The following is a 288,358-nucleotide window of genomic DNA, read 5'->3' on the forward strand; positions in this document are numbered from 1 at the left end:
GCCAAATGATAAACATTACTACAAACTTCTACTCAAAGCCCTCAAATTCATTACCACTCTGAATCACAGACTAGCCACAGATGGTGATATCCACCCCAACCCTGGCCCTTCCCCTCCACTCAATTCTAATTCCACCCTATCCTCCCCTCCACTTCTCAATCTAAACTCTAGACCCTTTAACTCTCTTCTGACCTGTCATCTAAACATCAGAAGTGTAAACAATAAGATTCACAACCTACATGCCCTTTTATCTACTTGTTCCCCAGACCTACTATGTCTCACAGAAACCTGGCTTAAACCAAGTACGAAAGACACACAGATAATCCCACCAGGGTATGATGTACTAAGAGCAGACCAAATAACTCGTAAAGGTGGCGGTGTAGCCATACTCTACAAAAATACAATACAAATCTCCCTTGCCTCTCCACAACCCCTCCTAACAAACAATGCCGAAATTCTACTTGTAAAACTTCAACCAAAGAAACATAAAAGCATAAATATAGCATGTATTTACATCCCCCCAGGCAACAATAATAACAAAACCTTAGAGGACTTTCTCCACTGGTTAACTCAAACTCACCCCCAGGAATCCATAGTGTTAGGTGACTTCAACATCGATTGGAATTCCTTCTCATCTAGCTCCCCATCTAGCAGCATAAATCTACATGGCTTTTCTCAGCTCATATCCACTCCTACCAGACTAGGTAAACCCCAAAACAAAGACAGCATCCTGTACTGCATCCTTACTAATAAAGATCCTGACCAGTACTCAGCAGGTACTCACCCAGAGGACATGAGTGATCACTTACTCACCTATGTTATCAAATTCAAGAAAATCACCCCCTTCTTACAACCATAAAAAAAATCAGGAACAATAATAAATTCAACGCCTCCATTTTTCAAACTGAACTTAAAGCCCACAACTGGACAATACTCAAGTCTCTTCCTCTTGAAGAGGCAGTTATCTACTTCAACACCACCTTCCTCAAGATTCTAGATTCCCATGCTCCAATACGGTTCATTAGAACTAAAACCAAAACCGCACCATGGCTCTCTAAAGAAACAAAATCCAAAATCCTATCTAGAAACAAGATGTGGGTCACATGGCGTACCTCTAAAGACCCACACTCCCACCAAACATTCCGGCAACTTAGAAATGAAACTAAAAGAATGATCTTAAATGATAAAAAAAACTTCTTCCTCCACCTCCAACACAAACACCTTAATAATCCACAAAAATTCTGGGCAGGCTTAAACAAGCTCCTGCACCCAGGCCAGGCAACCACCCCCACTCCAACAACTTGCAAACAACAGTGCCCTGTAAACATTGCTAACACATTCAATAGTTTCTTCACAGAAACTATACAAACCCTGGCCAGACAATTCAAACAAACAACCAGCCTACTCCACTACCCATGCCAGCAGAATACTACAACTACATCAGATCATCTATTTACCTTCGATCCAGTACCCATATCCTCTATAACATCTCTTCTTAAAAAACTAAAACCCACTAAGCTAGCAGCTGACCTTCTCCCAGCTGAGTTTCTGCAAAAAGCAGCTGAGGCCATTTCCTATCCCGTCTCCATAATCATAAACCGTACCTTGTCAGAAGCCTTCATCCCCTCCATATGGAAAATGTCCCACATTATTCCTCTCCATAAAGGTGGTAGCTCACTAGAGCTAACCAACTACAGACCTATAGCTATACTCTCACCCCTGGCCAAAATTATGGAAAAGTGTGTCCACAAACAACTGATGGAACACCTCACCAAAAATAAAATTCTAGCCAACTCCCAACATGGCTTCAGGCCAAATCACAGTACCACATCAGCCCTACTATCCTTTTCTAATACCATCAATAACTTCAGAAACAATAATAAACTATCATCTGTTCTTTTCTTAGACCTCTCCAAGGCCTTTGATATGGTGAACCACATTCAACTCCTCCATACATTAAAAAACCTATCACTCAGCAATTCCACGCTGAAATGGTTCCAATCCTACCTGTCCAATAGGCAACAGGCTGTTCTATGGCAGGACAAATTATCTACATGCCTACCTGTTACACTTGGAGTTCCCCAAGGATCTATTCTTGGCCCTCTTCTCTTCACCATCTTTGTTAATGACCTGCCCACAGTCACCCCCCATGCCACATGCATTCAATATGCAGATGATTCGACTATCATCAGCACTGCCTCCAACCTGGCAGACCTCACTGCTTCAACCCAAGACACCCTCAACCTTATAGAAAAATGGTTCTGAAGTCGTCAACTAGTTCTCAACCCCAACAAAACAAAACTACTTACTTTCTCACCCACTAACAAGACTCTTCCCCCCACCTTCTCTATTATATCCTCCAATGGAATCACTATATCACCAGAAGCTCACACAAAGCTATTAGGTGTTACCATTGATAACTCCCTTAAATTTGACACCCATTTCAATCTTACCATCAAAACCGTCAATAAAAAGCTTGGCTCTCTCTATAAAGTAAAACACTTTCTCACTCCTCACGCTAAAATTACAGTTGCCAGCACACACCTACTATCAACTCTTTTCTATGCCTCCCCCCTCTTTACAAACCTAAACAAGACAACCCTTAACAAACTTGCTTCTTGTTACAATCACATAGCTAGATTTGCCACAAATTCCACCTTTAGAACGCACCACTGCACTAACTTGAAGCAACTAGGGTGGTTAGAGTTTTGTAGCCATCTCCATTTCAACCAACTCAAAACGGCTCACCAGATACTGTATCACCCAGAGAAAACACCAGCTCTGAAAAACATCATTCACCCCTATATTAACCTGCAATCTTTACGCTCCTCCAATAAGATCTTAGCTCAAACTACCAAAGCCAATAATTCTGCTGGGGATTCTCTATTCTCAAACTTTGTAGGTAAAATGTGGAACTCCCTACCGACCATGCTCACCTCAGAACCTTCACTCCTACAATTCAAAAAAAGCTTAAACCCCATCTCAATACTCTCTGGCAATGTCCCTGTTCCAAACCTGATTAACCACTATCATTTACCCTTCTCTTACCTCACTATCTTTAACCGCTTTTTAACAAGGCACCTCACCTTTGTAACTGACCTGTGTTTTTTTTTATATGCTGCTGTTATTTTTTTTCCCAAGATGTGATGTATCTTTATATTGTATTTAGAACTCAACTATCTTCCTTTTTTGCATTAACAATGTTCATATGTCTGTTATGTACCTGGAGCTTTTCTCCCCGGGCCTCCGCTGAAAATGGACATGTATCCAGTCGGACTCTCCCAGTTAACAAATGTAAAATAAAATAAATAAATAAAAAATACACAAAAAAACGAACTTCAACCCTCTCTCTTTCAGCTCATCCTTAAAAGACTGTAACTGGCAACCTCTAAAATACCTCAAACTAGATGACGCAGTTGACTACTTTAATAAAACATTCCTAAGCATACTTAATTACCACGCCCCCATAAGACATTCCTGAACTAGAGCCCAACCATCCCCATGGCTATAAAAAACACCAAGTCTGAAATGAAAAACAAGGATAAAGCCTGGGACAACTGCTGCAAAATCAAAAACCCCTCTACTAGGCAAAAATTCCTAGAACTATGCAATAGAGCCAAAAAAGCTTGTAAAACAGGACAAAATCCAATACTACCAGTCTGCTCTTACCTCCTTCCAACATACCCTCAAACAATTCTGGTCTTTAGTAAACTCCATCTTCCTCCCAGGTAAAGTAAGTACAACCACTCCTAACTTAACTCATTCCTCCGAAAATATTGCTACCTCTTTCAACAATCCCTTCACATAAACCGTACTATCACTAGACAACACAACCCCACATAAACCCACACCATCAACTACACCTAACAATCTCCCCACTAGCTTCTCTCTCTCCTGTTCCTACCTCCAGAATAAAACAACTATTAACTAAACTTAAACCCACCAGATTAGCAGCAGACAACCTCCCAAGTGAATACCTTCACCTTGCAGCTGCCGCTCTAGCCTACCCAGTATCAGTCTTGATTGACAGATCTCTGTCAGAAGGTTATGTTCCCACATTATGGAAAGTCTCACACATAATTCCCCTACACAAAGGATGCCCCTCCACAGATCTAACCAGTTACCACCCCATAGCTTCTCTCACACCACTCTCCAAAATACTACAGAGATGCATTCATTCTCAAGTCATTCTCAAGTCTCAGATCACCTCCTTGCTAACAACCTCCTCTCCAACACACAACATGGATTCCAACCTAACCATAGCGCCACCACCGCCTTACTCTTTCTCTAACACTATCCTACAAAATAAAAATGCAGGTTATCTCTCCTCAGCTACCTTCTTAGACCTCTCTAAAGCTTTTGATATGGTCCCACACAAACAACTCATCTCTCTTCTCAAGAACCTATCCTTCTCTCAACCAGTCATCAACTGGTTTCAGAGTTACCTATCTGACAGCCAACAAGCAGTTGTTTGGCAGGACGACCTATCCCCCCAACTACCAATCTCCATAGGGGTTCCCCAAGGGTCCATCCTGGGACCCCTACTCTTCCCTATTTTCACCAATAATCTAACCTCAGTCACAACACATGGCACACTCATACAATACACAGATGACTCAACCATCATCTGCACAGCCCACTCCCTACCCGAACTACAAAAAGTCACACAGGAAGCATTTTCCTCTATTGAAACTTGGTTATCCGATGCCCAGCTAATACTCAACCCAAACAAAACAAAATTACTAATCTTCCAACCAACCAAACTTACCCTAGACAGCTCTCACTTTAACATCACAGCAAAAGACAACACCACCATCCATCCTACAGAACACACCAAATTACTAGGAGTAGAAATAGACAATAAACTGAACTTTGACATTCACATTTCCATGACCATTAAAAAAGTGCACAAAAAACTAGGAGCATTATATAGAAATCAGCAACTACTTAGCAAATTCACATCTTATCTCTAACCCTACTCTACGCCTCACCAGTATTTACTAACCTTAGACAATGCAACCTAAATAAGCTTGAAACCTGCTACAGCAAAATCGACAAATTTGCCACAGGGGCTTCCTACCATACTTACCACTGTCTCTCACTAGCAGAACTGGGATGGCTAGAGCTCCCCTACCTCCTTCAATGGTACCAACTCGCACTCATCCACAAACTAATAAACCAATCACTAAAAGTCCCATCTCTCCAGAATCTACTCCAACCCTACATAACCACGAGACCACTAAGAACCAGCCACAAAAACCTCCTACAGGTCAGAAGAGCCAATAACTCTGCTGGAGAAGCATTATTCTCCTGCACTATAGCCAAACTCTGGAACTTCCTCCCATCCTCAATTACCTCTGTAACTTCTTGCACCCACTTCAAATCCTTACTAAAATCACACTTAAAAACTTGCCAGATATGCCCTTGCAACCACCCCCCCTCTAATACCATCCACTCCACCCACCCACTACCTCTCTCGGCCCCCTATCAACAACCTACTCTTAGCAAGCTTGGCTACTAATGTTCCCAGCTACCTACCACATAGTATTAACTTCTTGTAGCAACAGCTGCTAATGGCTGTTATGTACCTCAAAAACAGATTGCATCAATTGTTCACTGATGAATCTCCACTACATTTGTAACCATGTTTAGTATATGTCATCCTATTTTAAAATTGTACTAAGTTCTACAGCTGTTTTACATCTATGTTTTATTCTTGTTTTATGTCCTCAGCTGGACTAATGTCTATATTTTAAATGCTATGTTTTCTAGCTGTATAATGTAAGTAATACTTAATGTGGAGCTTTTCTCCCCGGGCCTCCGCTGAAAACGGACCTGTGTCCAGTCGGACTCTCCCGGTCAACAAATGTAAATAAAATAAATAAATAATAAATAAGGTTATGCAATTTGTTGGGGAATTACAAAGCAATAAATTTGGTTTGAAGTTTGATGAACCAACATATGGCCAACAAGTGACATTTTTAGATGTACATTTAGAGGGGAGGGTAAATAAATGAAGGTATAAAAAAAACGGAGTATATAGAAAATTTCAGGATAATAACCATTTCCTTCATGGAACTAGTTTTTACCCCTTACAGCTCATGAGGTCACTTCTGTATGGTGAACTGATGAGGGTTAAAAGATTGTGTAGCGATAAAGGTATTTTAGAAGAAGAATTAAAAAAAAAACAGTGGAAATGTTTATTGAAAGGGGTATGATGAAGGAATAGTAAAAAATTCTTTGTACAGGGTGAAGGAGGAAGATGTTGAACAAATTAGGTATAAATGTGGTAAGAATACAATAGAAAAAATATATGTGGTTACCACTTATGACCTTTTGAGTGAACAAGTAGTTGTGGTCATAAAACAACATTGGAATTACCTTTTTAAATTTAAGGAGTTTACAGATTTATGTACATCTTCAGTGTTTTCATTTAGGAGGGATAGAAGCATTAAAGATAGGCTTGTGCATAGTATGTTTGTGATTCCAAATAATATGTACAAGATTCCTGTACAAAGGGGAATTTATCCCTGTGGTAAATGTATTTCATGTAGAGGTATAATTTGTACTTTTGAGTATATAAATGGACAAAGATTTAACATATTGAATAGATTTTATTGTAGTACAGAATGTATAGTTTATGCTTTGAAATGTCCATGTGACATGTTCTATATAGGAGAAAGTAAGAGGGCTTTCAAGTTGCGTTTACAGGAGCATATTAGAGACATAAAGAATACGAAATTTGAAAGCTCTTTGGCACAACATTTTTTGAAACATCATAATGGTGATCCAAAAGGCTTACAGGGTACAGTTGTAGAAAGGGTAGAATAATGTAATGAATTTGTTGGTTAAAGAAGCTTCTGTATAAAAAAGCACTTCTTATTTTCAAACATGGTACTTTAACCCCTATGGGGATTAGCATAGGATGTAGCTGAAAGTCTCAATATAGTTTTAATTGTTTGATTGTGTAATTGAATAATTAGATGTGTTGAGTGGGTATTTGTATTATATAAAAGATGTGATTTGGTGCTGATTTTTTTTTACTCCATTGAAGGCACTGCTGTGCTGAGGCGCTAAAGATTAATAAATCCTTTATTATTTCTTTTGGACGCTGGTTTGTCGTATTTTATTATATTGCCTTTTTCCTGTGTTTGCTGCTGTTGGTGGTATCTGAAATCTTTTTGGTCCCAGCATCAACACTCTCTATCTTTTCAAATCCCACTGCTGAGGTTTGTCAGAAGAGAAATCTTTTGGTAGAGACAACAGATATTCTTAGATCCTTAAATCCAGGTTTTCCCTTCTCCCTCCCTGCTCCAAAGCAATCAGCCACTGAAGGGATTAAAATGCAGGGACTGTGGCACACCAAGGAGAAGCACAAGCAGATAAATATCAAGAAGATGCTTGTTCTGATCAAGGCACTTAATAATCTGAATCAACTTTGGTCCCTTGGACCTCTTCAAGTGTTTACAGGCAGTGCCACAATCATGTGCTACTTCATCAAGTAAGGGAGAATCAGGTCTTACCCTCTTTGCAGACTAGGCATGTTGACTTGGGATGTAGCTCCACAGCTCAGTCTCACTCTACAGACATACTACGTTATATAAGAGAAAAACTGTGTAGCAGACCCTTATGAATGGAAACTAGATTGGGGGGATCTTCCAAGATTTGATCCATCTGTGAGGAATTTGCTCAAGTAGACCTCTTTGACTCCTGTCTGAACAATCAGCTGATCAGCTTCTGTTCTAGGACTCCATGCAAGAAGGACTGAAAGACAGATGTATTTTCTTTCCTTTTTCATTAATATTCTGGTACTTCTGAAGATTCAGAAGGAATTCCCCATGGTCATTGTGGTGACTCTCTTCTCGCCCAGGCAACCAAGTTTCTCCCTCATTTTGGGAATGGCCAGATGCAGTTACTACAAGCTTCCTCACAGAATGGATCTGTTCAAACATCAGCAGGGGTGTTTGATACACCCCGACATCTGTCATCTTTGATGGACTGCCTAGATGATAGGGTCTTGATTCTTTTTAGGCACCTGTGTACTGAGGATGTGCAGTAGGTACTAATGGAGGCAAGAAAAGCTGCTACCAGAAAAGTCATATATTAGCAAATGGAAAAGGCTTTCTAGTTGGTGAAACAACATAACCAGCTACCATTCAGGGCTAGTTATTCACTGGTTTTACAATATTTGTGTGAGTTACTATTCTTTGGCCTTTCTTATCCCTCTATCAAGGATCATTTATTGCCCATTTTAGCATGTTTGCCCATGGATCACCCCCTTTCAATGCAGTCTCATGTCAAAATATTCTCGAAAGGGGTTTTCATAAGAAGATTTCGAGAAAACCAGTAGCCCCTCCTTTCTGTTAGATAAGCTAACACTTGCTCCATTTGAACCAGCTAATCTGGTTGAGGAGTTTCTTAGTATGGAAAATAGCTTTATTGATGTCTGCAAGAAGGGTATCTGAGTTCCAAGCTGTTATGTAGTCAGCCATATCTCATTTAACATAGGGAGGGGTTTCTTTGAGAACTAATCCTTCTTTTATGCCTAAAGTGGAATCTAAGTTTCCTTTAAGCCAAACTATCCATCTCCCCATTTTCTTTCCTGAACCTAAAAATGAGGGAGAAAGAATATTCCATACCGTGGATGACCACAGACACCTCAAGTACTATAGTGACAGAACTAAATCTGTCAGATCTTCGGATCAGTTGTTCACTTCTTTTGAAGGTAAGAAGGGACAACCTGTGTCCAAACAGACTTGTTTCCAGATTGTTGTCTAAAGCTGTTACCTTTTGTTCTGTTCACCACAACAAAACTATTCCATGCAGGGTCAAGGCCCACTCTACCACAGTCTTAACTTCATCTGTGGCTTTTTGGAAAGGGTTGAATTCTAGAAGTATTCTTGAAGCTGCCTCTTGGTCCTCTGCACATACGTTTACAAAGCACTATAAGCTGGATACCTTCTCTAGGTCCAGATCAGCCTTTGCTAGGATCATTCTCCAGGGGCTCCTGGACGCTTCTCTTTCCACCTCCCATATGTTGTAAGCTAGGGTTATCTAGGTTATCTAAGCATATAGCTAAGGATACTGCAGGCAGGGATCAATATGATGAGCATAATACAGTTCTACAAGTTAAACTTACCGTAACAGTAAATGTTCAAAAGATCACTGCAGCAGTAGCTGCTCCTTCCCTCCATCCCAGTTGTTTTTTGGTGTTTATGTCACTGTGTGGACATGTATTTATTTATGCATCCATTCATTCATTAATTATTTTTCTTCCTAGCACTGTCTTAAGGGCTTGGTGTCCCTTTCTGTGCTGGCAAGAATGGTGTGAAGGGTTTCAAGCCCAGACTTGTTTTTTAGTCAGCTTGGCTTAAGCTGCCTGACAGTTTGAGTCTATGGAAAGTGCCCTAGAGTTTTGCAAGCTGACTGGCTCTTATATCATTGGCAGGATATAACCCATATAGCTAAGACTACTGTAGCAGTGATCATTCAAACATGTACTGTTTTATAAGTTTAACTTACTCAGCTGTAGTGAAGTGTTCCTGTTCCCATCCACCAAACATTTCCAGGGTCAAGCACTTAATACCGCAAGCTGATCCCTTGATTATTGTTCATGCATTGGTCTCTTCCATATTGGATTACTGCAGCACCTTTTACCTAGGACTAACTAATGCTTTGTGTACAGTTGATGTTGAACTCTGCAGCTAAGGTACTTTCTGTCACTACACCTCTTCTGCTGAACCTTCATTGGCTTCCTATTATAGGATAATTTTCAAGATTCTAGTATTGATTGACACTAATAGTTTACCTGTATGTTCATGACCTATATCCCTGCTACCTGATGGAGCTTATTGTACCCTACTAGCTTTCTTCAGTTTTCTGCTCAGCCATCTTTTCTATCAAGTCCATCTCTAGTGGAACTTGCTGCCTCGATGGTCCGAGAACTCACATTGTTGCTTGGCCTTAGGCAGGCACTAAAATCACTACCGACTTTATTTGGAATGCCTTTTGATAGTGTGGGATGATTATATGCTATTAATTATGTTATTAGTTGTTTATTCTTTGATTACTAGACTGTGTCAGTATTTTGTATATAAAAAAATTAAATAAAGTTGAAACTGAAGTGAGTCTTGTGACAAAAGGGTTCTGGGCGTTTATAAGTAAAAGGGAATTGCTGAGCTAACAGCAAGTCTGTTTTGTGTATCTTCATTGCTAAGGCCTTGTATTTACTGGGGTGTTTAAACTTTGGGAAGTCACAACACGGGGAGGCTTGTTTGTTCGCATATGTACTGTTATACAGACTGTATAATTCAGACATTTTTGGGGTTTTTTATATTTGGCTTGTATCAGGCTTACTTTCTAGCTGTTTTCATTTTGTCTTCAGGTTTCATTGCTTTGAAATTTAGGTGCTGTTGCTTCAGTGTTTTGTAAAAAAACCCTGTATGTATGGAAGCAGCATGAATCAAAATGTGCTAGATAATATTATAACAAAAATAAGTAAACAGTACTGCACTGATAATGTAATATGAAGTAAACCTACTGTCATGAATTCATTAATTTTTGTCAGCTTTCTGCTTTGCTTTACAAAAAGCTACCAATGTGTTTTATATTTGTGCTTTTTCATTCTGTGTGTTCCAATATTCTGTGCAGATTTCCAACATTGCTTGTTTGGCTGTAGGGCATCTGATTTCACCAAAATGGTGTCTCCCTTTCATTGCTCCTTTGCTTGTAGTAGCCTCCTTCCCACTCCAAAATTGTGAATGTTTCTTATTTTTTTCCTAACTACATTATTTTGCACATCTAGACTGAATGAAATCGCAATATTGTTTTTCATGGTTTATTATTGGAATTACGAATCGGCTTCGGTCGACAGTTTAAAATGTCGACCCGAAATATTGAATTTGAAATTCCAAAAAGTAAACCAAAGTGAAAATGAATACATCGACCAACCGTTGTTCGATGTATTCAAAATAGTAGGAGGTGACGTCACTCACCTCCTGCTATGCACATTAACATACCATTGAACTCTACAGTCAACGTTAATTCAACTATTTTGCAGGAGGGGGGCTGCACCTCTCTGCACCCCCATGTAGGGGGCTGCACCACCACACCCCCTGCACATTAAAAATACCAACTCCGAGATCCCACTACAGTGAGGAAATGGGCCAATTCCCTGTTCCTCACTGAACTGCGACCTCCCTGCACAATGACAAACCCAGATTATCAACCTACACTACCCATTCACTGTAGTGTAGGTCGATCGATTTTGGGTCGAAATTCTGCCGACTTGGAAACTGCAAGTTGACCACATGTCGGTCGACCGATGCAGTTTCCAAGTTTTGATAGTAAACAGTTTTTCATTTTATGTATTAACCTTATTGCAACTCCTTTTGGCAAATCTAAATCCTTTCAGTCCATTAGCAGCATCACTTATATGGACATTTAAAATAATCTTACTTAGGGTTTTACAGATTTAAGAACTATCAGCACCTTCCTGTCCTTAGTGTATGATTATTTTGTATCATGTACTTGAGTTCTGTTGTCCAGCACTCATCTTACCAATACTATCTCCATAATTCAGTCCAAGCCTGTTTATTTTTTTTCATAAATTTTCTTTTTGCTAGTAACTAATTCAGATTCTTCCCTGTTCTTTTGCTTTGGTTACCCAATCCGGGAAGCTGGTGAGATTCACTGCTATCACCGAATCTGTGCTGCCTTGAGCCTTGGGGCCTTGTAGGCTCTCAACACTTCTTTGTTGCATAAAGGAATCTATGGCGTAGTAATCCATTTGGTGTAGTGGTACGTTCCTCTGACTCTAGTGCACAGGGTCCTGGGTTCAAGACTTGGCAGCGATGACATTTTTCCCAGTCGACATCCTCGATACTAGTCCCACACCTTATATCTCTGTAGATCAAGTATTAAAGGCCCTATCCAAGGCAAAGAACACAGCTTCCATGGGACCTGATAGTATCTCAGGCTGTATTCTGCACCATCGCCAGCAAGAACTAGCTTCACCATTGAGCACCCTGTTTAACCACAGCCTAATTACAGGCTTCATTCCAGCAGAGTGGAGAACTGCCATTGTCATCCCCTTGCACAAAGGTGGTGCCACAACTGACCCGGAAAACTATTGTCCCATTAGCTTGACAAGTCTGATCTGTAAAGCCATGGAATGTATTCTTATGGATCTCATAAGCAAGGTAATCTCCAAGCATTTGACCCCACCCAGTTTGGATTTGTCAGGGGCAGATCTTGCCTATTGAACCTAGTTGACGTCTTTGACACTGTCACCAAGGCCATGGATGAGGGAAAGTCAGTACATACAGCTTACCTTGACCTGTCCAAGGGCTTTGACACAATCCCCCACTCAGGCAATATCAAAAAGCTAACACAACTTTTTGTTAATCCCTGTCTCATCATATCCAGTGGCCAACTGGCTGACATATAGGACCCACAAGGTCAAAGTAGGTGCCACCACCTCTGACAGCAGACCTGTCACTAGTGGTGTTCCCCAGGGATGTGTCTTGGGACCTTTACTGTTTGGCATCTACTTCTCAGAGGTCAAGGCAAAGACAAAGGGCCTGTGGCTGACCAAGTTTGCGGATGACTGTAAGTTGGGTGCTGTCATTGACTCCCCAGATGATGTTAACATACTGCAAGAGGGTCTCACAGCTACAGATAACTGGTGCCAAAGTCATGGCCTTCTATTAAACGCAAAAAAATGTATTATCATACCATTCAGCAAAAACACTGCCCCTGCTGATTACCACATCAATTGCAACCCCCTAAGCACTCAACCTGTGGTGAGAGACCTGGGTACTCAGGTTGAAAACAATCGCACATTCGACCATTATGTGGCGGCAGTAGTCAGAAAAGCCTTTTATTTGCTTCATCTCATAAGGGATTGCATCCAGAAAAAATAAGTTATTACCTGTCTGTACTCCTCCCTCATTAGACTTATAATTGAGTATAATGCCCCATTTGGTATGTACCTCTCCAAACACCTGCACCAACTGGAAAGGCCACAGAAAAACCTCACAAAGAGAATCCATGGCCTCCAACACCTGTCCTATGTGGACAGGCTAAAATCACTATCACTCTACTCAGTATCATAATCATACAGATTGCACAGAGGTGACCTGCCCTACTACCGATGCTCCATATCCGTAAGTCTAACTCCTCATGCTTTACCTGCTCAGTAGGCCTAAATCTTATATGTGGCATCAACAAAACCTGCTGGAGAGACAGGTTTGTCTCCCCGAGGCTGCCCCATCTCTGGAATAGACTTCCCATACATGTCACACACAGTACCTCGCTGACCCTCTTCAAGCACAACCTTGATGAGTGGATGTGAAGCCACAAATTTGGCTCAGGAGTTCCACCTATGTCCCTCATTCACAGGTGCTGACTGAGGTTTCTTTTTTGGGGATAATCTCTTGGCTAGGCTTGTAAGGGCCCTAGGGCCATTAGCCTAGTAACCTCCTATGATCGATTATTTTTCCCACCAAGAACAAATATATATATAGGTTATATAGGTTATAGGTTAGTACTAGGCTAACTTGAGACTCAAACCCTGCACCTTGTCTTTGTAAGGCAAACACCTTAACCAGTGGGTCACCTTCCCAACCCCAAATGTTATATTGGTAGCTTCCTCACTATCTTACTGGAACTCTTGTGAAAGGAAATCGCATCTCTTCTTTACTGGTATAAAGTGTCTTACATCTCTCCTGTTTATTAAAAAGTCTGGCTGCATTATTTAGACTACATTTTTCAAGAGAAAATAAGTCTCACTTTTTAGTTAACACTACAGGAGTTCTGTAAATTTGTAAACTTATTCAACGGTATGAGTTCTCTAAAGAACTTACTTAGAACACTGAATCTTTTGATCCCACTGTTTGTATACAGCATTTAGTTTCTGTAGCTGTATGTAAAACATAAAATTTTACTTTCCTTTGCTTTCCTGTTTACTCATTTCAGTTATCCTTGCCTCCTTTAAATCTTTCACAGTATGTCTAACTCTGTCTTCAAATTCTTCTTTCAGATCTCCATTTATATCGTCACCCTCTCTAATACAGGCACCCTAACTATATTAGACCAGCTTCTGATGGTCAGTATACAGTGCTTCATAAGGCTGACTCATGTTTTACCTGTTTTCAGATTGATTTCCTTTTCAGTCTTTCATCGAGTACTTTCCTTTTCCTAGGAAATCAAGCAACAGTCTTTTCGCAGCTAGACCTAAATCTTAACTTCTTATTTTCTCAAGGACCTTTCAGTAGCTCTTTCATCTCACTACTTGCCAAGACTCTCACATTTCCTCTGTTGCCTCTTACTTAAAAGATTTCCTCAGTAAGTGTAGTTTGTTGTGTGGTCGATAAGATAGCTTCCAGATTGGTATAGCATTTCCACAGTGCTTCTACCTTTGAACTTTTCTAGCTACCGTAGTTTTGACTGGAGGAAGTGTGAGGCCATATTCAGTCCATGTAAGCAATTTTATTCTGTCAGTCATCCCTCTGTTCTGAGCCATTTTACAATCTTCCAACACAGCAGTCTACTGTACAAGCACCTCTCTCTGCTGGCTTAACAAATTGTTTAGTCCCACCAGTCTCTTGAAATCATCAGCTCCCAACTTCACAGTAGTCTGCGAACCACTGATAAATGGTTAAAACAGAGGCAGCAGTCCATCATTCATTAATTCTTTTATTAATTTTCTGATACCTGCGCTGTCATGTTCAGGGGAGTAAAACCTATCCTTGCAAGCATAAGGTTTATAACACAGAAATAATACTAACTATTAATAATTAATAAAAAAAAAAAACAAAGCTGAGCTAAGGTTCCTTTGTATTTGTATGCTTTTATTTTACTAAATTAATTCATTATTCAGGCAAGCGGGTACTCCAAACTTGCTCCCACCTGAGGAACACCATAAATTACAACAAATCGCAGAACTGCCTCAGACAGCCTCAGACATTGGAGTTCATAGGAGGGATTGTCAACACAGTGTCAATGATAACTTTGCTTCCTCTCTCAAGAGTACAGACTGTCATATTCCAAGTCAGAAGGATAATTCACATTTCCACAATCTCAGCTTGACTGATCCTGCAATCCTTGGGATCAATGTTTGCAGCTATAGTTGTAGTTCCCCTAGCAAAATTTCACATGAGAATTCTTCAGTGGATGTTAGCAATATCTATTCTTTATCAGCACGTCTGCCTAGATTGGGATTACCAGGCATGCAAAATATACCTTTGAATCCACCACCAATCAGATCAGGTACTGCAAGGCTGTCCCTTCATCCTCCCTCAGCCTAAGGCCTTGGGAGCAATGACACTTCCCTGATTGGGTGGGGGTGGCACTTCCTGGGGAAAACAGTCCAAGGGACTTGGTCCCACAAAAAGACAACACTTTACCTCTCAATCTCTTGGAGCAAGAAATCTGGACAAAGCCAGAAATAATGGGAGTGTCAAATGCTCAAAAATAGGGGTAATTTTTATATATTGGTTTTACAAACTTAGAAAGTTGATAGAATAACAAGTTTTGCATCAGCATGAATTTTCTGAAAGGTAGAAAGGCTAAATCTCAAATGTCTGTAATTTTCTGACTTTACTCCTCAGTGGTTTGCCAGTAATTTATTAGAAAACCACAATTTTATGAGAAACAGACTAAAAATAAGAGGCAGAAATCTGGACATTCTGCAAAAATATGTACAGTTGAGAGGTATGAAACACGCACATGAGCGCCCTAGAAGTGAGAGCAGTGCTGTTAGCATTGCAGGACTTCTGAGACTCTCTCCCTTTCAGGACAATTGCGATTCAGACAGGCAATATGTCAGTAGTTTGGTACAGCAACAAACAAGGAGGAACCAAGTCTTACCCCTTGTGTCGAGAAGCTCTAAGAGTGTAGCAGTGGGCGATCTCATCCAACCGATTTCTGATAGCAGCGCACATTCTGGAGAAGTCCAGCGTGATAGCAGACAAATTGAGCAGGTCCATTCTAATGCCTCACAAGTGGTCTCTCTACATGAAGGTGGCAGAAATGATTTTTCACCTGTGGGGCCAGGCTTGCTGCGACCTCTTTGCATCTCCTCTAAACAACAAGTGCAGCAGATTCTTTGCCTTAATCAGATTAAAAACTGGACAAGTGTTGCCATCATTTATTAAAATGCTTATATCATGAACTCCTGCAGGTGAAGTGTCACCTGCCAAAATATGCTCATTAAACAAATTTGCCAAGGCTACGCCGGGATGCAGAACTGCACTACCAACATTAATTGGTTCAAAAGATTTAGTCTTATTACCTATCCAAGCATGGAACAAACTCCCCCCACATATAAGAACCATCTCTCACCTTAAGCACCTCAAAAAAGAGCTTAGACTACATTTACTTAGTATAAAGTCTTGCTCCTGTTGTGACCCTACCTAACCCATTACTCCTCCTCACCCCCCCCATGCCAGGAATAAACTCCACATAGTTAGGTTATTACAGTGACATAATGTATCTCATACCTAGCTCTATGCTAACTTTTTTTTTTATTTTAAGGTATGGTTCATTTTCTATTTTACCTGGCTGCTACAAAAGGAAGAAGGAAAAAAACAATGCTGATATTACAACTAATATCATTTTTTGTTTTGTATTCTTATTTTGTTCACTTTTTTTTTTCTGTACATCGTAATTATCTGTAATTACTGCTGCTTTTTAAATTGTGTTACGTTTAATTATTAACTATGTTGAAACTTGTTCTTGTGTCTGTAAAATCTCTGGAGCTTTTCTCCTCGGGTCTCCACTGACAATGGGCCTCTGGCTCAGTTGGACCAATCCGTTTAACAAATGTCAAGTAAAATAAAAAATAAATGTCCAATGTACGAGTAAAATTTCATGGGGGAAGGAATACTAATTAAATCATTTTCAAATTTACTTTCAGACAATCTTATAGAAACATTCAATTTTCTGGAAATTAAATTATAGGCTTGTTTTAAGCTTTCACTCCTGTACATCTTTTAAAGCCTTAATTTCCTCCTCTTTTTCTTCAGAAGTTTAGTGCGACTAATATTCAACCAAGGTGGGATAGTTCTCTGTAATCCATCAAGCATGGTCTTCCTACACTTAAGTGACCAAGGTGGGATAGTTCTCTGTAATCCATCAAGCATGGTCTTCCTACACTTAATTAAGTGACCAAGGTGGGATAGTTCTCTGTAATCCATCAAGCATGGTCTTCCTACACTTAAGTGACCAAGGTGGGATAGTTATCTGTAATCCATCAAGCATGGTCTTCCTACACTTAATTAAGTGACCAAGGTGAAATAGTTCTCTGTAATCCATCAAGCATGGTCTTCCTACACTTAATTAATTAACCAAGGTGGGATAGTTATCTGTAATCCATCAAGCGTGGTCTTCCTACACTTAAGTGACCAAGGTGAAATAGTTCTCTGTAATCCATCAAGCATGGTCTTCCTACACTTAATTAAGTGACCAAGGTGGGATAGTTCTCTGTAATCCATCAAGCATGGTCTTCCTACACTTAATTAAGTGACCAAGGTGGGATAGTTCTCTGTAATCCATCAAGCATGGTCTTCCTACACTTAATTAAGTGACCAAGGTGAAATAGTTCTCTGTAATCCATCAAGCATGGTCTTCCTACACTTAAGTGACCAAGGTGGGATAGTTCTCTGTAATCCATCAAGCATTGTCTTCCTACACTTAATTAAGTGACCAAGGTCGGATAGTTCTCTGTAATCCATCAAGTATGGTCTTCCTACACTTAATTATGTGAGCTTCACAAATATTTTCAAAATCCTGCCAGTGATTTGCAACAGTAATTTCCTTTAGTAAAAGTTCAGTTCAAATAATTTATTTGACTGGTAATATTTAAAATCAAACCGCTTGAACTTATGAAAAATTCTCTCTTGCTGATTCTTACAAAAAAGTTTTGTGTTTACTTTAAATTCAGTAGCTACATGGTCAGAGTTGCCTAATAGACAAAGTTGTTTATCTCACAAATCTTGCTGGGAAAATTAGTAAGAGATCTAATGTATCTTCCAATCTTGTAGAAAATCAATTATATGAGATAAATTATTAAGGGGGCACTTGCTGAGCTGGCTATGCCTCTGATGTTACCATCACGGTGATATATTTGGAAGTCTACCACATGTTAAGATGTTCATCATGTTGATTACTGCTGCAATAGCCTTAGCTACATGAGTTTTATCCTGTCAAGGATATAATAGCTAGCTAGTTTCCAAAGCTTCAGGACACCCTCCATATTCCCAAACTGCCAGGTAGTTTGAGCTGAGTTGACTAAAAGACAAGTTTGGCTACGAAACCCTTCACAGCTTTACTGCCACCGAAGAGTACACTCCTCTGAGGCTTTCGAGGATTGACAGTCCGCTTGTGCTGTTCCTTTACTGGGTAGATTAATTCCCTTCAGGAGAAAAAAAACTTCCATTTGAAATGTATGCTTATTATTTATACTTTCCTCTTCAAAAAAGGTATTTTCAACTTATGAGTGTTGTTTTAATAGACTATCTCAAAATTGTAATGCACTTTTTAACAAAGCACTAATAATAAAATACTTTTTACTGTGGTGTTCTGTCAAAAAAGTAACTTTTGTGGACTGGTAATGTTTACCAATAATTGCTGCTGCTCTTCCCTCGGAAAGAGGCACCATTTTCGGCTTGATCATGGAACAGATTACCGGTTCCATGGTCGGTCCTTCTTCCTGCCACAGAAAGAAAAAAACTGAGCGAACAGACTTTGCCACCACAGCAGGCTAGCAGTTTGCCTAAGCCACCAGTGGGTGACACTGCTGTGGCCATTTGTTGTACCTCAGACCACTCATCTTTTACCCCAGATCCCCCTGGTGTAGCACTTACAGCCACTATGAACCAAGGGTCAGTCGCATCATCTGCGACTGTTGGGGTCCCCTTGGTGAGCAAGGGAGAGCCACTCTTGTCAGTCCTGAGCGAAAGAACAGGGAACATTTCTCCTGTTGTATTAGAATGCTGTGTCCGCCCTGAGAAAGCTGCTGCTGTTGCCATTAGTAACACAGTTGACCCCATTTTTCCTGTCAAAAAGAAACAGAAAACCAAGCAATTATTTACTCCTCCTCAATTTTATGTAGATAGGAGTAGTTTATTGTGTCTGGCTCAGGGTTTATTTCAGTCTACTGATACTTCTTTTAAAGTAGTTTCTGGTAAAAGAAAGAGGAATTCCTCTTTTCCTAAGGAGACACAAGGTTCTGAATCAGAACCAGAAATGCAGGGACAGATACAGTTTCTCAGATTTCTGATTCAGATTCTGCCTTTTGGGGTTTTCTCTTTCACTTTCTCTTTATCTGAGACTATTGCTAGAACGTTCCAATGTTTTCAGTGGGAGAACAATGAGGTTTCTCAGTTCCTCAGAAAATACTATGAGTTGTTACAGAAGGATTTTTCAGAACCTATACCCATTCCTCCTGTTCGATCAGCTTTAGAGGATGTGTGTGTTTTACTACCTCCTATTTTCTTGATAGTCAGTCAGCTGTCCCTAAAAAAGCACATAGGATGCCTAAAGTTCCTCAGTCTTTAAACTTTTTATACACTATTCCCAGACCTGACCTATCAGCTATAGCTTTAGTTGATCCCACTGCTACTAAGCACTTAGATATTTCCAATTCTCCTCTTTCTGATAAGGATAGGAAATTTATTAATATGTATGGGAAAAAAAGTGTATACTTCTGAACTTTGATTTGCAGAAGTTTGAATTTTCAGGCTCATATGTTTGTTCTGACAAACTGTGAATGTATGGGGAAAGTATTATCTGCAGTTTCTTTTTGTCAAGAAAAATCTGCAGTAAATAACTTGGCTACTTCTGTTGCACAGGTCACTAATCATTCATACATTGCAGGGCTATGGCCACTGGTACTGTTTTAACTCATTCACTCCAATGGAGCTCAGGAAGTTTGCACTGTAACTTCCAATGGGCAGAGCCTCAGCCTTTTGACAGAATCAAATTATGTCCTCACATTTCAAACAAATGTTCATATCTCTGGAACCATAAGGATTATTTAAGAAGTATAAATGGCAAATTTTTCAGCACAAACTATTTTTATAGTGATAGCATTCTTTTGGTTCTAGGTCTTAAAATAAATTTTATAAATCACAGAAAACACAGTAACTATTACATTTGTAAAATTTTGTAAACAACTTACAATATCTCAGCAACCACTCAAGTTGCACACATACTGTCAGCAGCATTTTATTCATCTAGCTAAGAGCTTTCATATAAGGCTAAGGAGTTCTGTCTGTGTTACCTGGTTGTTGAGATATTTAGAAAATATGAACATTATATCTATATAAATTAATATAATAAAAACAAAAGTTAATATCTATTTACCTGTACTAGACAGAGGTCAAATATTAATGCAGTTGAGTTTGCAATTGTGTAAGCTTTACGTTGAAATATTTTAAAACATTGTACATACCATGATTTTGGAATTATTGATGCAAATATGAACAAGCAATATTTGATGCCTAGGGGCATCCGTAGGAGTTAACTGCATATGCACCTGGAGGCATCACTTGGATGTAATGAGTTAAGGAAGTTTGTACGGCTGGATTCTTAGAACCTTCCAGATGTTAAAATGACATTTTAAATTCTCCCTTGGATAGAGATTTAGTATTTGGCCCCTCTGCTGCAGAGGTGATGAAAAAGTGTGTTGAAAGGGGCAAGCTAATCCAGGGAAAGTCTAAGATTTGTCAGCCCTCCTTTTTCCAAATTTCCCAAGGTGGTTTTTATCTTCTTGTCCAGTGTTGGCAAAGAAATGGAATAAACAGTTTCAACAGAATACAGGTAAGCAGATGTTTAAGAAGAAATGGCAAGGTGACTTCAAAAAAGAACTCTCAAATATCCTAAAAACCAAGGAGAGTCCAACGAGTCTGATTGACTGTTCAAGAGACTTTGTGACCCCCCGCCCCCTTTTTTCTAGAAAGTCTGAATTTTCATTTTTCTGTTTGGCAAAAGATTGTTTACGACAAAATGAGTTTTGAAAATCATTCATCAAGGATACAGATGGCAGTGGGAGGAAATTCCTACTTTCCACTGGGGATCATTCCTCATCCTCCATATCAGACTCTTGTTTCTACTGGTTCTTCCTCACATGCTGTCCAAAGGAGTGATAGAACCATTTCCTCCTTCCCAGGTGGGGAAGGGGTTTTATTCAAGGATGTTCCTAGTACCAAAGAAAGAAAATGCTTGGAGACCTGTTCTGGATCTGTGTTCCCTACACCTGTTCATGACAGTGCCTAAATTCAAAATCATGTCACTTCACAACCTTTTACCTCTTCTGCCAAGTTCAAAATGATGTAATTTCACAACCTGTTACTTCCTCTTTCAAGTGTCCTTGCAACACTAGACTTAAAACATGCCTATCATCACTACCCTATTCATCCAGACTTCAGACGTTAAAGTTTTTGTGCGTCTGGATCACATTATCAGTTCTCTGCCGTACCCTTTAGAATATACACTGCAACAGTTGTGTTCACAAAGTATCTAGCTCCAGTTATGGCTCAGTGTAGGCTTCAGGGTATCCATATTTTTTTTCATTTTTAGATGACTTGCTTATCTTTGTAGAATCATTTTCAAAGTGTCAGGAATTTCTGCATTAGGTGAGAGATCTCTTACACAAGCTGGGATTTCAAGAGAACATTCAATACATTTCTTGACTCCTCCTGACAGGATTGTGTTTGTGACATCAACTAGACACCTCAGTCAAACAGCTTTTCTTCTACAGAAAAAAATAGATCTGTATCTAAAACTGTTTCTAACATTTTCCACTCAGACTTCAATCACTACAAGGGAATACTTAAAGACTTTTGCATCTCATGACTTCTGTGATTTTCATGATACCCCTTGCAAGACACAGTTGTATCTGTAGGTTGTCTTGGTCCCAGCACCAACACCATTTGTCTTTTCAAATCACAGTGCTGGGGTTTGTCAGAAGAGATTTCATTTGGTGGAGACAACAGATATCTTTAAATCCAGGCCTCCCCTACCTGCCCCATAGCAGTCAGTCGCAAACAGTAACAGCAGCAAGGCCACATCCATAAGGAAGGTACAAATGCCATTGCCATGAATTAGATGGGATTGATGTAAGAATGTATTTGAAGGGTACTATTCCTGCTAGACATCTTATTTATAACTGGAAGGGTAATTAACTTGCATTTTTTTTCTGACAGATTACTTCAGCTATAAAAGGCTGCCCTCCTAAAGCTCTTGCATTTTTAATTGGGTTGAAACTGAGGTTAAGCCTTATGGATACAGGGGTGTCCTATCTCTCCTTTGTTATTTGCATTATATTTAGAACCATTGACAAAGAAAATAAGGGACTCAGAAGGGTATAATTGGTTTGGTAATCAAGAAAAGCTTGGTCTATTTGCAGATGACATTATTTTATACCTGACAAAACCAGAAAGGGACATTACAGTGCTGTGGAACATATTGAGATAGTATCAGACCTTTTCAGGATACAAAATCTAATGAAGCTAAAATAAAAGCAATAGCGGTAAATTATGTACCCATATATGAATTGGTTCAACAATACCATATTTATGGGGACATGATAAAATGAAGTATTTAGGAGTATGGATTAAAAATGATACTGGTGTGGCAGCTAAGGATATGTGGGAAGTTGTGGATAGCAATTAATAATAAGCTGAAGGATTTCATCTGGGAGGGAAATACTGCAAGAGTCAAGTGGGAAAAGCTTATTCTTCCAATAGAACAAGGCGGATTGGGATTACCCGAGTTGAAGGGGTATTTCAGAGCAACACAGTTAAGGCTCCTATACATAGCACAGGCAGAAAATTATAATCCAAAGTGGAAACAGATGATGAAACAGGGGAAGCTCAAATAACAGGGAGGGACTGGGATTTTGGATGCATACCTTTAAGGAGAACAGTCATATAGAATATTATATTCATAAAGTATCAGAAGGTCTTCTAAGAACTAAGACAACATGGGAATGGAGAAAGGAGATCCTGCCGATAGGGATGACTGCAATTAGGGATACAAACAACAGGCAAGAGAGGATGGGAATATATTGGAACCAAGGTATTGGGAGCAAATAACCAGAGAGGGAAAGGTAATAGCATGGGAAGATGCCAAGAACTTATTTCGACTGCAGGCTAGAGACTGCCTTCCATATCAAGGACTGATATCAGAGTATAGGCAAAGAGAAAGAAATTGAGGGGTCCTAAATGAAAGACCAGCACTGGTAGAGTTTTTAGTAGAGTCTAGAACAGAAGTTGCCGTTAAGAAGGTAATAATTAGTATAACATACAAAATATTGCATAATAACAATAAGAATCAATCAGAGGAGGTTAGGAAGGCTTGGGAAGAGAGATTAGATGAACAATTCACAAAGATAGAATGGAGGACATATGTATGTCTTTTAAATATGCAACAAAATCTAGAAGATTTAGGATCTTTGCCTGGAAGTGTCTACATAGGTATTTTTATACCCCAAGCAGATTTCAAAGAAATTTTCCTTAGGTAGACAGCAAATGTTGGATGTGTAATGGGGAAGAAAGAGATAATTGGGAGTGTAATGAGTTGACAGATTTAAAAAATTCCCTACACAGTACTCTGTTAGAAATATTGAGTGAGCAAATGGCTGTAACTAAGGAAATTATACTTTTGAGCTGGGAATAAGTATCTTGAATTGTCTAGCCATAGTAAGGCCTTATTTAATTTAATTATGTTGACTGCCAAAAAGGCAGTTGCTGGAAAATTTAAATTAAAGACTAAACCAACTGATAGGAGGAAGAAAACTGCAGCTGGAGAAACTGGGTAAACAGCCTAATAAAGCAGAAAGGGAAAAAAAAAATCACCAAGAAAGGAAGAATATATGTTGTTATATACAAATATAAAAAACGACTGTCATGCTATGAGTCAGAAGCCAAAATGGCTGAAGAGGTACTAAAAGAAGGTAACAGGAAGGACACAACATGGTACAATAAGAAAAATGGGGACCTTCGTTCAGCAATAAAAAGGGAGAGAAAGCATAGTAAGTATGACGGCAACCTGATGAAATAACGTAAGGGACTGGCATATGGAGATCAAGATCCAGCGCTATTAGTTATTCGGGCAGGACAGAAACTGTGTAAAAAGGTGGGGTTTGTGGAGGGGACTCTACTTTAGATGCCAAATAAATTAGTGAGTACTTGAAGACAGAGGAACAGAAAAGAGAACAGATAGGCTGAATCTTAAAGACCACCAAAAGTTAACAGTGTGGCAGTTGAACATGAGGAAGAATACCTTATTCAGGTATAATGGGGCATTTACAAACAACTACCTCTGGGAATGTTTGGAGTTATCAAAGAATAGTAGAGAATTATCTGACACCGTGTGTAGGAGATTATATAGAAATTATAGATGGGGTAATTGGTTCTCTTATAGAGTAGCTGATGCATGGAACAGACTAATGAATTATATTAAAGCAAACAGTTAAGATATTTTTAGGCACAATTTGGACACTTATTATGGGAATAACTATTTTGGTATATCAACAGACAAGAAGGGCATTGTGTCCCATGCCTGAAATATTTCTATGTATATATGTAAACATCCTTGATGTAGGCCTCCCTTCACTTACAAGTGAAGCAACATTGCATGTTTCTGGAAAGTATACATTTTCAATACTGAAAAAAAAACTGCCTAAATGAAGAATTTACCCCCCAAAAATGAATAAATAAGCCTATTTGGTATTCTAAAATAAAACAGCATTTAATGATAAATATGTGCTTTTCTTTCATATTTAAATTATAGCATATCTAATTGCATAACATGAAATTAAAAAGTGTATACCATGGTATGTATGGCATTTGGCTGGCTATGCCTGTGGATAAGAGCTGGAAGCTACAATATATCAACAACCTCTGGGTACTGAAAGAGGATGAGGAGGTTGATAAATGGGTATGAAACAGATGAATGACTTCCTGGAGCAGTAAAAAGGAAAGTTGCTATGATGAGAGACTTGATTCTCAAAAAGGAGAATGATGAATTCTTCTATCTGTATCAGGAAAACAGAATGCATTGGTGGAAGTACTACCCTAAGAGAATTGGTTACATTTTAGAAAGATGAGGATGTATGAAACCTGGAGGTAAAAATGCCTTTGGTCAAAATTGACCATGCAAAGGTCTTATTCATTACAACAAAGGAGAACGACATACAAATAAACTAAGCTAAAGTCTGGGACTACAGAAAGACAGACTACGTTAAGTTGTGGGAACTGTCCAACACTAAAATGGGAGTCTCCAGACAAATACAGCTAGTAAACAGACTTGTCAATAAAGAGGAGCATGTAAACAGCTACAGGATAATTGAGCTATTTAAAATGACCAAGGCAGGGAGAAGAGGCCAGTGTGGTTCAAGAGGAAACTTAAGGACAGAGTACATGCAAATGTAAAGATCTTTAACAAGTTAAAGTAAAGAGAACAGGAGTGCAGTCAGAAGTATAAAATAAAAGACAAAAGGTTGAGAAGTCAGTGTTAAAGTTAAAAAATCTAGTAGAAAGAATAAGGTGAAATAAGAAAATATTCTTTAAGCATATACAAGAAGGGAGGAAGTTCAAAAGAGACACAAATATTGGTGCATGAGGGGAGTGAGTATTGAGAGGAAGTAATAGTATTGTGAAGACTGGGGGAAAGTAGGGATTTCTAATTAATTCACTTCATTCTATACAAGAGAGACAGCTGGAAGAGCAGCTGCTTGGGAGGGGGAACAAGGAAGGGGATCCGACAGAAGCTTACCAAGGAAAGTCGTAGAAAGGAAGTGTACATAGTTAAGAGAGATGCAGGCTCCTATCAGCATACCTTCGAGGATCCTAAATAACCTGTCAGGTGTGCTTACAAGTTGTTTAATGGAACTCTTCATCTGGTCACTCAACATCAGTAGGATTCTGTACCATTGGAGGGAACCATTGATGTTCCCACTTAACAGAGGCATGGGGATTAGAACTAAACCTAAGAAACTATGGTGCTGTAAGCCTGTTTTTGTTGGTAGGGAAAGTTATGAAAGAGAAAATGAGGGGGAAAGGTTATTTGTTTTTTTTGAGTAATGCTGTTAAAAACTACCAATTTACCTAGTTAATAGGAACTGGACAGTATAAAACTAAGCTAGGTGGGGGGCTACGCCCACCACACCATCCACACCCCCCTACTTATATATTCTAACTCCAGGGTCACACTACAGTGGGGAAAAGGGCATATACACTGCCTGTACTATTTTCAGTGAAATGGATTTCGGTCAAATGGGCTTTCGGTGAAATCATTTGATCTCAGTAAAATGAGTTTCGGTCAAATTAGCATTTGACGATCTGATAGGAATCCATATATATATATATATATATATATATATGTATGTATATATATATATATATATATATATATATATATATATATATATATATATATATATATATATATATATATATATATATATATATATATATGTATGTATATATATATATATATATATATATATATATATATATATATATATATATATATATATATATATATGGGTCTACTTTCATAACCAACACTGCAAAACACCGACACACAAACATCGGCACCCCAAACAACCAAAACACACCACACCAACAACTCAACATGCCGAACACCACAACACAGTCCACAAACACGCCAACTACACATTGCACACAACAACATATCCACTAACCTTAACCTAAACCCTAACCCTAACGTCCAACACTACCACACTTACCCAACCACACCAAAACCCTAACTCACTTAACACACCCTAAACCTCAACATACTCGCGACACTCACCCTACCTGCACCCTTACCCTAACTCACTTAACCCACCCCTAAACCTCAACACGTCACTACGCACACTCACCCTACCTGCACCCTAACCCTAACTCACTTAACCCACCCTAAAACATTCAGCCCTCACTATCGCACACTCACTCCACGGCATTCTAACCCTGACACACTTAACACTACCCTACACTGCTCTACACCACTTCCACACACTTACCTCACGAACCCTTAGTCTGACACTAAACACTCACCTTTCCCACACCCTATCCTAAAATCCCTCTCTATCCACACTTACCTGTCCGCTCCCAATACTACATCTTTCACTGCACACTTACCAGATCGCCAAGTCACGCTGCCGCTGTCGGTCTCTCAGCCATCGAGATATCGGTCAACCTACCTGTTTGTCGATCTTCTGGCTCGCAAATTTGGTGTCGGTGACGTGGCGCTCGTCTATGAAAGTAGAACCATATATATATATAATATATATATATATATATATATATATATATATATATATATATATATATATATATGTATATATGTATGGGTCCCATTCACATGGTCTGCATTTCAAAATGCCGACTCCCATATGGCCGACACAATATGATCGACATTTGAAATGTAGACCATGGGAAATTGGCATCTACGTACAGTGCGGAATGGAAAGATTTCCACTTCAGCACTGTAGTGCAGTCTCAGAGTTGGCATATTAAAGTTACGGGGGGTGTGGAGGAGAAGCCCCCCACGGGGGGGGGGTGCAGGGGGGCATAGCACCCTGCTAGCAGCTTAAAGGAAGTTTTGATTTCCTTTTTAATGGTCTACTACCATTGTCAACATTTCAAATGTCGATCATATGGTATTGGCCATATGGGAGTCGGCAGTTTGAAATGTCGACTTTGTGTAGTAGACCCATATATATAAATATATATATATATATATATATATATATATATATATATATATATATGTGTGTGTGTGTGTGTATATATGTATGTGTGTGTATATATATATATATATATATATATATATATATATATATATATATATCTCTCTCTAAAGGTCGACCTTTAGAGATCAAACATTCAAATGTTCGAAAATGTAATAAAAAAACAAAGAAAAATTAAGAAAAGGGTTTTAGCAAGGGGGCAAGCCCCCCTGCACCCCCACACCCCCCGCTACTTAAATATACCAACTCCGAGATCGCACATCAGTGCACTACAGTGCGGAAACGGGAAATTTTCCCTTCACTACACTTTAGCGCAATCTTGGAGTTGGTATATTTAAGTGTGGGGGTTTATGTATTTATTACTCAGTTTTTTTGTTTTTTTTTTAAAGATTTTCGAACACGTAAATGTTCGATCTATAACTGTCGATTTTTACAGATTTGAACATTTACGTGCTCGTTGATCTAATAAATATATATATATATATATATATACACACACACACACACATACAAAATGAGGCATACAGAATCAAGTAGAATAATAGCAAATATATTAGAAGTTTTTTTCTGTGGAATCAAACTGTAAAGAAGTGGTGGGAGAAGGGATAGCCAGATAAACAGTTATCCTGGACTAGAGCATGTGCATAGCTGTGTTTTAGCTAAATGAGTTTTAAGTGTATTTTTAAAATGAGATAAGTTAGAAGAAGTTGTTACTTCTATTGGAAATATAGTTCAGATTTTTGCTATATAGTTTGAGAAGAGGGAGTCTCCGGCTGCATTGTTGGTCTTGGAGACTCTTAATAGAGATGAATCGTCTTCACCTATTGTGCTGCTCTTCTACATGGAGGAAGGAGACTGAATGCAATGCAAGCCTGTTACACAGATGGGATGTCACAGGGAAAGGTACCAGTTTGGACTAGCTGTGACTTAGTTATGAAAAAGTATCAGTTTCTGTAGAAGAGTTCTGACTAATTAGGACTGGTACCATGATCTGCAGAGCAATAACTATTTTAGTGAAGCATTCAGATCTCATGGCATTTAGACAAGCAACCTTCTGTTTAATTATCTAATAATCTCATCAGTAGAGTGCACTGCTATTTACTGCATATGTCATTTATTGTAATTCAAATGCTGTATAAGGTATACCATGTGTCACATCTCAGGACCAACACTGTATATTATTTATAGGCTACATTCAGTTTTATTACTTTTGTGCACTGCATACATTTGACAGCAAACATATAGTGTTCCACACAGCAGATGCCACTCAGACAAGGCTAATTATATCAGATTTCCATGTCATCAGATTCTGAGTTGTTTTCGTAGGGTCATCAGCTGAAGCTGTAGCACTTATATATTTTTTATCTTGTGTTGTCTTCTGAAGACATCTGTCATTAGTAGTAATCATACTCCTCCGCCTCCTCAGCAAGAATGTCTTCATTCCTCTTTGTTAAAGGGGCTTCATCTGTACCCAGAATGTAAAAAAAAACATTAAAAGGTAGTAAAATGACATCAAAATGAAAAGAAAAGGAAATTAAAATTTTACGACTATCACTTTTAGCATTTATATTCGTGAATGCAGATGACTACTTAGATATTTTTAATACTGCATGCAGTGTACTGTTACCTCTCTTGGCTGAAGGTTACATTGCTTAATTACAGTGATTGATGCAACAATTCAGCAATGACCTTAACTAAAACTAAAGTAACTGAAAGCTTTATATCTCAAATACCTTTCCAGATTCATTACATATTTAAGTAGAAAACAAGTTTTGCAGTACATATAGAGCCTTATTCCAAAAGACCTGCTCTCAGAATAAGTGACCAATTAAACTGAGACCAGGTCTTTTGGAATCTGGCCCCTGGAGTAAGCCTGTTTAGAGACAGGCCCTTCACCAAATTAAGTCACTTACACTAATAGCATTTCTTTCAAAACCAGGGCAGACTTACATTGAGAGCAACTCAAAACATTTACCTCCTGGCTACAAGATAAACCAAACTTTCATACGCCCAAGAACAAAACAGGCATTCACAGAAATTCTTTTTCATTCAAGCGAGTCCCTGTCATCATCATCATCATCAGAAAACACCTGTCCAGTCTCAGACCAGCAACACTGGCTGCAGACAGCCTCCCAACAGAATTTATTAAGATCGCTACAGACGTATTAGCTTCCAGTATCATTACTTATAAATAGATCCCTCTTAGAAGGATATATCTCTGTCCTTTGGAAGAAATCCTTCATCATCGCATTACACAAAGGTGGGACCTCTTCTGGGCTGACCAACTACAAACCAATTGCTTACTCCCTCCCACTCTTAAAGATCTTAGAGAAGTGTATACACATTTAAGTTCTCCAACACCTACTTGATAACAACTCCAAGCCCCAAACCAGCATCATAGCACCATCGTAGTGATACTGTTTCCCATCAGAAGCAAATAATCAAAGTCCAACAGTTTGGATTCACCCAAAACCCACTTTCATGGTATAAAACCTCTCTCTCTGACAGACTCCAAGCAGTCAAATGGCAGTCTGAATACTCACATTTCTCCCATCTCTGTAGAGGTCCTCCCAGCGACCATCCTCTACTACTACTGTTCAATATTTTTGTAAACGACCTCCAGTCCACTGCTAAGCATGCTATGTACGCTGATGACTGTACCCTGATTTGCTCAGCCCCCACCCTACCAAAAATGCAACAGCTCACACAAGAGTCGTTCTCCTCTATAGAAATCTGTCTCAATAACTTTCAGCTAATTCTAAATTATAAAACAAAACAAAAATAATTACTTCTATTCACTCCCAAATCTCATTATCTCAAAAAAAATCACACCTACATCTCTAAACAATAATATAAAATTGACACTCTATCAAATGCCAAACTACTAAGTGCCATAGTTAATGACAACTTGAAATTTGGCATCCACATTCAACTAGCTGTAAAAAAGACAATTCAAAAACTAGGTCTTTTGTACTGTTCTATATATTTCCTTAGAGACCCAGCCGGAAAAACAATTAACTCAGTTTATCTTCTGTCTACTCTTCCCTATGCTACCATCTTCTCACAAACCTTCAAGCTACAATTAAAGTAAAACTCTAACAGTGTTACAATAGAATAGCTAAGTTTGCCTCAAACCATCACTATAGATCCCACCACTGCTTATCCCTTAAGGAACAAAACTGGCTTGAGATAAACCATTACCTCATTTATTCTCTACCGACAGTTACCGAGAAGCTAATTCACCAACCCAATAATGTCATAGGTTTGTACTAGGCTATCGGCCCAAGGGCCTATACAAGCCTAGCCAAACAATTCCCCAGATATTTCTTCCCACAATATTTACTTTCCTGGGCCCCTGTCTAGCAGGGCGACTGACGTGATCTCTGGGGTGAATTTCCTATTTCCCATCCAATCGTCAAGGTTTCTTTTGAAGAGGGCCAAGGTGGCGCTCTGCTTGACATGTATGGGCAGTCTATTCCAGAGTATGGGGAGTCTCTGGGTCAGGAACCTATCCCTCCAGCATGTTTTGTTCATTTTGATGATAAGTTTTAGATCCCTGGAGCGTGTGGCTCTGAGGGATTGGGGTTTCTTTAAGTGGAGCATGTCCAACAGCTCAGTGTTTGACATGGCCTAGTATGTTAAGCAGAGATTGCCTCTAAGTCAACGATATGCCACAGAGTATAGCTGGAATTTTTTTAGATGGTCAGCATAGGGCATCTGCTTTAGGCCTGTGATTCTTTTAGTGAGGTATTTCTGTGGCCTTTCCAGCTGTTGCAGATGTCTTGTGAGGTACATATCAAATGGGGCATTGTACTCTATAATGGGTCTAATGATGGATGAGTACAGTGGGACAATGACCTCCTCTTTTCTGGATGAAAAGCCCTTCATGATGAGGTGTGCCACATAGAAGGATTTTCTGACTGTTGTGGCAATGTGGTTAACGAAGGTGAGACCACTGTCCACCTGTGTCCCTAAGTCTCTCATCCCACTTTCAGTGTTTAGTGTACTGCCACGTATGTGGTAATTCATGGGTACATGGTTTTTCCCAAAGGGGATAACTATACATTTCTTGGCATTAAGCTTGAGCCCATGGCTCTGGCACCAAGCATCTGTTTCTGTAAGGCCCTTTTGTAGAATATCCACGTCATTTGGGGATTCAATAATGGCTCCCAGTTTGCAGTCATCTGGGAACTTTGTTAGCCAGAGTCCCTTAGTGTTGGCCTGTACTTAAGAGAAGTAGATGCCAAACAAGAGCAGTCAGGACGAACCCCTGAGGTACTCCACTTGTCTGGAGCTGGATTTGGAGTCAGCTACTTTTACAGTCTGGGTTCTGTCGGTAAGATTTATGCCCATCTTAGTAAGTTTATATATGATTCCAGAGTGGGGATGGTGTTGGCTCTGAGACTGATTCAAAGAAGTCAGGTTCAGGAGACAAGACCGGCCCTTCATGAACCCAAACTAGGTGGGGTCCAGTGTTTGAAGGTTGCCAATGTCTTTGTTTATAAGTTCCATGATACCATGCCCTTGCAGATCAGGCTCGTCAGACTGATGGGACGGTAGTTGAGTGGTGCCTGAGGTGAGGCTATGATTAATCATGACACTTAGGTGAGGTGCCAGTTCATTTTGTAGTCCATGTAGTACACAGCCCAGGATGTCATCTGGTCCCATGGATGCTGTATTCTTAGCTTTAGAGAGTGTGGTTTCTACCTATGTGTCTGTGATTACCGGAATTTGGCAGTCTTTTGGTATTGGGATGGGCCCTTTAGGGAGCTGGCACTAAATCGATCTGCAGGGATATTGGCAATATCCTTTTGATTAGTATATTTAATGCCATTCTGTTATTCTTGACATAACTATAGAATGCCTTTTGGTTCTTTGGAATCTTTGGCAATTTTATTTTCATAACTAGCTTTGGAGGATTTTATGAGGGCATCCTGGGATTTTCCTCTTTTCTGGAACAGTTTTTCCTTCTGTTTTATAGTTTGTTTATGGGAGAGCATCTTGGTTCTATTTGGATGAAGTTTGCCACTTCTGACTTAAGTAGCATGAAGTTGGCTTTGGATGGGGTGGGCTGTGGATGTCAAGGGTGATTTGCTTATGGTCAGACCTGACCAATGAGGGGGTGACCACTGGTGTGGAGCATCTATCTCCCATGTTGGTAATGACCAGATCTAGGATATTGGAGCCCCTAGTGGGACAATGGATTAGTCAATTCAGGGCATTGGAATTTATGAATTCCAAGAACCGTTGGGGAAAGGTGTTGGTACCCGAGTAGTTTTCCCATTTAATGGCAGGGTAGTTGAAATCACCCAGTATTAGGGTGTTTGGTTGTATTTTAATATTTTCCGGTATGTTTAGAAAGGTGTAGTAAGGGCATGGTGGGGGATCTGTAGCAAGCTACAATTTGGATTGCAGTCTTACCTAGTGTTAGTTGCCCCTGGAGAATTTCAAATGCATTGTGTTGGGCAACTAGCCTGGAGGTGTGAATATCCTTGGTGAATATGGACAATCCTCCACCTTTAGTGTTTCGGTCTTTATTTGGTGGCCGTAAAGTCTGGTAAGAGTTGTAGACTGGTATTGCAGTGGTGCTGTCTGGAGTCTTGAACCAGGTCTCAGTTACTGCACAGGTATCGATGTTCTACATTTTTAGGAGTGCCTCGAGAGAGTGTATTTTGAGGTTTAGACTTCTAGCATTGAGTAGTATTACCTTCAGATTTTGCATGCTTGCATCTGTTACAGTGGTGGTTTTGTCCTTTGAACCTTGCCTAAAAAAGGCACTATATGGGTGGCAAGAACTTTAGCCAGTAACCTGAATCCCAGGGGTGACAGGTGCAGACCATCTCTGGCAAAGCATCGTGGTTTATCGATCATGTCGTTCCAGGCAGACAGATAATGGATCCCCTTTGAATGACACCAGAAGCTTAGCCAATTGTTCAGATGTAATCTATGCTCACCCAATTGCCTTCTACACTGAAAAGATAAACTGCTCCTAGCCATAAGCAAATCGAATAACTCTCCTGGGGACATGCATTGTTTTCCAAGTATATGTCAGAAATTTGGAATTCTGTCCCTCAGTCACTAAAACAAATGGAAAGCCAACATTCCTTCAAATCTAAGCTAAAACTACATATACAGAATTCCTGGATATGCCTCTGCTCATGTTTAATGTGGTACAAAAAAGTCCCAGCTATCTCTATTCACACAGTTTGTATAATATAAGATAGCATTCTCCAAATTATACTACAGTACTTCACTAGCACCCTCTCTGTGCTATACTCCCAGCCTTCATCCACCATCTGACCCACATTTCCGCCCCTGTCTTCCCCTATCTCCTTCTCATCGGATCTCTTCACACAAAGTTAATTCATTCACCATCATCCATCTCACAACTCTCCTCCTCTCCCTGTTTTACCAAATGATTACTTTTTATTGCTTTTTGTCCCAGTCTACATAGTACAACACTAATTCTCTACTAACCTATAGACAGCCTCTACAGTTCTTCCACAACCATACTAAATATGTCATTTGAGAGTAACTACCCCAAATTCCCTCACCATGATATTGCACCTAAAAAAGTTTATTCTTTTTTAAAAACTCATTTATTCTTTTCTATTCTTTTATAATGTGTATATTTTGTCTGTATTTATTTAATGTCTTCTGAATTATTGTTTTGAAGGCTTTAGTTGTATTTGTAATTCGAATGTTCTATTGTATTTCTGTGGCGCTCTTCTCCATGGTCCTCCACTAAAAATGGGTTATCCACCTAGATGGACTTTCCCTGTATTTAAAACAAAGTAAATAAATGTATTTTTTATTCATTTATTGTCTTAAAAGTGCTGTATTTTCTTATTATTATTAATTGTTAATTTAAAAGGGTATATAATCAGAGCTGCAAGCAAATGGCCTTCAAGAAACTTGACCGCCTTCATCGCTGCATGTCTTTTCATCTTCCATGTAGTTGTCACACTCCCTTTTAAAAGACAAGACAGAGGCTTGAATGCAGTTTCAAGGGAAGCTTGTTCCAGAGGCATGCCAGTGCCTGAGTATGCTGACTAAGTTTAAGATTCCCATAATGAGTTCTGTCTGTATGGCCAGGGAAAAGAGTCTAAACGAATGTGAGATCACTCAGCTTTGGCGGGAAAAAGGCAAAGGTCACCTGTGAGTAGTCTGTTTTGCACAAAATAGGTTAATAGCTCTTTTTCTGCATAGAACAGTCAGGATTACCATGGCTATTGATTTTAATGATCATGGAGCTCTCTACATTTTATAGGTTCATAGATTTATACTAGATGTACAACCACACCAGGGTCTTTACAAGCCTAGCCGTGCAACCTAACTCACTTTTGTCCCAGAGTTCCTTGAATGCCTATATGGTGGGGTACATTAATGAAGAGATAGCTAAGGGTTATGTGGGGGGTGTATGTTAGTTTGGGATTAATTTACTTACTGTCAACCTCTGTCCATCAGAGACATGGGAGGCAGACCAGAGATGAATTTGCAGTTTCCCATCCAATGATCAAAGTTCTTTTGCATAGGGTCAGGAATGAACTCTGCTTCACATAGATGGGGAGCTTATTTCATAGTGCAGGAATCCTTTGAGACACACACTGGTATCTCCAGCATGTTCTGTTTATGTCATAGGCAAAGTTCAGGTCTTTGGATCTAGTGTTTCTGGTGGTGGTTGTTTTGCGGATGTGCAAGAAATCCATTGGAGCTGGATCTGAGGATGCCTTATATGCTAGGCATATATCACCTCTCCATAACCTGCAGGAGACTGAGTACAGAGATAGGGTCTTAAGACAATCTGTGTACGACAGGGTATTCATACCCTGGGTTTTCCTGGTGAGGTTGTTGCAACTGCTGAAAGTCTATGGTTAGGTGCATGCCAAAGGGAGCATTGTACTCAATGATGGTTCTGATAAGCGCTGAGTAGAGTAGTACTATAACTTTCTTGGATCTGGATGTCATACTGTTGCTTATGAGTTGGACAACATAGAATGATTTTCTTACCATCTTAGCTACGTGTTGTTCAAATGTCAGATTACTGTCTACACGTTTCCAGAAAACTAAGTATTGCATGAATTCTTATGGGTGTTTTATTGATGAAGTAATTAGCTTAGGTGCATGATTTCCCAAAAAGGCACTATAATGCATTCCTTCACATTAAGTTTAAATCTGTGGCTTAGACACCAGTCATTTGTTTGTGTTAGACCCTCTTGTAGAATGTCGGTGTCATGGGGGGGGGGGTCTGATAGTTCCCAATTTACAGTCATTTATGAGTTCGGTGAGACAGAGGCCTTTGACATTAGCCTCGACTTCCCTGAAGTAGATGCCGAACATGAGTGGGTCCAAAACGGATTCCTGGGGTACTCCACTGGTGACCAGCATCCTGGTGGAGGTGGTCTCATTAATTCTGACTTCTTGAATTCTGAGATGCAACCAGCAATCCAGCAAGTTATGTAAAGATTTATGCCTAGTTCAGAGAGTTTGTCAAGAATACCAGAGTAGGGTCGTGTGTCATACGCCTTGGCTGGGTCAAGGTAGGTGGTATAGATTGTTTTCTCCTCATCCATAGACCTGTTGACCGACCCTCTCAAAGAAGTCTACCAGGTTGAGTAGGCAAGACATTCCCTTAACAATGCCAAACTGGGATGGGTCCAGTGTTGATAGGTTGCCAATGCCTTATTGATATTTCCATGATAATTTATTCCATGGCTTTGCATTAGACTTGTCAGACTTAGGGGTCTGTAGTTCTTGGGATTAGTTGGTGGTCCACCCTTATGAAGAGGGATGACGGTTGCAGACATTCATTTTCTGCACATAACCTGTTTTGAAGCTGTAGTTGAAGAGTTCCTCAAGTGGTTCTGCTAGGTAATGTGATTAGGTTATTTAGGAGGCAAACAGGGATATTGCTAGGGCCCACTGAAAGTGTGTTTTTTGCCTTCGCAAGCACCACCAGAACCTGTTCCCTGTTGATAGCTGGGGGGTATGCTAAAAGGGATTTCACAGGGAGTAGTGTTGGGTGAAGTTAGTGATAAATTTATCAGACAGTCACCCTTGTCAGTGAAGGTTGTGCCATTTACCACCAGTTTTGCTTACTGCTGTTATGTTTAAGGTTTGTGCCATAGCTGAAGAAGGTCTTGTGATTGTTCTTAGCCTGGTAGACTATCTGGACCTTATAACTGGTCTTGTTGGACTTTATTAGAGCTCTTAGTTTCTTGTTTAGTTGAATTAAGAGAGCTATCTTTTCTATGAGAGTTGCTGTTTCTGATTTTGGCCATGACTTTTTTTTCTTTAGTTATATACCCTGTTAAGGATTCTGCCAAAGAGGTTTGTATTTTTGGTGTTAAATCTTAGCTTACATCTGGTAGGTATGTTAGCCTTAATGCAGACATTTGCATGTCTGCACAAGGTTTTTGTAAATAATTCTGCATAGATCGCTGTGTTCTCGGGGTTTGGGGGAGCCATGAATTTTGAAAAATTGTCGCTTAATAGGGTATAGTTTGCTTTAGAACAGCTCCTAACTGTTATGGGTTTAGTTGGATTTTCCATCCAGGATGTTTACTGTGAGGAAGACAGCTTTGTGGTTCAACCTCACCAATGAGGATGTGTCACATGGAGGGGGTGCAGCACACTCCCATATTGGTGAGTACTAGGTCCAATATGTTTAATCGTTTGGTTGCAGTGGATACTATCTGTTCCAAAGTGTTTGTGTTGATCAACTCCAGGAAACATTGTGCCTGTGAGTTTAGAGGATGTGTATGTTTCCCCCATCATTAGTGGGGTAGTAAAGGTCTCGCATAAATAGGGTGTTTGGTTGGATGGTGAGTGCCTCTAGTAGGTCTAGGTAAGTGTTGTAAGCATTGTGGGTCATATTGAGCGACTTGTAGCTGCCCAGGACATGGTAAGGAACCTTGCCAATAAGGACGTGGATGAACTTCAGGGCATAGTCCTGTATAACCAACCTGCAGTTGTATTTGTTGCTAATGTAGATTGGGAGACCTCCAACTGTAGCCATGTCTGTGCTGCTGGTGGTCAAATGTGTGGAAGGTACTGTAGCCTTTCAGTGCCAGAGTACTTTCTGTGGCTTTAGATCAAGAAAGCACATTTTTATGGAGATGCTGGGGACTGAACCAGGATCTCATGCAGTCAAAGCATGCACTCTACCATTGTGCTGCATTCCCCACATTTTACTAGTTACTAAGCTAGTTACGAAAACAAAATTGCCACTGACTGTAAAGACAACCACAAAGCATTCTATAGCTATGTCAAGAATCTCAATGGCAACACTCAGATCTGCTCTGAGTTACAGCACAATGGCACTAAATATGCAGAATCAACTGATATTGCCAACATCCTGGCAGATAGGTTCAGTGCTTTACCCCCAAGAGGGCCCATCTCTATACCGGAAGAATGAAAAGTTCCTGTAATCACGGCTGCACAGGTAAAAAACATACTATTCAAAGCCAAGAACACAGCATCCATGGGACCTGACAATATCCCAGGCTGCGTTCTACACAAACTACAGAATGAACTGGCACCCTACCCTAAGTACCATGTTCAATCATAGCCTCACCTCAGGCTTTGTGCCCACTGAATGACGCACCGCAACGGTTATCCCACTCCACAAAGGGGGAGCCACGACGGACCCCGGGAGCTACCGCCCCATTAGCCTGACTAGCCTGGTCTGCTCGGCCATGGAACATATCATCATGGAACTCTTAAACAAAGACATTGGTAATCTCCAAACTCTGGACCCTTCCCAGTTCAGATTTGTAAAAGGCAGATCATGTCTCCTAAACCTGATTGACTTCTTTGAAGCAGTCACCAAAGCCATAGATGAGGGTAAGGTGTCTCGCCAAGACTTTCAATACCATCCCCCACTCTGGAATTATAGATAGGCTCACTAAACTAGGTATAAATCCCTATGTCACAAGATGAGTTGCCAACTGGCTCACGGACAGAACCCACACTGTGAAAGTAGCAGGCTCCAAATCCGACTTCAGACCAGTGACAAGTGGAGTACCACAGGGTTCAGTCCTGGGTCCTCTCCTGTTAGCCTGTACTTCAGAGAAGTAGATACCAAACACAGAAGGTCTTTGGCTAACAAAGTTTGCAGATGACTGCAAACTAGGAGCCATAATTAAAACTACTAATGATGTGGACATACTACAAAAGGCCCTCACTGAGACAGATGCCTGGTGTCAAAGCCATGGCCTGAGGCTCAATGCTAAAAAGTGTATTGTCATCCCCTTTGGTAAAAACTATGTACCCATGAACTACCACATAGCTGGTAGTCTACTTAACGCCGAAAATGTGATGAGACCTTGGGACACAGGTGGACAGTAGTCTCTCCTTTGATAATCACATCACCACAGTGGTCAGGAAATCCTTCTACATGGCTCACCTCATCACAAAAGGTTTCTCATCCAGAAAAAAGAGGTAATTATTCCCCTCTACTCATCACTCATTAGACCCATTATAGAGTACAATGCCACTTTTGGTATATACCTCACAAGACATCTACAACAACTGGAAAGGCCACAGAAATACCTCACAAAAGAGAATTACTGGCCTCAAACAGATGCCCTACTCTGACCGTGTCAAAAAACTCCAGATTTACTCTGTCGCATATCGCCTACTCAGAGGCAATCTCTGCCTAACATACAAAGCTATGTCAGACCCAGAGCTGTTGGACATGTTCCACTTAAAGAAATCCCAATCCCTCTGACTTACACACTCTAGGGACCTAAACCTTGTCATCACAATAAACAGAACATGCTGGAGGGATAGATTCCTGTCCCAGAGACTTCCCATCCTCTGGAACAGACTACCTATGTCAAACAGAGCTCCTCATTAGCACTCTTCAAGAAAAATCTTGATGATTGAATGGGAAATAGGAAATTTACCCCAGGGAACACTTCTGTGGCTCTGCTCGACAGGGGCACAGCAAAATAATTTTCTTGGGTGGCGAAAGCCAGGGTATATTTTTGGCTAGGCTTATATAGGCCCTAGGGCCAATAGCCTAGTACCTACCTATGAACCTGTGAACTAGCTGGTTGCTCAGCAGGATTCAGAAAGCAGTTTTTTTAGCCAATGAATGGAAAAATTGGGATGGTATATAGAGGACTGATCACATCCCTCATGTGAACTGATATGTTCTTTAAAATCATACTGGTAACCCTAAATACCTTTCTAACATTGAATGGACCATTTAAGGTCAGAGTCAAACCAGTCATCGAAATTTGTACACAAATCCCTACCTTCATATTCTGTTTTTAGTGTGTACCCATTCATTTTTAATTTTTTTTCAAAAATGCAAGCTGCCTTTTTTTGCATTGAAGGTAAAGTTATTATTGCTGCATGAGGAGCAGACCTTGGCTAATCCTCCTCCTGCAGTACCACTGCTTCAGATATTGAACTGATTATATTATCCAGCTTTAATTCATCTACATATTTTGTCATCCACAGATGCCTACTTTTACCTCAGAGAAAAAAAAAAAGACAAGAAGAGGCCTACTACGGATTAATGTAGAAGACTAGTAGATCCCAGCATTCTAAGTGGAGTCGATACCCCTCACAAATTGTGTCCTGCTTCTCAGATAGCTGTCTGTCCACCTGAATACAAATCCACTGATACTGACAACCTGAGTTTAATTTCATGGTGTGAGTAGAGTAAAAGGCCTTTGTGACATCTCCACTCTGGGTCAGTAATCAAGCTCTGTTCTTGTATTAAACTTTTAAAGTTTCTCTTTTAGCCATGGTGACTCTGTTTCTTTTTTTATTTTATGTATTTGTGCCTTTGTACTGTTTGACAGAATTGTTTCCAAGATCCGTTTTTTATCTACACTGCCAGAAATCAGGGAGCCTGAATCCTCACCACTGACAATGGAGAAGGACATTCACTTGAAACAAAAATAGATGCATACAGTATTTTCAGCTGCAGCTGTCTGCATCAAGCATAATTTCCCTTAAGAGCACACAGGGAACACACTCATTTTGGGGTGTGGATTTGTCTGTCTCCCTCTAGATCCCCAGTAAGACTCTCCACTGGCACAGCTATAGAGTTGAGTCCTCAGCTGAATGTCCAAGCCAAGTCCTTCAGCACCCTCTCTCTGTGAAACCAGTGCTTCATGTCCCTGCTCCAAGCAGCTGACACACACACACTCTTGGAGATTTGATTTGTTCACTCCCACATACCCACACCCCTATGAAAGGATGGCACAGATTTACTAGCTATGCCCCCTTCTGCCCAGACTATAAGGTCGTTACTGCCATCAGACACTCTAAGGCCAACTACTCAAAGGCTCTTACAAGGGTATCCAATTATACTGAGTGACATTAATAGAAATGGTAGTGTTTTGACCAATGCATTAAGGCTTTCTGGAGTGGCCAGAGTCACCAAATACATGTGAGTACTCTCAAAGGTTAAAATATTCTCTAAAGGACCAGCCACAATTAAAAGTTTAAATATATTTAATAATACATAATACAAGAACATGAAAATATGGAATATCTTCTTGCAATAAGCAGCAGAAGTTTGATCACAGGAAATATTAAAATAACCTTGATGAATAGATTCACACAAATATAGACAAACAGTACTTAACTAATCTCACTATATTTTCCTGACAGATCTAAAGAATTACTATTCCCTGGTCACTTACTAGAGGAAGGCAAGATGAAGTAGGCAAGTGATCTTTCTTCTTTGTCATGTTCCAGAAACAGACTACCATGAGACTTCAGTCTCACCTAGTATTACAATATAATTTTTAGTGATGGATTACAGAATATTGCCTTGATACCCAAGCGAAAATTGTAAAAAAATCGAGTTATACCATTAGTGCTGTGCCGTTAAGCTCGAGATTTTCCATCCATATTAAAAACTTTTAACATACAATCGTCTAGTTTAATAAATGGGGGGTTTGCGATAAGACAGTTTTTTAAACGGAGATCTCCGGCCAAAACCGCTTTAACATAGCGATAAAACTATGCTAAAAACATAACGAACATAGCGGGCAAAAAACACAAAAAACAAAAGCAAAATCTAATGGTTTTTTATTGTGTTTACTAATGTTTATATGGGTATAACGATTGAGAAAAGTTTAAAACTGTAGCGGACATCTCGTATTTAACTGTCCTCGCTAAATTTAACCATTAACCCATTATTAAACATTAAAAAAAAGCAACGATCTTGCTTTCTTTAACGTTTTTTTTGATGTACTCTGCAGGCGCCGGGAACCGCAGCGACTGCAGCGGAACCCTCTGCACACGATAGCGGAAACAGTAATTAGGGCATTATGCCATGCCATTATAAAGAAAAAGTAAGTTTTTCTGCTTTAATCTCTTCTTCTTATATCAATAATATAACCACACCTGGGGTGTGGGTATGCTGTATTTACCGCACGTTGGCTTCACACCGAGGACCCAACGCCGGGTGGTAATCCAGCATTACCCACCCACCAGGGCGGTTATTGCTATAACATCACATTCATCTGGTCATCTGACTTCTGGTTCCCATGCTTACCCCCTTGGCTAGAAGCTGTCAGGATTTAGCACATATGTCAGGATCATACAAACCTAGCCAAGTTTTACCCTTATTTCCACAATCAGCACCTATTGCTCCCATCCAAGAGGAACACGGGTGGAACCCCCGGGGTGAATTTACGGTTACCCATCCAATTGTCCATATTGCATTTGAAGAGGGCTGATGAGTTGCTCTGTTTGACATGAAGTGGGAGTCTGTTCCAGAGGTGTGGTAACCTCTTTGAGACAAATCTGTCCCGCCAGCAGGTTCTATTAATGTCAGATACCATCTTTAGACTGAATAACCTGTGTACCATTTGATTTGTGGATATGCAGCATTTCCAATAAAGCAGGGTCAGAGATTGCCTTGTATGCAAGGCAGAGGTCACCTTTGAATAGTCTGTATGAAACAGAATAAAGTGACAGTGATCTCAGATGATCCATGTAGGACACATGCTGAAGATCTTGAATTTCCTTGTGAGGAGTTTTTGTGGTCTCGCCAGTTGCTGCAGGTGCTTTAAAAGGTACATACTAAAAGGGGTGTTTTACACAATTATTGGCCTGATGAGGGAAGAATACAGGAAGTTATAACTTTTTTTTCTGGAGGCAATGCCCTTCTTACCACTGTGGAGACATGGTGATCAGAGGTAAGGTTATTGCCAACCTGTGTGCCCAGGTCTCTCACTACTGAGTGTGTACTTAGGGTGTTACTATTGATGTGGTAGTTAGCAGGAACATCGCTCTTACCAAATGGGATGATAATACATTTTTTTTGCATTGAGTTTATGGCCATGACTTTGGCATCAATCATTTGTTTGTGTAAGACCATCTTGTAGGATGTTGACATAATTTGGAGATTTTATGACCACTCCAGTTTGTCGCCCACAGACCTTTAGTTTTTGCTTGTACTTCAGAGAAATAGATTCCAAACAGTAGATGTCCCAGGACTGATCCCTGTGGAACACCACTGGTTACAGGTCTGATGTTGGAGGTTGATTCCCCTATTTTGATTGTGTGTTCTATCAGTGAGCCATTTAGCGTCCCATCTAACAGTATAAGGGTGATACATAGCTGTGTGAGTTTGTCAATGCCTTAGTGGGGGATAGTGTCAAAAGCCTTAGCTATGTCTAGGTAGGCTGTATGCACAGATTTCCCCTTGTTTAGGGCCTAGGTAACTGTCTTGAAGAAGTTCACCAGGTTTAACAGGCATGATCTCCCTTTGTCAAATCCAAACTGAGTATGGTCAAGTGTTTGGAGATTACCTATATGTTTGTTAAGGTCCATGACGATTTGCTCCATGGCCTTGCAGATAAGGCTAGTCAGGCTAATATGTCTATAGCTCCTGAGATCAGTGAAAGCACCACCTTTGTGCAAGGGAATAACGGTGGCCATTTTCCATTCAGCTGGGACAAAGCCTAGACAATGATTGAAAAGAGTACCTAATGGTGTTGATAATTCTAGTTGGAGCCCATGCAGAGCGCAGCCTGGGATGTTATCAGGTCCTATAGATGCTGTGTTTTTGGCCTTAGAGAGTGGTTACAACCTGCTGTTTAGAGATACAAGGTAGGGGACAGGTGGTAGGGATGTCATGGTGTACATGTGGCAGGGACAGGGGATTGAACTTTTCACATAACTTGTCAGCCAACAGGTTAGCTATGTCCACAGGCTCAGTATGTGTGGTATCATTACCTTCAGTTCGACACAGATCTGGGCCTTTCCTTTTAGGTTACAGCTGTAACTAAAGAATGCCTTATGGTTGTCTTTAGTAGAGGAAACTAATTTGGATTCATAGCTTGCTTTGGAGGACTTCACAGGAAGTCTTATTTACTTGTTTTAAGCTGAGGAGGGAGTGTTTCCAGTTTAGGCCTCCCTCCCTCTTACTCTTAGCAATTTCTTCCTCTTACTGTAAAGCCTGTTAATGGCAGTTATCCACCAGGCAGGTTTGCTCTTACTTGAGGAGCTTGTTTTGGTCCTATCAAGTACAACCAAGTGAATGCAGTTATACAGGTGTTTGTATAAAAAGTATTGGTGTAGAACGCTGTATATAGTTGCCAGTTCCAGCTGAGGGGGGAATTGAGATGAAGCTATTTACAGTGGATATAAAAGGTTTACACACTCCTTTTAAAATGCCAGGTTTTTGTGATATAAAAAAATAAGACCACAGTAAATCATTTCAAAATTTTTCTCACTTTTAATATGACCTGTAACCTCTACAATTTAATTCAAAAACAAACAAATCTGTTAGGGGAAAAATATAAAAAAATAAAAAACGTACAATAAGCTGGTTGCATAAGTGTGCACACTCTTAAACTAATACTTTGTTGAAGCACCTTTTGATTTAATTATAGCATTCCGTCTTCTTGGGTAGGAGTCTATCAGCATAGCACAGCTTGACTTGGCAATATTTGCCCACTCTTCCTTGCAAAAGCACTCCAAATCTGTCAGATTGTGAGGGCATCCCTTGTGCACAGTCCTCTTCAGGTCACCTCACAGATTTTCTATTGGATTTAGGTCTGGGCTGTGGCTGGGCCATTCCAAAACTTTAATTTTCGTCTGGTGAAGCCGTTCTTTTGTTGATTTGGATGTATGCTTGGAGTCATTGTCATGTTGAAAGGTGAAATTACTCTTCATCTTCAGCTTTCTAGCAGATGACTGAAGGTTTTGGGCCAAAAGTAACTGGTATTTGGAACTGTTCATAATTCCCTCCACCTTAACTAGAGCCCCAGTTCCAGCTGAAGAAAAGCAACCCCAAAACATGATACTGCCACCACCATGCTTCACAGTGGGGATGGTGTTCTTTTGGTGATGCAAAGTGTTGTTTTTGCACTACACGTACCTTTTGGAATTGTGGCCAGAAAGTTCAACCTTGGTCTCATCAGACCATAATACATTTTCCCACATGCTTTTGGGAGACTTGATGTATTGTTTTGCAAATTTTAGTTGGGCCTGGATGTTTTTCTGTGTAAGAGGAGGCTTCCGTCTTGCAACCCTACCTCATAGCCCAGATATGGAGAATACGGGAGATTATTGTCACATGTAGTACACAACCAGTACTTGCCAGAAATTCCTGCAGCTTCTTCAGCGTTACTGTAGGTCTCTTGGCAGCCTCCCTGACCAGTTTTCGTATGGTCTTTTCATCAATTTTGGAGGGACGTCCAGTTCTTTTCACATCACTGTTGTCCCATATTGTCTCCACTTTTTGATGGCTGTCTCCACTGTGATCCATGGTATATCCAATGCTGTGGAAATAGTTTTGTGCCCTTCTCCTCACTGATACCTTTCAACATTGACATCCCTTTGATGCTTTGTAAGCTCTCTGCGAACCATGGCTTTTGCTGTAGCAGGCAACTGAGTAAATGTCAGAAAAATCCTACTAGGACAGCTGAACTTTATTTGGGGTTAATCGGAGACTCTCTAATTGATGGCAGGTGTGTACCCAAGAAGACTGAATGCTGTAATTAAATCAAAAGGTGCTTCAACAAAGTATTAGTTTAAGGGTGTGCACACTTATGCAACCAGCTTATTGTACGTTTTTTGTTTTTTTTATATTTTTTCCTCTAACAGATTTGTTTGTTTTTCAACTGAATTGTGCAGGTTGTAGGTCACATTAAATGTGCGAAAAGTTTTGAAATGATTTATTGTGGTCTCATTTTTTTATATCACAAAAACCTGGCATTTTAACAGGGGTGTGTAAACTTTTTATATCCACTGTATACCATCCTGTAACAGGTTATAATTTGCTTTGGAGAAGTTTTTTAGTTTAGTTGCTGCTGGTGTAGGTGGGGGGTCAGGTGTGATAGTTACTTTGAATTAGACTGATTTGTGGACAGATCTCGCCAGAAAAGACCTCACGGTGGGGGTGCTGCAGTGGTCCCGCATTTTGGTAAGCACCAGATCCAGGATGTTGGCACCCCTTGTGGGGGTGTCAACCAGCTGGTCCAGAACATTGGAGTTAACGAAGTTGAGGAACCTTTGGGCAAGTGAGTTTGAGCACGAGTAATTTACCCAGTCAATGGATGGGTAGTTAGTCGCCCTAAACCAAGGTGTTCGGATTCATCTTGATAGACTGAGATACAGCCAAATATGTAGACTGGGTGTCTTGATTCATGGAGGGAGTCCTGTAGCTGGCAGAGACTTGCACAGGTGTTCTACCAACAGTTAATTGCACCTGAAGTATCTCCAGGGAATCACATTGTTTAACAAATCTGGAGGTGTATTTATCTTTAATGAATATTAATACACCACCTTCTTTAGTTTTCATGCCTTCAGTTTGTAGTCTGAATGTGTGGAAGGAGGTGTAACCCAGTAGGGTTGGTCTCCACAGCCTTGAACCAGATCTCTCTGACTGCAGAAATGTGTACATCTTCCAAGGTGAGGACTGCTTCCATTAAGTGCAGTTTCATGTTAAGACTTCTAGCATTTAGCAGCATAACCTTGAGGCTGTTATTAAATGAATGGTAGATGCATTTCTTTTAGAGGCTGAAGCAGTCAGGAGGAGACCATTTTCTAGCTGAGCTAGTAAGATATCTTTACCTATAGCATTTCTACAGGGTCTGGATAGAAAAGGGAAGTTTTTATTAGCCCAGAATAAGAGAGTTGCTTTTTTTTCTGTGTGTAGTCTAGGTAGAGTTGGAAATTTGAGAAGGGATTCAACCAAATACCTAGGTATTTGAATGAATTGACATTTTCAATACTGCTATTAACATGGTCAAGGATTTTAAGGACTGAAACTAGGTTTGAACTTTTGTCTAGTGCCAAAAAGCATTTTTTATTTTAGAGGAGTTTCACAGTAATTGCTCATCACTGACCCATTGAATAAGGGCATAAAAATCAGCCTGAAGTTTGAATTCAAGAGAAGAGAAAGATTGATTGGAGTGCAGTAAGACACATATCACCAGCATAAAGCTGGACAGAAAGATGGGGTAAGTTAAAAGGAAGTTTGTTAATATATACAGAAAAGAGGAGAGGTTCCAGAATAGATTGTTGGGGGACACCTTTCTGCATTGCATCTGATGGTGAAATGAAATTCACTGACGTGGTGGTTAGAGAGTTAGTTTTTGAACCAGGACAGTGTGTCATCACTAATGCCTATTTCAGAGAGATGATCTACGAGAAATGAGTGATCAGCAAGATCAAAGGCTCTGGTGAAGTCAATAAAAATGGCTCTAGTAATTAGGCTTTTGTTCATTCCAAGAAGGTTTTATGAGTGTCCAGATAGCTGTGAATGTACTATGACTAGACCAAAAGCCAGGCAGCTTTTGAGAGGGAAGTTGGTATTGGTTGATGCATTAAATAAATTGTATAAAGGAATTTGTGTTACAAAGGAATGTATGTCAAGTTGTACATGGCTGAAGTATTTCTGAGACAATGCAGCATAAAATATACGCACATTACTTATGAAGGGAGTGGGAGAAAATGGGAAAGAGCAATAGTTGGTGTGCAGGTGGTAAGGTTGGATGGCAGAGAGGGACTGGAGTTATTAAATGTGAAGTTGTTCAATCTCGCCGTTCATTCTTCAATGATGGGTTTGGAGCCAATCCTTGTCTCCGACACGGCCAACTAGCAAGCTCAAAGTTTTCCAGTAGCTCGAGACCCAACCCCTTATCCCACAATGCACTGCTGGAATTACCTCAGATCTAGTTTGCCGCGGCACGGATCTCTTGGTTTCCAGCGTTGCTCGAGACTATTGTGGGAATTTTCAACTTTCAGCAAGTTTTTCTATTGCATTTTTATATCTTTCTGCTATTATATTTACATAGTATTACCTAGTTTATCGGATTTTTCTTTTTGTCCCCTTTTCCCAGTAAATCTCTAGTGCTTGCCTCTGGCCTGTTGGTCTTGGGCCTTTTCTTACAGCTTGTTAGATTAGAGTTGCCCTTTTGGGCTTTTTGATATTTGAATTACTCTTGTTACTAGTTGCCTTTTTGAGCTGTTTGTGCTGTCTTTTTGCATTGCTGTTTGTAGTGAATTAAATTACTCATTTCTGAGTTAAACTATTTTTATATAGTCAAATAGTGTTTTTTGATCTTGTGAACTTTTTTCAGGAAGTTAGTTGCTATGTCTGAAGAAAGGGAAAAGCATCCTAAGCCTGGGTTCAAAAAGTGCCCAGACTGTGGACAAAAGATGTCCGTTACGGATGCCCATGTGCAGTGTGTGTACTGTTTGAGTGAGGTGCACTTGCAGGAGTCATGTAGTATCTGCCAATCTTTTTCTACTCAAGTGCTTGCAGAAAGGAAGAGGAAGTTAGTTGACAGGGGTATTATTAAACACCCTTTCTCAGAGGCATTGTCTGACCAGGATGGGGCCAGCAAATCGTCCAAATCTTCCTCAGAATCCAAGACAAAAAAAGGGAAAAAGTTGGAAAGTGTTGACTTCGGCTCCACTGGCTTCAGAGCCGACAGTCTGTTCTTTTCGGACCTGGGACACTGCTTTGGAACAGATTGCCGAAAAACCTCCCTCTCTACCTTTCCAATCGGCTCCATCTGTTCACTCCTCCAGGTCTTAGGTCAGCCTGTCCGATCTGGATATGGACCGGCTGGTTCAAAAGCTCTTAAAGGCACCAGGCTTAGCTAAATTGCTGTTGGCTCAGACCCAGCCGTCGGAGCCGAAGACCATTACTCCTGAATTGTCTGCTCCTCCTCCGAGCCATACCGGACCTGCGGAGCCAGAGGAGGCCGACCTGATGATTGTGGATCCCTTGGAGCCGACACCTGTTCCAGTGTCGTCGGCTCCATCTGCTCGGATGTCCTTGGTGCCGACCGGGGACTATAGGAGCAGACACTCTCTGGTCGGGTCCAGGGAGGATAGTCGCACGGACTTGTCGGTTCCGACTCTTCCTCTCAGGGCTTCGGCTCGGCTCCTACCTCGGGCTCGGAGCCCACGGCTTCAGTGCGGGAGGGGATCGCGGCTCCTCCTGATCTGTCGACTCCTTCTCATCGGAGCCGTGGTGCATTCGAAGCCATGAGGCGAGTGTTTTCTCCTAAGACTTCCTCATCTCCAGGTCTGGCCTCTTCCTCCCCTAAAGTGCCTGTGTCAGTTTCTGTTTCCTCCGGTCATCCCAAGCGTAGAGACCCAGAGTCTCAGGTAACTCCACAGGACGCTCCCTGCTCTTCTGAGACCTCTCCAAAGGCTCCCCCTGAAGGAATTCCCAAGAAGAGATTATACAAGAGGAGGCATTTTGACTCCCCACAGGAGTCTCAAACATCAGACACCGACTTGGATGAATCAGAAGGGTCCCCTAGATCCCCCTCTGAGGACATCTCCTTTGCAGAGATTCTTGAAATTCTTAGGCAGAGGGGTGATTGGCAGTCCAAGAGCCCTACTGAGGATGAGTCAGTTCTCCTGAAGGCTTTCGGGTCTCAACCTTCCGCCTCTTGGGTGTCTCCACCCCATGATGAGCTTATGGATCAGGTCTCTCGTAGGGTGTGGGAGTCACCAGAAGCTATGGAACCTGTCCCTAGGAGGCCTAATAAGTATATTTCTGCCCCCATAGATAAGTCTTTTTTGACCAAGGGAGTCCCTGTTGATGCCATGGTGGTGGCGGCAGCCACCAAAAAGGAAATGTCTGAGACTTCCTCATCTATCCATCCTCCTAACAGAGAATCCAGGATCATGGATAGATATGGGAAACGCATGTTTAGATGAGCGACTTTCTCACTCAGATCACTGAACTACTTGACCCATTTTACCAGACTGCAGAGAGATCTCCTTAAGGAGTGTGGAGATACTCTTCAGGGTGCTGTCGCTACGAGTGTATCCGACAACGTTGCTACCCAGCTTGCTACCCTTAATTCAGTAGTTAACTCATCCATGTGTCTCGTATCTTATGCAGATGATGGTTCGAGTAGATCTGCAGGTACAGAAATTGCTCTTCGTAGGCATGCCTGGATGCGACTCTGTTCCTTCACGGAACCCTTCAAGTCTTCCTTTACGAATACCCCTTTTGACAGCTCATCCTTGTTTGGGCCAACGGTGAAGGAGACTTTGACCAGTTGTGAACAAGAAGGAAAGACTCTGTCTGCAGTCGGAGTCCATTTTTCCACCCCACTCGACCCTTTTCTAAAGGTCAGAGGGGAGGAAAGATATGGTTCCGGAATGCCCAAGGAGCCTTTCAGAACACACATGGAGAGGCAGAGGAGGGGGTTACAATGGAAGATGCTGCCCTCATGGCAGAGGGGGTCCGCAACACCAGGGTGACAAAGATCACTTTTCTGATCAGTCCTACCAGCGCTCCTGAAGGGAGGCCCGGCTGTCCTACTCTGGAGACAGTTGGGGGTCACTTGTCATTGTACCTAGAAGCCTGGCTAGATATAACAAATGACAATTGGATACAAAGTATCATTTCCAGAGGGTATTTCATACCGTTCTCCACCCCCCCCCCATCAAAAAAATCCCGGACGTTCCACCCAGTCACAGGGAACAAGCAACAATAGAGGTACGCCGATTGCTAGAAAAGAGTCATCCAGCCAGTCTCGGCAGACCAAACAGGATTCGGAACTTACTCAAGATTCTTTTTGGTTCCAAATAAAACAGGGGACTTGGAGACCCATTTTGGATCTCAGCAGACTCAACCAATTTATGAAGAAAGAGAAGTTCTGAATGGTCACACTACAGTTCATACTTCCCTTTTTAGGGAAAGACAATTGGATATGTTCGATCGATCTCAAGAATGCATACTACCACATAAAGATGGCCAGACCATCCAGGGATCACCTGCATTTCTGGGTGGGAGCCAATCATTACCAATTCCGAGCTCTGCCCTTTGGTCTCACTACAGCCCCCAGAGTGTTCACCAAGTGCATGGCAGTAGTCATGGTTCACCTGAGGCGTCTAGGATTCCAGGTGTTTCCGTACTTGGACGACTGGCTCCTTACTTCCACCATCAGGCATCAACTTCTTCAAGTGAGAGAGGCTACTCTGACACTCTGCAATCGGCTAGGCATTACAGTCAACTTCGAAAAGTCTGCCTTGTTGCTATCTCAGCATATCGTTTTTATAGTGACCGAATTAGACACGTCAACCACCACTCTTCTTCTTCCACCAGAAAGGGTTTGTATTCTTTGCTAACACATCACGTCCTTGGTATCAAAGAACAGAGCACTAGCTGCAGAGGTATTGAAAGTACTAGGATTGATGGCAGCAGAAATCTTGGCAATCTCGTTAGTAAGGATGCACATGAGGATTCTTCAATGACTCCTATTCACACAGTGGTCTTACCAAAAACTTCCAATGAATCACACAATCCTGATAACGAATTCTTGCAGGAAGGATCTTCAGTGGTGGTTGACGTCTCTTCATGTCACAATAGGATGTCTCTTCATGCTACCCCCTCCAGTTGCCACTGTAACCACTGACGCTTCCCTGATAGGGTGGGGGCATTTTCAGGGAAAGACTGCCCAAGGCACATGGACAGATCAAGAATCACATCTGCATATCAATGTCGTGGAGATGAGAGCAGTACTTCTAGCATTGCAATACTTTCAGGACTCTCTTTCTCTAGGGACAACTGCAATACAGACAGACAACATGTCAGTGGTCTGGTACCTGAACAAGCAAGGTGGGACCAAGTCTTATCCCCTTTCCCGAGAAGCCTTCAGAATATGGCAGTGGGCAGTGTCATCCCAGTGCTTTCCATTAGCAACGCACATCCCGGGAAAATCCAATGCCATAGCGGACAAACTGAGCAGGACAATTTTATTGCCCCAGGAATGGTCCCTCAAACAAGAGATTACGAACAGGATTTTCCGCAAATGGGGTGAGCCTTCCTGCGACCTGTTTGCCAGTCATATCAGCAACAGATGCAGAAGCTATTTTGCCCTGATGCTCTTGTCCACGATTGGCCCCCGGGTCTTCTCTACGCATTTCCCCCATTTCCTCTGATACCCAGATTTTTTACAGAAAGCAAAGTCGCTGGGATGGACAATCATCCTTATAGCCCCTCATTGGCCTCGGCAGATTTGGTTTCCGTTTCTTTACCATCACATTCTGGAAGACCCATGGATCCTGGACCCAGTTCTGGACTTATTGACACATCCGTCAGGGGATTTCCATCCTTCATTGCAGACAGTGAAGCTAACTGCTTGGCTGCGCCAGTTCCCCACATAGCCAGGCTTTATAATCTTTCCCATGACACTAGTCAAATTTTGTTGGTTTCCCATAAGTCTTCCACTAGAAAGTTGTATCGTAGTAAGTGGAAAAGATTTTCCATTTGGGCTTCCTACCATAATATTGACCCTTACCAAGCACCATTGTCTTCTATTTTACAATTCTTGACAGAAATTTTCAACAAAGGAGCAATGGCTGCTACGGTGCGGGTACAACTAGCTGCTATATCTAATTTCCATCTAGGGATTGATGGATTGAATATTATGGCTCACCAATTGTCTAAAGCTTTTCTGAAAGGTTCCCTTCACATGAGGCCTCCAGTGAAGACTCCTTATTCTCCCTGGAATTTGAATTTTATGTTATCTCGCATCATTCTTCCTCCTTTTGAGCCTGCATCATCTTGTGAGCTAAAATTTCTATCGTGAAAAACTATCTTCCTAGTAGCCATCACTTCAGCCCGCAGTATCAGCGCTCCAAGCCCTATCCATCAAGCCTCCTTATATTGTCTTTCATGCTGAGTATCTCTCAGGACAAACCCATCCTTTTTGCCTAAAGTATGTTCAGAGATCAACATCAATCAAGTCATTAAGTTGCCTGTTTTCTTCCCTAATTACACAAGCCGACGAGCAGGACCACAATCAGAGACAGCTTAAAAAGTATAAGATGATTCAATCAACATCAACTAATGTTTTAATCTATCTACATGTAATATTGTCTAAAGGTTACTATAGTAACATTTAATCAAGGAATGCACTTTTTTCTGATTGGCACTAATATTTGTTTAATAATATATAAGGTCTTGACATTAAACATTCCGCTGTTTGTCTGATGAAGGCTGGAGATTGCTTTGGCCGAAAGCACTAACGTTTTATTTGGATTTAATAAAACCATCTTATACTTTTTAAGCTGTCTCTGATTGTGGTCCTGCTTGTCGGCTTGTGTTTTTGTGGATTTTACCAGTTAGTCAGTGTGTTGTTCTTCCCTAATTACACCAACAAATTGGAATATATGTTGCACAAACTCAATGTTCACAGACAACTTAGATTTTATTGAGGCAGAACAAAAGAGATTAGGAAATCAGATCAGCTTTTTGTGTCTTTTTCTGAGGCCAGGAAAGGTAAACCAGTCGTCAAAACAACTATTAAGTGGCTGTCGGATTGTATCACTTACATCTGTTCTTGTCATAACATGCCCTTGTCTAGTAAGGTGAAGGCTCATTCAACCAGAGCAGTTTCTACCTCTTCAGCCTTCCAAGCCAAATTACCTCTAGACTACATCTGTGCTGCAGCCACATGGTCTAAACCTCACACTTTTATAACTCATTACAAAGTGGATAAGGCCTCCAGGGAAGGGCTTCATTTGGCTCTACGGTTCTGAAGAGTGTACTTCCGCGAGCCACCCAGGTTTAGGGTGCTAGAAATGCTACCCATCAGTGAAGAATGAATGGAAAGATTGAACAACTTCACATAAAGAAGTTATGTACTCACCATAACGTTCCATGTGAATTGTTCCATCTCGCCTTCATTCTCACATCCCTCCCTCCTTCCTTCCCCCTCCTGGCTGGCAATTGACCTGGAGGCTGTCTTCATCCTGGTTTCTCAATGTGTCTTCATTCCTAGGCAGAATAATTATAGTATCTCTATATGGTATGCAGCAAACAAGATCTGAGGTAATTCCAGCAGTGCATTGTGGGATAAGGAGTTGGGTCTCGAGCTACTGGAAAACTTTTGAGCTTGCTAGTTGGCCGTGTCGGAGCCGAGGATCGGTGAAGAATGAAGGCGAGATGGAACAACTCACATGGAACGTTATGGTGAGTACATAACTTTTTTCATGTGGCTGTGTGGTAAATTGCTTTTTGATTCAAGAGAGTTATATGATAAAATGCAACTAGGAATATGATTGTAATGTCGTTTTGGAGGAAACATTTACGGTAGTGTCTTTATCTAGAAATTAAACTGTGTATGGAACTCAAGGTAAGAAGAAGAAATAGTTGAGTTTTAATGATAGGGATTTCTAAATGGGGAGAGCATTATTAAAATGCTATGAAGTTTGTTTATTGGTGTAAGTAAAGAGGGGTGGAAAGGAATTAGAATCTCTTTTTTTTATGTCTTTATTGAATTATCACTTGTGGCATAGGTGAACTTACATTTATATAAAAGTAATCAAGACATGTTACCAAGTTCATATTTACAAACATTTTAGGATATATAACTATATATATATGTGATCCATAGTCTAAGAAACATTATATACATTATTCATTCCTGCCTTTTCTTAAACCTCATTCCTGTTCCAAAACATTTTTCTGCATGTATGCTTCCCACAATTTCCATTTTATTTGTATAATTTACTCCTGCCCTTTTCTCAAGATCCCACTTCTTGTTCTTTTATCTCTCGTACAATATTCACTACTTCAAGTATAGTTGGTATAGATTGTGATTTTTATTTTCTAAGTAGTTGTTTTTATTGGCAGCCACCAGAATTAAACACCTCTGTGTCTAGGCAATCTGTAGCCTGCACTCCTAATTTCTTCTTGGCCTCTTCACATTTTATTACCTTTCCTTCCATAATTATTTGTTCCCAATACCTTGGTTCCTTTGCCAGCTTCCTCCAGTAAATTCCAGCCCTCTTTTGTATGTTCTCTGTACCCCTAATTGCAGTTATCCCTACCAGTAGACTCTCCTTTCTGAATTCCTGTGTTGGTTTAGTTCTTATTATACTTTCTTCTGCTTTATGAATATGATATTCTGTATGACACTTGTTGTTCTCCTTGAGGATCTGCAACCCAAATCTTGTTCTTTCCTTATTTCTTGAATTACACACCTGCTCCATCATCATCCTTTCCACTTTGAATTGTAGCTTTCTGCTTGTGTTATGTAGAAGAGCCTTAAATGTGTAACCCAAAATACCTCTTCAAATCAGGTAATCCTAAAGCTCCTTGTTCTGTTTAGGAGGATCAGCTTATTCCACTTGACTCTTGCCCACTTCCTGCCCAAGTAAAATCCTTCAACTCTCTATTAATCACTGTCTACAACTTCTACTTTGGTTGATAAAAAGTATGCCTGACCTGTGTATAAAAGTAAAGGGACTGAAAACATTTCTCCTGCTTGTAACATGCTATGTATATCCACAGGCTTCCGGTTTCTCGGTTTTTGTATTAGCTTTCTTGTAGTCTTTTCCCACATATCCTTAGCTGTCATAACCAAATCCTTTTTAATCCATACTCCTAAATAAATTATATTAGGTCCACATAAATATGAGTATTGCTGGACCAATTCATGTGTGAGTACATAATGTATAGCCATAGCCTTTGTTTTATCTTTATTAATTTTATATACCCAAAATACCCAGGACTGTCTCAGAATGTTCCACAACACTGAGGTGTCCTTTTCTGGTTCCATCAGGTACAAAATAATATCAGCAAATAATGCCAACTATTCTTGAACATCATACCAATTATATTGTTGTATTTATGAGTCCATTATTTTCTTTGCCAATGGCTCTAAGTATAAAGTAAATAACAATGGAGAGGAACCTTCCCACTTTGATTTTTGCCTTCGATCCCTCATATATCCTTCTAATTAACATTATTGTACCAGGAAATGCAGATATTTCCATTGCCCTACTCATAAAATCCCAACTTTCTCTGCATCAAGACCTACCAATAACAGCAATATTTTCTTACATTCTGCTTATGTGTGGATCATCATTGTTCTATTAATGTTGCCTCCCCCTCCATAAAACCACACTGGTCCATATCTATCAGTTTTGGTATCACCTTTGGCATTCTTTTAGCCACTGTAGATTATAAATTATGGTTTCAAATTGAAATGGGCCTGTATGAAGCTGGATCAGCTCAGTCTTTACCTTCTTTAGGTATTACGGTCACCACAGCTTTTTTTTTTCTAGGATGTTGGTGCTTCCCGTTCTTTTAAAATACCGTTAAACAAAATCTTCCAGATTTATATCACTTTCTTCCCTCCTAATTCCACCATATTACCACCTGTTCCTAGAGACTTTCCTGTAGATTGGTTTTACATCATCTCTTCATACTTAACTGTTAGTTGTTGAGCCTCATCTGTCTCTAACCTTTGCATATTTAAGTCTTCCATAAATATATCCATTTGTGCTTTTTCTTGATTTCCCTATGTTAGATTAGGGACCTTTATTTTGAAGCAGTTATTAGGCATTATGCAGACTAAAAGGTAAAGTATGTAGTGTTAGACATGTATGCATTCAGTTTCAGAGAAGGACAGTTTGTTAGAAAGGAAAGATAAGCATGAAATGTGCAGAAAAAACAGGAATACAGAATGCTCTTTTTTCAAGGAAAATGCAAAGGTATAAAAGTGAAATACAGAAAGCATATGTTTTAGTAAACTATTAAAATAAATTATCTGAAAAATAGGTAGTAATAATTATTCAATGCACGTAAGACATAACAGGGCAGGCTTAATTTGTTAATCGGTTTACAAATTGCAGTCCACGTTTACAAATTACAGTGTATTTTACGTAATTATTGTACATTAGTCAGAAATTTAAAAGGACATTAACAGAAAATGCAAAGGTATAAATCTGAAATGCAGAAAGTATAAGTTTTCATAAACTACTATAGCTCATAAATATTCATAAAATATTTCAGACAAATTTAGGAGGCAGACATCTATTACAACACATAAAAGTTAAAAAAGGTAAGTAGCATTATTAGCAAATCTAAATAAAATTTTATAGACACAAGTTAATACAGTATGTGGTAATTATGCTTCAAGACCAGCTATAGAGTTATCTTTTTAGTGCCGATTTCAATTAGTCTTCAGAAAATAGCCATCATGCTTAATAAGGCTATACAGTAGAATCAAACAGTACAATGTTTAAAGATTTAAATCTGTAAACAACAGGAAAAATTTGCTATAACAGAGAAATATCATGGTACACTAAGGCACCAGTTCATAAGGTAAAAAGCATAACATTTTACCATTACAGCATACATAGGTTCATAGGTTAGTACTAGGCTAACTGCCCTTGCAAGCCATTGTACGCCAAGCCAATTATCCCTTGTGAGACTCAAACCCTGCACCTTGTGTTTGTAAGGCAAACACCTTAACCATTAGGCCACCCACAGAGAGGGGAAAAATAGGCAGGGTTAACTGTTCATTCTATGTCTAACTTAATAATGTGTATGACAATTTCTAATCAGCTTTAAAAGCCACAGAATTAAAAAAATACTAATTTTCAGAATAATGTATGGGTCTTTGATATAGCACTCATACATCAGAATTTAGACTTAAAGACTCTAAAATTTATGAATCTAGGTAATATGGAAATTAAATAATAACGTTAACAGACTTCAAGCCTATTGGTCAAAATTAAAATTGCAAATTTATTCACCAGATTAAAAAAAAAAGCCTAGTCATAATTAAATCATAAAGAGACTTCTATCAGAACTTGTCATAAAGGCTCAAGTAACACCTAGTGGTCAAAATTCAAAATTACAGGTTTATTTAGTCAGGAAGCATAAAGCTGTATACAAGTAGTTAGCAATACAAATGAAAGGTAACTTAAAAAGTAGGTCCCTGTAGACTTTCATCAGGGACCTCAGGGGCAACTGTTAGATTAGGGACCTTCATTTTAAAGTAGTTATTAGGCATTATGCAGACTAAAAGGCAAAATATGTAGTGTCAGACATGTATGCATTCAGTTTCAGAAAAGGACAGTTTATTAGAAAGGAAAGATAAGCATGAAATGTGCAGAAAATACAGAATGTTCTTTTCTTAGGAAAAAGATACAGTCTTGCCAGCTACAGAATGTTCCTTAATGGAATTCTACAAGGGCTTGAGATCAAGGTTAGGAAAAGTGAATGCGATTTACAAAAGAAAGAAAATTATTGAACTGAAGCAATATAATAAACTGTGTTCAGGATAGCAGTTCAGTTAAGGCTAGTTAGTTCTTTTGAACTGTCATTTACAGAGAATATTAAGCTACAATACAGACACTCGAGCTCGAGTATAGAAGACAGGTCAAATAAAGAGTATTTTAATTTGTTGTTCAGGACAATCAGAATATAATATACAGTATCTTTAGATACTAATCAGCACCCTAGCATTTCTACAGATTATTGTTTATCAGCACTGGTAATGAAGACAGTATTCGGATATTGTAAACATCTGATAAAGCCTTATTAAATAAACAACAGTGTTTGGAGAATTCATTCTAAAAAGTACACAAGACTTGACCCATAAAGGGGAGACTGGCACCTGTTCAGCACGAGTTTGGGTAATTAACAAATAAAGACTTTTGTTTCAGTCTCATTTCAGTCTTATCAGTTTTTACACCCTACATCTCTGCTTTATACATATCAGTTTTTACACCCTACATCTCTGCTTTATACACATTTTCATAAAATTTCCAAAATATCTCAAAAACCTCAAAAGGATCTCTGGTAAATTTTCTTGTTACAGGCTCCCTAAGTTTGTGAACAACCATTTCTACTTTCTGTTACTTAAGTCATTGTGCCAAAAGTTTTTGTGGTCTAGAGTTATCAAAAATTATTTGCTTAACGGCAATCTTTCTAAATTCATGCATATTATCCAGGTACTCATTTATTTTCTCTTTAGCATGCTGCAGTTATGCCACTTCTTGTGTGTGAGATTCCCCTTATTTTGTAATACTTTAACCTTTGTGAGACGGTCTAAATAATTACTATTATCTCTTAACCAGACTTCTCTCTTTTATTTCTACCCAATTTTTAAACTCCACTCTTATTTATCACTCTCACTAGCTATAACTTCTGGAGTACTTTCTATCTTCCGTATTAAATGCCAGATAATTTCCACTACCCATTCCTTAAATTCCTGACTTTTTAACAGGTAGGTGGGGAAGTGCCACTGTCTCACCTTTAGTTCATTATCCTGCATTTTTATCTTAATAATTGTTGGTGCATGATCTGGAATAGTTATTAGATGTGTATCAAAGTTCTCAATTAATGGAAATATTCCTGTGAGATAGTGTGTGTGTGTGTGTGTGTGTGTGTGTGTGTGTATATATATATATATATATATATATATATATATATATATATATGGATATATATATATATATTTGTCTAGCCCAGTTATTGTACCTTGCGGATGGTATATAAATTCTCTGAGTTCTTGTTACTGAATTCACATCTTTCATACTAAATATTTATTATAAATTTCTTCAAAAATCTACCATATTTTGTTATATTTTCCTTCTAGGCCCCCAGACACATCCTCATTGTTGCAAATCGAATTCCAGTCCCCACCTATAAGTAATATTCCCTGCTGATAACTGATTATTTCTCCCAGTTTTTAAGCTTCAAAATAGCAGTTTTAAGTGGAATATAAATACATGTCAGTGTAATCCTTATCCCTTGCCAGTAGCCCCTTAACTGCCACAAATCAGGAGCTCCTCTGGCAATTAATATAAGAATTCCTCTTTTCCTTTGTTCCCAGTAGTCTGAAGAATATCCTTCCTGAAATCTCTTCTTTATCAAATTCACATGCTTCTTTCCTTCCAAATGTGTCTCCTGTAGCATTGCTATTTGCACTCTGCATTTCTTAATATAATTAAGTATTCTTTTCTTTTTGTCTATACCTGTGGGACCACTGACATTTTAAAATAATATGGAAAGAGTCGTCATTCTTGCCACCTACTATATATGGCAGCTTTTTCAAATGTCTAATTCCAGCTTTTGTGATACATGAACCCATTAATGTTTGGCAGGTTAATCCTTTATACGGTTTTCTTGTCATCAAAATTGGAACTATGTTACATTTTACAAGACTTTTTGTTTTAATAAAAACCCTCAAACAAGAAACCATACACACCCTCAGAACATATTAATTTAATGCAAACTCACATAACTATGTACATCTTCAAATAATCAAGTTGAATCCTCCTAACAGGAAAATTTGTGCCAAGTATCTAACCTAAAATTGAGGTTATTCATGCTAAGACACATTATTGACTGTGTTTCTTACACTAATTGGTGTCTGTCTTTTTTTATCTTTATTCCCATTCCTGCTGATGTGATATAGATGGGATCTACATTCCCTGATTACTAGAATACATTTGTTTATCTTCTGCCTAATTTACAGTGAATAATCATTTTCCAAAAACACTCTATTGTGTTAAGCTTTTAATACTTTGCCCTTTTGTCACAGTTTTGTCAGGATCAACTGTTTCTGCTAGTAGGTTTGCATCTGTACTAATAAAGGTCTTGGCTGCTTCCTCGTGGCCAGATTTGGAGCATACACATGGTGTTCCCTTTCAGTTAACAGTTGCTGCTGTGGAATACCAGTCCATTTGCTTATTTGTGCCTTCATAAAATTAATACAGTCTGTTCCTTCTGGTTTATCTGGTACAGCAGAAAATCTGCTATAGATTTTCCCTACATGTACTGTCCTCTAATTCTACCATTTTTTGAAACATCTGTTCTTGAGCAGCGTCATACTCAGCCAGCTTTTTCTTCATTTTTATCCTCTGATTTTTCCAGTTTTAAGAGCTCATCTGAATATCTGTTAAAATCTTCTTTCTTTTTTTTCCAGACTTTTGTTATTTGAGTAGATATACTCCTTCATTGTTTATTTTAATCAGTTGTGTGCACATTTGACTTATTTTTTCCTCTAGATTACTGGAAGCCATGTCTTGCCCCAAAGCATGAGCTTTTGAACTGTTTTTTTGCTGAACAGCTGCGGGATTCTTCCTGGTCAGTGTTTTCTCTTCACCTTTTTCCAGCTGATTTTCTTTCAGGCTCTCTTAGTTTCTTCTTTGCATGCATCCAGGGAGTGCACTTACTAGCAAGTAACTGAATTTGACTCAAATTGACAGTATCTCTTGGTTGCAGTTTTAGTTCGTTTTCACACTGGGAGAGCTAAAGTCAAGCTGTTGATCAATGTGTAGCCATCTAGGAAGTTGAAAGGAATTGGAATCTTAAGCTCTATTCGGATTCTGTCTTGGTCATGTTGTCAGCAAAGTATGAGAATATTTCTGAGATGAACAGTTTGTGAGTAATGGAGCCAGACATGTGGCATAGAGGTATAAAACCCATTATCTAAATTCAGTTATCAACTCTTGTACCTAGGAGGTTGGGAGTGAGCTTCTACTGATGGCTTGCCAATTCAGAGTGGTGCCACAGGCCTGCCACTTGTGTGATACCTAGTGGTAGCAGTAGGTGTTTTGTATGTGGACTACAGACTTAGGGAATCTGTGGTGCTGCAGTGCACTTGCATGTGTCAGACAAGGTCTTCTGCAAGAGCAGCAATTGTGGATCTTTGTAAACAGTGGGGAGGAGAAGGGGTGTTCACGTACAAGGCCAGCAAACTAGCCCACTCCTGATCACCCAGTTCTTGCCACTGGGAAATGAATAGACTGATAGGGCTTCCAGGCCAGGAATGAATGGACTGTAGGACTCTTCCCTAAACCAACTGTGCTTAGCCTCTGTCCACCAAGAAAGAATGGGCCAGTTGAGTGCTGGAAATGGAGCCATTGGACAAGGGACCTACAGGGGTGAGAGGAAAAAGTATGAGTAAGGGATTCTATTAATAGAGTGCATCTCTGTTTATCAGTAATCATTTGATTTTTTTGGTACTGGGCAGTGGTGGTCTTCTTCTTGGGGTGGTAGAGTTATGAATCTGCAAATGCTTTTAGTGATGCCTTGGAGTGCTAAAAGGATGCCTTTACCAACAGCTATTCTACTTTCTGGGAATAGAAAGTGGGATACTTTTTTGACCAAAATAGCATTGAATTAATTTTTGATTTTTTTGCATTGATGATGTACTAGAAATTAAGACTTTGGTCATAGGTTCATAGGTAGGTACTAGGCTATTAGCCCTGGGGCCTATACAAGCCCAGCCAAAAATGTACGTGGGCTTTTGCCACCCAAGAAAATTATTTTCCTGTGCCACTGTCGAGCAGAGCCACAGAAGTGATCCCCGGGGTGAATTTCCTATTTCCCATCCAGTCATCAAGATTTTTCTTGAAGAGTGCTAATGAGGAGCTTTGTTTGATATAGATAGGTAGTTTAGTCCAGAGTGTGGGAAGTCTCTGGGACAGGAATCTATCCCTCCGGCATGTTCTTTTTATTGTGGTGACAAGGTTTAGGTCCCTAGAGTGTGTAGCTCGGAGGGATTGGGATTTCTTTAAGGGGAGCATATCCAACAGCTCTGGGTTTGACACAGGTTTGTATGTTAGGCAGAGATCACCTCCGAGTAGGCGGTATGGAACGGAGTAAAGCTGGAGTTTTTTGAGACGGTCTGCGTAGGGCATCTGTTTCAGGCCAGTAATCCTCTTTGTGAGGTATTTCTGCGGCCTTTCTAGTTGTTGTAGATGTCTTGTGAGGTCCATACCAAAAGGGACACTGTACTCTATAATGGGTCTAATGAGTGATGAGTAGAGGGGAACAATGACCTCTTTTTTTCTGGATGAGAAACCTTTTTGATGAGGTGTGCCAGGTAGAAGGATTTCCTGACTACTGTGGCGATGTGATTATCAAAGGAGAGACTACTGTCCACCTGCGTCCCAAGGTCTCTTATCACACTTTCGGTGTTAAGTATACTACCACCTATGTTGTAGTTTATGGGTACAGAGTTTTTACCAAAGGGGATGACAATGCACTTTTTGGCATTGAGCTTGAGGCCATGGCTTTGACAGCAGGCATCTGTCTCAGTGAGGCCCTTTTGTAGGATGTCCACATCGTTAGGAGTTTCGATTATGGCTCCTGGTTTGCAGTCTTCTGCGAACTTCGTTAGCCAAAGACCTTTTGTGTTAGCCTGTACTTCAGAGAAGTAGATACCAAACAGGAGAGGACCCAGGAATGAACCTTGTGGTACTCCACTTGTCATTGGTCTGAAGTCAGATTTGGGGTCTGCTACTTTCACAGTGTGGGTTCTGTCAGTGAGCCAATTGGCAACCCATCTTGTGATATAGGGATTTATACCTAGTTTACTGAGTTTATCTATAATTCCAGAGTGGGGGATGGTGTCGAAAGCCGTGGCAAGATCTAGATTGGCTGTGTGAACCACCTTACCCTTGTCTACAGCTTTGGTGACTGCTTCAAAGAAGTCTATCAGGTTTAGGAGACATGATCTGCCTTTTACAAACCCGAACTGGGTGGGGTCCAGAGTTTGGAGATTACCAGTGTCTTTGTTTATAAGTTCCATGATGATACATTCCATGGCCTTGCAGACCAGGTTCATCAGGCTAATGGGGCAGTAGTTCCCAGGATCTGTGATGGCTCCCCCCTTGTGGAGTGGGATAACCGTCGCTGTGTGCCATTCAGCAGGCACATAGCCTGAGGTGAGGCTATGATTGAACATGGTACTTAGGTGGGGTGCCAGTTCGTTCTGTAGTTCATGTAGAACACAGCCTGGGATGTTGTCTGGTCCCATGGATGCTGTGTTCTTGGCTTTGGAGAGTGTGGTTTTTACCTGTGCAGCCATGATTACAGGAACTTTGCATTCTTACGGTATAGAGATGGGCTCTTTAGGGGGTGAGAGGGGGGTAAAGTTAGCACTGAACCTATCTGCCAGGATGTTGGCAATATCAGTTGGGTCTGTATATTTAGTGCCATTGTGCTGTAACTCAGAGCAGATCTGAGTATTGCCAGTGAGATTCTCGACATAGCTATAGAATGCTTTGTGGTTGTCTTTAGAATCTGTGGCGATTTTGTTTTCCTAACTAGCTTTGGAGGATTTTATCAGGGATCGCAGCTTCTTACTGAGGCTGACCAAGGAGCTCCTCTACTCATGGGATTTTACTGTCTTTTGCAACAGTTTCTTCCTTCTGTTGTGCAGTTTGTTTATGGCAGGGGACCACCAGATTGGCTTCCTTTTTTTGGAGGATAGCATCTTGGTTCTGTTTGGGATAGCACAATCCATGCACTCGTGTAAGTGCTTATAAAGTGCAACTGTGTAGGATTCAGTAGTCATAACTGTATTATCCATCTGCATGGGTGTCATGAAGTTCACCACTTCTGTCTTAAGAAGCATGAAGTTGGCTTTGGAGAAATTTTTTACCATGGTTTCCTTAATGGGCGTGGGGGCAGGATGTGGATATCTAGGTTAATTAGCTTATGGTCAGATCGGACGAATGAGGCGTTGACTTCAGGTGTGGAATACCGGTCACTCATGTTGGTAATGACTAGATCTAGGATATTGTTGCCCCTGGTGTGGGGGTGTGGATAAGTTGATCCAGGGCATTGGAGTTTATGAATTCCAGAAAGCGTTGTGCGAAGGAGTTGGTACATGAGTAGTTTTCCCAGTTAATAGTGGGGTAGTTGAAATCGCCAGTTATTAGGGTATTTGGTTGAACCCTAATATTTTCCAGTACATCAAGAAAAGAGGAGTGGGAATCCTAGGGCATGGTGGGGAATCTGTAGCAAGCTACAATTTGGATTGCAGTTTTGCCCAGAGTTAGTTGCACTTGGATAACCTCAGCTGCATTATGCTGAGCAGCTAGCCTGGAGGTGTGGATATCCTTAATGAATATGGACACACCTCCACCTTTGGTGTTCCGGTCCAGGTTACATGGCCAAAAAGTGTGGTATGAGTTATAGCCTGGTAGTGCAGGGTTGCTCTCTGGAGCCTTGAACCAGGTCTAAGTCACTGCAAAGATATCGATGTTCTCCATTTTAAGGAGTACCTCATGTGAGTGCATTTTGAGATTTAGACTTCTAGCATTGAGTAGCATCACCCTCAGTTTTTGCTTGCCTGTTCCTGTTATGGTGGTGAATTTGTCATTTGAACCTTGCCTAAAAAAGGCACTGCAGGGGCGGCAAGAACCTTAGCCATTATCCGGAATCCCAGGGGTGACAGGTGCAGGCCATCTCTGGCAAAGCATCATGGTCTGTCGACCATGTCATCCCAGGCAGACAGATACTGGATCCCTTTAGAATGATGCCAGAAGCTTAGCCAATTGTTGAAGTCAATCATTTTGTTCTTGTACTGCGGCATCATTCTGGTTGATGGCAGAATGCTACTCAGAGATAGGGTCATACCTGCCTGGGCTACAAGATCGGAGAGCTCTTCCATGTCTATTTTCATGTAGTCCAGGGAGGTACATCTCAGGTCGTTCACACCAACATATGGACAATGACAACGACTGAGTCATATTTGCTGTGGAGTGACCTGAGTGCGTGGGTTATGTGGCGGATCCTGGCACAGGCAGCTGACAGTAACCTTCTCCTTGTTTAGGCTGGTGAGTGGGACATCAGTGTGCCTGACTATAGAGTCACCTATGACTAGTGTGTTGAGTACATTGTTTTGCCTTATTGGCTGAGGTTGAGTGGCACACTGAGTATGTAGGCTATGTGTCATTTGGGTTGTGTTGGGGGGTGGAGGTTGCTTGCATTTCTGCTTTGGAGGTCTCTGTTGCTTGAGCAGATTATTATTGAGAGCCTCCATGAATGTTTTTGTGTTTCTATGTGTGGATTTTGGTGGTGTAGAGTTAGTGAGACTATGTGATGAGTTTGGTGTGGTGCAAGTATTTACCTTCTTCTCTTGACTGTCAAGTTCAGTCTTGGTTGGAGAGAACTTTACCTCCAGTTTAGCTAGATAAGTGCATCTCTCACACGTTGTAGTGTTGGGTGGTAGGAGGAGAGGGTTGTCTGTGTACGAGGCAATTTCTACATTGCCTCAAGATGCCCAGATTCATCAGATAAACAGGAGAGAACACTGGGAGCTGACCCTTGGACATGCCTGAATAAAAAAACTATTTTCCTCTAGATAAGTGAGGAAAGTGAGTACAAGAGCTGTTTTTCTCTAAGCAAGTGAGGAAAGTAAGTACCAAAACTGTTTTCCTCTAGGTAATGAGTAAGGTTGAGTGCTGTAGTAATTAGTAGGTTATTTAGTGCTTACAACAAGTTCTGAACAAGTGCTGATCACTTATAAGCACATTCAAGTGCTAAAACTAAGAATCTGTATCTGGACTAAACTAGTTACAGGAAAGGGGGGAAACAAGTGCGGGCTTTTAAATCAGAAAGTTGAGAGAGATGGAAAAACTGCCCATACGGCCAATAACTACAATTTGTGGGCCAGAACCACTTCTTATGTGGTAGCTAGGTTACCTAGTGATAAGCTAGAAGGCTTCCCTCCAACACAGAAAGCCTGGTGGGGAGGCTCAGAAGCTTACATACAGTCCTGTATACAGCAAATCTGAATCTGGACTACACTAGTTACAGGAAAGTGGGAAACAGGCTTAGAATTTATATATATATATATATATATATATATATATATATATATATATAAGTAGCTAAAACAGCAGTAAAACAATTCAAATGCAGTGCAAGCTAGCACATTTGAATATGTACAATGTTAGACTAAACAGTTTAAAAATACAATTAAATTAAAAATGACCAAAAACAAGTGCAGAAGGAGTCTATTAGGTAGAATGAGGTAAAGAGATGGGACTGGGGGGAGTGTCCCAGATCAAATCTACAGTGGGGCCGGGCAACTGCAAAAGCCTCCAAATTTAAACAACAAGACAGGAATAGAGAGGGTGGGTACGGGAAAACCAACACCTTCAGCAGAGATCTGAAAAACTATACAGTGAAGCAAAAATAACAGTGTACAACTCTGAAGTCAGCCAGCAATTATATAAAATTAGCCAAACAACAATTAACAGTACACAACTCTGAAGTGCCAGAAAAATATACTTAGCTCTGTATATCTCCAGATAGCTTGAGGAGCACTCTGTTAGGGCACAGGAAGGCTCCAGCAATGATATGAAATCAGGCTCCTAGATATTTAAAGTCTAGGGTAGTTTGTGTGCTCCTCACAGTTTATAGTCATAGTATACAGTCTATATATATATATATATATATATATATATATATATATATATATATATATATATAGTTTATAGTTTATAGTATATAGTTATAGTATAGTTTACAGTTATAGTATGGTCTAGTTCTGAGAGACAACTGTTAGGTTTGCATTTTTGGGTGTATCAGATTATGGGTAAACCAAGTGGAAACTTGGGAAACAGATCTCCTTCTAGTGTTTTTAGATGGTGGAGGAGGATGAATGGGTCTTATAGATGACAATGTCATTTGCATATAATGTGATGGTGATTGCGAAATCTCTGTAATTTATGCATAAACAAGGAGAAAAGTAGTGGGGAAAAACTGAACCTTGAGGAACCCCTTTATTTAGGGGACTGGAGGGAGAGATTGGGAATACTAAGTTAACTTTGAATTACCTGTTGTTGAGAAAATGTTTGAACCAGGCCATGAGTGTACGCTAATCCCTACACTAACCAGTGAATTTGGTAGCAGGTCATGGGTTACCAGATCTAAAGCTTTAGTGAGATCAGTGAATGGTGATCCATTTAAAAGTCCTTTGCTCCTACTTTGGAGGATGTCATCAGATATGGTGTAAAGAGCCAGCATAGTGTTTCACTCTGACCACAGTTTGTTAGTGGGGGGATAGGCTGCTGTATTTTGTGTTGTGTTCTGTGAATTATATTAAGACATTTTTTCAAGATCTCTATTAAGGGTGGGGTGGATGGATATGAATCTAAAGTCATTTGTGCTTTCTGTCTTGGGTATCTTGGGACTGTGTTTTACTAAGGCCTGTTTCCATTGAGCAGGCATTGTGTTAGCAGTGAGGCAGATGTTGTACAAGTTCATGTGTTCTTACTAAGCTTGTGACCAAGAAGTCCATTAAGAAGCTCATCCACATCACCAAACATTGGTGGAGGAGGGGAAGAAGTATGCATTCTTTAAAAAGTATGTTAAACCACAGTAGCAAACCATCTCCTCCTGAGGGAGCATGGGGGGGGTGGGGCTTGAAAGTACGTTTCTCTGGTTAAGATGATTCTGGAATGAATTTGAGGCATGCACAGTATGCTTAATTGTTAGAGATGATGGAGTTACCTGTGATGGTTGGGAGATAGTAAAGAGAATTTTCTCAGGAAATCTCTAGGAGTAAGGTTGCCTAAAGAAATGGAAATTAAATCCTCTCTTAGCTGATTCATATTTTTAGGTTGATCTGTGATGCAGCAAATTCCAGAATTTTGGGGGTATGTTTTGCAGAGTTTTGTATTGTTTATAGGATGCTTGCTGTGTGTTTTCCAGTTGATTTTTTTAGCAAGTTTTTTTCAGGTAATGATTTTATTATGTTTTTGGGGGTGGAAGATGCCCCCATTTTTGCTAGGCTGCATACCTTAGTTTGTAAATGACTTTGAGTTCTTTTTTATCCATTGTTGTAGGTTGTTTTTGAGTAAACCTGTACTTTTAGAGAAATGCTTGTTAGAGGAGTAGTAGTTGTAGTGGGGGGTCATTATTTTGCAAGAGTGGTTACCAGTTTATTTTGGATAATTTTAATTTTAATGCTGTGATTTTTTTTTTCTGTGTGTTTTAGCCTGGAGTGTATTGTATGCTTATTAGGGATACATAAACTGAAAAATGGGGCAGTTACTATGAGTAGTAGGAGGCAGGATATTAATTTTATTTCTTATGTAGTGCATTAGCTATTATTAGATCTAGAAAGGAGTGGTCATTAAAGCTATAGTTGGGCCTGGTGGTTTCTTTAATTGTGTAATCAGTTGTCACTAGAGAAATTTATGTCTTCTCTATATATTGGTGTCAGAAGGTCACAAATGATATCTGTAGTAAGTGTGATATCGTTAGTGATATTTATGTAAGCAATATTTCATTTATGATTTGTTTGACTTTTGTTATATTACCAGGTGGTAGTGGTAGGTGGGACAGTTGCTATCAGTAATTCATTCCTTTTGTCACTTTGAAGATGATGGACTTGCACACTTGTGTCATGGATGTGTTTTGGTGGTGGTAAGGTGCCACTTCTATTCCGGTGCCTGGTTGAAGACAACTGTACCAAGGAAAATCTTGATGCAGGTTGTGAATGTCTATTTTAGTCATGACTTCGATAATCCTTGTAAAATGGGGACTGTGGGTTAATAGAAATGAGTCATGCTGTTCTTGAACCTTTCTCTTTTGACCTGAGCAGTTAAAATTAGCAGAGACAGTTGTAGATAACAAATGCTATTCCATTTAGTAAAAAAAAAAAAAAAAATGGAAGTCTGCAAATTTCCAGTGCATTAATACATTCTTGTAAAGTACAGTATTAGCTACAGACAGGGCCACATTTTCTTTTATTCTTCCTTGTCACCTAAATGACTGAAATTACTAAACAAAGGCTGCTTAGAAGAACTGGTGCCATATATATGTAAACAACCTAAAAATATTCTTTTATTAAAAGATGGTGAATTTTGGAAGGTTGTAACTGCAGAACAATAAGAATTCTTCATCTACTTTCAAACTTAATTGAAACAGTATCCTGAGCTAGTAAATTGCCTTGCAGACCAGATCTTGGAGAAGAAAAACAGACAATTCAGGGAAGGTACAACATAGCATAGCTCCATAAAGGTTTTAAATTGCATCACACAAGTCTGTGCTACAGGGCTAGTAGTCTGTCTGGACTTCTCCAAGTTTTTTGACCTAGTTGATCATAACCTGTTGTTCCACGGACTTACAGAGGTGCTATATGTCCATTACACCCACTGCTGGTTCATCAGTCATGTCTCCAGTGAACACAACCAATAACATGGCAAACCTGTATGTCAGTCTCTGTAAGTACCTTGTACCTGAAAGAGCTATCCTTAGACCATTGCTGTTTTTCATTTATCCAAACAATGCACAGAAATATAGAGAAACTGCTTAACAAAATTGTCATTTACTTTCCTGCACGTGTACTAAACTGCCAAAATCTGTTGTTCTTGACCTTCTCTGCAACTGGGGCTGCTTTGGCTTTATTTCCTTATCTGTCAGAAATGTGATTCATACTATTTGTGTCAGACAGTTCCATCTTCATTATCTGAAGCTTCAGCTGTTACAGCTTTTCTGAACAGTATGTGTCATACAGAAGTACTGACTGCACCACTGTCGTGCACACCTTAATTTATTTTCAGCCTGTTTGGCATTCTTCTGTCACACACTGTCCAACTACCCTGACACTTTGTGCTAGTCGACTGAAGCACCTTTGATTCTAGATTTGATTTCCTTCCCCTCAGCCACACCACCAGATAGCTGATGCTTCTGATCTGTTCCACTAAATTCCCCTCTGTCTCAGTGTTCAGCTTGTTTTAATTTCTTCCCTTTACTGCCATGACCATTATCTTGTTTGCACTCAGTTTTATCCCATGTGCCTTCAGTTCTGCATTCCAATTGCCTGTCTTATGTAAAAGTTCCTGCTCCGAGTCTGTTGTAGCACTACCCTTGTTTGCATGCAGTAGCTTTAATATTTTCCTTCTCACTTGTCTGTTGATGTAGTCCATAGGATTGGTGAGCTGAGACCTGAATACTGATGCACACCCATTCTCACTGGGAAGTTGGGGACTCCTCTATGACTTCAAACACCGTCACACTTGTGTCATTAGATCTTTGTCCATAACTCTGCACTAACACTGTTTGTAGGACTTCACACCATTACAAGACTGCCTAAATCAGCATGTTTGTGGGGGCATTATCCAGCCCTTTCTCTATGTGTAGCAATGCCCAGTTGGACACTTTCCTCATCATCTACTTCTTCCTTCCATACTATTAGTCTTACTACAAACATGTGCATCCAGACTGCGTGTATCCCATCTTGCTTCCCATTGCTCTGCATATTGATTTATCAGTTCCACTCTTAGTGTTTTTATTTAGTGAGACAGACGTTTGATGCCTCTCTACTTCTTACACTGGTACTAGAACATTGTCCATTCCACTGGGGTATGCTGCTGACTCTGTACTGTAATGCATACTCTCAGCATCTATTTCTTCCCTAACACATGCAGAAGCTTGAATATATCTGGTGTGACTTCATCTGAGCCTGCCCATTTTGCAGACTTTATTTTACATTACGCACTTTGTAATTCTAAGGTGGGTCCTCCTTTCATTGTATGGCTGTCATGTCGCAGTAACCTTTCTGTGAGGCTTTCTTCATTCAGATGTTTTTGAAATACTTTTTCCATCTGTCTTGATGCCCTCTGGACTGGGGAGCAGATTGCTTGCTTTTATATTTTTTCTCCGTGTCTTGTGACCGAGAGTACACCAGTTAATAAAAGTATTACAAGTAGTTAATTCAGTGAAATTGTTTGTGAACAGAAGCATAATGTGTCCATTTTCTTTTTTCCAAAAAAGTTAGTTGATGAAGGATATAAGGGGGAAGGCAGGGGATGGAGAGAGGATAGAAGTATGGAAAAAGGGGCACTTGAACAAACATAAAACACAGGCAAAGACATATACACACATCAGCAGAGGTGATTGGGAGAACTGAACCACAAACAGGTTTACACTCTGTCCCACGTCATGGTATTCCCATTCCTTGCATCTCACCTCCCTGGCCTAACTCCTGACTGTGTTCCTCCCCTGGGCCATGCCTCCCATAGCACACAAGGCAGTGCCACGCAGCAGTCTGACTCTGCATGATGAACAATGACCATTTCCTGACGGCTAGTATGGGTATCATGCTGCCAGTCCAAGAACTTACCCATCACCCCCAACAACTCACACTGGATAATGAACTATGACTTATTGGCAGCATTACTAGAGGAAACAGCAGCATTCCTTTTTGGATATTCACCTCTACAGGCCACTGGGGACACCTCCACGTGACCCCTGTACCACAAGACTCCATCAGCTAATGGAGGCAGATGGCATGCTTGTGAGAGATGGACATGATGGCAGATGCGGACTGCTGCCACATTCCAAGCACACTGAGGAAGATGTTACAGAAAATTGTAACATAAATGAAGAAAAATTAAAAGAAATGCATCTTCCTTCATCCACAACCTCTTTTCCCATTTTTGCACTTGGGGTTCAAGTGTCACTTCAACAGTGACAGTCATCTAAAACTGATGTTCAAACCGCTGGGATGCTAGCCCTGTTGTGGTATACATGTATATAAAGTATATATCTATATTGGATAGCAGCACATCGATAGAGAAAAAAATGCCATCCTATTTACATCTGATGATCAGTCTAACAGGTAATGACAGGTGGACTATCAACTGAAAAGGTAGGTTACTATGCCAGGGCTGATACTGCTGACTAGGCATAGAATGCCATATGCCACTAATTTATGATGTGCAAACAGGGTTTCAACTGCAACATACCCTTAACTGGTATGGTGTTTTTCACCATAATGTGCCATAGTGTTAGTATGTATACAGTCCAATGAGTTAGTGACAGTGAGGTGTACCAAAGTTGTGCAAACAGTTGGCAACTGCCAGCATATGGTTGCAACTACCAAAATGTTGACTTGTATGGACCATAGTACAGAACTGTTGTAATGTAATTTTGCTTTATTATGCCAACTGGAAGTGCCACCTACATGGGTATATATGGTTGAAAGATGCATAGGTAATATGATGGGACACTTGCCCTTCCTGGTGTACTTCCGCCTGCTCTGGGGCAGTGTCCATGGAATGTAACTGTGTCAACTGCCATGCATGTTAGACACCATGTGACATTTGGCATGTTAAGTGGGTAGACTGATCCAGGCATGTGTCTGCAAATATGAACTGTGATGATCTCTTGAACATGCAGAGTGGCAAATTGTTTAGCAAGGCAATACACATATACAGCTGCTGTGACTGCCAGGGCGTGGTATTGTTGCATGCATGTGTTACACATTCCACTGCATAATTACTACATAATTAAAGATGTGAGTAATACAGTGCTGCTATGATATATAAAATTAACCAAACTATGACAGACATCATACCCCCTCTCCCTGGATTTGAAGAGACATTCCTACTCTCCTCCAGTACAGGAGTGTATTCTCTACAATATGCTCCTGAGCTTAAACAACATTAACAAGAAATGCAAGTATTATGAATTAAAATGCTATGCAAGGGCCCATTTGACCATATTTGAAATAATAGGCCAGTGACCTATCCTGCTTGCATATTTTGCACTTCAGGTGCACTCGCAGTAGATCTGAATAGTGCCTCCTCTAGCCACAACAGTAGTGCTGTCGATGTTTACTAGTGCAGCTGATAATAGTAGCAATAGTCACCACCCTGACAATGTTGTGCCAGGTATCCACTTTATAATGGTGACTCTCACATGAGTCCCTCAGAAGTCACGTCTAGTGGTCTGTGTACATAAAGTATAGAAGTACCTTCCTTTATTGTGAGTACCACATTTGAGCCCTCCCTTAGTGCTTTGGAAGCCATAGCCACCTACGAAGTTACACTCCCAAGAAAAACGGTAGCCCTCTTCTGTTCACATAAATGGCGGCTGTCGACATATGACATGCATCTTCAGGCTGTTCATTAGCATGTCCAATTGTGGTGCCACTTTTGCATACTGCAAATATACATGACAAGCTTGGATGGGTTAGTGTGCGAACTGTTACATGTGATGAATGTACTAGCATCACAGTGCCTGTATATGTTTCCATTTCTGCACTTTAGCGCCTTTGCAGGGCATAAGATGACAGTAGTTTTCCCCAGTTGGAAAGTCAGAAAGATACATAAGCATGCAAGACAAGTAAGTGACTGGGTATTCTTATTATTTTTTTATTTTCTGTATTTCAGATGCTATACTTATGTATTGTTTGCTGAACTACAGAACACTGTATTGGTGTGTGTGTGTGTGGGGGTCAAGCAACTGGGTATAACTGACAATCGGTGCATATTGTCTATGGTAATGTGTACAGCGGTAGGGGTTCCTGTCATGGTAGGATATCAAAGGTGATGTAATACAGCATTTCAATGGCAAAGCATAAGATTAGTTGTTGTTCATTCTATGTGAAAGACAGAGGCCCTGGTTTGGGTCATGGGATGGGTGTCCCCCATCACTGTTATACAAGCTTGGGAGGTGTTATTTTTGATGCTATCTAACTTGCATATGCTGTGCTGTATGCTGTTGTGACCTGTAAGAGATGGGTTAAAGCCTTTTGAGTACTACATATTTGTTTGATCAGGGGCAGTGACACATTAGGTATACACATTTCCACTGTCGGAAAAGAGGTAGGATCTGGTCACCTGTGCATCCAAGGGAGATGCATGCAGTAGACCTTGTACTCTGCATCCCTGCATGGTGTGTCACTTTTCCTGCCTATGTAACTTTTACAGTCACTTCTTTGTATGGATTGTAAATGTGGGGAACAGTGTGTTTGTCTTAACAGCTGGAAGGTGGGAATGCTTGCAGTATCATTGGGTAAGTTTGCTGCTCTGATCATGCTCCACTGGTTTTTGCAGCAGACACACCAGTCTTGTCTGCTTCAGGGATGACTTTGGGAGAGGGTTTTCCTACGGTCTCTGCTGCATATATGGCCTTACTCTTTTTCCATCTTTAGCAGGATACTGTATGTTTGGATCATGATTGTCATGTATGTTTGAATGTGGAGGGAGGGAGACCTCCACATGTACTCCTGTAGGGGGACATATATGGATAATATTAGAGGATATTACACTCGCATCCTAGCCTGGGCTGCAGCCTACCTTTGGGGTAAACATTACTCAAAGAACTCGTGTACCATTGCAGTTCCTTTTGGAAATGGATGTACTGTACTTCACATGCATGGTGTAATGCCATTGTCAGGGAGATTGTCAGACAATGGCAAGCATATCCACTGCTGCACCTATAAGACTTCCATAGTTTTGGTAAATTACGCAGTGCATTTCACCACATTTGTAACCATAGATATGGCCATGTTTTCGCAGTATTTCTTGTTCAGGATAATGTGCTGTGGCCCCTGCCATGTGTCATACCCACTAGAAACATAGCATACCTACTTCCTCTACCAGGTTGGCAGTTGTACATATGGATATTCCTGCATCATGGGTGGGATGTTAAGTGGGTCATGGTGACAATCGGCAATTTCATGTTTTGTTGAGGTAGGGTTACAGTCTGTAGGACTTGGCAACAGCCTTAATGTATATTTCTCTGATATTATGTCTTCATGACAGACAGTGAATGTCAATGTAAGGGAAAATTCACCAAGACAGAGAGGCATCCTGTTACAGGCTGTCTGTGAGTATGGCTGACTTGTCTGATGAGAAATGAGCCACTCCTTGGATCCATTCCAGCTATTTAGTTTTTTGGTCCTTGCCTCATGCTCCTTCAAATGAATTACCTGTCTTAACTCTATAAACTTCATGTCTGAGAAGATTTGTGCCAGTAGAAAACAAAGTGCTCTTTCAGGTATATATACTGTTATAAGCTAGCCTGTCTTGGTTTCTGTTATAATCTTTGTCATTTTTCATCCCCCTTTCTGCTATACCTTTTGCTTAATTAAATTTAAAAAATATATATCCTCAGCTCCTTTGCCAGCATTAGGTGTGAAGACCCAGTGTTTTCTCATTATTTCTTTTCACTCTCAACATAGTGTTTTGATCTCATTTGAATTACTTGTTTTTGGGTTATCTGTCTTACTGTTACAGTGAAGTAATCAATAATAGTAGTTTTGCCTTAATCCCAATGTATTTAGTGAGTTCATTCTAATGGAAAAGAGCTTCAAGAAATATGGCCATTGTGACTAGAAAATCCCTCCCCAGGACACCCAGAATCTGTTTTGTAGTGTGCTTGGGGACAGGGCCTGTGCCTTACACTCTTGCTGAAAGAAAGAAAGAATGAGTTGAAATTCAAGGGTCTTTTCCCCCCAAATATTCCTCTTCTACTGATGACAAATCTGAAAAATGCAAAGTCAAGGATACACAGAAGGTGAGAGAAAAGGAACTCAAACAGAGGCAAAAGGAAGATATGGGCCCCAGCTTGGCACCAGAGCTTCCTAGACAGGAATCATTATATCCACTAGCTGCATCAACTTCAGTGCATTCAACACTCCCCCTAGGCAGAGCTTAGAGGGAGACAATAGCAATCCAGGATAAATCGCCTAAGAATATACTTACCAGACACATTTCTAAAAAAAAAAAAATTGTCTTGCTTTCTGGTCTCCCACCCTCTAGCTATATCTTCCTTTTTGTCTACTAGGTCTTTCCAGATTGCTTTAAACATGGACTATGACATAATAATGAGAGACTTTCTGAAGGCTCAGATTGAGTTGAATGTTATTCTGTTCTCCATTTTTTATCTATAGCTTATGAGTCAGCCCACAGTCTCCTTAACTGTCTCCTTCACTGGTCCCTGTTTCAGCACTGGGGGCTTTGGAGCCAAGGATTCAGTCACAGCCAGCTGGTGTTTCCACCTTGGTACCAACCACAATTTATCTGATTCACTCAGTGCTGAGACCTTTGGCATTGATGGAGTCACACAGCCAACTGCTCAATGCCAAATATTTGGTACTGTCCACTGCAGCAACACATTTTGTACTTTCTTCAGTGTAAGAGTCCTCAGCATTCAGCAAGGTGGCTCTGATCTAGAACTCAGAGCCATTTGGGTCTTCAGTGTTGGCACTTCCATCATAGAAGCCATTTGCATCCACTTAGGTGTGGACAGATACTGTGCTGACCTGGGAGTCTGATGCTGACAGGCTCAGGGTCAACCTTTGATATAATTGGCAGGATGACTGTCTGTGCATTCTGCTGATCATCTAACAGACATGGTTGCTGGGAGGGCATGACATGAACCAGACTGTACTGAATCTATCCGTAGAAGCCAGACCAGGTTTTCTGTCCCCCCCTAAGGAATAAGAGCCTTCTGGTGGACTCCATGGTTGCAGAGGCAGCCAAAAGAAAAGAGCTGTCAGACAGTACAGCTATTGTTCATATTTTAAACAAGGAATCAAGAGCAATGTACAGAATGGGGAAGCGGGTCTACATTTTGGACACTTTTGCCCTCAGACCATTAAAGTATGACAAACATATGCATCACTTCCAAATAGATTTAGCAGAACAGGTTTCAGATTTTGAGAAAAGTCATCCACTCCTGAGTCCAGAAAACAGGTTGAGACTCATACAGCCACAATGCTAAATAATTCTAATCTCTTAGTGAGGCCGATGGAGCAGCAAGAGCAGTTAGAACCAGTATTTCCATAAAGTGTCATACCTGGCTCTGTCTTTGTGATTTTACAGATAAGTTTAAGGCATCATTCACCAATGCCCCTTACAGTGGATTCTTCTTGTTTGGATGCATGGTAAAAGAAAAATTGCAGAGAAATGAGCAAGAAGGAAAAACATTATTTGCTATACACATTCAATTTGAAACTCCTTAAAGATCTTACAACTGTAATCAGAAGGGGTTGAAGTCCCCATGGTGTAGGAAATCCCAAAAGCAGTCCTTTGACTCCACTGCTGCAGGAGTGGCCATGACAGAGTCAGCCCCTTCAGTGGATACCAACCCACAGGCAGAGGTGGTTTGCAAAACCGGGGATTTTGGGGCGCCTTTTGGGGCAAACAATCAGTGTCCCAAAAGGCCTGCCTGGCTGTTACACTCTCAAGGAAGTTGGGGGCCACTTATCTGTCCACTGATGGCCATCACACAGGACAAGTGGGTGTGCAAAATCATATCTAGAGATTATGCAATACCCTCTTCCTCTGTTCCACTCCAGCAGACACTGTCACTTCCAGACATCCCTCCCCACCAGCTAAGCAGCAAAAAGAGAAAGCACCACTTTCTTGGATAAAAACAGCTATCAAAGTGATCCAACTAGACCAAAGAGGGCTAGGAATTTATTCAAGATTTCTTTTGGTTCAAAAGAAAAACAAGGAGCTCAGTCCAATCCTGGATCTTAGCAGCATAAATCAGAATGGTCATGGGACAAAGATTTTTCTTTGCTTGAAGGCTAATGACTAGATGTGCTTAAGAGACTTCCAGGATGCCTAACACCACTTTAAATTTGTAAAGACATCCATGAGGTTTCTGAGCTTGTGTGTGTGCTTTCAGTTCAGAGCAACTAGTCCCTCCCTTTGTTTGTTCACTAAGTGCATGGTAGTAGTCACAATCTGCAACTAAAGGGGATATGTTTGTTCCTGTACTTAGATGTAGCAGCTAGATGACAGTCATCTGTGGACTCCCACATAGCAGTCAGAGACTTCATTATAAAGTTCTGCCTGTCCTTAGGAATTTGTCATCTATGAAAAATATCAGCTGCAGCCCACTCAGTCTGTACTTTCCATAGGCTGCCATATAGCCACAACAAATTGCATTTTGAGCCTACCTTCCGACAGGTTTCAGTCTGTCAGAAATATGACTTGGTGTCTGCTAGATCACCAAACACCTCCAGCCTCCTTGGTTCTAATAGTTACTGGTCTGATAGTTCAGCAATTCTCATAGGTCCCCTTGTTTGTTTTTCATGAAGGTCCTTCAGTGAATGCCAAGCATTCAGTTTTCTCAGCTATCAGCCCCCACTCAGTGCTTCCATGCATATAACCCAACTTTGCAGATGTCATCTGAATTGGTGGTTAGTGTCTTCAGCAGTGTCTTAAGGGAGAGTTTTCATCCTTCCAACCCCAATAGCTTTGGTTACCATGGACTCCTGTCTGGGGTAGGGGTCATTATGAGGAGCTGATGGCCCAAGGGTTATGGAAAGAGATAGAGGCCAATCTTTACATCTGTATCCTGGAGATAAGGGCAGTTTTTCTTGCTATTTCAAGAACTTAAGAACGTCATTAATCCAGGAGTGATTTCATACTGACAACATGCCAGTGGTATGGTATATAAATAAGAAAATTGCATACAAGCTATGAGGGTGTGGCAGTGGGTGATGGATTCATACTACTATCTGATTGCAGCATGTATCCTGGGGAAAGTCCGCTATCTAGCAAACGGTCACAGCATGTCCATTCTAATGTAACACAAGTGATCTCTTAGTTCCACGGTAGTACATCTCATCTTGTGTTGGTGTGACCAGCTTTGCTGCAATTGGCTTGCATCCCCATCCAGCATGAAATGCAGCAGCTACATTGCCCTGATCCCTGCCCAGGAAGAGCAACTGTCTCTCTCTGATCCCCTTCCTGGTCTCCTTTATGCTTTCCTGTCCTTCCACTATCAGTAATCACCAGGTTCTTGTAGAAGACCTCCACAAGCAAAGCCCCAGTCATCCTTATTGTCTCACTCTGGTCCAAGCAAATCTGTTTCCCCTTGCTCCGGCCTCACTTACTGAAGGGAGCCATGGCTTCTAGATACCCAACTGGAATTTCTTTCTTGACCATCCAGACAGCATCATCCAGAATTACAAACACTCAAGTTAACTAACTCCATGATATGAAGTAGTTAACTTCATTTTATCTGCAACCTGTGGTTATACGGATCCGTATTGGATCCGAGCCGGCAACTTTTTTTCTAGCATCTGCTCCAAGCTCCGAGCTCCTCCCCTTACCCATAATGCCCCACCATCTCCTGTCTTCCCCCGGATCTCGTTTGCCACGCCAGGAGTGTGCATCATGGTCTCCTTTGCTCTGAGCTCAGGGATAGTAAGTGGTATTATTACTTAGATCTGGTGTGTGTCTGAGTGATTTTTTCCCCTTCCTCCCCTTGTTTAGTGTATCGCTTGTTCGTCGGTTTAAAAAAAAAAAAAAAAGTTTTGCTAACTTGGTAGAGCAGTTGTTAGGCCTGCCCTTCCCCTACCTGTGTTTGTTTTTTTTCTGGTAGGTAGTATTTTTCCTTTTGGGTGCAAGGCCATGGCAGATCAGCCAAAATCTGTTTTCAAGAAATGTACAGAGTGTGGCCATAATCTCTCCCTGGCTGATGGTCACACTGTGTGTGTGATTTGCTTGGGAGTGGTACAGTTGTCCACTCAGTGTGCTATCTACACCGGGTTTAATCCGAGGACCCTTAGGGATCGGAAGGCCAAGTTAGTAGCCAAAGGCCTTCTCCCCGCTGCCATGCTGGAATCTGCCAGGGCCTTGGTTTCTAGTGTTCAACCTCCCACCCAGACAGGGACTCAACCTCCCTCTTCTTCTTCTGGTGATGGGTCTAATAAAGAAAAATCTACAGTCAGCGTGGCTGACAAGGAAGAAAGGCGCAGAGAGGATAGGGAGAAGAGAAAGGACAGACATCACAAGAGATCCCCGGACAGGGAGCACTTTTTTAGTCCCCCTTCTAAGGCCATGAGGCCTGTTTCTCCATGGCCCCAGTCTCCTCGTTTCTTACTGGAGCCGTTGGAACATTCGGACCCAAGGCCTTCCTCCCCATTGCGCAGACCAGCCAGATCTGAGTCGGTGGCCTCTTCGAGGTTGACTCAGAGTTTATTGGACATGGATATGGACAGGATGATGCGGAGATTCATTCAGACCCAAATACAGATGGGAGCCTTGCCAGGCCCTTCTCCCTCTGGAGGGGGGACCTCCATGCCTTTTTTCTGCTCCATCTCTCCTTCCCAGATCCGTGCTTCAGCTTCGGAGCTCTTGGATCTGAGGATTTTCGGAGCTGGTAGCTCGGCGCCAACTTTTCCTCCAACCTTGACTCCGGCTGTTACCTTGAGTTCCTCGGATCCGACTTGTTCGGATCCGAGCGACTCTCGGAGCCACGGACAGGGAGTCGGACACAAGGGAATGGATTCTTCAGCTCCAACCTTTTCAGATCCGACCTGTTCCCTCGGACCTCAGGCTACCCTGGCTTCGGCTCTGGGGAGGGAGTCTTCCTTACTGGGTGCTAAGGAGGTCCGCTCTCCCTCGGCCTTCGAAGTGGTGGAGAGGGTTCTCTCCCAGGGATTGAGACCCCAGCCCATCCCCTCGGGTACCACCCTGGCTCTCCTGGATTTGGCGATGACTCCCTTCATCCTGTCTCAGGGACAGCCAGTGCCAGAAGATCCCCAGGTTAATTTCCCTGAGGAAACCCCTGCGGCTCACAAATTTCCTTCTGAGAGTCCCATTGAAGAGGGCCACCGTAAGCGTAAGTGCAAAAAGGAGGCACTTGGACTCCCCCGAGTCCTTCACTACAGACACTGACTTAGATGAAGGAGAAGGTTCCCCCAGGTCACCTCCCGAAGATGTCTCCTTCGGAGAAATCATCGAGATCCTCCGCCAGAGGGGAGGTTGGTCAGCCCCAAAATCTTCTGGGGATGAGTCAGTGTTCCTGGAGGCCTTTGGCACGGGCCCATTTACTTCCTGGGTGTCTCCGCCAGCGGATCCCTTGGACCCTATAACCATGCGGGCATGGAAGGAGCCTGACACTGTAGAGCCCATCCCCAAATGCCCTGACAAAATTTTATCTCCCCCTTCCGACAGACAACCTTGGTCAAAATGAGCCCCAGTTGACGCTATGTTGGTTGCAGCGGCCACAAAGAAGGAACTAGAACAGGAGAGTTCCTCAGTCCACCCTTCAGACAAGGAGTCCAGGTCAGTGGATAGGTTTGGGAAGCGCTTCTATTCCTCAGCGACATTTTCAATCCGTGTGCTGAATTATTTGGCACATGTGATCTGGCTTCAGCGAGACCTTGCGTCGGAATTTGCTGAGTGGCCCCCAGAGGCTTTATCACCGCAGGACAGACAGTTCTCTGTGAAAATGTCTACTCTGAAGTCAGTCTCAAACACGTTGATGTGACTCCTTTCCCATGCCATGGAAGGAGCAGTTAGGGTTGCTGGGACAGGCATAGCCATGAAGCTTCATGCCTGGCTTAGGTTGTGTCGGTTCACGGACCCTTTCAAGGCGTCGTTTATCAATGCTCCCTACGATGGTTCCTTCCTTTTTGGGAGAACAGTACGTGACACACTTGTCCAGAGCAAAAAGGACGGGAAGACTTTGTCTGCCATTGGGATCCGCTTATCTAACCCTCAGCGGTCCTTCTCTAGGAATCAGAGGGCAGAAGATGATGTGGTTCCGAAAATCTCAGTTTTCCCCAGATTCTCAGGACAACTATTCCCCCAGAGGCATAGGGGGACAGGACCGATGCCGACCCAGAGGTACAGGAAGTCCCAGGAATTCTGGGGCTAGGAACCCTTTTCTGATAGACATGGTCAGTAGCCCTGAGGTGTTGCCCGACTGTCCTACTCTGGAGGCAGTCGGGGGAAGATTGTCCTTACACCCAGCGGCATGGGAGTCCATTATGACAGATCGCTGGGTGTTACAGATAATATCCAGAGGTTACACTATCCCATTTGTTGCCCCTCCAAATATTCCAAAACACTTCCCAGATTTTCCACCCGCTCACAGGGAGGCCGCAGCTCTAGAGGTTTCAAAGCTGCTTCTCAAACGAGCCACCGAATGGGTCCCCCCCTATCAGTCCGGATCAGGCGTCTACTCAAGGTTCCTTTTGGTGCCAAAAAAGACAGGGGACCTCAGGCCCATTCTAGACCTGTCAACATTAAGCCTGTCTGTAGCCAAACAGAAATTCCGGATGGTCACCCTGCAGTCCATTCTACCTTATCTCCGAAAGTGTGACTGGATGTGCTCGTTAGACCTCCAGGATGCTTACTACCACATCAAAATACACAGAAGCTCCAGGAGGTTTTTGCACTTCTGGCTGGGATCCAGTCATTTTCAGTTCAGAGCCCTACCCTTTGGTCTCATCACAGCCCCCAGGGTGTTCACCAAGGTAATGGCAGTTGTAGCGGCTCACCTGAGGCTTCAGGGTATTCAGGTGTTTCCATACCTGGACGACTGGCTCTTCGCTGCGCCCAACAAGCATCACCTGCATCTGGCCCGAGATTACTTCATTTGGTTGGCAGATCTACTGGGAATTACAGTCAGTGTTCAGAAATCCCATTTGCAAGCAGTGCAAGGTCTAGACTTCATTGGGGCACGGCTACACACTTTGCAGATGAAGGTATTCCTAACTCCAGACAGGATCTTACACCTCAGGTGCCACATAGCTCAGATAGTGAACACCAATTCTCCAAAAGCGAGTGAGTTTCTCCGGGCTGTGGGCTCCATGGCTGCCGCCATATCAATTCTCCCTTGTGCACGCCTTCACATGCGCGTTCTTCAGTGGACTCTGGCAGTTCAATGGTCTTGGCTAGACCTGCCCATGGAATTTCCGATCAAGATCAGTCACGTCTGCAGGACGTCTCTTCTTTGGTGGTTAAGTTCACCGGAGATATCAGAAAGACACCCCTTCGCATCATCTCCATTCCAAGCCACAGTGACCACGGATGCCTCCCAACTCAGGTGGTGGGGGCACTGTTTGGGAAGGACAGTCCAAGACACGTAGTCCCAGTCAGAGACCAAGTTGCAAATAAATGTTCTAGAGATGAGGGCAGTGCTTTTAGTGTTGGAAGCTTTTCACACTGTCCTTTCTCTCGGATTGATTGCAATTCAGTCAGACAACATGTCGGTTGTCTGGTATATCAACAAGCAGTGGGGAACTAGATCCTACCCCCTATGTCACGAGGCCATGAGAGTGTGGGAATGGGCGATCTCCTCCAGTCAGTTTCTGATAGCAACGCACATCCTGGGGTGCTCCAACATTTTAGCGGACAGATTGAGTCGGGCTATTCTGATGCCGTACGAGTGGTGTCTGAAACAGTCAGTAGTGGAGGAGATCTTCCTTGCATGGGGTCAGCCTTGCTGCGATCTCTTTGCATCTCCTTCCAATGCGAAATGCAGCGAGTTCTTCACTCTGATTCCCTCACCAGGGGAAGTCCCCAGAAATGCTCTAGTCCATGCTTGGCCCCCCCCGGGCTTCTGTATGCTTATCCACCATTGCCACTCATTCCGAAGTTTCTTCAGAAAGCTTGATGACTGCGTTGCAAAGTGATCCTCATTGTCCCGTTCTGGCCTCGTCAGGTTTGGTTCCCATTCCTTTGGTCTCATCTCTTAGCTCCCCTGTGGGTTCTGGATCCCTGCCTGGATCTAATCTCCTATCCGTCGGGGGCCCTTCCGCCCGATCTGGGCAGCCTCAAACTAACAGCTCCAGTTCCGTTGATTGCCAGGATTCCCGGTCTTTCATCCCTGGTAAAATCCATTCTGGTGGCTTCTCTTAAAGACTCCATTAGGAAACTTTATCGCAGTAAATGGAAGCGCTTTTCCATTTGGGCCTCACAGAGAAAACTAGATCCCTTTACAGCCCCTGTTCCAGCGGTGTTGGATTTCCTGTCTGGCATTTGTCAGCAAGGAGCTAGTTCCTCCACAGTGAAAGTACAATTGGCAGCCATTTCCAATTTTCACGTTGGTGAAGACAATGTTGCTTTAGCCTCCTCTAGGCTGTGTAAGGTCTTTCTTAAAGGTACTTTTCTGTTACGTCCACCTGTCAAGGATTCAGTGCCTCCTTGGGACCTTACCTTTGTTTTATAGGCATTGGTGGCTCCTCCTTTCGAACCTGCAACTTCGGTGGATTTGAAATTTTTGTCCTGGAATACGGCTTTCGTAGTCACCATTACATCTGCTAGGAGGGTTTCTGAGCTTCAAGCTCTGTCTGCCGTGCCTCCGTATTTGATCTTCCACAAGGATAGGATCTCTCTCCGTACTAATCCTTCCTTCTTACCCAAAGTGGCATCTAAAGCAAACATAAACCAGTCCATTAATCTGCTCGTTTTCTTCCCTAACGTCCAAAATAAAGGTGAATACAAACTTCATTTGTTAGATGTTCATAGACGGCTTCATTTTTATCGTCATAGAACGAAGTCTTTCCGCAAGACTGACCAATTGTTTGTTTCCTTTTCCAAAGCATTTATGGGAAAAGCTATTTCTAAAGTTTCTTTGCCTAGATGGATCACTCTTAGTATTTCACATGCCTACAAAGCAAAAGGTTTATCTCCTCCTGGATTTGTTAAGGCTCACTCTACCAGGTCCATGGCGACTTCTGCTGCCTTTTGGTCTAGGGTGCCTTTGGACGACATTTGTGTAGCAGCGACCTGGGCCAATTCACATACCTTCATTTCCCATTACAAATTAGATCTGATTTCTAGGGGTAGAGCATCCTTTGGCTCTGCGGTGCTCAAGAATATCCTTCCATAAGGGCCTCCCAGGATTGCAGTAGCTGAGGACTTTGTCCCACAGGTTGCAGATAAAATGAAGTTAACTACTTCAGATAAAGAAGTTATGTACTCACCATAACATTCCGTCTGAGTAGTTGTACTTCATTTTTCTGCAACATTCCCTCCCTCCGTCCCCCGGACCTTGTCCTGTCTTTTCAGGATTGTTTCATTGGGCTGAGTTGCTTATGTTTTTAGTGGCAGCAAACTTGATCTGAGGGAAGATAGGAAATGGTAGGGCATTATGGGTAAGGGGAGGAGCTCGGAGCTTGGAGCAGATGCTAGAAATAAAGTTGCCGGCTCATATCCGATACGGATCTGTGTACCCACAGGTTGCAGAAAAATGAAGTATAACTACTCAGATGGAACGTTATGGTGAGTACATAACTTCTTTATTTCTCCAATTCCATTCTTTCTTTCTTTTCGTTCGGCTTTTCCCGGGTAGGGGTCGCCATAGCAGAGCTCCTGTCAACTGATTGGCAGTGGATTAATCCCACTCTGTACAATAGTGTGGTTCAGGTTCCGTCATCATATCAAAACTAATCCACCTGCAAGGTTTGCAGAAGCAAGTGAAAACTTTTTTTGGAAATCCTTTCAACTGTACTTCAGTTCCCATCTAATTTTGTTTGTTGCTGTTTCCCTAACATTCATCAGAAACTCCTGCAAAGGTGAAATTTGTGCTGCTGTAACATGGTCTACGTTGAATACATTTGCCAGACCTTGTATGATAGATATAATGTCTAGATCCAGAGCCACTTTTGGAGCTACTGTTCTCAAGGGTATCCTGCCATGATGCCACCCAGGACTTCAGATAGCATGGGATTCTCTCTCATCAGTTGAATCAGATGGGCAGGATGAAATAGGATACAGATGTTAGTGCATTCCATAATGCTGGATCTTTTTTTCGTCATCCTCATTCTGTCTGATTTAACATATCTCCCTCCTTCCCCTATCGAAATGGTTATATTTCCCAGAAGGATCTGTTACACATACTTGAAGCCCTGCTCTGCTTCATTTGTTTCCTTCTTCGTTGTTATGTGGTCATTTTAACTGCTTTTCTGCAAAAAAAAAAACAAAAGTTGTAAGCTTGTTTCCCACCTTTCCTGTAACTAGCCTAGTCCAGATGCAGACTTGCTGTATCCAGGACTGTTTTGTAAGTTTCTGAGCCCCCTCCCAAACCTTTCTGTGTTGGAAGCAAGTCCTCTAGCTTATTGGTGGGAGCGGTAAGCACTAGGTAGCCTATTAACCACAAGAGGAGTGGTTCTCCCCCCAAAATTGTAGTTTATTGGCCGTTTGGGCAGTTTTTCCATCTCTTCAACTTTCTGGTTTAAAAGCCCATGTTTACGTGGGTTTGGCTTATTTAAGCTCCGCGGATACAGTTGTGGCGTCCTGCAGACTACAAGAGCAGCAGGAAGGAGAAAAGAGATACTCTTAAGTGCTTCCATTTTGATTTTTCTTAATTTACTGCTCTCTGCACTTGTTTTTGTCATTTTTTTTTAATTTATCTGCATTTATTTAAACTGTATTTGGCTTAATATTGCTACACACTCAAGTGTGCTAGCTTGTACTGCATTAACATGTTTTTGCTACTGTTCTAACTGCTTTTCTGGGAAAAAAAAGTTCTAAGCTTGTTTCCCACCTTTTCTGTAACTAGTCCAGTCCAGATACAGATTTGCTGTATCTAGGACTGTTTTGTAAGTTTCTGAGCCCCCCAGACCTTTCTGTGTTGGAGGGAAGCCTTATAGCTTAGCAGTGGGAGTGGTAAGCACTAGGTAGCCTATGTACAAAACGAGGAGTGGTTTCTCATCCAGAAATTGTAGTTTAATGGCCGCTTGGGCATTTTTTCCATCCCTTTCAACTTTCTGGTTTAAAAGTTCTTGTTTGCTCACCGGACAGCAGTGCTCATCTGAGGTAAACTATTACTGGTGCCAGAAAGTCTGCTGTTCAGTTTTCCCCTTAGAACGTGCTTGTTTTTTTACTACTTGCACTTCAGTTAGCATAATTGGCTAGCACTTTAACAGGCTTTTCTAGTGTTTATTGTAGCACACCTATGTGCTGTCAGCACTAGCTGTTTCTACACAGTAATAGCACCAGTACTTATTAGTTATGACCACCACTCCTGGTATGATTGCAGGGCAATTTCCTGTGCTTTCTCCTGCTAACCTGGTGCACTTGGGCATTCTGAGACAGTGTGGCAACTGTCTAATGTACACAGACAACCCTCTCCTCTTACCTCCCAACACTCATACCTGAGAGAGATGCACTTATATCACCAGACTGGAAGCAGTCAATGCTCCAACCAAGACCGGACTTCATGGTCAAGAGGAGAAGGTCAGCACCTGCAACTCACTACGTAGAACACACAGTCCTCCAAAACACCAACCATCACAACCCACACATAGAAACACAAACCATACACCCACCTTCACAGATGCTGTCAATAAAAATTTACCCAAACAGCAGAGACCCCTGTGACAGAAACACACTCGACCACAACAACACAACACCAACCCCAGAACACATAGCTCACCATCACAGTGTGCCCCTCAACCCAAGCCTTTAAGGCAAAACACTTTGCCCAATATACTAATCATAGGAAACTCAATTGTGAGGCACACTGAAGTCCCACTCACTAGATTGAACAAGGAGAAGGTGCCAGTCAGTTGTCTGTCAGGTGCCAGGATCCACCACATAACACATGCACTCAAGTCACTCCACAACAAGTACAAATATGACTCAGTCATTGTCCATGTGGGTGTGAATGACCAGAGATGTACCTCCCTGGACTACATGAAAAGTGATGTGATGGAACTCTCAGATTATGTGGCCCAGGCAGGTATGACCCTAGCCCTGAGCAGTATTCTACTGTCACCCAGAATGATACCACAGTACGAGCAGAAATTGATTGACTTCAAGAATTGGCTAGGTTTCTGGTGTCATTCTACGGGGATCTCAGTATCTGTCTGCTTGGGACAACATGATCGACAGACCTCGATACTTTACCAGAGACGGCCTGCATGTGTCACCCCTGGGATTCCGGGTACTGGCCAAGGCTCTTGCCACCCCTATAATGCCTTTTTAGGCAATGTTCCAAAGACCAAAATTCCACAGTAATAGCTACAAACAAATGCAATCTGAGGGTCATGATGCTCAATGCTAGAAGTCTAAATCTCAAGGTGCACTAACTCAAAGCTCTGCTCAAAATGGAGAATGTCGACATCTATGCTGTAATGGAAACCTGGTTTAAAGAGGCAGAAAGCACCCCTGCGCTCCCAAGCTACTACTCATTCCATACCTTTTGGCCCCAGAATATGTCTGGAAGTTCCAAAGGCAGTGGTGTCTCCATATTCTTAAAGGATACGCACACCTCTAGACTGGTAGCCCAACATAATGCATCCGAGATACTTCAGGTACAACTAACACTGGGTAAGATGGCAATACAAGTCATAGCATGCTACAGAGCCCCAAACATGTCCCCAGACTCTCACTCCAACTTCCTAAGCACCCTGGAATCTATCAAGGTCCAACCCAATACTCTCATACTGGGTGACTTCAACCACCCTTCCTTCAACTGGGAAAACTATTTAAGTACCAATGTACAGGCTCAATGCTTTCTGGAATTTATCAGTTCCAATGCCCTGGACCAGCTCATTCTGACCCCCACTAGAGGAAGCAACATCCTCGACCTGGTTATCACCAACATGGGAGACTATTGCTCCACACCTATAGTCAGTTTTCTCCCTGGTTAAATCTGACCATAAACTGATCACCATGGAAATCTCCATCTCACCTACACCCTCCCGCTAAGGTGACCACCCTCAAAAACTTCTCTAAAGCTGACTTTGGGCTCCTGAAAACAGAGGTGCCTAACTTGTCGTCACCCATGCCAATGGGAAATAGCTGCATGACTGCCAAATCATACACCAATGCACTGTACGAGCATGTACACAAATGCATAGTCCATGCCATACCAAATAGAACTAAGACGCTCTCCTCCAAAAAAGGAAGCCAATCTGGTGATCCCCAGCCATCAATAAACTCTACAACAGAATGAAGAAACTGTTGCAGAAAAAAATGAAGTCACAAGACTGGAAAACCGCCTTTATCAGTCTCAACAAAAAGCTGAGATCCCTCATCAAATCCTCTAAAGCCAGCTATGAAGGCAGAATTGTGGCTGACACCAAAAACAACCACAAAGCCTTCTATAGCTATATCAAAAACCTCAAAGGCAATACCCAGATTTGCTCTGAATTATTGCACAATGGCACCTCCTATACTGAGCCAACAGATATAGCCAGCGTACTGGCCGACAGATTCGGTGCCAACTTTACTCCTCTCTCCCGCCCAAGGGCCCTATCACAATACCAGAAGAAGGCCTGGTCCCCACCATTTCTATGTCACAAGTAAAGGCTGCATTGTCCAAAGCCAAGAATACAGCATCCATGGGACCTGATAACATCCTTGGCTGTGTTCCACATGAGGTACAAAACGAGCTTGCACCACATCTGTGTGCCCTGTTCAATCACTGTCTTACCTCAGGCTATGTCCCTAACAAGTGGTGCACTGCTACAGTCATCCCGCTCCATAAAGGGGGAGCAACTACAGACCCTGGGAACTATTGCCCCATTAGCCTGATGAGTCTGGTATGTAAAGCTATGGAGCGCGCCATCGTAGATCTGCTTAAAGCTATAGGCAATCTCCAAACTCTTGACCCCACATAGTTTGGCTTTGTCAAGGGGAGATCCTGCCTGCTGAACCTGGTTGACTTCTTTGAGGCAGTCACCAAGGCTGGGGATGAGGATAAGGCAGTGCATATAGCCTACCTCGACCCGGCCAAGGCTTTTGATACCATTCCCCACTCAGGTATCATTGATAAACTCCCCAAACTATGCATCAATCCTTACATTGCTAGGTGGGTTGCAGATTGGCTCACAGACAGGACCCACAGATGAAAGTTGCGAATTCCAAGTCAGATTGTCGATCAGTCGCGACCACAGGGCTCAGTCCTGGACCCTCTCCTGTTTGGTATCTACTTCGCAGAAGTCCAGGCCAACACAAAAGGACTCTGGCTGACCAAGTTCCCTGACGACTGCAAGCTAGGAGTCATTATCCCAAGTGATGCAGATATCCTACAAAAGGGCCTCTCTGAGACCAATGACTGGTGTCGGAACCATGGCCTGAAGCTTAACACCAAAAAATGTGTTTTTATCCCCTTTGGAAAAAGCTCAGTTCCTATGAATTACCATGTTGATGGGAGCTCACTGAATAATGAAGGTGCCATAAGAGATCTGGGCACCCAGGTCAACGGCCACCTCACCTTCGACCACCACATTGCCACTGTGGTCAGAAAGTCCTTCTACATGACACATCTTATAACCAAAGGTTTTGCATCTAGGAAGAAAGAGGTTATCATCCCTCTCTACTCATCCCTCATTAGACTAATCATCGAGTATAATGCCCCATTTGGCATGTCCCTGACCAGACACCTATAACAGCTGGAGAGGCCACAAAAGTACCTCACAAAAAGGATCCTAGGCCTTAAACACATGTCCTACATGGACAGACTCAAGAAACTTCAACTGTTCTCAGTCTCTTATCGTCTACTTAGTGGTGATCTCTGCTTGACTTATAAAGCCGTGTCCACCCCAGCCCTTCTTGAAATGCTACACCTAAAGAAATCTCAGTTACCCCCACGCCACACCCTCCAGAGATCACAACGTCATAGGGTCATAGATGGATCACTCTTAGTATTTCACATGCCTACAAAGCAAAAGGTTTATCTCCTCCTGGTATTGTTAAGGCTCACTCTACCAGGTCCATGGCAACTTCTGCTGCCTTTTGGTCTAGGGTGCCTTTGGACGACATTTGTGCAGCAGCGACCTGGGCCAATTCACATACCTTCATTTCCCATTACAAATTAGATCTGATTTCTAGGGGTAGAGCATCCTTTGGCTCTGCGGTGCTCAAGAATATCCTTCCATAAGGGCCTCCCAGGATTGCAGTAGCTGAGGACTTTGTCCCACAGGTTGCAGATAAAATGAAGTTAACTACTTCAGATAAAGAAGTTATGTACTCACCATAACATTCCATCTGAGTAGTAGTACTTCATTTTTCTGCAACATTCCCTCCCTCCGTCCCCCGGACCTTGTCCTGTCTTTTCAGGATTGGTTCATTGGGCTGAGTTGCTTATGTTTTTAGAGGCAGCAAACTTGATCTGAGGGAAGATAGGAGATGGTAGGGCATTATGTTTAAGGGGAGGAGCTCGGAGCTTGGAGCAGATGCTAGAAAAAAAGTTTTGGGAGTTCAATCCCTTCGAGCTACACGCTCTAGGGACATAAACCTTGTCACCGCAATAAACAGGACATGCTGGAGGGGAGGGATAGATTCCTGTCCTAGAGACTTCCCATGCTCTGGAACAGGCTACTCATCTATGTCAGGCAAAGTTCTTCATTAGCACTCTTCAAGAAAAATCTTGATGAGTGGATGGGAAATAGGAAGTACACCCCGGGGATCACTTCTGTGTCTCTGCTCGACAGTGGCACAGGAAAATAACTTTCTTGGGTGGCGTAAGCCAGGGAACCTTTTTGACTAGGCTTACACAGGCCCTTGGGCCAATAGCCTAGTACCTACCTATGAACCCATGGAGCATGTCCAACAGCTCTGGGTTTGACATAGCTTTGTATGTTAGGCAGCGATCGCCTCTGAGTAGACGATATGCAACGGAGTAAAGCTGTTTTTTTTTTAAACGGTCTGCGTAGGGCATCTGTTTGAAGCCAATAATCCTCTTTGTGAGGTATTTCTGCAGCCTTTCCAGTTGTTGTAGATCTCTTGTGAGATACATACCAAAAGGGGCGTTATCCTGTATAATGGGTCTAATGAGTGACAAGTAGAGGGGAACAATGACCTCTTTTTTCCTGGATGAGAAACCATTACTTTGCCGTTTTCGTCACTGTAGTGCGATCTTGAAGTTGGTATATTTAAGTAGGGGGTGTGTGGGGGCAAAGCCCTCCACTTTATGTTTTAAGTGTTTTATTTATTTATTTTTTGGAATTGCTATTCTAAGTGTTCGAGTTTGTAAGCTTTCGCTTACATGGGGTTGATAAATCATTGTTCGCTTTTCTAAGTGTTCAGTGATTTAATATAGACCCAGGTAGTTGAAATCGCCCATTATTAGGGTTGTTGTCATTACCACAATTAACAGAACATGCTGGAGGGACAGGTTCATCTCCCAAAGACTGCCCATACTCTGGAATAAGCTTCCCATTCATGTCAAGCAGAGCACCTCGCTGGCCCTCTTCAAGAGAAATCTTGACGAGTGGATGGGTAACAAAGTTCACTCCAGGGATCATTCCAGTTGCCCTACTGGGTATCGGCACTGTGAACTAGCATTGGGTGGCACGGTGCCTGGGCAATTTTTTTGGACTAGGCTTGTAAAGGCTCCAAGGCCATTAGCTTAGTACACACCTATGAATCTATATACCTTCCAGCTCCTCAGGGAATAGGTAGCAAACTCAATCTGATGGTGGAGTCAGAACAAGAGTATTATGGGAGTTTATTTGAAGGCGCTCCTTGCAAGAAGTTTATCCTCCCTTACTCCTTGTGAGCAGGAATCTGAAGATACCCCTTCTTCACTTTCTCCCAATGAAGAATGTCATACAATCTCAGCAATGAAGGAATACTTCAAATGTGAAGGTAGGGACGTATCAAAATCTCAAAAAAGGTGGTATGAGTTACTAGGCATGGATTCCACAAAACCAGTTGCCATACCTCCTGTTTTAGGATATCTTTACTTCAGTTTCCGGTTCCCCAGACTTACAGCCCTGTGCCGCCAAGAAATCTGACATATTCTACAGGGTACTTGATGCACATAAATTTGTCTATAAAAAGCCCTCTGTCAGATCCTGCTGTTACATTTTTTGGATGAGGACAGGAGTTCTACTAATGACAGCTGTGAATTCGATAAATTTGGGGAAAAACGTCTACACATCTTCCACCTTGGCATTATTGGCAATTAATTGCCAAATGCACATCTAAATATTTCTTAGCTTCATAGTTAGTTACTAGGTTTGCGGTCCAGGAACCATTGAAATCATACCCAAATTCCAAGTCTCCCCAAGCACTATCTGATTAAGTGACTTGCTTAAGGTCACACAGTAGGGAAATGAGAGCTGAGGGACTTAAACCCTGCACTGCAGAAACTATAGCACACATCCTTAACTTTTGTGTCAACTGCCTGACTTTTTTTTCCATATATATCAATGGGTGTACCACTAATAAGTGAAAACACCCAAAGTCGACTGCAACAACATGGACTGCATATAGTCAAAAATGTGGAAGTCGACACATTAGTACCAATGCTTCAAGAAACAGCCTATGTGCATGTAATATTTTACTTTTTAAAAATTAAAATATTATTTTTTTTGCAGGTGGCAAGCCCCCCTGCACCCCCTCACCACAACCCTTGCTAATATATATGCACACACACACACACACACACACACACACACACACACACACACACACACACACACACACACTACCTCAGAGATTGGGGAAACATCTATCAGGCCCATCATAGAGTATGATGCCCCCTTCAGTATGTACGTGACCAGATATATACAGCAACTTGAATGTCCACAATGGTTTCTTACAAAAAGAATACAGGAAGTAAACACAGTTTTCTACTCTGATTGCCACAAAGCCCTATCTCTTTATTCGGTATCTTTGCCTGACATACAAGGTATTCCTGGACCCTGTTTTGATTAATCTGTTGCACATCTGCAAAATAAACAGCCATCAGAACTACTAGATTAAAAGACCTAAATTTTGCTTGCAACATAAATAGGACATGTTGAAGACAGATATGTTTCTCAGATAATTCCCATTCTCTGGAACAGGTTTCCTTTCCATGTGAAGCAGAGTTCCTCCCTATCCTTATTTAAAGCAACTTAGACCAGTGGATGGGTGACTGTATATCCACCCCTGGTCTGGCTTCTGTGTCTGTGATGGATAGAGGCAGTCAGTAAATCACCCACTATAAATCAAATATAAATACAATTTGCGGGTCACATTTGGGTTGCACATTTAGGCTTTTAAGTGCCCTAGTGGTTGTTAGCGTAGTATACACCTGTAAACCTATAAGGGCAATTTTGTCAAACTCTAGATTTCTGCAATCTTGGACACCTGTCGATCAGCTGCCTCACTGACCATATGCAGTTGACTAGCGGCTGTCAGCCTAACACTCATTCAGCCATGTCACTAGCACCCATATATCATGCTGCACATATTTCAGCCTTGTATTTTTAATATCCCTATATACCAAATAAAGTACTCCTCTTCCTCTAGCATCTTTTTTTCACAGGCCTTATAAATCTCCTCCGCAAAAATATGCTAAACAGCAATTTAAGAAAAAAATGACAGGGTGACTCAAAAAGGAAAGGAGAAGGGTCCAAACACCCCTGTTTGAAAAGGAAAAACAAATCACTGACTATGCCTTTTAACCCTCACCCCACCCCCAATTTCCCACCCCTGCCTTCCTTCCCAAATTGCAATAAATCTCTCCCACTGCCTTCATCTCAGGAAACAGATAACCTCAGATGCCAGAGTTCTAAAAATAATTCAGAGTGATTATAAGCTTCAGTGGACATCCCCTCCATCTCAGGCAGGGATTTCTCTTCCTTGTGTGAACCAAAGCTACATGTTACCTCAAATTCTGTAAGATTTGTTATTACAGTTAGTGATGGATCCAGCCCCTCCATCTGAATAAGGTGAAGGCTTCCATTCAAAGATGTTTCTGGTTCCCAGAAAAGAAGGCACCTGGAGACTTATGTTGGACCTTTCAAGGCTGTATACCTTTCTAGGGGTACCGAAATTTTGAATGCTCATTTTGCAAACCCTTTTTCCACTCTGCTGTTTCCCAAGGCTTTTCTAGTCACTTTAGACCTCAAAGATGCCTATTTGCACATTCCATTTCACAAAATACACAGGTGTTTCTTCTTATTCTTTGCCTTGGAATTGTACTTTCAGTTTACCGCTTTGCCTTTTGGTCTTTGTACAGTCCAGCAGGTTTCATAAAGTGCCTCCAGACAAAAAAGTATCAATCTGATACTGTTAATCTTCTTTCCATTCATCACTGATGGCTTCGGTTCTGAGCCCTCGGAATTGGGTCTGCCTATTACCAAGCTCGTGCCAGCCAAAAAACTCTTGAGCTAAGCTTCTACCCAGAATGGCCTTCTCCCTGTTGTATCAGATCTCGTTTGCTGCGTAGCTATAAAGCTGCATTTCAGTCGACCTCTTAGCTAAGTGAAAACTTTTTTGATATTTTGTGTGAAAAACTCTGAGATTTTTTGCTTTATAGAGCGTTAGCCTTCCTTGTGTAAAATTACAGTTAGATCTTATTCTGTTTTCTTTCTGCCTCTACCCATTGGTAATCTTTCAGGTACCATTGTTGCTATGGCCCTCATTCTTCACCCTTGTGGTATATCTCCAATACCATAGCTGGCATTTCTTTTCTTTCCTAATCTACTAGTGCCTTTCATAGTAAGTTTTCTGTTATATGTGTATCTATAACTACTGTGTGCCTTTTGAACTCTGAATTGCTAAAGCAGGCTTGTTTCATTTTGGCTGTGAAGTGCTAGCCTGTTGTGTCTCTCTTCCCAGATGTCAGATAAGAAGGGTACTTCAGCTTTTAAGCATTGTACTTCATGTAATGACAAGTTACCTAACAGTGACTCTCACGATGATTGTGTGTATTGTTTGGGGGTGCCCCATCTTTCAGTGCAACCTCCCTGTGGCATTTGTCAAAGTTTCAGTCGACGCACTCTGAATGAGTGCAAGAGTAAATTTATTCTGAAAGGGTTACTTAAGTCTTACTTTTCAGAGGCCATTTCTTCGATGGAGGTCTCAACCCCTTTTACTAAAGACAAAAAGAGGTCCCACTCTGTTCTCTCTTCACCCTTGGGTGATCAGGATAAGCCTATGAAATCAAAAGTTCCTAAGTTGTCCTCGGAGCATAAATCAGCCTTGTCTGCACCGTCCTTGTCAGTTCTGAGCTCTTTGAAACTAACAATCAGCACCAACTTAGGTTCCAATTCTGCCTCCGGCACCAATGACAGACCTCACCACACCTGCTATGACTTCAGCAACTGTGGTCACTCCAGTTCAGTGCATTCCTTTAGTGCCTACCTCTGATTTGACATTGGAACCCTCCTCTTCAGCTCAGAGTTCCCTTTCGGCACCAAGCATTGTCCAGTCTTCAGTTCCGACTAAATTGGACTTGACCCCTTTAATCCCAGTCTCGAAACTTGCGACATTGGTGCTGGCAGACCTTGTACCATGGACCCGATACTCTCCATCTGTGGGACCCATTCCTGGGTCAGGCTTATAGCCCGTTTATTGATAGACCTGACTCCCCGTCCGGAGTATCCACTAGATCCACCAGGAGCCTGTCAGAACTCGATATGGTGCATCTTGTGGACCAGCTGTTGGTAGCCAGGGGAATACCCACACCTTCTAAGGCCCATCCGCCTCCAGGACTTGGGTTGTTTTTTCCACGGACTCCATCTTACTCTCCTCCAACTATTCCAGTTCCGAAGCCTTCTGTTCCGACGTCCTCCTCAGAACCCACCTCTTCGGCACCTATAGTGGACCTCACTCAGGCTCTGGGTTTGTCCATTTGGTCCTCAGTTCCTCTGGAACCAGTCCTTCCTCAGTCTCGGGATTGGGGGGCAGACTCCTTGGCTTGGGGCATGGTTCCAAGTGTGCCTTCAGTTCCATCCTTGGTGCTGGTCGTCTCGTCTGCACCAATCATGCTTGAGGCTCCATTCGTGGGGGTGGGTTCGTCGGAGCGGGGTGTGACCTCAGTCCCGAGATTATCTTTCTCAGTTCCAGGCTTCCATCCCTCTTCGGGCGGACCTGCTTTCCACGTGATGGAGAGGGCTCTTGCATCTGGGAGCATTCCATTAACATTGGAACCCCAGTTCTTGCCCCCTGAGCTACAGCTGACACAGACCACCTCCCCGGGACACCGGGCAGAGAAGCTGCAGGACACCCTGTTTGGGGTACCTGATCTTCCGAGTCCTCCTCAGAGTCCCCTACTGAGGTGCCCCCTTGGAAGAGATTGTGCAAGAGGAAGCATGTAGACTCGCCCGAGGAGTCTCTAACTGAAGATACGGGTTACGATGATGGTGAAGGGTCCCCATGGCCACCACCTGATGATGTCTATTTTGGATACATTCTCGAAATGCTGAAACAAGAGCAGTGACTGGAAGCCCTCCAACCCTTCTTCTGAGGAGTCCATTTTCCTGCAGGCTTTTCTTACCCGGCAATCTACCTCTTGGGTGACTCTGCCTGTCGATGAGCTTGTCCAGCTCATTGTGCAGATTCTTCCCTCGTGGGACTTGACAAAATTCCTTCCCCGCCCGAGGAGAACCCGCACTGGTCCAGAGGGTTACCAGTTGACACTATGGTGGAGGCGGCAACCACGAAAAAGGACTTGGTTGAGTCTGGCTGTCCACCCACCCAACAGTGTGTCCCGGGCAGTGGACAGACTTGGAAAGTGACTTTATGCATCAGCGACCTTTGCCATATGGTCACTGAACTACTTGGCACATTTTACGAAGCTCCAGAGGGACTTGATCTCCGAACTCTCTGGAACACTCGCAGGACAGGTGTCTGATGAGGTAAGGGATAAAGTTGCCTCACAGCTCGCAGCCCTGGAATCCATTTCCAACTTGTCCATGAGGTTGCTATTGCATGCAACCGAAGGGGTGGCTAGAGCGGCGGGTTCAGGCATTGTCATGAGACATCATGCCTGGATGTGCATTTGTGACCTTGCGGATCCCTTTGTCTTCTTTTCTGAATGCTCCCATCGAAGCATCGTCCCTTTTTGGCTCCAAGGTGAAGGACACACTAGCCAGGTGCGAGCAAGATGGCAAGACCCTGTCTGCCATAGGCCTACAGTTTTCCAACCCTCAACGTTCCTTTTCCAGGAATCAGAAGAGTGGGAAAATGTGGCACGAAAAATCTCAGGATCCTTTCTGTGCCACATGTGGCGATGATAGCCCCAGGTGCAGAGGGTGTAACAATTCCGGAAGACGCCCCTATAGGGGCAGAGGGAGCTCCTCTTAACCAGGGCTCGAGGGATTCCTTCTCTGGATAGCCTTACCAGCACTCTTGAAGAGCAGCCCGAATGCTTACCTCTGGAAGCAGTCATGGGTCGTGTTTCTCTACACCAAGCTGCCTGACACTCTATTACCACCGATCGCTGGGTGCAGAGTATAATCACCAGAGGTCATACCATTCCCCTTTCTCGTCATTCAAAACTTCCAAAAAAGCTTCCCGACGTTCCACTCGGTCAAAGGGAAGACGCAGCTTCAGAAATTATAAAGCAGTCTCAAAAAAGTCATCCAACCATTCCCACCAGACCAATGCAGATCCGGATTCTACTCAAGGTTCTTTTTGGTTCATAGGTAGGTACTAGGCTATCAGCCCTAGGGCCTATACAAGCCTAGCCATAACAATTCCCTGGCTATTTCTTCCCACATTATTTACTTTCCTGGACCCCTGTCTAGCAGGGCGACTGACGTGATCCCTGGGGTGAATTTCTTTTTTCCCATCCAATCGTCAAGGTTTCTCCTGAAGAGGTCCAAAGAGGCACTCTGCTTGACATGTATGGGCAATCTATTCCAGAGTCTGGGGAGTCTCTGGGTCAGGAACCTATCCCTCCAGCATGTTTTGTTTATTGTGATGACAAGGTTTAGATCCCTGGAGCGTGTAGCTCTGAGGGATTAGAATTTCTTTAAGTGTAGCATGTCCAACAGCTCTGGGTTTGACATGGCCTTGTATGTTAAGCAGAGATCGCCTCTGAGTACACGATATTCGACAGAGTATAGCTGGAGTTTTTTAAGGCGGTCAGCGTAGGGCATCTGCTTTAGGCCTGTGATTCTTTTAGTGAGGTATTTCTGAGGCCTTTCCAGTTGTTGCAGATGTCTTGAGAGGTACATACCAAATGGGGCGTTGTATTCTATAATGGGTCTAATGAGGGATGAGTACAGTGGGACAATGACCTCCTTTTTTCTGGATGAAAAGCCCTTCGTGATGAGGTGTGCCACATAGAAGGATTTCCTGACTGTTGTGGCGATGTGGTTATCGAAGGTGAGACCACTGTCCACCTGTGTCCCTAAGTCTCTTATCACACTTTCTGTGTTTAGTGTACTGCCACCTATATGGTAATTCATGGATACATATTTTTCCCAAAGGGGATAACAATACATTTCTTGGCATTGAGCTTGAGCCCATGGCTCTGGCACCAAGCATCTGTTTCTGTAAGGCCCTTTTGTAGAGTATCCACATCATTTGGGGATTCAATAATGGCTCCCAGTTTGCAGTCATCTGCAAACTTTGTTAGCCAGAGTCCCTTAGTGTTGACCTGTACTTCAGAGAAGTAGATGCCAAACAAGAGCGACCCCAGGACTGAACCCTGAGGTACTCCAATTGTCACTTGCCTGCAGCTGGATTTGGAGTCGGCTACTTTTACAGTGTGGGTTCTATCAGTAAGCCATTTAGCAACCCATTGGGTGACATAGGGATTAATGCCCAACTTAGTAAGTTTATCTATGATTCCAGAGTGAGGGATGGTGTCAAAGGCCTTGGCAAGGTCTAGATAGGCTGTGTGGACCACCTTACCCTTGTCCATGGCTCTGGAGACTGATTCAAAGAAGTCAATCAGGTTCAGGAGACAAGATCGGCCCTTCACAAACCCAAACTGGGTGGGGTCCAGTGTTTGAAGGTTGCCAATGTCTTTGTTTATAAGTTCCATGATAATACGCTCCATGGCCTTGCAGATAAGGCTTGTCAGACTGATGGGGCAGTAGTTTCCGGGATCCAAGGTGGATCCCCCCTTGTGGATTGGGATAACTGTAGCTCTGCGCCACTCAGTGGGCACGAAACCTGAGGTGAGGCTATGATTAAACATGACACTTAGGTGAGGTGCCAGTTCATATTGTAGTTCATGTAGTACATCTGGTCCCATGGATGCTGTATTCTTGGCTTTAGAGAGTACGTTTTGTACCTGTGTGGCCGTTATTACTGGAATTTGGCAATCTTCCGGTATTGAGATGGGCCATTTAGGGGGTGAGAGGGAGGTGAAGTTGGCACTGAATCGATCTGCCAGGATATTGGCAATATCCTTCGGATCAGTATATTTAATGCCATTCTGTTTTAGCTCAGAGCAGATCTGAGCATTGCCATTTAGATTCTTGACATAGTTATAGAATGCTTTGTGGTTGTCTTTGGAATCTTTGGCAATTTTATTTTCGTAACTAGCTTTGGAGAATTTTATGAGGCATCTCAGTTTCTTACTGAGGCTAGTAAGGAAGATTTTTGCATCCTGGGATTTTCCTATTTTCTGCAAAAGTTTCTTCCTTTTGTTGTAAAGTTTGTTTATGGCAGGGGACCACCAGATTGGCTTCCTTTTTTGGATGAGAGCATTTTGGTTCTATTTGGGATGGCATGATTCATGCATGAGTGGATGTGTTCGTACAGTGCCTTAGTGTAGGATTCAGCAGTTGAACTTTCAGTTCGCATCTGCATGGGTGTCATGAAGTTTGTCACTTCTGACTTGAGTAGCATGAAGTTGGCTTTGGAGAAGTTTTTTTATGGTGGTTTCTTTACTGGGGGTGGGGTGGGATGTGGATGTTATGGGTGATTAGCTTATGGTCAGACCTGACTAACGAGGGGTGACCATAGGTATGGAGCATTGATTTCCCATGTTGGTAATGACCAGGTCTAGGATATTGGAGCCCTGGTGGGACTATGGATTAGTTGATCCAGGGCGTTCGAATTTCTGAATTCCACGAACCGTTGCAAAGGTTTTGGGACATGAGTAGTTTTCCCAGTTAATGGCAGGGTAGTTAAAATCACCCAGTATTAGGGTGTTTGGTTCTATCTTAATATTTTCCAATATGTTTAGAAAGGTGTAGTGAGAATCTTGGGGTATGGTGGGGGATCTGTAGCAAGCTACAATTTGGATTGCAGTCTTACCTAGTGTTAGTTGCACTTGGAGACTTTCAGACACATTGTGTTGGTCAACTAGCCTGGTGGAGTGAATATCCTTGGTGAATATTGACACTCCCCCAACTTTAGTGTTTCGGTCCTGGTTTGGTGGCTGAAAAGTGTGGTAAGAGTTGTAGCCTGGTATTGCAGGGGTGCTCTCTGGAGCCTTGAACCAGGTCTCAGTTACTGCACAGATATCGATGTTCTCCATTTTTAGGAGTGCCTCGAGGGAGTGCATTTTGAGGTTTAGACTTCTAGCATTGAGTAGCATTACCTTCAGATTTTGCATGCTTGTACCTGTTACGGTGGTGGTTTTGTCCTTTGAAGTTTGCCTAAAAAAGGCACTATAGGGGTGGCAAGAGCCTTAGCCAGTAACCTGAATCCCAGGGGTGACAGGTGCAGACCATCTCTGGCAAAGCATCATGGTCTGTCAATCATGTCATCCCAGGCAGACAGATACTGGATCCCCTTTGAATGACACCATAAGCTTGGCCAGTTGTTGAAGTAAATCATTTTATCCTTATATTTTGGCATCATTCTGGGTGAAGGCAGGATGCTACTCAGGGCTAGGGTCATACCTGCCTGGGCCACATGATCCGAGAGCTCTTCCATGTCTCTTTTCATGTAGTCCAGGGAGGTACGTCTCAAGTCATTCACTCCAACATGGATAATGACAGAGTCATATTTGTACTTGTTGTGGAGTGACTTGAGTGCATGCGTTATGTGGCGGATCCTGGCACCCGACAGGCAGCTGACTGTAATTTTCTCCTTATTCAACCTGGTGAGAGGGACATCAGTGTGCCGGACTATAGAGTCACCTATGACTAAAGTGTTAGGTACATTGTCTTGCCTTAGGGGCTGTTGCTGGGTGGCACACTGGTGTTGTGAACTATGTGACACATTTGTTGTGATTGGTGTTTGTTTGCGTTTCAGCTTCAGAGGTCTTTGTTGCTTGGGCAGGTTACAGTTAAGGGCCTCTGCATATGTGGATTTAGTGTTGCTATATGTGGGTGTTGGTGGTGCGGGTTTAGAAGGGCTATGTGTTGCTTGAGGTGTAGTGTGGGTGTTAACCTTCTCCTCTTGACTGTTTAGCACAATCTTAGGTGGAGAGAGCTTTGCTTCCATTTTGGCTATGTAAGTGCATCTCTCACAGGTTGTAGTGTTGGGTGGTAGGAGGACAGGGTTGTCTGTGTACATGAGGCAATTGCTGCATTGCCCCAGTATGCCCAGATTCACCAGGTGGACAGGAGAAATCACCGGAAGCTGACCCTTGGACATGCCTGGTTTGGGGCTTTTTTTTTTTTCTTTGTTAAGTATAGGAGCTGTTTCCTTAGCAAGGTACTTTGCAATTATAGGCTGTTTAGTGCCTACTATTAATTTATCCTTGTTAACAAGGAGAGTTCAGTGTTTGTATGAGTTTTAGGCTTCCTAGTGCTTTCCAGCAGGTATTAGAGAAAGTGCTAGTCACAGGGATGCTTAAAGTTAAGATTGAAAATAATGCACTCTGCAGTGTGCACTAGAGAAGTTAGATGTGAAAGTAGGTAACTTGAGTTTTACCTGTTTAAAAAGTTAAGGTTTAGTGGAGAGTTACTATTTTTAAAACAGCAAGATGGATTGAAAGGGGTGGTCACTTTTGTATTTTGGTACTATGAAATACTGTAGGATGGCCAATAAATTTAAATAATTGAAGGGGTGGGATTTCAAAAATGATGATTTTGTGATTACTCACATAAGCCAGTGAAAGTAGAGAGAAATGAGATATATGGTCAGATTAACATAAGAGGCGGGCAACTAGAAAGACAGTGGTATTTAACAAGACAACTTAAATGGCTGGGAGGGCGGGAAAAAAATCTGCCCGACTCAGAACAGAGAGAGCTGTGGTCTCTTTTGAAGTTTTAATATGCTGTTAAAACAGAATGCAAGCAAAACACAAGGTAAAGAAAACAAACTACAGTATTCAAAATATAGAAAGACAATACAGTAATACAAAAAATAAAAGCAAACTAACCTTTCCTTCACAGCAAAGTGTAGCCGAGTCTGGATGAGCCTTTCTGGTAAAGTGCCAAAAAAGACAGGGGACTGGAGACCCATTCTGGATCTCAGCAGCTTAAACAAGTCTGTCACCCAAACCAAATTCCGGATGGTCATGGTTCAGTCTATTCTCCCTTTTTTAAGGGAAGGGGATTGGATGTGCTCGAGAGATCTCAGGGATGTGTATTACCACATCAAAATGGACAAATGCTCCAGGAGTCTACTTCGCTTCCGGCTGGGAGCCAGTCACCATCAATTTCGTGCCCTGCCATTCTGTCTCTCTATAGCCCCCAGAGTGTTCACAAAGTATATGGCAGTAGTCACAGTTCACTTGACACTACAAAGATTCCAGGTGTTTCCATATTTGGATGACTGGCTCCTCACAGCCCCCACCAAGCATCTGCTGGTAACAGCCCTGCACTACACTCTCTCTCTCTGGCAGAAACTTTGGGCATAACAGTACACTGGGAGAAGTCAAACCTTACTCCTCTGCAGCAAATAGAATTCATTGGAGCAATGTTCAATACCCCGTCCTGTCTAGTGTCACTCCCAACCCACAGAGTCCAGCAATTGAGGTTCCAGGTCCGGGTGATTCTCTGTCAAACAAAAGTTGCAGCAAGGGAGGTTCTTCAGGCCCCAGGATCCATGTCAGCTCAATTCTGATAGTGCCTCTTGTGAAGCTGCACATGCGAATCCTGCAATGGCTACTCCTTTCACAGTGGTTCCCAAACTATCACCCTCTCAGTTCCCAGATTTATATAACCAACTCCTGCAAGCAGGACCTTCTTTGGTAAATGAGGTCAAATGTAGAACTTTGGAGTCACCCATTCCACTCTCCCCAGCCCAAGCCATTGTGACCACGGATGCTTCCCTGATTGGGTGGTGGGGCCATTTCCAGGGAAAGACAGTCCAAGGCACATGGTCCACCCTAGAGGCCAACCTGCATATTAACTTTCTAGAACTGAGAGCGGTGGTGTTAGCGTTGCAAGTATTTCACCCGATTCTCCCTTCTAGGAAGATTGCAATTCAGTCAGACAATATGTCAGTGGTCTGGTACATCAACAAGCAAGGATGAACCAAGTTCTACCCCCTATGTCGAGAGGCCATGACATTCTTGCAGTGGACGATGGCTTCCGACCGCTTTCTGATAGAAACGCATATCCCAGGGAGCTCTAATGTGATTGCAGACAAAATAAGCAGATGCATCCTCCTGCCTTACAAGTGGTCCCTCAATCCTGAGGTGGTGACAGAAATCTTCAGCCATTGAGGCCAGCCTTGCTGCGATCTCTTTGCCTCCCCATCGAACAAGTGCAGCAGCTATTTCGCCCTTTTCCCCCTGGAGGGGGAGTCCTTGAGGGACACTCTGTTCCACGATTGGCCCACAGGACTTCTTCGTGCTTATACCCCCATCCCACTTATCCCACAGGTCTTAAAGAAAGCTTTTCAGTTGAGAAGCAAGGTGATCCTCATAGCTCCATTCTGAACTTGACAAGTTTGGATCCACTTCCTCCGGCCTTATCTAGTGCACCCACCGTGGATTCTGAACCCTTGTCCAAACTTGATTTCTCACCCCCAAGGGTTGTGCCACCCGAATATGTCCAGTCTCAAGCTAACGGTTTCTCCACTTCTGTTAGTTGCCAGACAAGCTAATCTTACCTCACCTGTTAGGGACATCATTCTGGCCTCTCATAAACCATCCACCAGAAGACTATATCAGGATAAATGGAAAAGATTCTCTATCTGGTCTAAGGATAACATGCTTGACCTGTATTCAGCTCCAGTGACTGCAGTGCTGCAGTACCTGACTAAGTTTTTTGATAATGGAGCCTCTGCCTCTATTGTACGAGTACACCTGGCACAATTTCTAATTTCCACAGTGGTGTAGATGGCATTCCCCTCATCTCCTTATGTCTATATAAAGCTTTTCTCAATGGAACTTCTCACATCAGGCCTCCTGTTAGCCTGTGGAACCATGGAACCTCACTTTAGTCCTTCAGTCTTTGACTCAAAACCCCTTTTAACCCACAGTGAAATGTGACCTAAAGTTCTTGTCCTGGAAATCTTTGTTCTTAGTAGCCATCACGTCAGCCAGACGGGTCACAGAACTACAGGCATTGTGTTTCAAGAAGCCCTATCTGGTCTTCCATAAAGACAGAATATCACTCCGGATGAACCCATCCTTCCTCCCCAAAGTTGTCTTTCATTTCTCCATTAACCAGACCATTGCTCTACCTGTGTTCTTTCTGAATGTTTCCAATAAAGGAGAGTACTGCCTGCATTCCTTGGATGTACATAGGCAACTGAGATTCTACCTAGACAGGACCAAGCCTATCTGTAAATCTGAGCAGCTTTTCATTTACTTTTCTGGGCCTAGAATGGGAAATTCTGTTTCCAAGGTTACGTTATCAAAATGGCTGAGGGACTGCATTCGTTTTATCTACTCCCTCACAGATGAACCTACACCAAAGGTTAAAGCTCACTCCACTGGATCTATGGCAACATCTGTAGCTGTCCATTCCAGGGCTTCCCTGGATGATATCTGCGCAGCAGCCACTTGGGCTAAACCTCATAGCTTTATCAATCATTACAAATTGGACCTGGTCTCCAGAGGGAGAGCTGCCTTCGGCTCAGTGGTACTCGGGAATGTTCTTCCATAAGGGCCGCCCATGGACCTCAAGGTAGCTTGGGATTATGTCCCATCAGTGATGAATGGAAAGAAGATCAACAACATCAGATAAAGAAGTTATGTCTTACCATAACGTTCCATCTGTGTTGTTCATCTTCTTTTATTCATCACATCCCACCCTTCTTCCCCCGCCAAAGGCCCCTTGGGGATGCTTTGGGTCCTAATGGTGTACTAGGGCATTTGCGCAGAAGTGGCCTCAGCTTTACTTTTCTGTATACAGCAAACTCAATCTGAGGTAACAGGGAGAGGGGAATTCTGGGTAGAAGCTTAGCTCAAGAGTTTTTTGGCTGGTGCAAGCTTGGTAATAGGGCGACTCGGTTCCGAGGTCTCAGAACCAAACCCATCAGTGATGAATGAAAGAAGATGAACAACACAGATGGAACGTTATGCTAAGACATAACTTCTTTTTTATCATCTCCTCCTCTTAAATCTGACATCTCCTCCTCTTAAATCTGACACATTATATGTCCATTATAAAAAATCTTCTAAAAATTCTGTGTGAACGTGGTTTCTTCCATTTTAATGATCCAGTTTGCATCTTGTCAGGGGCAATTACCAAAAATTTCCTCAATGTTATCTGCTCACACAGGACAAGGAATCCCCATGAGGAAAATCCAATGGTGCATAAATTCAATTTGCATCTAGCAACTTCATCTTTTATCCTTCCCAATTTCTCCTCTTCGTTTCATCCTAAAGGAACTCGTATGGTAGGTCGATTGAGTATTAATAAATCCAGGCCACCCCTCTTCTCCCCACTCTCTTGCTCAGTTGGCCACAGCAGACACTTCAGATTTTACTTGGGTATGAAGGTCCAGGGCATATGGGCATACCTTTCAACCTCTTAGAGCAAGAAGCCTGGACAAAGCCTAAAATAATGGGGGAACAAAGGCCCCAACATAGGGACACATTTTAATTTAAGTATTGCTATTATAAGTTGCAAGAGTAACAAATGTATTTATTTTCTGAAGGATATAAAGTCTGAAACTCAAATATATGTCATTATTTAGTACCTTCAGTCCTCATTGTATGGAAAAGACCAAAACTATGAGGCAAAAATCAGGACATACTGCAAAAATCTAAACAGTTGAGAGGTGTGCATGTGGGAGCCTCACTTCAGGCAGAAGCGCATAAATCTCAAGAAAATTTTGGCCCTGATAAAACCTGTAAATGAACCGTGGACTCCTTGACTCCTATTAGTGATAAGTGAGAGCACCCCAGTGATCTGAAAGATAAACAGATAAGAAGGCAGGGGGGTGGGCAGGGTTTCCTTTGCAGACTAACCAGCAGTGTCTTACTCTTCAGGTTACATTTATCCAGTCAGAGCAAAACACAGCAGTAGACTCATTCTGCACATCCAGAATAGACCCTCACAAGTGGAGGCCTAAGTAGATCTGCTTGCCTTTTGCTTGCCATGTAATTCCTTAAGTTGCTGTGCTGGTTTTAATTATTCACTGTTTTTGTAGAAATCATTATTTACTTAAAAACATTGTTTGTATTTACTATGGTACTTACTGTTATGTTGCCTTTACTGGGACAGTTTTCTAGTCTATCATATTGCTTATGCAAACATGCCAATATGGAAGGGACTTTGACTTGCCGTAATTAACCAAACCTCACCCTTGTATGCATTGAAACAACTGGTACTGGCTATGTGTTGGATAGCAGTTACCTACCTTCATTATCACAACCACAACACAGTGATGTGCAACAGATTTTGTTGTCTTTTCACATGTGCTGTCAGAGCATCTTAAGGTGAGCTTTCCACAGCCCCTTCTCCCAGTGTTCCACTTTCTGCAACCCCCCCACTGATCTACTTTCCAAAGTGCGTGCCCCCCACCCTTTGAAAATTCTTGGATCTGCTACTGCTGCATGATATTGGCTGGCTTGAAAATAATTACTCCCTTATTGCTCCAGAGCTATGATTGGCTGTAAAGCTTCTCCACTATTCAAACTGCCCATCCTTATCTAAGGGCCTCTCCAGAAATCCTTAAACAATCCACCTACTAGTTTGTCCATATTCCATTTTCCTTCAATAAATTTGGTGATTCTGTGTTTTCCACCTGAAATGTTAAAATTTGGAATAGGCCTCATCCTAAGGTAAGACTTGCCAGTAAACATTCAAATCCCCTCTGACCTCTCAGCTCAGTAACTACTGGTTATGCAGTTGTGGCACCACTTTAGTGATTTATTCTCTTACTAAGGCACCTTGCTATGTAGTCTCCTTTGCAACTTATGAATCTGTCACCCAGTTTAAGTATAATGAGTCCTTTTCACTTGCTGCATTTGCTACTAATTTCTATCGATATCTTATTTTGAAAATTCACACAACAAATATACGTGTATAATTTTCTGTAGTACTGTATTTAGAACTATGCAGTGCTTGTGTATTGTTGCCTGTATAATATCTATTGTAGCTTGCTTTTTTTCTTGTTTATTTTCATGGTGTTATCTTCCTGGGACTTCATCAAAAATTTGACCTTCCACCTGGACATTCTTAGTTAACAAATATAAATAAATAATAATTGGTCACAAATACAGGGCTATGTTTTATCTCTGGAACTTCATTACTCAAGGAATGATTTCTAAAGTAGCATCGGTATCTCTCTAGGGCAACTATTAATGGAGAACCCTATGTGAAAATGGCCTAGCATTGGCCGATCACAACAAATAATTCACAAATTTAGGGTAGTCAGACAAAATCAATGTATGATCCACAACAGTATTGTTCCAAATCAAAAGGTGATTAACCCTCCTACATATGGCAGTATAAAGAGAGACTCATCCAAAGCACAGGTATAACTTCTAACAATTACACAGTTACTTATGACTTGCGAAGCCCTTATAAAAGAAGTGGGAGAGTACCACTTTTGATGCTACTTTAGAAGATACACTAAACATGATTACATTTTGGTGAGTTAGTCTTAAGGCAAAACACACTACCCAAGCCTAAGTGTAACTGTCCTGTGGTTAAAAATGTTGTCTTATACTGTTGAATACTGAGAGAAAAGGCTGGGTATTGAGCAAATGTGTTTTTTTTCCCCAAAACAGACCCTTCTTAGACACACACACCAGTTTACCATTCTGTCTTTATTTTCTTTTTCCAAGTATGAACCTTGCATGAGTCACAATATACAAAAGCACTGGAGGATACAGCCTGTCATCTAGATGGGTGGAGTTAGAACATGGATCTGAACTTCTGGAATTCCTTCTTGGTCATGTGCTTCATTGTTGTAGTAAGACTGTAGTCTCCATTATAAATAAAGGGACACAAGTCTTCCCTAAGACTTCGTTACCTTCTCTTTGTGGTCACTTGAAGAGATCTTGCGTAGTTCAGGTAGCGGGAGAATAGAATAAACTTCTTTAATCCCCACTGTTGTCATAGCGTACCTGATGTCTTCCTGATAAAGGCAACAGAAAGGTGACCAGTGAAACAAGGAAACATGGGTGAATAGCTACCCATTACTCTGCACTCCATCAGCTGCAAAGTGCATGACATTAACAGTCATCATGTCCCTTGTATGGCAGTTAGTGCAGAGGATTGAAGCCATAAGCTGCTAATATGTTAATTTCTGTAGTCTAGGATTCAATTCCCTCAGCTTCCATTTGCCTATTATGGAACTCTGAACAAGTCAGTTAACCAGGTAGCACTCAGGGCAGTTGGGAAACTGCTGGCTGCTCAGGGGTCTCCTTGACCACTTGCCTAGTAACTACATATGTGTTTTCTGACTGCTGTTCTCCACAGGAATTCACATCCAGTGTTAATTCTGTTTGCATGCTGCCAATCATTTATTTTCTGTTTTGGCTTTATCCCTTTCTATGGTTATGTGATCTTGTAGTTAGTAAATACAAGTTAAAAAAAACATTTTTTTAGTTTTGTGAGTAAGATCACTTTATTCTCCTCAGTTAAATCTTCTGGATTTGACACCTTAGTAACTGTAGGGGAACATCTGCGGTGGTGGTGCTGCGGTAGCATTGTTGCCACACAGTAAGACATTGTCCGGTTCGATTCTCAGCTAGAACGTCTTCTGTGTGGAGACATGCGTGAATGGGCGTACCTTCGTTGAAGGTTGTGCATCAGGGCTGGCAACTCGGCATGTAAAAATCTACTGCCAATCATTAGTGGATCGGAGTTCCGCTGTCGCGACCCCTAACTGGGAAAAGCCAAAAGACACAAGTAACTGTAGGGGAACAGTAGATAGCTCTTGGCTAGAAGAATACATTTATGAAACATTTCCCCTTCAAGCATAACTACATATCCAACTGTTCTCATATCTTATATACCATTTCTTAAAAATGTATTCCTCCTCTACCTTATTACATGTATTTACATATGTTTATGGTCCCCTTCCCCTTTGGTTAATATCTGTATTGGCGTCACACAGTTCCTTTCTACATTGCAAAGACATTATAAGAAATGCAGCTATTACAAAAAGCCTAATTGCATCCATGTACGTACCTTTCACAGTAACCAGAAGAGTTGCTTTGGCTGCTACACTGCCATATTTGTTGTGCGCTGAACAGTAGTATACACCCATATCCTTTTCATTGACTCTTTCAATCTGCAGCCAGCTAGAAAGTTCATACCTCAGAGGACCTCCTCTTGACTAAAAAAAGAGACTAGTTAAGGATACAGACATAGGCTTGTCATTCACCTCGCTGTATTACCACTTGCACATGAGGGAAAACACACACAAATGTATTACACTTATGACATCAGTCGCACTGTTATCATGTCACATGTGATTAGACACTGTCATCTTCTGTATGAACAGCATATCCCTGGTCATACTTCCCTCACATTAAATGCACCTCAGGGAGAACATACTCTGCTGTCTTACTAGAGAATAGCCTTTCCCTTACTCAGACTGCCCCCACACCATATGCACATATCAGGGCTGATGAATTCAGCCTAGTAAATATATCCTACCGCAGGACTTGTGACAATTCTTTTTGTAAATATATGTTGTTGAGGTTTTTCAAACAGCAAATAGTGAAAGCTATAAAAATAGCAACTACACATCCAGAGGATCTTTACATGTTGTGATATAGCAGCACATTAATTTGTAATGACCGTAGCAAATCGGATTGTGGCAAAGTAAGGTGATGATCAGCTCTCTTCAGGGTATTGCTCAGTGAAGGTTCCAATTTTGTTTTGTTATTTAGCAGTGTAGTGTGGTCAAAGACTAACAAGGAAAGCCATATTTAAGTTCAAAAAGTTAGAGTACATGTATTGTGTACATTTTTCCATAAATATTTGTATTTTTGGCTAATCTGTTAAATCTTAATGCAAAATTTCATGAATGCAGTGCTTTCATAATAAAACAATTCTAAATTTTCCGAGTATTACAACCTTGTTGATTCAGTCTCTAACAGTATAAAATTAATTCCAGGCAGAGACTATGCAAGTAATAATAGTATTTTCTAGATTAATATTGAGGTTTGGCAAATCTAAGATGCAATTAAACCATTTGCAATTTGCATGCACAATCGTGAGGAATTTTCACCATATTGCAGCAGTTTTGGAGTAACTCAAAAAATATAAAATTTCTGCAACTTTGCTTGGAGAGAATGAACACAAGAGTACTTAAAATAATAAGTGATGCTAGTTTATGAAGTATATACTAAGTTATGAGATATCATAAAAGTTTGATAGTCACATTTTGAGAAAAGTAGAGACTTGCAGATAACCAACCAAATCCTTCTACCAGTCAACACTGAAACATTCTAAATAAAAGATAATCTGTCTAATAATTCAGAAAATGGGTTTAATAAGTTAAATATATCACCCTGTCACTAATCAAAGTGATAATAAAACTACATTCTGAACTGATGGGTTCGGAGCCGATCCCTCGGCTCCGACTCGGCACGCTTATGCTATAGAGCGAGGCCTCTAATTGGCTGAGCTATCTTTATCCCAGGATGCACCACCACTAATCCCCCAGATCTCGTTTGCCGCTATCAAGCTTAGACGTGGTCTCAACATTGGCTGGGCTAAGTACTATTTATTAGGCTTTTTCCTGTCACAAATTTCCTCACTTTGAACCCAAAAGCTGTTTTAACAGCTATTGTTGTTATATTGGTGTGATTGGTGAATTTCTGTTGATAAATTCGTGATTTTTTCAGTCAGGGAAGGTTTCCTGTTTTAGTTAGAGGGGCCTTCCCCTGTTACTTTACTGTTTGTGTATCTTCTTGGGTCAAGTACTCGTTTAAGTTAGAGGGTCTTGACTCTCTTTATCTCGTTTTTTGTCTACTAACTGTTTAGTTTAAAAAAAAATAAATAAATAAAATATATTTTGTTGTTATATTTGTTAAACTTTATCTGTTAAGCTTGTGGTATTTAACTAAAGTTTAGTGTTTTTTTTCACTTAGATAGTTATGTCTAAAGAACACAAACCCTCCGGGTTTAAGAAATGCACGAGGTGTGGTTTTAAAATGTCCATAACGGACGACCACGCCTCGTGCGTCTATTGCTTAGGTGCTAAGCATTTACAAGAGTCATGTAGTGTGTGCCACGCGTTCTCTTCGAGAGTCCTCCAGGAGAGGAAAAACAAATTAATCCTCAAGGGATTACTCAAGCCTTCCTTCGAGGAGGCTTTATCTTTCTCTCCGTCTCCTTCTAAAAAGAGGAAAGCATCGGCTCCGACCAGTCAGTCGGAACCGACTGCTAAAAAATCCAAGCAGACTTCTCCATCGGCTCCACGGACTTCGGAGCCGAGGTCGGAACGGTCTGCCTCGATCCCTCTGGTTTCAGAGCCGAGGTCTGGGGCATCGAGAGGCGGGTCACCCTCATCGGCTCCACTGATATTGGAGCCGATCAGGGTTACCGGCTCAGATTCTTCCCCCTCGGAGCCGAAGTCCTTATCGGCACCGAGGGAAATTTCCTTGAAACCTTCCTCGGAGCCGATAGTTGTTGAGTCCTTTCGGAGCCGGTCCCCGAGCCCTTCAGAGCCGATGGAGAAATCGGTTTGGGCCCGATCGGTATCCTCTAGGTCATCCAAGATGTCTGATTCGGACATCGACAGGGTGCTCCTTCGACTCTTCCAGTCTCCGGTGTTCCAAAAGCTTGTTTCGGCTCCAGCCCATTTGGCTTCGGAGCCGATGGTCCACTCCCCTACTGTGGTTCCTCCTCCAACAGCTTTGGCACCGTTGGAGCCGGTGCTGGTGGAACCTGTGGAGGTGTTAGGGTCGGGCCCGACCCTTGCTCCAACTCCGGCTCTTGGGTCGGAGTTCAGTACACGGACTTCTTCCTTCGGCCCTGGGGGGGAGGCTTCGGGATTGATGCTCTCGGTCCCAAGTCTCCCTCTTGGTGCATCGGCGGCGGGAGTAGGGGACCCTCCCAGGATTCTGGTGGTCCCGCCTTCAGGGCTGAGGAGCGCTTTAGCCAAATCTTCCTTGGCTACCTCCACGGTTTCCCCAGCTGCCTCCCTGCATACGGAGACTGGGTCGTTGGCAGTCCCCCTGTCTTTAGACAGTGGAGCCCCTGGGCCTCAGGTTACCCTCGCTGGGGTTTCTCCCCCTCCTGGAGGTCCTTCTGAAGCCTCTTCGGAAGAACCCCCCAGGAAAAGGTCGTGCAAGAGGAAGCACGTTGACTCCCCTGATGAGTCTTTGACATCCGACACCGATCTCGATGATGCAGAGGGGTCCCCTAAGTCGTCCTCGGATGATGTCTCCTTTGCAGACATCCTAGAAGCCCTAAAACAGTGAGGCGGCTGGCAGTCCAAACCTCCCTCTGCTGAAGGCCTTCGGGGCTCAGCCCTCCGCCTCCTGGGTGTCTCCGCCCTTCAACGAGCTCTTGGATTTGATCTGTCGAAGGGCGTGGGAACACCCAGACTCTGTGGAACCGGTGCCTGCTCGTCCGAACAAATTTCTCTCGGCGCCCCCTGATAGAGAGTTCCTTACTAAAGGTGTGGCTGTAGATGCTTTGGTGGTGGCATCTGCTACCCAGCAAGATGTAGCAGAGGCTTCTACATCCGTCCATCCTCCTAATAGGGAGTCTAGGAGCATGGATCGGTATGGAAAGCGCACCCTTAGTTCAGCGGCCTTTACACTGAGGTCCTTGAACTACCTGACGCACTTTACCAGATTTCAGAGGGATCTGATTAAGGAACTATCCGATACCCTCTTGGGTAACCTGCCTGAGGAGCTGGCCCAGACGGTTGGCTCTCAGCTGGCTACAATGTCGTCCATTTTGAACTCGTCCATGAGGCTCATTTCGTATGCGGCCGAAGGGGCGAGTAGAGCGGCGGGTACAGGCATTGCTCTATGGAGACAAGCCTGGCTCTGCCTGTGTCATTTCGCGGAGGCCTTCAAGTCTTCATTTGCCGACGCCCCCTTTGATGGGTCCTCTCTGTTTGGACCCAAGGTAAAAGACACACTAACCCGCTGTGAACAGGAGGGTAAGACTCTGACTGCCGTAGGGGCACAATTTTCCACTCCCTTTCGGCCTTATCCCAAGGCTTAAAGAGGAGGGAAAATGTGGTTCCGTAGATCTCAGAAGCCTTACCCCTCTCAGCAGGAAGGTTCCCCTTCCAGAGGCAGAGGAGGGGGAAATTCATCCGGAAGATGCCGTCCCAGAGGCGGCAGAGGCCCTCGCAACACTGGAGACCGCGAGTCCTTTCGTGGCTCTTCAGCCTTTCATAGTCCCTGAGGGATTGCCCGGCTGTGCTGCTCGAGCCAGTCGGGGTCATTTCGAAGCACCTGAAGGCCTGGGAAGGGATCACTCAGGACCGATGGGTGCTTCGGATTATTGCCGGAGGTTACTCCATCCCATTCTCTCACCCCATCCCTCAGTCCAAAAAAATCCCGGACCCGCCACCCAGTCAACGGGAGACCGCAGCCTCAGAAGTTTCAAAGCTGCTGCAAAAGGAGTCATCCAACCGGTCCCGTAGACCAGATCGGATTAGGGACTTACTCAAGATTCTTTTGGTGCCAAAAGACCGGGACTTGAGGCCCATTTTGGACCTAAGCATCCTAAACCGTTCAGTCAGAAAGTCCAAGTTCCGAATGGTCACTCTACAAACCATTCTCCCATTGCTGGAGAAGGGTGTTTGGATGTGCTCCATAGATCTCAAGGACGCTTATTATCATATCATGGTACATCAAGCGTCCAGGAGACATCTGCGCCTCAGCCTAGGAGACAGTCATTTTCAGTTCCGTGCGCTGCCCTTTGGTCTCACCACAGCCCCCAGGGTGTTCACCAAGTGCTTGGTAGTAGTGACTTGCTCACCTGAGAAGTCTAGGATTCCAGGTGTTTCCGTACCTAGACGACTGGCTCCTAACTGCCACCTCCAAGCATCTACTTCTGCGGAGCCTACAAGCCACTATCTTACTGGGCAATTCCCTTGGAATCACCTTCAATTGGCCAAAGTCTGTGTTGCGGCCATCTCAACGAATAAGATTCATAGGGGTAGAGATAGACTCAAACCAAATGCGGGTCTATCTACCTTCGGACAGAATTCAAACCATACAAAATCAAGTTCGAGCCTTAATTCCCAGGTCCAAAGCCCCAGCCAGAATGGTCCTGCAGCTACTGGGATCTATGTCTGCCACGGTTCTTCTAGTCCCCTTGGCAAGGTTGCACATGAGAATCCTCCAGTGGCTTCTTTCAGCCCAGTGGTCCTTTCAGGAACTCCCTCTCAGTCACCTCATATGGATCACGGAGTCTTGCAAACGGGACCTGCGCTGGTGGCTAGTGCCCTCCAATTTGGATCAGGGACGACCCTTTGTTCTTCCTCCTCCGGCGGCCACTTTGACCACGGACGCCTCCCAGATTGGGGGGGGGGGGCATTCCCTGGGCAGGTCAGTCCAAGGCATATGGCACCCGGAAGAGACTCTTCTTCATATCAACATCCTAGAAATGAGGGCAGTACTCCTGTCCCTTCAAGCCCTTCATGATTATCTCCCTCAGGGAGTAATCGCTGTTCACTCAGACAACATGTCAGTTGTCTGGTACCTGAACAAACAGGGAGGGACCAGATCCTATCCTCTTTGCAGAGAAGCCATGAGAGTTTGGGAATGGGCAGTCTCGACCAAACGCTTCCTAGTGGCTACTCACATACCGGGCAAGTCCAATGTCATAGCCGACAGATTAAGCAGAACCATCCTCTCTCCTCACGAATGGTCTCTGAATATGACAGTGGCAAGTCAGATTTTCAGCGAATGGGGAGTTCTGTGTTGCGACCTCTTCGCGACTCCTCTGAATGCGAAGTGCAAATAATTCTTCTCCCTAATCCCGGCTCCGGGGAAGAGCCGCATGGACGCATTAGTCCATCCTTGGCCCACCGGCTTGCTTTATGCCTTCCCTCCAGTTCCTCTCCTCCCCAAGGTGATTCAAAAGGCATCTCTCTTGGGGAGCAAAATGATCTTGATTGCTCCTTACTGGCCTCGTCAAGTGTGGTTCCCCTATCTTCGGAAACATGCTCTGGAAGGTCCATGGTTCCTGAACCAGGTCCCAGACCTTCTGGTTCATCAGTCGGGACTATTCCACCAGTCCCTACACACCTTAAAATTGACGACTTGGCTCCTCCTCTTCTGACGATAGTCAGGAGTCATGCATTGGATCCAGATGTTGTGCATATATTATCTTCGGCCCATAAGTCTGCTACAAAGAGATTGTATTCTAGCAAATGGAAAAGGTTTGCTATTTGGGCTCAACTCCGGGGCCTGGACCCCATTTCTATTCCTGTGGCAGAAGTACTAAAATTTCTGACCTCTCTTTTCAATCAAGGCTCTTCAGTTTCTACCACCAAAGTACAATTGGCAGCAATTTCTAACTTTCACGAATCCATAGACCCACCTTTAATGAGCAACAGATTGTGTAAGACCTTCTTGAAAGGTGCTGCTCTATTAAGACCTCAGATTTCTCATCCTGCACCTTCATGGGATCTCGATATAGTGTTACGCGCCTTGACTTCTTTTCCCTTTGAACCGGCAGCCACATGTGATCTAAAGTTTTTATCATGGAAGACCGCCTTTCTGGTGGCGATTACTTCTGCCAGAAGAGTTTCAGAGCTTCAAGCTTTGTCAGTGAAACCCCCGTACTTGGTTTTTCATAAAGACAGAGTATCTCTCAGACCAAATCCTTCCTTTGTTCCTAAAGTTTGTTCTACTTTCTGCTTACAACAATCGTTAGAGCTTCCATTTTTTTTCCCAAAATACTCCAACAAAGCGGAGTTCATATTCCACACACTAGATGTCCACAGACAGTTACGTTTTTATTTAGACAGGACCAAACACAAACAAGGAAAACAGATCAGTTGTTTGTATCCTTTGCAGATAACAGGTTGGGCAACGCTGTCACAAAGGTTACTATTGCCAAATGGATCAGGGACTGTATTACTCAAGCATATATTTATTCTAACAAAGAGCTTACCACCTCTGACAAGGCTCATTCTACAAGGGCTATGTCTACTTCGGTAGCATTTCATTCTAAGCTTGCTATTAGTGACATTTGTGCCGCGGCTACATGGTCTTCTCCGCACACCTTCATTTCCCACTACAAATTAGATGTGGCATCTAGAGGACGAGCTTCATTTGGTTCCACAGTGCTCAGGAGTGTTTTCCAATGAGCCACCTGGGATTTAGGTGCTAGGGACGCTGTCCCATCAGTTCAGAATGTAGGCGAGATAGGATCACATAACATCTTTTAGTTATGTACTCACCATAACTTCAGATGTTTGGGATCCATCTCGCCTACATTCTAATAACCCACCCTCCTTCCCCCTTCCTTGGAGATCAGAGGATATCAGAAGGTCCGAATCCTGTTGTTTCATCTTGAAACATCTAACAATGTTATATAACCAAGTTGTGCATGAATGCGGACAAACAAGATCTGGGGGATTAGTGGTGGTGCATCCTGGGATAAAGATAGCTCAGCCAATTAGAGGCCTCGCTCTATAGCATAAGCGTGCCGAGTCGGAGCCGAGGGATCGGCTCCGAACCCATCAGTTCAGAATGTAGGCGAGATGGATCCCAAACATCTGAAGTTATGGTGAGTACATAACTAAAAGTTTAAGATTAAATAGTCATATGACTCAATCATTTGATCTGAACTTGTTTTCATTTGCTCTTCAACCTGTGGGACTTGGATCTGGCAGGAATCTGACATGGCCGCATTTTCTAGCATCAGATCTGAGCTCAAAGCTCCTCCCCTACCCATTATGCCACCTGTCTCCCTCCTCCCTCAAATCTCGTTTGCCGCATGTCTAGCTAGCATCGTGGTCCATTGCTCCAGGTGCCTGGTGAGTAATTTTTCAAAAATGTTTTGTCTTTTTCTTCTACTTCTCCTTGTGCTCAGGCATCATTCTTTTCTACCTGTTAGGAAGAATTTATTTTTTTTTATCTGTGATAGTGTGTGTGTGTGTGCTTTTTTTTTTTTTTTTTTTTTCATGCCATGGCTGAGACCCCCAAGCCAGGGTTCAGGAAATGCATACGGTGTGGGCAGAAGCTTCCACCTTCTAAGGTCCACACTCTGCGTATGGTTTGCTTAGGGGTTCCCCACTTGGACACCACCTGTTCGAGCTGCATGGGGTTCAACCCCTGCGCGTTGATTGACAGGAGGAACAAGTTGACCCTCGGGGGCCTCCTTCCTCCACCTTCTTTGGTGGCCCCTGCTTCAACTTCTACTGCTGCTCCTGCTTCCTCCCCCTGACCTCTGGGACTCAACCTCCCGCTGCGAGGTCTGTGGACAGGGAGAAGCACAAGCACTGGCACAGGCCCAGGAAGTGGTCGCCCAACGGCACTTCCTCGGTTGAGCCTCTGGGCCAAGTCTTGCCTGGCTGCCAGCCTGGGCTCTCTTCAGCTTTTTTTGCCATGATTTTCCCCAGAGCCAGATGTTCCTCTGAGCCAATCCCCTGGCAGACATAAGGCATCAGAACAAATCGGCTGAGCCTGAGTGGTCTCTGAATCCTTCAGTAGCGGAACAGCTTTTCCTAAAGTGGGGTCGGCCTTGCTGTGATCTCTTTGCCTCTTCTTCCAATGCGAAGTGCAGCAAGTATTTCACTCTGAACCCCACCCCCCTCTGGGGGAGTCCCCAAGAGATGCTCTGATTCATGCTTGGCCCTTCGGTCTTCTGTATGCTTATCTCCACTTCCCCTAATCCCGAAGTTCATCAGAAAGCTCGACGGCTGGGGAGCTTAGTGATTCTCATTGCCCTATCTGGCCTCGCCAAGTATGGCTCCCCTCTCTGTGGTCTCATGTAGTGTGTCCACCTTGGACATTTTATCTGGTTCTGGATATGATCTCACATCTCTCAGGGATACCACATCCAGATCTAGAAAGTATAAAGCTTACAGCTTGTCTGCTCAAGTTCTAGTGATAGCTAGGACTACCGAGCTATCTTTTTCGGTTAAGAAGATTTTGGTAGCGGCTCACAAATCGTCCACTAGGAAAGTTTACTCCATTAAGTGGAAACGTTTTTCAATATGGACATCCCAACATGATTTGGATCCTTTCACTGCTCCAATTCCTGCTCTTCTGGAGTTTTTGGCAGATATTTTTCATCAGGTTGCCAGTTTCTCTACGGTTAAGGTTCAGCTGGCAGCTATTTCCAGTTTTCATATAGGAGAAAATTTGGCGTCCCTAGCTTCTTCCAAGCTTTGTAATGCCTTTTTGAAAGATACCTTTTTACTTCGGCCTTCAATCAAGGACCCCACACCACCTTGGGATCTTACTCTAGTTCTACAAGCTTTGGTTTATTCCCCCTTTGAACCTGCAGATATAGTGGATTTGCAGTTTCTGTCTTGGAAGACAGCCTTTCTGGTAGCTATTACTTCAGCCAAAAGAGTGTCTGAGATTCAGGCCTTATCTATTAAGCCTCCGTATATGGTGTTCCACAAAGATAGAGTGTCCTTACGCATGAACTCTTCCTTTCTCCCTAAAGTGGCATTGGAATCTAACATTAATCAGCTTATCAATGTCCCTGTTTTCTTCCCCAAATTTCAGAATAAAGGAGAGTGTAAATTGCATTTGCTTGATGTTCATAGGCAGTTGCATTTTTATTTGCATAGAGCAAAGTCCTTTCACAAGTTGGATCAACTTTTTGTTTCCTTTTCTAAGCCCTTCTTAGGGAAGCCTGTGTCAAAGGTGATTATTGCTTGTTGGATCTCCCAGTGCATAGTTTGGGCATATACAGCCAAAGGTTTATCTCCCCCTGGTCAAATTAAGGTGCATTCTACTAGGTCTACAGCTACTTCAGCAGCCTTTTGGTCTAGGGTTTCATTGGATGACATTTGTTCTGCAGCGACTTGGACATGCGTTCATTGCTCACTATAAGTTGGATCTCCTGTCTAGCGGTAGAGCATCCTTTGGCTCCACTGTGTTTTGGAATACCCTCCAGGAGGACTTCCCAGGGTCTTGTGGTAGCTGGGGGGACTGTCCCACAGGTTGAAGAGCAAATGAAAACAACAACTTCAGATAAAGAAGTTATGTACTTACCATAATGTTCCATCTGAGTTGTTGCTTTTCATTTGTCTTCAACCATCCCTCTCTCCTTCCCCTTGCCTTTTGCAGGCTGTGTGGTGCGTTGGATGGATAAGACATAGCCTTATTCTGGCAAGCTTTTGTCTCCCCTATGGTGCTTTCAAGATACTAATGCCAAGGTGTTAGGCCAAGGTATTATGGTCGGCAGCAAACTCAATCTTAGGGGAGGAGGGAGACAGGGGGCATTATAGGTAGGGGAGGAACTTAGAGCTTGGATCTGATCCTAAGAAATGCGACCATGCCGGATCCGAGTCCCACTGGTTGAAGACAAATGAAAAGCAACAACTCAGATGGAACGTTGTTACTTGTTCTGATCAAAGGAGGTCACCAGAACTTAACGGTAACTACTGTGTGAATAAAGTTTAAAACTTTTTACGTTATGTCTCAGATTCCATGTTAAGGTTGCATCTGAAGTTATTTTTATCCATTGAGCATTCATTGTGTTATAAAAAGTCCTATCTTACAGCATAAGTAAAATTATATCATCTAATGGTCTGTTATTTATAGTGATGTCAGGATTCCCAAAGAGTGGTTGATTAATTTAAACTGATACCCTATATCCTGAATAATCTGGCTAGTCATAAATTCATAAAGTTTTAAACTGAGTCTTTAGGCCTCCATTGGGTTTGGGTTCCATCAGTTTAATGTTAATTTAGTTTTTTTGTTCTGTAAAAATAATGTAAATAGCTAACAGGAAGAACAGATGAAGCACAAGCATTACAAACACCTACTGTTCCATACCAAATGTCACATACCACCACAAAAGGTTACTGAACCAAATGCAGCAGCACCTCCTATACCCAACTACATGTACCCAACAAAACAGGGGATGATGGGAGTGTACTGCCAGTAAAGCAGTATGTTCTGTGAGCATCTACTGTTACAAGTAAGTGGAACTTGCACAACTGTACTATGTTTAACAAACACACTGCCGTACTGGCATATGGGTAGAGTCCCAAAAATTACCCAACTTGGGAGGAGAAAGGATAAGGGTCCAGGAGCTCCTGGGGAATGGTATTACCAAAGCTTTCACTGGATCTAGAAAAGTAGCTAGTTTGTAGTGCTTCGTAGAGGTAAGGGTGGAGAACCCAGTTGCTGCCAATTGAAAACTTCTAGAGTCCATTCCTTTTCAGAATGTCACTGATGAGGAAAAGGCCCTGGTGAAAAGTGCTTTTACCTTGCCTGGATTCACCTCAGCATAATGACTGTAGTAAAAAAAAAAATAATACCAGAGAGTTATCCCATATGTAATGAATTGCTTAAAGACAGTTGACCTTTCTTTGCACTAGAGAAGGAAGTAAGAAGCCTTGGATAGCGCAGTGGTGCAGCGGTAGCATTGGCTCCTCACGGCAAGAGGTTCTGTGGTTCATTTCTCAACTGGAGGGCCTTCTCTGCAGAGTCTGCATGGTCTCCCTGCGTTCATGTGGGTTTTCTCTGGGTACTCCAGTTTCCTCCCATGTTATAAATACATGCATCTGGAGCATTTCTCCCCAGGCCTCGGCTGAAAATTGGCTTCATTCCAAGTTGGACTTTTCTGGTAAACAAATGTTAAATAAATAAGAAAATAAAATAAAAAAGAAGCCTTTCGGCCTTCTTAAAGCACTTTTCTTTGTCAAGGTAGTACCCAAGCTACCAATGCACATTCAAGGTATAAAGTAATGTCTATGCCTTATACTTAGGTTCCAGAAAGAACACAGGGAAATTAAAAGACTGATACGAAGTGAAGACTGAAACCACTTTCTTAATGAAAAAGTAAAAGTGTGTAACACAACCCTATCCCTGTGGAAAATCGGGTAAGGTTGTCCCACCATCAGAGCTTGCAGCTCACAAAACTTGCCTTGAAGATATCAGTGCAATAAGCAAAAGAGTTTTCTACATTAAGAACTTGATATTAACATGAGATGCCAGTTCAAAAGGTGGTAATGCCAATTTTTCAGGAACATAGTTGAGATCCCATGAAGGAGAAATTTGCTTGTGAGGGGGTCTCATGTGCAATACTCCTTTCATGAACTGTTTTACCAAAAAAAGAAAGAAAGAGGTGGATCCATTGGCAGACAAGCAGAGATGGCCACTAAATGCACCTTAATAGACACGTATGCTAAGCCATTCTAAAGTAGCAAACACCAATATTTCAAGACTAGAATGATATTAACCACAGTGGACCTTCTGTTTCCATACAAGTACCACTTAAAAAAAACCTTGTCCATTTGTAAACATAAGATGTTTTAATAGCAGGTTTTCTGGCCTCCTTTAACACCTGCTGCATACCCTCAAGAAACAAGTGCCTAAGCACAGTCAAGATAGAATCATCCAGACTATCAATTAAAGTTTCTAAAAATCTGGGTGTACCGGTCTCCCCTGAGACTTTGTGAGCAGGTCCAGCATGTGAGGAAGTTTGTGGTAACTGCCTTCAAACAATACCATAAACAGGGAGAAGCAAGACTGCCTGGGCCAATTGGGGGTCTCCACAATAATCTTTGGCATTTCTCTTTGAACTTTCATAAGTACCTTGTGAATCAGTGGAAAGGGTGGAAATGCATACAAGAACATACCCTTCCCAGGGAACAAGAATGCATCTGTTCTCTAATGACTGCAAGGACGTCTGGAACAGAATTCCTTCAGCTGTCTGTTTTGAAAAGATTTGAACAGATCTATTAGAGGCATTCCCCACATCTGAAATAGATCTTGGGACACCACTATATTGAGCTTCCAGTCATGCAGATTTGCCCAGGATCCAGGGGCGGCTTGTGGTACTGAGCGCTGGGCTGCAACCCCCGCCCCCACGAAACTAAAAAGAGGAAAAAAAAAATGTGTGAACTCAGTCAACTATTATTTTTAAATTAAAACTAATAGTTGATTTCCTGTTGTGTTCCTGGTCCTCGGAACTCTGTCCATGTGAAGAGTTCTGAGGAGATCTGAAAAAAAATTCTACTGCTTAAAATTACCGGGCTGTTTTAAAAACAGTCCTGCATTAGGCTTCCCAATCATCAGTCAGGTTTAATTGGTAGTATGTGTGCTACTGCCAGGATGTTAGAAGAAGGCAAGTACTTAAAGTGTGTGTGTGTGTGTGTGTGTGTGTGTGTGTGTCCTTACATGGATAAATTACTGAAAAAGAGTTGTTGAGGGAAATGTTTCATCTTGATGTCAGTGAGGTGGTAAAGTGAAAATCACAGAAGCCAACAGTCTAAAAATTTCTAGGAATTCTCTTGTCGAAGTGACATTCCCTGGGAGATTAAAGAAACACCACCTGTTACGACAGGACCTTGTCTTCAGGCAGAAAAGCCAGACTCTTATTGAAGTCAGTTATGCACTGCAGAAAGGTGAGTCTTTGTGAGGGTGTCAAACATGACTGTAGGAGGTTCAACTTGAGCCCCAGATGGGAGTCAAGACAAGACCTTCTCTAGAGATTCTATACACCTGGATGGAGAGACCGCACAAATCAGCAAATCATCTAGGTACAGAAGACAGTGAATGCCCAGAGTCCATCAGTGGGCCACTACCAGAGCAAGGCATTTGGTAAACACTTACCTTGCCGTGGATAGCCCAAAGGGCAATATAGAAAACTGATAGTGGGAACCAGGCACAACAAATTTCAGATATACCCTAATGTGATGAGCCCTGGGGTTGTGAAGAAAGGCATCCGTCAGGACTAGGGTCTCTTTGAGTCAGTGGTCTGGATACAGAAGAAGCATTGTCTGCAGGGTGAGCATCTTGAACTTGGGGACCTTGACAAATGTATTAAAAAATCAAAGGTTCCGCAGTGGTCTGTATAACTGCTGTTTTTGGGAATCAGTAGCAAACTCAAGAAGAAACCCTTTGTTCTTTCTGAAGAAAGCACCAGATGTCCTTCAAGGATGCATCTGCAGTCCTAACAAATGGGTTGTCCTCTGCAGGGTGAGCATCTTGAACTTGGGGACCTTGACAAATGTATTAAAAAATCAAAGGTTCCGCAGTGGTCTGTATAACTGCTGTTTTTGGGAATCAGTAGCAAACTCAAGAAGAAACCCTTTGTTCTTTCTGAAGAAAGCACCAGTTCTGTGACTGTGACTACAGCATTTTCTGCTACTTAGGAGGTAGTAATGAAGTCTGGTCCAAAAGATGAAGGGATACCCCTCCAAGTGGCGGTGGAAGATCTTTCCACTTATCTGAAGCCCCTGCCAAGAATGTTTAGCACTCATCTGTTTAACATACAAAATGGTACCAGAAATTACAATTTAAATGAAAAACTCATTTAAAATGATGTAATCCTACTCAGTCACCTCAAACAATCATAACCTGAAAGAAAAATTGCAAGTTTTCCTGTTACAAATTCCAAATGAAGCTTTTAATCAACAGATCTTACTATGCTAATCAAAGTTAAAACTGAAGTGTATACAAAATTTCCAAACAGGGGAAAAAAAGTCAAAGCACTGATAGAAAAGGTGGGATTGGGGAATAAAACCCAAAAGGAGTTTATCTGTGCTCTGCAGCTGACGCATCCAGTTCAGGAGAAGCAATATCCCAATAGATCCTTCTCTGAATGTGCACAAGAAAACTGAAAGGGTCCTGTCTGTGAGTGTGAAGGGCTGTCATAGTCCTGCCAGATGACTGGTTCTTCACCATTACAGACAGACACTGTGAGGAGTTATGAGCTTTGACAACCAGCCAAAGGGAGGGTAGCAGGGTTCTACATACCCATATGCCAGTAAGGCATTGTGTTTTATGAATTTCTACTGTTATAAGTAAGTGGAATTTGCGCAACTATTCTTTTGTTGTATCAACACCTGCTCTACAACTTAGTTGTTTGGGTTTAAGGAATACAATAGTATACGATTCAACTTATATTTAGACATTCTAGTATAGGCTTGTATTTGTTTTACTGCGTAATTCAGTGCAGTGTTGGGATTCTCTAAATAAATCATAGTATCATTTACAAAGCAGGTTATTGATGTATAGAAGTTGTAAAGTTTTTTTTCATATGATCATAGAGTCGTGGTTATTTCTGTTAAAAAGTGCATGGCTCCAGAGAAAGAATACCTTTATTTATTTATTGACATTTGATTGCCAAGAAAGTCCAACTGGGTAGAAACCCATTTTCAGTGGAGGCCTGGGGAGAAGAGCTCCAAATTATTGCAATCTTCAAAAACAAAACAAAAACATCTGCAGTGTAAGTTATTATAACAAATGATAAATATAAAAACATTGGTTAAGAAGCGATACAGGGTATATGACAATCATTTAATATTTAGAGAAATTTAAGACAGTTTTGTAGAGAAACTAAAAATAAGTTAGTCTAATACAAATAGGAACTGCAATATGAAGTAAGAGAAAAACAGGCTTATTGTATATTTAGAGAGAAAGTCAGGGAAGATAATTAGGTAGAGTAAGGAAGTAGGGAGAGTAACGAGGTATAAGGAATGAAAAGGTACTTTTTCACATTTAGGAATATAGTTTATCCTGGTTTTGAGCGAGAACAGAGCCAGATTTTTAGCTAGGAAGTCTTTCAGAGTCGTTTTGAAAGATGCGAGTATAGACCTGACAGATACAGGTAAGGAGTTCAGGCCTTAGCAACCTTGTACAAGTACAGACAATGCCCAGTAGATTTGCTAGGTTTGTAGACAGATGGGAGTTTTTGGTCAGTGGATCCCAATGACTGGGAACATAGTTGTGTAGAATGTTTTTTAGTGCTGGACAGGCAGACGGATAATTTTATAGATGGTAAGAAGTTGTGTACATGTTAAGTTGATCTGGCAGTTCTAACCAATTAAGGCTTTTTAGTGCTATACAGTGGTGGGTTCTAAAAGGGGCATGTGCTGCAAATTTAGCAATTTTGTTGTAGCATTGTTCAAGTTTTAATTTTTGTGAAGCCTGGAGGTTAGGAAGGATGGGAGGGTATAGACCTGATGGATACAGGTAAGAAATTATATTTTAATTGTGTATGGGATGCAACTACATGTGCTTGCTGTTATACAGTATGTTGTTATTGTCACTGTGACTGTGTATGTGTTGAAACTGTATGAGATTACTGTTTTACTGTATTGTGATTACTTTTATAATTAACTGTATATTATCTACCTTTTGGAGCTTTTCTCCTTGGGTCTCTGCTGAAAGTGGAGGTCTGCCCAGTTAGACTAACCCGGTCAACAAATTACAAAATTACTAAATAAATATAATTAAATGAGAGCGCCATAAAGACTTTGTTGATGATAAGTAGTGACAAATAATGTTTTAGTTGCTTTGGTGAGAATGTTTTTGTCTCTGTAAAGAACCCTAAATTTTGATGAGTTATTCATATGCAATTTTGCATATGCAGATCAAATGTAAGATTAACATCCACAATCACTCCTAATAATTTGCAGTGATAAGTGACTTAAATGTTTATATTATCATGAGAGAGGACTTTAAATGTTTTTTTCATGAGAGGGGGATTTGGGGAAAAAGTAGTAGTTTGAACTTTTTTTTTTTTTTTTTTTTTTTTTTTTTTTTTGGTTGAGCATGAGTTGTGAGTTATGCAGCCATGTTTCAGTGGCAGTTAAAGCTTCCTGAGTGATTCTCTGGAGGTGTACCATGTTGTCAGATGTGCAAATGAGAGTGGAATCATTTGCGTATTTTATTAGGATGGCCTGTTATGTGGAAGTATAGAGGGTGTTGGTGAAATTCTTAGAGTAGAGGCCTAGTGATAGAGCATTGTGGTACACTGGTGTTGAATGGAAGGTAAGGAGACAGTGTAGAATGCCATTTTATTGACTGATACCTATTTGACAGGTGGCTTTTGCTGTGACAAACTGTGTTGAAGGCTTTAGACAGGTCTAGAAATAAGGAAGAGACTACTTTGCCATTATCTCTAGGTTATAAGTAAAGGGATTGCATCCAGGAAAAGGGAGGTTATCACCTCTCTGTACTCCTCCCTTATTAGACCTATGATTGAGTATAATGCCCCATTTGGTATGTACCTCTCCAAACACCTGCATCAACTGGAAAGGCCAGAGAAATACCTCGTAAAGAGAATCCATGGCCTCCAACACCTATCCTATGCGGACAGGCTTAAATCACTATCACTCTACTCGGTATCATACAGATTGCTCAGAAATTATCTGTGTCTCGCCTACAAGGCAAGATTGGACCCTGCCCTACTAGAGATGCTCCATAATCTGTAAGTCTAACTCCTCATGGATTACCCACTCGATAGGCCTAAATCTAATATGCGACATCAACAAAACCTGCCCGGTCTCTGGAATAGACTTCCCATACATGTCAAACAGAGTACCTCACTGGCCCTCTTCAAACACAATCTTGATGAGTGGATGGGAAACCATAAATTTGTCCCCGGGATTCTACCTTTGACCCTTGTTGACCGGGGCGACAGGTGCTGACTGAGGTTTCCTTTTTGTGAAAAACTCTTGGCTAGGCTTGTAAGGGCCCCAGGGCCATTAGCCTAGTAACCTCCTTTGATTCTATACCTATATAGGTCAGAAGGGCAATGCTAGTACTGTGGGAAGAATGGAAGCCATGTTGTGCAAGGGGATAGGAGTGCTATAGGTCTAAAGTTATTAAATGTCTGTTAAATTTCCTCCTTTCTGCAGAGGGATAATATGTGACTTTTTCCAGAGAGAGGGAATGTGAGATTACTGGATTTACCTGTTTATAAGGATAGAGACAGGATAGGTAATGCTATTGGCTGCTATTTGTAGGTACTCACTTGGAAGGTCATCAGCTGAAGAAGAACATGGTTTAAGGATAAGAGTAGTTTTATGCAGGATGTGGGCACAGGTTTCAAGCTGAAAGTGGATGTGGTGATATGTGGCTGTTGGACAGGGTTGGGATTAGATGTTGAGGAATCCTTGGTTAGAGATGCTATACTGTCTATAAAATAAGAGTTGAACTATATTGTAGTTTCAAGTGGTGAGTTATCGGGAGAGGGGTTTGGGTTGAATTTTTCGCCAGGATGCAAGATTTCTTTAATGGATGCCCAACATTTTTTGGTTGTGTTTAGTAGTATTCTGAAAGATATTTGTTAGGGAGAAAGGAGACTCCCTTGACAACTGCCTATATTTATTTTAATTGGACTAGAGGTGATATTATTAATTGCCAAGTATGTGGATATTGAACAACTGAAAAAATATAATGAAACAATATGGATGGATTACATTTTAAGGGGTTAGATAAATAAGGAATATGAACTCTGTCAAATACTTTGCTTGCATCTGAGGAGAAAACTGCTTCCTGATTATAGTTAGAGTTGTGATAAGCAATCAATTCAAGCTAATATTACTGTCCTGCTTCTGTAGGTTTTACTTAAAACCTGACTAAAAATCAGAATTGACAAAGTTAGCAGTCCATCTGAATCTCTTAAAATCATTGTCATTATCTAAATAGTATTTATTAAATAAATTAGGCTACACTTTTTCACTTGAGAGAGAGGCAAGTTTGGTTTTAAACCGAAAATCATCCTTTTTTGATTAAGGTGTGGATCTTTTATACCATAAGTTCTTATGCTGTTGTGTAGTTTAGTAAGAATGGGAGCAACTTACATAATTTTTTTTTATTTATTGAAATTAGTATGGCAGCAATCCAGAAATGGCTCTTTACAAGCTTCAGTTCCTTAATAGCTTTTCCACCTCAACTTTAACAAAATTCTTGTTTTGTAACTTCTAAGGATGGCAGAGGAATAGGTTTACTATTAATTTTGTTAAGACATTTCTCAGTAATGTGCTCAGTAATCATAAGATTTCTAGCCACATAAATCTCATAATAGGTTGAATAAAAGACTCTTAGAATGTCATTTGGATGCGATCAAGATGTTCTTCGTGTTTCACTGTTGCAATCATTACATTTTGGTAATTTGCTGGCAGGTTGCTCTCAGTCGGCCTGATTAACAAAGTCTTGGGTCCTGCGTCGGTTGCTGTCCCTTCTTCTATGACGTCAGATCGTCAGGGGTATAAAACACGCAGCCGATGCCATTACATCAGTCTTTCTTACCACGTGGTGCCTGAAGCAGAAGCAGTTCGCAAGTGCCGGTCGGCCGACTCCAGAAATGTTCTTATTCGAGTTTCAGAACCGAAGTCTTCAACTAAAAAGCTAAGTACCCCGTTGGGGAAACTTTTTCTTGCTCCTTACCGATGTCAGTAAAAGTTAATTGTATTTCTTGTGCGAAGCAAATACCTCATAAGGATTTTCATTTGTACTGTATTCCTTGCCTAGGCCCTGACCACGACGTACCTTGCTGTTGGTTCTGTGCTTTACTTAATCATCATACTATTCATTATCGGTACATTTTTGCTTCTAAATGTTTTGGTTCACGGTTTAATTATCCAGAAATGATGTCAGTTAGCAATCCAACTACCGGAATACCTAAAAAACGCAAAGAAAAAGACAGACACAGGCCGTTGATGTCCAAAACTGCCGACGACGCTTCTCCTAAGCCAGTCGCCAGTTCGCCGGTACTCAGTGAGGCGCTTTCGCAGCCCCTGATACCCACTACTTCTGATTTGCAGGCCTCTACTGAGACCCATTCAGAGTCCGGTATGTCGCGAGATGCTTCAATTATGGAACCCGCAGATGCCTGTACCTTGGATGGGTCTGGAGCCGCTGTGCAGGCACTGGCTTCTGAGGGTGTATTCAAGCCTACAGATTTGTATATTAAACCAACACCATCTTAAATCTTAAGGCCAAAATCTCGAACTATGTCTAAAAAAACAACGCCTAGGCCACATTTGCAGGCCCCTATTCCTAAAAATAAAATGATCAAAATGGCTGAAGATTTAATTACTCTAATCAGGGGTAGCCAACCCCCCCCCCCTCAAAAAGGCCTAGGCAAGAAATTGACTATGAATCTTCTGAACAGGATTCTATTTCTTCTGACTTTTCTGATGATCAGGATTTGTCTATACCTACTTATGAGAACTCTGGTGCAGAGGATTCCATTCCTTCTGCTTCTCCCACTGAGGATTTTTCTTTTGGGGAAATTTTACATACCTTAAGGGAACATTTCCACTGGGAAAGTCAGGATTTCTCTGAATCTAAAAAGAGGCTTAGGGATTTTCTACTTCTACCTCAGCATAGGCCTTTGGCTATACCTGCTGTTCTAAACATTGTTGATGATGTGTTTTCAGAATCTAGTATGGCTCCTGATTCTCTGCCTCCGTCTCCTTGTAAGCCAGACAGATACTACAGGGTTCTTGAGTCCCCACAAATTCCTTTTCAAAAATACTGTTGCAGATCCTGAAAGCATTTCTAAGGCCCCAAATGGCATTAAGGTTTCGACTGCTAAAAATCCCACCCCTTTTGATAGAGATTCCAGGGCGCTGGATAGATGGGGTAAGAAGGTCTACACTTCTGCAACCTTGGCAATCAGGGCTTTAAACTGTCAATTCCATATGCTAAAATATCAGCAGCATATCATGGGACTGCTAAAAAAGAAAATTATGGTGATTTCTGACTGTGTGGAAAATAAAGATTTACAGGATCTATTGCATTCAGCTGAACAAGTTAGAAAGCATACTTTGCAATGTGGTTTTGATTCTTTGGAGGCCTCTTGCAGGGCTGCTGTAACTGGGTCTGTGCTAAGGAGGCATGCTTGGCTCAAAGAGCAATCTCTGCCTGATCATGTTAAAGCAAAGTTGTTGGATGCTCCTTTACAACAGGACCATCTCTTTGGTAATAAGGCTGAAGAAGTTCTAAAAAAGATGGAAGATAAAGCTAAATATACGCAAACTGTGAAAGATTTCTTACAAATGCAACCTCCAAGATTTAGTAGGCACTGGCCTACTAAGAACTGGTCCTTTCCAGTTCCTTTGAGAGCCACTCAAATTAAACCCAGACATTCCAAAGGCTCCAGGTTTCAGTCACAAGGGACTTTCAGAACTAAGCAATGGGGTGCCTCCTCTTCCAAATCTGGAAACAACAAGACACCTCCCTATGGTAAGCAGTCTTAATGACTTTCTTCTAGACTTACCAAGCACTTACCTTTTAGCTGCCCCTTTGGGGGAAAAACTTGCTCTTCATGCAAAAAACTGGCAACTTATAACCGAGGCCAAATGGGTTTTAAATATAGTATCCCAGGGATACAGATTTCATTTCCACACGTTACCAACTCCAAACTGATGGCCAGACATGCCCCCACATAATTGGGCAGAGGCCCAGAAACAAGTACTTTCCCTCATGAACATGGGGGCTATTCAACTAGTGCCAAAAAAGGAAAGGGGACAAGGTTTCTATTCCAGACTTTTCCTGGTACCCAGAAAAGACAAATCACGGAATCCAATTCTGGACTTATCTATTCTAAACACCTTTCTGGACATTCCAATATTCAAGATGCTGACTCTTCACCAGTTACTTCCTATGCTAGGCAAAGATGCCTGGCTGGCAACTCTAGATTTAAAAGAGGTTTATCTGCATATCCCAATCATGGAATCTTGCAGAAGATACCTCCGCTTCAAAGCAGGCTACTTGCATTACCAGTTCTCTGTACTGCCCTTTGTAAAGACCCTGGGCGCAGTAGATAAGCCAAAGTGCCTGGCTCCAGTAATTGCATTTTGCAGGCAAAGAAATATTCAAATATATCCATACCTGGACGATTGTCTAATTCAGGCAGAAAACAAGGACATTCTTCTAAAACATCTGGCGTTTGTAAAAAGGGTTCTAACTTGTCTAGAGTACACTATAAACGAAAGGAAATCACAACTGGTACCCTCTCAAAAAATTACATTCCTGGGTGCAAGCTTGAATATAACTGCCCAGATGGCTTTCCTTATGCCAGAAAAGCAAATTCATTTGGTTACTTACTTCAAACAGGTGGCCACAAAAACCCTGCTATCTGCAAGGCAAATACTGCAAGCCTTGGGGTTCATGGCCTCCTGCATTCTTCTAATTCCATATGCAAGACTGCATATGAGGAAACTTCAGTGGTATTTAAAAAGTCTATGGAGTCAACATTGTTACAGCCTGGAAACAATGATTCCTATTATACCTTGCCTGCACCTAGAGTTCCTATGGTGGGCAGAGGCCTGCCACCAGAACAAGGGACTGCCATTCACACCACCCCCTGCCGCCCAAACCCTAACTACAGATGCATCAGACTATGCATGGGGGGCTCATCTGGCAGGGAAGTGCATTCAGGGCAAATGGAGGCCAAATCAAGTGCACCTTTATATAAATCAAAAAGAAATGCTAGCTGTACAGAATGCACTGACAGCCTTCAAAGACTACCTTTGTCCAGGACAATTACTGATAAAGATGGACAGCACCACAGTTATGTGGTACATAAACAAGCAGGGGGGTACACACTCCTAGCCATGGCATTGTGGAACACGGCCTTGAGCTATCAAGTACAACTACAAGCTCAATTCCTGCCAGGAAAGCTGAGTACTCTGGCAGACGAACTAAGCAGAAATCTCATGGGCCCACACGAATGGAGACTGGAACCACGGATTTTCAACATGTTGACATGCAAATGGGGGAGCCCAGACATAGATCATTTTACCTCACCCCAGAACTATCAGTTGGACAAATTTTGCACAAGAACTCATCACAAAAAAGCATGGAAAGTGGATGCTCTGTCCTTCAGTTGGAAAAACCTATCAGTCTGTGCCTTTCCCCCTCTGCCTCTGCCTCTGCTCTATAAAGTTCTACTAAAAGTCAAACAGGACAAACCAAAAATTATTTTGATTGCTCCAGACTGGCCTCCCCAACACTGGTACCCACTCCTGTGCAGTGTGTCGCACATTTCACCATGGCACCTGCATCAGACACCTTCCTTACTGTCTCAGCAGAACAACCAAACTCTGCATCCTCAGCTCCAAACTTTGAATCTTGCAGCATGGCTAATCACCTAATTTCACCCTTAGCATCCCTCAGCAAACCTGTGGTGGATGTAATTTTGAAGTCGAGAAGACCTAGTACTAGAAAATCTTATGCTGACAAATGGAAAAGATTCTGTACCTGGAATCAGTCTCAAGGGGTGAGCACAGCAGTGCCCAGCATTCCTCAGATTTTGCAATACTTAACTGAGATGCTTCACAAGGGCCTGTCTTTTTCTTCCATAAAAATCCATGCCTCAGCCATTTCAGCTCATTACAACACAGAATTTCCCCTCTTCTCTCATCCTCTGCTAAAGTAGTATCTCAGAGGGGCCAAAAACTTGCGACTACCCAGGAGAGCTCCAACGCCTGCCTGGGACCTTAATTTTGTATTGGAGAAACTCACTCTCCCTCCTTTCGAGCCAGCTGCTACTGCAGACTTAAAATGTCTCTCCTGGAAAACAGCCTTCCTTTTAGCAGTCACTTTGGCTAGAAGGATTTCTGAATTACAGGCTCTTATGGCAGTGGAGCCTTTCATCATTTTTCATGCGGACAGGGTATCTCTCAGGACCAGCCCATCCTTCATGCCCAAGGTGGTATCCAGTGTGGCTCTTAATCAGTCCATTCATTTGCCAACTTTCTTTCCCAATCCACAGAACAAGGGAGAGCGGATTCTGCATTCATTGGATGTACACAGACAACTTTGAGATTTAGTCCTGTTCAAGTAAAATCTAAGACAATCTGAACAACTGCTGGTAGCATTTGCTGCAGGGGCAGAGGGCAAGACTGTTTCAAAGCAAACCATTTCCAAATGGATAAGCCATTGTATTTGTTTCTGCTATAAGCACCATGGAAAAACTATCCCCCAGGGGTTCAGATCCCATTCCACCAGGGCTGCATCTACTTCTACAGCCTTTCTCAGAGGTGTTCCTAACAGGGATATTCTAGAAGCTGCTACCTGGAGTTCAGTTCATACTTTAACCAAACATTATCATTTACCAATTTTCTCTAAATCCAGAGCTGGTTTTGCCACTGCTGTTTTGCAAGGCCTTAAAGCCGGTCCTAATGCTGTATCAATCCATCCTCCCATCCATAGCTTTGGGAATCTACCCAAATGTAATGACTGCAACAGTGAAACACGAAGAACATAGTACAGTTGTGTACACTTACCATAAATGCAGATGTTTGAGTGCATTCACTGTTGCAGTATTTGCTTTTGTTTGGAGGTATACTTTTTGTGTTTTAAATTATATATATATATATATATATATATATATATATATATATATATATATATATATATATGGATCTACCTGAGATGGTCGACAGGCCATATGACTGAAACTCATTTGGTCGACAGGCAGATTTGCCCCCCTCCCCAATATTGTGCGACCCTGGAGTTGATATATATATATATATATAGTTAGAGGGGGTGTGGGGGGGCGAAGCCCCCCACATAACATGCTTGTCGACCAAATGAGTTTCAGTCATATGGCCTGTCGACCATCTCAGGTCGATCCATATATATATATATATATATATATATATATATATATATAAAATATTTGGCTCCCCATTTGGGGGGCACCTGACATCAGGGACAAGAAAAACTGATGTAATGGTGTCTGCTGCATGTTTTATACCCCTAACGACCTGACGTCATGGAAGAAGAGACAGCAACCGATGCAGGACCCAAGACTTTGTTAATCAGGCCGACTGAGGGCAACCTGCCAGCAGATTACCCAAATATAATGACTGCAACAGTGAATACACTCGAACATCTACATTTATGGTAAGTGTACACAACTGTACTTTTGTGACCATTATTTGTTTTGGAGTGGCTGCTGTTGCTGGGATGGTGAGCTTTTAAAAATGCTCCTTTTAGGGTAGAAAGGATTCGTCCCATTGCCTGATTCATAAAATAACTGTATCCATCACGATTAATTTGTTCACCATAGAAGGGTGTACAAATCCCGGTCTGATTCATAAAGCTCACTGATGCCATGGAGTAGGACCATGCAAGACAGTTTGTGTAGTCCTGCTCCAAACTCCTACTCCCTGTGCTAACCTCTCCCTCCCCAATCGTACGTAATTTATAAAAGCCTCAAAATTGTTGTATGTACTTAGTCACATAACATAAACTTGCAACAGTCATGACTGCCTCTTATTAAGGTTTTTAGCGGACAGTACTGACATGTAAAATCCACTCTGCTTCTGTGTTGCATATTAGGAAACTCCCTGTTAGCAATCAAGTGCTGTACAATGCAAGCAATACTGCTACCGCATATTACCTTCTCTTGCCCCCCCCTCCCCCAAATGATGCATGAAAGCTCCTACCGGTGGGAATTTGCCTAGCAACCAGATCTCATTACTTAGCAGAGCCTCCTTCACAGGGAATGACTCATGATCACAGTTATAAATGCTGATGGCATGCAGTGGCACTGTGCAAGGCAACTGAGTACTGTATAGCATTCCTTACTAAGTAGCTACTGTGCCTGCTTAGTAAGGCAGTATTACTAAGCAGCTTTGCACAGTAGCACACAATGTAGTGCACACAATACTGCTATTGCATATTAGTTTGTCTTGTCCCCCCCCCCCTCAAATGATGCATGAAAGCTCCTACCAGTCGAATTTGTCTAGCAACCAGATCCCCTTACTTAGCAGAGCCTCCTGCACAGGGATTGACTCTGATTCGTTGACCATTACAGTCATAAATGCTGATGGCATGCAATGACACTGTGTAAGGTAACTGAGTACTGTATAGCATTCCTTACTAAGTAGTTACTGTGCCTGCTTGGTAAGGCAATATTACTAAGCAGCCTTGCACAGTAGCACACAATATAGTGCAGTTGGGCTACACAAGCCTAGCTTCAGTCTGGAGCATTTTTTTAGCATGTAAGACCCTCTCATGTACCATTCAAGAAAATGGGACAGTGACTGCATGCCCTCTCTGAGTACTGCGATTCAATTATTTGAATAAAGGTAGTCACGGGTAATTTACCAAAGATGGTACATAGAATGCATTTATGTTTCTGTTCATTATATTTGTGATTACTAGACTAAACGTTTAGCACTCATTAAACCCTTAAAAGATGATAGAATTCTGGTATGGTTTGTCCTTCTGAACTGGAGCTCCTCATACAGAACAATTACATAGAACAGCACTGAGTCAGGAGGAAGATATCATGGTAAAAAAACAGAGGAGATAGATTTACCAGTACAATACATAAGTGAAGTTAAACAAATGTGTAGATATACTAAACATAAAGTCAGTATATTAACATATTTACAACATTTGGTTTACGGGAATGCTCACATCATATAATAAAGAGCATTCAGGTCTCCACTGCATAATGTAGTTTACCCTTTGAAGTAATTAACAAATGGTCAGAAATTCATATGAACCCCTAGCATTGAATACCCTATAATAAAATAACCATGATTTATTGGAGACTGAGTAGAGGCTGTCTAATGGATTGTATGACATTATAATATATTCACAAAGTTTGCATTTCTTATTATGGTTAGTTTGTCTAGAGGACAGCCCAGTGTTGGATTCCAGTCTCCCATAAAACAACAGATGTTTTGAGTTGTGAAACATTAAGAAAAAAACAGCCTTATCCTGGCAGGGTATACATACTTCTGGAATGACCAAAGGTTTCACAGACATTTAGACAGTTAAGTTTTATTAGAATAAATCTGCCCACTGGATTACGTTTTGCTCAAGTTTACCAGTTTTACTTATTAATGAAAACAGTAAGACCCCAGTTACTGAAGCTGGAATCTGAAGAAAAATCTGAATGATTCAACTTCTGTTTGAGGATTCTAAATATGATCCAGTCATGTTTGTATTTCATTTTCATAATACTTCTACATATTAAGTAACTTTCTCTGTAGTCTAGGGGGTCCATTGTGCAGAAAACAGTCTTAAGTATGTTTTTTTGGGGGGGGAGGGGGGCTGTGGTCTTTTTTTCTCAATCTCCTATATCATAGACCTGTATGAAATTTCTTACACCCAGTTTATTGTGGCAGTTTTTTTTTAGTCTGGTATATACCTCTTGCACGTGTGTAAATGTTCTTGAACAGATAGACAGCTGGAGTGTTTTGGCGTAGGGTTATAGCTTCTTTATCATTCCTTCATATACTTCTGACTCAACTGATTTATTCACGTCATAGTTTTTTTTTTTGAGCTTCTGCTGTCGTTTCTTAAGCATTCCAAAACACTCTTCCTAGTCATAGCTCCATTTCTAGGTTGCATCATTCTCTTACAGCATTCTCAGTGGAGTAGCTATTAAAAGCATAGAAACAGCATCACTCATTAAAATCCTTGTAATGCCTGCTTGTTTTCAAGTTTTGGCATTTACACAATTGGTCTGACTTTTTCTATACTAGCTTTCATTTCCATGATATTAAAATAAGACTCCCATGTCTTCTCAGTCTTACTTCACATTTCCTGTTATTTAGATTGAAATGATGATGTCTCAGTCTGTTTAGCAGCAGTATCAATCCCCTGATTTATGTTTCCAGCACTGCCGAAGCCTTCATTTACCCATGCAAAATCTCTGTAGAATACCTTTGGTGCCAGTGAAATACCAAGTGGAAATCAGAGGAGACTCTGCTCTCCTGATGGCGTATTAAATGCCACCAGTTCAGATCTTTCATCATATAAATTTAATTGCCAGAATCCCTATTTTGCACCTGGTAGTGGAAGAACTTAACATTTGGCATTGTTGAGACTACTTCAGTAACTCTAAACAGTGGACAGTGCTCTCTCTTAATCACTGTATTTATAACAGGTGCAATACAAGATTTGTATTTATACTGATTCACCAAAGAGTAACAGTACTACTTAACAATCCATTTGTCTTTAACTGCTTCTTAATGATAAACTATTCATACACTTCAGTTCCTTTTCATTTCTCCTCTTGAGAGCTGCCTGTCTTTTGGGCAAGTATCACTGACTTAGCTTCAGGATTTATTTTTACGTGATTATGTTCTAAGCTTATGAATTAATCAGAATTGCTATAAATGATGTCAACTCTGTGGCACTGCAAGATGTCTGAGATGTCTGTACACTTGTGTGTCTAGTTCTTGAAGTTTACAGGAACACATTGTCATGTTGCTTTCCCATTTTGATTTCATTTTAGCATTCTAAATTTCTTACAAGCCAAACAGACCGATTATTAGGGTAACTTCTTTAAGTGTTAAGAATATAAAAATTAGTTGTACAAGATCTCATTCGAATTAGTATTGTTATATATTATTATATATTTTTATATAATTTTTATATTTGGAGCATTTCTCCTCGGGCCTCCGCTGAAAGGATCTGTGGAACCTAGTCGGACTTTCTCGGTCAACAAATGTTAAATAAATAAAAATAAATAAATATATTAATATGTAAATGGGTTTTAACCCAGTGATTTTATTCGGTGTTCTGTATATGTTAACAGTGCCTTTTAACGTTAATGGTTCAGAAGCAACTTCATACAAGACATTACACACTGCACCTGTGTCTAGTTCATATTGAACATTTCTTTACTTAATTCTTAGTATTGCTTGAGTTGAAGTCTTATTGTAATGCATGTAATGCATTTTTTAGATCTCTCAGTATCATTTGGTCTAGTACTGGAGTTCCATTCCCTTTACCTATAGTATTAAGGCTGGCAGGACTTAACCCATCTGAAAAAAAAAAAACACAGTCTTCAGAGTCTGCTGATCTCTGGGCTTTGGCTTGGTTCCTGTGCTATTCCATATCCTTATTTGGATAAAGGGAAGCTTCTTTGTTCACCAGTGGGAGTGGGGAGCACTGAGCAGCCTATTTGTCCCTAGAGCAGTGGTTCCAGCCAGAAACTTGTAGTCTATTGGCCATTTTGGGTCAATTCCTAGCTCTTTTCAACCCCCTGCTATAAAGCCCGCTTTAGCGCGCTTTTGTGTGATTTAGCGTGGAGTTGCCCATAGAGCACCATCGGGAAGCGCCGGTTAAACAAGGTTAAACTATTTCTGGCTCCGTAAAGTGTCCTCTTCAATTTTTCCCTTAGAACTTCTCTACTTGCAATCTAAACAGTCTATTCTCTATCTCAAAAGCTCAGCACTTGCTCCTAAAGCATTTTTATATAGGTAAAGTACTTGAATACTAAACAAAGTACTACATTAGCCTAGAATCCCCTTGAGTACCCATTTCCCTATAGGTCCCTTCTGACTCAGTTACACAGCAAACTTTTTCACTTTTTCTGGCATGTCGAAGGGTCAGTTGCTAGCGCCTCTCCTGTTCAGCTGGTGAATCTGGGCATCTTGAGGCAATGTTACAATTGCCTCATGTACACAGACAACCCACTCCTTCTCCCACAAAACACAAATACATGTGAGAGATGCAACTATATAGCCAAACTGGAGGCTGAGCTCTCTCAACTCAGGACTGGCAAGACCAGACAGGAGGAGAAGGAAACCACGCACACCACAAACCCAGTTTCACATAGAACTATCACAACTGCAAAACAAACACATAAACACACAAAGACATACTCGGAGGCACTGATCAAAAATCTACCAAAACTACAGAGGCCTCCAAAGCAGACACCCAAGCAACTGCCACCTCAAGACATAAGACATGCAACACACAGTTCTCAAAGTCAGTGTGCTAAACAGTCACAGCCCTTAAGGCCAAACACAATGCCAGACACACTTGTTATAGGTGACTCCATAGTCAGACACACTGACGTCCCACTCACCAGACTGAACAAGGAAAAGATCACAGTAAGCTGCCTGTCAGGCGCTAGAATCCGCCACATAACACAAGCACTCAGGTCACTCCACAGCAAGTACAAGTATGACTCAGTCATTGTCCATGCCGGTGTGAACGACCTGAGACGTACCTCCCTGGACTACATGAAAAGAGACATAGAGGAGCTCTCAGATTATGTAGCCCAGGCCGGTATGACCCTGACCCTGAGCAGTATCCTACCCTCACCAAGAATGATGCCACAATACAGAGACAAAATGATTAGCTTTAATAATTGGCTTAATTACTGGTGTCATTCTAAGGGGATCCAATATCTGTCTGCCTGGGATGACATGCTTGACAAGCCACACTGCTTCACAAGGGACGGCTTGCACCTGTCACCCCTGGGCTTCCGGATATTGGCAAAGGCTCTTGCCACCCCCATCGTGCCTTTTTTAGGCAAGGCTCAAATGATAAACCTACCGCCCTAGAAAACAAAAATGGAGAAAAACTAAGCGTAATACTGCTCAATGCCAGAAGTCTAAACCTCAAGATGCACGCCCTCGAAGCCCTCCTCAATATGGAGAACATCGATGCCTGTGCTGTGACTGAAACCTGGTTCAAGGCTCCTGAGAGCACCCCAGCACTATCAGGTTATACCTCATATCATGCGTTCTGGCCCCAAAATCCAGACCGAACCACAAAAGGAGGGGGAGTATCCATATTCATAAAAGATACCCACACCTCCAGGTTAGTGGCAACGCAAGAAGCATCAGAGACCATCCAGGTGCAATTAACCATAGGTAAAACTGCCCTACAGTTTGTAACATGCTACAGACCACCTTCTCAAACTCAGGAAACCCACACAGCCTTCCTGAAGACACTGGAGAGTATGAATGTCTCTCCAAACACCATCATATTGGGTGACTTCAACTACCCAAACATAGACTGGGAACATTACTCAAGCCCCAACACCCTAGCCCAAAGGTTCCTGGAGTTCATAAACTCAAATGCTATGGAACAACTAGTCACCATTCCCACAAGAGGAGAAAATATACTAGACCTGATCATCACAAACATGGGGACAAAATGCTCCACACCAGAAGTATATCCCTCATTGGTGAGATCAGACCATAAATTAATCTCACTTGAGATCCACATCCCGCCCACCCCAGCAAAAAGACCACAGTGAAGAACTTCTCAAAAGCAAACTTCACACTTCTTAAGACTGGAGTGGTATCCTTCAAGGCCCCGAGCCAGTGGAAACCACAACCCACACTGCTGAAACCCTTACAAATGCCTTCTACGAGCACCTCCAGGAATGTATGGATCAAGCAATCCCTAATAAAATCAAGACCCTTTCCACCAAAGGCAGGCGCCCGGTCTGGTGGACCCCAGCCATAAACAAACTCTACAACAAGAGGAGAAAGCTACTACATGACAGAGCAAAATCACTAAAAGGGAAGGCATCTGTGATCAATACTAGCAAAAAACTACGATAACTCATAAAATCATCCAAGGCTAACTTTGTCTTTTGTGTTTTTAGCGATTTTTCTCTCAATCATAAGGCCTTCTTTAGCTATGTTAGAAACCTGGGTGGAAACTCCCAGATATGCTCAGAATTAGTCCAAAATGATACAAAAATCACTGAACCCACAGACATTGCCAACATACTGGCAGACAGGTTCAGTGCAAATTTCTCCCCTCCCTCCCCCCCAAAAGGAGAAATATCTATCCCACCAGAGTCTAGCCTCCCAAACATCTCAGATGCCCAGGTGAGAGCTGCTTTCTCTAAAGCAAAAAAACACAGCATCAATGGGACCGGATGGTGTCCCCGGCTGTGTGCTACACGAACTCAATGAGGAACTAAACCCACACATAAGGCTGCTGTTTATTTTTAGCCTTACAACAGGATACGCACCAAAGAATGGCGCACGGCAACTGTGGTCCCACTCCACATAGGCGGTGCTTCACGGACCCTGAAATTACCGCCATAAGCTTGACGAGCCTTGTCTGCAAAGCTATGGAGAGGATCATAATGGAACTCATAAATAAAGACATTGGGGACCTACAGACACTGGATCCTACCCAATTTGGCTTTGTCAAGGGCAGATCCTGCCTCTTGAATTTGGTCGACTTTTTCAAACAGTCACTAAGGCCATTGATGAGGGTAAGGCAGTTCACACAGCCTACCTTGACCTAGAAAAAGCGCTCGACACAATACCCCACTCGGGCATCATAGAAAAGCTCACCAGCTTAGATGTAAACCCATATGTCACAAGATGGGTTGCAAACTGGCTCAAGGACAGAACACACAGGGTTAGAGTTGCTGGTGCCATGTCAGACTCTAAGCCGGTCATGAGCGGTGTCCCACAGGGCTCAGTCCTGGGCCCCTCTTGTTCGGCATTTATTTTTCTGAAGTGCAGCAAACATAGGGGATTGTGGCTGACAAAATTTGCAGATGACTGCAAACTGGGCACCATAATTGACACTCCATCAGACACAGACATCCTCCAGAGAGGTCTCATAGAAATGGATAACTGGTGCCAGAGCCATGGCCTTAAGCTAAATGCCAAAAATGTATAGTCATACCCTTTGGGAAAAACAAGGTAACCCCTAATTACCACATAGGTGGTAATCCATTAAACACGGAAGAAGTTATCAGGGACCTGGGGACCCAAGTTGACAGTAACCTCTCTTTTGACACTCACATTGCCAAAGTGGTTAGGAAGACCTTCTACATTGCCCACCTGATCATGAAGGGATTCACATCCAGATCAGGAGAGGTCATTGTACCCCTGTACTCTTCACTTATCAGACCAATGATTGAGTACAACGCCCCATTTGGAATGTACCTTACCCGACACCTGCAGCAGTTGGAAAGACCCCAAAAGTTCCTCACCAAAAGGATAAAGGGGCTCAAACATATGTCATATGATGCCCGACTGAAGAAACTCCAGCTCTATTCAGTCGCATACCGTCTTTTCAGAGGCGATCTGTGCCTGACATACAAGGCCATGTCCAACCCGGAATTAATGGACATGCTCCACCTCAAAAAATCCAAATCCACCAGAGCCACGAGAGCAAGAGACTTAAACCTCAACACGGATATAAATAGGATGTGCTGGAGGGACAGATTCATCACCCAGAGACTCCCTACACTATGGAACAGAATCCCAGTTCATGTGAGGCAGAGCCCCTCACTGACTCTGTTCAAGAGAAATCTTGACGAGTGGATGGGAGATCGTAGGTTTACCCCGGGAATCATCTCTGTATCACTGCTGGACAGAGGCACAGCAAACTAATGGGTATAGTATTCTCATCCTAAGGGGTGGTGAAAGCCACACACACTCTGGCTAGGCTTATAAATGCCCTAGGGCAGATAGCCTAGTATGAACGTATGAACCTATAAACATTCCCAGGTTTTCCCCATGGTGCTGTGCTACCTAGGAACAACTTTCACATCACAGGTTCACAGGTGTATACTAGGCTAAAGACCACTGGGGCCCTTAAAAGCCTAGCCTTGCAACCCAAATGTGACCTACAAATTTGATTTCTAAGTAGTGATTTAGTGACTGCCTCTGGCCATCAGAGACATAGGAACTAGAGAAGGGATGAATTTCTGATTACCCATCCACTGGTCTAAGTTTCAGTTAAATATGGATAGGGAGGAACTCTGCTTTGCATGGATGGGGAGCTTATTCCAGAGAATGAGAATTCTCTGAGAAACATATCTATCTCTCCAGAATTTCCTGATTATGTTGCAAGCAAAATTTAGGCATTTTACTCTATTAGCTCTGATGCTGGTTGTTTTATGGATGTGCAAAAGATTCATCAAAACAAGGTCCAGAGATGCCTTATATGCCAGTCAAAGATCACCCCTCAGACATCAGTATGATACCAAATAAAGAGACAGGATTTTGAGGCAATCAGGGTAGGGCATTGTGTTTACTCCCTGTATTCTTTTTGTAAGAAACCTTTGTGGATGCTCGAGTTGCTGCATGTGTCTAGTTGGGTAAATACTGAAGGGGGCATTGGTCCTCATCAGGGCCATCATAGAGAATAAGTACAGCGGTATGATGACCTCTCTGGACCTAGATGCCATGCCCTTATTTATAAGTTGAGCAACATAGAAGGATTTTCATGTTGTTCAAAGGCTAGGTTACTATCTATATGACTTCCCAGATCCCTGACTAGTGAATCAACATTTAAGGATGTTTTATTGATGACGTAGTTACCCAGGGTGGCAGACATCCCAAAAGGCACTATAATGCATTTCTTGCTTTTGAGATTTAGCCCTGGCTTTGGCACCAAATGTTTGTCTGTATTAGACCTTCCTGATGAGTGTTCGCAACTTGAGGGGATTTAATGACTGCTCCCAGTTTGGAATAATCTCCAAACCTGGTTAGCCACAGGCCTTTGACATTGACTTTGACATCTGAGAAGTAGATGCCAAAGAGGAGTGGGCCTAGCTAAATATAATCTTGTGTGAATCCAAAGCCAAGTTGATAAATAAATCCAATGTAGGCAGTAAATAAATAATCCAGAATTTAGTAGGAGTTTAGTACTTTCATTTCCAAACTTACAGAAACTTCATCAGAACTAACTTAATACAAACCTAAGCACTTGAAACCATTTTAAAAGTCAGCCACCTAATGACATGCAATTTTCCAATTGAATACTTAAATATCAACCAAGAAGAGGGTCTAGCACAGAGTCTTGGGGGACTCCACTGGTGAACTGCCTCTTTGTGGAGGTAGCCTCACTGATTCTAACCTCCTCGGTCCTATCACTGAGCCAGCTAGCTGTTCAGCATGCTATAAAGGGGTTTATACCTAGTTCTGTATGTTTGTTGACCGTGCCCATGTGGGTATTGTATCAAATGCCTTAGCCAGAGCTAGGTCAGCAGTATGCACAGTTTTCCCCCCATCCATTTCCTTTGTGACCTTTTCAAAGAAGCCCACCAGATTCAGTAAGCATGACCTTCCTTTGACAAAGCAAAACTGTAATGGATCCAGTGTCTGGAGGTCTACTATATCCTTGTTGATAATGTCCATGATAATGCTTTGTATGACTTTGCAGATAAGACTAGTCAAACTATAAAGGGTCTGTAGTTTCCAGGACCTGTTGAAGGTCCTCCCTTATGGTGGGGGGATAACCATTGCAGTCCTCCATTCATGGACTGCCATATCTCTTCATCTGCTTCACATATTAGTCATAGCGATGAAAATGGCTTCAGGGTATTGCTTAATTTTATTGTGTTTCAGAAGTTCTTGTGCCACCTTGTGGAAGAAATTTGGCTTAAATTAAGGTCAGAACTTTCCTTGTTCATAGGGAATGTTCATAGGTAAGCACTAGACTAGCTGCCCTGGCAGGCCATTTTAAGCTAAGCCAATTTCCCTTCAAAGGTGAGAATCCAACTCTAATGTGTGTCTGTGAGGTAAACACCTTAACCATTATACCAACCCCCAATGCAACCAGATTAGTATTAATAGTTTTCTTTCTTTTGCATAGCAAAGGATGGATTTTGATCCATTAACCTCTGGCTTATGAGCACAGCATACTTCTGCTGCAACACTCTGCTTTGTCTCCTTTTATTATTTGTATGATTTTCATCATTTTTAGCTTGCCGATATCTTAGCCCCCCCACACACACACACACATTATTGGTGTTGCTGTGCTGCCCTGTTACTGAGTTGTAAATGTAGTTGGTAGTGTTATAAGTAAACTGAGTATTGTATTTTAGGGCTTTTTCTAATGAAGATAAAAAGGGCAGTGCAGAATTAAAAACAGTGTGCTTGTGTGGCCACGATTTTTCCACAGTATAGGCATTGCCAATGTCTTAAGGAGGTACATTGTATGGAAGATTGAAATTTGCACCTCCTTCAAGCCTTCTGTTTTGAGAGACAGGTAAGTGCAAAGCTGCCCCAGTTTCTGTCACGAGTAAATCTTCTGATTTGAAAACAGTCTGCTCAGTTCAAACAAGATTTATTTATTTATTTTATTATTTATTTTACATTTGTTAACCGGGAGAGTCCGACTGGATACATGTCCATTTTCAGCGGAGGCCCGGGGAGAAAAGCTCCAGGTACATAACAGACATATGAACATTGTTAATGCAAAAAAGGAAGATAGTTGAGTTCTAAATACAATATAAAGATACATCACATCTTGGGAAAAAAATAACAGCAGCATATAAAAAAAAACATAGGTCAGTTACAAAGGCGAGGCCTTGTTAAAAAGCCGTTAAGGATAGTGAGGTAAGAGAAGGGTAAATGATAGTGGTTAATCAGGTTTGGAACAGGGACATTGCCAGAGAGTATTGAGATGGGGTTTAAGCTTTTTTTGAATTGTAGGAGTGAAGGTTCTGAGGTGAGCATGGTCGGTAGGGAGTTCCACATTTTACCCACAAAGTTTGAGAATAGAGAATCCCCAGCAGAATTATTGGCTTTGGTAGTTTGAGCTAAGATCTTATTGGAGGAGCGTAAAGATTGCAGGTTAATATAGGGGTGAATGATGTTTTTCAGAGCTGGTGTTTTCTCTGGGTGATACAGTATCTGGTGAGCCGTTTTGAGTTGGTTGAAATGGAGTTGGCTGGAAAACTCTAACCACCCTAGTTGCTTCAAGTTAGTGCAGTGGTGCGTTCTAAAGGTGGAATTTGTGGCAAATCTAGCTATGTGATTGTAACAAGAAGCAAGTTTGTTAAGGGTTGTCTTGTTTAGGTTTGTAAAAAGGGGGGAGGCATAGAAAAGAGTTGATAGTAGGTGTGTGCTGGCAATTGTAATTTTAGCGTGAGGAGTGAGAAAGTGTTTTACTTTATAGAGAGAGCCAAGCTTTTTATTGACGGTTTTGATGGTTAGATTGAAATGGGTGTCAAATTTAAGGGAGTTATTAATGATAACACCTAATAGCTTTGTGTGAGCTTCTGGTGATATAGTGATTCCATTGGAGGATGTAATAGAGAAGGTGGGGGAAAGAGTCTTGTTAGTGGGTGAGAAAGTAAGTAGTTTTGTTTTGTTGGGGTTGAGAACTAGTTGACGACTTGAGAACCATTTTTCTATTAGGTTGAAGGTGTCTTGGGTTGAAGCAGTGAGGTCTGCCAGGTTGGAGGCAGTGCTGATGATAGTCGAATCATCTGCATATTGAATGCATGTAGCATGGGGTGATTGTGGGCAGGTCATTAACAAAGATGGTGAAGAGAAGAGGCCAAGAATAGATCCTTGGGGAACTCCAAGTGTAACAGGTAGGCATGTGGATAATTTGTCCTGCCATAGAACAGCCTGTTGCCTATTGGACAGGTAGGATTGGAACCATTTCAGCGTGGAATTGCTGAGTGATAGTTTTTAATGTATGGAGGAGTTGAATGTGGTTCACCATATCAAAGGCCTTGGAGAGGTCTAAGAAAAGAGCAGATGATAGTTTATTATTGTTTCTGAAGTTATTGATGGTATTAAAAAGGATAGTAGGGCTGATGTGGTACTGTGATTTGGCCTGAAGCCATGTTGGGAGTTGGTTAGAATTTTATTTTTGGTGAGGTGTTCCATCAGTTGTTTGTGGACACACTTTTCCATAATTTTGGCCAGGGGTGAGAGTATAGCTATAGGTCTGTAGTTGGTTAGCTCTAGTGAGCTACCACCTTTATGGAGAGGAATAATGTGACATTTTCCATATGGAGGGGATGAAGGCTTCTGACAAGGTACAGTTTATGATTATGGAGACGGATAGGAAATGGCCTCAGCTGCTTTTGCAGAAACTCAGCTGGGAGAAGGTCAGCTGCTAGCTTAGTGGGTTTTAGTTTTTTAAGAAGAGATGTTATAGAGGATATGGGTACTGGATCGAAGGTAAATAGATGATCTGATGTAGTTGTAGTATTCTGCTGGCATGGGCAGTGGAGTGGGCTGTTTGTTTGTTTGAATTGTGTTAGGATTGTATAGTTTCTGTGAAGAAACTATTGAATGTGTTAGCAATGTTTACAGGGCACTGTTGTTTGCAAGTTGTTGGAGTGGGGGTGGTTGCCTGGCCTGGGTGCAGGAGCTTGTTTGTTGTTGATAAGATGCTCTTATCCATTTAAAAAAGTCCCATTCAGGTTCTTCTCTGCCCTGGTGAGGTTATCATAGGAACATGAGAACAATATTAGGCAAGTTATCTCACTATAAGAGACCTAGCTATTAACACCTTTAAGTAAACACACTTAAAAGTTCTGCCACCGTTTATGTATACTTAATTGGGCTCACTTCCCAAATCAAGCAGGGCCGTACGTGCTAACAGTTGTATAAATTTCTGTCTAGCCATCCAGTCATCAAGGCTAGCTGTACAGGCAGACAAAGTATTACTTTGCTTGACCTGTAGTGCTAATTTGTTCCATGGGCTGGGAATAAGGGTCTGTATTAGATCAACAAAGTTTTAAGACATCGAATCACTAAAGATCGACCTTTAGTGATTGAAGTCTTAAAACTTCGAATTGTTATAAAATTATTTTAAAAAGAAAAAAACAAACAAAAGGGTGTAAGCAGGGGGGCAAGCAACCCTGCACCCCCCACTCTTTAAATATACCAACTCTGCTACAGTGCAGGAAACGGAAATATTACATTTCTGCACTGTATTGTGATCTCGTAGTTGGTATATTTAAGTAGCGGGGGGTGGGGGGTGCAGGGGGCTTACCCCCTGCATAAAACAATTTCTGGTAGTTTGCCTGTGTGTTTTTTTTTTTCAGATTTGAAAACTTCAAACTTTGACCATATGGTATTTGGAGTCTGAAGTTTTCATTCAGGTAATATAGGCCCAGGAATACATTGAGTTAAGAACCTATCCCTCCAGTGAGCCTTGTTTAGCTGGCAGTGTAAATTTATATCGCCATTATGGGTGTTTGTAGAGCCACTGGTTCTGCAAAGTACTAGAAGGTTAAATTGGACAGGGTTTTTCATGGCTTGAAAAGTGAGGCACAGGTCACTTGTGAGCAGCTGGTAGGCTACTGAATGTATTTTTGGTCAAGGATCACTGGATCATTTCCAGTTGAGCAATATGCATGGATTTGTACGTAACAAAGGCGACATTGTATTCAGTGATAGGTCTGATAAGGATGCAGTGGTAAGATGACTTTGGATCATAGACATTTCCCTGGAGATTGAATGGGCCAGATAGGAAGATTTTCCGTCTATGGTGGAATCATGATGATGGAATGAGACAGAACTGTGCACATAGAACAGGTTTCTATGACAATATCTGTTTGAAAAGGGGTATTTCTTAATACGTATAAGGTGTAAACAGCTTTTGCCAACCACCACTATGCTGTAATTTTTAGCATTTAACTTGAGACCATTTTCAGTACACCAGGCATAAGCATATTTTACCCATTTTAGGAGCAATTTGGTATGACTGGATGAGCAGATAACAGTACCCTGTCTGCAGTCATAGCAAACTTGGTTAACCATACTTAAGCGATATTAGGTCAGATGTCTGCAAAATGAATACCATATAGGAAAGGGCCCAGGACTGATCCTTATGGTATCCCACTAGTGAAAATGTTGTGTTCAGAGATGGTACCAGCAAATTTCACTTCAGATGTTTTTTTTTAAATAGCCAGTTTGAAATCCAGAGGACAGTATAGAAGTTTACATTGTCTGTCAAATGTTTCAGTAATACCAGCATGGAAGAATAACATCAGAAGTCTTGGTCAGGTCAGCATAAGCAACATGCATGGAGAGACCACTGTCTACAGCCTTTGTGACCTGTAGAACAAAGCTTAGCAGGTTCAGGAGACAAAATCTGCCCCTCACAAACTCATACTAATTGGGTGTCTAGGTCAGTTAAGCTGCCTTTATATACATAAGAGCTCTGCTACGATATGTTCCATGGTTTTGCATGTAAGGCTGGTGAACCTATAACATCTTGGGTCTGTAGAGAGATAACCTTTCTGTAGGGAAGCCCCAGTGGCTGTTCTCCAGGCGTTGGACAAATGCTGTGGATAGGCTGAGATTAGACAAATTAAGGAGAGTCTCAGATAGCATATGCTTGACACTGATGTTAATGCAGCCTGATATGGTATCTGGCCCCACAAAAACATCATTTATAGCCTTTGACAGAGATTCTAAGCCTTATTCCAAGGTAATTACAGAGGAAAATACATTTTCAGGGGTAATGGACACAGTATATGTCTGTAGATGGGGTGAACTTAGCAGTAAATGTGTTTACTAAAAGTACTGGCTATATCCTTAGGATTGGAATATGTGAATATTATTGCTGATGAGTTTGGTGCATTGCTGAACATTATTCCTTAATTTCCTTACATAAATGAAGAAACATTTATAGTGCTTTGATGTCTTTAACAACCTTAAGTCTTTACTTTGATTTACATTTTAAGATGCTTGGTGGGATAATGCATTGTAATCTTGAAGTAGAGAGAGTGGGGATTTCTTACAACCTTTCATTATTTTCTTTGTTTTGTTGTACAATGTATTAATACAAAAGTTCTACCAGAGAGGTTTATTCCTGAATTTACTATTATATTTAGGGCAGACAGGTGCAGACTTTTCTATGCAACTTTTTAGATGCTAATAAAAATTAGAGGTGAAATTTGCAGCACTTTCAGTCAGTTCCATTTACAGAGGATTGTTGGTAATTTTGTGCACGTCATCTACAAGTTGAAATAGGTTTCCCCTGCAAAAATTTCTAAAGCTCCTTTACAAAGAAAAAAAAAGCCCCAAACCAAGCATGTCCAAGGGTCAGCTTCCGGTGATTTCTCCTGTCCACCTGGTGAATCTGGGCATACTGGGGCAATGCAGCAATTGCCTCATGTACACAGACAACCCTCTCCTCCTACCACCCAACACTACAACCTGTGAGAGATGCACTTACATAGCCAAAATGGAAGCAAGGCTCTCTCCACACAAGATTGTGCTAAACAGTCAAGAGGAGAAGGTTAACACCCACACTACATCTCAAGCAACACATAGCCCTTCTAAACCCACACCACCAACACCCACATATAGCAACACTAAATCCACATATGCAGAGGCCCTTAACTGTAACCTGCCCAAGCAACAAAGACCTCTGAAGCTGAAACGCAAACAAACACCAATCACAACCAATGTGTCACATAGTTCACAACACCAGTGTGCCACCCAGCAACAGTCCCTAAGGCAAGACAATGTACCTAACACTTTAGTCATAGGTGACTCTATAGTCCAGCACACTGATGTCCCTCTCACCAGGTTGAATAAGGAGAAAATTACAGTCAGCTGCCTGTCGGGTGCCAGGATCCGCCACATAACGCATGCACTCAAGTCACTCCACAACAAGTACAAATATGACTCTGTCATTGTCCATGTTGGAGTGAATGACTTGAGACGTACCTCCCTGGACTACATGAAAAGAGACATGGAAGAGCTCTCGGATCATGTGGCCCAGGCAGGTATGACCCTAGCCCTGAGTAGCATCCTGCCTTCGCCCAGAATGATACCACAATATAAGGATAAAATGATTGACTTCAACAATTGGCTAAGCTTATGGTGTCATTCAAAGGGGATCCAGTATCTGTCTGCCTGGGATGACATGATTGACAGACCACAATGCTTTGCCAGAGATGGTCTGCACCTGTCGCCCTGGGATTCAGGTTACTGGCTAAGGCTCTTGCCACCCCTATAGTGCCTTTTTAGGCAAACTTCAAAGGACAAAACCACCACCGTAACAGGTACAAGCATGCAAAATCTGAAGGTAATGCTACTCAATGCTAGAAGTCTAAACCTCAAAATGCACTCTCGAGGCACTCCTAAAATGGAGAACATCGATATCTGTGCAGTAACTGAGACCTGGTTCAAGGCTCCAGAGAGCACCCCTGCAATACCAGGCTACAACTCTTACCACACTTTTCAGCCACCAAACCAGGACCAAAACACTAAAGGTGGAGGAGTGTCAATATTCACCAAGGATATTCACACCACCAGGCTAGTTGGCCAACACAATGTGTCTGAAATTCTCCAAGTGCAACTAACACTAGATAAGACTGCAATCCAAATTGTAGCTTGCTACAGATTACCCACCATACCCCAAGATTCTCACTACACCTTTCTAAACATACTGGAAAATATTAAGATAGAACCAAACACCCTAATGCTGGGTGATTTTAACTACCCTGCCATTAACTGGGAAAACTACTCATGTCCCAACACCTTTGCGCAACGGTTCTTGGAATTCATAAATTCTAATGCCCTGGATCAACTAATCCATAGTCCCACCACGGGCTCCAATATCCTAGACCTGGTCATTACCAACATGGGAAATGAATGATCCATACCTATGGTCACCAGCTCGTTAGTCAGGTCTGACCATAAGCTAATCACCCTTAACATCCACATCCCACTCCCACCCCCCAGTAAAGAAACCACCATAAAAAAACTTCTCCAAAGCCAACTTCATGCTACTCAAGTCAGAAGTGACAAACTTCATAACACCCATGCAGACGGAACTGAAAGTTCAACTGCTGAATCCTACACTAAGGCACTGTACGAGCACATCCACTCATGCATGAATCGTGCCATCCCAAATAGAACCAAAATGCTCTCATCCAAAAAAAGGAAGCCAATCTGGTGGTCCCCTGCCATAAACAAACTTTACAACAAAAGGAAGAAACTTTTGCAGAAAAGAGGAAAATCCCAGGATGCACAAAACTCCCTTACTGGCCTCAGTAAGAAACTGAGATGCCTCATAAAATCCTCCAAAGCTAGTTACGAAAATAAAATTGCCAAAGATTCCAAAGACAACCACAAAGCATTCTATAACTATGTCAAGAATCTAAATGGCAATGCTCAGATCTGCGCTGAGCTAAAACAGAATGGCATTAAATATACTGATCCAAAGGATATTGCCAATATCCTGGCAGATCGATTCAGTGCCAACTTCACCCCCCTCTCATCCCCTAAATGGCCCATCTCAATACCGAAGATTGCCAAATTCCAGTAATAACTGCCACACAGGTACAAAACACACTCTCTAAAGCCAAGAATACAGCATCCATGGGACCAGATGACATCCCGGCCTGTGTACTACATGAACTACAATATGAACTGGCACCTCACCTAAGTGTCATGTTTAATCATAGCCTCACCTCAGGTTTCATGCCCTCTGAGTGGCGCAGAGCTACAGTTATCCCAATCCACAACGGGGGATCCACCTTGGATCCCGGAAACTACCGTCCCATCAGTCTGACAAGCCTTATCTGCAAGGCCATGGAGCATATTATCATGGAACTTATAAACAAAGACATTGGCAACCTTCAAACACTGGACCCCACCCAGTTTGGGTTTGTGAAGGGCCGATCTTGTCTCCTGAACCTGATTGACTTCTTTGAATCAGTCTCCAGAGCCATGGACAAGGGTAAGGTGGTCCACACAGCCTATCTAGACCTTGCCAAGGCCTTTGACACCATCCCCCACTCTGGAATCATAGATAAACTTACTAAGTTGGGCATTAATCCCTATGTCACCCAATGGGTTGCTAAATGGCTTACTGATAGAACCCACACTGTAAAATTAGCCGACTCCAAATCCAGCTCCAGACAAGTGACAAGTGGAGTACCTCAGGGTTCAGTCCTGGGGCCGCTCTTGTTTGGCATCTACTTCTCTGAAGTACAGGTCAAAACTAAGGGACTCTGAGCTAACAAAGTTTGCAGATGACTGCAAACTGGGAGCCATTATTGAATCCCCAAATGATGTGGATACTCTACAAAAGGGCCTTACAGAAACAGATGCTTGGTGCCAGAGCCATGGGCTCAAGCTCAATGCCAAGAAATGTATTGTTATCCCCTTTGGGAAAAACATGTATCCATGAATTACCATATAGGTGGCAGTACACTAAACACAGAAAGTGTGATAAGAGACTTAGGGACACAGGTGGACAGTGGTCTCACCTTCGATAACCACATCGCCACAACAATCAGGAAATCCTTCTATGTGGCACACTTCATCACGAAGGGCTTTTCATCCAGAAAAAAGGAGGTCATTGTCCCACTGTACTCATCCCTCGTTAGACCCATTATAGAATACAACGCCCCATTTGGTATGTACCTCTCAAGACATCTGCAACAACTGGAAAGGCCTCAGAAATACCTCACTAAAAGAATCACAGGCCTAAAGCAGATGCCCTACGCTGACCGCCTTAAAAAACTCCAGCTATACTCTGTCGCATATCGTCTACTCAGAGGCGATCTCTGCTTAACATACAAGGCCATGTCAAACCCAGAGCTATTGGACATGCTACACTTAAAGAAATCCCAATCCCTCAGAGCTACACGCTCCAGGGATCTAAACCTTGTCATCACAATAAACAAAACATGCTGGAGGGATAGGTTCCTGACCCAGAGACTCCCCAGACTCTGGAATAGATTGCCCATACATGTCAAGCAGAGTGCCTCTTTGGACCTCTTCAAGAGGAACCTTGATGATTGGATGGGAGAAAGGAAATTCACCCCAGGGATCACGTCAGTCGCCCTGCTAGACAGGGGTCCAGGAAAGTAAATAATGTGGGAAGAAATAGCCAGGGAATTGTTATGGCTAGGCTTGTATAGGCCCTAGGGCTGATAGCCTAGTACCAACCTATGAACCTAAGATGGTTTCATTTGGTGATGGGGTGGGTGATGCCATTAAGGAAATAACTGATTACAGGTCAGATTTAACTAGAGATGAGGCAAGTTGTGGTGGGGAACAGGCAGGGGCTAGGTTGATAAGGACCATTAAGGGCTCTAGTGAGCAGTTTTAAAATTTGTTCCGATGCAGTGATACTAACAAATTCTGGGGAATGTTGAGCATATTAATATTTAGGGGTGTGAGTGTGCTAGTCAGTACTTCCATAATAAGAAGTTATTTGATTTGATATTTAACCCCTCAATGGTGTGTAGGTAATTCCCATGATCTTTGAGGGATATTGATGGGATATATAGCTAGCAATGAAGTAAGTTAGATTTGATAAGAGTGATTTGTATCTCCAGCAGCTACAAGTTAGGGTTGTAGGTAATTTGACATGAAGTGACAGCATTTCTGTCAAATTTAGATACTGAACCACAGCTATCCAAGGGCCTGAAGGCATGATAGGTGCTAAGCCGTAGTATAGAGGGAATGCTGCCATTACACTGAAACCATGTCTCAGTACTAAATAGATATGAATGTGTTTGAGTTGCAGGACAATCTCAATTTCTGGCATCTTTCTGTTTTGACTTCTAGCACTGAGTAGTTCCACCATGATGATGTCCAATTTTGGCCTTCGGTTTGCTGTGTAGTAATGCCCAGTAGGGAGACTCTGCCTTAAAAGTTACTATAGAGCAGCAAATATTTTAGTCTGTATGTAGAAGCCCTGTCTACCATTTCATTCCAAGCCGCCACATACTGGATACCCTTTGAATGACACAAACTACTTAGCCAATTGTCTTGTCCTTGGAAGATACTATTTAAAAAAAGTGTATTTTCTGCCTCTGACACATGCATAGTAAATTCCAGCATGTTTCTATTGTATGTCCTTCATGGCAAAGTGCCTCAGGTCATATTCACTCCCATAAGGGTCACCAATAGGTCATAGTCATACTTTTCTGGTTTAAGGGACCACAGGGCTCTTGTGATATCAAGGATCCTGGCACTGGACAAACAGCTCAAAGTCACCCTGTTCTTGTTCAGTCTGGTGATTGTGGAGTCTTCATGTGCAAGTATGGGACCACCTGGGATTAAGACATTTCTGTCTGTGTCAGTATATTTTGTCAGTCTTATGGGTTTAGGTCTGCTTTCCCACTGCCTGTTGGGTAATCTGTCTGTGGGAATGGAGGAGTAGGTGTTGCCTAGTATATTGAAGGCTGCGATCTTCAGTGTGTGTTCTAGGAGGCTTTAGCATTTTTTTCTTTACAACCTCTGTATATGTTATTGGCTTGGTGTTGTGGCTGTATAAATCTTACTAATAGTGGGCTGATTCGACAGGTTTGCCACCATGTTTGTTGAATATTTACATCTGTCACAGGTTTGTACTGTCAACTAGTAGAAGCAACAGCATCTAAGAACACCTAATAGAATTGGACTGGCCACAGATGAGGTGGCAGCAGACTGTTGAGCCATGTTGCCAGAGAGTAGAGGAAAAGGGCTGGTGATATTACTCAGGGGTTTGAAGGAGAATACATTAAAATACCCTGAAGATTTATGGACTTTTGAAACTCTGAAATTAGGTTATATGGTGGCTAATCTAGTTATACTTAATAAAAATGTAATTAGATTTGCCAAAAATGATAAATAGTGATGATACACCTTTTGGCTACTATCTAGCTACTACTAGTGCTGGCCTCACCGCATCTGCAATTAGCTAGGAATCAATGTCCCTTTGCCCCTTCTGTCTCCAGAAGCAAAGCACTAGAACCACCCCAAAGTGGTTTTTGAGTAGCAGGTGACTGGCTCGTTGATAATCAGCAGTGTTTTTTCCAAGTGTGTGGATCTGGAGGCTTGTTGTTCTTTTCCAGATAGATGCCCTGGGTTGCATGTACAGCAGCTTGGTGCAAGAGAGCCAACCTGCACAGTGGACCAAAACCATATAATTCAGGAAAGTCTAATACACACTGCCCAATAAAAGACAGTTAGGAATCGAACCCCTGCTTCTTCTCACAACAGTAACAAAACAGTAGCATGATGGCTCCAAAGAAGCAGTTTTTAGGCTTTCCACTGATCATTGGTATTTAGGAAGGCTAAACGTAGAATAACTTATTCCCATACTGACTCCTGAGAAGTGGCTTGTAGACTGCCATTGCTTGGTAATTTTACACAGATGTTTGTGAATTTGAAAGTAGGATGGAAGAAAATGAACCAATACGCTAGGTATTTGTGTGCACTAAATAGTGAAAAGATGTGAAAAAAGGGTAACTGAAGTTTTAACAGCCCAAGGAGAAGGCCTTCCTACTTCAAACTTGTAGTGCTCACTGGTATGAGCAAACAAAATGAGATTGGGAGGCACTTGCAAGGGGCAGTCCATTCAAGAGCCACTGAGTTTAATAGCACAACAGAGAAAAGGTGGGTAGCAAGGAGATCTAGCCTCACATCAGCAGTTACAGGTCAGTGACAGCTTCAAAAGGTTCATTACTTTACCTCTTCTGCTTATCCTAAATAATAAATGGCTCTTAGCTCATCTCACAGATCACTTAGACTTGAATCTTTTTGCAATCAGAGTAGTAAACAGAAGAAAGTGTTTAAGATGCCCTAAACAATTGCTTCTAAAGGCATACAAAAATGTAAAGCAAAATAAATGTAAGCTTAAACAATGTTCAAAAAAATAAGAGCAAAAACAATAGAAACAGTGCAAAACTGCAGACTTTAATGAATTTTGAATAGTTTCAACAGCAGCAATCATTGGTCAGTGTCAGCTCCATGATTAAGTATGTCCCAGGAGCAGTGGTTCCTCTGAGATGGAGTTCAGAACCCCTAGATCCCACACTGTGAGATATGTTACGTGTAGTAAGGCTATGTCCAGCAATGTTGACTGCAATAAAATGTGGCAGAATTTTCTGTCAGTGTAATATGTGATCCCAGGGACATGCCTTGTTAACATCCGAGAGAGTTGAGCACATTCTCTTCTAGATTTTTCTTCTGTGGATGGGGATTTTTCTTACCATCACCTGTCCCAATCTGCTAAACAGTTGGCATTTTCCTGTCAGGGTCAGTGCCACTTCAAGATCATCTCCAGAATCAAGCTCTGGGTTGCAGCCATTGACCTCAACCATGCCAGCTTCAAACGTTTCATTGAATTTCAGTCTCCCAGCCTCAAGTCCATTGATGTAAATCCACCCTTCTACTTTGACAATAAGGGTTGATTTTTTGGAGTTGATATTGCCTCCTTAGACTTTGAGATCAGTGATTCCTTCTCTGATGCTGGTCTTTCAGTGTTTGATAGTGAGAGCATTGACTTTGATGCCAACATTGTTCTACCCTTTAACAGTTAGGGTCAGCACGGCTGCAGTGCTTGATTCCTTTTTGTCAAGGGCATCACTGGAGCAGAGGTGCTGGCTCATTAATGATCCAGTCTTCAACCATTTGGTCCTCCTTGCATGCTCTTCTGCCTTGGACTGTGACTGTTGGGCTCCTGGGACCACAAGTGCCTGCAGTGATGGTACAGTATATAAGCACTTGAAGTGTAGCTCCAGCTTTCCTCGTAGCATCTGGTCCTACATCTTCCTCTGTCAAGGTGTCCTCTTTTCCAAGGCATCTAGGAAAGTGCAATAGAAAGCACTTAGTCTCCTCAGTGTAGTCCCCCACTCCAGATATGGATGAGAACAAAGAGGAGGAACCCCCCCACACTCTTATCTGAGGATCCCAAGTTTGTAGAGATCCTTGAGATGATCCAGGCCAAGGTGGGATGGACTCCTGAGCCTTTCTCTCCATCAGAAGTTATCCTGGAGGAGGAGGACGTATTTCAGTCCCCCCACATCCTCTTCATGGGTGGGTTGCCACCAGATAAAATGATGAACTGGGGCAGAAAATTCATAGTCTCGAAACAGACCTGATCACATTCTTTGCTCCCCTTCTCTGACCAAGGATTGGGCAGGTTTAGCTTTCACCCTGGAGGTGGACTCTCTAGTGGCAGCAGCTGCCTTAAAGAGGGCTCCTACTCTGCAGATCCCGTGATACATCCACAGAACAGAGAGTCACATGCCTTGAATTCTATAAGAGAAGCTTACTGGTGTGTCCAGTACTCACTGTGAGGGCAATAAACTACATATTCCATATTTTCAGATTCCAGAGAGACATAACATGGAAACATTGTGAGTCCGGAAGATTTGCCAGATAAATAGTGGTGGTTCAACTACTGTCTGCTATCTGGCTACTGCTACTTGTCCCAGATGTCAACCCTATTTTCCCTGTCTAGTGTCATATGCCTCAGTTAGACAGTGATGGATGGAGCAGCTGTAACCAACATTACCCTCAGATTTCATACCTGATTTTGCCGAAGATATCTAATCTAACGTCTTGAGTGCCCTCCTTTGATGGTATCCGCTTTTTTTGCTGAGGCAGTAAATGTTGAACTTTAAAAACAAGAACAGGAATGAAGGGAAGATTCTGATTACCATTGGAGAAAGTTCCTACTGCCTCAACATACATTTTCCTAGATGTAGTTAAGACAATACTAGCTGTTTTTTTTTTTTCCAGCATGGTCGGCATTTGCAAGATAGGTAGCAACTATCAAAATGGTCATCAGCTCAAAGGTGGACAGTTGCAACAATTTAATCAGAGGTATTAAGATTCTGCTTCAAGCTAGCCTCAGTTTGCTCCATAAGGGCTTCCCCAGCTGCCAACTTATGGACGGCCCACAGACACGACAAGTGGGCAAGGACTTTGCTGTCCAGAGGCTACAAATCCCCTTTATATCTCTTCCAGAACCTCATTCTGTAGCTCTTCTGGATGCCTCAACCTATCAAACAGCTAGAACAATACAAGAGGTGCTAAATCCCTTAAAAAAAGAGTCATGTAAGAGGGCCCACCAGACCAGTAAGGACTAGGTTTTTATACCAAGTTCTTTTTAGTTCCAAAAAAGTTGAAAAACCTTAGGTCTGTTGCACATCTTAGCAAACTAAACCAATACATTCCAAAGAGAGCTTGTGCATGGTCTTTGTGTAATCAGTCCCACGTGCTATTAAATGGAGATTGAATTTGCAATTGCTCAAGACTCCAAGGTTCTGAAAGTTCTCAGTGTTAAATGCCTTTAAGAATTCTAATGGTACCCCATGCCTGCTTACCGAGTAGATGTTGAGCATACGATGGTCCCAGCTTTCAGAACCCCTCAGTGCCTGCTATGAGTACAAAGTAGGCAACATCTAACTTGGTAGTTTTCACCAGCACTCTGAATGGAAGATTGTTTTTATTCTTCTTCCACTAATAGCGACTGTTACCATAGATGCCTCTTCTGTAGGGGAGGGGGCATTACAAGTTGTGAATAGAGCAAGGGTCATGGCCAGACACAGAGGCCAAGCTTCACATCAGTATCTTGGAAGTTAGGGCAGTCTTCCAAACATTTCAGGCACATCAAGACTTCCTTCACTGGTAATCTCCGTGCATTTGAACAATATGTCAGAATTGTGGTACAACAGTAAGCAAGACGGAACAAAATCTTACTCATTTCACAGAGAGGCCATGAGAGTGTAGCACTGGGTGGGTGACAACTTTATATGGTTTTCTGATAGCATTAGACATCCTGGGGAAAGTCAGCTGGCTAGTGGACAGGCTCAGCAGAACTATATTAATGCCTCCCTAATGGTCTCTCAATCATACAGCAGTACAACGTATCCTCCGCTACTGAGGCCAGCCCTGCTGTGATCTGTTTGTCTCCCCATCCAGCATGAAATGTAGCAACTGTTTTGCAGTGATCCCTCACAAGAGACAGTCACTGAGATATGCTGTAGTGTTTCACTGGTCCTGTGGGCTTTTTGATCACTAGTGCAGTCAGTCATAACTATACTAGTGCTCTCCTTAGCAGGACAGCTACCTTCAAACATGATTGTGCGTGCACACACACACACTCCCAGACTGTCATCCACACTTACAGACATCCAGACTACATCAGTCAAGCTGCTATACGCATACACACGGCTTCTCATGGCTTACCAGCTGTGATGCTACCAGCCCTGATCCATCTATTGGAGTGAATGTTCCCTGTGAAAAGGCAGAGTATAATTTTTATACTTCATTCCCCAAACAGTACAATATTGCTATTGTTTGAATTACTCTACTTTACTGTTTAGTAGCTGGTGGTATTTCTAGTTTAGGGAACATGGCTAATTAGAATTAGCTGAACCCCCAGACTGGCACATTTGTATGCATCTTCACCAGGAAGTCGTCTGTCCGCACTACTGGCTGTTACCTTTGAACCACTGTAACAGTGCAGCAGTCTCTGAATCTCTCAACCTAATGCATTGTGCAGCTGTGCAGTAAATGGGAGCCCAGCATAAGCATTTAAAGTTGCACTCCTAACATGTGCTGTGCCATTATGTAAGCTTGTTATGTCTGTGGGGTTTTATAAAGCCAACATTACTGAGCAAATTGCAATGATTTCTTCACAAATAAAGTTCTTCACTATGTGACAACCCTGAAACTGCTGATGAGAAAGTGTATTGTGTTTAATAGAACAAAGGTTCAGTCAAACAGAAGTTAATTTTTTTATGTTAAATGTCAAAAGTGCAAATTTTCTGCAAGTCAGGAAAAACTGAAATTGAAGTAAAACAACAGAAGTTAAGTAACATTTCACTTAATTATAAGAAAATAAGCAGAGACTGTAATATGTCAGCTACCTTTTTTTCACAAAGTACAGTGGATAAAAATAAGCAAATGGCAACAGAGATGTGAAGCCACATACACGTGAAGATATTATGGGCTATTGTTAGCCTGAGTAAATACAATAAATGTACAACTCACAAGCTCCAGATCAAAATGACTAATATAAAATGTGAAAATGAAGCATAAAGTAGCATTTATGTAATAGAATGGCCGTGGCATTAAAACATGACAAAAAACGCAAAGATGATAGGGGAATTTAATAAAGCCTACACGGACTTATTTTCTGTGTAGGCATAGTGGCACACTGCTTACATGAAAGTAAGCAGATGTGTGATCCAGTAAAGTCAGCTGAGGGGCGTGCACAAGTGTGCAAACACGGAAGTGTCTGTGGCATGCAAATCACCTCATAAACAGGTGAAATGCATGCAAATGAGGCAAGTAGAGCAATCCAGCAAGCAGATAGGCAGTCGTGCAGACCCCGTGTTGGTGTCCATAATGTGCATGGAAAAGTTCCGTGTACAGGAAGTTAAAATGACACCAGGGGCTGTAAAAGTGGAGTTATGGTGGCAGAAAATACATTAGAGGACACAGATATGTGTAAAAGTAAGTACTGTGCATCCCAAACAGTATGGAAAATAATGTAAAATATATATTTTTTTTAATACTATGGTTATGTTTGTGAGGTGCGCCGCAGTGCGCAAACATGCAGTTACGGAAAAAAAAATCTTGTAAAAAAACAGAATTTGTGAGTAGGTAACATTACAGGACCCTGTGTGAGGTATGTACAATGTGGGACTGCTGTGGTTGCTAATGAGGCAGGGCCTGCATCTTTATAGTAACCAGATACTTTGCACTGATATATATGCAAATGAGCTTAGGTTACTGAATAGCATAAATGGGTATCTGTGTCCGCAGATCCCATCTGTGTAGGCACTGAACTGTTTTGATGTCCACAGATGAGGTAACTGACTTCAAATTGGGGTGTGTCTGCAAATATTTAAGTGCATTGGAGCTCAGAGGCACCTGTTTGTGTGGATTGCAGCTCTGCCCATCAAGGGGGGGTGTCTGGTGAATGCTAAGCTTTGTTAACCTTAGGGGCATGTGTTTCAGTAGGTTTGAGTGGCGTGCAGTCATGCTGTGCTTGTCTTTCATGGGGGCATGTCTGCTCACTGCTGAGGCTTGTTTACCTCTGCAGTGCGGGTTTGCACAGTGCACCATAGTGCTCAGCAAAGGAAGGCTGTCAAAAAAAATTGGCTGAGAAAGCTTATGAGTTATTAATTACTGATGAGCCCTGTTACACTTAAACTAGGGCCATTAAACCCCCTTAATGATGTACTTGGCAGGTGGAATGTATCATAGCTAGCCAAGCACACAGAGTACACCTACCTGTAAAGTATGCATACACCTTACATTCTGCTCTTTCCCCATACTCTGCACCATTGGAGTACTGACTTGTGAATTTTAACCTATAGAATGCTAGGGGCTGCTGCAGGTCTGCTCATACTACAATTCACTGAGCTCTGCTGACCTCAACTCAGACCCAGAGCCAACAGAGGGGAACCCATCCCAGTGGAAACAAAGGTATGTGTAACCCTTAGGATACTAGCTATAGGTACTTTCCAAGTACTAGCTGGGGACATGATGGGGGTCTCACAGGCATCTGCTTCCAGGGTACTCCACCAGTTCCTGGATGCCATGCTACCACATGTCAGTGAGGACATTTATCTTCCCCACACCCTTGAGTGAGGAGAGGGCCAGCAGTACACAACTCTTCTACCATGTAGCACACTACCCTGAGGTACTGGGTGCCATAGATTGCACTCATGTACACATCAAGCCACCACCCAGTGAACAGGGAAGAATCTACGTCAACTGCAAGGGGCATCACTCCATCAACTGTCAGGTCATGTGCAATGCCCAGGGCATTATCATGAATGTGTGTGCTGGCAGCCCTGGCAGTTGTCACAACTCCCATATCTGCCACGCATCACAGCTGTACCAGATGTCTGTTGGGGGGGGGGGACATCCCACATGACCATTTATTTGCAGATGCTGGCTACACACTGGAACCGTGGATGATGACACCCATCAGGAATGCACACACACACACACACACACACACACACACACAAAAGAATGCCATAATGAGGCACATGCACAAACCAAGAACATCATAGAGTGTGTGTTTGGGCTGTTGATGTCACGGTTCCAGTGCCTCAATATATCTGGTGAAGCTTTGCAGTATTCTCCAGCGACATGTGCACAGATGTTCACAGTATGTGCCATGCTACACAATATAATCTGGTGGAAACAGCTGCAGCAGGATCAGCAAAGGGAAGGGATACACAGACCCCCACCAGTGTCTAGGTCACCACAGCTGCATCCACAGGGGGACTCGGAGGAGGAACCCCCTGAGGTTGTCCCTGTAGGTAGACGTAAGTATGCCCAATATGCCCTGGCCTTGGCCAAGAGACAACAAATAGCACATGCACTGACAACCTAGGGCCCTAGGGACTGGCACCGTATTCCGACTCGCATACATATCATTAAAAGTGATGCCAGCCGGGCCACAAAACCTGTACTTCACCATGTATTGGCTGTGAACTGCCTGCATCATACAGAGGCAGCCCTGAACTACAGGATTGTCAACTGCTGCATTCACAAGGTAAGTCACTCTCCTGTACACTACTTGTAATTGGGTACTATAATATGGTAGGATATGTACAGACCTGAAGCATGTATGCAAGGGAATATAGTGGGCTATATGTAGTGTGCTACTGGGCTACTTGCAGAGAGCTATACTGGGATACTGGGCTACTTGTACAGATCTAACAGACACTTGGGACAAACACGTACTTGGTTAACTAGTATGTGCCCCATATTAGCCACTAGGCCACGTGGCTGGAAACTCCACAACAGTTGTCTAGGGAGTTGCCAAACAGTGGGGTCACAGGACAGTTGCACAACTGTCTATGCCAGCAGAGCATAGGCTGGTTGTCCTCCACCCCAAACACATCAGTGTTGCCATATAACTGCTGTAACAGTAAGTCTGCAATGATATACCAGCAGACCAGAATATTACTCTATCTTGTTGATAGTGTGAGGGAGGAAACTTCTTTGTCTGGCAGATGGTGTAGCTCAGTGGGACAGGGACAGTAGCATGTGTAATGGTATTGCTGGTTTGAATCTGGCAGCATCCAACATCTTTTGCATGAGAGGTACACATGTGGTAGTACCACAGACTGTCAGAACTCCTCATTCTGTTACTGCAAGAAAGCTGGACAAAGACAGAGTGACTGGGGACACAAAGGGCCATACCTGCAGACATACATTATACATGCTCTGAATAACCTAGCAGGTGGCTACTTTAACAGCAGGCTGCAACAAGTCATATTAGCTGCAGGATGTAAAGACCATCCATTAAACGTGTCAGTAGGTACAACAAGTCAGCAACCAATGTACAGTATAGCACTGGAAGATCATAAATATATGAGGAGCACAGCAGAGATATGGGGTGAAATGCTGGACATTCTGCAAAAACATGTACAGGGAGAGGTATGCAGACTGTCACCCTCTGTGTGGGGTTTCACTGTGTACCCCAGTCATATCATACCTCTGACAACAGGAAATTTGTTGAAATACAGTGAATGAAAGTGGGACAAAGGACCACAACTTGGGACATATTTTACATACTTGCTTCTACAAGCATAGAATGTAGATAGAATAGCAGGTCCTGCATTTGCATGACACACCTGTTGTGCATGGAGTCTGAAACTAAATATCCATCAGTATTACTTTACTTCAGTCTCAACTGGTTTGCCACTAATTTGTCAGAAAACAACAATGTTACATGAAATGGGCCAAAAATGTGTGGCAAGAGTCTGGACAGTCTGTGAAGCTCTCTAACAGTTTTGAAGTGTGAGTCACATTTAAGGTCAGCAAACAGCTGGGGAATGCCTTATACAATATCAGACAACTGCAGTACTGTGGTAACAGGTGCAGCAGCCAATGGCCTGCAGCACACAATAGTCTTGGACTGGAGTACAAGTAGCTCTGGCCTGGAGTCACCTTGTAAGTATTAACAGTGTCACTGGCCATGCTCCTACACTTAGCTAACTTTATCCCAAGTCTGTTGCCTCTACCACCCAAAGACCTGCTATGTGGAAATATGTCTGTACATACATACAGTTATGTATACATATCTGTCTCTCTCTACCCCCCTCATGCCTGATTACTGTTTCTATCCGTATGTGGCACATATATATGTGATGATAAGATGTATATATATATATATATATATATATATATATATATATATATAGATAGCTTTATAAAGTACAATGATACATAGACTCCCCACATATTGCTACAGAAGACATTTACATTACTGACACAACTACATTTAAGGAAACAACCCTGTTATACACCATTGATATAGATATGGGCAGGTATGTATGAATGTTCTCATATACCCCTGAATGCTGGGGTTATCTGCACATACACATCACAACAGCTGTCCGGTGGCACTAGACCAAGGCCACAGTAGTACATAATCCACTCACCCACAGACCCCTGAGCCTGGTGGGCTGTCACCCTGCAGACAGACATAGGTACTCAGGTGTTGTACTGTACTGTGGGTACAGTGCAGTCCTTGGACAGGCCATATTAACCCTGGCCACGTCTGCCTATCAAACTGCAAACAGCCACATATAGCCAGACTGATAAGTGTACACACATAGCAGGGATATTACCAGGTATCTCACCCCTAGGACACTACATACACTAACCGTACCAAGCAGTATCACTCTGCAGGCCATACATGCTAACACAAGGCCACTTTGTGTACTCCACAAATACTGTGCCTGCAGCAACATATACAACAAACATAACCTGTGGCGTATGTGATAGGTACTGTGAGCTGTAGCATATAATGCTAGATAAGTAGGGGTTCTAATCTCACATCCTCCAACTGTGTGCGTGTGTGTGTGTGTGTGTGTGTGTGTGTGTGTGTGTGTGTGTGTCTGTCTGTCTGTGTGTGTAGAAAAATATCCCCTATTTATGGACATGCTCATATGGCCAGTCTCCGTGCAATGGTATACATTTTATGGCCCTGTGACTGGCTGCTGGCCTCTAAATTACCTCCTCTACAAGGCCTGCTGATGTCATCCACCTTAAGAGCACTGCCTGACAGTGTATTATCAGATAAACAGAGTGGCACGTGATAAGTACTGTGAGCTATAGTGTGTAATACTAGATAGGGGTTCTACTCTCACAGCATCCAACGTGTGTACGTGTGTGTGTGTGTGTAAATTTGTCCCCTGACAGCACTAGAGACATGCCCATGTGGCCTACCCCTGTGGATTGGTTATGCATTTTATGGCCCTAAATTGCCACCCTCTACATAAGCATAATTGATGTCTGCCACCATCTATAGTTGTACGTGCAGACTACCCAGGTGACATGTATCAAGGGTAGTAGAATGTGTCACAGGGTATGAAAGCATGATGATGCTGACTGTCCCCATTGTGCCTGATACAGAGTTCTACACATAAGCACCTAGGGAGCCATGCACATATACTGGCATTCCTTGTTGACGTCTTATCTCTGCTGTGCTGCCTTGCCATCCTGTGCCACTGTATTTCCGCCATGTGTCCATAGTTGTACCACTCAAACTCCTGGTACAACAACATACACAGCTTCATGACACACCTGTCATTCTGTAACACTACCGCCAGTGTACCATCAGGCAATACAGATACACGTTTGTATACTCCTGACACATGCCAGCATACAGTAGCTGTCATGCCCCACAGCAACTGCCATGGCATAACACCACTGCACTACACAAACACATGTAAAGTTATATAGTGTACACAAACACATGTAAAGTTATATAGTGACCTTGTGCATCAGACACATATTTGCAGGTCCCCATATCGATGGCATGGATGGCAGGGATGTGGCACAGGTATCACATGCACAGGCTGTGGTGTAAGGGTGCCAGAGCCCTAGGCTGTGCTTAACAGTTGACAGCATGTGTGAGAGTCAGGAAGGGGTGCTGGTGACATGGGTCATGGAGAGGTGCTGTGTGTGTATGTAGGTGACCTGCATGTCACAGTGGTGTTGGTTTGTGCGTGTACACAGTCAAGCTCAGTGCTAGCCCTACATGTGCATATGGTGGACAGCTGTGGACTGTACATGGTAGAGTGGACATTTCACCATCTCTGGTTACAAACATGGGAACTAGCTCCTCCATGAGTAGCGTGGGCAGCACTGTGCCCAAGGTTAGATGCAATGCTAGTACCTGATGGTGACTGCTGTCTGCTGGGCCTATGTCCCCCACGGCACCACCCAGGACCATATGCCCATTGTCTGCCATGTCATGGAGTGGACAGCATAACTCCCTCTGTAGCACTGGAAGTGCTGCCACTATGGGAAGGTGAGTGTGCATGGCCACGTGGACTACCAGGAGATAGTGTTCCTGGCCTACGTCCACATGTCCGATGCCCAACCCCAACCATGTGTTCCAGTACAGACAGCGTGCGCTCAAAGGCAAACACGGTCTGAGTCCACAGTCTGTCCACTACATCAGTGAAACATTCCATGGCGTCACCAATGCGGTAGAGGTAATCACAGATGTCAGACTGTGCTGCATCCATAGCCCAAAGCATCCATCTGGTGCTGCATTCAGCTTGTGCCTGTGCCTCCATGACAGAATGAAACATGCGGCGAGTGACCTGTGATGTGACACCTGCAACAGAAAGTGGATGGGCAGCAGTCCTCCTGTGACCACCCGTCAGTCTGCCTTTGTGGGACCTCACCAGCTGTCTGGCTATGGCCAGTGTCTGCACTCACTGACACCATAGTTTTCACTGTCCTTTACTGTGTCACCACCCTCTGACTGTCCAGTATCTGTGGCCTCTGGTGACTGGGTATGTATGGGCATACTGACTGTGTGCAGGGACAATGGGGGCAGAAGAGGGATTCAATCTCTGGTACAGATTCAGCCACCGACAACCTCATCTGTGCCTCAGTATGGCCACCATCATCATCAGAATCCGATGAGACACTGACATCAGGTTGTGAGGGGGACAGACTCCAACTCCCCTGTGAGAAGCAAGACAAAATCAGTACATTACCACCTGCACTATTATGTATGGTAGTCCACACAGACTCATACAGATGAGGATCCACAACTGCATTACATATCCCACATCTTCTCATCTCTGATCCCATGCACAACACACACACACCCACAACAAAATACACAGAGAGCCCAGGCCCTGTATAACATGCATATCACCTATATCCGGGTAACATTGCCAGTTCAATACACCTGTGAGGTTGTGTATGTATGACAGTGTATGTGACAGAACTACACACAAAACCCAATACACCTGTCTTGACAATGATATGCCAGTTGTAGTACCACTGCCTCAGGTGTGTACCTTCTCCCTCTTGTGTCTGAATGAGCATCTTGGAGTAATTGGCTCATGTATAGCAGGCTGTGTAGTTGTTCATAAATATAAGCACAAACATGTTAATGTTTGTACAAATACACACCTGTCATTCCCTAGGCTATGCACTGCAGTTAACTGCTCCAAAATGGAATAGACAATTATTCTACTCTAGCTAAACAGAACACTTGTGCAAAAGGCAAAATGGCAGCCCTTAACATTCATAGGGTATATCTAATCAGGCAAAGCAACAGTATGACACTTAGGTACAGGACCATGAACTTCGGCCACACCTGACGTACCTGTGTAAAAGTGAGGGAGAGGTATTGTCAGCAACACCAAATTTTGCATTGTTACAAGGTAATATGTGCGTATATCCACATGTACAGTAGTTAATGTGATACTGGCTATATTGCTGACATCCTTAGTATGTGTGTACAACTGTGGTGAAAAGCCAACTCCCCCATGCAGATAATCCAGACACCCATGTACTGGTCTATAGAGCCTGCCACAATGACTGCAAATGTATTATATTGAAGAACAGGTCGGCTTACCTGGACGCTTCTCTGATGTGGACACTGTGGCACCCACCTCCAGGATGTATGGCGTGATGGTTCGCTGGGAGCTGTGGATTGATCCTAGGTTTGCCAGGAATTCCTCTGTGGCTGAGAGTGGTTGTCCTGTTGCAGGCCCTCCACTGATAGCAGCACAATCTCTGGCAACAGCAGTTGCCTTTTGACCTGCAGCATTGACCATGTCTGTGGCCTGCTGTCAAACCTACTCATAGGTCCTGTCCTGTTGGCCAATATCATTAACAGCCTTCACAAGGTCAGCCCACAATGCTGCCTACTGTCCATGATTGTGGTGACCCCTTGACAGCAGGATGTGATGGTCGAATATGAGGTCATCCAGTATAGGGTCATTTTCTGCTGATGAAAATGGAGGATGACTCTGTCGATGCATCGTTCCTGCAAGACAACAAGAGGGAAATGCATTACATTACCAGATATGTGGATGTCCACTATGTACACACCCTACACATCCTTAATGGCCTGCACTATCCACTGCTCCCTCGCATATCGTACCCCATAGTTTGGTGACACGTGTGGCTAACACCAAGATAGTAGCAATACTGGGTAATGTCCCTGTGTGCTAGGACAGATTCTACTGTATGTCTCTACAGCTGTCGATGCAGTATACTGTGGTGTGTCCCCTACAGGCAAATCCCCACTAATATGTGACAGCCACTATCAGAGAAATAGCAGTGTGCTATTCCAACAACTATATGGGGACAGTCCAACCACACCAGTGTGCCACAATGACAAACAGCAGTGCAAACTTGCTGTCATATATGTACCCTGTTGGCATCATACATCTCAACTATACAGATGTTTGCAGACTGTCACCATGTTTGCCTCATAGCTGTGGTCCGTCTTGCACAAATGTGTGCATGTCTGACAAATGGTTGTCCACTGATTGATGGACACAGAATCTGTCACCCATCAAACCCCTCAGACAACACTTATGCTACAGTAATATTTGTTACTCTAATCACATTCTTACTTTGTCTAGCTAATATGTATAGTCTGTCACAGGGTTTGGGCCTTTGTCCCCCCATTAAGTATGTCTTTGTTCTGATTTCTTACTGTAGGAGGTTGAGAGCTATGTTAGGCATAGCTCTCAACCAGACAGGGATGAATGTTCACGAAACAGGGACTTAGCCAGAGTACATCAGGGACACTTTTACAGTGTTAGTACTATTTATGTGTGACATTGACAGACTGAGAGGAGGTGAATTACAGTCCATAGGTTGATATTACAGGAGTGTACACCCTTACTTAGTGTCACTCTGTCTTAGGTGTAATCCACGATCTTTATTATAACAGCTGACCATTGCAGGAGGGATGGAAAGGGACAGAGATGTGAGTCAAAGTAGGGACAATTGAGAGGCATGCCTGTAGGTGTTGGACAGTGGAGAACCACTGACATGTCAGTATCATAGTTCTAATACAAGCCTACTGTTTTAATCCCTATACCCCATACCTCCACCCTCCCATCTGCATCCATTTTATGGGGAAATGTTGTACATACCTGGTCGAGTGATATATTCCTTTTATTGAAAGGTTCCTCTTTAAATGCTTTGCACATACACTGTCTGTGTAAGTAAAACCACATACAGACCTTTTCCCCATAAGCAGTTTCTTGCCTTATGTAGGGTAATGCTCATTAAAAGGTAATTGCCCGTGCACCAGACTGTGGCTCAGACTTGCTAATTGCATCCAGCACAGCTGAATTGCACTATCATCAACCAATGACATGGCACCACATTGCAGTATACAAGGCCTTCATGTAGGCCTTGGCCCCTTTTTATTTTTTGAGATGGACATTACTGAGGTGTGGAGACTACAGCATTGCAAAGCTTAAGTAGAAATACTGTCCACTGTAAAGATGTATGAAGTATGTCCACAGTTTTGCCTCATATGTTTGCTCAGTGTCTCATGATAGTGTGTTCATCTGGCAGGTCACTGGCACACATTGTGGGTTGAGGTCAGAAAGGGGAGAGAGACATGTGAATATCACACTTCATACCATTAGAATATGCATGGTAATGCAGTAGCTGCTATTCTATCCACTTACTATGTTTGTACGTGCAAACTGTGAAACATGTACCTATCTCTAGGCCTTTGCCCCCCCCCCCACTTTATGTATTGTTGTGTCCAGATCCCTTGTTATAGGGGGTTGGGAGGTATGATTGGTCTGCAGCAGCTACCTTAACATACAGTTGTGTATGCTCCTGCAATTTAAGACACAATGGGGGTGAACACTTTGGAGGAAGAGCGCCCATTACAGTGCATTTGAGGCATGTGCTTAAGGTACATCTGTTATGCCACAGTGCCAATAGCAGAGTAGTAGGCGGAATATAGTTAGGCTATCCAAATGTGTGCAGTGTGTCCCTACCTGCAGGACTGTGACTTGCAAAACTGGGTAGCTGATAATTCAGTAGCAGGTTTACTATCATTTATGCAATCCTGCAATATGTGTTAAAGTTTGAGCGAACTATATGGGGGAATATGGGAAGAATGAATGTGAAAAATGTTGAACGCGGAAGTGTTGAATGCTCAAATTCATCACAATTTGAACATTCACCACAGTTCCGCAATTCTACATACTGAGCATCCCACAATAAAGATGGTTTTTGCAGGGGGCAAGCCCCCCTGCACCCCCCTATGTGGGCCCCCCCTTGCTACTTATATATACAAACTCCAAGATTGCTCTACAGCGAGGGGAAAGGGTACATTTCCTGATCCCCACTATAGTGTGATCTGCATTAAAATGTAGAAAGCCACAACAGAAAATGCTGTAGTGCATTCACTGTTGTACATTTCCATATTCGTTCATTCAATACTATCGAATGGGGTGTTTCAGACTGCCATGAATCACACAAAGTCCGATTGCCCATTTTATAGTAAACCCAGTAGCAATAACCTATGGGGATTAAAACTGCATGAGTCGGTCATTACTTGCTGTGTTCACAACAATGTAATTGAAGAGCAACACACTGGATTCGAACCCAGGACTGTGTGTGGCAAAATGTTCAATATGCAAAGCATTTAACAGACTGAGCTACTGAGCCAGTGCTGCAGCATGTTTATTTTCCAGATATATATGCATATATACAGCTGTGACACATGTTTGCATCCATTGGTATGTGCATGGCTTTCACAGGCAGTTGTTCTCAGCAGGGTCCCGGCTGAAGATATATACTATGCCATTGATGCCTTAGCAGGTGTGTTTAAGGATGTTGCAGATAGAAGTGAACATTTACCTGTTATCACAGGCCTAAGGTATTGCCATTATTATTTATTTGGCTGTCTACTGGTGTATTTTTTCATCAGTGTCCAAGGTACACTTCCATTTCTCCCATTAGGTTCAGTTGCAGTCAGTCAGTGGCAATCAGTATGTTTCCCTGAAAACACCTGCTTTAATTAAGATCTGTGTGGCATAGTGGGCTAGTGCAGTAGGCTGTAGTTGAAAGGGACCTGGGTTCAAATCATAGCAGGGGGAGATTATTTGATACATGTGCCTAACAATGTGAAAAACAAAAAGGATCATTAAGGCAGTTTAAAGCTCATTTAAGCAGGTTTGAGTGGTGTGGGGTGGCGAGCCACATTGCGGCGCTCTGCTCAGCTCAAACCCACACTAAAAAATTAATAAAGAAAAAGGGGGAGATAGGACAGTGGTGAAATGGGGGCAAGCAGGGAGAAAAACATAGTGAAAGGCAGGTAGGGATGTGAAGGATGGGTGCAAGGAAGGACCATAGCTTTCCATTTCTTGTATAGCAACAACTGTGCATTTTGACAGGTTTGGAGGATGAATTTGGACTCTCAAACCCCAGGGAGAGGGGTGAGGATAACATAAATTTGTTATCAGGCCAATTGGACTGAACTAGTTGTGCCCAGTGGACGTGTGTGCGAAATGGAGAGCTATGTATGGGAGGATTTTTTTTTTTTTTTAATAAGGAGAGAGTGGAATGTTGGGGAAGAACTATAGGTGCATGTGGGGAGGTAGGTTGGGTAGGAGAGGATGTAATTGCAGACAGACAAGACAGCGGACAGGGGCAGTGCGTGACACATGATGGGGTTAAGCAACTTGGATGGGGAGGGTGTTGCGGGGTCCGAGGAGCATGTGCCTCCAGACGGCAACAGTGTGACTGAGGTCCACACTGCTCCTTTACTGCCCTGAAAGTGGCTGTGCTGGAGGCTGGGTGCCAGGGCCAGCTGGCCACACCAGGTTGTCAAGTTTGCCCTTGAGCTGGCACAGGCGTTCATAACTCCTGTGAAGAATCCTGCACACCATGGCCGGTAGTTGATCCTAGGTGACTACCACCCCTCTGCCACCACTCCTAGGGGGGAACAGTCTCCGTCCCCTGAGGTGGTTCCACCCGAAGGTGGTGCAGGCCCAGCAGAGGGTCACCACCGTCTTGGGTCCCAGATGCGCTGGTATGCAGTACCATGGCTGGATGAGGTAAGGTAGGTTGATCAGCAGGAACTGGCCTACCCTGATGTGCTGTGATTATGGAGGTGAAGCAATACGTTTAGGTTAGTTACGAACAAAACCATTGTTAGTAATAACAGCATGCCAGAACATTGGAAATAACCCCATTACATTTCAGTGCATATTATATGAAACGCAACAATAAATAAAAGAACAGTCAGTATGTTAACAGCATGTCAGTAACAGTTACGGCACAAGGCCAACAGAATAGGTGATTCAACAAGATATGTTAATATGCAACCAGTTTAATACATAACAATAATAAAACACAAGCCCCAAAATAAAGTATGTGAAGTTGTTAAATCTCGCCATTTATTCATAACTTCTTTTTATGTAACAACATATGTTAATAGTAAACCATAACCAAGAAATAACAATAATAAATATTTGAAGATAAGGGGTGGGGGGAGAGAGAAATACAGTCCATTAATACCATTATAGGCTATATAGTTGACAATAGTACTTCTATCTACTCTACAGGTTTGTCCTTTCTGTATATGTAACAGTGCCCTATAGCTGCTGAAGCACGTACATACCTCTCAAGCTATCCGCATGGGACAATATGGGCCAAGCAGTAACAATTGCGGGTTTACAACTACACAGAACACTTGCACATCAGGTGGACCTGTATTACTACCAAGGTGTACTGTGGGCTGATGTGTTACTTTGCTATTTTCATAATCATGTCGATAATACATCTGTACACTACTGGCTGGTATGGTCTCCCTTGACCCGAGAAGGAGTAACAGAACACAGCTGCTTCACCAAACAGAATTTATTCAGGAATCACCAAAGATAGTTAAAACAAATACATGTGGTTAAGCGCTTTCATCTGCCATCATCAGATTTCATCAGAACCCTGTTTCGTTAACCAGTCATAGTTTATATACCCATTTTGGCGCCCATTTTCAAAAAACTTAATTGCTTTAGCATAAACATTGATTATCCAATTACCATAACTTAAAAATCACTTTGCAAATAAAGTATCACATTATAAAAATATCACTTTAAAATAGAGTATATACAAATAAAGTATATAGGAAATATATAAAAATATGTACTTAATGTTGTGTACAGTATACAAAGATGTACAAGCATACACCCATTTACCTAAACATAGTAAGTGCTTTTAGAACAATATATAACTTCTTCAGTATTATACTCTACTACATATTCCTACAAGACCAAATACTAAAAAATAGAATATATATAAAATATAACGTTGCACTAAGACCAAATAATACACTACACTACACTGAAAATTATAGTGTAATGACCAACTAGTTCAAGGGGGATTGTAACATACTATATTACATTAGTACAAGGCTAAGAAAGGTTTCAGGCTAATATGGTCATTAATACCTGGTGGTGTTGTTGCATCTAGGCTAATTTGCCATTTGCTTTCTACCCAGGCTAAATACGTCTTCCAATCACCTCCTCTATCCCCTATTTCCACCTGATCAATGATTGCAAATAAGAAAGTGTGTTCTTGTCCATTTTCAATAATGTGTTTGCTCAACGCATTTTTAGGGTCCCTTTTCCTTATTCTATACAGATGTTCATATATTCTGGTCTTGAATTTCCTCTCAGTTTTCCCTATGTAATATGCGGAGCATTTGATACACGTAGCTATATATACTATACGCTGTGAATTACAGTTACCTCTCTTACAGGTTATCACTGATCTAATTGTGTTATTAATCTTTACTCTAACACTAGTGTTCATGTGTTTACATTGGTTACAAGAACCACATTTAGAAGTACCTTTCTTATTTATTCCATCATTTCTATTTCTACTTTGCTCCAAAATTCTCTTCAAATTACTACCTGTTTTATATATAGTACAAAGTTGTTTACCTACTATATGCCCAATAGATACAGATGTATTCAATAGTTCCCAATACTTCTTCAAAATTCCTATCACTATATTGGTGTAAGGGTTAAACCTGAGTATACAAACTTTCCTTTCATTATCAAAATTCGTTGCAGGTTTACTAATGAGTTTCCTTCCCAACAACGGTACATATTTGCTCCCCCATTGGCTCTTAACAAAGGTCATTGTATTGTCTAACATGTTACTTGGGTATCCTCTATCCAAAAATAAATTGTACAAGGTATCCAATTCTCTATTCATACATTCTCTAGATGAAGACATTCTAGCTATACGAATGCATTGCCCCTTGACAACATTTATTATCAAGGTGTCCAAATATGCTATTTGCTTCTTGTCATGCTGGTAAGTAAACCGTACATAACGGTACATATTTATATATGAGGTTTTTGGACGATATGTTCATTATTTGGACAGGACCAACAGATGAAATATCCTCCTTTATAGACTATTTAAACGAAACCACCAATTTTTTGAGGTTTACTTACCAGCATGACAAGAAGCAAATAGCATATTTGGACACCTTGATAATAAACACAGGGAGTGGGTTTGCCTCTCAAATATATAGGAAACCTACATTCTCTAACGATTACATACATTTTAGTAGTTGTCATCCCCCCCACATATTTAGGAATGTTGTCAAGGGGCAATGCATTCGTATAGCTAGAATGTCTTCATACTGTAGATACTTAATACTGTAGATATTTGTTTTTCTAGTCCAATTTCTAGTCCAATTTATTGTAAATTGTTTGTATTGGATATTGTTAGTAACTTACGTAACTTACGTTTATGTTCCTTGACATATAGACATTATATAGGCTGGTTGCAACAGTTCATGGTTCTTTTTTAGTCTAATGAAATGTGATTGGAGGTGTATCTACACATAGTAAGTACATAATGGATTTTAACCTATACACATTGGTTCTGAGGATGTCTATTGATTTATAGATGAAAACGGTTAACCTGTGTTGTGTGTTTTATATGGTTTTATAATAAAAGTATTTGTTTTAGAAGTTCACGGGCAATTATGGGTTATTTGCAGTCTACAATTAGTACACTGTTATACCTGACTGCAGTACCATACCTCACAGCCTGAATGCTTGTAGCTGACATGTATTGGTGAAAACAAGGCAATCTCTCTGTACATGTTTACCTTGGTGTTATTGCTATTGCTCCATGTGTAAATCCAAAACAATGTCCCAATCCAGGGCTAACACGAACTAACCACACCAAGTAATACAGACCACCGCTAAAACGAATCCACAGAAGGCAGGCAGTTGCAGAAACACTTCTTTAATAGGAACAGACTAAGCGCTTTCACCAAACACACTTTGTAATAGAACATTTGACTCTTCAGATGCCAAACACAAGACTTATATACCCACTAATTGCACTAATTCAGTAATTAACTAAACAAATATTCAATCAACTCTTAAACACACACATACCACTCAATGTTGAATCACAAGTATTGCATACAAATATTTGTATATAAATTGATATATGTATATAAATACATACAAATACAGAACTTACTACAACCTAGCCAAATACAAAATTATAAATTTATATTTTTATAATGTATAAATGTTGTACAATATATAAAAATGGAAAATATATAAAAAATATATATAATAAAATTAAAAATATGAAAAACTGTAAAAAATATTGTATGTTCTAATACATAAAACACAAATTAAATTCTGTATAAATCCATAAATTTAAAATACAATATATACCCCTTAATTATTACATTATTAATATAACAATTCACTGTGCATATCATATCAAATAAAATTTCTGCCTCAAGGCCGGTTTCAAAGAAACACAATCATTTAAGCCAGGCTGCTTCAAAGCATTCAGCCTAAGCTGCCATTCCGCTTCCAGAAGGGCTACCCGGTTACCAACATCACCGCCCTGGTCAACAACCATCCTGTCAATGATGAAAAACACAAACTTCTTAAAACCACAACATTTGACAGAGTGCAAATATAAGGCATTATGTACATCTTTAATCCTCATACTTCTCACATGCTCTAGCACTTATCCCTTAACCTCTGCTGTCATTCCAATATAGAATGCATCACATGACGCGCAGGAAGCAATATAAACAACATTTTACTGTTGCAATTACATGCCCCGACAACCCAAAAATGCGTCCAAAGTTGGCTACACAGACATATGGCCCTTCTGCTATAAACCTACACGCCCTACATGCTCCACACTTGCTCATCATGGACTTAACAAATCTAGAATTCCTTTCTAATATGTTCTTTAAATTAGGTCCCTTGCTGAAAACAATAGAAGGTTTGAATCCAATAATAGTCTTTAATTCTAGACTTAAAATGTTATCCCACAAACTTCTCATCACACTACACATCTCAGACGCCTTTTCACTAAACTGCAAAACAAAGACGGGGTCATTACCAAATTTATCTTTTTCCTTTTCTCCTTCACTCATCCTTCCCACATCGTTGGATACAACAAAACCACCAATACACATTGGTTCTGAGGATGTCTATTGATTTATAGATGAAAACGGTTAACCTGTGTTGTGTGTTTTATACGGTTTTATAATTAAAGTTTTTGTTTTAGAAGTTCACGGGCAATTATGGGTTATTTGCAGTCTACAATTAGTACACTGTTATACCTGACTGCAGTACCATACCTCACAGCGTGAATGCTTGTAGCTGACATGTATTGGTGAAAACAAGGCAATCTCTCTGTATATGTTTACCTTGGTGTTATTGCTATTGCTCCATGTGTAGTTGCAGACCAGTTGTCAGAAGTGATTTCTTACAAAACCACTCTGAACATATGCTTATTGCACAGCTGACTTTGTTAGATATGTCTTCATGCAGGTACTGATAGTATTTGTGATTTTATTGCAGAACACATGTAATAATTGATTTCTTCAAAACAGCCCTATTGCACAACAGACTTTATTAGACATACCTTCATGCAGGTATGGATACTGTTTCATGTTTTTATTGCACAACAGCTGTCATAATTGATTTCTTGAAAAGCAGCCCTTCTGCCACAGTCATTGCACTTTTTTGACTTCATTAGAGAAACCTTTAATCAGATAATGATACGATTTCATGTTTTTATTGTACAGCAGTTGCAATTATGCAGGTGTTGCAGCACAACTATAATTCCACAGTTATTGCACTACTGCATTTTATTGCATATAATAGTTTATTACGCTTAATGCTTTAGTCTTCCCTGCTTATGGCACTATAGTTGGCAGTCTGCATATCTTGCAGTATAGGTGTAAGTTCACATTCACTGCAATACAAACTTTACTGTATATACCTAATCACAGTTAATGCTTTACTCTTTCTTGCTTATTTGACTATAGGTAGCAGAATACATCTGTACTCACCAGACACACGGCGTAACCTGGCCAAGCACCCAGCATGTGCCTTGATGTTGCAGGCCCTCTCCTCTGCAGCTGTTTTGAGAGAAAGACACAGTTATACATACCAGTTTAGCAGACATTCAAGATTAGATATTGGTGAAACACAGGTAATGGTACTTACATACATGTGGGACATTCCCAGCCCAGAATTCTTGGACCCAGGTGTCCAAGAGAACCCCTTTCCGTCTTTTCAGGTCATTATGGTGGTGCTGACACTGCTCAGCTGTGCGGGGATAACAGTTGCACTAGTGAGGTCCTTTTCCCAGCCAGTCCCAGGCCTCTGCCTTGCACTCTGAGCCCTGATAACCTGCTTGCATCAGCCGGCCCTCATGTTTTTTTACAAGGAGTCCAACCATGACCCTGGACTCTTGAATGGCCCAGCGCTGTGCCCGAAAGTGCAAACCATCTCCAATGCCTACCATTGTACCCTTCAGAGTCAGACCTCCAATGGATTATGCTGTATTCCCACCTATTGGGCTTAATATAGAATGTTTTCCCGCCCTTACATGCCATTGGGCAATATTTAAAAATGTGGCGTGTCGCTTAGCACTGCACAAACTAGCTTGGCTCAACTGAGCAGTGCTTAAACTGGCAGTGCTTAGCAGTGCGCAAACCAGCTAAGCAAAGCCCAGCGGTGCCAAGCACTGCCAGGCAGTGATAAATAATTTGTATTTGGAAATAAATGCTTAATATCCCCTCCAGGTATTCAAACCCTGCACATACTGCACATAAGGCTGTAACTCTACCCATTTGGCTACATGGATGTGTGGAATGCTGTTACACATTTTCATATTCCTCTGAGCTACCTTTAAGCACTGCTGAGCACTGTGGCGTGCCGCTCAGAGTTGCTCAGCTACACTTAAACTTGACCTTTAAATAATTAAATACACCCGGTTTCTGTTTTTAGATGTCTGATGTCTCGACACCGCTTAGCAGTGCTGCACTTTGTGCTGCGCAAACATGCTTTATATAAAAAAAAAAAATTAAATTACATTGCTATACTCCTGTTGGACAGTGCAGGGGGTGTGTTACTCATCTGTGGACACAGCACCACACTCACTACACTGATTCAATAAACATGTCCTACGGCTCTTCCTCAGTAACGTGCCATGTTTAATATGCATGACACACTGCTGAACTGTGTATACGGACATGGCAACATTCTGTCTAGGCTCTACACTATGCCTACACAAATTTTATTAAATCTAAGGGGATGTCATAACTGATGTATGGGTCTATACTGCTTCATCAAAAACTAACTTCAGAGAACAGCTGTTGATTGAACATAAATCAACGAACGGCTATTCATCAAACGTTCACATCACCAAAAGTGTTACCCAGGGCAGTGAGTTACTTGGCCAACATATAACCATCACACACACCTCAGTATATCAAGCCCACCAAGGTGGGGGGCTATGCCCCCACACACCCCAATGTGGGGGTGGCTGCACCCCCCCACCCTCCTGCCTATATATATATATATATATATATATATATATATATATACATACATACCAACTCTGAAATCACTCTACAGTGAGGAAAAGGGCAAATTTCTTAATGCTGGCCAAGTAACTCACTGGCCTGAGAAAAATGCTGATATGAATGTTTGATAAACATCTTTTTGCTGATTTATGTTCGATGAATGGCTGTTCGCTGAAGTTAGTTTTCGACAAACTAATATAGATCCTTGATGTACTTACATAAAGTGAGTTGTACATTCATTTGCAACCTTGTAGTGTGAGAAAGAGCTGGTATAATATGGTAACTTACCCATTTTCTGTCTATTTTTAATTTATTTATTGTTATAATCAGTGTTTCAGTCAGTTAATATTATTTTAAATCCATGTTATTTCATATTCCATGCCATGATAGTGTCTGGCTGAGACTGTGATGCAGACAATATGAGGCCACAGTGGTAATGATGGATAGCCAGGTTTTATAATTATACAAAGCAGTGAACATAACTACAGATGAGACCTGGCACATGTCACATAAACAAAACTACTGCAGGAGCAGGAAACAGTCAATGTTATGGAACAAAAACATGTTAATGTAGTATTGAAAGCCTCACCAAAGAACTGAGAGTTAATTGACACCGATAAAGATTAAGGTGTAGGCTTCATGGTGTAGAGGGATTAAGCCCTGACTATCCCCCCAGTGATGCCGGTTTAACTAGCTGCACAAGCAATGGCAGAGATGGTCAGTGGGATGGGAGTGAGCAGCTCACACCAGTTCAGCCCATCTGAAGAGGAGGGAAGTACCCAGCAGTGACATTTGGCAGAGGTCATGTGGTAAGTACCAGGATGTAGTGGACTGTGACAGGTGTTCACTTATACCAAGCCATACTCCACATTGTAGCTGGCATTAGGCACATGAGTGGAAGGTTGCAATTGCATCAAACTGGTACTGCAGTCCCTGCTTTATTGGTGTACTTAGACTACAGAGGCAGGGTTAAAGTACAGGGAAAAAAATCTCCTCCAGACACTGCAGCAGAAGTTAACCTATCTTACTCACCATCCTGCTTCAGAATTTAAATCTATAGTCCTGTGTTTCTTAACCAGGAATGGCTCAAGTCCAGCTGAATAAACTAGACACACCTGCCAAGGTATGAAAGGCCTCACTAAAAGGTACTGTGACTACTAGTACAGAACGGAGCATGGGACTATAAAAACAGAGATTAAGACGCACATAATAGAGATGTTCTTTATGATGAATAACTTGAAAGGCACTATCTGAGCCATACTGACTGGAGAAAATGCTAGACATTTTAAGATGCCTAGCTACATCTGAGATTCAGGCCAAGAATATCCTGGTATGTAGATTAAGAGCTAACAACATTGACTGAGTGAAAGGGACAGTATGATGGTAAAAAGCACAATGAAAATGAATGACATGAGAGATGTATGCAGGAGTGCATCAAACAATAAGAAACATTACAAATAGTCTATTAAGTAAGTGTGAACATGTGAACCAAAAGGAGAACATAGATATATCGTCATGGCCAATACCCATTCACAAGTTTCTGATCAGGGAAGTTTAACATACCAAGTGCAAAAAAAGTTATAAAATGCTGTGCTAGAGTCCATAAAAACAAAAGAAATGACAAGCCAAAGTACTGTGAGATTAGCTCCACTATGACACCTTAAAAGTGAATTTATTTATTGCATTTGATAACTGGGAAAGTCCACTGGGCCTGGAAAGAGCCCATTTTCAGTGGAGGCCTGGGGAGAAAAGTTCCACAAGTTAAAATTCAAAAGATAGATATTAATACATCATCAAAAAAAAGTTCACAAAATACATACAAAGACTGTGATAATTTGCAAAACATAGGACATGAAAGAGTACTATTACAACGAATGAAAAAAAACTAGTGAAGTAAAAAGAAAACAATTAGATTTAGAAATAGTAATAGAAATGGAACTAGAAAATGGCATAAGTTCAAATAACACATGAATGAAATAAATATAGACAGTTTCTAATATGCATTCAAATAATGCATTAGTGTTAATATATCTGCAAGGGTAATTGACATGGGGAGTTGAATGCAGTGTAAGAATAGAAGGCGCTAGAAGGGTTAGGGAGGGAAAGGACAGTCTAATGTGACAGTGAAGCAGCAACTGGGCAGAGTGAGGGGGAAGGAAGTTAGAGGTATAACACATTGGAGAGAAATCAGGTGTTGAGGCTGTGTTTGGGGTACAGCATAACCAGTGTGAGGAGAGATGTAGTTTGGGGACTTTTTAAAGGAGGCTGGGCTGCTGATAGTTCTGAGTGAATAGGGGAGAATGTTCCATGCTTTAGAGACGGTGTAGGAGTACATTTGTCCAGCGGTAAGCTTAGGTTTCTCTACGGATAGTAACATTTTATTTTTGGACCTGAGGTGCCTGCTAGGCTGGTATGTAGTCAGAATAGAGGAGAGAGAGGAGCAAGTTTCTGGGTGGTAGATGAGCTTTTGGACTATAGTTAATTGTATGAATGTGAGGTAGTGAGGGGATTCTAGCCAATTTAGTTGACGCAGAGAGGAACAGTGATGGGTGGAAACATTTGCATTTGTAGCAAATTTAGCTGTTTTATTGTACCAGGAGTCTAGCTTTGTCTTCAAGAAGGACTGTAGAATTAGTGAGAATGGGAGCTCATATAGGGGTGTTGGAAGCAGGAAGGATGAGGCTAGAGCCTTTTTTGCGAAGAGGCTAAGAAAAAAGTTGCGTCTATACAGGGCACCTAGTTTTTGATGTTTTTTTTTTGATGATGTGGATGTGAAGGTCAAAAGATAATCTGTCATCAATGGTGACACCTAGCAATTTGGAACTGGGGCCAACTTTAATGGTGGTGTTATTTTGGGAACGAATGGAGAATAGTGACTTGTCAATAGTATTGGATTTTGTGGGGGTAAATATTAAAAGTTTGTTTTGTTAGGGTTGAGAGCAAGATGGTTTTGGGACATCCAGGTTTTGGTGGAATTAAACGCTTCTTGGGTGAGATGCTGTAGTACAGGGGCAGATTTAGCAGAGCAGACAATAGTTGAGTCATCTGCATATTGAATGACAGTACTGTGGGTGAGAGAGCAATGAAAGTTATTGACAAATATGCTGAATAAGAGGGGTCCCAGGATTAAGCCTTGGGGGACACTTGTATTGGTGGTTAAGAAAGGAGAGGAAGAGTGCTGCCATTTAGTAGATTGCTGCCTATTACTGAGATAGTAAACTAATGTAGGGTAGGAGGAGATAGTCTGAGATTAGGGAGTTTGGTGAGCAGGAGGGAGTGAGAGATAATGCTGAAAGCCTTTGATAAATCCAGGAAGTGTGCTGAGACTAAGGTACCGGGACCTCATGCTCAATTTACTGTATCATGGAATGAAATGATGGCAGCGTTAGTACTGTGACTGGACCTAAAGCCATGTTGTCGGGGAGAGGATTTGGTGTTGTCAGGTGACTGAGGAGTTGAGTGTGAATACATTTCTCAAGTATTTTGTAGATCGGGGAGAGGATGGCAATAGGGTGGAAGTTAGAGATGTCGGAGTTGTTGCCGCCTTTATGAAGAGGAAGGATAAATGCTTTTTTCCAGGTATCAGGTACATAGGATTCCTGTATGGACCTGTTAAGGAGGATGCTGATAGGATATGCAGTGGAGGAGGCTGAGAGTTGTAAGTATTCTGTGGGTAAGTTATCGGGGGCATTGGTGCAGGGTTTAAGTTTGTGAAGAAGTTTTTTAATGGTGGAGGTAGGTATGGGTGTTAGAGTGAATGTGGGTAGAAAATTAGAAGAGGAATGTACAGGTTGAGTTCCTGCATGGTGTCGATGAAGTATGTGTTGAAGAGGGGAGGCTATCTCGGGGGGGGGGTGTTGTCTGGGTTTGGACATGGGCTGTTTTTGGTTCCAGACTGGAGAAGGGAGTTGATTGTTCCCCAGAAGTTTTGGGGGTTTAGTTTGTGTTGGTCTTGGATAGTCTGGAAGTATTCTTTTTTGTCTTTGGTAACTAGACGTTTAGCCTGATTGCGGAGTTGTTTGTAAAGAGTGAGGCTGGATGCTGATTTATTTTTTTGCCAGGCTTTGTCCCTTGACAACAAAACTTGCTTTGGGAGCTTTTTCAGTAATATAGCATGTTTTGCCTTGATCCTTTTTAACCGGAGTAGGGCAAGGCTATTTAGGATTCAAAGAAATGTAGAGCTGAAAAAAATCTATAGCTTTGTTCAGTGGAAGAAATTTTTGTGGGCTCCAACTGGTGTTCTGTATGATGTCATTGAAGGTGATTGGGGAGAAATGGGATAGATCTCTGCTGTATCTGTACTGGTGTACATTTGGTATGGAGGTGGGCTTACGTATTATGAATGCTGGAGAGTGATCACTAATGCTTTTTGGGAGAGTTCCTGAGGTGGTGATTTTTTTCTGGGCAGAAACCAAGATCCAATCCAAGACTGAGCCTTTTTTTTCTTGAAGTTGGGTCTAGTAATATCGGAGACTAGTTGAGTGTAGATATGAAGGTTAATTTCTGTAGAGGGGATGTTATTGGAAATATCTAACAAGTTAATATTGACATCGCCTAGGATGATAGTTTCATTTTTTATATTGTTGGTTGTCCAGGCAAGAATTTCTTCCAGAATAGGAGTGTTATATCCTGTGGGGATATATATGACTATGATGCAAAGGCTTTTGCAATCATTAAGTTTTAGGAAGGTGACAAGTAGCTCTGCAGTGGAGAAGTGTGGGATTGGTTTGGAATATGGAATTACTGTAAGGGTGTTTGGGAATAAGGAGATGTCAACAGCTTTTTTGTGTAGTCTATCAGCTCTGAGGCAAGAGTAATTTGGGGGAAGAAATTCAGAGTCTTTGATGTATGGTTTTAGCCAGGTTTCAGTGATAGCGGTAAAGTCTGGATTATGTTGGTTTAGCCATGCATGCAGTTGAGGAATTTTGTTTCTAATGCTTTGGAGATTAATTGTTGTAAAATTTAGGAGTTTTGTGGAGTTAGGGGAATTATAAGTGGAGAAGGGCCAGGGTTAGGATGTATGTCACCGCAAAGGACTAGTTTACTGAGAACAGGAAAGAGGTGGATAGTAGCTTCTTTTTTGGTAATGGAAGTGTTTGGAGATACGGTTGTGTGGAAGGTTATGGTGTGGGGGAGGGTGATCAGTTTCTTTTGTAATATTAAATCTGAGCAATACAGAGAGGGGCATATGTTTGAGTAACTTGGGAGGGTGTGTTTGGGTAGATGTGGAGGGGGATGGGACAGGTGGTATGTTATTTGTTGAAAGGAAGATAGTTTTAGAAGAAGGGAGAGGTAGATAGTGAATGTAAAAAGAAAGGGGTTGAATTTAAGAGGCATAACTATTGGTTAAAGAAGGTATGGATTATAATTGCGGTGTAGGAGTGAGAAAGGGGAGGTAATAGTATAGTAGAAAAGGAGTGAGGAAGGGGAGGTAATAGACAGAGCATTTGTATTTTAGTAATTCACATTCCACCCATACAACTGCCCCTCCTCATAATACTATAACCCTAGTCACATCTTTCCCTTTCCTTCTATACTGTTTTAGAAAATAATTTCCTTAAGTACACATATGAACTAAAGACAAATGCTTGCACACAAAGTAATTTCAAGTGACTATGTCACCCATAAAGTAAAGGAATAAGTCCCCTACATGCCCATGCAGATGGCTTCACACTTACAGCCCCATATCTTGTTACTCTTACTCCAGGGTTACTCCTCCAACTTTGACAAAGGCAGAGAATTTAACATATTTAAAAAGTACTTTTTCTGAGATGCTGCGGTTTTCGAGTGAAAATCATTAACATTTGAACCCACATGTATATGTCTATAACACATAGTGAACAAACAACTGCAGTGAAGCAATGCATCAAGCAGTTTTGCTGGAGCAGATAAGGAGTGAGCACACCCCTAAATATAAATTTCAAAGGCTTTGGTATACTGGACTTTGGGCTATCCCTGGCAGGACATCCCCTATATGGAAAAGCTCACTCAGACTCTGCCACAGCTTGCTGTGAGGGAAAGGTTAGCTTGCTTTTGATTTCTTGTAGTTTGATTTGCTTTACTGCCGCCTTCTATCTTGTGATTTGTTTTCTTTACACTGTGTTTTGCTTGTACTCTTTCCTAGTTTTAATATGCAATTAAAATCAGAGACCACAGACATGTCTCTTATGAGTCACACACACATTTTTACCCACCCTGGTGCTGTTGTGTTCTTAAACACCACTGTATTTTTACTTGCCTGCCCCTTGTGTTAGTTTGAACATATTTTATTGTCACTTTTGAAATGACACCCTGACCCTATGTTTAAAGTGGGAAAAAGGGGGTTGAGGATGGATGGATGGATCTCCTTCCCTCTCCCCTTTCATAGTCTGTTGTAAGTGCAAAATTATCATTTTGTGAAATCACTCCCCTTCAGTTATTTAAATTTATTGGTCATCCCATTGTATTCTATAGAACCAGAATACAGTGTGCCCCCCCTTCAATTCATCTTGCTCTTTTAAAATTCGTGGCTCTTCACTTAGACAGGTAGAGCTTAAGTTATGCCCTCTTTCATATCCAACTGCTTAGTGCATACTGCATTGCTTAAGATATTAACCCATTTTTTCAACTTATCTTTAAAATCTGCAACATCTATTGCAAGACCACCAATTAATGGAGAATCCACATTCTGCCTCTCAGTAGTCATCTTAGGATTAGTGCTTTTGTTTTCTCCTAGTGAGAGAAGGAACACAGGGACATTATTTCCTGGAGACTGCTGATCACCACAAAGCCTAATAATTGCTTCATAGGTGACATCATGGAATGTGTGCTTATATTCTGCTCCTGGTGAGAGAAGGAGCAGAGTACACTGATTCCTGACTGTGTTTCTAGTTGGGCAGTGAGTTTGTTTGCTTGACATTCCTGATTGGTCTAGTTGCTATTACAGGCATCTACCAGGAAAAGGCTACAACAAGTCTACAAGCCATTGCATCATCTGGGACAAGACTGTGGATACACCAGACCGTGGCCTGCTTCTCATCTTGGGAATGGTGCTAATGTTTTGCTTCTGGTGAGAGAAGAAGCAAAAGAGCATTGTATATCAGCAGAGTGAAGCTGTGTTGAGACCAGCAGTAGTAGTAGCTAGGCAGTAGCCATTCATGCAATTCCCCTCTTTTCATCATTCTTAACAAGCTAATTATTTGTTTTCAGTGAGTACTGCTTGACTTGTTTCTAACTTCAGAGTATCTGCCTAAATACTTCATCCTTAAATTTTCAGGGTCTATGTATTAGTTTCCCCTCAAATGTTTGGCAATGTTCTGTACAGACTCAGACACCTCAATTGACATTTTTCCTGTAAAAGCACAATTAACATTTCTCCAATATCTAGTTGCACACAGGACAACTAGTTTGCAGTGACAAGCACTGTCCACATAGTTGCAAAACAGATATTCCTGACAGTGATTGATTAGACTGCTGGAGTGAGAATATCAATAAAAAAGTATCTGTTGCCATGGATATGAACTTTCCTGTTGTCTCCGTTATTGGTTTGGTGAATATGGGCAGCCTGAGGCAATGTCGAAATTGCCTCTTGTTAACTGACAGCCAGTTAATTCTCAAACAAGCACCTTCTCACACCACCAAATTCAAAACCACGTTTTATTGAGCGCTTTTGTCAGCATCAGTAAGCTGACTTCTTCAGAATACTATAACAAACTTGCATCATTCATTTTATACCTTAACCTGGTCACAAGACATTAATTAAAAAAAAAATGTTAAAATCATATATATAAAAAGTTTTTGGAAGTTTCATTTGATAACCACATTAAATAAAAATGTTCAAAATTATTTAAAATGCATACAATAAAAAAATGTGTATGAATGCAAATAAAATAAATCAGCATCATCTCACCGGATACTTGTGCAATAAATAATATTTTTTTTTATCAATTATCCTAGATATGAACATAATTAAGGTATAAAATGAATGATGCAAGTTTGTCATAGTATTCGGAAGAAGGCAGCTGACTGATGCTAACGAAAGTGCTCAATAAAACGTGGTTTTGAATTTGGTGGTGTGAGAAGGTTCTTTTACTGCTTCCTTATACAGTGTTTTGTGCTTGATTCTTGGTTTTGTTTAATTCTCAAACAAACTGATATGGTATCTGAGAGATGTATTTACACAACGTCACTGGAGGCAAAGCTCTCACATAAAATTACTCCTCATGTCAATAGGGTTGTCAGTAGTACACATGCTGCATCCTTCACGCACAGTTCAAAGCAGACATATATACCCAGATAAACTGAGGCACTTACATGTAACCTTCCTAAACCACAAAGACCGCCTAGACAAAGTACACATAAGAAGTACCCTCAGCAGCCCCAAGCACACTCTTTCAAAACAACACCCACATCAACACATAGAGCTACATCTCATGGAGCCTCTACCTCCAAGCTCATAAGGCAAGTCAACACACAATCCAACATTCTAGTCATTGGAGACTCCATCGTGCGACACACTGATGTCCCTCTCACCAGGCTGAGTAAGGAGAAAGGTACATTCAGTTGCTTATCAGCTACTAGGATCTGCCACATTACACATGTACTCCGGTCATTGGACCACAATTACCAATATGACTCAGTCATAGTCCATGTGGGAGTAAATGACCTGAGATGTACCTCCCTAGACTATATAGGTTCATAAGTTGGTACTGGGCTATCTGCCCGAAGGCATATATTATCCCAGCCACGTTGTGCGGTATTCACCGCCCCTTTAGTAGTTCCCTAGACCCTTGTACTAGCAGCTAGTACCCTTGGCCCCTGTCTAGTAGTGCTGTTGGTGTGATCCCCGGTTTGAACTTTCTGTTACCCATCCACTCATCAAGGTTCCTCTTGAAGAGTGATAGTGAGGGGCTCTGTCTTATGTAGATCGGGACCCTGTTCCATAGTAAGGGAAGTCTCTGCGAAGGGAATCTGTCCCTCCAGCATGTTCTATTCATTGTTGTGTTGAGGTTTATATCCCTAGAGCATGTAGCTCGAGTAGATTTGGTTTTGCTAAGATGGAGCATGTTCAACAATTCTGGGTTGGACATGGCTCTGTACTTTAGACAGAGATCGCCTCTGAGAAAGCGGTATGCAACAGAGAACAGTCTTAGCTTTTTCAATCGTGCTGCATAAGGCAACTGTTTGAGGCCAGTAATATTCTTGGTTAGGTACCTTTGTGGTCTCTCCAGCTGCTGGAGATGTCTAGCCAGGTACATTCCAATATGAAGAGAAACATCATAGAACTCTTGTAATGTTTGTCTCAGGCTAGTATGAGCCTAGCATTGAGCACCATTTTACCTTCTCCAAGGATGATGCCAAAATACAAACAAAAGAGGATTGACTTGTAAAAATTGGCTTAGTTTCTGGTGTCATTCTAAGGGGGTACAGTATTTGTCAGCATGGAAGGTGATGGTCAACAGACCACGGTACTTTACCAGGGATGGTCTGCACCTCTCCCCTCTAGGCTTTTGAATATCAGCTAAAACATTGTCTTCCCCTATAGTGCCTTTTTTAGGCAATGCCAAACTGAAAGTACTTCCAACATAAGAAATCAAAACCAAGAAAATCTAAAGGTATTACTGTTCAATGCTGTGAGCCTAAACAAAAAAACCCACTCCCTGGAAGTTCTCTTTAACCCTAGAGAATGCTGATGTCTGTGCAGTCTCTGAGACATGGTTTAAAGCCATGGAGAGCACACCAACAGTGCAAGGTTATAATACCTTCCACACATTTGGACCAGCTACTTCACAGGCAGGGAATAAAGGTGGAGGGTTTTATTTACATCAAAAATAAATATACTTCAAGGCTTATCAAACAGAACAATACACTTGAACTGCTGCATATTCAAATCACCATAGGTAAAATCCAATACCACTTCCTTGAAAGCTATAGGTCCCCCTCTATGACCATGGAATCCCATACCATGTATTTAAATGTATTAGAAACACTAACCATGCAATCCAATACCATATTCATGGGTGACTTTAACTACTCCACTATTAACTGGGAATCCTACATGACATCAAATGTACATGAACAGAGATTTCTGGATTTTGTAAACACAAACTCCCTGGACCAGATAGTCAATACACGAACCAGGGGTGTAACCATACTGGATCTGGGCCTCACTAATATGGGAGAGCGCTGCACACACCTTACTGTAATGCCTTCCCTGGTAAGGTCAAACCACAAAATGGTCTCCTTTGAAGTAAAACCAAAACCTGGACCCCCAGCTCAACCGCCTGCTGTTAAGTGAGAACCTGGCAAATTTTCAAGCCCCTTTAAATCATGAGAACACTTCTGCCTATGCAGAACTGTTCACAGAAACCCTCTACAAGAATGTTAATAGCTGCATAGAGGCAGCTGTACCCACCAGGAAGAAGTACAGAATTAACTCAAAAAACAAGCTATCCTGGTGGAATCACAAAATCAGTCAGATGTACAACAGGAGGAAAAATAATGGCAAAAATTAGGACGTGCAGCACCCAGAAGGATAAAAGCACTCTCGTCAAACTGAACAAACAACTCATAGGACAGATAAAGTCTGCCAAAGCCAAATTTGTGGTAAGTTTGGCCTTCCAGGCCAAGGACAGCCACAAAGCATTCTTAAGCTATGTCTGCAACCTCAAAGGCAATACACAATTGTGTGCAGAGCTCATTGTAAATGGAGCCACCTATACTGAGCCAGAAGACATTGCAAACTTCCTGGCTGATAAATTCAGCTCCAACTTTACTCCTCTCTCTCTCCCCCCCTCAACTTTCCCTCAGGAAATTATTTATTTATTATTTATTTCCAGTTTGGTGACTGGGGAGGTCCACTGGGCTCAAAAAGCCCATTTTCAGTGGAGGCCCAGGGAGAAAAGCTCCACAGTACAAAGTATAAACTACATAATTCAGACTACATAGTACAAGAAAAAGCTAGATAATTCAAAATTAACAAAATACAATACACAGTAGCAAAATGGTGCAGTAACAACTTGTAAGTATTAAATAGCAAACTAAGAACAGTTAAACTGCAACATATATACAATATATAATACATATTTACATGTTTGTAGGTTGAGAACAGTAGTAGAGAGTAGAATTTGTTCATAAGTTAGAAATGTCAGATAGTGATCTGAAAGTAGTTATCAAGGGCTAGATCCCTGGTAAGTAAGGAAAAAATGGGAATTTGAATGTGATAAAAGTGATCATGAGGTAAGGAAGTTAGGTAGGTAGAGAGCAGTTTCCAACTATGGGGGAGGTAGGAATGGAGCTGGGTTTTGAAGTGTTCAAAGTTTTCAGAGATTCGTAGAGATGGAGGGAGAGTGTTCCATTTTTTGGCTAAGGTAAAGGATAGAAGTAGCTGCCCAGTGGGACGATTTGGTTGATACATGGAGATTAGGTTTTGGTGGGCAGATCTTAGGGGTCTGTGAGGGGTGTATGAAGGTAAGATGTTAGCAAGTGCTGGACATGTATTAGGTTTGAAAATAACCTTGTGGGCTGTACAGAGTTGGAGGTAGTCCAGGTAATTGGAAAGTTCTAGCCACTGCAGCTGGTGGAGAGGTATACAGTGGTGAGTAGAGTATTTGGAGGAAGTTGCAAACTTTGAGATTTTATTGTAGCAGGTTTCCAGTTTAGAAGAGTTGGAGGAAGATAGATTGATTAGTAAGGGAGCACCATACATCAGAGAGGGTAGTAAGTAGGTTGAGGCAAGGGTCTGTTTAGTTGAGGGGGAGAGGAAGTGTGGGTTTCTATACAGCATGACAAGTTTATAATGTGTTTTCTTAATATTTAGGTGAATATGGGTATCAAATTTTAGTTGCTCGTCAATAGTAACCCCAAGAAGTTTGGCAAAAGGAACAATTTCTATAGTGGAGTTAGCATGGCTGGTAATTTTAAAGGAGGTTTTGTCAAGAGGGATAGATTTTGATGGGGAGAATAGTAGGATTTTAGATTTGTTGGCATTTAGGTAGAGATGATTTTGAAGCATCCATTTCTCAGTAGTTGAGAAAGCAGATTTTGTTTTAGTTTGGAGCTCAAGGAGGTTAGAGGCAGAGCAGACTGGTGTTGAGTCACCTGCATATTGTACTATTCTGGTGTTGGGAATTGATGTGTGGAAGTCATTAATGAAAATATTAAAGAGCATAGGGCCGAGTATGGATCCCTGGGGTACCTCGGTTGGGGTTGGAAGGAAGGCAGAGGTACCAATTTTCCATTTCACAGCCGACAGCCTGAGATCTATCAGAGAGGTAGCTGCTAAACCAGGTAATGGTGTTTTGTGAAAGGTTAAATTTAGAAAGGTGGGTAAGAAGGTGGGTATGGGAGACAGTATCAAAAGCTTTGGAGAGGTCGAGGAGGACTGTGGATACTCGATTGCCGGAGTCACGGGTGTGGTTTACTATGTATAGAAATGAAAGAAGAGCTGTTACTGTGCTATGGCCGGCACAGAACCCATGTTGTGTTGGGGTGAGGAGTTGTTTATTTGTAAGGAATGGTATTAGCTGGCGGTGGATACATTTCTCAAGAATTTTTGAAATAGGAGATAGAATTGCTATGGGTCGGAAGTTGGAGTAGTTATTATTTTTTCCTCCTTTGTGGAGGGGTAGGATAAAGGCGGTATGCCATAGTTTAGGGACATATGTTTCCTGTATGAATCTGTTGAGTATACTAATGGGAATGGCAATGCTGTCTGCTGATAGTTTTAGAAAGATAGAGGGAAATGTTGTCAGGGGCATTGGAGCAAGTGTTAAGTTTAGAAAGAAGCTTTTTTATGTATGATGTGGGGATGGGTTTGAGATGAAAAGTAGGAGGGGTATTTAGGATGGAAGATTGGGGAGAGGATTTGAGATGGGTGGAGGAGTTGTTGTTAGGGAAGGTTTTGGTGAGTTCTGCTATCGAGTTAGTAAAGAATGAATTGAACAGTGTATTTCTGTGTCATGTTTGCTAGTGTCGGGGCTAGAGTTGTTTTTGGTGCCTGGATTAAGAAGGGAGTTGATGGATTTCCAGAATTGTTTGGGGTTTGTGGAATGAGTAGTTTGGAGTTTGATATAGTATAATTTTTTATCCTGTGTAATACGTTTTTTTGCTAAGTTGCAGAGTTGTTTATATTTAAGAAGGTTGTCAGGGTGCTTATTACGATGGTAGAGTTTCCAGGTCTTGTCCCTTTGTTGCATGAGTGTTTTGGTATCTTTAGTAAGAAGGCGGAATTGGATTTTATACGTTTTATTCTTGGAGGGGCTTGGGAGTTAAGGGTATCCAAGAAGGTTGAGTTGAAGAATTTAATGGCATTGTCTAGTGGAAGAGTTTTTAATTTGTGCCAATTTATCAGTTTGAGGGAATTGGAGAAAGTTGTGGGGTTAAAGTTTGTGAGATTCCGAGTATGGATATATTGGTGTAGGTGAGGAGAGGAGGGGGTTGCTCTATGGATGAAGGCTGGCAAGTGATCACTAATGGAGTCTGTTAAGGTGCCAGTGTGGGAGATTTTATTTGGGTGGGAGACAAGGATCTTGTCCAGTATGGAGCCTGGGGGTTATTTTTATTGGGTCTGGTAATAACATTTGTGAGTTGAGTGAAATTACATCGATTGATTGAAATGGTGGGATAATTACCAGTGATCTTGTTCCAGTCAATGTTTACATTTCCTAGGATGTATGTCTCAAGGCTGATATTAGATGAGGCCCAAAGAAGGATTTCCTCAAGTGTATTTGTATTGTTTCCGGGGGGGGGGTATAGAGGGCTATAACACAAAAACTGTTATGGTTATTTAGTTTGAGGTTTCCTATGACAAGTCCAGCGTTGTTGAACTGAGGAATAGGATTTTGGTAGGGAGTAATGGCGAGTAGGCTAGAGTAGATTAAGGCTACTCCTCCACCCTTCTTTTTTAGGCGGTCATGTCTAAGAACTTAAAACCCTGGGGGGTATGATTTCAGAGTCCAAAATATTGGGTTTTAGCCATGTCTCAGAGAGGGCTACTATGTCAGGTTGGGTATGATATAGCCAAGTGTGAAAGTGGGCTATTTTGTTTCTTAGACTTTGGGTATTGATGGTTAGGAGCTTGAGGTATTTAGGGTTGGTAATGGGGGGGGGGAGTTGGATTGCTACTGGTAGTAGGCCCTGGGTTGGGGTGCATGTCTCCTGCTAGGCATAGGTAGTCAAAGGGGAATGAGAGCAGGGGTTTGGATTTACTCCTGGAGTTTTGTGTGAGGTACAGTAATGCTTTGGGAATATGATGTTTCATTGAGGAGGATAGAAGATTTAGTTTGAAGAAGAGAAGTGGGTTTGGATGAACAAGAGAGGGGGATATTGAGTGAAAGTGAGATGTGGTAGAGTGATGATTAATGTTAGGGCTGATGGTGGTGTGATGAGGGGATAGGAAAGGAGTGGGTAGTTTGTAGTAGGTGGCATGGTATAGTGTTATAAGTAGTATGCTGAAGGAAAGGATGAGAAGGGTGTGAAAGGGCATGGTAAGGTTTAGATATACATTAATAGTTGGGGATTAGTTGATGAGGAAGTAGTTGGTTGTAGGAGAGTATGATAGAGTAGGAGGGAGGTGTATAGAAGTATATACAATTTTTAAAGGTGTTTTAACAAATTATATTTTATTATATTTATGCTTATATTTAAAATATTGAGTAAGAAATGTTATTTATATAAACTTTTAAACAAATGGGTAACATAAAATGACAATGGAGTTTTAATTAATGGTTGAATTTTATTGGTTGATTAGATTTGTTTGTAGTATAAATTAAAGGTTTTAGGATATGCTGGTCATCTGATAAAGTCATTTAATGACAAAAACGCAAGTGATTGTTTAAGGCGTTTATGGTAAAGGAATACAAGTGTCTTTGTGGTTTGTGCAATAAAACTGTTTAATCTGCTCAAGCTGGCGGTTTGGAGTCGTTCGTCGGTAATACTGCTTGTTTGTTTGGTTACAAGTCTTTTGAGCAGTATTTTCCATTTATTTCTTTATTCTTGGTGTACGTTTTTGGTTTACGATGGATGGTTCCCCACTTCCTGATCCGAAGAGGCAGGGCAAATGAGAAACTCATTTTCCAACTGACAGCCCTAGTGGAACTTCTTACACCTATCAGCCAGTCGTTTTTGGAGACTAGCAGCGTTAATATCCAATCCCGCGTCCTCAGAACTGAAGGGTTGAACGTTAGGAGCGGAAAGAGTATTCAGAAGCAAGAGGAGCTTATTGGCGTAATACCTGAAGCCGGCGACCTTGGTGGACCTAATAATGGAAATATTGAAGGTACTTTTGACGCTGCTAACACACTGACAATTTTTAAAAATTTAGACACTAGACCTGGTTCTAATGGAAATAACAACGCTGTTCGTGAAGAATTCAGGTACTGTTGTTACTAATGTACATAAAGAGACTTCCGACTGGCTAAAAGGCAAATATGTCTTTAAACGAGACTATAGTAACCAACGAGAAGGTCTGAATGACACTTATAGAAATAAAATTGATAAACTTCATAAATTGATGCATACATTTAAAACATTGGATATAGAGAATGAATATTTAAAAGAGTGTATATCCAGAGACATTGTCCCTAAGGGACTACGTGTTTTTAAATTTCCAAATAATGTTGTTATTGGTACAGATTTTCATAAGAAACTTTTAGAAGTGTTTAATAAATGTGGTATAGATGTTTTGAAGTTAATCATTAAGGACAATATAAAAAGTCAAGAAGCGTTACAGGAAGATATCAATGAACTTGATCAGCATATTAAAGATGATTTAATTTTTTCAATAAGAGAAGAAAAGGAAAAGTATTATAATATTAGGAAAGATATAGATGTGAAATGTGAAGATTTAGTGGGTAGAAAAATCAAAAAGCTAGAGAGGGATATTAATGAATATGAGAATCGCACATGTTACCCTATACCTAATAAAAGATATGTGAATCATGTTAATGGGTATAAATACAATAGTAGAGACAATAATTTTAATGTTAATGATGGAACATGTTTTTTTTGATGAGGATGGACAGGAATATGACACGGCATTCCCACCCTTAAGGAGGTCTGAGAGACTGAAAAGTAAGCAGGGTCCTCAGCAACAGAATTTTCCAGAGGGGGGGGGAAGGGGGAGGGGGAAATTTTATTAAGTCCCCACCCCATAATATACCAAGAAAAAGAAATAGTAAGAGACAGACATAAATATATTTATAATAATTTTTCTATTTATAATTTTAGTGAATTAATTTTAGAAAAAGAACATTTTGATTTATTTTCTAGGGGCCTTAAATACATACCTAATAGCAAAGGAGACTTAACAAGTAGTATATTGGATATAAAGAGTTTTTTAAGGAAGGTAAACTTAAATATTATGTTTCCTAACAATAAATTTCAATACAAGACAGAATTGAAACGGAAAAGTATATATAACCCTCCATTACATCCCCAATTAAAAATTGTTGAGAGAATTATAGAATCGGAAGTGAGGAAACAAGCTAATAAGATATGGTATAGACCAAATTTAAGTAAGAAAGAAAGTGATTTATTATATGAAGTGAAAAACAATAATAAAATTAGAGTGATGAAGCCTGATAAAGGGGGTGGGTTAGTCATTATGGATAATATTCTATATGAAGGTAAAATTAATACTATTCTATGGGATGAAACTAGATATCCAATAGTATCTGTGAATGAAATGAATATAGCTTACAATAAAATAGATATTATTTTGCAGGACATGTTAGATGAAGAGCTTATAGACTATAATACTTTTAAATATTTGAAAGTAGATAAACCCAGAACCCCTACGATATTTGGTATACCCAAAATTCATAAAAATGAGGAAGATCCACCTTTTAGGCTGATAGTTTCGGCAGAGGGGTCAAAAACATATCCCTTAGCCAAATTTGTAGATAAGAAATTAAAAAATGTATGGATGAAAAGGAAATGTATTCTAAAAGATTTTTGGGACTTATTGAAGGAACTACCGGATAGTCCTGGTAATGAGCAACTAATATTTGCCACAATAGATATTATAGATTTATTTTCCAGCATCCCATATGAAGAAGGAACAAAAATGTTTGAAGAAATAGTGTATGGAGATGGGGTCTTAACCCAAAATGATAAATTAATAAGTACCTGGTTAATGGAATTAGTCCTAAAGAATAACTTTATTTTAATGGGGAATTTTATCAACAAATACAGGGGGTAGCAATGGGTGCGGCCTGCGCCCCTACATATGCTAACTTAATCCTTGCTTTTTGGGAAGAAAAATATATACTTAATTCTTTAAAAACTGTTGGAAGATATACAGAAGGTTTCTGGATGATATATTAATTTTCTGGGTAGCTGGAAAGGAAAAGTTTTTAGAGTTTATGGAATATATAGGAAACACCAAAAACTTCCTGAAATTTACTTACAATATCTCAGAAAACAATGTCAAATACTTGGATGTAGAAGTTTATAAAGATGGACAAGAATTAAGAACAAAAATATTTAGAAAGACTACTTTTTGTAATTCTTATTTACATTTTGAAAGTGCCCATCCGTTTCAATGTAAGAGAAATATAGTGAAGGGACAGTTTGTCCGAGGTAGTCGAATGACTAGTTCAGACATAGGCTTTAAAACAGAATGTGAACTTTTAGAAAGAATGTTTTTAGAGAGAAATTATCCTTTAGCATTCATTTCACAAATAAGACAGGAAGTGGAAAAAGGGAGACAGGACAAATTTTGCCCGATATATAATAAGAAAAATATGAATAATGGATTTGAGAATAGTAATGAAATTGGTGAAGGGGAAGAATTTCAGCAAACTTTGATACTAGAATATAATGGATTGAATAATGTAGTTAGAAACATATTTTTAAAAGAATGGGAAATATTTTTGGCCTTAACTGGTATAGAATATTTGGTCAATATACCCAAGAAAGTAATTTTTAAAAATTCACAAAATATAAGATCTATAATAGAGAATAACAATAGGTATAAGATAGATAGAAAGAAAAATAAAATAGGTACATACAAATGTGGGCATTGTACATTGTATGTACATTATAAATACTGATAGAATATACCTAGAAAGTAGAGGAAGATATGTAAATAGTAGGGAATATTATAATTGTGAATCTAAGGGTTTAATATATTTGGCTTTTTGTGAAAAATGTGGATCCTTCTACATAGGAAAGACTGAACGGAAATTAAAAAGAAGGATTTATGAGCATGTTTATGAGATTTCAGTAGGAAAAGAAAGTAATGCCTTATTTAAACATACCAAAGTTTGTCCCAACTACAAATACAAGTTTTTAGTTTTGGAACAGGTAAAATGTGATGTTAGAGGGGGGTTATGGGAAGAAAAAATTGAATTTAGGGAGCTTTGGTGGCAGATCACTTTAGAGGCTGATAAACCCCCTGGGTTGAATGATTGTATTTCCATAATATCTCTATTAAAATTGAGATCTGCAAAACTATGAATGTAATTACATGAGTGGCCAGGAGAGGGCACTGTGTATGTATTTAATTAACATTGAGTAGATGTGAATGAAATACAGTTATTTATTTATTTATTTATTTATTTATATATATATAAATTTATTAAACAGAAATATATGAATTTTAAAGGTGTTTTAACAAATGATGTTTTATTATATTTATGCTTATATTTAAAATATTGAGTAAGAAATGTTATTTATATAAACTTTTAAACAAATGGGTAACATAAAATGACAATGGAGTTTTAATTAATGGTTGAATTTTATTGGTTGATTAGATTTGTTTGTAGTTTAAATTAAAGGTTTTAGGATATGCTGGTCATCTGCTGAAGTCATTTAATGACGGAAATGCAAGTGATTGTTTGTTTAAGGCGTTTATGGTAAAGGAATACAAGTGTCTTTGTGGTTCGTGCAATAAAACTGTTTAATCTGCTCAAGCTGGTGGTTTGGAGTTGTTCGTCGTGAATACTGCTTGTTTGTTTGGTTACAAGTCTTTTGAGCAGTATTTTCCATTTATTTCTTTATTCTAGAAGTATATACAATGCTTTAAGGCTTGGGAAGGGGGAGGGGGTAGAAAGTATTGGTGGATGGGAGGGGAGGGGATAGTGAGGAGATGTGAGTGGATTGGATGAGACAAGTGAGAGGGGACTTATGGCTAGAATAAATGTAAGAGCACTGGGAGTGGGTGGGAATTGGGGGCAGGGTAGGGGAGCGGAGTGAGCCTGCAGGGCAAATGGAGCGAGTTAGAACAGGTACAAGAAGAAATTCCAGAGACAATCCGTGAGCAACAGACTCTTTTGGAGCCCTTGGAAGTTCCAGGAGAGTGGGGTATGACAGCTCAGCTGTATAATTGTTAAGGGATAGTAGAGAGGAAATAGGAGGACAGTAGATAAGTAGCGAGGGACAACCTTAGGAGCAGTCTAGTACAGCAAGGTAAGTGAGAGGTAGTCTGGAATCCAATACAGGGGAGTAGGGATAATAGATGACCACACAGGCCGAGATTAGGGTGCCACCTAGTGGCCAATAGGTATAATTCAGCAACGCCCAGTGGTATAGCGATAGCAAGAACAGATGACTCAAGTAATAAATCCTAAGGAGGGTAGAGTAGTTACCTGTCAGGTATTTAGGGGTTTGGCTGCTGGGTACCTGCCTCTGTGGCGTGATTACATACACCAGTAGGTTATAGAGAACAATGCAAATTAACAGTAGTTCTAGGGTAAAAACACACTTCGTTATTTCCTTTGGTAACAGGGTATTTAAAATAGGACAGTAGGTTTCTTTGGGCTGCAGATGAGCTGGCTGAGTCTAAGAGTAAGGGGTCCTTATTGAGCAGGCAGGAAAGGATGAAAGGATTCCCAAGTCTCTATGCAGGAATGGAGTTTGAAAGCTACATGGGTTAGAGAGAATAAAGAACAATGTCATTGGTAAGACAGCAAGTATTGCCAGGTTCACTCATTAACAACTTTGTTGAGAGACAGTTATTACATTGGTAAATAGCATATAGAGCACGTACACATTCCAAGGTAGCTAACAGGTTTCAACAGGAAAGCTTCTACAGGCTGGCTAGTTGTTATACTAATGATTTGCATAAATTGGAGAAGGACACAATACCCAGTGTATTGACCTAAAACCATCTACCTTAACAGCAATTTAGAGCACAGTTCCCCAATTACACAGGTGAATATCTACAGGGCAACTCTGGGCATTAATATGAATGCAGGATTAACTAAAGAAAAAACATGTAAAGTATCAGAAATAGGGCTATAAATACAGCTAGGACCCAGTTCCACACTTAATCACTCAGAAAAGGCTGAGACAATACATCAGTGGTAATAGCAAATAAACCAAGCTCAGGTACACATTAGATACATGGCAACATTGTAAAACAATCTGACATGATGTCAACAAGAATGATAAGCAAGATGCGTGTGACGGCTTCAAGAACTATTCCTCCCACTAAGAGTTGTGCGTATGCTTGTAGCCAAAACGCCAATGCACTCTATAAAGTAGGTTTAATAAACAAGGCAAAGTTTCGTTACAGCCGCAGTATCGGCTTTAAAACTAGCCATGCAGGATCCCTGAGCAGCTAAAGTACAGTTATCAGGCTATTTGTAGTTCAGCTAGATAGGTGTAGACTATGTCCAGTTTAAAGAAAGAAAGTGTCAGTATATCGACCTGGAGTACCCCACAGTAACCCTTCAACATATAACCTTACATAAATTATGTAACTGAAGGATAGGTTATGATAATAAGCTGAGCGTATAGAAGATTAAAAAATAAATAGAAATTAAAAGCAGCAAACTGCTAATTAAAAGAGAGCTCAGGAGAAGATGGAAAACTGATCCCCATTTAGGTGAAAGAGGTTACGCTCTTTCATGGAGCAGCAAGATAATCGAGAGAACTCATTGTTTAATCAATCCCTGTATGTAGTACTAAGCTCTCACTTCAAATCAGTTACAGAGGTGAGAAAGCCGGCAAAAAGGCTAACAAACACTAACATTATTTCTAAGTTCTACACCTGTTTTAATAACTCCCTGTGTGTAGTACTGAGCTGTCACTTCAAATCAGTTATGGAGGTGAGAGAGGAAAGCCAGCAAAAAGGCAAGGCAAACACTAACACTATTCCTAGTTATTACACTAACAAGTGGTCCGAAGAAGTCAAGACCGCATGAAATACAGCTGAATGCTGTTAGTAATTCAGCATTCACATAAGTCTGTCGGCAAATATACTAAAACCCCTTAGACCACATAAAATAGCTAAATGCTATTAATAATAGAACGCTCGCATATTTCTGATTGCTATTGGTGATACAGCGTTCTCAATAATTCTGTTAGCAAAGAATCCAAAAAGAAACAAAAAACCCACAGACCATATAAAATATGGCTAAATGCTATTTGTGACTCAACCCTCTCATATTACTGTCGGCAAAGTAACAGAAACCCCTCAGAATTCAAATGACAGATCTAACAGTTTCAAAACACAGCAGAAAGAACGGCGTTCTGAAAACAAGTAGAGTGGCGTACTGAAAACCCACGTGGGAGGCACTTAATCCAGGATAGCCATTTCAAATGCAGTAAACCATCTCCAATTATTAACTGTTCATAGCTCACTACATATAAATTTGTATTGTTAACTTAGTTTAGTGAAATACTAGTAGCCAATTACCATACAAGTACAGCTGTATATATTTCCCAAAACAGTTAAAAACACAAACTTACAGAGGACATAAACCCTCCAGGGCCAGGGACACACAGCAGCCAGGCAAGTGCAGGATACTAAAGATGGCGCCAAGCTAGGCTACCCCACTATATGCTATTTGGGAAGGATATGAGGTGGAAAGGGGTGGAGATAGGGAAGGAGTAGGACAGAGGTAAGAAGGGGAGGAGATAAGGAAAAGAGCAGGATAGTTAGACCTGGGAGGGGCAATAAGCCCTTGGAAGGAGAGCTGGCACAATGTAAGGTGAGTTAGCCTAGATGGATAAACCAAATAGTGTAGCAGTAATGGGTATCGAGGAGAGGATGAGAGCAGGGACACTATTAGGTAAGTATTATGCAATGTAGATATGGAAAGGGAGAAATGTCTAACAGAAGGCAAGTAAATCTGGACGAAGTAGCAGTATATAGAGCAGGTAAAAGAAGAAATTCCAGAGACAATCAGTGAGCAGCAGACTTGAGGAGCCCTTGGAAGTTCCAGGAGAGTGGGGTATGATAGCTCAGCTGTATAATTGTTAAGGGATAGTAGAGAGGAAATAGGAGGACAGTAGATAAGTAGCGAGGGACAACCTTAGGAGCAGTCTAGTACAGCAAGGTAAGTGAAAGGTAGTCTGGAATCCAATACAGGGGATTAGAGATAATCGATGACCACACAGGCCGAGATTAGGGTGCCACCTAGTGGCCAATAGGTATAGTACAGCAAAGCCCTGTGGTATAGAGATAGCCAGAACAGATGACTCAATAATGGATCCTAAGGAGGGTAGAGTAGTTACCTGTCAGGAAGGAGGGGTTTGGCTGCTGGGTACTTGCCTCGGTGGCTTGATTACATACACCAGTAGGTTATAGAGAACAATGCAGTTTAACAGTAGTTCTAGGATAAAAACGTACTTTTTTATTTCCTTTGGTAACAGAGAATTTAAAATAGGACAGTAGGTTTCTTTGGGCTGCAGATGAGCTGGCTGAGTCTAAGAGTAAGGGGTCCTTATTGAGCAGGCAGGAAAGGATTCCCAAGTCTCTATGCAGGAATGGAGGCTGAAAGTTCCTTATTTCCTGTGGTAACAGGGGAATTTAAAATAGGACAGTAGGTTTCTTTGGGCTGCAGATGAGCTGGCTGAGTCTAAGAGTAAGGGGTCCTTACTGAGCAGGCAGGAAACGATTCCCAAGTCTCTATGCAGGAATGGAGGTTGAAAGTAACATCCTTCTGCAACAGCTGCAAGCAGTATAACAGAAGAGCCTGATTAAAAAGAAATGCAGCTGAGTTTTATTTAACAGTGCTTAATACTGTTTAGAAAGCATCACACGAATATCCAAAGAAGCCCTGCTAGTGAAGCAAACACAAAGGTCCAGACAACAGGGAGGAACTTTTTCAAAATGTAACTCTCCCTACTATCACTAGGGAACAGGTCCTTATTGCTGTCTCTCAGACCAAGAACACGAATATCCAAAGAAGCCCTGCTAGTGAAGCAAACACAAAGCTCCATACAACAGGGAGGAACTTTTTCAAAATGTAACTCTCCCTACTATCACTAGGGAACAGGTCCTTATTGCTGTCTCTCAGACCAAGAACACGAATATCCAAAGAAGCCCTGCTAGTGAAGCAAACACAAAGCTCCAGACAACAGGGAGGAACTTTTTCAAAATGTAACTCTCCCTACTATCACTAGGGAACAGGTCCTTATTGCTGTCTCTCAGACCAAGAACAGTGCATCAGTGGGGCCCAGACAATATCCCAGGATCATAACTCTCAACCTGGAAACATAAAAAATCTGGACAAAGGCCCATTAAAAATGGGTACAAATCTGTATGCTGATTAACATAAAATTTGCATACATAATTATGTAAGCCCATCCACTGCACTGGAATTGTGGGATACAAACTTTCAAATGAAAACTGAAGAACTGACAACCACAATATGGCCCCAAAGTCCCATACGTCTTAACCTGGAAACATCAAAAATCTGGACAAAGGCCCATAAAAAGTAGGTACAACTGGAGAAAAATTGATTAAAATAAAATGTGCATAAATAATTGTCACCCCGCCCATTCCATTGGAATTGTTGGATGCCAACATGAAAAGTGAAATCACTAAATAAGAATAAATAATGGCACACATTTGAATTTCAGACTTCATATCCCTCAGAAAATACATAATAATGCAAAGCCTGTTATTTTAGCAACTATGTGAGTTTAAAAGAGCAATATTTCAAATCTGTTCCTTTTTTTGGACCTTTGTCCAGGTTTCTTGTCGTGAGAGATTGAGTGGTATGATCTGAGATAAAGGTGGAAGTTCTGAATCCACATCATAGACAAATCATGAGGCTGCCCAAAGCATCTTGAAACCTGACATGACTGTCCCAAATGCTAACCAGACAGTTCAACCTAGAGACATTAGAAAAGACAGAAGTTTTTAACTGTTCATGTAACTTATTTCTTCCACAGGTTATATTCCAGAGTGCATGACCACTTGGGCTGTGAAATTTGTTTGCCAGAAATTAAGTTCGTAGGCAGGTAAGCGACTCATTTTTTAACTTAAATATTGCTGTTATAGAACAGTTATGATTACATTTTCTTTTTCTTACCTGACTGAAATGCAATGTGTGCTACGGGCACTGGCTTGAATATTACTGTTACCTGAAATGTGCTATTTAAAATATGTACAAGGTTTAAAATTGTTTCCTAAAGTTGCTATATTACATTCAAACATATTAATAGGGGTTTAGGTTTGTCAACATGGTTAAGGAGTTTACCTTACACACTCAAGGTACAAGGTTTGATTACCAAATTAGATAAGGGACTACACTGAAATGGACCACAAGGGCAATTAGTCTACTGCCAACATAAGACCCTATTAAGTATCTGCATCAAACATTCTGTAATTGTGTACATGTCTTTATAAAGAGAGCTCCTCTCTCTCTGGTGAGAAAATGTGATGAAAGACATTATCTATCTGTCTGTTTATCAGTACACAGGTATATGATTTTATTAGCCAATACTGAAAACAAACAACAAAAAACATCATAAGGGCGAACTCAGAAGCCCTAACACAAATAACAAGCAGTGCACTCTGTGACAGTCAACAACTATTTCACAAGCAAAAAGTGTAATCATGCCCACGGCGCTATTGCACTCTAGGTTGCATAAAACATAGCAGCTACCTGCAAAACATATATAGCTAAATTAGACACCGCAAAATTTCCAAATGATGCACGTTCAGTCTTATTTTCTACCTGATTTGAGTTTTCCATTAAAGTTGTACATATAAATGTCTAATAGAGAATTACAAATGGCACCGACATTTTCTTCTCATTGTAAATTGAGAAAAAGAAAACAGCTGGCAACTCTACTCTGATAAGGTCACATGATGACCTCCTCTCTCAAGTGAAGCTTAAAAAAGGAAGGGAAAGCGGAACAGTTCAATCAGGTGTTGCCATATCTGGTTTCATGTTACATGGAATGAACACTAAAAAAGGGCTGCTTTCCAAATGCAAAATGAAAAGGAGTAAAAAGTTTCCCCACTGTTCATATTCAAATGGATTGGTCATTAGTATCCAGAATGCAGATAAAATAGTGGCTGCTATTACAGTAGAAGCCAGTTAATTAACACATGCATTTATTTTTCCCGGTGTCATAAACTAAAAAGAGTATTACCTGGCTTAAGGTTTTTTTTTTCTGTATATTATAAATGACTGAGGTGGGGGAGCTGTAGCTGTGTATGCCTGGTTCCTTAAATCTGTACGTCCACAACTCTCTTTTGGCTGCATTGCGAAGGTCATGTGGTTTGCACTGCTGGTGGTTGTTCTCACTGGGAATGGGATGTCATGTAGCTGGGACAGATGATAACCAGTGATGGTGAGCACAGCTCCTGTAAGACATTCATCTAGTTTAAAGCCTAGATTTAACAGTAATCTTTATATTGTCCTTGTAGAAGAAGCTGCAGATTTTTCCCCACTTCTATATATCTGTATTCATCCTGGTTTTATCTCGGCAGTCGGCATTTTCCTTTGCCCGTCATAAATGCTTAACAAAATAAATGCAAATAACAAGTTTCAGTCCTGTCCCATGTAGTTTGCAAGGTGTGTGAATATTCTCTCAAGATGTTTTACCAAGTCAAACATTTATTTCTCATTAGCGTAGTTTCCCTGATGGATAGTTGCCTGTAAGAGGCTAAGACAAGACTTGCAGCAGTACCCTGGAAAACATAAGTTTTTTTCTAGCTTCTGGGTTTCTTTTAGTTTTAATATATGAGATCTTTAGACCCCACTGGTTAACTAATACAAAGACCTGTATTTTCCAATGTAGTAGTATTTATCTGCATAGAGGATCTCATTCCTTCCTAGTATGTATCGGGAATAACTCGCAACACACACTGGGTTCATGCCCAAACTGTCTGTCTCACACGTACACAAACAGGAATCGGGATGCCCTCTAGATTACAACCCTCCTTACAAGTGGCATCACCTTGCTGCAAGTATCAGGGGAGAGTGTCTGTCCTTAGGATAAATTGTAAATAAATATAAAAAAAAATCGGGAATTGAAGGGACCACTCGGAAATTCGTGGCACCTCATTATTTTGTACTTTAAACTGGTAAATACCGAGGAATTCAGTATGGTTGAGAGGTATGCCTAGGATGCCTTATAAATAGAATGAAACATGATCTATCAGGGCCCCTGAAATTACTATTTAACTGTAGCCTTCAAACAGGCTTCATGCCTCAAGAATGGAGAAAGGCAACAGTCATCTCTCTGCACAAATGTGGGCCATCTACAGACCCATCATATATGTGAAGCCATGGAAAGAATTATCATGGAGATGATCAATAGAGATATAATAAACCTCCAGACACTGGACCCAACCCAGTTTGTTTTTGTCAAGAGCAGATCATGCCTACTCAACTTGGTGGACTTCTTTGAGAAGGTCACTAAAGCAATGGATGAGGGCAAAATCGTTCACACTGCCTACCTTGATCTGGCCAAGGCATTTGACACAATACCCCAGGAGGGCATTGTTGACAAACTCAAGAGGTTAGGTACAAACCCGTATGTCACCCGGTGGATAGCCAACTGGTTCACAGACAGGACCCAGGAAGTTAACAGTTGGGGAGTCCACCTCTACAAAGAGGCCAGTCACAAGTGGAGTCCCTCAGGGATCAGTCCTTTGACCATTCCTTTTTGGCATTTACTTCTCAGAAGTTAAGGCCAATGTCAGTGGTTTCTGGCTGACTAAATTTGCAGATGATTGCAAACTAGGAGCTGTCATTGAATCTCACACTGACACAAATGTTCACCAGGAAGGGTTGACACAGACAAATAACTGGTGTCAGAGCCGTGGACTAAAACTAAATGCCAAGAAATGTGTAATAGTATCCTTTGGGAAGTCCTCCATCCCTGGTAACTATCAAATTGACAACACAGCCCGTAGAGTTGACCCAGTAGTCAGGGATTTAGGGACACACATAGTAAGCTAGCCTTTGGTCATCACATGTCTAGAGTGGTGAGGAAATCATTCTATGCTGTGCAACTTATAAACAAAGGTATGGCATCTAAGTCCAAAGAAGTCATTGTTCCACTGTATTTGGCATTCATCAGACCCATCACTGAGTACAATGCACCCTTTGGTATGTACATAACCAGGCATATCCAACAACTGGAATGTTCACAGAGGTTCCTCACTAAAAGAATGCAGGGTGCAAGTAATATGTCCTATGCAGACCGCCTCAAGGCCTTATCCCTGTATTCTGTCTCCTACAGGCTTTTGAGGGGAGATGTGTGCCTGGCATACAGGGCATTGTCAGACCCCACTCTGATGCACCTCCTGCATGTCCACAAAACAAACAGTACCAGAATTACCCATTCTAAAGACTTAAACCTTACCTGTGATATAAATAGGACCAGGTGAAGAGATAGGTATGTGTCCCAGATACTACCCCGTCTATGGAACAGGCTCCCCATCCATGTGAAGCAGAGTTCCTCCTTAACCCAATTCAAGTGCAACTTGGACAATTGGATGGGAAGCCAGAAATTCATCCCTGGTTTGGCACCTATGTCTCTAATGCAAACAGGTTACCTGTAAATGGTTCATATCCCAGGCTTATGCTTACATTTATCAAGGGTATCAGAACTTGTCAGAGGTTTGGGATGCATGGCTAGGCTTAAAAAGGCTCTTGTGGTCGTTAGCCTAGTAAACACCTATGAACCTATTGACTAGGGGTTGGCTTTTCAGAAACGATCATGGAGAGGCTCGGCAAATGGATATTTTTGCCTGGGTTTTAAGGGAAAATTTGTTGAATTTAACTGTCTAGTTTTGAGGCACTATTGCTTGGTAGTGCACGGTGCTGCATGACTTGCAAACAGCAGAAACCTGCTCAGATGCAGGGCCTAAATACCAGAAGCTAAAACTTGGAAAAAAAAAAAAACTCTACCACAATTCAAAAGGACCAATGAGGATGCTTATTCAAGCCCTAGACCAGCGTCTCTTTATCAGTCAGATGCCAGTCAAGCACAGTTCTTTCACAAAAGTGCAGCTAGGCCCCTTTCAATCCAAAATGGCCTGGAAAGCATGCTCAGAACGACAGCTTTAAAACAGTGAAAAATACCATTAAGTACCAATCCAAGATAGCCTGGAAAACGTACCCATAACAAACAAACCACTACAAAACATTCCAGAAGCAGCAGGCCTGGATCTGGACTATGCTACATCTACTAGCTACCCTAGTTTCAGCGGGAAACACTAGAGAATATTTAATAGAGCAGAAAAATAGCAGTGAGACACTGAAAAAATGTTTAAAACATCAGAAAATCAGCCAAGAGACTCTAAAGAATGATTTAAACAGTTAACAGATCAGTTAATTAAGTACTGCTTGGTGGGAAAGCAGCTTTAAAACAGTGAAAAAATACCAGTAAATACTTAAATAGTGGAAACAAAAAAGGTTGCTAAACAGTGAAAATAACAATAAAGTTCAATTTTACAGGCACAGTGTAGCAGGCAATTGCAGTATAACTGTAGTTTAGTACACAGTAAATAAATACAGTATTAAATTGGGCTGCAGGCAATAAAAAAGTGCAATAAATAATATAAATGGCAAAAATGGCAACTTATGTTTATTGGAAACTCAGAAACCTCTAGTCATCTGGTATCTCATCTCAGAGTTGTGGCTGGTAGCCCATCTCAATTCAGCTCATATACCGGGAAATATATCTCCCAGTAAACTAAGTAGGAGCTCTCCTGATACCATAGTTTTGTGCTAGAGATATCAATGCAATGAAAAAGGTGGGTGGTTACATATATTAGCATAATCTTCCACTATATGTATATATATATGGGTCTACTTTATTTCACTGAATATCATTTCACCCCGATCACATTGCTGAAAACACAAATTACTGAAAACTCATTTCACTGAACTGAACTTGGCATATACATTTACAATATTCAGTACGTCAGTTATAGTTGGCTTAGACTTTGATTTCCATTTTCTGATAATTACTTTTTGGTAGCCAAAAGCAATAAACTTAATAAGGCCTTACTATGCCTAAGCATTTCAGATCCTTTGTCCAATCTCAAAAAAATATATATATATTTTCCTTATTTACAACCATTTCTTCCTTTAGCATTTCTGACAAAGTATTCTGTAGTAAATTTTAAAAGTCTACTAACTCATTACACACACAAAATATATTTCCAATTACCGTTTTCAATTATTTTCTGTTTCCCATCACACCACCAGCATGTGGTGTCTACCTGAGGAAAAATGTTCTGATGTCTGCTTGGGGTATAAAATACATATGTAAACATTTTCAAGAGAGAAAAAAGTCTGGGCTTTGATGCATAATGGGGAGCCATGCAGATGCCCTCCCAATTTTCTTTGTTAATTGCCTTTCCATTCTCTTTTCCCAGTAGGTTCATAGGTGTTTACTGGGTTAACGACCACAAGGGCCTTTTAAGCCTAGCCAAGCATCCCAAATCTCTTACGCGTTCTAATACCCTTTATAAGTGTAAGCAAGGGCCTGGGAGATGAATCATTTACAGGTTACCTGTGTCCAATAGAGACATAGGTGCCAATCCAAGGATGAATTTCTGGTTTCCCATCCAGTTGTCCAAGTTGCACTTGAATTGGTTTAGGGAGGAGCTCTGATTCACATGGATGGGTAGCCTGTTCCATAGATGGGGTAGTCTGGGATACATACCTGTCTCTCCAGCAGGTCCTATTTATATCACAGGCAAGTTTTAAGCAATCTTTTCTAATCTTCTCTGACTCTTATAGTTAGCATGCAGTATTGTATGTGTCCCACTATTTATTAACAGCAGCTACTGAAATAGAATCAACTAGGGCTTTCACTTTGCACTCCCCTATCCCTTTGTCATTGCCTATACTATGGTATTAATCCCTCAAAAGAGTAGTCAGTCTCTAACCTACAATCTAAACTTCTGCTTGGCCTCATTTCACTCTATTAATACTTTTCCATCTCTTATTTGCTATCAGTACCTGGGTTCCTTTGCTAATTCTTTTCTAGTGAATCCCCTCCCCCTCTTGCCTGTTTTCTATACCCATACTTGCAGTCAGCCCTATTGGCAAAATCGGATCTATATCACATTGTTGAAGTATTACAAGTTCGAATCACTAAAGTTCGAACTTTAATGATCGAACTGCAATACTTCGAATGTTAAAAAAAAAAATTGTCAACCCCCCCAAAAAACTAAAGGGTGTAAGCAGGGGGGCAAGCCCCGTGCATCCCCCACACCCCCGCTACTTAAATATACTAACTCCGAGATTGTGCTACAGTGTAGGAAATGGAAATCTTCCACTTCCGCACTGTATTGCACTGAAGTGCGATCTCAGAGTTGGTATATTTAAGTAGCGAGGGGGTGTGGGGGGCACAGCCTCCCGCCGTGGGGAGTGCAGGGGAGGTAGCCTCACTGCTTACACCCTTTAGCTTTTGGGTTTTTTTTGGGTTGAAAATGCTTTTAACATCAATTTGAACTTTTAATAGTTCGATCACTTGTGTTCGATATTTAGTGATTCGAACTATTAAAAGTTTGATGATATGATATAGACCCGGCAAAAATCTCCTTTCTCCATTCCTGTATTGACATAGTTCTTAAAATGCTTTCTGCTTTATGAATAATCTTATTTTTTGGAATCTCCCATTTCAACATCATCATCATCATCATCCCTTTCCACTTTGATGTATAACCCTTGGCTTGTGCTGTGCATATAAGCTGTAATTACATAACTCTAAAGTATGACTTAAATCAATAAGAATAGAAAGCCAAATCCTTTCATTTAAGCACTTTCTTCCATAGCAATGCGCAGACTTCATAATGATCTGGAGCTTTGTTTGACACTTTATTTTATCCTTTCAAGTTAGGTAATCTTAAACCATCTTTTTCTATGGGGAGAATCATTGTATCCCCCATAATTCTTGTCCTCCTCACCTCCCAAATAAATTCCATCAAGTTTTTTATTAATTATCATTCTCAGCTTCTTCTCAGATAAAAATGTACCTGACCTGTGTATAAAAGTTAAGGGACTAAAACATTTTCATTACATGTATCTTACTATCCACATCCATAATTAAAAACTTCCAGTTTCTCAGTTTTTGTATTTTTCTTTTGTTTAGTCTCTTGTCACATATCCTTAACTGACGCAACAGAATCCTTTTTAATCCATGCTCCTAAACACTTCATCTTATCATGTCCCCATAAATATGGATATTGCTGAACACATTCATCTGTGGTTATGTAGTTTACAGCTATAGCCTTTGTTTTATCTTCATTAATTTTATATCCATGAAAGACCTGAATCTATCTCAAAATGTTCTACAACACCAAAATGTCCTTTTCAGGATTTATCAAACACAAAATAATATCATCTGCAAAAAGGCTAACTTTTCTTGAACAACATACCAGTTAATATTCTTGGCTTTGTGAGCCCCGTATTTTCTTTGCCAGTGGCTCTAAATATAAAGCAAATACCAATTATTCTGTTAGGAAATACAGATGTTTCCATTGCCCTACTCATAAAATCACAGCTTATTCTGTCAAATGCTTTCTCTGCATCAAGGCCCACTAACAACATTTTCATACATTCTGTTTGCCTCTGGATCATCATTGTTCTATTAATGTTGTGAAATGTTTGCCTCCCCTCTACAAAACCACATTGTCCCATATTTATAAATTTTGACAACACATTTGAGAGTCTCTTTGTTTGTATAAACACTTTATAATTATGGTTTTAAAATTGAAATGGGCTTGTATAAAGCTGGGTCTGATGGGTCTTTACCCTCTTTGGGTAATACAGCCACTGCCACTTTCTTCCAGAATGTTGATTTCTCCCCTCCCCACACTGCTACATAAAACCTTCCACTGTATCACTTTCTTCTCTCCTAACTTCTACAGGAATGGCATGTGTTCATGGAGACTTCCATGTTGATTGATTATACATTACAGTTTTTATCTCATCTCTTCCTGTCTTAGCTACTGATTGTTGAGCCTCATCTTCCTCTAACTTTGGCGTAATAAAATCTTCCGTGAATATTTCCATTTCTGCCTTGGTTTCTACATTTCTCTGCTTTATACAAATGTTCATAACATTTCTGAAATATAGCTAATAATTCTAGAGGATATCTGACTATTTTTCATGTTGTAGACTCCCTGGATTTGCTCGACAACTCGTTCTATTTCTGTTCCTGAGTTGTGCTAAATGTTTTTGTGCTCTGAAGTTATTATCAAAAATACTTAACCACAATTTTTCTAAATTTGTGCATATTATCCAGATATTCCCATATGTTTTCTATAGCACTCTGCACTGGTGCCTCTTCTTGTTCTGTGAGATTCCCTTTATTCTGCAATACTTTAACCTTTGACATCCTTTCTGAATAATATTATTTCTTTAGCATACTTATTTCATTCTCTTGCATCTTCATCTTAGTTTTTATTGCTCCTGTGAAATAAAATTTCTATCCAGTCTAGCCCAGCTATTGTAGCTTGAGCAATAATATGTAAATTTTGAGTTTCTACTACTGAATTCACAACTTTCTTAGCAAACATTCTCATACACTTCAGAATCCTATCTTCTTTTATTATATTTTCCCTTCTAGGTTTCTTTGTCTATACTGCAAATAATACACTAGTGAATGCTGATTATTTCTTCTGAAGGTTTCTTAAGCTCCATAATAACAAATCTGATTATGTCAATTTTCATTCATCCTCAGCTAATGGCTCTGGATCCATTTCTTTTATCCGACATGCCCGTACTAGCTCATGGCCTCTAACAAACTCTCAAGCTCCTTCCCTACCATAATAAACCACCCCTAACATCCCTCAGCTCTCGTTTGCTGCTGTAGTACCTAGATGTGGTCATCGTCAGCTGTTGAGCTTCACATGGGAGATGAGCGTTTCGTTCATATTTTTTCCTTATCTCATTCTTGTTTAAAATTTTAATCTTATCTCCTTCCCTTCCTTGTAACTGATTTTTTCTTAATATCTGTTTTCTTCCCTTTTTCTTCGTCTTCTTCCTTCTGTAATTTTTATTCTGTTTTCTATATGACGAGGCTTTAATGTGCCTTTTTTAAACACCCAGATTCTTCTGCCATACACCTAGTTATGAAGTTACTGCAGTAAAGCTGCTTTTTGTGTGACTGACTCAGCCTTTGCACTCTACCACACAAAAACAGAAATACATTCAAAATAAGTTCTTTTGTGTGTGCAGTGTTGTTTGGGTAAGACTCTTCAAAAGGTTGAAATTTTCAGTGTCTGAAGAGATGGAAAGAAAGACTGTGTTCAACGATCTGAAATAGTTAACTTCATTTTATCGGCAACCTGTGGGTATACGGATCCATATCGGATCCGAGACAGCAACTTTTTTCTAGCATCTGCTCCAAGCTCCGATTTCCTCCCCTTACCCATAATGCCCTACCATCTCCTATCTTCCCTCAGATCTTGTTTGCCGCACCAGTAGTGTGCATCTTGGTCTCCTTTGCTCTGAGCTGAAAAAGGGATAGTAAGTGGAAACTTTTGTCTATATCTAGTGTGCTCGTGTAGGATTACCCTTCCTCCCCTTCTGTATTAGCGCATTGGTCATTAGTGTAAAAAAAAAAGTTTTGTTGAGAGTAGAGTAGTTCTCAGGCCTGCCCTTCCCCTACTTGTGTGTTTGTGGTCTTTTGTGGGAAGGTAGTATCCTTACCTTTGAATGCAGGACTATGGCTGGATCAGCCAAAGCCTGTATTCAAAAAATGTACAGAGTGTGGCCATAAGCTTTCCCCTGCTGATGGTCACACTCTGTGTGTGATATGTCTAGGAGTAGCGCATCTATCCACCCAGTGTGCTATTTGTTCAGGCTACAACCCCAGGGCCCTTAGGGATCGTAAGGCCAAGCTAGTCACCAAAGGCCTTCTCCCAGTTGCCATACTGGATTCTGCCTTGGTCTCTAGTACACCCCCCCCCCCCCAGACAGGGACTCAACCTCCCTCTTCGTCTGGCGATGGGTCCTCTAAGGACAGATCTTCATCAGCGAGGCTGACCAAGATAAAGAGAAGGAAAAGGAAAGACGCAGAGAAGAACGGGAGAAAAAGAAAGACAGGCATCGCAAGAGATCCCCAGACAGGGAGCTCTTTCTCAGCCCTCCATCCAAGACCAAGAGGCCTGTTTCTCCTCTGCTCCGGTCACCACGTTTCTCACCGGAGCCGTTGGAACTTCCAGACCTGAGGCCCTCCACCCCTCTGCGCAGACCAGCCAGATCTGAGTTGGTGGCCTCTTTGAGGTCGACTCAGAGCCTATCGGAAATGGATATGGACAGGATGATGTGGAGATTTCTTCAGACCAAAATTCAGATGGGAGTCTTGCCAGGTCCCACTCCCTCTGGAGGGGTGACCTCCATGCCTCTTTTCTGCCCCATCTCTCCTTCCCCGATCCATGCTTCGGCTTCGGGGCTTTTGGATCCGAGGTTCTTCGGAGCTGGTAGCTCAGCGCCGACGGTTCCTCCAACCTCGATTCCGGCTGTTACCTTGAGTTTCTCGGATCTGACCTGCTCGGATCCGAGTGACTCTCGGAGCCTCGGACAGGGAGTCAGACCCAGGGGAATGGATTCTTCGGTTCCGACCCTTTTGGACCCGATCCGTTCCCTCGGACCTCAGGCTACTCTGTCATCGGGCCCGGTCCCCACTTTGGATCCGGGGAGGACTTTTCCTTCGGCCTTCAAGGTGGTGGAGAGGGATTGAGACCCCAGCCCATTCCCTCGGATACCACCCAGGCCCTCCTGGATTTGGTGATGACTCCCTTCATCCTGTCTCAGGGACAGCCCGTGCCAGAGGATCCCCAGGTCATTTTCCCCGAGGAAACCCCTGCGGCTTGCAGATCCCCTTCTGAAAGTCCCACTGAAGAGGGCCACTGCAAGTGTAAAAGGAGGCACCTGGACTCCCCCCCCGAGTCCCTCACCACTGACACTGACTTAGATGAAGGAGAAGTTTCCCCCAGGTCACCTCCCGAAGACGTCTCCTTTGGAGAAATTATGGAAATCCTCCGCCAGAGGGGAGGTTGGTCAGCCCCAAAACCTTCTGGAGATGAGTCAGTGTTCCTGGAGGCCTTTGGCACGGGCCCATCTACTTCCTGGGTGTCCCCACCAGCAGACCCCTGATGGCCCTCATCACCACGAGGGTATGGAAGGAGCCCGACACCATAGATCCCATCCCCAAACGTCCTGACAAGGTCTTATCTCCTCCTTCGGATAGACAACCTTGGTCGAAAGGAGCCCCAGTTGATGCTATGTTGGTCGCAGCAGCCACAAAGAAGGAACTAGCACAGGAGAGTTCCTTAGTCCACCCTCCAGACAAGGAGTCCAGGTTGGTGGATAGGTTTGGGAAGCGTATACTCTTCAGTGACTTTTTCTATCCGTGCGCTGAATTATTTGGCACATGTGATTCGACTTCAGCGAGACCTTGCTTCGGAATTCGCTGAGTCACCCCCAGAGTCTTTATTGCTGCAGGACAAACAGCTGTTTTCGGCAAAAATGTCTACTCTGAAATCGGTCTCGAATACATCTATGCGGCTACTTTCCCACGCCACGGAAGGAGCAGCTAGAGCAGCTGGGACAGGCATAGCCATGAGGCGTCATGCCTGGCTCAGATTGTGTCAGTTCACGGACCCTTTCAAGGCGTCGTTTATCAACGCTCCCTACGACGGCTCTTCCTTCTTTGGGAAAATGGTACGTGACACACTGGTCCAGAGCGAAAAGGATGGGAAGACTTTGTCTGCCATCTGAGTCCGCTTCTCTAACCCTCAGCGGTCCTTCTCTAGGAATCAAAGAGGGCAGAAGAAGATGTGGGTCTGAAAATCTCAGTTTTCCCGGGATTCTCAGGACAGCTATTCCCCCAGAGGCAGAGGGGAACAAGATCGACGCCTACCCAGAGGTAGAGGGGGTCCCAGGAATTTCGAGTCTAGGGAACCCTTTTCTGATAGACCCGGTCAGCAGCCCTGAGGGGTTGCCCGACTTTCCTACTCTGGAGGCAGTCAGGGGATGATTGTCCTTACACCCATCGGCATGGGAGTCCGTTACGACAGATCGCTGGGTTCTTCAGATAATATCCAGAGGTTACTCTATTCCTTTCATTGCCCCTCCAAACATTACAAGACACCTCCCGGATGTTCCACCCGCTCACAGGGAGGCCGCAGCTCTAGAGGTTTCAAAGCTGCTTATCAAACGAGCCATCGAAAAGGATCCCCCCGATCAGTCCGGATTAGGCGTCTACTCAAGGTTCTTTTTGGTGCCAAAAAAGACTGGGGACCTCAGGCCCATACTAGACCTGTCCACATTGAACCTGTTGGTAGCAAAACAGAAATTCCGGATGGTCACTCTACAGTCCATTCTACCTTATCTCCAAGAGTGCGACTGGATGTGCTCGTTAGACCTTTAGGATGCTTACTACCACATCAAAATACATAGAAGCTCCAGGAGGTTTCTGCGCTTCCGGCTGGGAGCCAGTCATTTTCAGTTCAGGGCCCTACCCTTTGGTCTCACCACAGCCCCCAGGGTGTTCACCAAGGTAATGGCAGTTGTAGCGGCCCACCTGAGGCTTCAGGGTATTCAGGTGTTTCCTTACCTGGACGACTGGCTCTTCACTGCGCACAACAAGCATCACTTGTGTCTGGCCTGAGATTATTTCATTCGATTAGCAGACTCACTGGGAATTACAGTCAATGTTCACAAATCCCATTTGCAACCAGTACAAATTCTAGACTTCATTGGGGCACGGTTAGACACTTTGCAGATGAAGGTATTCCTAACTCCAGTCAGCATTCTACATCTCAGGGGCCACATAGCTCAGATAGCGAACTCACAGTCTTCAAAGGTGAGCGAGGTTCTCCAGGCACTGGGCTCCATGGCTGCCGCCATATCGATTCTCCCGTATGCACGTCTTCACATGCGGGTTCTTCAGTGGACTCTGGCGGTCCAGTGGTCCTGGCTAGACCTACCCATGGAATTTCTGATCAAGATCAGCCACATCTGCAGGACATCTCTTCTTTTGTGGTTAACGTCACCGGAGATATCAACAGGACGTCCATTTGCATCAACCCCAATCCAAACCACAGTGACCACGGACGCCTCCCAACTTGGGTGGGGGGGACACTGTTTGGGAAGGACAGTCCAAGGCACGTGGTCCCAAACAGAGACCAATCTGCACAAAAAATGTTCTAGAGATGAGGGCAGTGCTTTTAGCGTTGGAAGCCTTTCACACAGTCCTCCGTCTCGGATTGATTGCAATTCAGTCAGACAACATGTTGGTCATCTGGTATATCAACAAGCAGGGGGGAGCCAGATCCTACCCTCTATGTCGCGAGGCCATGAGAGTGTGGGAATAGGTGATTTCCATCGGTCGGTGTCTGATAGCAATGCACATCCCGGGGCACTCCAACATTTTAGTGGACAGATTGAGCCGGGCCATTCTGATGCCCTACGAGTGGTCTCTGAAACAGTCAGTAGCGGAGGAGATTTTCTGGGCATGGGGTCAGCCTTGCTGCGATCTCTTCGCATCTCCTTCCAATGCGAAGTGCAGCGAGTTCTGCACTCTTGATTCCCTCACCAGGGGAAGTCCCCAGAGATGCTCTAGTCCATGCTTGGCCCCCTGGGCTTCGGTATGCTTATCCCCCATTGCCACTCATTCCGAAGTTTCTTCAGAAAGCTTGCCGACTACAGTGCAAAGTGATCCTCATTGTCCCGTTCTGGCCTCGTCAGGTTTGGTTCCCATTCCTTTGCTCTCATCTATTAGCTTCCCCATGGGTTCTGGATCTCTGCCTGGATCTAATTTCCCATCCATCGGGGACACATCCGCCCGATCTGGGCAGCCTCAAGCTTACAGTTTGGTTGCTCCAGTTCCGTTAATCGCCAGGACTCCAGGTCTTTCATCCCAGGTCAAATCGATTCTAGTGGCCTCTCTTAAAGATTCCACTAGAAAATTATATTGCAGTAAATGGAAGCATTTTTCCATTTGGGCTTCACAGAGAGAAATAGATCTCTTTACAGCTCCTGTTCCAGTGGTGTTGGACTTCCTGTCTAGTATTTTTCAGCAAGGAGCTAGTTCCTCCACAGTGAAAGTGCAATTAGCAGCCATTTCCAGTTTTCACAATGGCGAAGACAACATGGCCTTATCCTCCTCTAGGCTGTGTAAGGCTTTTCTCAAAGGTACTTTTCTGCTATGGCCCCCTGTCAAGGTTTCTGTACTTCCTTGGGACCTTACTTTTATTTTACAGGCATTGGTTGCCCCTCTTTTCAAACCTGCAGCATCGGTGGACTTAGCTTTCCTAGTAGCCATCACTTTGGCTTGGAGAATTTCTGAGCTTCAAGCTTGGTCTGCCGTGCCTCCGTATTTGGTCTTCCATAAGGATAGGGTCTCCCTCCGTACTAACCCTTCCTTCTTACCTAAAGTGGCATCTGAAGAAAGCATAAACCAGTCCATTAATCTGCCCATTTTCTTTCCCAACTTTCAAAATAAAGGTGAATACAAGCTCCATTTGTTAGATGTTCATAGACAACTTCGCTTTTATTTCATAGAACGAAGTCTTTCCTCAAGACTGACCAATTGTTTGTTTCTTTTTCCAAAGCATTTTTGGGAAAAGCTATTTCTAAAGTTTCTTTAGCCAGATGGATCACTCTTTGCATTTCACATGCTTACAAAGCAAAAGGTTTATTACCTCCTGGTATAGTTAAGGCTCACTCTACCAGGTCCATGGCGACTTCTGCTGCTTTTTGGTCCAGGGTACCTTTGGATGATATTTGCGCAGCAGTGACATGGGCCAATTCACATACCTTCATTTCCCATTACAAATTGGATCTGATTTTGAGGGGTAGAGCATCCTTTGGCTCTGCGGTGCTCAGGAATATCCTTCCATAAGGGCCTCCCAGGATCGGAGTAGCTGGGGACTCTGTCCCACAGGTTGCAGATAAAATTAAGTTAACTACTTCAGATAAAGAAGTTATGTACTCACCATAATGTTCCATCTGAGTAGTTATACTTCATTTTTCTGCAACATTCCCTCCATCCCCCGGACCTTATCCTGTTTTCAGGTTGGTTATTGGGTTGAGTTGCATATATATTGTTAGTTGCAGCAAAGTCGATCTGAGGGAAGATAGGAGATGGTAGGGCATTATGGGTAAGGGGAGGAGCTCGGAGCTTGGAGCAGATGCTAGAAAAAAGTTGCCAGCTCGGATCTGATACGGATCCGTATACCCACAGGTTGCAGAAAAATGAAGTATAACTGCTCAGATGTAACGTTATGGTGAGTACATAACTTCTTTTTAATCCAAGTCTAGTTATGGCATTGTTGGATCCAAGGTCTGTTGCAGTCTGACTCTCTTCTGTTCATACCTATTAACTGTCCTGATTTTTTGATTCCTAGTTTCATTTACTGTGTTCCGAATCTGGCAAATCACTCTAATGAGCTGACAATTGAAGCACTATACAATGAAATGTGTTTCAGTTTCAGACTTCAAATCCTTCAGAAAATGTATTCCTGTTGCTCTGTCTTCACCAAAGGGAATTTGGCAAAGAACCTAAACACATGTGAAATCTGACCTAAGACACAGACATTGTGGTCTCCTCTTCTGGTCTGTCCTGGTGGATCCAAGCATTAATGGCTTATAGTTATGATCCATAGTCAAGTCAGCTTTGTGCTCAAATCTGAACTTTAGTCTGACTACTTAGACTTGTACATTGTTTCAGAGTAAAATTAAAATAAAATTACGCCTAGCTCTTCTTCATGGACTCTTAAGCCTTGGATGCACCAGGTAAGTCCCAGGCATTTCTCAGATCTGAGTTGTTCATCCAGTGTAGCCTCTTCAGTTCTGAAGCATCCCTGTGATCCGCTGGCCTCACTGTTTGTTATTTTTCTTCTGGCATGGAGGCCTGGTCAGTTCCACTGTGCCATGGCTTGTAGAGGTGCTCACTCACTATGGTTCTCTGGTCCAGAATGCCATTTCTCTTCAGAGGCTTATTTCAATCCTAAATTATGATCTTTGAAAGTGTCCATTTTGGTTACAGTGGATTCAATCAAGCCTGCTTTCAGATCTTGCAGTTGGGCAGATGTTCAGGTTGTCCTCCTTTCCTGTTGCTTCTCTTCCTTGTAGGATCTTGAGCCTCAGATATGATAAACAGATAAGTTTTTGGTTCAAGAGAGGGCTGGAAATCTACCTCTCAGCTGCCCAGTTTGTTGCAGAATGTACAGATATTTGCTATATATTTTTTGATCTGTCCTTCATAAAATTTGTGTTTTCTTTGTCATTATTTACTGGTGTCAGTCCTCAATGATTTGCCAGTCATTTAGGTTTTGACCTCGTATACTTCAGAAAATACATTTTAATTTAAAACCTTTTATCCTATAGTACAATATTTGAAATGTGTCCCTATTTTTGGACCTTTGTCCAGCTTTCTTGTGTGAAGAGGTTGACAGATGCTACAAAGATTTTGGATATGGTCACTTTGGATTGGGGTTTGGAGCCCCCTTTTTGATCCTGGTCCCCCTTGAATCAGGCAGACATGACTGCTGCCAGATGTGAGGGGTTCGGCTGTTGTCCTTTAGTTGGATTTGTAAACATAAAAATAATAAACAGTCACCAGAGAAAAAATCGATGGTCTTCCACTTTTAATACGCCAACAAACACAGAAATACCAAATGACTAAGTGCTTTCACCAGGCTACAAACCACTGGCTTCTTCAGAGTCATTTGGTTTAACATCCACAGTTTATTATATACAAACATTTAATTGCTTAATTGATTACATCACCACTTAACCCAATGATTTAACTAACTTCAATAATAAGCTCGATTCATGCCTTTTCACCTTTCCTACACCTAAAATTTAAAAACGAAAACACTATAATGTTAGAAGGAATTTTTTGTTCATATCAAAGTTAAAACTGACTTGAAACAGTCATGTTATTTTAAAAAACATACAAATTTATAGGCAAGATGTTCAACTTATTATTTATTTTATTTACATTTGTTGACCGGGCTAGTCTAGCTGGACATATATCCGTTTTCAGTAGAGGCCCGGGGAGAAAAGCTCCAAAAATATGAAAACAATGTACATCAAAAAAGCAAAGCAAATTACAAAATAGTATGGTAGGCTTGTGTAATAATATAAGAGACAAAAGTCAACCAAAAACAGATGGTTAACAATACAAATTTCAAGGATGCAACATACTGAAGTTGGCACAATAACTTATAAGAAAATATCACAAGATGGTAAAACATGCAGTTTTACCTGTTGTAACCTTTAACTTGTAGTACATCTACATGGTTACACTAAAAAGTGTCTTTCATTAAAATTTTAAACCTACTGGTGTTTACCAAACTCTATTCACCATAATAACTGTTAAAATAATATAATTTTTCAGTTACACTTGATGTGACTTTAATTTTAAAATGGGCATCAAAGAAATAGCATCATTTAAGCCAGACAACTTCAGGGCATTTAATCTTAATTTCCAGGTTGTCTCTAAAGCTCCAACCTTGTTGTTAATATCACAACCCCTTTCATCCATGGTTACCCGGCCTATAATAAAGAATGTAAACTTCTTAAAATTCTTACACATTTTTGAATGTAAAAAAAGTGCATTATGTTCATCCTTTCTATTAATACATCTCAGATGTTTTGAAATTCTATCACACAGCCTCCTAATGGTTTTACCCACATAAAATCCATCACATGAAATGCATGAAGCAACATAAACAATATTTTTGGTGTTACAATTACATATCCCTGGACATGGAATTGTGTATTTAAAACCATAAACACATAAGTATGGTCCCTCATTTATATATCTACAATATTTACACATGGCACATTTCTTCATACAAGATTTTCTTCCAGTGTTGATTTCTCTTTCAAGTATACCCTTTATGTTGTTTCCTCTACTATAAACTATTGATGGTTCAGGTCCTAAAATAACTTTAATGTTGTCACTAAGGCAAAACTTCCAGGCATTTCTCAAACTTGTCACCAATTCCTGAGCTCTATCATTATATTTAAGTATAAGGTTGGCACCTAACTTTTCTAAGTTATTCTCACTCTTTGTAATAGGTGCCATGTTCCGTATAATGGGGATATAACAGGTTTCCCTTTTTCTCATAATCTCTCTCTTGATGTTTAATAATAATTTGAGCGGGTACCCCCTGTCCAAGAACATTCCTATTAACTTGTATAATTCATTTTTAAAGGTTGAGTTGTCACTGACCAGTCTAGATGTTCTCACCATTTGGCCCTTAATAATGCCTTTCCTTTGGTGATAGGGGTGACAACTATCAAAGTGTAGTAATGAGTTGGAATATGATTCCTTTCTATAAATGTTACTACATAAACCTTGACTTGTTTTTTTGATAGTTATATCCAAAAAATGAATCTCCTCATTGTGCCATACGTGTGTAAATGTAAAAAATTCTGTTGTAGTGTTTAAATAATCAATGAACTCTATAATAGAGGTTCAATCCCCTTTCCATAATATTAATATATCATCTAAAAATCTATTGTATGACAGTATCTTGTCTTTATATTCAGATGAAAAAATGTACAATTCCTCCCAGGCAAGTAATACTAAATTAGCAAATACTGGGGCACATTTGACTCCCATTGCTACAACCGTTAGTTGTTGGTAAATTTCTCCTTCAAAACTGATGAAATTATTCTTCAAGACCATTTCCATAAGGTCTATGAGCAAATTGATTCTATTTTTGCCCATCTTCTTACTTTTTGAGAGACTCTCGTAAAACATAATAACCCCTTCTGTACCCCTCCCCACGACCTTTCCAATACTGGTGTTGAACATTCCTGCCTCTTTGTCCCTTGTTTAACAGTCTTCGATCTCCTCAATTCGGTCTGGTGTTCTAAAAAACATTCATCACAGTCAGTATTTTCATCTACTTTATTGTGTTCAACAAAATCAGTTTGATTATCAATCATAGAAATGATCGTTTTTTGCTGTTTAGTGCCCGGTGGATAGGCACAATTATTCTTATAGTCAAGAGTGTCTCTGTTGAGCTTTTTGTGTTTAGTAGTACGAGTTTTGTTAACAAAGGTCTACACTCTAACACTTTGTCAAAACTGTCTTTTTGTTGAGAAAACAGTACATCACTTGTAATACTAAAATTGAGGCTATTAATTTCTTCCTGCAATTTTACAAGTTTAGTCTCGTTGTTAATAATAATAGTCAACATTTCCATACCTGTTTTATTAAACAGCAAAATCAGTTCACGGTGTGCTGCAGTACCTATTTCTATTCCCATCGGGAGTTTCCACAACCGCAAACCTTGTGGTACTTGATTCAAAGCCAATGATTTTTTTCAAAAACAAGTTGTCAAGTTGAATGGTTCTGAATTTAATACATAATTTTTCAAAATTGAAGATTTGTTCTCTTAGAGTGGGTAACGATCTTCTCACCTCCTTCAGGCCTGAGAAGTTAGCCTGAAACACCGGTTCCTGAAACCACTATTTAAAATCATGTGGTCCCATAACACTACCTTGATTGACGTTCTCTGCCGATGGTGTTCCATTCTGATATGTAATGAACTGTGGATGTTAAACCAAATGACTCTGAAGAAGCCAGTGGTTTGTAGCCTGGTGAAAGCACTTAGTCGTTTAGTATTTCTGTGTTTGTTGGCGTATTAAAAGTGGAAGACCATAGATTTTTTCTCTGGTGACTGTTTTTTATTATTTTTACATTTACAAGTTTGTTTTTTCCGTTTGGAGCACCTTACTTTCATCCTTTAGTTGGATCCTGGACCTTCCAATTAGACGAACAGAGTCCTTGCTCCAGATAGTGTTACAAATATTTCCTCCAGCCACCTTGGATCCACAATTGATGGCATTTTTTGGAACCTGGGTTCCCCTTGGATGTGAGGGGTTTGGATACTGCTGGATCTGAGGAATTTGACTGTCGCCTCGTCTTCTATATGTGGGTCTTAGGAGAACTGACTGTTACCTTATCTTCAGTATTTGGGCCTTAGGATCCTACAGGCAGACAAAAAAAAAAAGAGAGAATTGGATTTTTTGATTTTGACTGCTGCAGATCCAAAACCCTTTGCTGCCTTCTTTGTTTCCAGGTTTTTTTTCTTGTGTCTGACAGCTCAGATAATTTATTTATTTATTTATTTTACATTTGTTGACCAGGCTAGTCCGACTGGATACATGTCCATTTTCAGCGGAGGCCCAGGGAGAAACGCTCCAAGATAATAATACACATCGAACATTTAGTAAATGCTAGTTTCAAGCAGATTACAGTCATAAGCAATACCAACATTTAGCACATATAGTACTTATTATAAAACATTTTACAAAACATAACATTATTTTCAAAGTTAAACATACATAACATTACATTCAGGCTTAAGACACACTGAGCAGCAGTTATACAATTGACCTTTCCTGAAATGGAGTGGTAGAAAAATGTTAGAAGTAGTTGAAGGTAAGGCACCTAAAAAAGAGAGAGAGGTCACTAGTCGGGGTTAGTGCAAGGACATAACCAATGAGTTTTGAAGTATTTCTTGAGTTGTTTTTTGAATAGAGTTAGTGAGGGTTCTAGGGTCAAGTCAGATGGGAGTCTTTTCCTTATTTTTCCAACAGAGATGGCAAACAGAAAGTCCCCGGCTGAGTAGTTGGATTTGTATGTTTGAACTAGGAGTCTAGTGGATGATCGCAGTGGCCGGGTGGTGTAGGGGCTGATAATATTTTTTAGTGCAGGTGTATTTTCTGGTTGGTAAAGGACTTTATGTGCCACTATTAGCTGGTTGAACTGCAGTAGGCTTGACAGTTCAAACCATCCTAGGCGATTTAGGTTCTGACAGTGATGTGTCCGGTAGGCTGTGCCAGTAGCAAATCTGGCAATGTGATTATAGCAGGATGATAGTTTATTAAGATCTGTTTTGTTTAAGTTGGAGAATAGAGGTGAGGCATAGAGAAGAGTTGATAGCAGATGGGAATGGGCAATTGCAGTTCTAGCAAGTGGGGTAAGGAAAGGTTTGATTCTGTAAAGAGAGCCAAGTTTTTTATTAAGGGTTTTGATAGTTTGATTGATATGTGCATCAAACCTCAGGTTGTTATCAATTATGACACCCAGTAGTTTAGTTTGGGCTTCTGGGGAGATGATAGTGCCATTGTTAGCAGTTATGTTGAAGGCTGGCAGGGGGTTCCTGCATGTTTGGGAAAAGAGGAGCAACTGCGTTTTGTTGGGGTTTAGGATTAGATGTTGATTGGAGAGCCATTTTTCCACAGTATTGAAGGTAATTTGGGTTAATGTGAATAAAGTAGCTGGTGAGGTGTCAGAGCAAATCAAGGTGGAGTCATCCGCATATTGAATGCAGGTAGCATCTGGGATGACTGAATGAAGGTCGTTGATAAAGATGGAGAAAAGAAGGGGTCCTAGTATCGAGCCCTGGGGGACTCCTAATGTGATAGGTAGGCGAGATGATAGCTTGTCCTGCCATATGACTGCCTCTTGCCTGCCCTGCAGGTAGGATTGAAACCATTGGAGTGCTTGGGTGTTTAAGGAGAAGGCCTTCAAGGTATTTATAAGCATTTTGCGGTCAGCCATGTCAAAAGCCTTGGATAAATCTAGAAAGAGTGCTTAGGATAGTTTGTTATTATTGCGGTTGTGGTTAATGATGATCAAGAAAGAGAGGAGGGCAGAAGTAGTACTGTGGTGTGGCTTAAAGCCATGCTGAAAGTTGGACAACAACTTGTTCTGTGTGAGGTAGTGCATGAGCTATATGTGTACACACTTCTCCATAATTTTAGCTATAGGTGACAGAATAGCTATGGGTCTAAAGTTTGACAGTTCAGTGGAACTACCTCCTTTATGGAGAGGTATGACATGGGAGATTTTCCATATAGTGGGTACAGTAGCTTCAGATATAGCTCTGTTGATCAAGATAGAGATGGGGTAGGCTATGGTGTCAGCAGCCTTTTGCAGATAGTCTGCTGGGAGGAGGTCGGCAACCAGGGTGGTGGGTCTTAGTTTCTTAAGTAGGGCATGAATAAGGTGAGTAGAAACAAGTTGGAAGGTAAAGTATGTTTGGGTACTGGCGTGTGGCTACATTAGAATTAGAGCCATTGGGAGAGAGTTGGCTGGCTAGCGACTGGATAGTCTCTGTGAAGAAGCTGTTGAAATTATTAGCAATGTCTATTGAGGATTTTTGCTGGGAAGCTGAGGGGGGTGGAGTGGTAGTTTGCTGTAGGTTGAGTAGTTTGTTTATTCCTGCCCAGAAATTTTGAGGTTTGTTTTGGTGTTTTTGCAGTAGTTGGTAGTAGTGGTTCTTTTTGTTTAAGGTTATGGATTTTTTGGTGTCATTCCTTGGCTGTCTGAATCTTAGTTGATCAAGTGTGGCTTTTTTTTTTTTCGGTAGGTGGCACATGCTTTGTTTCTGAGTGAAATTTTGGTTTTGGTATCTTTAGAAAGCCATGGTGCAATATTAACTTTAGTTCTAATAGAGCGGCTGGGAGCATGGGAGTTAAGAATAGCAAGGAATTTGGTGTTAAAGTATGCTACTGCTTCATCTAGGGGGAGACCTTTTAGTACTGACCAGTTGCATACCTTAAGTTCATTTTGAAACTTGGTAAGAATAAAATTCTTGTTGTTTCTTAATGTTCTATAGGTTCTATATATCATGTTTTGATTTGTCCTTAGCCTTCTGGGTCTTGCTCAGATCCTGAATATTTGGATCTGATTGACTTGAACTGCAGCACAAGACATATTCAAGACATATTCTGAGACCTCTCTCTCCCTCCCTTCTAACTCAACACCCTTGGTAGTATGTGCATGGAAGATGTGCATGCTGTGCAGGACTGGAATCCAGATGGCAGTCTTACTGGCAGCACAGGTGGGATGGAACGTTATGTACCATGAGTGGCAGCAGCTCCAAAAAGGAGAGGGGGAACTAGTAGAGCACATTGCTACTGTCTCCTTCGGGTGGAGAGTCTGGGATGGTGGACAGATTTATAGGGTGTGTTTATGCTTCTGCGAATTTTGCTCTCAGAACGCTAAATTGTCTGACACACTTGCAGGGCTACGGGGGGGGTCTAGTTGGAGAACTGTCTAGATCTCTGTCTGGTGTTGATCTCACGGAGTCTCAACCTTCAGTAGTCTTTTCATCTGGCTACCCTTCAAGTTATGTCAACTTTGACTACAAGGCTTGTCTCACACACTCCAGAAGGTGTCTCAAGGGCTGTGTTTTCATCTCCACCAGGAGGCATGCCTGGATACATGTTTATGTATGTGTTTCTTTGCGCCCTTTAACTGTTCGTGTCAAGGATCGCCTTTAGGAGTCTTTCTGGTTACCTTCACAAAATAAGGCACACATTCATAATGAGAGAGGTTATAACAACATTCTCTCCCTTAGTGAATGTGCATGATTCAGGAAATCATAAGTTATTTTTTCTGGGACACCTGTAGAGGTAGTTTTCCCTGAGAGAGAAGGAAATGATAATGGTAGACGACGCCCTAGCCCACTAACCAGGGGTCTAAGTATTTTCTTCCCAGCAGACCTTTTCAATCCTTTTGACAAGAGGCCCGATTGCCTAACTCTAAGACAATTTAGTGGTCACTTATCCTTGTACATGAGAGCCTGGCTAAATATTTGAAAAGACTGTTAAGTTCGGAGAATTATTATCGTATATTTCCTACCTCTTCCATCTTTAGGAAAACTCTTAGATGTTCTACCAGGTCAAATAGGAGAAGTAGCACTGAAAAGAGTAAACGCTGCTAGGAAAGGAATTCATCCTAAAGGTCTCATCAGGAACTTGGGCTCCTGAGAGTACACGGGACTAGAGACTAATGTTGGACCTTGGTGTGTTTTGGACAAGTCATGTCATCATACTGTTTTCCATATGTTTTTGATTCACTTAGTCTTGTTCCTTCCAAACAAGGAGTATTGGGTGTAAATGATGTTTCTTCAGGATATGTGTTGTCACATAGACATGGGCGGATGATCCAGGGGGGACTTCCACTTCTGGCTGGAAGCCAATTTTTATCAGTTCAGAGTGCTCCCTCTTGAACTATCCACAGTCCCAGTAGGCTGACCAAAAATATGGCAATGTTAACAGTTTACCTAAGAATAAAAGTTGTCTAGGTTCTTTCCATATCCAGACAATCTGTTACAAACATTGAGATCATTGTTATTGGCAATGATGGCAACTTCTTTAGTAAGATTCTGCAAAAAAAAAATTCTTCAATGGATGCTAGCATCTCAGTGATCAATACCTTCGCAGCCTTTTTCAGAGTAATAAAAATATCCCAAGTATGAAAACAGTTCCATTCCTGGAGTAAGCAATTTACAGTTAGTTTTACTAGGTTGTCCTGTCATCTTTCTCGAGCCAGCACCATAGTGCTCAAAAACGCTTCCCATGTTAGGTGGGGAGATCATTTTATGGGGAAATACAACACACATGTCCCTAAAGAAGTCAATTAGCACATCACTGTCTTGGTAATGAGACCGATGCTCTTGGCATTACAAGCATTCTGAGACTGTCTAAAAAGTTGGCATGTCAGTAGTTTTGTACTTTTGTACAAATTAGAGGGAACCCGACTTACCCTCTATGTCAAGAACCCTGTGTGAATGGGTGATAATGAATGGCATCGCAGGAAAATGTTTTGCTACTAGAAAAACAATGGAGGATAACAGACAAACTGAGCAGATTTTTTTTTACTACTTGACAGGTGGTCTCTCTACAACAGTGTGATCGAAATGATTTTTCAGTGTATAGGGCTGGCTTGGCGATCCTGCTTGCATCCCACCTCAATGACAAGAGCAATAACTACTTGACAATGATCTCCCTTCCACCAGGGGAATCACTGAGAGACTCAGTACTCCACGATTACACTCCCCAACTCCAAGTCTTCTGGATGTTTTCATACAACTTCCCTAATTCCCAAGTTCCTTTAGTGAAAAGCTCAGTGAAAGAACACAGTGATCCTGGTTGTATCGTACTGGCCTTGTTAAACTGTTTCCCTTTTTGGTCAATGTGCACGCCATGCTCATTACACAGTACACCTTACTGGCCATCACTAATATAGTTCCCCATCCTTTGGCCTTCATCCACAATAACAACCTTGGGTTCTTAATCCAGATCTGGACCTTCTATCTATCCACCTGGATATTTCGAATCTCTAACTAACAGTGTGGTTTCTCCAGTTCCCACGTTCTTTCTATACCATTATCTTCCCATTAATCTTTCACTAGGAAACTCTAAAGAAATAAATAGATAAGTCTTTTTTATGGGGTAGATTAGAATCAGATGGAACCTTTCTTAGCTCCAACTCATTCTGTTTTTGGATTTTTGGTGAGTTTTTTATGAAGGTGCTAGTTCATCACTTCTAAAGCTCAACTTACAGCAATTTCTATTTTTAAGTAGGATCTCAAATTCTTCCTTGGCACCCACAAACTGTGAAAATTATTTTTTAGAAGATAACCATTTGCTGAGAATTCCCCTATTCAGAACCCATTACACCACTGGATTTAAATTTGTTACTGCAAACCTTGATACATTTCCCCCTTGAACCTCCATCCAAATGTGACTTAACAAAAAATATATATATTTTTCTTAGATCCTTCCATATTTATTTTTAAGAAGGAAAGGGTCACGTCCGGTACAAACCTTCTTTCCGGCCTAAGATAGTGCAATAATTTATAAACAATGGAGAATACATGTGTTTACTACTTGATCTTTATTATAGATAAATGAAATGCAATCTCTCAAAGTGTATCTTTCCTTTTCCAAAACCATTAAAGGTTCATTAAAACAGATCTGTGGCAACTTCACATTTTTTCCTGTCCAGTATCTTTATGAATGACATATACGAATACAATTTGGTCATATCCACATGCCTTTATCATTCACTACAAGTAGATCTGATGTCCGGAAGAAGTGCAGACTTTAGCTCAGTTGTATCCAGGATCATTCCTTGCAGTCCACCCAAGGGTTCAGATAGCTGACGATTCTAACCCATTAGTTGAGGATGAATGAAAATGAACAACATCAGATAAAGAAGTTATGTACTTAAGATAACTTTCCATCTGTGGTGTCCATTTTCATTTATCCTCAACTCCCCACCAACCAAACACAATCTTTTTCTAATGCCTGACTTCTAGAGGAGCGAGAAGCGTCAATGACACTACTGTCCTTTATATGACCTTCAGATATGGCATCCCCCCTCCTTTTTTTTATAACTGCTTTCTGGAGGAATGAGATTCTTGTCCTTTGTATTGAACTTCATTAAGTTATTCCTTAGTGGTCTTCCTATCTCGCTGCAAACAAGATCTGAGGGATGTTAGGGTTGGTGCATTATGGTAGGGAAGGAACTTGAGAGTTTGTTAGAGGCCACGAGGTACTGTAACGGCCGAGTCAGATCCGAGGATTGGATCTGGATTCATTAGTTGAGGATGAATGAAAATGGACAACAAAGACGGAACATTATGTTATGTAAATAACTTATTTTTTATGTCAGCATAATCCTCTCCTCCTGCGAGTATCTCCTTCCTGGCACAAATCTGCTTGACTTTTCTTCCTGTTCTCTCATTACTGGAGCCCCTCTAACAGTCGGTATTATTACTTCCCTTTTTTGTCCCTCATATTCTACTGAATGTCCATTCTGAAATCCTTTGTCAAATTCACATTCAGTCCTATTCAAATATGTCTCATTCAGCATTGTTATTTGCACCCAATATTTCCTTTTTAACAATTTTATTGAATAAACACTTAAAACATAGGCGAACATACATTTACATAAATGAAAACAAACCACATTAACGTGTTTACAGTTGCAAACATTATACATCCCATATACTATTTCATGCAATTATTGTCAATGAGACATAATACAAATTGCTCAATTCCTGCCTTCCTTTAAACTTCACTCCTGCTCCAAAACATTATTCTCCATCTACATGTATTGTTCCCATAAATTTTTTTTTGCAGTTTGTTCTTACCCTTTTCTAAAGATCCCACCTCCAATTCTCAGTTCTTTTATTTCTGTTACAATATACTACTTCCTCTTTTTTTTTTTAATGTTTATAGACCAATCCCAAACCTGGCCCAGCAATTATAGCCTTAGTTGATTCCACTGCTGCTAACCTCTTAGTTAATTCCAATCCTAGTGTTTCTGATAAGGATGGGAAAATTATTATTAGGTATGGGAAAAGGTGTATTCTTCTACAACTTTGATTTTCAAAATTTTAAATTGTCAGGTGCATATGTTAAATTTCTTTTCTGATAAATTGCGAAAGTCTGAAGAATATTTTATCTACAGTTTGTTCTTGTGGAGAAAAATCTACTTTAAATAACTTAGCGTTTTTCTCTTGCATAGGTCACTACAAATTATTTGCAGTGTGTGACTCTGTTGTTACTTCATCCAGGGATATGGCCACTGGTACCTTTTTAAGTAGGTTTGCTTGGCTGCATTCTCAGAACCTCCCAGATGAAGTAAAAAAAAAAAGAGGTTTTAAAGCCTTCCTTCGGTAGAGATTCAGTAGTTAGCCCAGTTGCCACACAGATGATCAAAAAGTGTGATAAAAGGGGAAGGTGATCCAGAGAATCTGTTAACGTTTTTCAGCCATCCTTTTCCCAAATTGTCTAAGGGGTTTTCTTTCTCCTCATCCAATTTTGGCAACAAACTGAATAAACAGCCTCAACAAAACCAGATTTGGGATGCATAGCTAGGCTTAGAAAGGCCCTAGTGGTTGTTAGCCTAATACACACCTATGAACCTACAGTCGCTCACTCTTTTTCTGCAATACTTTTTCACAATCTAAAAGTAGATACATCATTTATGAAATGTATAGAAATGCATCCTATTTGTGATACTTCTGTGGCTATAACAACACCTTTCATTAGAGAATAGTTATCAGCAGTAATATTGCACGGAAAATTAATAAATGACGCATGTGTCATCAGTGTCTGCAGTCATTACGTGACAGTAATAAGGTACAGGACCTGAAAGTTTTATCAGAGGCAGAGAGAAAAAAGTATTCATCATTTCTTTTACAAATATTTAGATACTGAAATTTAGAAGTGAGCTTCTGGCTGAGCAGTTAGTCAGCAATATCTATATGCTCAGATCAAGCTTAAGAGCACTGCGGGTAGTTTTGGTCAGTGATGATTTGGAAGACTGATATTGATACTGTTAGATGTGACAGTGACCTTTCCATGGTAGAGCAGAGCAAGACAAATGTACACTAATGTCACTCTGCATGTATGGCTGGTATTTGCTGTGGTACAAATAGACTCCAAAGCTTGTAGTCTGGTCTAGTAATCATGTTTTGAACTTACCTGAACTGAAATATGGGCGTCATCTCCAGGGAGAAGAAGGCTGCTATTTTCCCTTTTCCATTGTATGAGAGCCATGGGATAAGCAAAAACTTCACAACGAAAAATTACATCATCTCCCTTTCTGCTAATCTGATCTTGAGGAGCCGCTTTTATTTGGGGACCTGTAAACGTATTAAATAAGAAATAAACATTTTATTTGGCATAGTTTAGGGCTGTTTTCTTAGCATGTATTACTTGATTCAGCCATAGAATGAACTCATCAAACATACATCTTAAACGCTCATGATTTATTATTTGCACAGCAAAGTAAGACCGTAATGGTGTTATAATACAATATAAGATGACTATAATTGAATGTAAAGCAAAATAAATAGATTGTTTTCACTTATGAAATTAAAACATGCATAACTTATGACATACACTGTGTGTGTGTGTGTGTGTATATATCTATATCTTTCTCTCTCTGTTATATATCTAAACCTATATCTATATACATGTATCTATCTATATATATATATATATATATATATATATATATATACACACACACACACACATACATATATATATGTATATGTGTATATATATATATATATATATATGTGTATGTGTGTGTATATATATATATATATATATATATATAGAGAGAGAGAGAGAGAGAGATCCCTATCATATGATAGAAACCTCATTTGACTGAAACACACTTGACTGAAACTGTAAGACTGAAATTTCAAAAGACTGAAAAGTCACTTGACTGAAACGCATAATACTGAATTTCAACATACTAAATTGTAAACTGGACCATATAAAATGAGACTAGGTGGGAGGCTGTGCCCCCCACAACTATATATACTAACTCCAGGATTGCACTACAGTGGGGAAAAGGGCATATACCTTTCACATACCTTACAGTAGTCTGCATGCCACCACTACTATGCCCTTTTCCCCACTGTAGTGTGATTGTATTGTATGTATAATGCCTGCAAGTGGGATTATGTCAGTATGGTTTGTGAAGTAAATGCTTGCAACTGAGATTGTCTCAGTATGGTTTGTTTTCATTTATATTAATGTATTTTTTTTCTATGTCACAAGTGATAATTTAATAAAGATGTTTCTTGTTTAAAAAAAAAAAAAGCAAGGAAATTCTGCCCACTGGATACAACCTGCCCAAGCAAGACAGGATCCATAAACAAAGCTAAGGGAGTTGCCATTTTCTACAAAAAACTCTCTCAACCTCTGCCTGTATCCCCTAAAGCCACCAGCAACAAAAATGCGGAAACTCACTTCCAACTAAAACTTAATAAATACAAAACCATCTGTGTAATAGTAATCTGAATACCCCCTGTAAACAACATTACACAGCTGAGGATTTTCTCTCCTGGGCCTCATTTCTCTCCTGGGCCTCATCAAGCATTCCTCAAGAAGCTATCTTATCAGGAGGAGATATAAATATTGACTAGCAAACAACAGACACTTCCAATGCTGATATAGACTTTTATGGAAACAGCCAGCTAATCCCCACTGCAACAAGACATAAAACATAGTGAGGAAAAGTCCATCATTGATTATATTGTCACTAACCTCTGTAAATAACATTATCTCCTCTGACACCACCCCAGGCTGCTTCGCTCCTCACCTGTGTAATGAGAGAATGAACATCTGTTCAAAAACAGTGGCACTACATTTATATCCACAACCTAATCTCTTTCCAAGAAGACAGACATAAAACCAATACATTGGCATAAATTACTGTCACTACTGCTAGTTGGCACTGTTGCATTTTTTAACTCTACTTTTCTAAGTATGCTGAGTTCTCATACCCCTCTAAGAGAAAAAAGGGTTAAAACAAACTCAGCCCCAGCACTAAGTAGCAAAAATAAGCAACTAACTCATGGTACAGAGAGACAAAGCCTGGAAAACATCATATAAAAACAAATTTGAGTTAAACTTACAAAAATATAAGCAAATGAGAAACTATGCCAAGCAACAAACTAGATCATACAAAAAATCCCTATTACTCAAAACTGCAGATCACAAGTCATAATAATCCAAAGCTCTTCTGGTCATCAGTAAATAATCTACTAAATCCTGGTCTTGCTAAGCAACGAATACCAACAGTGTATGCATCCATCAAATCCATTGCAGCCCAATTTAATGCCCATTAAATTGAATTGGTAATCTCCCTCCTATCCTACTGTTGCTCACCCAACTCCTCAACCCACTTAGGTCCCCCTCAGTAACCTCCCTTTATAAACTCACTTCCTCATCTACTATAGCACCATCCCCCAGTCCATCAGCCATCCTTGGTTTCCTCTCTTTACAACTATCAAAAACTACTACAAAAATAAAGCCTACTTCCATAATGCCTGACAAGCTCTCAGAAGAATACTTAAAATAGCAGCTCATGCATTGACATATCCAGTTTCCATTGTAATAAACTGATCTCTGATGGAAAAGTATGTCCCTGAAACCTGAAAAAAAATTGTTACTTACCGCTACACAAAGGCAGCAACTCTACAGACTTTACCAGCTATAGAACCAATAGCTGCACTATCCCCAATATCAAAAATCCTGTAAAATGCATCCAGTCACAACTGCTCAGTTTTATCCCTCAAAACAACCTATTCACACCAACACAACTTACCTCCCAACCACAGTACCACAGTCACTGACCTCAGCTTATCAACAGCCATAAATGAAAGCAGATATGCAATAACTTAGTGTTGGCAGTATTTCTGGATCTCTCCAAAGCCTTCATCACAGTCTCACACCAAAAATTAATCCTGAAAATGTAGACCATAGGACTTTACCCCACATCTCTTGCCTGATTTGATAACTACTTGTCCAGTAGACAGTAGGGTGTCATATAACAAGTGATAATTCCTCCTGTCTGCCATCAGTAGCAGTCCCTCAAGGATCTATTCTTGGCCCCTTTCTCTTCAATATATTTATAAATGACCTTAACTTACCCTCTAAACAAGCTACTGTAATCCAAAAATATGCACAACCTACAAAAAAAGCAATCTTTTATTTTACATCTATAGAATCCTGGCTGACTGAAGTACAACTATTCCTAAATCCAAAAATTTGAAACTCGGCAACTCATACTATTCATCCTTAAACAACTCTCTTGAAAAAATCAAATTTCATTCTAACATCCATTAACAATACCAGAAATGACTTCTATAAAGCTTCTAGGATTTAACCATAGATGATGATCTGAAATTCGATCATCCCATCACTTAATATGTAAAACACCTATAACCTGCCCTACTGCAAACAGTACTGCTCGATCAATGTTATAACAAAATAGCAAAGGTTGCTAATAATATGCCACACCTGAGGAAACAGCCAACCACATAACCATTCTTGGAAAGAGAGCAGTAGTATTTCTGTCATTTGAATTCTGGTTTGCTAACATGCACTTCAGCAGTGTTTGCCTGAGTGACAGTGTTTTGATATGATCCTGTAAACTAAAATTTCTCACACAGCATCTTCCAGTGAAAATAAAATGTCTAACATGACATGCAACTGCCTTTGAGGTACAATAAGTGTGTGTGTGTGTGTGTGTGGGGGGGGGGGGGTGTTACCCACAAGAAAGAGGTGTCCTTTACTTTTTTAATGTTTAGCTGTACCCAGTTGCCAGTCTTGTGGGTATGAAATGTATTATCAGTCGGTAGTCTTATATTCAGAAATTTAATGCATAAACAAGTGACGTTTCAGTTACATTGGGATACTTTTTTGTATTCTTTTCTATTTGCCAGGTAAGCCCAGTGCATAAACTGTCTTTTCAAGGTTAACCCAGGATCAGTCTGGTTAAGTGACTTGCTCAGTCACACATTAGGCAAATGAAGATGGAAGGAATCGAACTCTGTACCATGGACACAGGAAGAAGTTTATTACAACTCAGAGCTGAGGTATGTTTTTGCCAGTTTGTAATAGTAGTTACCTGGTGATGGTAATGTCTGACTAGGTATAGCACATCTTCTAGCAGATGGCTAGCTTCAGAGGTAGGATCTCACCCATCTGTCATTTACGGTAGAGCAAGCCACAGTGCCTCAGAGAGGTTGTCCTCTTCCTTCTTAACAGGACTTCCACAGCACCGCTATTCTGTGGTCTGTAGGTTGGCCCTAGGTATTAGTGCGGGTGGGCTTTAAGTACTTGAGTGTGGCCTGTCTTGACAGGAATATCAGTCCAGCACCAGATGCCTTGTAGAGCTGTTTATAGCTGTTATCTGTTACGTGCCTGAAATAATATAACTAAAATTTACAAAAATGGCATTTGCACTTGCTTCATAAGCACTAAAATTAAAATATACTTAACTCTTTTCATTTTGTAGAATATACATGGCTGTGGCATGGGGGCAGTGAACACTTTAGGGCACAAGGCAGCTCACAGAAACAGTTAATACTGGAACTGTGAATGAAAAGATGCCTAGCGAGAATGCATTTGTATGAAATATGTATTTTGTTCTTGGTACCTGTTTAAAATGTGACGCAGGAATACCAGGTGCTTAAGTCACATGATTAGAGCCACAGAATGTGAACATGGAGGCTGCTGAAAGTGCATATAGATTTACAGCTTATCACTTTAGCCACTATACCGTTCTGCCAGTATAGTATAATAAAGCCTATCAATTCTAAAACTCTGGCACTTTTCTTATTCTTCACATTAAATTAGCTGCTTTAATTTTTGTGTCTTTCCTTCACTTTACTGATTACTGCATCAGTTCTCATACTCTAGGGTCTAGGCTGTTAAGATTTACAGCTGGAAAATCATTTCCAAGACCACAATTAACTTTTTATCACCTAGCATTTAGATGGATGATGTACATGCTGTAAAGAATAATATTATTTTGTTGAAATTATTATCTACAGAAATTCCCCCACACAGTTTTTTTATGACATAGAAATTTCAAGGGTCCCCCAGCCCAAACCATTGTTGCTTAGGTACAGATAATGTACTTTGGAATAGTTTTTCCTACCTGACTGACAAGGTCCACGGTGGGCAATAGCAAGGTTCACAGTACTGTTTCCATGTAATGCCTCATTAAACTTGCATATGTTCAGATAAGTTTGTCTATCTGTTCCACAGACTGGATGTTGGAACTGGCATACACACCGTGGTTCAGGAATCTCACCATGACTGAGGTCTTTCATGTCTACTTTGCATTCTAGGTTATCGCCACAGTGTCCATAGAAGTAACTCTTTTTATCCAGGTCACAGGACTGACCCTCTATATTCGCACACTCATGGCAGCAGCTGCATTGGTCCAGTACTACTCCTGCCAGGCAACCTTGCAGCTGTGGACATAGCACTGGATCACATTGGCAACTGCTTCCCAAACCATTACTGTCCTGGTCAGTGAAAGGTATACAAAAGATTTTGATTTGCAGAGACAGCAAAACAAGCACTGTTAGTAGAGTGGCCATTGTCAGGGTCAGGGGAAGGTTTCTGGTCACAATTCAACCTTAGACAGAAGGAAACTTCAGACACGTAGATCTCAGAGGAGTAAAGCAAGTGCAGAGGAACTGAAGGTCTGCCTATATCACTTCAAAGAAATAAACTTGGTTTATCAGATAACTTTTACAGTTCATTCCATAAACCGAATTCTTCTTTATAGGGCAGCAGCTTGCATTCAGACACTGTTTGCTGTCATATTTTATGACTTGAGATTGATTATTTTAGCATATAGTAATACCTCTTTTCAGTATTTCGGAACTTCCTTATTGCATGCACCTTTATTTTTTCCCATTCCTCTTTTGCCTAGGTTTCCTTCATTGTTTTCTTTTTAATAAGCTTTTGCTGCTTAGTGCCCAGGCTAAAACTGACAAAACAGTTTCTTCCACATCTGCAGAAGCTTCTTGAGTTTTTGAAGTGAGTGTTTCAAAGCCAATATCATGTGCAAAATGAAGCCAACTGGAATCTGTATCACACACAGCTAGTATATCTTCTGTCAGGGAACTATTCTAGGAAATGAATTACACTTCAGATTTAAGAACAGGATGCTTTAATTTCAGTGTTCTGAACTGGGCATCCCGGTGTTCAGCTGGTTTCCTTCAGGAATGTACTCCTTCAGTCTGATGTGTGTGTGTGTGTGTGTGTGTGTGTGTGTGTGTGTGTGTGTGTGTAGAGAGAAAGCAGAGATCTCCTCATGGGAATAACACAGCAGGTAATTGATAACAGCCCAGTTTACAGACAAGCTATATAGGTCACATGCAAGCTACATTACTACCATCAGTTTATTTTAAAATACCTCCTGCTAGGCTAAGAAAATAATAGCATAGGCTTCTTAACCCATATCCAGAGGCATGCCACATGTTGCTTTAGGGAAAGGCTCCTTTGTAAACCATGGTATTCTGATGTATAAAATAACTGTTTCCAAGTTCAGCCGAGTGGGACGAAAGTGCAGATTAATCACTGTACATGGTAGTTTATCTGCAATGCTGAAACTGAATGACAGTAAATACCCAAACAAATGTATAAAAATGTCCACTGTGCACATTCAGCAGCAAGTATGTTAAACTGTTGTGGATTAACTTTTCAGAAAGTAAAAATAGGCAGTGGGAAAATGGCAAGTGATTGCTAACATGAATAAGTAAGGCTGGTATGTTGGATGGCAGCCATGTCAGGTTGGTGACTTGATGAAGAAGAGAGGGGAAGCTGGCAATTGAATGTTTACTGTAAATGTTAGGCTGGAAGGAGGGCTATCTGCTGTGTGAGGTCTAGTTGTCAGTTGTATGGGAGAGTGAAAAATAACAAGTGAATGTTGTTTACCATAAAGTAACATCGGTAGGATTTCTGCCTGCCATTTGAAGGGAAGCAGGAAGTCTGGTTCATGAACTGAGAATTTCTAGTGGCATGAATGTTGCTGACTCGGACAGAAGACAAAATGAATGGGCTAAAGGCTTAGTCTCAGGGGACAATTTCATGTTCAGTGTTCATTGATAGACTCATTGTCCAAAATGGTTATTAAAGGTTCTTTAAGATTTGAACTGATTACACTTTAGTTAAAGGACCAAAAGTATTCATTTAAACTTGTTTTAAATGCTGAGACTGATATAGCAGATCTAGCTGCAGCTGGTAGTTGATTCCAGAGTTTAGTAGCTCTAACGTAAAATGCTACGGATTTATCTTTTTTCAAGCACTGTCAATAAGAAGCAAACAAAATATTGATGCAAGTGTTAAGGAAATGACCATGATATGACACACATATCAGCTTCAAGAAGTCTTATAAACATTAACTAGGTCTCTCCTCAACAATCTATGGGAGGTAGAGCTGAGGCCTCATGTGTGAAGACACAAGTTATCAGTACTTTTTAAATTCAAAATATCTCTAGTGTATGTCCATTATATGCATTTTGATATTATTAAATCATCTTTAGAGTACATTCAGAATAATGCCCTGTACATAGCTATTAGCCTAATTGAAGCTGTATTAATAGGTAGTAAGACATTTGAAGAGCTTGATGATATAGTATGTAACATTGTAACAAAATTTTGTTTTGATTTGTTGAACTGCTCATCAAATTTAAGTCCCACACTATAACGGTCCCTAGATCCATGATATAGCCAATCATGCTTGTAATAATTAGGGTTACCAACAGTTCTTTGAATTCATAAATTCCAACGCCCTGGATCAACTAATCCGTTGTCCCACCAGGGGCTCCAATATCCTGGACCTGGGCATTACCAACATGGGAGATAAATGCTCCACACCAGTGGTCACCCACTCATTGGTCAGGTCTGACCATAAGCAAATCACCCTTGACATCCACATCCCACCCCCACCCCCCAGTAAGGAAACCTCCATAAAAAACTTCTCCAAAGCCAACTTCATGCTACTCAAGTCAGAAGTGACAAACTTCATGACACCCATGCAGATGGGAGCTGAAAGTTCGACTGCTGAATCCTACACTAAGGCACTGTACGAGCACATCCATTCATGCATGAATCATGCCATCCCTAATAGAACCAAGACGCTCTCCTCCAAAAAAAAGAAGCCAGTCTGGTGGTCCCCTGCCGTAAACAAACTATACAACAGAAGAAAGTAACTGTTGCAGAAAAGAGGAAAATCCCAGGATGCAAAAAACTCCCTTACCAGCCTCAGTAAAAAGCTGAGATCCCCCATAAAATACTCCAAAGCTAGTTATGAAAATAAAATTGCCAAAGATTCCAAAGACAACCACAAGGCATTCTATAGTTATGTCAAGAATCTAAATGGCAATGCTCAGATATGCTCTGAGCTACAACAGAATGGCATTAAATATACTGATCCCAAGGATATTGCCAATATCCTGGCAGATAGATTTAGTGCCAACTTCACCCCTCTCTCACCCCCTAAAGGGCCCATCTCAATACCAAAAGATTGCCAAATTCTAGTAATCACAGCTACACAGGTAGAAACCGCACTCTCCAAAGCTAAGAATACAGCATCCATGGGACCAGATGACATCCCGGGCTGTGTACTACATGAACTACAAAATGAACTGGCACCTCACGTAAGTGTCAGTGTTTAATCATAGCCTCACCTCAGGCTTCGTGCCCACTGAGTGGCGCACAGCTACAGTTATCCCACTCCACAAGGAGGATCCACCTTGGATCCTGGGAATTACTGTCCACCAGTCTGATGAGCTTGATCTGCAAGGGCATGGAACCGCATTATCATGGAACTTATAAACAAAGACATTGGCAACCTTCAAACACTGGACCCCACCTAGTTTGGGTTATTGAAAGGCCGATCTTGTCTCCTGAACCTGAGTGACTTCTTCAAATTAGTCTCCAGACCTGTGGATGAGGGTAAGGCAGTCCACACAGCCTATCTGGACCTCGCCAAGGCCTTCAACACCACCCCCCACTCTGGAATCATAGATAGACTTACTAAGTTGGGCATAAATCCCTACGTCACTTGATGGGTTGCCAACTGGCTTACTGATAGAACCCAGACTGTAAAAGTAGCCGACTCCAGACAAGTGACAAGTGGAGTACCTCAGGGTTCAGTCCTGGGACCGCTCGTGTTTGGCATCTACTTCTCTGAAGTACAGGCTAACACTAAGGGACTCTGGCTAACAAAGTTCACAGATGACTGCAAACTGGGAGCCATTATTGAATCCCCAAATGATGTGGATATTCTACAAAAGGGCCTTACAGAAACAGATGCTTGGTGCCAGAGCGATGGGCTCAAGCTTAATGCCAAGAGATGTATAGTTATCCCCTTTGGGAAAAAACATGTACCCATGAATTACCACATAAGTGGTAGTACACTTAATACCGAAAGTGTGATAAGAGACTTAGGAACACAGGTGGACAGTGGTCTCACCTTCAATAACCACATTGCCACAACAGTCAGGAAATCCTTCTATGTGGCACACCTCATCACTAAGGGCTATTCATCCAGAAAAAAGGAGGTGATTGTCCCACTGTACTCATCCCTCATTAGACCCATTATAGAGTACAACACCCCGTATGGTGTGTACCTCACAAGACATCTGCAACAACTGGAAAGGCCGCAAAAATACATCACTAAAAGAATCACAGGCCTAAAGCAGTTGCCCCATACTGACCGTCTAAAAAAACTCCAGCCATACTCTGTGACATCTTCTACTCAGAGGCGATCTCTGCTTAACATAAAAGGCCATGTCAAACCCTGAGCTGTTGGCATGCTCCACTTAAAGAAATCTCAATCCCTCAGAGCCACACACTCCAGGGATCTAAACCTTGCCATCACAATGAACAAAACATGCTGGAGGGATAGGTTCCTGACCCAGAGACTCCCCATACTCTGGATTAGACTGCCCCTACATGTCAAGCAGAGCACCTCCTTGGCCATCTTCAAAAGGAACCTTGACGATTGGTTGGGAGATAAGAAATTCACTCTGGGGATCACGGCAGTCGCCCTGCTAGGCAGGGGTCCAGGGAAGTAAATATTGTGGGAAGAAATATCCAGGGAATTGTTATGGCTAGGCTTGTATAGGCCCTAGGGCCAATAGCCTAGTACCAACCTATGAACCACATGAATAAGCTGGTGACCAGCCCCTAAACCTAACTAACTCTATACATTACATCTCTAAAAACAGTACCACTACATAAGACAAAAGGGTACAGAAGATACCAATCACCAAACCTGCACAACAGTAAATGCATTTCTTACCTAGCCGTTGAACATTCGCACATACACACTAACCGCTGTAACATTTTCAGTCAAGTATTAATTCTCCTACACTGTCCTACTTACCTACAGTATAAAAATGAGCATACAGTCGTTTGAAAAATGTGTGTGTGAGTAAAAAAGACTGAATGCATAAATGACTGAATTGTCAAACAAGTTTTAGATATTTTGAATTGTAAGCATTGTAATACATTTATCATTTTCAAATGAACCTTAATTCTATACAAAGTATAGTATGAGCCTTTTGCATCAGGATCCTACTTCTTTATACATTTTGTAAACATTTAATAAACAAATGAGGGAAACAACAGCAGCAGTCAACAAATATGGCAATGCTTGAAAAATCACGAGCATAAAAATATAAAAAAGCGTATTTATTATAAACGGTAAGGGCTTTCACTAAGTAGCTTCATCAGACCATGGTTGTTTTTCTCATTTGGATTTACTCTTATTTTATCAGCGGTCACAACACTTTCCTCTTAGGATTGGTTGTTATGGAGTTTTTTACGTTTAATAAACAAAGTTTGTCACTTTGTGGTATAGTGATTAACTTTCAAGCAATCTGTATATCTATGTGATTTCTGCAGTGATTTTCCAGATCTGAAGTATTTAACAGGACTGCTGTCCCTGGATATCTGCCCTTCCTTTTGGGACAGGTATCGCTACACTTTAGATTTTCTTTGAGACATAACTTAAGGAATGTCTCTGTTCAAGTCCTGGCTATCATGGTTTTCACAGTTCCTATTTTCTTGAAACAGTAGTGGTGAGACTCTTCAGGTTTCTTTGGAATTTTTTAAACTGCAATCATCTTTATGATTTTTTTCTTGATCTGGAAGGCAGTAAAGTCCAGAAGCTGATCAGTACATCATTAAGACTTATTTTAAGTTAAACACAATATTTATCCTTTTAATCTTGTGATAGTCCTGTGTAGGTATTACACTGTTTCTTTTATTCCATCTGGTATCAAGACCTCCATGTTTACCTTTATGTTCTTACAACAGCATGAGTGTATACAATTCTTCAGTCTAGTCACTAGTAAGCATGCTCTCCTAATTGAGGTGGGTGGATTGTTGCTGTTTCTGCTTATTTGCCATCTTTTATTGTGTAATAAAACAAATTTTCTGTATTCGTGATCTTTGACAAGTTTCAGCACAGCCTTTCCCTATCCTGCACACAAACTACTAAACTAGTTCATATATTCTTGCCCTGTTTTACTGCCCATCTTATCCTTAAATAATTGTATTAACTTGCTCACAGTTTCCCTGCAGGTATGTGGGGATTCACTCAAATGATATTCAGCTGTATAGCATAGCCATTTTCATCTGTGTTTCTCAGTAATTTTTTCTAGTGCTAGCCGCACAATGGCATAGAGGCATAAAGCTCTGATTATGGCCCAGAAAACCTGGTTTAACTCGTAGTTCGGACATTTGAGACACCTATCCTAGGGACAGGTTATATGACTGGATGATCCTTGGGACTGATTCTGGGTGCAGGAAGGGGACTCGTGGAGGGATTTTTTTCTAAGGTGGGAATAGACTATCACTATTGTTACTATTTCACGTGTCTGTTGTGTATGATTGCACTGTGCTTCCAGGACTGTAACTGCTCTGCCTCTCTGCCTTCAGAAGGTAGGTGCTTTCTGTATCACTATTGTTACTATTTCATGTGACTGTTGTGTATGATTGCACTGTGCTTCCAGGACTGTAACTGCTCTGCCTCTCTGCCTTCAGAAGGTAGGTGCTTTCTGTATCACTGTTGTTACTATTTCATGTGTCTGTTGTGTATGATTGCACTGTGCTTCCAGGACTATAACTTCTCTGCCTCTTTGCCTTCAGAAGGTAGGTGCTTTCTGTATCACTATTGTTACTATTTCATGTGTCTGTTGTGTATGATTGCACTGTGCTTCCAGGACTATAACTGCTCTGCCTCTTTGCCTTCAGAAGGTAGGTGCTTTCTGTATCACTGTTGTTACTATTTCATGTGTCTGTTGTGTATGATTGCACTGTGCTTCCAGGACTATAACTGCTCTGCCTCTCTGCCTTCAGAAGGTAGGTGCTTTCTGTATCACTGTTGTTACTATTTCATGTGACTGTTGTGTATGATTGCACTGTGCTTCCAGGACTATAACTGCTCTGCCTCTTTCCCTTCAGAAGGTAGGTGCTTTCTGTATCACTATTGTTACTATTTCATGTGTCTGTTGTGTATGATTGCACTGTGCTTCCAGGACTATAACTTCTCTGCCTCTTTGCCTTCAGAAGGTAGGTGCTTTTTGTATCACTGTTGTTACTATTTCATGTGTCTGTTGTGTATGATTGCACTGTGCTTCCAGGACTATAACTTCTCTGCCTCTCTGCCTTCAGAAGGTAGGTGCTTTCTGTATCACTATTGTTACTATTTCATGTGTCTGTTGTGTATGATTGCACTGTGCTTCCAGGACTATAACTGCTCTGCCTCTTTGCCTTCAGAAGGTAGGTGCTTTCTGTATCACTATTGTTACTATTTCATGTGTCTGTTGTGTATGATTGCACTGTGCTTCCAGGACTATAACCGCTCTGGTACTGTGATGAGGCATTTTGGTTGGGTACATAATAAGAAGGTTTTTGAAGACAGTAAAATGTGAGATTTTGAAATCTCTTATGGATAGGGAAGTATTGTTTGTTCCTTCTTCTACTCAGGTACTCAAACAGTGTGATGGAAGAGCAAACTAAATAATGCCAATAAGCTCCTAGCAAACAGGGATGTAAGAAAAAGTGGCAGGAGGGCTTTAATAAAAAGAAGGGATCCTTCAGAATAAGATACAGTCATCTACTTCAGAATAACTATTCCAGTATCCCCCCTCCTTTCAAACCTGTCCAAGAAATTGGTTCTCTCTCTTCCCCTTAGAACCCATTTGTCTGAAACAATTTGTAGGGTTACAGGCAGTATTTTTGCCTCTGATTTTTAATCACATACTTTCTTTTAGGTGGTATGGAGTCAGTGACCCAAACTCGAAGATGGAACTTCCTAGAGACCTCTTTTCATCATGTCTTTTCTCAGCTTGTTCGTGAAAGCACCAAAGTTTAGGTTGCTGACTTTACAAGGTCTTTTCATGCTCTTACTCTTCAGAGTTTCTTGGTAACACAAAACTTGAAGGATGCTTTCCTCAGATGTTCTGTGTCTGGGTCTGTTATCCATTTGCTGCCTTGTACTTTGGGTTATTTACACTTACAAATGTGATGTTCATCATAATGATGTGCATTACTGCTGCAGTAGCCATAGCTATATGGGCTATATCTTGCCAAGGATATAACAGCCGGACAGCTTCTAAAGCTTCAGGGCACCTTCCACTCACCCAAACTGTAAGGCAACTGACTAAAAGGCAAGTTTGGGCCAAAGCCCTTCAGCTTTATTGCAACTAAAGAGTATGCTCCTTTGAGACGTTCAAAGATCGATTGCCAGCTTGTGCTGCTCCTTTGCTGGGCAGATAATTTCCCTTTGGGAAAAAAAAAAAACTTCCATTTTCTTTTTTTGTTTTGCTGTTTTATCATTTTCTCTTCAGAAAAGTTATTTTAAAGCTAGGAGTGCTGTTTTAATGAACTGTCACAAGACTGTAACATACTTTTAAACGGAGACCTAATTTTTCCTGTCAGTTTAAAAGTGGTGTAAAGTAACTGAAAACATTTTAATGTGGAGAAATTGTATTTATTTTACTTTTTTGGGGGTTGGTGTAGTATCTCAAAGTGCTTTTTACTGTGTTTTTCTGTCAAAAAGTAACCTTTGTAGACTGATAGTGACCTCTTTTTTCCTGTCAGTTTAAAAGTGGTGTAAAGTAACTGAAAACATTTTAATGTGGAGAAATTGTATTTATTTTACTTTTTTGGGGGTTGGTGTAGTATTTTGAAGTGGTTTTTACTGTGTTTTTCTGTCAAAAAGTAACCTTTGTAGGCTGATAGTGTTGACCGACATTTGCTGCTTGTCTTCCTCAGGAAAGAAGCACCATTTTCTGCTTGACTATGGAACAAACTACAGATCCCACAGTCTATCCTCCTTCCAGCTACAAATAGAAAAAGTTAAGCAAACAGCCTGTGCCATCACAACAGGCTAGTAATTTGCCTCAGTCATAGGCATGCGACACTGCTGTGGCCATTTGTTGTACCTCAGACCACTCATCTTTTACCCCAGATCCCTCTGATGTAGTTCCTACAGCCATTATTGGCTGGAGTCAGCCACATCCTCTGTGGCTGTTGTGATCCCCTCAATGGACAAGAGAGAGCCAGTCTTGGGAGAGGAAACAAGGAAGGTTTACCTGTTGTTTCAGAATGCTTTGCCCATCCCTGGGGAAGCAGCTGCTGCCATTAGTGACACAGTTGGCCCAATTTTCTGTCAAAAAGAAACGGAAAACCAAATATGTACCTACTTCTCCTCAAAGTTCTTTGGATAGGAGTAGTTTACTGGGTCTTGCTCAGTGTTTAACTCAGGTTATTGATCATTCTTGTAAAGTCGTTTCTGGTAAAAGAAAGAGAGATCCCTCTTTTTCCTGAAGAGATTCAAGATCCTGACTCTGAACAGGAAGACACGGGGATGGATTCAGGGTTTTCTGCTAAGATTTCTGATTCAGATATACAAGAGAGCTCAGTTTCCCTGTGGATGTTTCTCTTTTGCTGAAACTATTACTAGAATCCCTCAGAAAATGCTAAGTTGATATTCCAGACCCTATACCCATTCCTCTTGTTATGTCTGCTTAACATGATACCTGTATCACTGCCTGTAATTTTCCTGATAAGTCAGCCTACTGTCCCTAAAAGGCAGATAAAATATCTAAACATCCTCACTCTTTTAAATTTTGATATTCTATCCCCAAACCTGACCCAGTATTTATAGCTATAGTTGTTTCCACTGCTGCCAAGGACCTAGTCAATTCCAAACCTTCTGCTTCCGATAAGGATGGGAAATTTGTATTTATTTTATTTTATTTATTTAACATTTGTTGACCAGGAAAGTCTGATTAGGTTCTACAGAGCCTGTTTTCAGTTGAGGCCCAGGGAGAAATGCTCCAGACGCATGTCTTTAGAAGGTAGGAGGAAACTGGAGTACTCGGAAGAAACCCACGTGGATGGAGGGAGAACATGCAAACTCCGCACAGAAGGCACCCCAGCCGAGAATCGAACCGGAGAACCTCTTGCTGTGAGGTGAGAACATTAACCGCTACACCACTGCGCCGCCCAACAGGTACAGGGGAAGGTGGGGCCTATACCAACTATGGTAAAGTAGAATACCTTATAGGTAAAATGTGGGTTAAAGAATATATATAGAGTCAGTCACAACCAACAAGAACCTTAGAAAATAAGAAAATAATGAAACTACCAGAAATAGATGGAAAGATAGTCATATAACAAAAACTTTTTAGCACTTAGCTGAGAGCAAGGCTGACGTGTCCACTTTTCAGAATGGCAAACGAGATCTGGGGCAAAGGGAAGAGAGGCAGCATGGGCAGCCCCAGCCCATGAGCCCCCGTCTGGTGCGAGCCCGACACAACAGCCAAGTCAGCCCCGAGGGCTGGAACCGAACCAAACAGCCAAGAATGAATGAAGATCGACAACATCACACAAACAACTTATCTCTGTCCTCAATAACCTATCCTTCTCACAGTCACCAACTGGTTTCAGAGTTACCTGTCTGACCGCCAACAATCCGTTGTATGGCAGAATGACATATCTCCCCAACTACCTGTCTCCATAGGGGTTCCCCAAGGATCCATCCTTGGACCCCTACTCTTCTCTGTTTTTACCAATAATCTAGCCTCTGCCACCAAACATAGCACACTCATACAGTACGCAGATGACTCAACCATCATCTGCTCAGCCCAGTCCCTACCCAAACTGCAAAAAGTCACACAGGGAGCCTTTTCCTCTGTTGAAACTTGGTTATCCGATGCCCAATTAATACTCATCCCAAACAAAACTAAACTACTTATCTTCCAACCCACCAAACATACTCAAAACAACTCTCACTTTATCATCACAGCAAAAGACAACACCACTATGTAACCAGCTGAACACACCAAATTGCTAGGAATGGAAATAGACAATAAACTAAAATTTGACATTCACATATCCATGACCACAAAAAAAGTCCACAAAAAACTAGGAGCGTTATACAGAAATAAGCAACTTCTCACCAAAGCAACAAAGATTTCAATAGCAAATTCCCACCTTATCTCCACCCTACTTTATGCCTCTCCAATATATACCAACCTAAGGCAATGCAATCTAAACAAGCTAGAGACCTGCTATAACAAAATCGCCAAATTTGCCACAGGGGCATCCTACCGCAGTCACCACTGTCTCTCACTTGCTGAACTGGCCTGGCTTGAACTCCCTCACCTCCTTCAGTGGTATCAACTCTCACTCACCCACAAACTTGTAAACCATCCACTAAATGTCCCATCCCTAATCTACTCCAACCCTATCGCACCACCAGACCACTAAGATCCAGCAACAAAAATCACTTGCAGATCACTAAAGCCAATAACTCTGCTAGTGAAGCACTATTCTCTTGCGCCATAGCCAAATTATGGAACTCCCTCCCACCCACAATTACCTCCATACCATCATGCACCCACTTCAAAACTTTACTAAAAGCGCACCTAAAAACATGCTGGCTATGCCCTTGCAACTCCCACTCTTAATATCACCCACCCCATCCAACCACTACCTTTCTTTCCACTCCACTAACTACCTTGATTATGCAAGCTTAGATGCTCATAAGCCTAGTACTTATTATGCAACAGGAACTTCTTATTGTAACATTTGTTAATGTATGTTATGTACTTCACAGCTAAAGATTCTAGTTGTTTACTGATGTACTATGTTCTTCATCTGTAAATATGTTGTAAATAATTACTATGTGGATTGTTAATCTCTATGTAATCCAATGTAACTACTGTCTGTTTGTTTTAACTGTGGAGCTTTTCTCCCCGGGCCTCTGCTGAAAATGGACCTGCATCCAGTTGGACACTCCCGGTCAACAAATATAAATAAATAAATAAACATTCTCCCTCATTAGAGAAATTTGGAAAGAAAACTGGTAGTTGTATGGTCTGGTTGAGGTTAGATTCTGTAGCTACCTTGGTCATGAAAGAGGGATTAGTATGAAAGGACACCCTATCTTTGTGGAAAATAATGTAAGGAGGCTTAGAAGACAGGGCCTGAATCTCAGAAATTCTCTTTGCTGAAGTGATAGCGATGAGAAAAATGGTCTTCCTTGAAAGAAACTTTGTCACAACCATTGGCTGGTTCAGAAGGTTTCTGAGTTAAGCCTTGTAAGACCACAGTGAGATCCCATGATGGGAAAGGATCTTTGAATTGAGGCCTGAGGTGGAAGATTCCTTTCAAGAAGGATTTGCACAGTTTGAAACTTGTAGGGGAAGTGAAAACATTACCCAAAAGAAAGTTTAGAGATGCCTGCCAATTGAAGTTTGATGGTAGAGAAGCTGGCTCCTTCTTTGAAAAGAGACACAAGGAAGAGAAGGATAGCTGAAATCGGAGCTGAAAAAGGGTCAGTGTTCTCTTTAGAGGCCCAGAAGACAAATCTCTTCCATTTACTCCCATAGACTTTCTTGGTAGCTGTTTTTTGGGAGCCTAGAATAATGTTTTGGACAGGGGAAGCAAGCCTGGACCTTCGAACAATCACTGGAAGTGGAGAAACCTAGCGGTCAATTTGAGAAATATCAGCTTGGGATGAAAGTTCTCTTTCAGGTAAAAAAGAGGTCCTGTTTGGGTTCCAGTATCTGCGGAGGATATTTCAGGTGAGACCAGAAGAAGGGGAACTAAATCTGATGAGGCCAAAAGGGGCAATGAGCATTACTGAGGACTTCAGATGCTTTGTTTTGTGAAGAAATTTTGGGATCAAGGGTAATGGGGGATAAGCGTAGAGGAGACTGGGGCACCAGTCATGAAACACAGTGTCCCTTGGAGACTTCCCGGAGGGGGTATCAGAGCGAAGTAGTTGCTGCACTTGTTTTTCTGGTTCGCTACTGATTGGTTGAGGGACCACTCATAAGTGGTTATAATGCACCTGCTGAGCTTGTCAGCTAGGAAATTGCCAAAGATTTCAAAGACAACCACAAGGCATTCTATAGTTATGTCAAGAATCTAAATGGCAATGCTCAGATCTGCTCTGACCTACAACAGACTACAACAGAATGGCATTAAATATACTGATCCCAAGGATATTGCCAATATCCTGGCAGATCGATTTAGTGCCAAATACACCCCCCTCTCACCCACTAAAAGGCCCATCTCAGTACCAAAAGATTGCCAAATTCCAATAATCATGACCACACAGGTAGAAACCGCACTCTCCAAAGCTAAGAATACAGCATCCATGGGACCAGATGACATCCCAGTCTGTGTACTACATGAGGTACAAAATGAACTGGCACCTCACCTAAGTGTCATGTTTAATCATAGCCTCACCTCAGGCTTTGTGCCCACTGAGTGGTGCACAGCTACAGTTATCCCACTCCACAAGGGAGGATCCACCTTGGGTCCTGGGAACTACCATTCCATCAGTCTGACAAGCCTGATCTGCAAGGGCATGGAATGCATTATCATGGAACTTATAAACAAAGACATTGGCAACCTTCAAACACTGGATCCCACCCAGTTTGGGTTTGTGAAGGGCCGATCTTGTCTCCTGAATCTGATTGACTTCTTCAAATCAGTCTCCAGAGCTGTGGACGAGGGTAAGGCAGTCCACACAGCCTATCTCGACCTCACCAAGGCCTTTGACACCATCCCTCACTCTGGAATCATAGATAAACTTACTAAGCTGGGCATAAATCCCTACGTCACTAAATGCGTTGCCAACTGGCTTACTGACAGAACCCAGACTGTAAAAGTAGCCAACTCCAAATTGAGCTCCAGACAAGTGACAAGTGGAGTACCTCAGGGTTCAGTCCTGGGACCACTCTTGTTTGGCATCTAATTCTCTGAAGTACAGGCCAACACTAAGGGACTCTGGCTTACAAAGTTTGCAGATGACTGCAAATTGGGAGCCATTATTGAATCCCCAAATGATGTGGATACTCTACAAAAGGGCCTTACAGAAACAGATGCCTGGTGCCAGAGCCATGGGATCAAGCTTAATGCCAAGAAATGTATAGTTATCCCCTTTGGAAAAAACATGTACCCATGAATTACCACATAGGTGGCAGGCCACTAAACATCAAAAGTGTGATGAGAGACTTAGGGACACAGGTGGACAGTGGTCTCACTTTCGATAACCACATCACCACAACAGTCAGAAAATCCTTCTATGTCGCACACCTCATCACTAAGGGCTTTTCATCCAGGAAAAAAGGAGGTCATTGTCCCACTGTACTCATCCCTCATTAGACCCATTATAGAGTATAATGCCCCATTTGGTATGTACCTCACAAGACATCTGCAGCAGCTGGAAAGGCCACAGAAATACCTCACTAAAAGAATCACAGGCCTAAAGCAGATGCCATATGCTGACGTCTAAAAAAACTCCAGCTATACTCTGTGGCATATCATCTACTCAGAGGCGATCTCTTCTTAACATACAAGGCCATGTCAAACCCTAAGCTGTTGGACATGCTCCACTTAAAGAAATCCCAATCCCTTAGAGCCACACGCTGCAGGGGTCTAAACCTTATCATCACAATGAACAAAACATGCTGGAAGGATAGGTTCCTGACCCAGAGACTCCCCACACTCTTGAATAGACTGCCCATACATGTCAAGTAGAGCGCCTCATTGGCCCTCTTCAAAAGGAACCTTGATGATTGGATGGGAGATAGGAAATTCACCCCGGGGATCATGTCAGTCTCCCTGCTAGACAGAGGCCCAAAGAAGTAAATATTGTGGGAAGAAATATCCAGGGAATTGCTATGGCTAGGCTTGCAGCCAATAGCCTAGTACCAACCTATGAACCTATGGATTTCCCCGGTATGTGAGTTGCAAGTAGTAAAGAGTATGAAGACATCACCCATTCCTAAATCCTCATGGCCTCTCTGCACAATGATGTACCACACCACTGACATGTTGTCTGTGTGAATCGCAATAGCTTCTAGAGGGAGAATATCCTGAAAGGCTTACAGTGTAAGGAGGACTGCTCTCATCTCCAGAACAATGATATACATCCTGTTCATCTTTCCCTTGAAATGCCCTCACCACCTCAACTGGGAAGCGTCCATCGTCCGCGTTGAATTATTATTATTATTATTATTATTATAATTAATTATTATTATTATTGATAGGTATAGGGAAAAGTGTATACATCTGCAACTTTGATTTTTCAGAATCAGGCTCATATGTTAAAATTTGTTCCAATTATGAAAGTATGAGGATTGTTTTATCTGCAATTTCTTCTTGTGAGGGAAAATCTGTTTTAAGTAACTTGGTTGCTTCTACTGCACAAGTCACTATCCATTGTTTACAGAGTATGTATGACTCTATTGATACTTCTCCCAGGGCTATTACCACTGGTACTGTTTTGAAGAGGTTTGCATGGCTGCATTCTCAGAACATCCCAGATGATGATAAAATGATATTTTAAATTCGCCCTTGGATAGAGATTTAGTGTTTGGCTCCTCTTCTGCAGGGGTGATCAAAATATGTGATGAAATGGGCAAGCTGAAACAGGAAGTCCTCTAAGATTTTTCAGCCTTATGTTTCCAAGTTTTCTAAGGGATTTTTTTATCTCCTCATCCAAGTTTGACAAAAAGCAGAATAAACTGTCTGCAAAAAAAAAAAAAAAATGGGTAAACAGACTTTTAAGAAGACATGGCAAGGGGGATCTAAAAAGAAGTATCAAACCTCCCAAAACCAAGGACAGTCCAACACGTAGTGAATGACTGTTCAGGAGAACTTGTGACCCCTCCTTCCTGGGACCTTTTTTTTCTTCTGGAAGGTCTAAATCTCCATTTTTCTGTTTGGGTCATTGCTGGCTACAGGGTATCCATAGTTTTCCATATTTTGACAACTTCCTTATCTTTGCAGAGTCTTTTCAAAATGTCAGAAATTTCTCTTTGGGGTGAGATCACTTACACATGCTGGGATTACAACAGAATAGTTAGAATGATAGAACAAAATCCATAAAAGGGAAGTCACCCCTGATCATTATTAGTAAAAAAATACAAGCACTCATAAAATCAACTAAGGCCAATTTTGAAGTTGAATGTGGGGGTAGCTGGTGGTAGTGGAGTCACGCATGATTTGATCCCGTCTTGGGAAACACCTAAAAACAATCTGTCTGCCTCCTTTCAAAACAGACAAGTAAACAAACTCTGTAGCAGGACTCCTTACAGGCAGGCCTAGAAAATGGATGTTGATTTCACATGTTTTCAGTGCCTGTATACAGCTATCAAATCACTCCATGTTTGTACTGTAGAAGTTTTGTATTGACCTGGGCATGTAGGATTTGGCTTTCCTAGGACTCGAGTCTGATAAAGGATCAGCATCTCATTATCATGCTGGCACTGCTTTTCATTCTCTTTAGCTTTCTGTCACTCTTTTTAAACTTGCAGCTTTTGCAATCTCTCAGCTTCTTTAAGTTATAGACATTTTTATTTCCTGTGCCAGTCTGTGTAATTACACCTGGATTTTGGGGCCTTCTTGGGGATAGTTTAGACTGTCCTTTTTCTGCACGTTGCACAGCCACAGCACCTGCCAGGCTGTCTCGCAATTTAGTGGGCTGCACTGAAGCTGAACATAGGACTGCTATCATGTCCTCCTTGGGCATACTGTAATGAGAAATGTATTCAGTTTTACACTCCTTAGTCAGGTGTTACACTGACATCTTACTGTACGTTTCTGGCTTTCTCATTTTTTATCTGTTCCTGTACTAATCAAATTATAAAAAAAACTGCTGTGATGCGCTAAAATTGTGTAAATTTAACTTGTGGCTGCAAAGGTATGTACACATTTGGTCATGAAACTGCTTTACTGGCTAAATAAGTTTACAGTATTCCGATATCCTTACAACTGTCACCAAATGTGACAACTGATATGGCACTGATGGGGTCTGAATCCCACCACGACAAACCAATGTAGTGCTGGATATATATGAGGGACAGCAGCTATGGTCCTTAGATCTGTTCATCTACTCACAAATCCATGTGATACCCACCAGAGTGATGACTTTTCAAGTTACACCCCCCCCAAACAAGTTAAAATATAAAAGATGCACACAAATCTGATTTAATAAACAATTCAGTAAGTACAGTCTGGAGTAGGAGAACACACTGAATATGCACTGCTGCCCTGGGTTTGGGCTTTTAATATCCAAACCCAGAATAGAACTCCACAATGAGGACTTACTAATCTGAGTCTTTGACCTAGTGACTCGGGCACCTTTCTATGTAAACATCAGTGTCTCCAGTTTCTCTTGCCCATAGTTTTAATACCTTTTTTTTTTTTTTTGATGAAGATGTGATGTATCTTTGTATTATATTAGAAACAACTATCTTTTTTTTTTTTTAACACAAACAATGTTCATGTTATATATGCTTGGAGCTTTCCTTTCTCTCCCTCCGCTGAAAATGGACATGTATCCAGTCGGACTCTCCCGGTTAACAAATGTAAAATAAATAAATAAATAAATAGTATATGCCTTGCAAACAAGCTATTACTTTTAACACAGACAGGCACACATTCTTCAATTCCCCATTGCTCTAGTCTTGAAAAAAAAGTTATGTCACCATTCTAGACATGGTTAGGATTCTACTAGCTACCATCACAATTTTGATCAATGATAAAAAAAAATGGCAATGTGCATATCATTCTGGACAATTAGAGGAGGATAGCAGTAGCTTAACAACATGTAGTGTTAAATAATATCCTCTCCTAGGATAATGCTATACAAGTACCATCCAGAATATCTTAAAAATGAGTAAAAAAAGACTTAGACATTAAAGAAATTAGACAGTACTGATACAGATTAAATATTCAGAAGTAAATACAGCTTGTACAATATGCCAAAATAATTGATTTCACAGGTAAAACAATTCGAAGGAAAAATCTGACTGATACTAGAAAAATACACCAACTGAATCTAACCCAAGAATATTGAACCTAACTGAACAGTTATTAGACTGTTGGACAGGAAAATCTAGACAATAGCTTACACAGATGTGGGCACAGTGAAGTCTTCTAGTAGGACAGGACTGTTTTCACTTCACTTAATCAAAATATTCTAATTTCTAATTTGTTTCCCAGAAACCATGGGAAATTAACTTTGTTCTTTCCCCTACACATAGTAATAGTTTTTCAGACATTGATATTATTAGTTCCTAGCATCCGATTGTTTCTACAACCGGAATTGAAAACTTCATCACTACTCCAGTTTGACTTCCCTGTATATGGCTTCCACTGTAGTCTCATGCACATAACTAGTTGTGACTTTCCTGAGTCACAGACATACTTTAACATTTAGTGCATTTTTCATCAGAGCAAGGTTGCAAGTTCCATACATATGTAAATTCAATTTCCTTGTCATTGATAAGACATCTTATAAATGTGACTTGAAAATGCAGTTTGTGTTGCATATTTTTCCAGTAGTTAAAGCCTACAAATGTGTTGCAGTCTGAAGAAGGAAGAGAAGGACAACACAGTCATCACATTGTAGAGTTGTTTTTCTCCTTTGCCATCGCGACAGCCCAAGAGATAGGGATTATGGAAGGTCAAGATGAGTGTGTCATTAACCAACACTAATCATGCCATTGTTTGGTTTAGAGATGGGGAAATCAACAATGCTGTAGGATTTTGTGCTGGAGCAAAGTGTCAGAGATAAATAGGAAAAGACAGACTGAAGGAGTTAATAATCTATGGAATTGCATCAGATATGCAGTACTTAAGTTAGATGAAGAGAAAGTTGCAAAACTTGGAGAAGGCCAATGTGGCTATACATGATGGTAACAGTAGTTGGGGCTAAAGGCAGTGGAAGGGAGGAGAACAAGGCTTAGTACAATGAGGTAAAAAGGGCATTAGGTAGCATAAGCATAAGCTGAAAGTATCTGGACGAGTTTAAGGATGAAAGAGAAGCTTCTTAATGTTTATATCAAAAAGAAGGGAGGGAGGTTCAGACCATGCCAAGCTGAGCAGTGATGGTTTGGCAGTCATGGAAGACTGGAAGGGGACTGTGATTGAATTAATGTTTCACCTCATTATACATGAAGAAAAGCAAGGAGAATGTGCAAAGCTATAAGGGAGGAAGGGCATGTCTGGCATAACAGTGGACATCCACCAGAAAGTAAACTGTAGAGGATGGGAGGGATTGGCTATTCTAATGGAGGATATACCATGGCCCCACAAAGTCATCTGGATTGAGAAACAGCAACTGTCATAGCCATCCATCCACTGACTTTCAGTGACCACTGCCCTATTAGTTTTCATATCCATCATCCATATGTAACCCCCCCCCCTCCCAAAGCTCATGTCTTTCTGTAAAAAAAAATCACAAAATGACATTCTTCCACTTAAATCCACCCTGCCCTTAATTGACTGCTCACCAGTTTTGCCTGCCCTTAATTGACTGCTCACCAGTTTTGCCTGCCCTTAATTGAATGCTCACCAGTTTTGCCTGCCCTTAATTGACTGGTCACCAGTTTTGCCTGCCCTTAATTGATTGCTCACCAGTTTTGCCTGCCCTTAATTGCCTACACACCAGTTTTGAGCTCATCAGGCTCTAGCACTGCTGCAGACCCACTGACCTCTGTTCTGACTAATCTGCAAAACTCCCACTTTGTAGATTAACAGCTAGTTAACCTATGAAGTTAATGCTGTTCTATAACTCTGAAACAATGCTTGGCATTCTTGGAAAGCACTTCTCACTACTGCAAACAGGCAACGCTACACCCAGCTATGCAACCTTGCCAATCAAGCTATACATTGTTGTAGAAGTCACTTGATGAAATCATACCAAACCTCACTAATAAAATCACCCAAAAACTTGTAGAAAGATAACCATCTTACAGGGTGGAAAAGCCTTCCCTCCATGAATTCCACATCCTCTCAACTTTCGGCCTCTGATTTCCTTTCTCATTTTAGCAACCTTCCCAACCCTTTCTCTAGCTTATCCCAAACTGACACTAATGCCTCCTTTCCGTACAGCCCTTCATGCATTCTCAGAACTATGGTATCCAAGGACATCTACCCTCTGCTTGAACAGATTAGACTTGATAGGCCACTAGTACTGACAGCTTTCATCCATGATTTATTTATCACTGTAGAGACACCATCATAATCCCTTTGAAACACATGTACAACCTGTGTGTTGCACTTGCCATTGTAATTGTCTCTCTCTAGTCCATCAGACGTTCAGCCCATTTCTATTCTTCCTACCCAAGGAAAGATTCTGGAAAAAATACATCATTTGCAACTCCTCAGTACATCAACCAATAAAATCCTCTCTCTCAAAAGCAGCATGGCGTTTGGTCTGCTCTCAGTATATCCACAGTTACTTGGACACTCAGGAACAACATTCTTCTTAGAATGGACATACAAGCACCTAATTATCAGAGCAATTTTTATTGACCTCACCAAAGCCTTTCATCTTATTCATTCACTTCTAGAACATCTCACTGAAATTGTCATTAGTGATGACATACTGCCCTGGTTCAAAATCTACCTCTCTAACCACCATGTCTCAATTAATTTCAATTCATCAACCTCTACCTCAGTTCCTCTGCAGAAAGCTGTACCTCAGCGATCTATTCTGGAACTTCTCCTCTTTTCTGTTTACATTAACAAACTTCCTTTTGACTTAACCCATCTGCCTCTCCTGCTTCATGCTGATGACATGGCCCTATTCTGCTCCAACCATTCTCTCTCTCTTCTCTTGAACTGAAACTTCTGGTTGATTTTCACACCCTTATTCAGTGGGTCACTGATAAACAGTTACTACCAAACTCCTGTAAAAGAAAAACGATGCTTTTTAATGCTAGGCAAAAGCTCACATCTATCTCTAGACCTTTAAACATCCTTGATCATCTTTAATAACACTATTGAAAATGTCTTTGGCAACCTTCAAACACTGGACCCCACCCAGTTTGGGTTTGTGAAGGGCTGATCTTGTCTCCTGAACCTGATTGACTTCTTTGAATCAGTCTCTAGAGCCATGGACAAGGGTAAGGTGGTCCACACAGCCTATCTAGACCTTGCCAAGGCCTTTGACACCATCCCCCACTCTGGAATCATAGATAAACTTACTAAGTTGGGCATTAATCCCTATACAAAGAAACAAAAGGAAGAGCCAGCAAAACCAAACCCCTTGAAAATAATTTATTGAATATAATAAGGACAGCAAAAAAGTGCACAAACCGGTTTCGGCTGGTATACACAAACACAGCCTTCTTCAGTGTGAAACAAGTATACTTTAAGCATGCCTTTATATAGAGTGAAAATCAATCTGATTGGTTATTTAAAATTTGTCATTCAGACCGGGTGGGAAAAGCCCACCCAGCCTGACAATCCATTTTTTCTCTTTGGAATTCAGTAATGCATGCCAACCTGTTTTATTGGATTTTTTACCCTTAATAATGTCAATGATTGTAAACGTGAAGGACGTATTAAATGATGTTTAAATAAAGCATTGTTTAGTCTACCCTTTTTAATGTTGCTGATATGCTCAGAAATTCTTAATCTAAGTGGTCTCGATGTTTGGCCTATGTAAAATGCTCCACATGAGCATGCAGCTAGATAAATCAGCCAATCTGAGCTACAATTTGCAAAGAATTTTATGTCATAGAGCTTGGAAGTATTTCTGCTAGTGAATTCTTTGGTTTTTGAAACTTTACAACAGTTGGAGCAATGTCCACAAGGAAAGCAACCAATTAATATGGCGCCTATCAGTGTGCTTTGAATGGGTTCATAGTTTAGTGGATTGCGTCCATGTTAGTAATGACTGAATGTACTCCCCAAATTTTTACCTTTTCTGAATGAAAAAGAACATCTATTGGAAATGATGGGAGATAAATCAGTATCATATTGTAAAATGTTCCAATGTCTGTTGACACTCCGAATAAGATGATCAGTGTTCCTGCCATATGTGATAGTGAATCTGAGATATTGATTGGAAGTAGTATTTTTTGACTTATAAGTTAATAGGTCCGTCCTGTCCAAATGACCCACATGATGTATGGCGTCAGAGACATGGCCCATTTTATATTTCCTGTTCTTAAATCTGTTGATAAGATCTTTACTGTGTTCTCCATATGACACATTATCCGAACAAATACGTTTCAATCTGATGAATTGTGATTTAGGAATGTTTTTACATATGTGTGGAGGATGGAAACTACTGGCGTGTAGGATTGTATTATATTCAGGATGTTTTCTAAATATTTGTGTTTCCAAAGTATGATCAGCCGATCTGTGGATAGAAACATCTAGAAATGTGATGTTGTTGAAATCATAATGTAGGGTGAAGTTGATACCCCATCGATTATTATTCAAGTATTCAACAAATTCATAAAGTTTTCCAGATCCCCTTTCCATACAGCCCAGCAATCGTCAAGGTAACGTCGCCATATATCTAGATGTTCAAGATAAATATTGTTACTGGTGTCATATATGAGATCCTTCTCCAAGTACGCCATAAAAAGATCAGCATAAATTGGTGCAAATGAAGAGCCCATAGCAGTACCTTTAGTTTGCCAATAGCAGACGTCTTCATAAAAGAAAACATTGTTGGTTAGGACATATGAAGCCATATCCAGTAGGAATTCATTAAATTCACTTGTATATAATCCCGAAGTTTGTAGCCAGTAGGATAAAGATTCTAATCCTCCAGAGTGGGGTATGTTGGTGTATAAAGCACTAACATCCAAGGTACACATGTACCATTCCGGTTCTAGTTGTGTATCTGAAATGATTTGTAAAAAATTGGTGGTATCCTGCAGACGTGAACGGATGAGTGTCAACAAAGGTTTCAATTTTTCAGTCAGAAAAAGGGACAGGGGTTCAGTGAAATATCCCCTTCCTGATACAATGGGTCTCCCTGGGGGGTGTCTGGGGTCCTTGTGTATTTTGTGCAAGAAATATATGTATTGATTGGATGGGTCTTGTACTGAAAGTTGATGCATAAGGTTAGAGTCAATGATAGAGGCATCTTTGGCATATGTAAGAAATTCAGATATTTCTTTCTGAAATTTGGGTGTTGGGTTTATAACCATTTTGGAATAATACTTTGCATCAGATAATTGTCTAAGAGCTTCATTGCTATATTCTTCCCAATTTAGAACCACTACAGCACCCCCTTTGTCGGCTGAGATTATGACAATGTCATGGTTATTTTGTAGATGTTCAATAGCTTGTTGTTCAGCCCTCGTAAGATTATTTGATCGAGTGTCAAATGGGGAGTGTGAATAATGTAAGTCCTGGAGAACATTATTTTGAAACTGCAAAACAGCAGGGTGCATGGGGGGGGGGGGTTAAATGTAGACTTATGATGTGTGAATTTTCGTGTAGGCTCACAATCATCAGAACAACCAAAAAACAATCTTAAGTTCAATAATCTACAAAATGAGGAAATATCCTGTGCAAAAGAGTATTCAGTAACAAAAACTCCTGGTACAAATAAGCTTTTATTAAGAACATTGATTTCCAAAGGTGACAAATCATAGTTAGACAAATTTAAAACATTGTTATATGTATGTGGTGCTACTTCGTCATTGCCATTTGTAAAAGACTCTGTATGTCTGAAACCACTTTTATGTTTTCCCCCCCCCCCTCTTATACCTGGTCCTAAAAGAACATTAGTCAATGATCTCTTGGGGGTGGGTGAGTCTGCTGCAATCTGCACGTCACTCTCGGGGCCAGAAAATGGTTCCTCGGTGGATGAACCAGTATCAGAAGTCCAATTGTTTTTCAATATAGACTTTGTTGTAAAGTTTCAAAAACCAAAGAATTCACTAGCAGAAATACTTCCAAGCTCTATGACATAATATTCTTTGCAAATTGTAGCTCAGATTGGCTGATTTATCTAGCTACATGCTCATGTGGAGCATTTTACATAGGCCAAACATCGAGACCACTTAGATTAAGAATTTCTGAGCATATCAGCAACATTAAAAAGGGTAGACTAAACAATGCTTTATTTAAACATCATTTAATACATCCTTCAGCATCCTTCACGTTTACAATCATTGACATTATTAAGGGTAAAAAATCCAAAAAAACAGGTTGGCATGCATTACTGAATTCCAAAGAGAAAAAATGGATTGTCAAGCTGGGTGGGCTTTTCCCACCCGGTCTGAATGACAAATTTTAAATAACCAATCAGATTGATTTTCACTCTATATAAAGGCATGCTTAAAGTATACTTGTTTCACACTGAAGAAGGCTGTGTTTGTGTATACCAGCCGAAACCGGTTTGTGCAGTTTTTTGCTGTCCTTATTATATTCGATAAATTATTTTCAAGGGGTTTGGTTTTGCTGGCTCTTCCTTTTGTTTCTTTGTATCATGCCTTTTTGAGCCGTGCAACTGCTTACGTGCAAACAACTCTCTAATTTATGACATTAATCCCTATGTCACCCAATGGGTTGCTAAATGGCTTACTGATAGAACCCACACTGTAAAAGTAGCCGACCCCAAATCCAGCTCCAGACAAGTGACAAGTGGAGTACCTCAGGGTTCAGTCCTGGGGCCGCTCTTGTTTGGCATCTACTTCTCTGAAGTACAGGTCAACACTAAGGGACTCTGGCTAACAAAGTTTGCAGATGACTGCAAACTGGGAGCCATTATTGAATCCCCAAATGATGTGGATACTCTACAAAAGGGCCTTACAGAAACAGATGCTTGGTGCCAGAGCCATGGGCTCAAGCTCAATGCCAAGAAATGTATTATCCACTTTGGGAAAAAACATGTATCCATGAATTACCATATAGATGGCAGTACACTAAACACAGAAAGTGTGATAAGAGACTTAGGGACACAGGTGGACAGTGGTCTCACCTTCGATAACCACATCGCCACAACAGTCAGGAAATCCTTCTATGTGGCACACCTCATCACGAAGGGCTTTTCATCCAGAAAAAAGGAGGTCATTGTCCCACTGTACTCATCCCTCATTAGACCCATTATAGAATACAACGCCCCATTTGGTATGTACCTCTCAAGACATCTGCAACAACTGGAAAGGCCTCAGAAATATCTCACTAAAAGAATCACAGGCCTAAAGCAGACGCCCTATGCTGGCCACCTTAAAAAACTCCAGCTATACTCTGTCGCATATCGTCTACTCAGAGGCGATCTCTGCTTAACATACAAGGCCATGTCAGACCCAGAGCTGTTGGACATGCTACACTTAAAGAAATCCCAATCCCTCAGAGCTACACGCTCCAGGGATCTAAACCTTGTCATCACAATAAACAAAACATGCTGGAGGGATAGGTTCCTGACCCAGAGACTCCCCAGACTCTGGAATAGATTACCCATACATGTCAAGCAGAGTGCCTCTTTGGACCTCTTCAAGAGGAACCTTGACGATTGGATGGGAGAAAGGAAATTCACCCCAGGGATCACGTCAGTCGCCCTGCTAGACAGGGGTCCAGGAAGGTAAATAATGTGGGAAGAAATAGCCAGGGAATTGTTATGGCTAGGCTTGTATAGGCCCTAGGGATGATAGCCTAGTACCAACCTATGAACCTATGAATCACTTCATTCAAATACTTAGGGGTTTGGTTGGACAGATTCCTAAATTTCCAACTTCAACTGGACTACACACACAAAAAAAATCAACTCTGTCCCATTCTAGGCTAATAAGATCTCCCCTTGCAGCTTCTAAAAGAAATGTATCCACCATTCAGTCCATTTCAAATACCATTTGAAGATTCATCACCGCAAAACCATTGAAAAAGTTAACTGGTTACCTGTGAAACAACATGCTGACTTCCTGTTGCCTCTCAACTATTTTTACTTATCAAGAATAACACTTTCCCTCCACTAGCTTCCAGACTGTTCAGAGATGCACCAGTATACAACCTTAGACATCCTAACCACTCGTGTCCCTCCTCCAAGACCCCCAAACTAGGCTTCACTGAACAGACCATGCTTTCTGAGTCCTTGTCACAAACTGTGGGAATCTCAACCTTCTTGTCTTAAAGATCATTCCTGTTCCCCATTTTCCATTGACAAAAATCCATTCCAAGACTTTATGAAAATGCAAATACTATCTCGCTGGTCCTATAACATAACATATTCATTCGCTTCTTTTGTCTATGTATCTTGCTCTGACTCTGTTTTTGATCATGATTCTTTCAGCAGCCCAAAACCGATGCCATTCTATATTTATCACATGTATATAATGTGTTTTTTCATTCACTATGTATATAATGCCATTTTTCTATTGCCTTTATACCCTTAAGCCAGCAATGATATTCACTTTGTATATATTGCATTTTGTCATTCACTGTTTATATAATGTCATGTATCTATTGTGTTTTTCCTGGGCTGTGATTGAAATGGGTCCAGTGGGATCAGTGCTATATCCTGGTTAACAAATTCAAAATAAAATAAACTCCCTGCCTAATCGATAATGCTCGAGTAGGAGCACCCACTTAATGGCTGACCATTCTCTGTGTTATGCATTAGTTTTCTGCATATGTAGCATACTGGGTGTTCATTACTCTCTGCATTTTGTTTCTTCTGCAGTGCCTACCACAGTGGCATTTGTGAATACTTTAAACTCGTTAGAAAAGGCAATCGCTAATAAGATGAATGTACAACATATTTTTTAACTCCCAGAAGGCCATGTCTCTCATCTCTGTCCATTCAACATTTAACAGGGCCTTTTCCTTACTCATGTCAGTCAGGGGAAGATGCTGTTGGAGCAAAATTGATAATGGACTAGATGTAGTAGAAGGCCAGCCATTAAAAGGGCCCTGAACAAGTTTTGGTAGTCAATTTGAGACAGTTTTATGTACGTATGTATGTATGTATTGGCATTTGCTTACCAATTTACTCTGACTGGGCCTAAAAATCCCCTTTTTCACATGAGAGTTGGAGGCCTGGGGAGAAAAAGCTCCAATACAGAAATACAATTTGCAGCTGATTTCACTTGTTGAGAGTTATAAACAATGCAGAGTCATGATGGATGACAATACAAAGTATAAAAGAAAGAAAGGCATTATATAATTCTTTGCGATAAAATTTTAAACAGCAATGCAGTAACATGTAATTTTGTGATAATTTAACACTGAAATGATAGCGCTACAATTTTACTAATTTACAAGGAAACAAAAAATGAGTATAAAATACAAGGTGAAAAAATAAAAGGGGTATTCATTGCAGAGTATAAACTATTGAAAAACAGCTGAGATGCAGTTTGATAGGCTGACAGCAGGCAAAGAGGTGAAGTGAGAAAGGCAAGAAAAGAGAAAATAAAGCAGGAGAGATAAGTGAAACATACTGAGGGGAAAATGCATGTTAGAGAGAGTGAATATTATAGGTGAGAGGATAAGAATGAAGGATTGGGAGTGTTTAAGGAAGTTTTGTGATAAAAGAAGTGAAAAGATGAGTGGGATGTGGAATTGGAAAGCTGAATTCACATGGGGGCAGTATCCAAGTACCTCCACATGCATCTTAGAAAGGACCCTGGGACTTGCTGAACCACATTTTCTGACCACTTCATTGATTCCTAGAAAAGGATCTTTGAGGGGTCAAAAAATATATGCCCACTGCACCCAAGTATATTTTGTTATGTGTGGCCAGGCTCTCTGGTGCAGAAATAATTGACCTCTGATTGCCTCCAGAGGGGGGAAATCAGGCTTCCTTTCAGGAGCATTGATAAGGTCTATTGGAGAAAGCAGAACAGGTTTGCAGAAATAAGGGCCCAGAGATTCTGAGTGGGTGTTGTCATCCATTTAGTCCCCCCCATCCCTGGGGGAAGTATCTCCACATGGATCTTGGAAAGAACCCTGGGACTTCCTGAACCACATTTTCCAACCACCTCGTTGATTCCTAGAAAAGGTTCTTTTAGGGGTTGAAAAACATGCCCACTGTAGAGAGGGTCTTTCCATCCTTTTCACACCTGGAGAGTGAGTCCTTCACTTTTGGACCAAACAACGAACTGCCATCAAAGGATGCATTGACGAATGATGACTTGGAGTTCACAAAAATCACACAAATGCATCCAAGCATGTCTCCTGATGGAAATGTCTGAACCCACAGCCTTTGAGGAACCTTCAGCTGCATGCGAGATAAGCATCATGGATGAATTAAAACTAGATTGAAGCGTAACCAACTGAGAGGCCACAGAAGATTAAACCTTGGCAGTAGTGGTGCCTGAAAGGGATTTTGAAAGCTCATGTATCAAGTCCCTTTGTAGTCTCATAAAGTGTGCCAGGTAGTTCAGCAGCCTGAGGGCAGAAGTTGCTGAAGCATGCACACACTTCCCAAATCTGTCCAATTCCCTAGACTCCCTGTTGGGGGGATGAACAGAGGAACTGTGGACATAGTGGCAGCCACCAAGAAAGAACTTGCTGACCATAGTATCTATGGGCACCCCCTTACTCCAGAACTCCCTTACTCCAGAGCTGCCTACCTACAGGTGGAGCTAGAATCTGATCTGGTCTCTTGGGGATTGGCTGACTTGATCTCTAGGTGGGAGTGAAGGAACCTAACTCAGTTCAATGCCATTGGCAGGCACAGTAACCTAGGAGGTAGACGGGTTAACTCCAAAGGCTTCAAGGAATACTGATTCCTCTGTAGAAGGATTAATGGAGGACCAACCACATCTCTGCTTAAGGATCTCAAGGATATCTCCAAATGAGATGTCTTCAGGAAGAGATCTTGGGGACCATTCTCCTTCATCAAAATCATTATCCTTGGTGACTGACTAATGAGGGGAATCAAAGTGCCTCCTCTTGCACTTCCTCTTCCTAGGGGATTCCTCTGTGGGATGCTCTGGTGAAGTATTGGAAGAGATTGTAAACCACTGCTGGGTGACCTGGAGACGTTGTGCTAGCTGTCTCTGTGGCGTAGAATGATGCAGCTCATGGTGCAGAGACATCTGAGAACCAGAGGGAATATCCAAGGTGGTAGGATCTGTCCATCCTGCTGGAACAGAGAACACTTTCTTCACTACCTCAATGGCAGAACGCTCCAGGGAGAAGGAAGACCACGGAGCCGAGAAGCCAGGTTTCTGGCCCATTGTTTCCCTCTGCCCCAAAGGCACTCTACCTAAAGTGGAAGTCGGAGCTAAGCTGTCCAATGCCAAAGCTCTGAAAACTTTGGAGTCGACTCGCACATCTCTTAACCAAAGCTCCTCTGTCAGATCAGAGTCATCCTGCTCCAACAACATTAGAGCTGGCTTGCTCATTGTCTTTGGATCCAAACCAGATGGACCCAGAAGACTCCGATGCAGGGGCTCTGAAATGATTGGTTGGATCAGAGAAGGAGCTGTTAATGGCAGAGTGGTAGAAGGATGGGCATCCTGACCAGAAGAGGTAGCAGCCGAAAGAACTCCCATCTGAATCTGTGCTGAGAGAAATCTCATCATCCTGTCCACAACAGCTTCCATTTGACTTCTGGAAGATCAAGAGGAATCGAAGGATAGTGGATTTGAATGTCGAAGTTCCAAGAAAGGAGAGAGAACTCTGGAAGGTACTGGTCAGCAGTAGGAGAGTACCTAGTCCTAGGTAGCGCTGTTGGATCTAGAGCTGAAAGTGAAGCAGAAGTCTTTGGATCCAGTTTGTTTTTTTACTTGGGTAGCTCCAACGAAGAAGGAATAGACGAACTTGACAGTTTAGGAGATTTGGAAAAAGTAGTCTTTTTTTTTTTTTTTTTTCTTGCTTGCACTTCAGGTGTGTGGGGGTAAAATAAGGGTCTTGACCAGCATTGTCGCCTCACAGTAAGACGCTGTCCGGTTCGATTCTCAGCTAGAGCGTCTTCTGCGTGGAGACATGCGTGAATGGGCGTACCTTTGTTGAAAGTTGTGCGTCAGGGCTGGCAACTCAGCACGTAACAATCAACTGCCAGTCATTAGTGGACCAGAGTTCTGCTGTGGTGACCCCTAACCGGGAAAAGCCGAAAGACACAACAACAACTGGGCTCCAAAGGGCCAAGCTGGCACTCTGGTTTATTGGGTTTCAATCTCTGTCTTGGCATTTGCTTTTAAAATGCAGAGCCTGTTAAGTTTTGTATTAACACTGCTATAACTTACTGAACAGAATGTGTGCAAACTCCTATTTGCATTCAGTGGCTAGTAAATTTCTTCATTAACTGGACCACAGTCTCCTTGCTTAGTTGTCCTTAGGGTTGCTCAGCTGATCCGCTACTGTTACGGTGCACATAATCTGTTTGAAAACATGCTTAGCTCTGCATTGTGTAACCTGTCAACCACTCCCCTCTAGTGGCTGTTTTTATAATTAAAGCAGATTCCTTTTTGTCAAATTTCTTTTTATTACATTTTTCAAAGAGTAACAAAGGCAGAAAACAAACAATTAATCTGCCAGGTACTCAAAATGTACGACTGCAACAGTTCTTGTATTATTTATTCCCTTTGGCTCCAGGCACTTGCAGGACAATCACCATACACTGATTTTCTTTTCAAAAGTTCGTTGTAAGGTTAGATAAAAACTATTTTCTTAAACAGACAGCAAAGATAAGTCTTAGAGCTGTGATTTACCATGCATGTCGCACAAATGCTTTTCATGTGTAGTTTGAAAATGGGGCAATATTTGGGCTTGGCTCCCAACTCAAACTGCTCAGGTTGCTACATGTAAGTATAGCCTTCACGACATACACGATTTTCCTTAACCGCAAACATATCTTATATATATATATATATATATATATATATATATATATATATATATATATATATATATATATATATATGTATATATATATATATATATATATATGTATATATATATATATATATATATATATATGTTTCAGTTCCCTTTAGCTAATATGTCACACAGGTGTAGTCAGTGGACACACTGTTTATTCATGATGCAGTAAAGCACAGTTATTTAATTTACCAAGTAATGTTATAAATACTCCTATCTCTTCACAAATATGAAAGACAAAATAAAGAGGCAGCAGATTTTAAGAAGGATAAGAAAGCATTACTGAAGTAATGAATGTGAATTTGCAAGAACTTAAAGAATCACTTCTTGACAATGTTAATGTGTTTAAGTCAACTAAACAACAGAGTCAAAGTCCTTGAGGTCACAATCTCTTTACATCCATTATTAGGTAACACAGTGAATCCATGGTGGATCAGATTCAGTAGATCTGTTGTGGAGAACTACATCCCAAGTCTGGGGTACAGAGGAAGAACTACATCCCAGTCTGACATCAGAGCAGATTCATTAGCTGTTTTATTCACTGTGGCCCTCTTCAGCCATTACAGAGAGCAATAGAAAACTGTACAGCTGCATACTCATCATAGGACTGCTTGTAGGGGTCATCAGCTTGAGATGTCCAGGTGATTGAGGTCTTCTGCTTTCACCACCTTGCAATTAAATGCTTATTTTTACTGATGCCCACATGCATGCACAGTTAGGAATGAACCACAGTGGTCTGGTAATTCAGTGGACATAATTCAGGCCTTTCACATTACTGTAAGTGCATGCTATTCAGTAAAGAATAACTGGAAATGCACTGAATTCGTTACAACAGTGATAGGTTTATATAGTTGCATTCTTCTTATTATCAACATCATAATCCTCTTCCTTGTTTATTGCCTTACGTAAGTAGCATTGCGATCCTACTACACGTACATAATTTCCCTCTGTCACTATAGTTAAATTATTTATTTGCAGTGACAGTCCTCTAGCAGGACAGCAGTCCAAGCAGAGTGGCCACAGTAGAGAACTCACAGGATAAAGTACTGTTGTATAAGGTACTTCCATAAAGTGCAGTTCTGTTATGAGGTTTCCTTGACTGTAGATATTTGATTATATTCCCTGCTGCAGTAATGATGCTTCCCAGCTTCTGTTACAGAAGGTCTGATGGCTGACCTGACTTCCAGAGCTTTTTGCCCCCCCCCATTGTCAAGGTGGACAACCTCCCACTTGGACATCAGGTTGTCAGTGGCATAAGAGGGACCATGTATTGCTTAGTTCTTTCTTGCCCTGGCAGGCTAAATTGTGATGATCTGTTGCAGGAGCACTGGTGCTATGGTGATAGTGATCTCTAGGGAAACAAGGCAACTATATAGAAGACTTACAAGCTTCCAACTCAGGCTGAATAAGAATATGGAGATGCAAAGTGCCTGGTCAAGGGAACACAGAGGTCAGGTAGAAGGGAAGATGATGGAGGGAGGGAGGGAGAGAAGAAATTGGTACTGAAAAAGTGAATATACTCTAACATGTACAACTATAACAAAACTGTTTTTAGATGCACTTTGAATTGATTGGTTGTTTATTATTGTTCTGTGCTTTATAATGATGAGGTTTTAATTGTATGCTAGATCTGATGAAGCTCGCCGCAAAAGCACTTATCTACAATTTATTTTGTTATTAAATTCAGTTTTTTACCTATCTGCTGTGGACTACTTGGAATTTGTGTTTGTCTGAAGATACATTCTGTTGCTGCATTCCAGTGGCTTGTCCTCTCTAGGCAATGGATTTTTACTGTTTTGCTGTTGTGTTTATTGTATAATTCATTGCTGCAGTTATGACTTTTGGGAAAATTCCAACAGCTCAAGGCACCAGTGGTGGCTGGATTTTGGTTGACTTGGTTGAAGGAGATCCTGTAGAATGGCCATGGCAAACCCAGTCCTGATCCTAGATAGACAGATGACAAAGTAGCTGCTTCTAGGATAGTTTGTGTATTCATCCTCTGTGTATAGCAATGGCAGGTGTGGTGGAATGGGTCCTATAATGCCCAGTATAGTGAGCATGTTGGAATTGGTCCTAAGATGCCCAGTGCAGTGGACATGTTTAGAATGGGTTCTAACATGTCTAAAAACAGTCTTGACATGAAATGACTAGTAGAAGCATATGCTGTGGGTTAGGTTTGCCACTTTGACTATGTCTGTCTGCAGACTGGCCTTACCACCTTTCCATTAGAAGAATAAATTATCATTTTATCTGATTTTCTAGTTTTCTTCATTCTGACACCCCAACCCCCATGTGCAAAATGGGAAAAACGGGTTGATGAGCGATGAATGTGCATAAAAAAAGTTAGTTACTCATCTACAAAGTGGAAAGGCTCATATTTTCCTTGGTTGATCTGGGATGTGGGAAAGAATGCAGGTAAGTGGATAGCCTAGTTTAACAATAACTTACTATGGAACAGGGTCCCGATCTACATAAGACAGAGCCCCTCACTATTCCTCTTCAAGAGGAACCTTGATGAGTGGATGGGTGGATGGGTACAGAAATTTCACACCGGGGATCACACCAACAGCACTACTAGATAGGGGCCAAGGGTACTAGCTGCTAGTACAAGGGTCTAGGGAACTACTAAAGGGGCGATGAATACTGCACAACGTGGGTGGGCTAATATATGCCTTCGGGCAGATAGCCCAGTACCAACCTATGAACCTATAATAATATTTTAACAGCTTTGACATGAAAATTGGATTGGTTCGTAGGATGACTTTAATCTTGTGGAAGGTGACAGCTCTAGAACAATATCTGAGTTGCATTCCTTCATGCAAAGAAACCTTACTCATCAAGTTTTCCATGAAACCAATTTTGAGGGTGTGGAAGCAGCTGTTTCATAGTGGAGCATAGTAGCTTCTCTAAAACATAACTGAGGTCCGAGATTGGAGTAATCTCTGTCTCTTAGAGGGGGTCTCAAATGTAGGACCCCATTGTGGAACTGTTTTACAGCCAATAAGGAATAGAGAGAGCGAGAGATGGCCCCATAATGAACGAGCTGAGATGGCTGATACATATACATGACTAAGGCATAAGATAGCTGTGTTTAGTAAAAGTATAAGAAATTTGTGAGGATCAAAAACACAGATGTTGCTTTTGGGTCCTGGCCTCTTTTAGAGTACTAAAGGAAGAATTTTTTGCCATTAAGCAAGGTAGCAATTTCCTTGTGTTTTTCCTGCCTGTCTACGAATGGAGAGCATTTCCTCTGAAAACATGACCCTGAAAGGTATGAGAGCTAAAAAATCCAAGATTTATCAGGCTGAGATGTATAAATGAGAATTTTTTTCTAAGGACTTCAAGGCTGAGTCAAGAGAGTCTCATGATGGGGGCAACAAGAGTGTTTTCATTCTTATTATACTCAGTAGAAGGGAGCAACGGTGTTGCTTTAGACAAAAAGATGCCAGCAGCAAAATTTTAGGCTTGTTTTCTATCTTCTGTAAGACTCTGGGAAGAAAGGTTTAGAGAAATAGACCTGCCTGACCTATAAATGCCCAAGCACCAAATGTTGACATCCTGGTGCAAAATTTTTTCTTCTTCTTCACCCGCACACCACACAGGTGATAGTCTGCTTTTATCAAACTTACCTTTTGTTTAGGTTAACAGTGCAAGCATGGAATCTGGCCCATGAGATTTTATCAGTAAATAGTTAAAAGAGTGAGTCCCACCTTGTGGGATGATATACATCACCTCTGTACTGTTGTCACTCAGGAAGGATGGGTAAGGTCCCTGCTGTTAGATATGTTTGAATACCTTAATGGCTAGAAAAACTGCCACAATCTTTTTATTGGTGTCTTTTCCCATGTCCCGTGGATGGATTATAAATGTTGTATGGATGATTTTTGGGTTTGTTCTGAAAGTCCTTTATACTGTGGTTGAAAGTGCTTAATAAAAGCATTTTTGGGACATTGGTTGGTTCTTCATTTCTATGTTTGTTGTCCCAGAGCCCTTGGATATGCAGCCGCCAAAAGTGCTCCCTGGCTATGTCCAAGGAATCTGCAGTAAGTGTCACTATCTGGGACTATTTAGAAGGGCACCCCACTATGGATCCATTAAGGCACCTCTTTCTTGATGCAGGGTAGTAGTGGAATAAGGACTTGGCATACTGTTGCCATCTGTTTAAGTACCACTGTAACTTCCTCATGCATAGTTTTAATGTAGGTGCCATTAGAATGGCAGAAACAATGTACCCCATCACATTTCCATTGCACTAATATGACTGTGATGTTTTATCATACAGAAGTTATCTGACAGAAAGAGAACTTTGCCACATTCAGGCAACTTTCCTAAAAGAAATACAGAAAGCTCTGAGGTTTAGACGGACTTCCTTTTTATCCACTCGCCTCTGTCTCTCTCTCTCTTCTCTCCTCTCTCTCTCTCTCTCTCTCTCTCAGCCTGCTAAAATCAAACATAATACTCACAGGATGAGGTGTGTTCTTCGGTGTACTGATGAGCACAGATCAACAGAGGATTTTCCTCCCCCACAAACAATCATCCCATATGTGTAGATGTGAATGCCCTTTGCTTAATAGCAGTGACTGATTACTGCACAACAATGTGTGAACACCCTGGATCCAGTAGGCAAACCAATGGGCAAAGCAGCAAAATGTCCCTGCTCTGAATTATAAGGAGGCATCATTTCACCCTGGTTATAAGGTAAGCAGCCTTTAGGTTCAGGGTGACCATATAACCATGTGGAAGAGGACAGGTATCAGGGCAGCTCGTACTATAGGTCTGCAGACCCCCCCCCTCCCAGCTGTGGAAAAGGAAAAAAACAAAGGAAAAAGTCTCAGAACATTTCCACACATGCGCATTCTGCAAATGCGTAACTCAGAGGGATCCAGACTGCTGCAACAGCAGTCCGGAGTAGGAAGAAGGCATCTCAGTACTCTGAAGCCCAGAATTCTATGCTGTGATGACCGCATAGAATGGAAGAGATCTGGACTGCAACATCCGCAGGCTGGAGCCTGCTCTCACGCAGAAGGAGGACGTGCTTATGTGACAAGGACGTGTTTACCAGACCTAAGCTACTGGGGGAAGGAGGACATGTTATTGAAGCTGCTGCACTTTACCGTACTTAAGGGACACCAGGTACTATATTGAAGCAAGCAGATGAAATGTGTGTGTACCGAGCTTGAAGCTACTGGGGGAAGGTGTTATTGGCTGGTGTGTTTGTGTGTGTGTGTGTGTGTGTACAATGCCCCAGCTGATGCATACCGGTGGCTAGAGAAAACTCAGATGGTGGTTCACGCTTGAACCCTGTACCTTGGGTGCAGGTAGCAAGAGCCTGAATTCCCTACCCACCACCATCTGTGAAAATGTTGCAGAGTTTTGCCTCATATTTTTGTTCTGCTCTGTTCCTCATAAAATGTGTGGATTTTTAATTCAGTACATATTTGATGGTGCAGTGGTAGCATTGTTGCCTCACAGCTACAGGTTCTCTGGTTTGATTCTTGGCTGGGGTGCCTTCTGTGTGGAGTCTGCATGTCCTCTCTGTGTTTGTGTGGGTTTCCTCTGGGTGTTCTGATGTCCTCCCATGTTACAAAGGCATGTGTCTGGAGTGTTTCTCTGTGGCCCTCTGCTGAAAATTGGCTTTTGTTCCAAGTCAGACTTTCCTAGTTAACAAATGTTAAATAAATAAAAATGACACGCATTTGAATTTCAGACTTCATGTTCTTCAGAAAGTACATGGTAACACAAAACCTTTTATTCTAGCAATTTTCTAAGTTTATAAGATGGATATTTGAAAATTGTCTCTGTTTTTTGGACTGTATTTCCCCATTATTGGCCTCATCCAGGTTTTTTGTGCTAAGGTGGAGAGCTATGGTTAGAACTGAATTCACAGAATATGTTTGAGGGCTGTATTCCCCTATTACTGGCTTTGTCTAGGTGTTTAGCGCTAAGAGGTTGACAGCTATGGTGAGAACTGAATTCACTGAATGGTAACCATTTAAGTTTCAGTCTTCCTCTCTTTCACAAAACACCTGATTTGGCATAGTGGTATGTTGCTCTAACTGTTTCGCACAGGGTTCTGGGTTCAGGTCTTGGCAGTGAAATGTATGGTAGTAACTCAGCATTTTATTCTAGCAACTTTCCAAGATTATACAAGTAATGTTTAAAATATGTCTATGGTTCTTGGGCTTTTGTCCCCTCCGCCACAATAAATTTTGGCTTTTTCCAGATTTCTTGTGCTGTAAAGTTGAGTGTCTAGTAGATTTTACAAGGAGCTGAGAGCTGCAGGGGAAGAGAAGTTTAGTGCTGCTTGTGCTATTAACACTGCAAGCAGATTCAGCATAACAGGTAGTGTACTTGCTTTTGATGCAGAATGCTGTGGGTTCTACTCCCACAGTAGGTAGATGCATTGCTGATACTGTACTATGTTGTAAAGGGAGTCGATGCTGCAGTCCTTTTTGGTGAAGATACCTAGCAACTATGAAGCTGTCAGTTTGCCAGTCATTCCCATTGCAATATTACTAGCTTATCATTTTTTAATGTAGCATAGGCAATTTATTCTCAAGGGCAACAGGTACTTTATTCATAGATGAAACAATGAAATATAAAGTTGTTTGCTAGCAGCAGCCTCTTCATTGGTTTCAGATCTCTTTAATGCAGAATTATTTAGATGACATTTACTTCTTCAGAGATTGTGCATATTTACTGATACTGGTGGACTGTTGAAGTTTGAGTAGACTTTTATGATGGAAATGTTCTACATTGGGCAGTTTTATCATTATTGGTGCATGCATTTTATTTCATTGTTTACTGGAAAATGTTTAAAACAATAAATTTAAAATGCCCCCTAACAACTGTAGTGTATTATGCAAGGAATATTATTTAATATAATCAGGAAGGTGTATCAAAGAACACATGTATGTTTCGTGTGCAAGGGGTCTATGATTTGAAAACAGCCCAAAGTTAATCTTTATCTGCCACTGGCAAAATGTATTTTCTTTGAATGTGGGTTTTGATGCTGTTTCAATGAATGTGAGTTTCAAGGGCAGAGAAGTTTTAATGCTAAGTCTATTTTCATTGTGAAACTGCATTGCTTTGTTTAGCAGGTCTATTAGTGTTTGTGCTGTGAAATGCAAAATAAAACTTTCAAATTAAATCCAAATCATCACAGAAGTAAAGCAGTATGCACATAGGTTCATAGGTTGGTACTAGGCTATCGGCCCTAGGGCCTACACAAGCCTAGCCATAACAGTTCCCTGGCTATTTCTTCCCACACTATTTACTTCCTGGACCCGTCTAGCTGGGTGACTGACGTGATCCCCAGGGTGAATTTCCTTTCTCCCATACAATCGTCAAGGTTCCTTTTGAAGAGGGCCAAAGAGGCGCTCTGCTTGACATGTATGGGCAGTCTATTCCAGAGTCTGGGGAGTCTCTGGGTCAGGAACCTATCCCTCCAGCATGTTTTGTTTATTGTGATGACAAGATTTAGATCCCTGGAGCGTGTGGCTCTGAGGGATTGGAATTTCTTTAAGTGTAGCATGTCCAACAGCACTGGGTTTGACATGGCCTTGTATGTTAAGCAGAGATCATCTCTGAGTAGACGATATGCAACAGAGTATAGCTGGAGTTTTTTAAGGCGGTCAGCATAGGGCATCTGCTTTAGGCCTGTGATTCTTTTGGTGAGGTATTTCTGCGGCCTTTCCAGTTGTTGCAGGTGTCTTGAGAGGTACATACTAAATGGGGCATTGTATTCTATAATGGGTCTAATGAGCGATGAGTGCAGTGGGACAATGACCTCCATTTTTCTGGATGAAAAGCCCTTAGTGATGAGGTGTGCCACATAGAAGGATTTCCTGACTGATGTGGTTATCAAAGGTGAGACCACTGTCTGCCTGTGTTTTTAAGTCTCTCATCACACTTTCGTGTTTCATGTAATGTAAACATTGCAGTGTTTATGGTAAATGGGGCAAAATAGCCAAGTAATGGGACACTGGAATGGCTGCATGGAGGAGGCTCCATTTGACCATGATTTTGTGAGGGGGAAGGGTGGCAAACTCAGTCAGCCCCGGCTGAACTATACCTCTCAACTGTTCGGATTTTTTGCAGAATGAATAGATTTTTGCTTCTTATTTTTCGTTTGTTCCTCATAAAATTAGTGGTTTTCTGTCAAATCATTTAGGAATGAAGTCACTGAATAATGACAGACATTGAGTTTCAGACTTCATAACCTTCAGAAAAATGCATGCTAAAGCAAGACCTGTTATTCTATCAACTAAGTTTATACAAGATACATTTTTGGTACTGTTTGTATGTTCCCCCAATATATTTGGCCTTGTCCAGTTTTTCTGCATTAAGAGGTTGAGAGGTATGTGCAAATAAATCACTTTATAGAATTAGGAATATCCAAACCTCTCAACTGTCTCCAATTTTGGCTCAAAATGTTGCTCTCCCCCTAATCTCTCCACAAAAATTAGCAATTTTGGAAGAAAACGTGGAGGGTTTACAATTATAATTAACTGTAGTGATCAGAGTTATAGATTACTTTTATTTCAGAAATGCATGTAGATTCTTTTATTTTGTCAGCTGTTCAAGTTAACAGTACTAATATTTAAAAAAGTCCATTTGACAGGTTCCCAGCTGTATTGTGTGGCAATTTTATATTTTTGCATCACATTTTTGGTTCGTTTTTCATAAAATTGTGGCTTTCTGGCAAATTAGTGGCAAATCATTAAAGATTGAAGTTAGAAAATAATGATAGACATTTGAGTTTCAGATTTCATACACTTCAGAAAATTCATACTAATGCAAGACCTACTACTATTGTATTATCTTTCTACGTTTATAAGAGCAATATTTAAAAATTGTCCTTATTTTGGGGGCTTTGTCCCACTTCTATGTATGGCTTTGTCTAGATTTCTTGCTCTGAGGTTGAGAGGTGTAACAAATGTGTCAGAGCCATCACTGTCAGCCAGAGACATTTCAAATTGTGACATACTTGTTGCACCCCACTCCCCCATGTAGCGACTCTGGATGTGTCCAAGCAAGGCAAGGAGCAGTTATGCAGTGTAAGTGTGCAGAGTATTCCCCCACCCAAGGTAGACACAAGTACTACAGTGGCTTTTCATCTGTTCTTGATATTTTTATACCATTGATTTATGCTTCTTATTCTTCAGAAAATGCATGTTGTCGCAGTGCCCTGTTACTTTGTGTTTAAGTAGCAATGCTTTAATGACCATCAGGTAAGCTTGTCTGAGTTTGTAAGATGCAAGTAAGCTTTAATAAGCATACTGTTAAAGAATTACCAACACTGAAAAAGCCTTTTTGTTGTTGCCATGCAGCGAATACTTACATAACTAGATAACGTACAAGCCTTGGGTATTGAAATGCATATGACAGTATTTGTAGTAAAGGACAGGATTACAGTATTTTCAGAAGCTTATTACATTTGTTGGAGACTTACAGTCATCTTTGCATGCTTTAGCCGTAAACTAAACAGAATGTCAATCTATCACATGTGGTCCATAACCTGTGCAGTAATCCTTTAAGCAATTTATCTTGAGCTTATTTCTTGTTTGCTGTTCATTTTTTTTTACTTTGATCATTTACTTTGATCATGTTTTCCCCATGAAATAAGTAGATAGTTGTTGTCAGGCAGCAGGTCTTTTTTGGATAAGAAACAGTGTTCAGTAGTCCTATCTCACCTTCATTCTTTACATATGGGATCGGAGTTGATCCTCTGCTCCGACTCTGCCTATTTACAAGCTGGAAGACTTCTGGTTGGGTTGTGGCTAGTTAGGTATCCCATGGTGCACCAGTACAATTCCCAGATCTCATTTGCCGCGTCAACGAGTTCAGTTGGGCTTCTCTTTGGCTCTGGCTAAGTGACTGCATTTTTTTTCCACTTTTACCAAAATTTTCTTGGCTGTTTAGTATAGTTCTATATAGTTAAAATCTGTTACTGTTTATAGTAATCAGTTAGCGTAGTTATTGTTAAAGTTGTTAACTTCTATTTACAACATTTGGTGCAATTTTTGGCCTTTGGCCTTTAATTTCTTTCTTGGTATCCCGCATACTGGTTTTTCTATTGGAATTAGCATAGGCGCCTTTTGCGCACTAGTAATCTGTGTGTTTTGATAGAGTTTGGCGGTTTTCTGCTTGCAATTTAGAATAATTAACTGCTACTAGCATCGTTTTTTGCTGATATTGTTAACAGAACTACGTTCTGTTTGTGCTTGACATAAAGTTTAAATTTGTGGCATTCTCGTACTTACTGTTTCAGTTGAGTGTGCGATATCTCTTACCTTTCTGTTAGGTCTGTTTCAGTTAGAAGACCCTATCTCTTCCTTGCCCAGGCTAGGCCCATTTAAATTAGAGGACCTAGTCCTCGTGGTATCCTTTCTATAGGGCTAGGCCCATTTAAATTAGAGGACCTAGTCCTCTTTCTTCTTCTCTGTGTGCGTGTGCTATATTGATAATCAGACTGTCTAAAGAGAGTAAGGAGCATAAGCCATCTAGCTTCAAGAAATGTATTAAGTGCTCCCCAAAAATGTCGATAATGGATGGTCAAGGTAACTGCATTTACTGTTTAGGGGCCATCCATTTGCAGGAGACCTGTTTATTTTGTCATGCATTTAATCCTAGGGTGTTGCAGGAAAGAAAGAACAAGTTAATCCTAAAAGGACTTCTTAAACCTTCCTTCGAGGTAGAATTGTCTAGTTCCTCATCATCCTCTAAATCTACCAAAGGAAGTCAGAATCTTCCAAAAGGCCCTCCCCAGCACCACCTGGTGTCTTGGAGTCACCCCTTAAAGTTGCAAAAATTGTCTTATCGTCTCCACTGACCTCAGAGCTGACTGAGAGCGGCATTGTTGTTGCAGAGTCGGTTCCAAGTTTTTCAGAGCCGACAGCTGAGAGTATCGAGACTGCTTCTCGGAGCCGGTCTATCGACCCTCTACCGGTCTCTTTGTTAGTGAATTCTCCTGTACCTTCGAGATCTCGCTCTCCTACTATGTCATCCAGGTCTTCCAGGAGTTTATTGGAAGAAGTTGTGGAGAGGGTAGTGCGGAGACTTTTGAAGTGGTCTTCTTTGCCTAAATTGTTGTTGGCTCCGACCCAGTCAGCTCCAGAGCCACTCGAGCCTGTTTAACCCTCTGTATTCATTCCTCCTCCAAACCATGCTGGTCTTTCGGAGCTGGAGTGCTTGGTACCACTGGTGGAGCCTTCGGCTCCAGCTCCCATTGTGGCTATTTTGGAGCCGAGTTCTGCTCCAAAACTTTCAGTGCCATCCGTAGTGTCCAGGGGCCGAAGCGCTCCAGTTGGCCCCGACAGGGATGCTTGGAACTGAACTTCTTCAGTTCCAAGTCTTCCTCTCGGCACGTTGGCTAGGGTGAGTTTGGACCCTGCATCTATCTCGGAGCCGGTGGCTCTGACACTGACTGCATCCTCGGTCTCTTTGGAGCCGGAGAGGTTGGCTTTCGAGAAGATGAGTGTGCTGTCCCAACCGTCCGCTCCTACCAGAGGTACCGGCACTCTTCCCCCCATAGCACCCACTTCTGTCTCAGCTCCTATTCCATCCAGCACCGCAGAAACCCCCAGCCTCAGGAGCCACCAGCTAGTGGCCCCCACTGTTCCAAGACCTCCCTGGAATGTCCTTCTGAGGAGCCCCCATGGAAGAGGACTTGTAAGAGGAAGCATGTCGACTCCCAGGATGAATCTTCGGCATCTGACACTGACCTCGTGGAGTCGGAAGGGTCCCCCATGTCACCCTCTGATGATGTCTTCTTCATAGACATTCTGAAGATCCTTAAACAGAGGTGTGGCTGGTCCACTGTCACCCCTTCTGATGAGGGGTCAGTGTACCTGAAGGCTTTCGGGTCTCAACCCTCTGCCTCTTGAGTGTCTCCACCCTTCGACAAACTGATGGATTTAGTTAGTCAAAAGGTGTGGGATACTCCTGATGCCATGGAGCCAGTCCCCAGGAGACCGAACAAGTTCTTTTCTTCCCCTCCAGGAAAAGACTTTTTAAAGGTGTGCCTGTAGTGGTGGCGGCGGCCACTAAGAAGGAGTTAGCTGAGACGACTTCTGTTCATCCACTGAATAAGGAGTCTTGAACGATAGACAGATACGGGAAGCGTATCTTTTCTTCAGCGGCATTTACCCTTAGATCACTGAATTACCTTACTCACTTTACAAGGCTCCAGAGAGATCTCCTTAAAGAGTTAGGAGATTCTCTACAAGGTACATATACTGAAGGAGTCCTTGACGAGGTTTCTGCCCAGTTGTCCATCTTGACCTCTATCGTTAACTTCTCCATGCGGCTTATTTCGTATGCGACTGATGGAGCGAGTAGAGCAGCGGGTTCAGGAATTTCCCTGAGGCATCATTCCTGGATGCGGTTGTGTAACTTTGCGGAACCGTTTGTCTACCCTTACCAATACCCCCTTCGACGGTTCCTCATTGTGTGGATCCAAGGTAAAGGACACTCTCGCCCAGTGCGAGCAAGAAGGAAAAACACTCTCTGCCATGGGAGTAAGTTTTATTGTTCCCTCTAGACCATACCCTAAGGGTCAGATGTGGTTCAAGAAGTCCCAGAGATTTTTCCAGGAGGCACAGGGTGACTCCTCCTTCAGAGGCAGAGGAGGAGGTGGAAATGTTAGACGTCACTCTAGAGGCAGGGGTGGTCTGCAAAACCAGGGAGGTTGCGATTCCATTCGGGGCTGGCCTTACCAGTGCTCCTGGTGTGGGGCCTGACTGTGCTTCTCTGGGGCTGGTCGGGAGTCGCATTTCTTTGTATCCAGAAGCCTGGCTAAGTATCACTCAAGACAAGTGGGTACAAAGAATTATTACCAGAGGTCATGTCATACCCTTTTCTCTTCCACCCTTTGTTCCCAAAAAGATCCCAGATGTTCCACCCAGTCACAGGGATCAGGCAACTGTGGAGGTCAACAAATTGCTGTCAAAAGGAGTCTTCCAGATCATCCCAGTAGACCAGATAGGACCCGGAACTTACTCCAGATTCTTTTTAGTGCCAAAACGTACAGGGGACTGGAGGCCCATTCTGGACCTCAGTAGATTGAATGAAATCAGTAAAGAAGGACAAGTTCCGGATGGTAACACTGCAGTCTATACTCCCATTGTTAGGGAAAGACAGTTGGATTTGCTCAATAGATCTCCAAGACGCTTACTACCACATAAAAATGGACAGGGCGTCAAGAAGTCATCTACGCTCCCGACTGGGAGCCAGTCACTTCCAGTTCTGTGCTCTGTCCTTTGGCCTCACCACAGCCCCCAGGGTGTTCACCAAATGTATGGCAGTAGTGACAGCTCACCTGAGACATCGGGGATTCCAGGTGTTTCTGTATTTGGACGACTGGCGTCTGACCGCCCTCACCAGGCATCTACTCCCTCAGAGCAGGGACAATATTATTCAGCTTTGTGCCCAACTGGGAATCTTTATAAACTGGGAAAAATCTGCCTTATTGCTCTCTCAATCTGTGATTTTTATAGGCGCACAGATAGACACAGTAAACATGGTGGTACATCTTCCTGCTGAAAGGGCACAAAACCTGGTTCTTCAAATTCAGTGTCTTCTCCCCTTGCGATGGGTCAAAGACAAGATTGTTCTGCAGCTCCTTGGGACCATGGCTTCCACTATACTTTTAGTGCCGCTAGCCAGGTTACACATGAGAATTCTTTAGTGGCTCCTGTCATCCCAATGGTCCTTTTAGCACCTTCCATTATCCCATCACATTCTACTGACAGAATCTTGCAAGAAGGACCTCCTTTGGTGGACATTACCCAATCAACTGACCACGGGTGCTTCAATTGTTCCTCGCCAACCCATTGCCTCTGTGACCATGGATGCCTCACAGATAGGGTGGGGGGGGTCATTATCTAGGCAGGACTGTCCAAGGCACATGGCAAGACCACGAGGCCCACCTGCATATCAACGTTATAGAGATGAGGGCGGTGCTCCTGGCATTGCTAGCACTTCATGACCTTCTTCCTCTGGGAACTATTGCAATACAGTCAGATAACATGTCGGTAGAATGGTAGATCAACAAACAGGGTGGAACCAGATCTTACCCACTCTGCTGAGAGGCCATGCGACTTTGGGAATGGGCGATATCTTTCCAGCACTTTCTGGTGGCAACACACATTCCAGGGGTGACCAACATGATCGCTGACAAGCTCAGCCGGGAGATCCTGATGCCTCATGAGAGGTCTTTAAAACAGGAAACAGCAGAACAGACTTTCCGCAGGTGGGGACAGCCTTGCTGTGATCTCTTTGCCAGCCCAATCAATGCCAAATGCAGCAACTACTTTTCCCTCATCCCCCCACCGGGGGAGTCACCCAGAGACGCACTTGTTCACGATTGGCCCCTGGGTCTCCTGTATGCTTTTCCTCCCTTTCATCTCATTCCCAAGGTGATTCAGAAAGCGAAAAGACTGGGAAGCAAACTGATCCTCATTGCTCCTTACTGGCCTCGTCAGGTTTTGTTCCCCTTCCTCGGGCCTCTTCTCCTGGACGATTCTTGGATTCTGGACCCAGTTCCAGACCTGTTGTCTCGCATGCCAGGTTCGCTTCACCCCTCTTTACACACCCTCAATTTGACAGCGTGGCTGCTCCAGTTCCATCCCTAGTTAGGCTTCACGACATCTCGCCTTCCGTGACTCATATCCTTACGTCTTCTCATAAACCTTCCACTAGGAAACTATATTCCAGTAAATGGAAAAGATTCTCTCTTTGGGCGGAGAAAATGGATGTTGACCCCTTCACTGCCTCCATTCCAATGGTTTTGGAATTTCTTTTTGAACTGCTTCACCAAGGATCTGCGGCTGCCACTATCAGAGTCCAATTGGCAGCGATTTCAAATTTTCATTTGGGTTTCCCAGATTCTAACTTGATGTCTCATAAACTGTGCAAAACCTTCCTCAAAGCTACCACTTTGCTAAGACCACCTGTTCAAGAGCCTGTGGCCTCATGGGATTTAAACTTTGTGTTATCAAAATTAACATCTCTGTCCTTTGAGCCTTCTCATTCATGCTCTTTGAAGTTTTTGTCATGGAAGACGTTTTTGGTGGCTATCATGTCTGCCAGACGGGTGTCAGAATTGCAAGCTTTGTCTGTTAAACCGCCTTATCTGATTTTTCATAAAGACAGGGTGTTTCTTCATTCTAACCCTTCCTTTGTCCCCAAGCCACCTGGAATCAGTCCATAGAACTTCGGTTTTCTTTCCGAATCATTCCAGTGCAGCTGAGTACAGGTTTCACCAACTGGATGTCCATAAACAATTACGTTTTTATTTGCACTGGACTAAGACATTAGAAAATCGGATCAATTATTCATTTCCTTTTCCAAATCCAGGTTGGGCTTACCTGTTTCTAAAGTGACTCTCTCTAACTGGATTTCTAGCTGTATAGCTTATGTTTACAGTTCTGAGTATAAACCTTTACCCTTTAAAATCAAGGCTCATTCTACCAGATCTCAATCTACCTCTGCAGCCTTTCAAGCCAGGGTTCCACTTGACAATATTTGTGCAGCTGCTACATGGGCTACACCTCACACTTTTATTACTCATTACAAATTGGATTTAATCTCCAGGGGTAGAGCATCTTTTCGTTCCACGGTACTCAGGAGTATTTTTCCTTCAGCGACTCAAGAATAAGGCGCTAGGGACGCTGTCACATATGTAAAGAATGAAGGCGAGATAGGACTACAGAACGTAAAGAAGTTATGTACTTACCATAACGTTCCATGTTTGTAGTCCATCTCACCCTTCATTCTTTCGAACTTGCCCTCCTGCCCCCATCCTGGAAGTACCTGGAGACAAAAAAATACTAATTTCATTATTTAGGGAGACCTTTTAGTGTTGGCTTCTTCTGTAGGCTGTTATTATTTCTTCTAGTCAGCAGCAAACAAGATCTGGGGATTGTACTGGTGCACCATGGGATACCTACCTAGCCACGAGTCAACCAGAAGTCTTCCAGCTTGTAAATAGGCTGAGTCGGAGGGTGAGATGGACTAATAACATGGAACGTTATGATAAGTACGTAACTTCTTTTTTTTACAAGTGGGGGTATCACAGAGATTGCTACTTTCAGCATTGTTACTTGGTACTTTTATAAAGCTGAATATAAATTATAATTAGAACTGCAATGCAAGGAGAAGTGGTTTGAGATAAGTGCTGCTTGCTTTTTTTTTTTTTATATATGCTTGATTTTGACTGGCATTCCAATAATGTATTTAAAAAGTAATGTATTTTTACATGCCTCACAACCTTTTTGTTTCCATCTAGATATTAATCAAGCTGTCATGTAGCCAATGCAATGAAATATTTTTATGTGAAAGTGTTCAATCTCGCCGTTTGTTCTTACACACGGGTTCGGAGCCGATCCTCTGCTCCGAGTTGGCCGCATCGCAAAGCTCTGCATCTTAGAGAAGCTCGAGACCAGACTATATCCCATAATCCTCCCTGCTATTCCCCAGATCTAGTTTGCCGCTGCAACAGATCGGTCGAGGAGAGCTCGGGCCAGAGATCAATTTAGTTTATCGATTCAGATAAGCAATTTTTTTTGGAAAAACTTTAACTTTAACCTTAGATAGAGAGTGTGTGTTTTTTGATATATATCCTATATATATATATATATATATATATATATATATATATATATATATATATATATATATTAGATACATAGGTTTTGGGCTTCAGCCTACTTGTTTTCTGTCAGAACTCTGACTTTGTTCTACTAGTGTGTTTATTATAGGCTTGTAGTATACTGATTATTATTATATATAGTTATTGTTGTCTAGTTTTTCTATCCATTCTATTTTATCACTGTTTTAGTGTTTTGACTTGACTGTACCATGTCGGAGAAAGCCAAATCCGGCTTTAAGAGGTGTCAGTGTAGACAGAAAATGTCCATTACTGACAATCACGCTTCCTGCGTCTACTGCCTTGGCCCTCTCCATTTGCAAGAGGATTGCTCCATCTGTCATTCCTTTAGCGGGAGGGTCATGACAGAGAGGCGCAGGAAGCTTATCGACAGGGGTTTACTTATACCTGACTTCCAGGAGGCCTTGGAGAAGTCCGACCAGGCTTCTACGTCTTCGAAGGGGTCGAAGATGTCGGAGCCCATGTCATCAGCTCCGAGCTCATCTTCCAAGATTCGTTCACCGGTTCCACAGACCTTGGGGCCGAGCATCGAACGGTCATCTTTCACCGAGCCCCAGGTCTTGGAACCGGTGTCGGAGCTGCCTCCACCGTCGATTCTTCGGTTGGTGCTGTCTTCGGCCCCTTCGACCCGGTCTTCCAGACCATTATCCGATACTGATGTGGATCGTGTCATGCAGAAACTAATGGAAAACATGGCCCTTTCCAAGCTGATTGCGGTTTCGTCCCAGTTGGTGTCGAAACTAGAAGGCCTCCCCGTGTCTCCAACAGGTCCTCCTTCAAGACTCATCCAGTCTTCGGAGCTGGGAGAGGATGAACCGATGCTAGTAGAGCCCTCGGTGCCGAACCCGTCCATTGCACGATCGGCACCATTGACTTCGACTCCTTCAGAGCCTGTAGGGGAGTCACGGAGCCGACGATCTCTCCTTGGTTCTGGGACCGAGAGTCGTACCGATTTTTCGGTGCCGACTCTCCTTCTCGGGGCCTCTGCGCAGATTGGTCCGGCTCCGTCCTCGGGGTCGGAGCCCACGGTTCTGGTGTCGGGGATGCTTCCGCGTTCTTCGGAACTGGAAGAGTCCTCAGTCCGGGGCTCGGGGGCTTTCGACCTTATGAAGAAGGTATTGTCTGCACAGACAACTACTTCATCGGAGGCATCTTCTCCTTCCCCTAAAGGGCCGCTTTCTGTTTCTGCTCCCATGATTTACCCTAAGCGTAGAGCCCCATTGCCTCAGCCAGCCCCAGAGGGTGCTCCCTGTTCCTCGGAGGCCTCACCAGAAGCCCCCTCTGATGAGGTTCCGAGGAAGAGATTGTGCAAGAGGAGGCACATTGATTCCCCACAGGAATCTCTAACGTCTGACACCGATTTGGATGAGGCAGAGGGGTCCCCACGATCCCCCTCTGAGGATGTGTCATTTGCAGACATCCTGGAGATCTTGAAACAGAGGGGTGATTGGCATCCCCTAGTCCCCACTGAGGATGAGTCGGTGTTGCTGAAGGCTTTTGGGGCTCAACCTTCTACCTCCTGGGTGACCCCGCCCTTCGATGAATTGATGGACTTGATTGCTCGAAGGGCGTGGGAAACACCGGACACAGTGGAACCGGTCCCCCGAAAACTGAACAAATTTATCACGGCCCCCAAGATAAGACCTATCTCACTAAAGGAGTTCCGGTCGATGCTATGGTGGTGGCGGCGGCCACGAAGAAGGAAATGTCTGAGTCTTCCTCTTCTGTTCATCCTCCTCATAAGGATTCTAGGACTATGGACAGATATGGGAAGCGCGTTTTTAGTTCAGTGACTTTTTCCATGTGTTCCCTAAAGTGTTTGACACATTTTACACGTCTACAGAGGGATCTCATTAAGGAACTGGGAGATACCCTCCAGGGTAACACAGATGCTACTGTCTCAGATAAGGTGACAGCACAACTCAACACCCTTACTTCAATAGCACTCATCCATGAGGCTCATCTCATATGCGGCCGAAGGATCGAGTAGAGCTGCAGCTTCAGCGATTGCTCTCCGTAGACCATCCTGGATGCGGCTGTGCTCCTTTGCGGAAGCCTTCAAGTCTTCCTTTGCCAGCGCCCCCTTTGATGGTGCCACACTCTTTGGGCCCAAAATAAAGGAGACTCTAACTCGGTGTGAGCAAGAGGGGAAGACCCTGTCTGCTGTTGGGGTCCGTTTTTCCACTCCAACTAGACCATACCCCAAAGGGCAACAAGGCGGAAAAATGTGGTTCCGTAAGACTCAGGTATCTTTCCAAGCCACACAGGGTGATGCCCCCTCCAGAGGCAGAGGGGGAAGAAATGGAAGATGCCGCACCGGGGGGGTCTGCAAAATCAGGGCGGCAGGGATACAGTCTCTGGGAAGCCCTTCCAGCACTCCTGAATGGAGGCCCGACTGTCCTACTCTGGAGGCGGTCGGGGGTCGCTTGGCTTTATACCCACAGGCCTGGCTAAATCTTACTTCGGATTCTTGGGTAAAAAGCATAGTAACCAGAGGATACATAATTCCCTTTACTTCCGCCCCACCTCAACAAAAGAGATTTCCAGATGTGCCACTCCATCTGCGAGATCCAGCAGCTGTAGAAATTTCAAAGCTGCTCGAAAAAAGAGTCATCCAGCCAGTCCCGGCGGACCAAAGAGGATCCGGAACTTACTCAAGGTTCTTTTTAGTTCCAAAGAAGACAGGGGACTGGAGACTGATTTTGGATCTCAGCAATCTCAACACCTTTGTAAGG

The 288,358-nt window shown here is 41.6% G+C and overlaps 1 protein-coding gene across 1 annotated transcript; it reads right to left on the reverse strand.

The window, feature by feature from the left end:
• Window positions 1-28,881: 28,881 nt before the first annotated feature.
• On the reverse strand, window positions 28,882-239,075 carry LOC122811245 (kazal-type serine protease inhibitor domain-containing protein 1-like). Its single transcript, XM_044082957.1, has 4 exons — window positions 237,966-239,075; window positions 232,982-233,142; window positions 110,410-110,557; window positions 28,882-29,228 (listed from the first exon to the last, which is right to left on the reverse strand). Exons 1-4 carry the CDS (start codon window positions 238,411-238,413, stop codon window positions 29,158-29,160), a joined length of 828 nt encoding a protein of 275 aa, XP_043938892.1. The 5' UTR covers window positions 238,414-239,075; the 3' UTR covers window positions 28,882-29,157.
• Between the last annotated feature and the right edge of the window lie 49,283 nt (window positions 239,076-288,358).

The sequence above is a fragment of the Protopterus annectens genome, chromosome 9.part0 (genome assembly GCF_019279795.1).
Source record: "Protopterus annectens isolate FY-2018-M chromosome 9.part0, PAN1.0, whole genome shotgun sequence".
NCBI classification, from domain to species: Eukaryota; Metazoa; Chordata; order Ceratodontiformes; family Protopteridae; genus Protopterus; species Protopterus annectens.

Coding starts and splice junctions, on each gene's coding strand:
- LOC122811245 (XM_044082957.1), bottom strand. CDS start 238,413: ATGGCCACTCTACTAACAGTGCTTGTTTTGCTGTCTCTGCAAATCAAA. Junction 110,558..232,981: donor ACGCCCATATTTCAGTTCAG/GTAAGTTCAAAA, acceptor CTCTTTTTTTAG/TCAAGAGGAGGTCCTCTGAG. Junction 29,229..110,409: donor TCTTCTGGTTACTGTGAAAG/GTACGTACATGG, acceptor TTCTGGGTACAG/ATGAAGCCCCTTTAACAAAG.